This window comes from Heloderma suspectum, chromosome W, assembly GCF_057233095.1.
Source record: "Heloderma suspectum isolate Gila_16-S chromosome W, 16-S_ref, whole genome shotgun sequence".
Taxonomy (NCBI): domain Eukaryota; kingdom Metazoa; phylum Chordata; class Lepidosauria; order Squamata; family Helodermatidae; genus Heloderma; species Heloderma suspectum.
Genome location: NC_139475.1, coordinates 65,612,418 through 65,889,801, shown reverse-complemented (window position 1 = coordinate 65,889,801; position 277,384 = coordinate 65,612,418). Strand labels below are relative to the sequence as shown.

Genomic DNA, 277,384 nt, shown 5'->3' with positions numbered 1-277,384 from the left:
TAATGGTTGTTGTTGTTCAGTCGTTAAGTCGTGTCCGACTCTTCGTGACCCCATGGACCATAGCACGCCAGGCCTTCCTGTCCTCCGCTCTCTCACGGAGTGTGCTCAAGTTCATATTCATTGCATCGGTGATGCTATCTAGCCATCTCATCCTCTGCCGTCCCCTTCTCCTTTTGCCTTCAGTCTTTCCCAGCATCAGGGTCTTTTCCAGGGAGTTTTCTCTTCGCATTAGGTGGCCAAAATATTTCAGCTTCAGCTTCAGTATCTGTCCTTCCAATGAGCAGTCAGGGTTGATTTCCTTTAGGATTGACTGATTTGACTTTCTTGCAGTCCAGGGGACTCGTAAGAGTCTTCTCCAGCACCACAGTTCGAAGGCATCAATTCTTCTGCACTCAGCCTTCCATATAGTCCAGCTCTCACAGCCATACATTGCTAATGGGAAAACCATAGCTTTGATTATACGGACCTTTGTCAGCAAGGTGATGTCTCTGCTTCTTACTATGCTGTCTAGGTTTGCCATAGCTTTCTTCCCAAGAAGCGTCTTTTAATTTCATGGCTACAGTCACCGTCTACAGTGATCTTGGAGCCCAAGAAAATAAAATCAGTCACTGCTTCCATTTCTTCCCCTTCTATATGCCAGGAAGTGATGGGGCCAGATGCCATGATTTTAGGTTTTTTTAATGTTGAGTTTCAAACCAGCTTTTGCACTCTGCACTTTCACCCTCAACAAGAGGCTCTTTAGATCCTCTTCGCTTTCTGCCATTAGGGTGGTATCGTCTGCGGATCTGAGGTTGTTGATAATTCTCCTGGCAATCTTAATTCCGACCTCTGAGTGATCCAACCCGGCGTTTCTCATGATGTACTCTGCATATAAATTAAATACAGCCTTGTCGTACTCCTTTCCCAATTTTGAACCAATCGGTTGTTCCATGTCTGGTTCTTACTGTTGCTTCTTGACCCTCATACAGGTTTCTCAGGAGACAGGTAAGGTGGTCTGGTACTCTCATCTCTTTCAGAATTTGCCAGAGTTTGTTGTGATCCACACAATCAGAGGCTTTAGCGTAGTCAATGAAGCAGGAATAGACGTTTTTCTGGAATTCTCTTGCTTTCTCCATGATCCAGCAGAAGTTGGCGATTTGATCTCTAGTTCCTCTGCCTCTTCGAAACCCAGCTTGTACTTCCGGTAGTTCTCGGTTCGCATACTGCTGAAGCCTAGCTTGTAGGATTTTGAGCATCACCTTGCTGGCATGTGAAATGACTGCAATTGTATGGTAGTTTGAACACTGTTTGGCATTGCCCTTCTTTCGAATTGGAATGTAAACTGACCTTTTTCAGCCTTGTGGCTACTGTTGAGTGTTCCAAATTTGTTGGCATATTGAGTGCAGCACTTTAACAGCATCATCTTTTAGGATCTTAAAGAGCTCAGCTGGAATACTGTCATCTCCGATAGCTTTGTTGTTACTAATGCTTCCTAAGGCTAAGACTTCACCCTCTAGTATGTCCGGCTCAAGTTCAGTGAGCGCACTATCATGGCTGTCAGGGACATTCAGATCTTTCCTGTATAGTTCTTCTGTGTATTTTTTCCACCTCTTCTTAATCTCATCTGCTTCTGTTAGGTCCCTGCCTTCTTTGTCCTTTATCATGCCTGTCTTTGCACAAAACGTTCCCTTGAGATCTCCGGTTTTCTTGAAGAGATCTCTAGTCTTTCCCATTCTGTTGTTTTCCTCGATTTCTTTGCATTGTTCATTTAAGAAGGCCTTCTTGTCTCTCCTTGCTATTCTCTGGAACTCTGCATTCAGTTGGGTATATCTTCCCCTTTCTCCCTTGCTTTTCGCTTCCCTTCTTTCCTCAGCTACTTGTAAAGCCTCATCAGACAGCCACTTGGCTTTCTTGCATTTCTTTTTCTTTGGGATGGATTGAGTTGCTGCCTCCTGAACAATGTTACGGACCTCCGTCCATAGTTCCTCAGGCACTCTGTCAGGTCTAATCCCTGAAATCTGTTCCTCACCTCCACTGTATATTCATAAGGGATATGATTTAGGTCATACCTGAATGGTTTAGTGGTTTTCCCTACGTTCTGCAATTTAAGCCGAAATTTTGCAAGAAGCAGCTCATGATCTGAGCCACAGTCAGCTCCAGGTCTTGTTTTTACTGACTGTATGGAGCTTCTCCAACTTTGGCTGCAAAGGACATAATCAATCTGATTTCGATATTGACCATCTGGTGATGTCCATGTGTAGAGTCGCCTCTTGTGCTGTTGGAAAAGAGTGTTTGCTATGATCAGCGTGTTCTCTTGGCAAAACTCTATTAGCCTTTGTCCTGCTTCATTTTGTACACCAAGGCCATGCTTGCCTGTTATCCCGGTGATTTCTTGACTTCCTGCTTTAGCATTCCAATCCCCTATGATGAAGAGGACATCTTTTTTTGGTGTTAGTTCTAGAAGGTGTTGTAGGTCTTCATAGAACCGATCAACCTCAGCTTCTTCGGCATCAGTGGTTGGGGCATAGACTTGAATTACTGTGATGTCGAATGGTTTGCCTTGGATTCGTACTGAGATCATTCTATCGTTTTTGAGATTGTACCCCAATACTGCTTTTCCCACCCTTTTGTTAACTATGAGTGCTACTCCATTTCTTCTAAAGGATTCTTGCCCACAGTAGTAGATATAATGTTCACCTGAATTAAATTCGCCCATGCTTGTCCATTTTAGTTCGCTGATTCCCAAGATGTCGATGTTCAATCTTGCCATCTCATGTTTGACCACCTCCAGCTTACCTTGATTCATTGATCTGACATTCCAGGTTCCTAAACAATATTGTTCTTTACAGCGTCGGATGTTCTTTTCACCACCAGACACATCCACAGCTGAGTGTCCTTTCGGCTTTGGCCCAGCCACTTCACTCTTTCTGGCGCTACTTGGGAATTCCCTCTGCTCTTCCTCAGTAGTATATTGGACACCTTCCTACCTGAGGGGCTCATTTTCCGATGTCATCTCTTTTAGCCTTGGGATACGTTCCATGGGGTTTTCTTGGCAAGAATACTGGAGTGGGTTGCCATTTCCTTCTCCAGTGGACCACATTTTGTCAGAACTCTCCGCCATGACCTGTCCGTCTTGGGTGGCCCTGCACGGCATAGCTTATGGCTTCACTGACTTACGCAAGCCCCTTCGCCACAACAAGGCAGTGATCCATGAAGGGAACAAAGGCGATAACTTCTGAATATTTGTAACACTGCCCCCCACCCCTTGCTTTCTGTACAAGGTAATCCAGCCACTCCCAACCTAATTATGGGAGTTGCAATCCAACACATCTGGAAGGCACCAGGTTGGGGAAAGCTGGGGTTAAGTTTGGGATAATTTTGCGGTTGGTGGGTATATTAGAAGTTTAGTGCAGTGTGGCTTAGCTCCCTCTGTGCCCTACACATTAGTCCTGGTGCAATTACCGAATGCTTTAGTCAGCAATATGTTCCCAATCATTCTAACAGCCTTAAAAAGGGGGCAGCCAACAGAACCCAGGGACCCATAGAAAGCTTGTAGAACAGCTATACTGTAGAACAGTATTAACAGAAAGTAGTTCATAGTGTGGCTTCAGCACCAGCACCTCCTTTAAGCAACAAACCGCTTTAGGCTTTGACAGACCTTTCCCTTGCACACGTCAGAGACCAGCTGCTGCATTGAAGATCCCAAGACTTAAGTCTCTTCCTTGCAATCCTAACTTAGAACAGACCATGTCTTGCTGCTGATAGCCCTTTCAGAGACACCAAGTACCCCTCCCCCCATTAATCAGGGTACCAAAGGTATTTTACTTGGGGCACTGCTCATCATAGTCACTGAAATCTTACCCAGCCACTGCCACTATGGCATTTCAGCAGGCAGTGCCCACCCATTCAAAACACATCTTCACAGCCATAATGGCTAGGAACTTGTTTCTTTTTTTAAAAGAAAGAAGAAAAAGAATTGACGAATTTTTCAGGTAGTTGAATTCTGCTCTTTATACCCCAAGTTGGCACTTTCCTGCAAAGTCACAGCTAACGCAGAACCCCGCTTCTCACAGTAAAAGAAACACACACAAACACAGATGCACCATTTGGTTTAGCAATCTTTATACATCCACAATACATAATCACCATGCACAAAAATCAAAATGGGTATTTTCAAGGGGAATTGCACTTAACAGAAGAGTCAGCAGGAAGCAAGGAAGAGGGGGGAAAACCTCCTCCCCCCACCCCAATAAGCCAATGGTACAGTACAAAGCCAACCTGCAGAGGGTTTACTGACACCAGCATTTATGCAAGGGGGGGGGGGGTTCACAGCCTTTCCGGAGACTTGCCTCACAACGTAGAAGAGAAAGCAGTATGTGATTCCTTTAATACTGTGAGAGATGCTATTTGGATGTTGGAATAACAGCAATTTAGCTCTATGAATTTGGATAAACCAGCAAAATATATTAGAATAACATGCAGCAGAGTGTATTCCTGGGAGATGCCTACAGAACAATCAAGTAGGATTAGTAAATCCAGGAAAGGATCTTTAACAGAGACCCTGATGGGAGCTACGAAATTACAGGTGAAAAAAATATCTATAAGTAAGAAAGAGGTACCTGAGCAGAAGCAAACATACAAAAGATGGCCTTGGATGAACAAACACAGAATATTATAGATGCTATAAGTAAAAAGATGGATGCTTTTGAATTATGCATAGAACAAAGGATGGGCACCTTTGAACAACGCATAGAACAACGGATGGAGAGGCAAGGATTGGAAGTGAAGGAGGAGATTAAAGATACGAAGGAAGAATTGAGACAAGAAATTAAGAAATTAGATGCTGCATTAAATCAAAGAGAAGAAGAGTTTAAAATAATGGCAAACAGAGTGGAAGTATTGGAAAACAATGCAGAAATTGTAACCACGGAGTTAGAATGTGAGCAGGATGCCTTAGCCTGGTTTGAACTCAAAGACAAGGAACGTTCATTACGTTTGAGAGGGGTCATGGAAAGTTATGGCAGTGCAGAACCTGACCTCAGAACGGAGTTGGTAAAGACTATAGCAGTATTTTTGAACAAAGAAGAAACAATTACGGAAATGGAAATAGATCGAGTTTATAGACTGAATTTGACATATGCAAAAACAAAAGGTATACCCAGAGATGTTATTGTCTATTTTGTAAAGAAAACTACAAGAGATTCAATTCTCCAGAAGCACTACAAAACTAAACTGAAGATGGTGGGCAGAGAGATTATCATTATGAAAGAAATTCCTGGAAGATTTTTGAGGAAAAGGAGAGATTACGCATTTCTAACAACAATCCTGAAACAGAAAAAGATCATATTTAGATGGGAATTTCCAGAAGGTGTGGTGGCATCTTAAAGAGATCAGAGATATAAGCTGAACTCAGCTCAAAAAGCAAGAGAGTTCCTTCAAATTTATGGAAAAGACTGGATAGACTTACAACTTGACGTACAAGAAGATGATAAAAATAAAGAGGATGGATTATAAATTTTTAACTTGGAACATTAATGGGGTGAATGCTCCCCAAAAGAGAAAGATAATATTTCATTATTTATAAAAATTGAAACAAGATATGTTTACAAGAAACTCATATTAAGAAGGAAGATACTAAATACTTAATTAATAAAAAATTAGGTGAAGAGTTTATAACTGCAAGCCAAAAAAAGAAAAATGGTGTAGTGCTATATATTTGGGACCAGGATGTCAGGGTGGACACTGAGCCCATAGAACCTCAGAGCAGTTCTGATTCTGAAGAGGAACAGCTGTCCGTGGGAGAGGAGTGCGCTCATTTTTCCTAAGCCCTGCAGCTGACAGAGATTCTTCCTGCTGGCATTCTAGAGATAGATAGCGGTCTTGGGAGTGAAAGAGCGTGGTAGGAGGTCTGGCTGGATGCTCAACGCAGACGCAGAGAGCGACGAGCTATGGAGGGTGCGGAAAGGAGGCGTAGTGCCCATTTGGCGCGCAAGCAACGGTCACGTCCAGAGGACCCAAGGAAAAAGGGGAGGGACTCTCCCTAGCCCATAAGTTCAGGGTCTGCAAGTGATTCTCGTTCAAACGGGGACCAACTGTTTCCAACCCAGGGCGTAGGTTACGCTGCTGTTCATAGCTTAGTCGCTGGTGATAGAGTTATTAAGTTGTAAAAGGAATAAAGCCTTGAAAAGAATCCTTTGTCTGTGTCTGGAGTTGGCTACTGGAGTAGAATGAAAGAGGCTGGCTAGGGCCACCTGACACGGAATTAGTGCTATATATTTGGGACCGGAATTAGTATTGTCAGATGAACAAGGATGTTTTGTAGGAGCTAAAATCTCATTGAATGACATATCAATGTTGATTTTAGGGGTCTATGCACCTAATGACCATAACGCAGAATTCTACGAAGATCTTTTATCCAAACTTGCGGATTTAACTTTTGACAGTTGGTGTTTAATGGGAGATTGGAATGGAGTGATTTCGCCCCAAATTGATAGAATATCAGAGAAAAAAATAAAGAGTAATCAAGGGAAACAACCTAAAAGCTTTTTTGAACTGATGGACAATTTGGCTTTAGTAGATGTATGGAGAGACAAAAATGGAAATTCAAAAGAATATACATATTTTTCAGGAAGACATAAATCACTTTCAAGGATTGATATGATTTTGATAACCAAAGAGTTTGCCATAAATGTGGGTAAAATAGAAGTTCTACCAAGATCATTTTCGGACCATAACCCTGTATCTTATGTTATATGTGAAAAGAAGTACTAGCTTTAGATGGAGATTGAATGAAATGATATTTCAAAATAAAAGCATTGTGGACGACACTAAAAAGAAATTGAGAGAATTCTTTGAATTGAATCTGAACAAGGGAACAAATATTCGAACTGTATGGGATGCAAGCAAGGGATATATGAGAGGTTATTTTATACAACAGAATATGCAATTGAAAAAGAAAAGAGAAGAAAAAGTACAGAATATTTTAAAACAGTTAAAAGAGAAAGAAGAATTCTGAAAGAAAAAAACGGGAAAGGCAAGTGTTCCCGTTTTTTAGTAAGTATTCTAATACAGATTAGAATACTCCAACAACAACTGTCGATGTTAACAGTTCAGGATATGCAAAAAAAAATAAACTTTGTAAAACAAAGAACTTTTGAATTTGCTAATAAACCAGGAAGATGGTTGGCCTATAAACTTAGAAAGGAAAAAGAAAATAAAATAATTGTGAAAATAAGGGAATATGGATTAGAATTAACCAATAAGGCTGCAATTCAGAAAGTCTTTCATCAGTATTACTTGAATCTGTATAAAAGACACGATATCTCCCCAGATTTAATGGATAAATATATTCATAAACAAAACTTACCAAAAATTACTAAGGAACAAAAACAAATGATGAATGGCCCAATAACAGCAAATGAGATGATGGAAGCAATAAAAAAAATTAAATTGGAAAAACTCTGGGACCAGATGGACTATCAGGATTATATTATAAGAAGTGTGAAGAAGAACTTTCACAACCATTGAAAAATATGATGAACAGTATCTTAGAAAAGGGGGAGGATACCGGAAACATGGAAAACAGCATATATAACACTAATACCGAAAGAGGGACAGGGTTTGACCTCGGTAAAAAAACTATGGACCAATCTCATTATTAAATAATGATTATAAGATATTTGCAACAATTTTGGCAGAAAGGCTTAAGAAAGTATTGCAAGAGTTTGTACACGAGGATCAAAGTGGTTTCCTACCTAGGAGACAGATGAGAGATAATGTAAGAATAGTCTTGAATGTACCTGGAAAAACACCCGGAAAAACAGGCAGCTCTGATCTTTTGAGATGCAGAGAAAGCATTTGATAATCTCAACTGGAATTTTTTAATTAAGACTTTAGAAGAATTGGACTTTGGAGAAAACTTTATAAAATGGGTGAAATCGGTATATACTGACCAAAAAGCACAAATAATTATAAATGGGGACTTGAATAAACCTTGTGAGATACAGAGAGGAACAAGACAAGGTTGCCCATTGTCACCTTTATTGTTTATATTGGTTCTAGAATTATTGAACGGAGATATAAGACAAGATGATCGAATTATAGGAATAAAAATTAAAAAGGAGAAATATAAACTGAGGGCTTTTGCAGATGACTTGGTGTTCATGTTGGAAGAACCTTTAAAGGGAATTGAAATTTTAATGAAAAAACTAAAAGACTTTGGAGCAGTGGCAGGTTTTAAAGTTAATAAACAGAAAACAAAAATCTTAACAAAGAATGTGAACGTTCAAGAAAAAAAAAGTTGATGGACAAGACAGATTGAAAAGAAAATAAAATATTAGGGAATCCTTCTGACAAATATGAACTGTATGCTTTTTCAAAATAACTGTGTTAAAGTGTGGAATGAAATTAAACAAGACCTATTAAAATGGGAAAAATTACAGCTATCACTTTTGGGAAGAATTGCAACGATTAAAATGAATGTACTACCTAGAATGTTATTTCTGTTTCAAATGATACCCATTATTACACTGGATTTACCTTTTAAGCAGTGGCAGAGAGACATAACGAAGCTTATATGGCAAGCAAAAAAATCCAAGAGTTAAAATAAAATTTTTACAAGATGCAAAAGAGGTGGTTTGGGACTACCAGACTTTAAAACCTATTTCTCTGCCTGCTGCTTGGTGTGGATGAAAGAATGGGCAACATTGAAAAATAGAAGACTTTTAGAATTAGAAGGACATGATTTGAGATATGGGTGGCATGGTTATGTGTGGTATGATAAAACAAAAGTGAATGTAGGTTTTAATAATCATTATAGAAGACAGGCTATATTAAGAATTTGGAATAAATATAAATTAAGGTTTTATCAAAAAATACCACGTTGGATATCCTCACAAGAAGAGAATTTGAAAGCACGCATAAATGGTTAAGATATGATTTATCAGAATTGTCACAAGGAGAATATAAATTAAATATAAATTTACTGGAACCCTCTTTCTCTATATGATAACGGCTGCAAGGTTATTGTATGCACAAAAGTGGAAGAATGAAATAATACCAACTGCAAATGAGTGGATCACGAAAATGATGGAGCTGGCAGAGATGGCAAAGCTTACTATTATAATTAAAGAAGGATTAATAATTAAATTTTGGTCAGAATGGAAACCTTTTTTAGAATTTGTACAAGAAATAGAGAAAAATGTATGTGGATTCTGTTCTTTGAGATGGTCAACTCTTTTTTCTTTGTTAAAACTTAGGAGCGAAATGAGATAATGTCTGTGAACTCAATGTATGATATACAACTAAGATAAGAAGCAGAGAACAATAATAAGCATTTGTTGTGTAAGGGGAGCCGAAGGTAGATCCTTTATTATCTTAGATGTATTTTAGTGTATCCCTGTGTGTGTTGTTGTAATGATGTGTATTGTGTGTCTGTGTTGTCCCCTCCCCTTTTTTTTTAAATAAAACTATTAATCGAAAAAACAACCTGCTGTTTATTCCAAGCGACGGCACTTTTGGTGGAGCCTCCTGCTATATCCCCATGAACAAGAGTCTGCACTGGCCTCTTTAGGGATTTTGCCCCCCTCAAAACGGTCGTGGGTTTCATCAGAGAGGCCTCACATCCCAGCCCTACGAGCCTTTCCTTCTTGGCATGGTGGGGTGGGGGAACCTCAAGATGGTTGCTCCTCCAGCCAAGGATCATTCTAGCATCCCTATTCCCTGACCAAACAACCCTGACATGCTGCAGCAGCAAGGATGCTCCGCACCAGAGGAAAAGGAAAAGGGAGGAGAGTGAGCCTAGACACTTTTGTCCAAGGTGGGGGAGAACCCCCACAGAGGGTTGGTTTTGCTCTTGCCTAGGCCTGGAAACTCCACTGCCAGGACAGTGGACTGCAGGGAGTTAGCAAATCTCTCTGAGAAAGATTGGGGAGGGGAGAGAAGAGAGAAAGAAGAGAAGAATCAGCTCAAGTCAAGACAGAGAAGTGCAGCAGGAAGTACAGGCCCCTCTGCACAAGGTTTAGTCAAGACTGCTGCCCACAGCAGGAAGACACACTGCTACGGAACTGCCATTTTTAAAGAAGTACATGTAGCGTGTTAGCAAGTGGCTCAGCAAACGCTCCTTCCAGGGGTGGCTCAGAACATTAAGTGACCGTTTCTTAAAACGCCTCCTGCTTTGCTTCTCTTCCCTCCCTACAGAACATAAAAGTAATTCAAGTAAGTGAATTAAGTTAACAACTGTCTCAGGGCCATTAATGTCCAATAAACGTTCCATCACACTCAAAAAACAAATTAAAAAAATTAGAATAATCTGCTGGCTCAATGCTTATAGTTCACACCCCAAAATAATCATATTCAAAAGGAGTCAGAGGTAAGGCAATGTTAGCCCTACGGATAATGCTCTAAGGTGGAAGTGGGGGGGAAGTGGAAGGAAGGAAACTAGAGCCACTGAATGACAGGAGAGATGCTGGAGAAGTGCACACGAGTTTCTGACTGAAGAAGAGTGAGGAGCAGATGCCAGCCCCCAGGAGGTCACAGGTTCTAACAACACTGGAGTCTGTTAGATTTCTGTCCATCGGTGGTGGGGGGCACACTGATGTCCACCACATTGTTGCCGGGCGACTCATCATGGGCAGACCGGTCCGCAATCTGCTTCTGTGACACGATGCGGTAGATCTCTGCAAAAAGGAGACCAGAAGGGGCTCAAATACAGACACGGGTTTTTTCCTCCAGGGAAAGAAGTAGCATCCCCACCCCACCTGTAACAAAGTCACCAATGGAACAGAGAGAAGGATGGGACGGATCCCGCATGTCCTCAGAGCCACCACACAACACACAGAATCGTTCAGTAATTTGGACTTCTGTACCCCGATCCTACCCTAACTAGAAGTAGCACAGATAACATTTATGGCCTATTCAACAGCCATGTGGTATAGTCCTTCCTATGCCATGTATCCCTTCAGATTGCAGCCAGAGAAATGCTAATTTGAACGCAGGTTTAAACAAGCAAAACATGAGGCCCTGAAGAACTGTCTATTCCCATTACATTTCATTGTAAGGGTGAGGTTCACCTCCATTTCCACCTGAGAGACTAAAGTCTTAAGCTCACTGATTTTTAAGGTTTCTACACGGAGACCTTTTCCACATCAACTGGTCTCCTGAGATACTCCCAGGGCCTCGTACACCACAGAGAATTCCAGCAAGTCCACTATGACTTATTTCACGCAGGGTGCTGGCCATGCCCAGAGGCCGTCACTTCTGCCCCATGTGAACAGAGATGCTCACAGAAAAGGTAATATTCTAAACCACACAAAAGGCCACCAAACAATATAGGTTATAAGAAACTAATCTACACACACACACGTGTGTGTGTTAAATATACAACCAATTGTCATATACAATTAAAAACAAGGTTCTACTAAAATATTACAAACAAGGTTAAAAAGATCTATAAGCAGTCCTCAAGTATTAGACAAATTCCTGGAGGAAAAGGCTATCAATGGCTACTAGTCCTGATGGCTATGTGCTACCTCCAGTACCAGAGGCAGTGAGCCTCTGTACACCAGTTGCTGGGGAACGTGGGTGGGAGGGTACTGTTGCACTCATTCCCTGCTTGTGGGTTCCTGGTCGACAGCTGGTTGGCTGCTGTGTGAACAGAATGCTGGACTAGATGGACCCTTGGCCTGATCCAGCAGGGCTCTTCTTACATCCTTATGTTCTTATTCCCTACATACATATTATAATTGGTATCTATACCGGGCTATACACATTTTACTGCTATTTGTAAATACTGGTATTTATTGGCAGAAATTCCAAGATGTAGAAACAACCCAGTGTTTGCATACAAAAGGGCAAACAACTTGAGAGATGTACTGGTTCACAGTACTTTAAAGGCCTCTCCACCCTTGCTAACTTCTAATATAGGTGGTGAAAAGGTTACTGGAAACTATCCATGTGGCCATTGCAGTGTGTGCAGCAACTGCATTAACCTTAAGTCATTTAAGAATCCTTCTGGCAACAGATACCATTATATTAAGGAATTTGTAAATTGTAACACCAAAGGAGTTATTTATGCTATTCAATGTCCTTGTGATGTGATATATTTTGGGATGATTACTAGAGCTGTCAGAATAAGAATTTGTGAGCATAAGAGCTGCATCTGCTCCAGAAGACTACAGGCCCCTATGGTGAAACATTTCATGAACATGGGACATGATGAAAATGATTTGAAGTTCTGGATTATTGAAAAGGTTCAAGGCTGTGGAACCAAGCTACACCATCTACTGAGAAGAAAGGAAACCTTCTAGATATATACATTAAGGACTATGTTGCTGTATGGGCTCAATGAGGAATTCAGTTGGATGCCATATTTGTAATTTCCTCTGTGCTGGTTTTCCAATTAGTTTCATACTATACTTGCCATTGTTTTATTCTATTACTTGCTTGTTGTATTTTAGCAATATAGTTTTTCTGATTGTAATTGTAGGATTATTATATTTGACTATGTTTTAAGAAGTTGTTCTCTTTGTACCCTATATGGTTTTTAAGATCTTTTTGGCTTCCTGGTATGTATGTACGTGGCTTTAAAAACTCTCCCTTTGCCAAACTGATAACTCACCTGCACGGAGCCTTGATTAAGGCCTTTATTTAGCAACTCAGATTACAATAACAGATGGCTACTCACAGCATCTAAGCCGCATGGTGGAGTTGGACATAGTGCTAAAAGTCTTTTCTTTCTTGAAATAGAGCTGGATACAGTCTTGCTCAGTATACATTGATGGAAGAAATTTGCTGTCTCAGGTAAGAAGGTTTTAAGGGTTTCTAGCTGGTGGGTTGCTCCTTTTGCTGTACGGGACTTTTTTTTTACTGTGGTGTGATATCCTGGAAATTTTTATCAGGCGTTTTGCCTTGTTATGTTTTAGGTACAGGAGGAAATGTTTATACTCCCCTATTCAGCTGATATACATAAATACCGCTTGGCGAGAAGCCAACAATCCTACTAGTTTTAAAAAACTGTTGGTAAATATACCTCTTATTATTTTTGAGTTATTTTATTAACTGAGTCAGTGACAATATTTTAGATACATTTAAACTTCTTTGTTTTTGTTTTACAGGCTTTATGCAGAATTTCTGCAATTATAAGATATTAGTTGTAATTGGCGATTATATGGGCTGTAATTTGTGTGTATTTTTCCCACTGATGAAGACCGTCTCGGTCGAAACAGGTATGGGACAGGGGCATTGGAAAACTTGTACAGCCCGGTATAGATACCAATTATCATAATATGTATGTAGGGAATACTTGAGGACTGCTTATAGATCTGTTTAAACTTGTTTGTAATATTTTATTAAAACCTTGTTTTTAATTGTATATGAGAATTGGTTGTATATTTAACACGTGTGTGTGTGTGTTTGTTTTCTCCTATAACCTATATTGTTTGGTGGCCATGTGAACAAAGAACAGGTCCTGCAACCCACACAATAGCCTTCCAGCAGCCGTGGGACCTGGTACCTTCAGGAGCTTATCAGCCATTACTAGGAGCCCAGGGATTCTGCAGAACTCAGCTGGAAAACCAATCTTAGCCTTCGGGTAGCCCACAGGTAGAAATGAAACACATCCCTCACCTACAGCCCAGGGATTATGCATATCACCCCCAAGAGCTGCTTCATACATTATGGGAACTGAAGGTATGCAGTCTCTATACTATGTATCCCTTTCTATCTCTTCTCTTGGACTACACACAGCTCAAACACATATAATATAATGAAGACAGGCTTTTTCTTTTCTTTTTTTTAAGGCGGGGTGGGCATGATTCTCACTGTTACATAAAAACATGCAGTAGAGAGACTGGTAGCAGCCAGTTATTTCTGGTGTGAAGAAGTAGCAGCCTTTAAATCACCAGAGGCTCCTGCCACGTAACTTACTAAGAAGTGTGATTCTAGACACAGCCTTCCTACAACCCACACCCACAGTTCCTTCCCTGTCAAGGCAAGGCAGTCACCCAGCCACAACAGCAGCCAGCCAGTATCTTTTGCCAAACGGAGGCAAGCTATATGTTAATTAGTGATGTGGGTTTTCTGGAAAAATTTGAATTGGAGAAAAAAATCCTGTGTAAATTAGGGTAATTTGCCTTATTAAATTTTCTGATGCCTTATAGAGTGATGTCATTTGGCATGTTTATTTGCCTTGTATTTAATAAACAAAGAGTACCCCATGTTAAATTTTTGTCCCAAAACACCACAAGTATTTTATTTATTTATTTATTTATTTATTCATTCATTCATTCATTCATTCATTCATTCATTATTTCATTTCATTTCTATACCGCCCAATAGCCGAAGCTCTCTGGGCGGTTCACAAAAATTAAAACCAAACAACACACAATAAAACAATTTAAAATATATAGAACATTAAAACCACAATATAACAATAAAACCACAATATAACAATACAACCACAATAAAACCTAGCAGCAGTACAGGAGTTTAAAATACAGATTTAAAACAGCAAAGATAAAAATTTAGAAAGCTAAAATGCCTGGGAAAATAAAAAGGTCTTCACCTGGCGCCGAAAGGAGTACAATGTAGGCACCAGGCGAACCTCACTAGGGAGCTCATTCCAGAGCCGGGGTGCCACAACAGAAGAAGCCCTCCTCCTAGTAGCCACCCGCCTCACTTCCTTTGGCAGGGGCTCACGGAGAAGGGCCGCTGATGATGATCTTAAGGTCCGGGCAGGCACATATGGGAGGAGGCGATCCTTCAGGTAACCTGGCCCCAAGCCGTTAAGGGCTTTAAATGTTAACACCAGCACTTTGAATCGGGCCCGGAAATGGACTGGCAGCCAGTGCAGCTGGAAAAGTAAAATTACTTTTTATTTAATTTAAAATGTTTGTATCCCACCCTATATCATTAAGATCTCAGGGCGGCATACAGATAAAATAAATTTAAGCAGTATAAAATAATAAATAATTTAAACAGCTAAAAGCAGATTAAACCATTAAACAAGTTAATACCAATTAAAATCTAAAACAATAAAATAGTTAAAACAGTGTGCTACTTTAGGGAATGCATTTTAGCCCTCGAAGGCTTTGGTAAAAAGCCATGTTTTTAGTTGGTGCCAAAATGAGACCAATGACTGTGCCAATCAGGCCTCTAAGGGGAGGGCATTCCACAACTGGGGTGCCACAGCAGAAAAAGCTCTCTCCCACGTCCCACCATAGTGTATGACTCGCACTGGTGGGACGCAGAGGAGGGCCCCTCCAACAGATCTCAGTCCTCAGGCAGGCATATATAGGGAGAAGTGCTCCCTCAAATACTGAGGTCCCAAGCCGCTTAGGGCTTTAAATGTCATCACCAAAACTTTGAATTCCGTCCGGAAGCGTACTGGCAGCCAGTGCAATTCCTTTAAACCCAGTGTTATATGGTTTTTATGAGATGTTCCGGTCAGCAGTCTAGCTGCTGCATTTTGCACTAGCTGCAACTTCCGAGTCGTCTTCAAGGGCAGCCCCATGTAAAGCGCGTTGCAGTAGTCTAATCGGGAAGTTACCAGCGCATGTACTACTGTGGCCAGGTTATCCCTGTGCAGGAAAGGCCGTCGCTGGCGGATCAGCCGATGCTGGCGCCGAGTACTCCGGGCCACGTCGTCCACCTCGGGCTCCAGTGACAGGGATGGATCTAGGACTACGCCCAAGCTACGCACCTGCTCCTTCAGGGGGAGTGCAACCCCGTCCAGGACAGGTCACTTACCCAATTCCCGGACTCAGGGACCACCAATCCACAGAGCTTCCGCCTTGTTAGGATTTCGCTTCAGTTTATTGGCCCTCATCCAGCCCATTATAGCCTCCAGGCACTGGTCCAGCACCTTCACTGCCTCAGCCAACTCCAACGACAAGGAGAAATAGAGCTGAGTATCATCAGCGTACTGGTGACACCCCACCCCAAAACTCCTAATGACCTCACCCAACGGCTTCATATAGATGTTGAACAGCATGGGGGATAGAATAGAACCCTGCAGCACTCTACAGCTTAATAGCCATAGGGTAGAGCAGGAATCCCCCAGTACCACTCTCTGGACTGGTCTACCCTACAGGTAGGAATGGAACCACTGTAGCACAGTGCCCCCAACTCCCATCCTGCCGAGCCGATCCAGTAAGACACCATGATCAATGGTGTAAAAAGCCGCTGAGAGATCCAGGAAGATCAACAGGGTACCACTCCCCCTGTCTTTCACCCGGAGTAGGTCATCAGTCAGAGCAGCCAAGGCCGTTTCAGTGCCGTACCCTGGCCTGAAACCAGACTGAAATGGGTCCAGATAATCCGTTTCCTCCAAGAATGTCTGAAGCTGCCCAGCCACCACACACTCAAGCACCTTGCCCCAAAAGGGGATATTAGCAATGGGGCGATAGTTCTCACACACCTCTGAGTCCAGGGAGGTCCTCTTCAGGAGAGGGTGCACTACCCCCTGACAGAGTGAAGCATTTGCCGCCCCCTGGACCCACCCAACCAATCCACCCCTGCTAGATCGTATTAGCCAAGATGAGCAAGGGTCAAGCTTACGTGTGGTGGGATGGGCCGATTCAAGCGTCCTGTCCACATCAGGCTGCAACAACTGAAACTGATCCCAGAGAACACAACCAGACGGAGCACTGGACACCTCCCTCCATTTCATTTGACTTGAAATATTTGAAGGGGGGAATTAAAGCACACTTTAATGTGATTTAAATGTTATATTCTATAGACGCTTTTATTGGAATATGTCTAGGAATGTCAAAACAACAGCATGTACTTCATCTACATTGTTTAAATTTCAGTAAAAAAACAAAGGTTCTGAAAGCTGTTCACATGCGAATTAATGTTAGCAAGCCAAAGAACCATGCATGATATGTTGTAACCCACACATCTACAACCTGAAATTGCAAATCACCTAATATTGTATTTGCAATTGGCATCCATTCATTGTTAGTAATCAACTTATGAAATGGAAACTTTTCTGCAGAGAAATAAAGCACTGGAAAAGTTTCCACCCCACATCACTGATCTTAATACACCTCCATAAACCTCTTGCTATAAACATGCACAACCCAAAGAGCTACTGGAAATGCCAACCCATAACTCATTCACACAGACAACAGTGACCACAGCTGAGATCTAGAGGAGAGTTTCCTTTCCATGCTCTGCTCCATGCCAGGCACAATAACCCAAACTGAAATCCTTACCTGTAAGAATGTTCTTGAAGGCTTCTTCTACATTTGTTGAGTCAAGTGCTGAAGTTTCAATGAATGACAGGTTGTTTTTTTCTGCCGGGGGCGGGGGGAGAGAAGGGAGGAAGTCATTGCAGGGTTTTTTTAAAATTTGCAGCTGGCCCTTTCCTCCAAGTTCTCAAGACCAGTAACAGCTTCCCATCCATCCACCCCATAAAGGCATCAAAATCAGATAATCAGACAGTGATTGTAGTTTTATATTCTATATTGTATTTAAATTGTTTGAGACAGCAATCTTATGGTCCCTGGAGACCATAGGGTTTATTGGAGTCCCCCTCCCAAAGCCATAGACACTCCTACGATTTCAGGAGGAGGACTACAGGATCCAGTCCCTCCTGCCCTCTCACAACCACAATGGGAAGAAGTGTGCAGGCTGCTTTCTGAGGTTGCACACGCAGCCTTGAAGGACAAAAAGGGGGCGTTCCAGTGGGTGGGGAGGGGAGAGAAGAGGCCAGGATACAAAAAATTCTATGGCCTCGACAGTACCGGCACTGCCCATGCCAGCATGCCTCCACTAGAAAGGCACAGAGACACATTTAGGGGGAAAAGAAAAACAAGGACGGAGAGGCAAAAACTGCCTCCGTTGCTCCTCCCTGTCTATCTGCAACAGCCTGGCAGGGGATAAGATGCTCTGAAGCCCCCAAGATCAGAAGCTTCTGTCTAGTAGGTGGCAACCTGAAAGGATTGAGGCCTCAGTGTTTTTTTTATTGTAACTCATAACAAAGAGAACTTTGTTATGGGTTATGAATATCATTTATAAATGGATAAAGATATAAAATATCAGCCATGATCTCATTAGGATCATGTTGGAGCCTCAGCTACCCATACCCAAAATCTGAAATACATAGGGATGAATATGGGTGTTTTTAAAATAATAATTAATATTATGTTTCATTTGTTATATCTTTTGTTCATTTTATCTCTTGTTGTTCACCGGTCCAGAACCTGTTTAGATGTGGAGTGGTATGCAAATGCTGTAAATAAATAAATGAATAAATAAATATTGGCCTTTATTATTACAATCAAGACATTTTATCTTGTCATTCCTCAGTGTACATGATTGCCCTAACTTACACACACACACACACACACACACACACACACACAAAATGTTAGCTTAAAAAACACCTATGAAGTAAATTGGGCTGGTCACTCTCAGCCCAAGTTCAGCTAAGCCAGCATTTGAACCCAGATCTTCCCAGTCTGTGTCTGACACTGTCTAGCCACTGGCTCTCTAATGTACATACTTTTGAGCACTTTGAAAAAGCGCTATATTTATATCAAAGCTTATTGTGGCATTTAGTGCACTTGCCTTGATCCAAGACCTTTAACCTCTCCTCTCTGGGTCCTCTTTCAGGTGCCTACCCATTCCCATGTATAACAGATATAACAGATCTGGGGGCCCTTTCAGGAAGGGACCTGTCCTAGACTTAGTTGTACCAACAATACTGCTGCTTCGTAAAACCATGATAATCCCTCAGCAATTTACACAAAGCTTTTCTGTGCCGTGCCATGCCATTATTTCCCCCCTCTTCCTCCAGGTGGCCAGTTTGCAAAATCCTTCAGCACTTCAGAGAGCGTAACCAACCCTGTTACAAGCACCAGACACTTAAAAAAAATAAGGCAATAGCCAGAATTTAACGACAGCCAAACCTGCAAAAGCAAGACTCATCTGTGGGCACAGCCCTCAGGTGACGCAAGTCGCTCTTGTTCCCCACCAACATAATGACGATGTTGTTATCTGCATGGTCCCGGAGCTCCTTCAGCCAACGCTCCACATTCTCGTACGTCAGGTGCTTGGCAATGTCATAAACCAGGAGGGCCCCAACAGCGCCACGGTAATAGCTGAAATTGTTTCACAAGCATTACTCAAATTGGGGAAGAGATCTACACCATGTCTTCAGACAGAGAAACAGAGTTGATTGAACAGCATAGAAGTCGCCACACTTATAATTGTGTAGTGACAAACACTATAAGGAAGGCTGAGCGCAGAAGAATCGATGCTTTCGAACTGTGGTGCTGGGAGGTCAAATCAGTCAATCCTAAAGGAAATCAACCCTGAGTGCTCATTGGAAGGACAGATACTGAAGCTGAAGCTCAAATATTTTGGCCACCTAATGCGAAGAGAAAACTCCCTGGAAAAGACCCTGATGCTGGGAAAGACTGAAGGCAAAAGGAGAAGGGGACGGCAGAGGATGAGATGGCTGGATAGCATCACCGATGCAATGAATATGGACTTGAGCACGCTCCGGGAGAGAGCGCAGGACAGGAAGGCCTGGCATGCTATGGTCCGTGGGGTCACGAAGAGTCAGACATGACTGAACGACTGAACAACAAAAAGTGACAAACATCTCATAGAATAGTGGGATTCTAAGATTCTATTTCTATGAGGTCCCCTTTAAAAAAACACTGTTACAACAGTGGGAAGGGAAGAGCAGAGACTTGGGAGCCCAGTGGGTCACCTGCTAAGACAGGACAACATATCAGAACAAATCAGATAATGTTCTGCCTGGTGACAGATATGAGAGGGCGAGTGGGAGCTTTCTTACAATACTAAACTAACGAAACTCCTTCCAAGTAAATTGAGGCTAGGGATGTCAGAGAATTCCGCCACGGATCTCAGTGAGGCCGAATGCCAGTGCATTCGGCTCCCCGAAATCCGTGGCGGAATGAAGCCCCCCGCCCCACCACCCTGCGAAAGGCTCACGAAACAGAGCACTTACCTGGCGCTTCCCCATCTTTGCCGTGATAGGCTACGTAAATACTTACGTAGCCTATCATGGCTAATGCAGGGACACCATTTGCGTCCCTGCGGAGGCCATGATAGGCTACGTAAATATTTACGTAGCCTATCACGGCAAAAAAATGGGAATGCAAATGGCAGCTGCTGTAGCTGCCGCCATTTGCGTCCGCAGGCTCCGCACACCTGCAAATGCACCCAGCTGGCGGCTCTGCGGAGGTGCCGCAGAGCGGAGTTGGCTGGGTTAGGATTTTGGGGGGAGGTGCAGAGCGCCTCCCCCCCACCGCAAATCACCCCCTTTGAAAAGGTAAGTGACTTTCACACATCCCTGAGGCAGCCCTTTTCCTTTAAAGCTGGCTTCGCTCAAGAACCCAGCTCTTTTCTTTCTCTCCCCACTCTCCACTCACACACAAAGGATGTACAGGCACAAACACTGAACACTAAAGGAACACTGAAGTAGAAGAACTGGAAGCCACTGGACTGGCTTTTAGTAGTCAACATTTAAGCAACTACATGAGTAAAGGTTTGGTCTGATCTTATAGGGTTCTGCAGTTATAGTTCTAGAAGTTGCTATAACCCAGTCTTAAGTGTTTGGACAGAGGTACAAAGGAGAAATTCAAATCCCATTATTTTACAAAGTACCATCAAAGCAGGTGGGGGAGCCAGTAGTGACTCCTTTGGCATGGACAGATCATTATCTGATCTGTTTTGACCTTCAGGCCACCTGTAACCTCCGCAGGGGTGGGGGACCAAATTTGATGGTCTGCCCCCAGAGACTGAGTAATCCGGATGGATTTTTGAGGTCTCTTGGGGATTTTCCTGCAGGCTTAGCTGGCGGTCCTGCTGAGGTCCTGGTCACCACTTGGAATGAGATGACCCGGGCTATGATCGCTCCCAAACACCCTCGACCTAGTCACAGAACTGTGTCAGCTCCTTGGTATTCTGAGGCACTGAGGGCAATGAAATGACTGTCAATGATTAGAGTGCAAATGGCGGAAGATTCAGAACAAATACGATCGAACACAGGTAAGAATTCACTTGCGATCTTATTCTGTGGCGGTGATGGCAGCGAAGAAATCCTATTTCTTCTCCGCTACCATTGCATCTGCTCAGTGTTGTCCAGCAGAGCTCTTTTGTGTGGTCAAGAACTCAAGCCCTCAAAGGCCCGCTGTGAACAATTTGCCAGACACTTTGCAGATAAAATCACTCGTATTCGTGCCAACTTGGATGCCGTTGTTTTGACAGAGTCTGATATGGACAGGGCTCGTGCACATAAGTCATACTATGGATACCTTTCGGCTTGTGCAACCTGAGGATGTGGGCAAACTGATTGGAGGACTGAGGCCTACTAATTGCCCTTTAGATCCTTGCCCATCCTGGCTCATGAAATCTGCCAGAGCTGGGCTGGATATCTGGACCTCCGAGGTGGTAAACGGGAGGTCCCCACAGCTTTGAAAGAAGCTGTGGTGAGGCCCTTGCTGAAGAAACCAAATTTAGATCCAATGGTTCCAGATAATTACCGCCCTGTGCCAAATTTGCTGTTCTTGGGCAAGGGGCTGGAGCATGTGGTGGCCTCACAACTCCAAGCCATTTTGGATGAAACTGATTCTTTAGATCCATTCCAATCAGGTTTCAGGCCTGGTTATGGGATGGAAACAGACTTGGTCACCCTGGTTGATGACTTACGCCAGGGAATGGATGGGGGGAGTGCAACCCTGTTGGTTCTTCTGGACCTCTCAGCGGCTTTTGATACCATCGACCATGGTATCCTTCTGGATTATTTATCTGGATTGGGCTTGGGAGGCACAGTTTTAATGTGGTTCTGGTCCTTCCTGGAGGAACGGTCTCAGAAGGTGGTGCTGGGGGACTTTGGTTCCACCCCATGGCCATTAGCCTGTGGGGTGCTGCAAGGTTCTATCTTGTCCCCCATGCTTTTTAACATCTACATGAAACCGCTGGGGGAGGTCATCAGGAGGTTTGGGCTGAAACGTCATCAGTATGTGGATGATACTCAGCTCTGCCTCTCGTTTCCATCTGCATGTCCCAGGGAGGCTGTGGAACTCCTGAACCAGTGTCTGGGTGCTGTTTTGTGATGCATGAGGGTGAACAAGCTGAAACTTAATCCAGACAAGACGGAGGTACTGTGGTTTGGGAAACCAACTACTTCAGATGCAGGGTTACAACTGGTCTTAGATGGGGTTGCACTCCCCCTGAAAGACCAAGTGCGCAGTTTGGGAGTCCTCCTGGACTCTGAGCTAACTGGGGACACCCAGGTGGCTGCGGTGTCCAGGAGTGCTTTTTACAGGCTTAGGCTGGTACGCCAACTGTGGCCCTATCTGGAGAGGACAGACCTTGCCTCAGTTATCCACACACTAGTCACATCCAGGATGGACTACTGTAATGCACTATACATGGGGCTGCCTTTGAAGATGGTTCGAAAACTCCAGCTTGTGCAGAATGTGGCCGCCCGAGTATTGGTGGGGGCGATTCAATCATACGTATAATGCCTATACTGCGCCAGCTGCACTGGTTACCGGTGCATTTCCAAGCCCTATTCAAAGTGCTGTTTTTGACCTTTAAAGCCTTAAACGGTTTGGAACCAAGCTACTTGAAGGACTGCCTTCTCCCATACCAGTCCCCCCACACTTTAAGATCAGAAAGAGAGACTCTTCTCATTTGCCCACCCGAGAGCATCGTCAGGTGGGTGACCACACGTGAGAGGGCCTTCTCTGCAGTGGGCCCACATCTTTGGAACAAGCTGCCATCGGAGGTCCGCCATACTCCGGCATTGCAGGCTTTTAAGAAGGCCTTGAAAACATGTTTTACCTTGGCTTTCTCTTGATATGACTGCTATTGTTGCTGTTGCTGCTGATAACATTGTTGCTGGTTTTATTGTTGGCTTTTATTGTTTTATGTTTTATCGCTTTTAATACTTTAACTGTTTTCATGTATTTTATTGCTGTAAGCCACCTTGGGAGGGCTTCTGCCCTGAAAGGCAGCCAAGAAATATTTTAAATAAATAAAAGCCACATTAGCAAACAGACTGTTTTAGGTGTTTCTACAGGGGGTTGTTCAGGAAGGGGCAACTGCACCATTTTTGTACTGTTCATATGCGTTTTAAGGACAAAACATAGGAAGCTAGTTACCTTATCTCAGCTTAGGACCATTGGTCCATCTAGCTCAGTATTACATTCTGTACACCATTAACAGGTAGCAATGCTCCACCACCTCTTGGTTCTGCTACCCAAGATCCCCTTTTTTTAATTGGAGACACCATAGACAGAACCTAGGTCCTTCTCTATGCAAAGCACATGCTCTGCCTCCAAGCTACAGCCCTGCCCAATGTGCAAAGTTTCCTCCCAACCCACTCGAGCTTTCCCAGGAAGGTCACATCCAGTGATTTCCTACCATATGAGAATATTCCAGAGCAATTTTACACATAGTCACACAGTGGTGGACAAGAGTACCTTGGAAAGGGCAGCCCCAAGTACTTTAGCCTTCACTCAAGCAAATTGCTATAAGAATAAAGAGCTTTTATTCTTTAAAAAGGTGTCCACACCAGATTTTTCCTCACTAAACTGTTCTCACACTGCAAACTGTGCAGGAGGTACAAGCATTCAGGGTTTCAAGAGTGTACGCCATCAGTCAACAAGGTCCAAGGCAGCCTTCCCCAACCCAATGCCCTCCAGATGTGTTAGACTGCAACTCCTATCATACCCAGTCAGCAGATTGGGGGAGGCTGGTCTAATGGGATATAAGACAGTGGGTAGAGTTCTGCCAGTCTAAAGACTGACTAAGAGTACACCTTAAGTTGCCCACAAAACAAAAAGGAATGCCAACAGTCCTTTTTTTAAAAAATACTTTTTATTTTATTTTTATCTTTATAAACAAAACAAACAACACCAACAACCTAATCGGTAACTACAGTTTCCCAACAATACAATATTCTTAGGAGGACACAGCAGTAACGAAAAGGAGAAGAAAAGACTTTTTTTCTTTTTTCTCTTTTTTTGTTTTTAAAGGATTAAATTTAAACTCCACTACACACGGGCTTCAGTTCCCATTCTACTTAGAAATTATGCCTATAACATTGGCAATATTACAATTCAGTACAGTATAAATAATCAACCTTACATTTCAATATCATATCATCAGTCTTACAGCAAGGAAGCTGTCAGGAGCGCCCTAGCTGGCTCTTGCAGTCCTCTCCAATAGCCAACTCAGGACACAGACGACGAGGATTCTTTCCGAGGCTTTATTCCTTTACAACTTAATGACTCCTTCAGATTCTAATCACTAGTGACTAAGCAAGGAACAGCACTGGGGAAAGATAGCAGAGTAGCCTAAGCTCCAGGTAAGGCAGTTGGTCCCCATTTGAAGGGGAACCATGGGAAGACTCTGAACTTATGGGCTAGGGAGAGATCCTCCCTCTTTCCCTTGGGTCCTCGGGACGCGACCATTGTTTGAGCACCAAACCAGCGGTACGCCTCCTTTTGGCGCCCTCCATCTGTTGTCGCTCCCTGCGTCTGCGCTGAGCATCCAGCAAGCCCCCCTCCAGCACTCTCTCACTGCCAGGGTCACTATCCCAGGAATGCTGGCAGGAGGAATCCCTGCCAGCTGCTGTGCTTGTGAGAGATGAGTGAGCTCCTCTCCCACGGATTGCTGTTCCCCCTCAGAATCAGAACTGCTCTGGGGCTCTATGGGCTCAGTTTCCACCCTGACAGAAGCACAGCAATTCATTTCCAGTAACCATATATTGCCCTTAAGTTAGAATATAATAGTAAAGTTTAACAATTTTACCAGCCAAAAATCTTACTAACCAGTCTTATAGTAGTGATAATAATAAAAAAGGAGATTAAAAAGGATGATAATAATAATAATAACAAATCACGAATGAATTCAATATTATATAATAAAGCTTAGAAGCAACCTTACAACAATCAGTAATATATTTTATACTAGCTATATAAAGGAGAGTGCACATTTCTATACACCCTCAAACAATATATTTAAGTACAGTATATCACATCCATTTTAAAGAGAAAGGATTTAAAGAAAAAGAAAAAAGAGAAAGATGAAAGAAAAGAAACGGATATATGTATAAGCAATACTAAACATAGCCAGTTATGAAAACATGTTTGCAGATTCCAGTTCATGGGGCTGGAGCAGAAGTCTCATGCGTTTTTGCATTTAGCCATGCCTCCGCCATTTCATGACTTAGGCACTTCTTCATCTGACCTTCAGAAACAATGCAAAACATAGCAGGCTATTTTAAGTGATACTGTACGTTCATTTATTTTGCCAGATTTTTTGCCTTGATGAATTGCCTTCTTTTATCAGCCACTTCTTTGATGTAATCCGGAAATAACATAACTTTATCTTGTTTCCAAAAATTATTTCCGCCCCCTCTTGCCAAACGCAGGATATATTTTTTTTGAGGAGATTCTTGTAAATTGGACTATAATCGTATAACCAGTCCCTTTGGCATTTGGCACACGGAATGCCTGCTTGGTGTAATATGAGCTCGCTGGCCAGTCCCTGTGAACAGTCTTGCTGCCCTATTTTGGACCAGCTGAAGTTTCCGGACCATTTTCAAAGGCAGCCCCACGTATAACACACTGCAGTAATCCAGATGGGAAGTTCTCAGAGCATGGAGAACTGTCGCTGGGCTCTCTCTGTCCAGAAAAGGGCGTAGTTGGTATACCTAAGCTGATAAGCCTAAGCTGATAAGAATAGGGATGTACGAAAGTCACTTATCTTTTCGCAGGTGTGATTCGCGGGGGGGGGGGGGGAGGTGCTCCGCCCCTCCCCCTGGAATCCTCCCTGGCTGGCTCTGCTCCGCGGCTGCTCCGCGGAGCCGCTGGCCAGGGCCGTCCGCAGCCAGAGTTCCGGCCATGGCCAGGCTGCTGCGGATGCAAATGGCAGGTGCCATTTGCATCCTGCCAGGCTGCCGTGATAGGCTATGTAAGTATTTACGTAGCGTATCACGGCAAAGAGCAGAAATGCAAACGGAGGCCGCTACGCTGTTTGCGCCGCTGCTCTTTTCGTGATAGGCTACGTAAATATTTACGTGGCCTATCACGGCAGTCTGGCAGGACGCAAATGGCAGCCGCCATTTGCGGCCGCAGCAGCCAGCTGAGAGACCAGCCGCCGCCACCGGAGCTGCCGCCACCGCCCCAGGTAAGTTTCGTTCCAGGGGGATTCCACGGGGTGGCGGGGGATGGGAGGCCGTTCCGCCACGGGTTTCAGGGAGCCAAATGCCAGTGCATTCGGCCTCACTGAAATCCGTGGCGGAATTCTCCGCCATCCCTAGATAAGAAGTGCTCCGTGCCACCGAGTTCACCTGTGCCTCAAGCGACAGTTCTGGGTCCAAGAGCACCCCCAAACTACGAACGTGATCCTTTAGGGGGAGTGCAACCCCCTCCAGAACAGGTTGAATATCACCTAGCCTGGCAGACGAACCACCCACTAACAGTACCTCTGGTCTTGCCTGGATTGAGTTTCAATGCTGCCAGAGCAACATTGGCTCCTACCGGAAGTCCAACATCCCTAGGATTTGCACCAGGCACACAACCCTATGCAGAACACTACACACAATCACAGTTCATCAAAATTCTCCAAGTAATTTTTATCTCCCACCATCAGTGCAAAGCTCAGGATGATAAACACTTTGCTCATGGAATCCTGCATGAAGGGTGAAGTGCAGGAGAACACAAACTCAAACTGTTGCTTTTAAAAATATATCCAGGTTTTAGGTTTGCAGGTTCATTACAACTGTTTAATTACTAAAGAACTTCTAAAGCAGCACTTGGGGGCTGCCATTTACTCGCAGGATTCAGACAAACGTACATCTCCTTATCTACATTTCACAAAAGCAAAATCCACAGATGCTTTCCAACATCATGCATCTAGTGAGGGCAGGGGGGGGAAGGATAACAGGTCAGTGCTTTTCCGTGAGCTCTGCTTTTCCCTGATGGGTGTGTAACACTCTTATCTATGAGACCCACATCTGAGCTCTGCTCTCAGCCACTGTTTTCACCCTTAAAGAACATTAGAACACCACATCAAAATTCCTGGGAACAAGCAATAAACGTGATACTGACAGGAGTGGACTGTACCACTTTCATGAGAGCCACCAAACGTTGCTAAGCTGTCTGGTTCCTACTAACCATGCTGGTTGGGGCTGATGGGAGTTGGAGTCCAACAACATCCAGAAGGTCACAGGTTACCCAACCGTAGCACAGACAATGCTGAGCTAGATGGACCAATGGCCTTACTTGGTATAAGGCAGCTTCCTGTGTTCTTATGTCATGGGATGTTCAAACCAACATTAGCGTTTTGGGGGTAACTGAACAATTCAAGTCTGGCAAAACAGTGGACAGCCAGTCCAGATTTCTCCCACACAAACTAGCAAAGGTCCCGCGACCAGAAGAAAAGACAAAGCAAGTACTGGGTCAGGCTGGTAAACAGCAATACTGCCCGCAAGAATTGCTGGAAGCCTCCCTCCACCTCACCGCAGTGATCTGCTCCCCGCATTCTGGTTGATTAGCCGGGCTGCAGGGGATAGGAGTCGAGGCTTCCCGGGCTGTAGAGATAGTGGCCAAGGGCCATATGTGGCCCATGGGTTGCCCGTATGTGGCTTAGAAGCTCATTAGGGTAGGGAAGTCAATCCAAGAACTAACTCACTTCAGGCTTACGGCTCCCATCACCACACATGATTCACAATCCTCCTTCTCATCACTCTCGATTCCTTAACCCTGGGGTGGACTGGCTTGCATGGTTTGTTCCTTCCCGCTCCCCCCCTTAGAATACCAGTGATCCACCCAAGCGCTTTAATTTTATAGGGCAAGAGATTGCACACACAGGATATTGCAGTTTGCTAATCTGCATTTGCTTAAGCAGCACCCCAAGGGATGAATAACGCCAAGATCTACAGAGTCCAGCATTTTTGCAAGAAACTCAGCAGACACTCAACAATCCATACGGAACTGGTTGCTAGTTCACCTTCCATCCAGCCCCACCAATCATAAAGAAAAGCACCACTGAGCCTTACGCTGAGGTGATGGCACGGTATCGCTCCTGGCCTGCAGTGTCCCAGATCTGCGCCTTTATCGTCTTCCCATCCACCTGGATGCTCCTGGTGGCAAACTCCACGCCAATGGTGCTTTTGCTCTCCAGGTTGAATTCATTGCGGGTGAAGCAGGACAGGAGATTGCTCTTCCCCACCCCAGAGTCTCCAATTAGCACAACTGGGAGAAAAAGACAATATAGCACTGTCAGCATTCATTCACTAGTTATGCTGGGATTTGTGAACACAAGGCAGGCAGGCGGGCACTGCAGAGATCAGAGGCCTTGCTGCCCCCAGGGAGAGGAACAGTGCCATCTCCCGGGGAGCAGCAAGGTCTCTGTATTCTTGGAGACAAACAGTGCACACTTGGCTAGCAAATGGTCAGCCAACATTACATAGCCGGGGCAAGGTTTCTTGGCAAAATCTGATACATTACATGCAAACATCTGGAGAGCACTAGGTTGGGGAAGGCTGGCCTAGGGTAAAGACTTATCAGCTTTACTACAGCTGCGTGGTTTTATTTCCATGTCCAAAAAGCTTTCCCCCCTTGCCCTCTTTCCATCTCCAAATCGCTGGCTTCTTTTTGCAGTGACTTTTCACCTTTCAAAAACAAGCAATAAACCGGCACTGACAGGACTGGACTGAATTGTCACTCGCAGCAACTATTCAAAAGCTTGTGTTTTACTTTCATGGGAACCAAATGTCGCTAAGCTGATTGGTGTCGGTCACTCGCAGGTTAACATATGACACCAATTACAGCTCAATGGCTGGCAGGCTTGAATCCTGTAGACCAGTCTTTCCCAAGCTGGTGCCCTTCAGATGTGTGGGACTGCAACTCCTAGCAGGCTGGCTGGATGATGCAGGGAGTTGCAGTCAAACACCTGGGGAAGGAGCCTGGGGAAGGAGGACCAGCCAGCAGCTGCACCAGGTGGAGCCTGAGCCTGCTTCTGCCCCCGCCCACAGGTACTTAAGGCGGGGCTGCCAGAGGCTGCTCGGGAAGGAGCCTGGGGAAGGAGGACCAGCCAGCAGCTGCACCAGGTGGATCCTGAGCCTGCTTCTGCCCCTGCCCACAGGTACTTAAGGCGGGGCTGCCAGAGGCAGCACCTCGGCGTCGCGCCAAGTGCAACGCTAAGTGCGCACTTAGCGTCGCACTTGGAGTCGCGTAGGACCTGAAGATCCACCCACCTGCCTCTCCAGAGACACCAGCAGCCACAACACCAGCAGCAAATAGCAGCAGCAGCAGAGGGCAGCAGCTTTAAAGACAAGGGGAAGGGGTATTGTGGACTTTATCTGCTCCTTCTTAGCTGCTGTTCTCTTTTATCTCTTTTATATTCTTTTAAACTGTTGTGTATTTTATATCTTAATATTTTAATATGTGCCTGGGAGGACTATTGGGCAACTCAGGGGGTGGGGGAGGTGCCACCATAACTGTGGTCACGGGCAGGGGGAGGTATGGCGTTGGGGGATTAACAGGCCAGCTGAGGAGAAGAGGGGCTAGACACCTTACAGCTGTCCCCTCTTCTGGTTCTTCCCCCAACCTGATGGTTCCTGGCAGCCTTACCAGTCTGCCCTCAGGTCTGGTGGTGCTGCTGCTGAATGCCAGGTCGGCCCAAAATAAGACCTCCCTCATCCATGATTTGATTGTGGATGAGGGGGCTGACCTGGCATGTATTACTGAGACCTGGGTGGGGGAACTGGGAGGGGTCACTCTCTCCCAGCTGTCCCCTCCTGGGTACTCGGTGCAGCACCAACACCGACTTGAGGGTCGGGGAGGGGGGGTTGCTGTGGTCTATAGGAATTCAGTCTCCCTCTCCAGGCTTCCTGCTCATTCGAGTGCAGATCTTGAGTGTCTGTACCTTGTGTTGGGTACCCGGGACAGATTAGGGATTCTGTTGGTGTACCGCCCACCCCGCTGCCCATCAGACTCCCTGCCTGAGCTGACGGAGATGGTCTCGGACTTGGTGTTGAGGACCCCCAGGATGATGGTCCTGGGGGATCTCAACTTCCATGCCGAGGCCGCTGTATCCGGGGCGGCTCAGGACTTCATGGCCGCCATGACAACCATGGGGCTGTCCCAACATGTCATCGGCCCAACGCATATAAAAGGACACACGCTTGATCTGGTTTTCTCGACTGGGCAGGTGGATGGTGATCTGAAAGTGGAGGAATTAACATCTGTCCCTTTGTCATGGTCAGATCACTTCCTGCTGAGGTTTAGACTCCTGGCAGCCTTCCCCGTCTGCAAGGGTGGGGGACCTGTTAAAATGGTCCGCCCCCGGAGATTAATGGATTCCGATGGATTCCAGAGGGCTCTGGGGGATTTTCCTGCTGGTATGGCTGGTGCTCCTGTCGAAGCCCAGGTCGCTCTGTGGAATGCAGAGATGACTCGGGCGGTTGACACGCTCGCGCCCAAGCGCCCTCTCCCTCTGCGCAGAGCCCGGCCAGCTCCTTGGTATACACCTGAGCTGAGGGCAATGAAGCAAGAGGGGAGACGGCTAGAATGCAAGTGGAGGAAAACTTGTGCTGAGTCTGACCGAACACAGGTAAGAGCCCACTATCGAGCCTACTCTGTGGCGGTGAGGGTGGCAAAGAGGCAGTTCTTTTCCACCAGCATTGCATCTTCTCAGTGTCGTCCAGCGGAGCTTTTCCGAGTGGTTCGCGGCCTGTTACATTCTGCGCCAGGGAGAGAGATGGTGGAACCCTCGGTAGCACGCTGTGACAAGTTTGCGCGGCACTTTGAGGATAAAGTCGCTCAGATTCGTCATGAATTGGACACCACCATTAATGCAGTTCCATTGGTAGAGGCGTTCAGAGCACCGTCTGGTCCAGTTTTATTGGATGAGTTTCAGTTACTGAGGCCTGAGGATGCGGACAAGGTGCTTGGCCAAGTCCGATCGACCACTTGTGTGCTCGACCCTTGCCCTTCATGGCTTATTAAATCAAACAAGGAGGGGATGTCCGGCTGGGTCCAGGAGGTTGTAAATTCCTCCTTGAGAGAGGGAGTGGTGCCTGCCGCTTTAAAAGAGGCGGTAATTAGACCACTCCTGAAAAAGCCTAACCTGGACCCAGAGGATGTTAACAATTATAGGCCAGTGGCCAACATCCCCTTCCTGGGCAAGGTGCTTGAGCGGGTGGTTGTAGGACAGCTCCAGGCACTGTTGAATGAAACGGATTATCTAGATCCATTTCAATTGGGCTTCAGGCCTGGTTTTGGAACGGAAACTGCCTTGGTCGCCCTGTGGGATGACCTCTGCCGGGAGAGGGACAGGGGGAGTGCGACCCTGTTGATTCTCCTGGACCTCTCAGCAGCTTTCGATACCATCGACCATGGTATCCTTCTGGATAGGTTGTCTGGGTTGGGAGTTGGAGGCACTGCACTACAGTGGTTCCGCTCCTACTTGGATGGCCAACTCCAGAAGGTGGTGCTGGGGGATTATTGCTCTGTGCCATGGCAATTGTGCCATGGGGTTCCACAGGGCTCTATTTTATCCCCCATGCTGTTTAACATCTACATGAAACCGCTGGGGGAGGTTATCCGGAGGTGTGGGCTGGGGTGCCATCAATATGCAGATGACACCCAGCTCTACCTCTCTTTCTCATCAAAACCAGGTGAGGCAGTGGCTGTTCTGAACCAGTGCCTGGGCACGGTAATGGACTGGATGAGGGCCAATAAACTGAAGCTCAATCCAGACAAGACGGAGGTACTGTTAGTGGGTGGTTCGTCTGCCCGGCTAGGTGATATTCAACCTGTTCTGGAGGGGGTTGCACTCCCCCTAAAGGATCAGGTTCGTAGTTTGGGGGTGCTCTTGGATCCAGAACTGTCACTTGAGGCACAGGTGAACTCAGTGGCACGGAGCACTTTTTATCAGCTTAGGCTGGTATACCAACTACGCCGTTATCTGGACAGAGATAGCCTAGCTACAGTTATCCATGCTCTGATAACTTCCCGTCTGGATTACTGCAATGCGTTATACGTGGGGCTGCCTTTGAAAACGGTCCGGAAACTTCAGCTGGTCCAAAATAGGGCAGCAAGATTGTTAACAGGGACTGGCCTGCGAGCTCATATTACGCCAGTACTTTTCCAGCTGCACTGGCTGCCAGTCCATTTCCGGGCCCGATTCAAAGTGCTGGTGTTAACATTCAAAGCCCTTAACCGCTTGGGGCCAGGCTATCTGAAGGATCGCCTCCTCCCATATGTGCCTGCCCAGACCTTAAGATCATCGTCAGTGGCCCTTCTCCATGAGCCCCTGCCAAAGGAAGTGAGGCGGGTGGCTACTAGGAGGAGGGCTTTTTCTGTTGTGGCACCCCGGCTCTGGAATGAGCTCCCTAGTGAGGTTCACCTGGCGCCTACATTGTACTCCTTTCGGCGCCAAGTGAAGACCTTTTTATTTTCCCAGGCATTTTAGCTTTCTAAATTTTTATCTTTGCTGTTTTAAATCTGTATTTTAAACTCCTGCACTGCTGCTAGGTTTTATTGTGGTTGTATTGTTATATTGTGGTTTTAATGTTCTATATATTTTAAATTGTTTTATTGTGTGTTGTTTGGTTTTAGTTTTTGTGAACCGGCCAGAGAGCTTCGGCTATTGGGCGGTATAGAAATGAAATGAAATAAATAAATAAAACACATCTGGAGGGCACCGGCTTGGGGAGGCTGGTGTAGACCCATAAAATACTCCATTCCAAATAACTGCACTTTTCTTTAATTGCTCCTTCCCTGCCACCCATTCATTGACTGCAGTTCCCCACTGCCAGTTCATGATTTTAGAAAGACTTAGTGAAGATGCACAACCAAACAACGTTCGCATGAGTAGCACACAAGCAGCGCTACTTGTGCAGTTCTAACACATTGCTGAATACAGACTTTGGCAAAGGAAGTTGACTCCAAAGAGCTACAGTCTTGGTATACTGTATATGGCCACAACGTTATTAACCAATGAAAAGATGAGGCTAGGATTCAAACCCAACCATGTGTGCATGTATTAACAGCGGGGGGGGGGGGATCCCTCTGCAATAATTATTTTTCTAAAGACTGGGAAAATACAAATGGATTATAGAAGTGGGGGTGGTGAGTATCTCTTTGGTAGAACGAAGGAAGCGGGTTATTGAGCTGGATTAAGTCTGGGCCTACAGGACTGGAAACTTCCCATGTTGTTCAGTCTCACAACCCACCCTAAGCTCTTGGGACAAAGCACAATTCATCTGTAAATGTGTTAAGCCATCCAAGCCCACCATGTACATCTGTTCCTAAACAAAGCTTCTCATGAGGAGACAGATGTTTACGCCAATCCTTCCACTTCCAAAGAACCAAGGCACCCAATTACCCCCCTACAGCCACACTTCCCTGCCCCCAAATGCACTACCGTTTGCCAAGGCATTTAGCACTGCATCCTCCACCGGAATACCCCTATCCTCATTCCCACGTGGGCCCATACCTACCACTGGTATGGTTATAAACGCCATAACATCTTTAGCCCTGTTCAGGTTCCTCCTGTTTAGGTTCCAAACAAAGCTGCTCTACAAATCCCAGCCCACCAGCTTCTTACCCACCCATCGTTTGTAACCTGCCTTCAGGACCATATGGCAGCCTTGAAATTCTAGTGCTAGAACAAAAGTGCTCCTAGAACCCATTTCCAGAGCCATTTAAAGACCTGTCCCTCAAACAAGCCCCTTCTACTCCCAGCCTATGTACAGTATATGCAGTGAGGGTCTCCCAGCCACATGAGCCATTTAAGCTCCCCAGATCCCCCTCTTCCAACATGGGGTGTTACATTTTTACTTCCCAGGCCTCCCACTCAACTCTTCTCTAACCCTTTCCAGGCTCCCTCCTTTCACGCACCCTTCCCAAACCCCATTCCACTTTCCAGCACCACCACATACACGCCCCCTCTTTCTCCAAGACCCTTCCCCTCCAGCAGAGGGGGAGACCCCTTTCCCCCTCACACCAGTTGCAGATGCTTTCGGACCTGGGTGAGGGTTCTGTGACCCATTTACAGCCTCCCTGGAGCCACTGTACACTCTCCCTCCAAGATCTCTGCATACATTTCCCCACCAATCACCCCCCATAGCTCCTTCTCCAAACCCCCACATCCACTGCCCAAGACCCCACAACTCCCTTCCCAAGATCCCCCTAAGTTCTCCTTTCCACCCTGCTTCCTTCTGAAGACCCCTTTCTTTCAACGGCCATGCTGCACACCTTCTCCCAGTTCCCCTTGTCTTCCTTTCCAAGGAGTCTGCTTCCCACCTCCCAGCTGAGCTGAGCTGAGCAGAGCAGAGGAAGCTGCTCCAGCTGGTCTAGGGACTACAGAAGTGAGCGAGCTCCCAGATAGTGAGTGATCAGAGCGAGCAGACAGGGGGAGCAAAGAGGAGGTGGCCAGGGGAGGTCAAGGGGGAGGCCCCTAACATTTTTAAAAAAATTATTTGTCTTGTTACACACACTTCCATACCAGTGGGGCTCTGGTTTTAACCTGCAGTGAGTAGAGGACCAGGCACAGGCTACTCTAGAACAACCAGGAAGCTAGACACAAAAAGGGAAAAGAGACTATGGAAGAACAAGACTCTCCAGTGGTGGTGACCTGTAAGGTGTGTGCCATGTTTGTTTTCTTGCCTGAGAACAACATGGCCTACACCTGCAACAAGTGCAAGTTGATCATGCTGCTGGAAGAGAAAGTAAGAGGACTGAAGCAGCGGCTGTCGACCCTCCAGGGAATAAGAGAACACGAAGAGTTCTTGGACAGAACGGAGGAACTACAGCAGCAAAGTGAAGACCAGAAGCTTGAAGAGCAACAGCAAGATGAGGCAGAAATGGGAAATGCTGAGGTGAGGAAAAATGCAGTAGAGGAGACTCCTTGGAAAAGGGTGACAGTTAGGAGAAGAACTAGACGCCACTCTGCACCAGTGGAAGCTGTGGAACCGATTCCAGGTACTTGCGGATGAGGCTGGAGGGCAGCCTGCAGAGGAAGAATTACAGGGGAAGCCGCATGAGAGCGAGCAAGAGGCTGAAGGTCAGTCAAGCAGAGGTAATGAAACCCAGGCCTACAACAAGAAGAGTGGTAGGAGTGGGAGACTCCTTGCTGTGTGGGATTGAGACCCAAGTATGTCGCGAAGACCCATGGACTTGCCAGGTATGTTGTCTCCCGGGAGGACGGATTAGAGACATGACTGAAAGGTTGCCTGCACTCATAAAGCCCACTGACAAGTATCCCTTTCTTCTCAGCCATGTGGGAACAAATGATACCGCCAAGCAGAGCTACAAAGAAATCACGTCAGACTTTGAAGCTCTGGGAAGGAAACTCAAGAACATTGGGGCCCAGATAGTTTTCTCATCCATCCTTCCAGTAGTTAGAAGAGGAACAGAAAGGGAACGAAAAATACTCGGGGTGAATGACTGGCTACGAAGGTGGTGCCGACGAGAGAGATTTGGATTCTGGGACCACGGGCTATACTTCCTGGAAGACGGGCTGTTGGCTAGGGACGGGTTGCACCTCACAAAGGCTGGGAAGAATGCGTTTGGCCACAGCATGAAGAACTTCATCAGGAGGGCTTTGAACTGAATCCTACGGGGAAGGGAGACGTAAAGTTGGGGTAACAATGGACATAGGCGCATGCACCACAACAGAGACAACAGCTCTGATAGCGCCCAATAATAGTCTTCAGACACATGTAGGAAGAAAGCCAGACCATGAAGCACATGGTCTTCGACGTCTATATGCTAATGCCCAGAGTATGGGAAACGAACAGAACGAACTTGAACTCTTAATACAGGAGAGAAATTATGACTTGATAGGTATAACTGAGACTTGGTGGGATGACTCTTATGACTGGAATACAGCAACTGAAGGATATAACTTGTTCAAAAAGAACAGGAGGAACAGAAAGGGAGGTAGGGTTGCACTGTATGTGAAAAATACATCTCTCTGCACAGAAATACAGGAGGATGAGCTTGGTAGCCCCATCAGGGGCATCTGGGTTAAAATAAATGGAGCAAAGAATAAAAGGAATCTGGTGGTCGGAGTCTACTACCGGCCACCCAACCAAGGAGAAGACGAGGATGAAACTTTTGAAAAGCAAATAGCCAATGTTTCAAGGAAGCATGATGTAGTAGTAACGGGGGACTTCCATTTCCCTGATATTTGTTGGGAGACAAATTCTGCAAAACATGGCCCCTCCAGGAAATTCCTAACTTGTGTGGCAGATAACTTCCTCCTACAGAAAGTAGAGGAAGGACCTAGAGCAGTGGTCCCCAACCTTTTTGGCACCAGGGACCGGTTTCGTGGAAGACGATTTTTCCATAGACCGGGGGGGGGGGGGGGGGTCCAGTTGCATCCGTGTTCTTTGCACTAATAGGCTACGTAAAGATTTACGTAGCCTATTACTTGAAGAACAGGGACGCAAATGGCGTCTGCTATGCGGACACCATTTGCGTCCCAGTGGCCAGAAGTCCGCCAGTGGACGGAGCCGGCTGGCAGCTCTGCGGACTCGCCACAGAGCAGAGCCGGCTAGGGCCGGCAAGGATTCGGGGGGGGGGGGGAGGGACGGATCGCCTCCCCACCCCCGTGGACCCAAGGTAAGGGGGTTTCGCACATCCCTACACTCACCTCCTGCTGTACAGCCTGGTTCCTAACAGGCCACGGACTGGAATCGGTCCATGGCCCAGGGGTTGGGGATCCCTGAACTAGAGGACTGACTATCCTTGACTTGATCCTAACCAACAGAGATGACTTAGTGGGTAAAGTAGCAGTTACAGAAGCTCTGGGGGAAAGTGACCATGTTATACTGGAGTTCATGGTTCTAAAGGAAGCAAAAGCCAAGTGTAGCCAAACCCGTACACTGGATTTTAGGAAAGCTGATTTAAATAAACTCAGAACAATGATAAATAAGGTCCCATGGCAAGCAACTCTTAACAAGAAATGGAGTCCAAGATGGGTGGGAGTTTTTAAACAAGGAAATTCTTAAGGCACAATTACAAACAATTCTAACAAGAAGAAAAGAAGGAAGACAACAGAAGACGCCAATGTGGCTTCACTAAAAGCTAAGAGATGACCTGAAAACAAAGTACACATGTAGGAAGTGGAAAGAAGGCCAAGCAACAAAGGAAGAGTACAGACAGGTAGCACAGAATTGCAGGGATTGCACTTCAAGAAAGATGCAGACAAGCTAGAGAGGGTTCAGAGGAGGGCAACAAAGATGATCAGGGGACTGGAAACAAAGCCCTGTGAGGAGAGACTGAAAGAACTGGGCATGTTTAGCCTTGCGAAGAGGAGACTGAGGGGAGACAGGATAGCGCTCTTCAAGGACTTGAAAGGTTGTCCCAGAGAGGAAGGCCAGGATCTCTTCTCGACCATCCCAGAGTGCAGGACACGAAATAATGGGCTCAAGTGACAGGAAGCCAGATTCCGGTTGAATATCAGGATAAGCTTCCTGACTGTTAGAGCAATATGACAATGGAACCAATTACCTTTATCTTCAAAGGCCGTGCAAACTCATCACAGCGTGCAACTGAGGGTTCCAAAGTCTCTCTCCCTGGCCCAGGATATTACAGGCTGTGAACCACTTGGAAAAGCTCTGCTGGATGACACTGAGAAGATGCAATGCTGGTGGAAGAGAACCGTCTCTTTGCCACCCTCATCGCCACAGAGTAGTCCTGAGAATGAGCTCTAACCTGTGTTTGGTCAGACTCAGCATGAGTTTTCCTCCACCTGCGTTCTAGCTGTCTTCCCTCTTGCTTCGTTGTGTATACCAAGGAGCTGGCCGGGCTCTGCTCAGAGGGAGAGGGTGCTTGGGTGCAGTCATGTCAACCGCCTGAGTCATCTCTGCATTCCACAGAGCGACCTGGGGTTCGACAGGAGCACCAGCCATACCAGCAGGAAAATCCCCCAGAGCCCTCTGGAATCCATCGGAATCCATTAATCTCCGGGGGCGGACCATTTTAACAGGTCCCCCACCCTTGCAGACGGGGAAGGCTGCCAGGAGTCTAAACCTCAGCAGGAAGTGATCTGACCATGACAAAGGGACAGATGTTAATTCCTCCACTTTCAGATCACCATCTTCCTGCCCAGTTGAGAAAACCAGATCAAGCGTGTGACCTTTTATATGCGTTGGGCCGATGACATGTTGGGACAGCCCCATGGTTGTCATGGCGGCCATGAAGTCCTGAGCAGCCCCGGATACAGCAGCCTCGGCATGGAAGTTGAGATCCCCCAGGACCATCATCCTGGGGGTCCTCAACACCAAGTCCGAGACCACCTCCGTCAGCTCAGGCAGGGAGTCTGATGGGCAGCGGGGTGGGCGGTACACCAAAAGAATCCCTAATCTGTCCCGGGTACCCAACACAAGGTACAGACACTCAAGATCTGCACTCGAATGAGCAGGAAGCCTAGAAAGGGGGATTGAATTCCTATAGACCAGGCAACGCCCCTCTTCCCTGGCCCTCGCGTCGTGTAGGTGCCAGAAGAGGGGGTAGCTGTAAGGTGTCTAACTCCTCTCCTCCTAAACTGGCCTGTTAATCCCCCTCCCCCTTCCTAGGCCCACTCCAAGCAGGGTGAGGGTCCTCTGCCCCCTTCCAAAGACCCCTCAAAGCCAGCCTTCTGAAGCCCCCTCTAAACAGGGGTCCCCACATAAGGCCTCCCCCTCCCCCTCCCCCTCCCCCTCCCCCTTTTGGATGGAAGGCGGGCGTCGGGGACACATTCAGAGCCCTCCAACCCCCCCTCCCCCCGCGGTCCGTCTTCCTCGTACCTTTGAAGAGATAGTCGTACTCGTCATCACGGGTTCCCATACCGACGCCGCTCTCTCTATTTCTCGCTCGGTCTCTCGATGGGGCCGTGTTTGCCTTCCGTCCCGCTCGAGGGGAGGGGAGGGGAGTGGCGGCGGCGGCTTTCCCTGACAGACACCGAGGCAGGCGGAGGGTGGAGTCCACTCTAAGGAGATGCGGAGGGGAAGGGCCAAGAGAAAGATTGGCAGCCCTCTCCGCTTATCAGCGGCCGCCCTCGCGCTCCGAGGGGCGCCCGGGGTCGAGCGGTGCGAGCGCAGGGGCGCGGTCAATCAGAGGGGCGAGGGAGAAATGGCCAGAGCCAATCAGAGGAGCTAAGGCGGGAGACGGCGGTGGCAGGTGGAGTTTTTGGATTTAGTTATCTTGGAGGCGGGGACTCAGGGCTGAGGTTAAAATGAATAAATAAATAACGGGCAGATGGTGGTGGGAGTGGAAAATTGGTTACTTCCTGATGGGGAGAATAGTGTGTCCTCTTCCTCCTTTTTTCTCCTCACAGAGGATTTATTTTATTTTTTACTGTTGGAAAATAAAACACGCACGCACGCAATATTTATTTTTATTTTATCTCAATGTTTTTTAAGCTGCCTTTCAGGGCGCTCTGCCCTCACAAGGCATCTGACAGTATAATAAAAACATGAATGTGGAAATTACAATTACACATCCACACTTTTTTAATGACAGTTATACAGTTATTAATTTTTTTATTTTAATAATCCTTTGTATTATAAGGTTCCCCTTCACAGATCACTGCCTTGTTGTGGCGAAGGGGCTTGCGTAACTCAGTGAAGCCATAAGCTATGCCGTGCAGGGCCACCCAAGACGGACAGGTCATGGCGGAGAGTTCTGACAAAACGTGGTCCACTGGAGAAGGAAATGGCAACCCACTCCAGTATTCTTGCCAAGAAAGCCCCATGGAACGTATCACAAGGCTAAAAGAGATGGCGCCGGAAGATGAGCCCCTCAGGTCGGAAGGTGTCCAATATGCTACTGGGGAAGAGCAGAGGGTATTTCCAAGTAGCGCCAGAAAGAGTGAAGCGGCTGGGCCAAACCCGAAAGGACACTCAGCTGTGGATGTGTCTGGTGGTGAAGAGAAAGTCCGATGCTGTAAAGAACAATATTGTTTAGGAACCTGGAATGTCAGATCAATGAATCAAGGTAAGCTGGAGGTGGTCAAACATGAGATGGCAAGATTGAACATCGACATCTTGGGAATCAGCGAACTAAAATGGACAGGCATGGGCAAATTTAACTCAGGTGACCATCATATCTACTACTGTGGGCAAGAATCCCTTAGAAGAAATGGAGTAGCACTCATAGTCAACAAAAGGGTGGGGAAAGCAGTACTGGGGTACAATCTCAAAAACGATAGAATGATCTCAGTACGAATCCAAGGCAAACCGTTCGACATCACAGTAATTCAAGTCTATGCCCCAACCACTGAGGCCGAAGAAGCTGAGGTTGATCGGTTCTATGAAGACCTACAACACCTTCTAGAACTAACACCAAACAAAGATGTCCTCTTCATCATAGGGGATTGGAATGCCAAAGTAGGAAGTCAAGAAATCACTGGGATAACAGGCAGGCATGGCCTTGGTGTACAAAATGAAGCAGGACAAAGGCTAATAGAGTTTTGCCAAGAGAACACGCTGATCATAGCAAACACTCTTTTCCAAGTTCCAACAGCACAAGAGGCGACTCTACACATGGACATCACCAGATGGTCAATATTGAAATCAGATTGATTATGTCCTTTGCAGCCAAAGATGGAGAAGCTCCATACAGTCAGTAAAAACAAGACCTGGAGCTGACTGTGGCTCAGATCATGAGCTTCTTGTTGCAAAATTTTGGCTTAAATTGAAGAACGTAGGGAAAACCACTAAACCATTCAGGTATGACCTAAATCATATCCCTTATGAATATACAGTGGAGGTGAGGAACAGATTTCAGGGATTAGACCTGACAGACAGAGTGCCTGAGGAACTATGGACGGAGGTCCGTAACATTGTTCAGGAGGCAGCAACTCAATCCATCCCAAAGAAAAAGAAATGCAAGAAAGCCAAGTGGCTGTCTGATGAGGCTTTAGAAGTAGCTGAGGAAAGAAGGGAAGCGAAAAGCAAGGGAGAAAGGGGAAGATATACCCAACTGAATGCAGAGTTCCAGAGAATAGCAAGGAGAAACAAGAAGGCCTTCTTAAATGAACAATGCAAAGAAATCGAGGAAAACAACAGAATGGGAAAGACTAGAGATCTCTTCAAGAAAATTGGAGATCTCAAGGGAATGTTTTGTGCAAAGACGGGCATGATAAAGGACAAAGAAGGCAGGGACCTAACAGAAGCAGATGAGATTAAGAAGAGGTGGAAAGAATACACAGAAGAACTATCCAGGAAAGATCTGAATGTCCCTGATAGCCATGATAGTGTGGTCACTGAACTTGAGCCGGACATCCTAGAGAGTGAAGTCAAGTGGGCCTTAGGAAGCATTAGTAACAACAACGCTAGCGGAGATGACAGTATTCCAGCTGAGCTATTTAAAATCCTAAAAGATGATGCTGTTAAAGTGCTGCATTCAATATGCCAACAAATTTGGAACACTCAACAATGGCCACAAGACTGGAAAAGGTCAGTTTACATTCCAGTTCCAAAGAAGGGCAATGCCAAAGAGTGTTCAAACTACAATACAATTGCGCTCATTTCACATGCCAGCAAGGTGATGCTCAAAATCCTACAAGCTAGGCTTCAGCAGTATGCGAACCGAGAACTACCGGAAGTACAAGCTGGGTTTCGAAGAGGCAGAGGAACTAGAGATCAAATCACCAACGTTCGCTGGATCACGGAGAAAGCAAGAGAATTCCAGAAAATGCAGAGTACATCATGAGAAATGTCGAGTTGGATGAATCACAGGTCGGAATTAAGATTGCTGGGAGAATTATCAACAATCTCCGATATGCAGACGATACCACCCTAATGGCAGAAAGCAAAGAGGATCTCAAGAGCCTCTTGTTGAGGGTGAAAGAGGAGAGTGCAAAAGCTGGTTTGAAACTCAACATTAACAAAACTAAGATCATGGCATCTGGCCCCATCACTTCTTGGCATATAGAAGGGGAAGAAATGGAAGCAGTGACAGATTTTACTTTCTTGGGCTCCAAGATCACCGCAGACGGTGACTGTAGCTATGAAATTAAAAGACACTTGCTCCTTGGGAGGAAAGCTATGGCAAACCTAGACAGCATAGTAAGAAGCAGAGACATCACCTTGCCGACAAAGGTCCATCTAATCAAAGCTATCGTTTTCCCAGTAGTAATGTATGGCTGTGAGAGCTGGACTATAAGGAAGGCTGAGCGCCGAAGAACTGATGCTTTCAAACTGTGGTGCTGGAGAAGACTCTTACGAGTCCCCTGGACTGCAAGGAGGTCAAATCAGTCCATCCTAAAGGAAATCAACCCTGAGTGCTCGTTGGAAGGACAGATCCTGAAGCTGAAGCTCAAATATTTTGGCCACCTAATGCGAAGAGAAAAGTCACTGGAAAAGACCCTGATGCTGGGAAAGACTGAAGGCAAAAGGAAAAGGGGACGGCAGAGGATGAGATGGCTAGATAGCATCACCGATGCAATGAATATGGACTTGAGCACGCTCCGGGAGAGAGTGCAGGACAGGAAGGCCTGGCGTGCTATGGTCCATGGGGTCACGAAGAGTCGGACACGACTGAACGACTGAACAACAACAACAATTATAAGGTTATACAAAAGAAAGGAAGCAAAGTCATTTACAACAACAAAAGATTTCTACATGACCTACTAGACCAGAGCTTTCCAAACTTTTCATGTTGGTGACACACTTTTCAGACATGCATCATTTCGTGACATGGTAATTCAGTTTTACTAGCAAACCAGAGGTTAAACTAACCCGTTATAAGAGATACAGACAGATACATAAATTGTAATAACGAAATGTATGGGGATAGAACATATCTCATGAAAACCTTTCATTTATATTTTTAAAATATATGATTTGTAATATAATAACATACATTGTTGTCATATGTAAATATGTGCAAGAAAATGTGAAAAATAAACAAAATCAACTAAAGTATTTACAGTACATATTAGGACACATAGGCCCAGGTAGGAGCTCAGCTGCAAAAACCCATGAAGTAGAGAAGCAAAAGTCCAACAAAAATGGTGTAAATATATATGTCTCACTACAAGGCTATACTGCTGTAAATATTTGCAATGCCTATGTCCAGAGCCCAGTTTCAGCACTCTCCGGTGGTACACTGCCGGTGGGTGGTTAATCCACAATTACAGCAGAGTAAAAATAAAAATAAATGGCAGAAATCAAATTATAAGTGCCACGTGGTGGGTGGCTTGCTGTTTGCCACACTGGGTTTGGGAGGGTGGCCTCCCTTCAGCCAGCAGCAGGTGGGTTGACGGGGTGACAGCCTGCAGCTGCACTCGCCCGGGTGATTGGGAGCACACTGATTCTGAGCCTTCTGGCCTCCACTGAGCTCCGTTCCAACTGACCAAGGTGGCGGACGGCCCGCTTGGTGCAGTCCCAGTCCCAGGCAGCGTTTCCACCCGCGCGCTACACTGGCCTGGCCGCGCAGGAGCGCGGTGCAGAAGTCCACGAAGGGCACGCTTGAAATTTCGCAGGGCTGGTGGCCGCTGCCACTTCTCTGCACCGGCGTCAGGCAAGCTCTGCTCCCAGGGCGGCGCCTCCCCCCCCCTCTCTTCGCCCCGCGCCTCTACCTCGCCATACTGCTCCAACACCGCCAGTCACGTGCATCTTACATCAAGACGCCACATGATCCTAAAGCAGCTAATGTTAAAGCAGCTAAGCCTTAGCTGCTTTAACATTAGCTGCTTTAGGAAGTTCCAGGGGAGGGGCCAAGGGAAGCAAACACAAGTAAAGGAGCGCCGCGGTGCCCTTCCGCACAATTTTCTGCATTTTGCGCGACACACCTACACACTGCCGCCGACACACTAATGTGTTGCAGCACACAGTTTGGAAAGCTCTGTATTAGACTGCCAATCAGGGGCATTGCTAGGTTCTTAAAAGATCCGGGACACAGGGCCATAACACAAATTTGCATATATATATATATATATATATATATATATATATATATACTCACACGAGCCTAAGAGCACGTCTAATATATAAGTGTGTGTGTGGGGGCGGGGGGTGCATGTGGTGTGCTTGCATGCGTGTATAGATTACATACATACATAAGTGTGTGCTGCCCCCCCTTCAACTCAGACCCCGATTCAGCATTTTCAAAAACATCCCACTTCGGCTCAGGCCAATTTGTGGTCATAGAATCATAGAATAGTAGGGTTGGAAGGGGCCTACAAGGCTATCGAGTCCAACCCCCTGCTCAATGCAGGAATCCAAGTCAGAGCATCCCTGACAGATGGCTGTCCAGACTCGTCTTGAACGCCTCCAGTATGGGAGAGCCCACCGCCTCCCTAGGTCATGGGTTCCATTGTCGTATTACTCCAACAGTCCGGACGTTCTTCCTGATGTTCAGCTGGAATCTGGCTTCCTGTCACTTGAGCCCATTATTCCGTGTCCTGCACTCTGGGATGATTGAGAGGAGATCCTGGCCTTCCTCTCTGGGACAACCTTTCAAGTCCTTGAAGAGCGCTATCCTGTCTCCCCTCAGTCTTCTCTTCTCAAGGCAAATCATGCCCAGTTCTTTCAGTCTCTCTTCATAGGGCTTTGTTTCCAGTCCCCTGATCATCTTTGTTGCCCTCCTCTGAACCCTCTCCAGTTTGTCTGCATCCTTCTTAAAGTGTGGTGCCCAGAACTGGACACAGTACTCCAGATGAGGCCTAACCAGTGCTGAGTAGAGAGGGACTAGTACTTACTGGGATTTGGAAGCTATGCTTCTATTAATGCATCCCAAAAGAGCATTTGCCTTTTTTGCAGCCACATCACGTTATTGGCTCATATTCAGCTTGTGATCTACAACTAGGGATGTACGAAACAACTCACCTGTTTCGTTTCGTGACATCCATGGTGGGGAGGAGGCGCTCCATCCCTCCCCCCGAAATTCTCGCTGGCCGGCTCCGCTCCGCAGCGACTCCGTGGAGCCTCTGGTCAGGGCCGCCCGCAACAACGTCCGGCCGCTGCTGGACTGTGCAGGGACGCAAATGGCGGCCGCCATAGCCACCGCCATTTCCGTCACTTTTTTTCACCGTGATAGGCTATGTAAATATTTACATAGCCTATCATGGCGAAGAAAGGGAACGCAAATGATGGCGGCGGCTACGGCGGCCACCATTTGCGTTCCCTTTTTTTTCCCTGATAGGCTACATAAATATTTACGTAGCCTATCACGGCCTCAGCAGGGATGCAAATGGCTCCCCTGCGTTAGCCGTGATAGGCTACGTAAGTATTTACGTAGCCTATCACAGGAAAAATTGTGAAGCAAATGGCGGCCACAGATGTGGCCGCCATTCGCAAAGCAGCGCGAACAGCACCAGGCAGGTGCTCCGTTTCGCGCGCCTTTTATGGGGTGGTGGGGCGGGGGGGCTTCATTCCACCACAGATTTCGGGGGGCCAAATGCACTGGCATTCAGCCTCACTGAGATCCGTGGCGGAATTCTTCGCCATCCCTATCTACAACAATTCCAAGATCCTTCTCACTTGTAGTGTTGTTGAGCCACGTATCCCCCGTCTTGTAACTGTGCATTTGGTTTCTTTTTCCTAGGTGCAGAACTTGGCATTTCTCCCTATTCAATGTCATGCTGTTGTTTTCTGCCCAGTGCTCCAGTCTATCAAGATCCCTTTGAATTTTGTTTCCGTCTTCCAGGGTATTAGCTATTCCACCCAATTTTGTGTCATCTGCAAATCTGATCAGCATTCCCTGCACCTCCTCTTCCAAGTCATTCATAAAAATATTGAAGAGCACTGGGCCCAGGACTGAGCCCTGCGGTACCCCGCTCGTTCCCTCTCCCCAGTTTGAGAAGGTCCCATTGATAAGCACTCCTTGAGTCCGATTCTGTAGCCAACTGTGGATCCACCGGATCGTTGTTTCCTCTAGCCCACTTTGAGCTAGTTTGCTCATCAGGATATCATGGGGCACTTTGTTGAAAGCTTTGCTGAAGTCAAGGTATATTATATCCACAGCATTCCCACAGTCCGCAAGGGAGGTTACTTGATCCAAAAATGAGATCAGATTCGTTTGGCAGGATTTGTTCTTGACAAATCCATGTTGGCTTCGAGTCATCACTGCATTGTTTTCAAGGTGCTTACAGGCTGCTTCATAATCTGCTCCAGAATTTTCCCAGGGATTGATGTCAGACTGACTGGCTTGTAGTTCCCAAGTTATTCCTTTTAGCCCTTTTTGAAGATAGGGACAAGATTAGCCCTCCTCCAGTCATCTGGCACTTCCCCCGTCCTCCATGATTTCTCAAAGAGAATAGACAGCAGTTCTGAGAGTTCTTCTGCCAGTTCCTTTATTACTCTGGGATGCAGTTCATCTGGCCCTGGAGATTCGAGCTCATTCAAAGTAATTAGGTGTTCCTTGACCATATGCCTATCGATCTCAAGCTGTAATCCTGCCCCTTCAGCCTGTACTTCGCCTTTGCCAGGGGGCTCGTAGACCCTCTTTTGGGAGAAGACTGAGCTAGTTCGACCATTTCAGCTCAGCACCCAAACTGAGTCAAGGTTTGGAAAAATGAGTTTTTATGCTTCCTGTTGACTACCATGGGAAATTAGAAAAACACAGTACCTTTTTTCTCTTGGTCAGAACTGGATCATAATTTCAGGCTATAATTTCAGGCTAGACTATACATCGCTTTTGGTCTGTTCCAGTACAGCTCTTCTGATGGTCTTAAAGGAGACTTCCTCCCCACCACCCCATTGGTTGCGCTCCTGTGATGATATGGAATGCTCACAAACACCCTAACGACTCCACAAGCAGAAGGACTTCTTCACACCGTGCATCATTCAAACTATGGAACTCTCTGCCACAAAGATGCAGCAGCAGCAGCAGCAGCAGCAGCCAACTTGGGACGGCTTTAAAAAGAGATCGGACCAATTGATGGAAGAGCAGGCTATCAACGGCTTCTAGTCAGGACCGTGATGCGTTACCTCCAGTATCAGAGGCAGTATACTGGGGAAATCTGAGCAGGAGGGGTGCTGTTGTGCTCATGTCCTGCTTGCAGGCTTCCCATTGGGGCATCTGGTTGGCCACTGTGGGAACAGAATGCTGGACTAGCAAGGTCTTGGGTCTGATGCAGCAGGACGCTTGCCAGAGAAGCTGCCCCGCCTCCTGTCGGGTTGCAGCTCTTGGCCTGATTAATCCCCCCTCCCGAGAGGGCACCTTGCAGAGCACATTAAACAGTCCAGCCCCGCAGCACGGGCGACTCAATTAGCTGCTGCAGCTCTAGCCGTGGGGCAGTCTCCGTGATGACAAATTAACAATTCATTTGGAGCTAACGAGCTCTTGCTTAACAGATCATGGTTGCTGGAAGTGGCGAGGCACTGGGCTGGAGTGCCAGTGCACTCCAGCAAGCCAGCCACAAAAGTCTCTCATCCGGAGAGGAAGCTTAAATGAAATTCAAACTGGTAAAGTGTTATAGAAGGTTAAGCAGCTTGCGGGACGGAGGCGGGAACAAGCGCATCCCCAGTCAGTGGTACAGCACACCCTTCCCTGAATTAAAAATTGTGGGTTAGCTCTAGACATATGACTCATCAATTCCAATGGGTCTACTCTGACCCAATTTGGAGCTAGGCTTACAAGGGTTTATGTCATTCAGGTTAACTGTAGGGCAGCTTTGCCTCAACAAAGCTTTGATGGGAGTCGCGGTCAACACATCTACAGAGTGCCGCGTTGGTTGGTCAAAACTTTGTGTCATCAGCTTTGTGTCAAACTTTGTGTCTGAGCTAGATGCACATGCAGTCAAACTGAGGAACTGAATTTAAAACTGGGAGACGCTGCGCAGTTCACTCTTGCTAACCAAATGTTTTTAAGGAACCAAATTTGGAGCATCAAAGTGTAAGAATTACCCAGCCCTGGTGCATTTGGTCAATAGTGACTTCAGCAGCTCCTCTTCTCCTTCTTGGAGGGTGGTAAAGCCAGAGCACAGATTCAGACAGAGACACAACACAAGAGTCTCCCCACCCCCCACAGACAGGTGTATTCACTTCATCTCTGCATCTTGGGCATGCTTTATGGGATGTCTGTGCTGAATTACTTCCCTTTCAGAAAGAATCCAGCAAAACTGTAAAAAAAAAATGATTGCAAAACAAAGAGCATGGATCATCACAAAGGAAAGTTTAATAACAGAGTCATGGATTTCTGGCTTAAGACAGTTTCAGGGGAGAGGGGATATGGCAGAAGGATTTAAGATTTCAAGGACTGGTAAGCAGGTGGGGGAAAGTGATTTGCTCTTTCTTGGAAGAGGGAAAAGTTAAGCATCATGCACAGGGGTGAGGGAGGAAATGAACAGGTAGCAAATTGAAGGCAAACAAAGAACAGGACGTTAAGCATGTCATCAGGCAGTGGAACTCCCTGCCACAGGAAGATGCAGAAAGAGTGGGGCTGTGTCCCTCAATCTGTTTTTTGAAAAGACAGATAAAATAAATTAAGGGATTAAAGAAAGCTCCCCCCACGCCCACCAAAAATAAAAATCAAGCAACAGCCTGGCTGTCAACCAATTTAATTAACGGATTTAATGCCATATAATGGATCAGAAACTCTTCAACAGCTGACAGGCATAATTACAATTCTTCATTTCAGGTTGGTGGGTGGGGGGGAGATGATAGAACAGAGATAAAGGAGGAAACATTTAAAGAGGGGGAGGTTCCCGCACTTACGTGCAACAGAGCCCCACCTGGTATCTCGCTGGTTCTGCAACTGGGATTTTTTACTTACGGGGTCTCCTTCTACCACCTCCCCTTTCTGGTTTTTCATCACGATCACCAACTGAGCCTGGAAAGTGATTATCAACACTGGTTTCTGCTCTATCATTTTGCCCATCACAAGCTGCAAAAAGAGCTGTGGTAAGCCTGCAGTACCATGCTCACAACTCAGGACTTATTTCTGAGTGAACATGCAGAACATCAGGGTGCAACCCTCCCTGCAGAAGTAACTCGTGCTGGAATCCTATGCACGCTTTCCTGAGGGTAAGCCTCATTATAAACGTGATGGGGCTTCTGAGTAGGCATACATAGGATTGCATAAATGAGCAGTATTTATCTCCCCTCCACTTAAAAAACAAACCCCAAACTCCTCTTGTTATTAAAGCGTTCTGTTCAGAGGAACACAGGAAGCTGCCTTGTACCGAGTCAGGCCCTGGGTCCATCTAGCCCGGTATTGTGGACTCTGACTGGCAGCAGCGGCTCTCCAGGGTTTCAGGCAGGATGCTTCCCTAGCCCTGCCTGGAGCTGCGGGGGGTTGAACCTGGGGCCTTCTGCATGCCAAGCGTGTGCTCTGCCGCTGAGCTACAGCCCTTCCATTGCTGGATAATGGCGACTGACAAACAAAACCGCCCCAGATGTGTTTCTCTGCAACCATGTGAACCCACTCTTCTCAAAGGCTTGAGTGAGGCGGAGGAGACAAACCAACCCTCTTGGCTGTTTGCATGAAGTCAAGTACAGTTCAGAGCCTCTCTTGCCCACCAAAGAGAATTCGCTTTCAGAATTCCCCAAGATAGGCTCTGGGTGGAATAAAGAAGGGAAAGAAAGAACAGGATAGGGGAGGAAGAAGAAAAGAAGAATGGCGATTGGAAATGCAGCGGGGGGGGGGGAGGTAGAGAGCGTTCCCTAAGCCAAGTGGCTCCTTTCAGAGAGGTGGTACTTCAGAGGAATTTAGGAGGCTGTGCAGGGTTTGCAAGGATTGCACGTACTTAAATGAACTTTATGAGGTGAGGTGAGGTGGCTGAGGCCTTGTCTAGCTTTTTAACACTGTGGAACCCATTTAAAAGCCCCAGCAGTTTCTCGATCATGACGCCACATAGTCCTAACCCTCCCTTTGGGATTATTTGAGTCCTACAGCTATTAGCAGAAATTAAAGTGGAGGGGGAGAAAGAAGTTCATGGAGGCTGACTGGATCCTTTGCTGTACTGAAGCGACTACACCTCTGCAGAATCCAAAGGTTCCAGCTTGGGGCAGTAAAATCAGATGCTGTGTGAAATACCAGTATTTCACATGGAGCTCTTTCTTCCCTTCCTTCTCCCTCTTCAGAATGTCATTGCAGGCAAGCTCCCAACAGTGGGCATGTAAGAGCAGAAAAGAAAAGCAGGGGGAGAGAGGTTTTTGCACCTCAAAAAAACCCTACACCAGAGATTAGGGATAGTGACCTCCTAATGGTCACCTTAAACACCTTCTGATTAGGATCCCTAATCCCCTGGGTGGCTTGACAGTTTTTACTTTTTGTTTTAGACTTTGAGAAAAGGACATTTTACGCATGGCTAGCGCAAAAGCCACCGGACCTAACTGTCTGAAATTTGGCAGGTTCAGTCAGCTCCATAGGGCCTGCTAGGTCCCCAAATTCCATGGATTTATGTGGGAGCGCAAAAAAATTATAGCTCTTTACTTTGACAGCTTTTCTTGGGAAAAGCAAATTGTACCTGTGGCTAGCACAAAAGCCACTGGACCTAACTGTCTGAAGTTGGGTAGGTTCAATCAGATTAATGGGGGCTACAGGGTCTCCAAATTTCATGTACATATGTGGAAGCACCAAAAAAATATAGCTCTTTGCTTTGACAGATTTTCTTGAGAATAGCAAACTTTACCTGTGACTAGCACGAAAGCCACTGGACCTAACTGCCTGGAATTTGGCATATTCAATCAGCTCCATGGGGGCTACCCAGCCTCCAAATTCCATGCACGTATGTGGAAGCAGCCAAGAAATATAGCTGTTTGCTTTGTCAGATTTTCTTGAAAATAGCAAATTTTACCTGTGACTAGCACAAAAGCCATTGGATCTAACTGCCTGGAATTTGGCATATTCAATCAGCTCCATGGGGGCTACTCAGCCTCCAAATTCCATGCATTTACCACACAAACTAAAAACGGTATGGCTGTTTTTGTTTTCCAATGCAAGTCAATGGGAAAATGTTTTAAAAAATGGCAATTAGGACAGCTCAAAAGATCTGGTGCAGGTGCCCAAGTGGGCCCTCTTCTAATGACGCTCCTGATGAGTGCCATCATCCTTGGCCACTGGGGCTGAGTTGTAGTCCAACATATCTGGAGTGCCCCAGGCAGGGGAAGACCAGATCAATGGGGCTGTGTGTGTGTGTGGGGGGGGGGGTGTCTGTCTTGGAAACCGAAATCTGTAAAAAAAACAATTAGGCAAGAGATGGTTGTTATCAAGATAATTATAATTGTGGGGGGGGGGGAGGAAAAACAAGCAACCAAGCTCTGGGGCTGATTCTGAAACTTGCATAAGTGTTCTTATCATGCTGACCAGTTGGAATGCAGACTGTTCAGGTGGGGAGATGCTAAATGGCTAAGGTTTTCTCAGCTGAGCTGTTCCATCTCTCCTTTCTCTGCTGCAGCCAGGTGGAATGGCTGCTAGTAGACCTTTCTACCTCACGTATTCCAGGGCTAAGCAGGACTGGTGCAACCATGGAGGCAAAATACACCACCACCATGGGTGCCAAAATTCCAGGGGCTCCTACCTCAGTTTCCCCCTTCCCTGGACTGTCTCCATTCCAGCTGGTTGTCATTATAATAACAGTTACATAACTCTTAAGAATTGGTGCCCTCCTGTTTACCTCTTCCCTCCCCATTTCTCTTTCCTCTTTTGCCGTGTCTATGAGATAGCGAGCCTGGGGGTTCAGTTTCTTCAGGTGAGCCGGCACCTGCAGCTTTGGAGGAGGTGCGTAAAGGCAGTTTTATCAGGGGCACAATATCCTTTGCATCTAAACAGGATGGGTGGGTGAGGATCACTGCACATCTCGTGGTGGCGAGTTCCACCAGTTCATTCTGCATTTGTGCAGGTGAAGGACTTCTTTTTGTCTGTCTGGGATCACTGACATTGTCAAAGGGATGAAATAAAGAAATGAGAGACTTAAAAACAAAGAAACCAACAAAAGGGATAAAAGCCTCTTGGTTGCGGATGCTTGGTCATTAAAAGGGCAATTGCTATGTTGCTCAGGGAGGAGGCGGCTTTCACATTTGGCAGTAGCAGCAGGGGCTTATCTGGCAGGGGGAACTGGCAAAGTGGTAATAAGAAAGCAGAGGGGCCGTCAGGGCAGGATTTGGGGGGAGAGGTCTGTGGTGCCCCACTTTGCAGTTCCACACTTGGAAATATATCCCTGGTGTAAGTAAGACCTGTATGTATGTATGTATGTATGTATGTATGACATTTCTATAACACCCAATAGCTGAAGCTTTAGAGTCTATTAGGACTGGACTCTAAAATTACCTAACCACACCACTGTAAACAAGAATTCCTCTGAGCATGTGCAGAGCATTCCTCCCCATGTGAGCACACCTCACAGTTGACAGCAGCAGCTGCTGCAAAGAAAACATGCTGCTTGAGAGCTCTCAAAGACTAGCTGGGATTCCTCGGTGTTGTGAGAAAGGTACTCTGCACATGCCTGAGGCCCCATTGTCTTGGTTTTACCATTTCTGGCATTTGAAGCAGGCCCCTCTAGGGGATTGTGCCAAACAAGAATTGTGGAGGAGAAAGAAGCTTCCATTCACTGTGGAGTTCTGTTTCATTTCATTGATTACATTTATGTCTTGTTTCCCACTGCAAACACACTTAGCATTTGGGGACTCAGCCCTGCATGGGACTTCTCCCTTTTGGAGCCTCCTTAATCCCAGATGTGCAGGGCTTAGTTGTTGGGGCAAGAGGGGAAGTATTCTGCATGTGCTCAGAGGCTCTTGTCTTCACAAATGGCCCATTTCAAAACCCACCAGGGTTGGCCATCCATATTATAAGTGGTGGACACAGTGATGCAGGACAGACTCAGCTCAGGGAAATGTATTGGCTTTTTTTGAAAAAATGTTCCTGCTAACTGCTACCACTCTGCAAGCTGGATGTGGGCCAATCATATTCTTGGAAACTCTAGGGGCAGCTGGGAAATGAGCAACTGTGGCCAAAGTTTAAACTGTAAGCTCCTTGGGGCAGGAACCTGCTGCCATGGTTGGTTGTGGCTCTGCCAAGGGGAATGTTGCATGGTTGACAGCATGTTCTGAAATGAAACAATTTCTCTCTCTGTCTCAGCTTGACAAAGGAGCAGCCCTGATCCCAGAGATCAAGGGGTGGTTGTGGTTGAGATGCAAAGTGCTTTTTCCTGGTCCTAGAGATGTCAACTCCCTTGGACAGCAGGCTGGAGGTATGGAAACAAAACTCTGCCTTCATCCACTCTATCTCCCCATGCTCTCTGTCTCTCTCTTTTCTTTCTCCTCCTGAACTGGCAGTGGTTTGAAAATGCGGCTGTTGCTTTGCCTTTTCCACAGGGGGCGTCACCAGGCACTTAAAAGACTTGGGGCCCAGGCCCATAGGACACAAATCTGCATCAAATTAGTACATGCTAGTTTTTATCTCCATTTAAAAATCATGACTAGCATTTGTTTATGTTTTGCAGGAGGCCTAGGCAGCCAGTTGATTTCTCATCCAAATCACCTCCAATGAAACAAACTCTTCGATTACATTTTCACCCCGGCCCAGATCATCCCAAATTAGTTGTTACTCTTAGACTGGGATTAATTTGCAATCTCTCAGGGCCCCTCTTCCCACATCTCTCTCTTTCCCTCCAGGAGGAATAATTGTTCCCGCCAGTGAAATTAAGCTTTAAAGAAAAGTTTCCATTGGCACCAAGGGAAGTTATTTCTAAGCTTAATGGCTGTGTCGGAGGGGGGATTTGGGAGGGGGGGGCACTGAAAGCAGGGAGGGAAGGGTTTAACCTTTCTCAGCTGGGATCCCCCTGCATAGCAATTAAGCTAAGGAAAAAAAATCTTCCATTGGCATTAATACTCACCTGGGGCCCGAGGGAAATAGATTTGGGGCCAGCGCCCCATCAGCCCAGCCCTAGCAACACCTTCCCCGCCCACTTTCCATCATGCGCCAGTTCATGGGTTATGCACTCCACCCTGAAATTCTCTTGCAGAAGCAACTGCAAGAGGCCCAGTCTTGCATAGTGGTTAGTGTTGGAGTGGGACTCTGGAGATCTGGGTTTTAGTCCCCACTCAGCCATGAATCTCACTTGGTGACTTTGGGCTGCTCAGTCTAACCTGCCTCACCCGGTTGTTCGGAGGATAAAAATAGAGAGGCAGAGGATGATGTAAGCCACCTTGTGCTCTTTGCAAGAGGCCAGATATCATCATCATCATCATTATTCTCCTCCTCCTCCTCTAGAGAAATCTGCTGTTAAGCGAGGCTTCTGTGAAGGGACAAAATTGATGCGAAGAGCTGTTTTAAAATGGAGACTTTCCCGGCAGTGATCTGTTTATAACATTCTATTTTCCCAGGGAAATGGAGTGTGCATCCCATGGCTTCGCACTAGGGATGGTGGAGAATTCTGCCATGGACCCCAATGAGGCTGGATTCCAAACAATCCGGCCTCTGGAGCCTGTGGCAGAACGGGGCACTCACCTCCGCGCCCCTCCGGAATCCGTCCAGGCCAGCTCCTCCATGCAGTGATCCTGCAGAGCCAGCCACCGGGTCCGCATTGTTGGCGATACAGCCGGCCGCCATTGCCGTGCCGTATCGCTGGGCTAACTCCAGACGCAAATGGCATCCACTATGCCATTTGCGGCTGTAAAGCTGCATTTACGGCTGCATTTAGGTTAATCTAACAGCTTTATGTAGACCCCTAGATTTCCCAAAATGCACACGTGACTTTGACACCCCCTGCCCAAATGTAGCTTCCTGCTTCTTTAGACAAAAAGAAAAGAAAAATTCTCCTCCTTTCTAAAGGGCAAGTTTTGACGTCAACATTGGAAATCCACCAATTTTATTATTGCTACTAGTAGTAGTACCAAGTTTTTTATCATTAAGTTGTTATTGTAAGGTTATTTATTAGTTACTGTTCAGTTACTAATTTGTTGTTATGATGAAGTCATTTATTTATTATTCAGAGAGGTGGCCACATTAGATCTGCTGCAGCAAAACCAACTGCGAGCCTTGTGTCGCCTTGAAGACAAATGGATTTATTGGCCTGGAATCTTTCATGATCCCGAGCTCACTTTTGTCAGGGTTATCTGCACACATGGGTAGTGAGAGGAAAAATGTCAGAATCCACAATCAGGCAGTTCCTTGCTTAAGACTGAAATGACTGAGATGACTGAGAGCCAGTGTGGTGTAGCGGCGAGAGTGCTGGACTGGGAGCCAGGAGATCCGTGTTCTAGTCCCCACTCGGCCACGGAAGCTCACCGGGTGACTTTGCGCCAGTCACACACTCTCAGCCCAACCCACCTCACAGGGTTCTTGTTGTGAGGATAAAATGGAGAGGAGGAGGATTATGTACGCCGCCTTGGGTTCCTCAAAGAGGAAAAAAGGTGGGATATAAATGTAATAATAAATAAATAAATAAAATAAAAATAAATGTCATGGCAGAGCGAGTGAATGAGCTTTTGAATCCTGGCAGATACAGTAGGATGCATGTTTACTCAGGAGTAGAGCCTGTTAAATTGACTGGGATGTGCTCCCAGGTAAGTGGGGATAGGCTTGCAGCCTTAATTGGATCTGACCTGCCTTCCCTGATGTGGTGCCCTCTGGATGCTTGGGACTACATCTCCCATCGTGCTTGATGGGAGCTGTAGTCAAAAAACTTCTGGAAAGGCAACGAATTGGGGAAGGTGTTCCTAGGTGGCGTTTAGAGTTCAGGTTGCACCTTAGTCTGGATGTACCTCTTGGAAAATATAGTATCTGGCATTTACTTAGATCCTTGTGAGATCAATGGGGGCAGAGAACCCTGAAAGGAGGGGTGGAGGTGGGGGGCACACTAGACGTTAACATTAATTGTGGGAATGAAATTAATGTGCATATGGGTTTTTAAAATGTAAATAGCAGCCACATTCGTTCCCCCTCTCCCCACACAAAGCAGTGTTAGACTGCAGGGGGTGAAACCCAACCCATGAGAATTTCTCCAAAAACTTCCCTCCTTTGCATTTCTTTTTGGAAGTAATTCCTTTTCTATCAAATTGAATGAGAATGGTTGAAAAAATGTGGGAGGAATTTTTGGCACAGCACTACCCATGCACCCACCCCAAATGCTAAAATTAGGAAAAGTTACAGCTGTGCTGTTTCCTTATTCCTGCATTTTACATTTCAGGGCTATTTTTCTCGCTTCTGTTTACATTTTTCCTCTCTGAACCTGTGTGTGACTGCGTGTGGGGATTTGCCAGTCAAGGCTGGAACGGAACAGCTGGCAAGTTGTGACCTTCCAGAGCTTTTGGCCGACAACCCAAATCATCCCTTGCTGTTCGTTATGCTGGCTGTGGTTGATGGGACTTGCAGGCCAAAACAAATGGAGGGCCACAAATTTCCCACTCCTTAAAATCATAGAATAGTAGGGTTGGAAGGAGCCTACAAGGCCATCGAGTCCAACCCCCTGCTCAATGCAGGAATCCAAGTCAGAGCATCCCTGACAGATGGCTGTCCAGACTCGTCTTGAACACCTCCAGTGTGGGGGAGCCCACCGCCTTCCCAGGGAATTGGTTCCATTGTCGTATTGCTCTGACAGTCAGGAAGCTTTTCCTGATGTTCAGCCGGAATCCAGCTTCCTGTCACTTGAGCCCATTATTCCACGTCCTGCACTCTGGGATGACCAAGAAGAGACCCTGGCCTTCCTCTCTGGGACAACCTTTCAAGTACTTGAAGAGCGCTATCCTGTCTCCCCTCAGTCTTCTCTTCTCAAGGCTAAACATGCCCAGTTCTTTCAGTCTCTCCTCATAGGGCTTGGTTTCCAGTCCTCTGATCATCTTTGTTGCCCTTCTCTGAACCCTCTCCAGTTTGTCTGCAACCTTCTTAAAGTGTGGTGCCCAGAACTGGACACAGTACTCCAGATGAGGCCTAACCAGTGCTGAGTAGAGGGGAACTAGTACTTCCCAGGATTTGGAAGCTATGCTTCTATTAATGCATCCCAAAAGAGCATTTGCCTTTTTTGCAGCCACATCACATTGTTGGCTCATATTCAGCTTGTGATCGACAACAATTCCCAGATCCTTCTCACTTGTAGTGTTGTTGAGCCACATATCCCCCATCTTCTAACTGTGCATTTGGTTTCTTTTTCCTAGGTGCAGAACTTGGCATTTCTCCCTATTAAATGTCATGCTTTTGATTTCTGCCCAGCGCTCCAGTCTATCAAGATCCCTTTGAATTTTGTTTCTGTCTTCCAAAGTATTAGCTATCCCACCCAATTTTGTGTCATCTGCAAATTTGATCAGCATTCCCTGCACCTCCTCCTCCAAGTCATTAAAACAAATGTTGAAGAGCACTGGGCCCAGGACTGAGTCCTGCGGTACCTCGCTCATTCCCTCTCCACACTTTGAGAAGGTCCCATTGATAAGCACTCCTTGAGTCCGATCCTGTAGCCAGCTGTGGATCCACCAGATCGTTGTTCCATCTAGCCCACTTTGAGCTAGTTTGCTCATCAGGGTATCATGAGGCACTTTGTCGAAAGCTTTGCTGAAGTCGAGGTATATGATGTCTACAGCATTCCCACGGTCCACAAGGGAGGTGACTTGATCCAAAAATGAGATCAGAATCGTCTGGCAAGACTTGTTTTTGACAAATCCATGTTGGCGTCGAGTAATCACGGCATTGTTGTCAAGGTGCTTCCAGATGGATCGCTTTATGATCTGCTCCAGAATTTTCCCAGGGATTGATGTCAGACTGACTGGTCTGTAGTTCCCAGGTTCCTCCTTTTTACCCTTTTTGAAGAGAGGGACAACATTAGCCCTCCTCCAGTCATCGGGCACTTCCCCCGTCCTCCATGAATGCTCAAAGAGAATAGACAGCGGTTCTGAGAGTTCTTCTGCCAGTTCCTTTATTACTCTAGGATGCAGTTCATCTGGCCCTGGAGATTTGAACTCATTCCTTGTGTAACGCTTTGTGCATCTGATGTGACAGGCTTTAACCAGCCCTCCGAAAAACCTGCCACAGTCAGTTTGTTTTTAAGGGGCCCATTCCTGCCAGGAAGAATTGCCACAAGAAACCCAATGGGTTCAATCTCATCGTGGGTGAGCTGTGGTCATTTTAACAGTTTTTCTGGGTGTTCCCACAATGGGACAGAATGGCAGTTGAGGGGTGTGTGTGGGGGGGTTTAATGATGATGTGAGGGGTGGGGGGAGGAGGTTCCGGGGGCATTGATGGGGTGGCGAGGGGAGGTTGGGTGATCATTTGCAGGGGGTGCATTGGGGGAAAAAGAGCAGCGAAGAGGCAGGGTGACCTGCCCCCCCTGGGGGGCAAGGGGTGGGATGGCTAAGTGAAGTCTCCTTCAGGGGTCCCCATTTGGTAGAAGATTGCTTCCTGTGTTCCTGTTTTAAAACAGCCCTGTGATTTGGAACCATGAGGAGTGGAATCTTATTTGACGTTTTATGGATAGGACTGTTGCTCAGTGCCAGAGCCCCAGCTTTGCATGCAGAAGGTCCCAGGTTCAATCCCCGGCATCTCCAGGAAGGGTTGGGAAAACACCCCTGCTTGAAACCCTGGAGAGAGGCTGCTGTTTGGGCCAAGGGTGTGCAACCTCCTAGAGCCTTTCTACATGAGGCTTTTATTGTGCACTTGTGATTGCTCACTCACGGTAGTTTGTGGGTCCTTTACACAATGTTGTCATCCTCCAGGGTCTCTCCCGTGCTTTCTAACCAGTATTGCGTTTTTTTTCCAGTAAGGAAAGTCTGCTATTATTTAGAAATGGTGGAATGAGAGTCTCGTGTATTTGTGCAATTCTGCTATACCACAGTGCCATCTAGTGGCTGTGTAATGAAACATATAGAAAGGAAGAAAAGGACCCCCCCCCCCCCCGGAAAAAAGCATGTGTAAAGGAGCTGCTCTTAATCTCACAAAGAATCTGGAAGCAGAAGCCTTGGTAAAGGTGTGGGTGAAAAGCCTCACGTAGAAAAGCCCCTAATCTAACCCATAGAAGGTGGGGCACCCTCTCCAAGCTCTGTCCCCTGGCCTGGAGGCAGGGGTGAGGAATCCCCATGCTATCTCTGATCCCCACTTGGGACATGAGTAGCAAAGGAAGGAGGCGACCAACTTGCAGGAGCCGTCTGAGACCCTTTTTTTCCTATACAGTGAGGCACAGATTTCTGTGCCTGTCTCTGCACAGCATGAGAAAAGTGGGTTGGACTGGACAATGTTGCTGGAGTGGGTGGGGCTTTGGGGCCCCACCCCTTTTACATCATCCAGCCCACTGGCTTGGTCTGGAGGGAGCGATCCAGCCCCCAGAGCAAAAGAGGTTGCCCATCCCAGGTGTAGGCAATACGGAGCAGGATGAACCATCTGTATCAGGCAGTTTTCTAGGTGCCCCTGGCCAAGTACTACTGAACAGAGGAAAATTTGTGAACAGCAGTACTAGTGGGATGAACTTACACACCATTATTATTATCCTCCTCCTCCTCCTCCTCCTCCTCCTCCTCCTCCTCCTCCTCATTCCTATTAGTTTTCCAAAACAAAATTAAACAAACCAACAGAAAGGAAAACAAACAAGCAACATTAAATAAAAGGAAACACATTGGATTTAAATCCAAATTATTTACAGAGGGTAGTACATTTAACATAGATATATATTTTCCCCCTTTACCTTAGTATTTTATTATTTCCATATAAAGATTTCATTAGTTTTCCAAAACAAAATTAAACGAACCAACAGAAAAGGGGAAAAAAACAAATAACAAAAAATTAAATAAAAGGAAACACATTGGCTTTAAATCTAATTATTGACAAAGGGCGGTACATTTAACATATATGTATATTTCCCCATTTATGTTGTTGTTGTTGTTGTTGTTATTTGTTACATTTCTATCCTGCCCTTTTCCCTCTTGCAAGGAACCTAAAGTGGCTTACATGATCCTCCTCCTCTCCCTTTTTATCCTCATGACAACCCTGTGATGTAGGTTGGACAGAGAGTCAGGGACTGGTCCAAAGTCACCCAGTGAGCTTCCTGGCCTAGTGGGGGCTCGAACCCAGATCTCCCACATCCCAGTCCAACACTAACCACTACACCATACTGGCTCTGAAATCGGTTTTTGGAGCCCCACTCTTGGCTCGCCTGCAGCCACAGTTAGATGAGCCCGCCACTTCCCTTATCTTCTGGTCCCATAACGGGGCAGCAGCTGCAGAACCCCTGACTCTTCTTCTTACTGACTTGCTTCAGAGTTGACCCTGGTATGTTGCGATGTCTTCGTGCTTTCAAATGGTGATCGACAAGGTGCGGCCGTCTCAACCTGTTGGTCTCAGGGAGGGCAAGCGGGGTTTGCCCCTCCAGCATCCACTCTGAAGCCCACTGAGTCTTAGTGAAGTTTGGGAAGAATCACTCGTGGGAGCTTGACCTCTTCTGAAGTTGGGCAGGGGTCTTTGCCTCCTAGAAACTCGCTGTGGGGGAGAGGGATGTAGGAGTCTCTTCTGTGCACAGCCAGCAGCTTGTGGAATGGAGTTCCCCAATCCTCCCTCCTTGAGGGGGGTTTGGCAATGGGCTAAAAGAATAAGCAGGCAGGGGACAATCCACCTTTTGGGGTGGGCTGCGGCCCCCCTCATGCTGTGAAGAGTGGGGCAGGCAGAGGGGAGGGGATCGCCTATCTTGTCTGTAAGAGAGATATCAGCACCTCTTTCACCACGAAATAAAAGCTGCCCTTTGTTGCTAAACCTGCACACTGTCATCTCCTGTTTATCCCCCTCACCACACCAGTTGGAAACATACCACCTATTCACACATGCTGCTTGGAGTGCTTTTGAGCCTCTCTCCTGGGTGTGGCACCGTTTTACATGTGGTTGTGTCAGGTTTGCAAACCCACTGAGGACCATGCAGGAAGGTGGTTTTACAACCACATCTGGACTTCCCTGAGTTTTTTTTGGTGAACATTCTATCTGAAACACTTTTGTTCTGGCCATAGAGTTGTACACATTGGAGATCCTTCATTGTTGTTTATTTTTCTCTCCCTCCCTCCCTAATTTAGGATGCAATCCTATGCACATTTAGACAGAAAAAAGGCCTACAACTCCAGCATGCCCTTGCCAGCCATGCGGGGACTTGTAGGCCTTTTTTCTATCTAAACATGCAGTTTATGGTGGGAAAATCTTGCCTTGCAAATAGGGCCAATCTAACTGAAAGGTAGGAAGATGTCCGGAGTGCTCGCAAAAGCACTTTAAAACACACTTCTGACTTCCAGTGCCAGGCACACCTGAGCTGTCCCATCTGCTTTCCCACCTGTTTTCAATATTTGCAAACAGTGCGTATGTCATGAGTTTGGTCTGCGATAAATAGGACAAGCTGGCATGTGAGAGCTCACATTTGACAGTCTAAAACTTGGTACAGGTTGAATTTGTGCATCCAGTTTCAAAACAGTAATGAAATGTGAATTTGGGTGCTAACAAAAAGGCTGACCATCGCTTTCCCCTGAAAACGTGAGCTTAGCAAGCAAGCCTTTGTATGTTTACTTGGAAGTTCCATGGGGAGTGATGGCGCTTACGGCGCTTTCTGATGGAGAGGCTGTTAGCGTTACCAGTCCAAAGGCAGGGTGGAGCTCTTTCCTGCCTTGACAATTTTATTTTTTTTTTTGGCAGTAAGGGAAAAGGCAAAAGAAGCAGTGGGAAGACCCGGGAAAGTTAAAAATGGAAGACAGTGATTTACAGAAACCCCCCCCCCCCAAGTTAAATGAATGAGGCAGGGCCATTGTATAATACAAGCCTCATCCAGAAGCACCCCTTACTCCTGGGAAAGCAAACATTGCAGTGTTCCCTGAATGACCAACAAACTCAATAGCGCTACTACTCATTTCATGCCATTTCAAATATTGTCAGATTCGTATCTGGCCACTTTCCCATGTTGCTGGTTCATCTCCCGCCCAGTCCTGTGACTCCATTTCAAAAAGAAAATGGCAGCTCTAGCGGGGAAAGGAAGAAAATGGCATTCCCTGTGGGGCTTTTCTAATTTCAAATGAAAAAAAATAAAGGGGGGGGAGAGACGGCCAAGGTAGATATGGTGGTGTGTTATCAAATCGTGCATTGTATTGGATCTCTCTCTCTCACTCACTCTCTCCCCCCTAAAATGGGAACTCTGGGCTGCACAGTCAAACTGGTGAGCCTTAGAGTAAGGACCCTAGAAATGTCCGAAAGCATGCTTAGGGAACTCCCTGCCACAAGGTGTGGTAATAGCCACTGATGTGGAAGTCTTTCAAAGCGTGTTAGACAATCTTCTAGAGCCTTGGCAGCTCATTGGAACCTCTGGGTCTAGCGGCAGTACACCAGGGGTTGATCCAATCCAATGGTCTGGGCTCCCCCCTTTACTTGGCCCCACCCCCTTTTCCCCAGCCACCAATTGTTTGGTGGTTTCTCAGCTTTTGTGCAGTTTTTCCCTCCATTCTAAAAGGCCGAAATGCCTCTCTAAAGGCTGAGTTCCTGGCAGGAAGAGCTTGAAGCTAAGATAGGGTGTTTTGGGGGTATATTTTGGCCCCACCCCTTTGGGCTTTGGCCCTACCCACCACTGGAATGTCCCCCCCCCCCCTCGTGTCTCTGAAACTGAGTTCAGCCCTTGGGCTAAAAGAGGTTCCACACTCTTGCAGTATCCCCATGAATACTTATTGCTAGGTAACAAACACCAAGAGAAAGCTATTGCCTTCCGGCCCAGGGCCACTGACAAAAAACAGACTACTGGAATAGGTAGCCCCCTTTGGTCTCATCCAGCAGGGCTCTTCTTATCTTCTTAAAGGGAACTCCCCAAGCCATGGGCAGAGGTTTGGCGATGTCATGGAATGTTCACAAACACCATAACAGCTCTGTCAGCAGTACAGGGCCATGTTACGTGAGAAGGGGCGCTGTGCAGTTGCTGGGAAGTGGGGGGCAGAGGCTGACCACTGTTGGAAACAGGATGCTTTGGTTTGATCCCACATGGCTCTTCTTGTGCTCTTAACAATTACACTTGGCTTGAGATATATAGTGGGGAGGGATAACCACTTAGATGGGAGTGGGCCACTTTTGGCCCTCAAGACGTTTTGACCTACAACTTCCATCAGCCCCAGCCTGCATAGCCAATGGTGATGGATAACCCCTGTCTTCAGGCTTAGCTCCAAACATTCTTGTGCTCCAAGCTGGAAAATCCAAATGGCACCTGCCCCCTGCTACTACTAACTAAAGTGGGGTGCAGTGCTCTTCGGAACCAGATGGGAGTTATACAAGCGCACAGATCAAATTATCTGTCTTTCTCCCCCCTCTCCCCCCGATCTTGAGTCCACTTTGAGGGCAGCATTTGCGGGGGGGAAAAGACAGGCACAATGGACTTCACCCAAAATAACTTTATTGCTGCTGTTGCTTGTGGTACAAAAAACAGAGTGGAAGCCACCCAGACAGCCAATTCTTGGTCTCAGTGCTGTGTGTGGCTGACCCTCCAGCAAACAGGCTGCTGGCCCACCTAAAGGAAAGCTGTGGGCTGGGCATGGAGGAGCTAAGGACCACACCTCCCAGCCCCCCCCATGGGAAAACAACATGCACGCACGCACACACACTTGTACACTCACCCCTTAGCTAATTGATTATTATTATCATCATTAATATTGTTATTAATAAGAGGGGGGGAAGCACTGTTTGGCAAAACCTGAAACAACAGTCAGAACGACAGAATAAATCCAAGGGTAGCAACTGTGTCATGAGGTCTGTGGCTCCTGGTTAGCACCTCCCCTTTCCTGCTTGGAGGGGGGGATTGGGGGTCCAGAGGGTTTAAGTTTTAGAGGAACCCTATATTCCAACACCGATTTTTTTTTTCCTAGGGGGGAGGGAATAGGACAGATCCAGTAAGGGCTAGTTCTGGATGGTGCTGGGGGGGGGGGCATTATTCCCTTCCCCAGCACCCTAGCACCACCCAGCCTATACAAAATGGCCTGTGGGGGTCTTGGGCACACAGAGGCCCACAGGGAAAAGTCAGAGGTAAGCTTTTTAAGTGTGATGGAAAAGTTTTGAATGTACACTCAGCGCAGACCCAAACCCCTGTGGCTGTACTGTGATGGCTAAGAGGCTGGGATGCACCCTGGAGATCATCTAAATGAACCCCCTGCTCATTACAGGAATCCAATGAAGTCACTGTGAATCTCACCTCTGCCTCTTGCAGCCTCAACCACTCCTTTCTACCACACAGAGGTAATAATGACTGCTTACCTTACAGGGTTGTTGCAAAGGTTATGACAGGGGTGGACAGCCTCTTTCAGCCTGAAGGCTAAATTCAATTTCGGAGAAGTTCTCGGGGGAGGGGGGATGCATGCTGTTGGTGAGTAGGGCCTAAGGCAAAGGGGGCAGGGCTAAAGGGAAAGGAGTGGGGCCAAAATACAACTGCCCCAGCATGTTTTAATGCTGTTACTGCCAGTCACTAAGCTTTAGGAGAGGCATTTCAACCACTTGAAATGGGAGTGGGGGGAACTGGCCAAAACCTGGGAAACCCCTCAACAATTGGTGGTTGGGGAAATGGGCGTATGGCCATGAGAAAGGGCTGTGGCCCTCTGGTTCCCCATCCCAGGTTACATTGTAAGGGCATAATCTCGAGCTTGCTGAAACATGGGTTTAGCATGCCAGTAATGAGTGTCAGGTCAGGTGTGCACACTCCTCCATCACCCTTCTCATCCTGTCTTCCCATCATGCACTGGCTCTTGGTGTTAGGATCCTAGTTTGTTTAAGCCAGAGTTCCCATTACATTCAAAATGGGAAACTCTGGCTTAATGTCAGTTTGCTAACCAGGATCTTAAACTAGGATCAAACCGTGGTTTCAGATCCTGGTTAGTCAACTGACATTAAGCCAAAGTTCTATGGAAACTCTGGCTTGAACAAACTGGGGTCCTAACATGGAAGCTGGTGTGCCATGGAAAGGAGGGACAAGAGAGGAACAGGCAGGACTGACACTCATTCTTGGCTTGGTATAGTGTAGTTTGGCAAGCCAGGATTGGGACAGTGAAGCCGGCCCAAAGTAACTGAAGGTGCTTTGGACATTCAAAAGCAGTATACAGCTGGCAAAGCGTTGGTCTCTGAACTGCTCCCATCACTCTTAACAATGCAATCTTATCACACATTTACTCAGAAGTAAGTCCCACTGTGTCCAGTGGGGCTTACTTCCTGGTCGATGCATTTAGGATCGCAGCCTTAAAAAGCTCTGCCAGGTAGTTTGCATGACTGTGGAAGATGGGGAATGAAATGGCGGTGTCGGCGGGGAGTTAGTGCACTAGAACAGAGGCGAACATTATGTGCAGATCCTAAAACCAAGTGGGTTCTCGACATTTGAAAGCTGAGACTGTTCCGTGTTTTGGATCTGATTCTGGTTGGGGAGGCACTCTGGTCCTAAATTTTAAATTTTGTGGGCTAAAAAAAAGAGCTTCAGTATTACCATGGCAATTAAAACAAACAAAAAGCAACCCTGATTTTTCCCTCTCTCCCTCAAATGCCTCTCCATCCAACAGCAACCCAAGTGGGGAATGTCAAGAACAACTGAATTCACAGCAGGAGAAACCTACATCTGAACATTTGCAAGCTAAGGGGTTGAGCGGTTTCTCCAACCTCCTCTTTTGTACCCATTTATTTTTGCCGTAAGTAGCACCCATCATTTTGCTGAGGAGTCCGGGGCAGATACCTGCTGAAGGAAGAGCCCACCCATATAATTTTTGAAAAAAATAGCTGCATGAGAAGATGACACCTGCTGGCGTCTCTCTTTTCTGCCTGAGTTTGTTTACCCATTTCCCTGAAGACCATGAGCAAACATTGGTTCTCCTTCTGTCAGTGTTTGGGGGTAGTGAACCGGGGACCTGCCACCTCTTGGAGTCACATTTCCCAGCGATGGATGGTGGCCAAAGCTGGCAGGATGACATACTCAGAAGTACCAGAAACCAAGAGCTGCTGGCTTTGAGGGAGCCTCCTTTCTACATTACACTGGCACATAATCTCATGAGGTGTGTGCACAGGCAAGGCCTTAAGCAGCCACTGCCTCAATCAAGTGTCAATAATGTGGGCGCAAATTGGGCACAATGGCTCATTTGCCTGACAGGCCTTTCTCTTCCTCCTTGCGTTAACAACAAACACTAACGTAAGTAGCACCAGAGAGGCCCGAAAGAAGATCTAAGCCTTACGTGGGAAGACAATTCAAAGAGCATGAGTTGTGAGGTGCCCAAGTCAGATCTCACCTCAACCATTACATTCACTAGGTGGTTAACCTTTCTCTCTTCTCTCTCTTTCCCTCTGAGGTTCAACCCTTCAGCTAAAATATAGGCAATGGTAATACTTACCTACTTTGAAGGGCGGCTGTGAGGTTTACTAAGATAATGTTTCTGATGCCCTTTGGACCCCTATAAAGCACTATATCAATGCTAAGGATTATTTGTAGATGGTTTTGGATGCCCAGGGATTTTCCTAAGAAGGGTATAAATGGGGTTCACTGCCCCCATCCATCCCAGGGCTCCCACCCACCTCCCTTTCAAAGCATTGTCTGCAACCTCACTTCCTCACAGATCCAAGAGGCTCCCTTTCACCCACTGCTCTGGTTCTGATAGCTCACTGACATCTTCCCCCCAGCCCCATCATATCCATCAGACATGGGGCACAGTCTGGATAACTTCTACATCCTGTTCAGCACCTAGTGGCCTTGGCGCTAAATAAAAGCAGCAGGGTTGGCAGCACATGAAACTCTGCCTTTAGGGGGTGTTGACACAGCTCTCACTCACTGTTTTCAAGTGTTTTTCTACCATGCTTGGACAATTTCCATCTGCTCTCCCCTGACTTATTTTGCCACCCTTTTAAGGCTCTATTCCCCCCTACTAAGCAGGCATATCACTGCACATCACCACCATTCCATTAACTCTAGTGCACTCCAAAGAATTCTGCAAGGGCTGCCCTAATGAGGTATCTAATGGCTCTGGAGGAAGGTTACAGGAGTTGCTTGGCTCCACTTAGGTCTAGAATGGGTAACGTGCAGGAAGGGAGAAGGGCCAGCAGATGGCAGTGAGCATCTTATTGCCCTGGGCTGGCATGATATTTGATCCTCCTCAACTTGTCCCTACCCAATCTGGTGCTGTTCAGTTAATTCTAGTGCCCTTTGAAGGCAATTGGACATGCCAAGTATGCAGCAAGGCTGGTCCATTTGGTTTGTTTGCCCACCCACCAGACCGGAAGCACAGTGTAAAAGGGACCAAGATGTACAGCAGGGAGCTGAAGCAGCCCTTCCCTTCAGATGAGGGTTGAAGAGAAGAGCGATTAGGATTTCGAACCAGGATGAAGCAAGGGGAAGTTTTGGAGCACAGGAGCAATGCACAGGACAGGAATTTGCAATGAAAGAGACGGACATTGCGTTGATGGCTTTTGCCTTCTGGGTTTCTTCCTCTGTTGTTCCCTGGAGTCTCTTGATGACAAAAAAAAAGGGAAAAATGGGTTTTGGAAAACAGAATAAGTTCCAGTCCAGTTCTGAAGTTCTTCCCCCATGGCAAACCCCCAAGGTGGAGGGCAGGCTATGCTGGAGGGAAGAGGTGCTGTTTTTCAGGGGGGTGGGGTGATGTGGGGGCGGCGTGCAGCCCGGGCCCTCGTTTTCCTTGGTGTCCCTGGGAGTGGGATTAGAAGAGGTGGAGCTGCAACCTCATCTTGAGCGCCTGGCCCAGCTCTCTGGTGAGGTAGTTGAGATCTTTCAGGGCCTCAAGTTTCTGTAGTTCCCGCTTGCGGTAGAGAAGCACGCTGACAATCTCCAGGAGGTAGGTGCCAGGGGTGGCCTGCTTGCGGGCCAAGTGCAGGTAGCTCAACCCCTCCTTCTGGCGGATGTGGAAGAAGCCCTCCTGGTTTCCCTGGGTGATAACGTAGCGGATGTGGTTCTCCATGGGTTCCACAGCGGGCAGGAGTTCCAGGATGTGTTCCTTGGGGCCCAGGTCAGAAAAATTCAGGGCGACCGCCAAGGGGGTGTCAACATCTATGCTGGCCAGGCTGAGACCTGGCTCCTGCTGGCAGGGGGGAGGAAAGAAAAGAGAAGAGAGGTCAGAGTTGGATGAAGGAAAACGGGGACTAATTGAGGTTATCTTTTATTAATATTTAGACCTCACTTTCCACAAGCAGGACATGAGTGCAACAGCACCCTCATGCTCATATTCCCCAGGATATTGCCTCTGATGCTGGAGGTAATATATAACCATCGTAGTTTGTTGCCATTGATTGCCTTCTCCTCCTTAAATTTGTTTAACCCCCTTTTAAGGCCAAGTTGATGGCCATCACTACATCTGTGGGGAGGGAGATGTTTTTCTCCCCCTCTTGTAATATTAGAATCCCGTGGGGGCCATCCAATGAAGTTCAACTCTACACCATGTGAAGAACTATTCCCTTTTGTCTGTCCTGAAACTCCCACCATTCACCTTCATGAGATTACACCATTGGGTTCTAGTATTATGAGAGAGGGAGAAAAATGTCTCCCTACCCACTTCTCCCAATCTCAAATTGGTGGCCATGATTACATCTATCCTAGTCTTCTAATCCAGGTTCTAGCCAGGCCTTATATGGGATGTGGTTTCCCCACACCACATTCCACTGGACTTCTTTGGGTTCACTCTCCCCTGTACTCTGATTAAACATGGATAACTTCTTAAATAAATTCCAGACAGTTTTCTGGACCTTTCAGTCCCTTTGTTTCATTTGCATCTCTCTTTCTGCAACACTGCATAAAAAGTCTCTGTGATCATATATTTGAATCCATCAAGATCTTTGTTGGTGTGGCGCCTTACAGATGTGCACGGGGTATAAAACGCCACACCAAAAAGGATTTCGACACAACCGTGCACACCCCTCTGCTTCAGGATTGCTTTTTTTCAAGCGGTGTTTTATCGACACGCAGACGTGTGCACCGCTCAGGTGGAGGAAGGGGGAAAGGCACCAACGGGCATGAAGGACCCAAAAGGCTGGGCACAACCTGTGCATGCACAAAATCCAAAAATCGATACCCTTTTGCAGACAAGGTGGAGAACACCTCACGTGTCAGTTCTGCTTTGGGAACAAGAGCAGGTAAATGTGGACCTACAAAATCTGGGGACAATCTCAAAAGTGTTCCTGCTCAGGACAAAGGCTCCCCCCTCCACACCTGGTGCCCATTGGCCCCGTTGATGCTGCGTCGGTGTCGCCCTCTCTTGGGGTAACCATTGATCCTGCAGTCATAACAGGCTTCAGGTGAAAGCAGGTTCTCTTCCTCTTCCTCCAGGGGTGCAGGGAGGTAGGTCTCCTTGCCGAATCCTAACCCAGAGATGCAGTGGCTGCAGATCAAAGAGGAAGTTAATTGATGGAACAGGGAGACTGTGGTCTTTTTTTATAACAGCAAGGTAGTCCTACAGCAGGGGTGGGAGGAAGGTAGATCTGGGATGGTGTAGTTGAATCCTGCATTGCAGAGCCTGCACTGAGCAGGGTGTTGGACTAGAGCAGGGATGTTGCACTTCTTTCAGCCCAAGGGCTGAATTCCATGTTGGAGAAGCTCTTGGGGGTCTCATTCCAATGGTGGGTGGGGCTGAAGGCAAAAAGGGCGGGGGCAAAATACTCAAAATACCAGCATATCGTAGCTTGAAGCTCTTACTGCTAGTAACTAAGCTTTAAGAGAGGCATTGCAACCTTTTAGAATGGGGGGAAAATGTGCAAAAGATAGGAAACCACCAAATGATTGGCAGTTGGGGGAAAGGAGTGAACTCTGGAAAGCAAGATTGGGACCCTAGTGGGGCTGGTTTTAATTCCTCACCCTTGGACAAGAAGGTCTCCATAGTCCCTTCCAACTCTATGATTTTATGAAACTACAGCTCTCCAAGTGGTTTGCAGTTGGTTCCACTTTGGAAAAACAAGGGCCGGTAATTTAGATCCAGTGTGGGGAGAAGGTAGATCTGGATCTACCGGTACATCTATGCATGATTTGCAGTAGCTCGGCAAGAATTTCTGGCTCCCCACATCTTAACAATGACTCCCTCCAACGCCGCCCTCAATTATCCCGCTGAGAGGAAGAAAGCTTGCGGGGTAACTAGGAGTGGGTTTTTGTGTGGATGGACTGTGAACTCTGTTCAGTTTTGGTTCTCGAAACACATTCCTGGGATATGAATTCTTTAATTCTATATGCAGGCTCTGATTAGCAGATTTCAGGGGCTCTAGTAAAAAAACAAATGAAATAGATCCCGCCAACCTGACATCTGCCTACACCCTGTCCTACAGGACAGGTCTCTGTGGAAAGTAACGGGAAACATTTCATCAGCTGTTTTAGATTTGCATATCTTTGTCCAATCTGCCTGGAATTCATCAGGGGTGATGCCCCAGGGGAAAAAATGAGGGCAGGCATCCTGCTTGAAGCTGAAGGGGAACTGAGATTGGATTTGGAGGAATGAAGGTGAGGGAATGCAAGCTCATGACGTAGCAGGAAAAGCAAGGCACAGAGTCCAGTTTGTGGGTCCATCTGTGCGCACCCTCAATGAGAGAAAGGTTATGGGAGATTTGGTGTGCTTACCCTTGGCCTGCCCGGAAGTACCCGGTCGGACAGCCGCACAAGTAGCCGCCCTCTGTGTTGGAGCAGCCGTAGCTGCAGGAGCTGCCTCCCGCTGCACACTCATTCACATCTTGGCAGCTCCCGGAGGCCTGGTCAAAGTTGAAGCCAGAGGGGCAGATGCACTTGAAGCTCCCCAAGGTGTTGTAGCAAGAGGCAAAACCGCAGGCCGAGGGGCTGGAGCATTCGTTCTCATCTGTGGCCGAAAGGAATGTTTGTGCATGGGTGGGTTTAGTCAGGGTTCATGCACAGGAACGTCCATACATCTGCACACACAGAGATCTGTTGTCTTGAATCCAAAATCACCCCAATTCTGCCCCAAGAAGAGTCGAATTCTGTAAGCTGACTAAACTGAGAATGTGAAGAAGGGCCCTGCACCCTGTTTCTGACAGTGGACAGCAAGATGCTCAAGCAGAGTGCAGAGGCAACCGCCTCCTCCCCATCATAAGCCCTTGGTGTCTGGTTTGCAGTTTGTTATCATTAATAGTTGCTTTATAGAAAATACAGTTCTCTAAGCCAGGGGTCTGGAACCTTGTGCCTTCCAGATGTTTTGCACTACAATTCCCATCAGCCCCTGCCAGCATGGCCAATGGTCAAGGACTATGGGAGTTGTAGTGCCTGGAGGGCACCTGGTTGCCAATCTCTGATATACTGATGCAAAAGATATTTAAATACATACAAGTACTTAAATATATTTTAGATTGTAACCCCTTTGGGGGGAGAGACCTCACCTACCTGATCTTTGGAAAGCACTGTGCCCACTTAGGTATGGGGCCTCCATGGGCAGCATCCAGTTGTTTCATTCTGTTAGTGCAAAGGACATTGTGCTAGTGGAAACTAGGTTCTGAACAATGCACAGGAGGAGAATCCAACTGTAAAGTGAATTTTGCGCAAGTGTAGTTGCGCAAGTGGTTGTATATTATGCTTGCACAACCCATTATGTGACTGGTTGCATATCATGCTTGTGGAACCTGTTGTGCAACTGGTTGCTCATTACAGAGGTGTACGGATTGTGTTAAGTCTGTTCTGTCTGTGTTTCGTGGATTGTCAAGTGCTTTCATTCTGTCATCTGCCCATCGATGGAATCCATTTTTTTTGTCTCCAAATTTGTGCAAATTTGCATGTGCAAAATGTGTAAATTCCCCCCAAATGTGCAAATTCCCCTCAAATGCGCATTTTCACACTTAGCTGATGGGGAAAATGCGCATTTTGCCTTTTTTAAAAGTGTATTTTTCTATGATGGCATTTGTGCAAAATTCCCGAAGGCTACAAAAACAGTCCACAAGTCTGTGGAATCCTCCTGAAAGGGGAAAAGCTGGTCTGCTGTGGAATCTGCAGGTCAGATTCAGAAAAATCCAAACTGATTTCGTTCCACTGTGGATTTCTCCAACATCCCTAGCTCTTTATGCTTGCACAATGGGTTGCACAAGCATAATGCACAAGTGGTTGCACAATAGAAAGATTTGGCACAGCTCCACTAACACTATTTGAGTTTGCAGAATCACACCATTGGATACTGCCCCAGGACAGTTAGCTTTTAACTGCCCCCAGTGATCCACTTACCCACACACTGGTTCCACTGGTAGTGCTGAACGTAGCCTTGGGGGCAGCTGCAGCGGTAGCCACCCAGCATGTTCTGACATCCGTGCTGACACTGGTGGTTTCCATCACACTCATCCACATCTACAGAACAAAAGGTGAGAGAAAGGGCCACGTTTTAGGGGTCATGACCAAGAGCAAAACTTTGCCCTTGCTCAGCTGTCGGCAGGAGACTCAGGATGCAAAAGGAAGGACTTCTTCATGCAGCGCAGAGCTGGAACTCACTGCTACAGGATGCTGTGACAGCCATGAGTGCGGATAGCTTTGAGAGGGAACGTGACAAATTCATGGCCAAACAGACACCTCTGGGAAGCCCACAAGCAGGACACAATGGGAAAAGGCCTCTCCGGCTGGTATTGCCCAGTGACCAATCTTCAGAGGTATACAGCCCCTGATGCTGGAGGTTCTACCCCTCACGACAATTTGCCATTTATCAAGGGCAAAGAAGCCGTAAGCCTCCAGCTGTTGTCAGACTCCAGGTCCAATCATCCCTGTCCATTGCCCCTGCTGGCTGGGGCTGATGGGAATTAGAGTCCAACGACCCCTGATTAATAGCCTTATTCTCCATGGATTGATCTGATCCCCTTTTAAAGCTGTCCAAGTTTGTGACCATCACCAGATCCAGCAGAAGCAAATTCCAGTGTTTTTCCGCAAGCTGTGTGAAGATGAACCTCCGTTTATCTGTCCTGAATCTCCCACCAACCAGCTTCATGGGATGACCCCCTTGGATCCTGGTATCATGGAAGAGGGAGAAAAACATCTCCCTATCTACTTTCTCCAAAGCATGCATTATTTTGCAAATCTCTTTCATGCGTTTCCCTGTGACTTGTCTTTCCAACCACCCCCAAATGCTGTAACCTCCAAGGCCCTGATCATTCCCACTTGCCCTTTTCTGCACCTTTTCCAGTTCTACAACATCCTTTCAGAGGTGACCAGAACTGTCCACATTATTCCAGGCGTGGCCCTTGCCACAGACTTTGGTAAAGGGCATTTCAAGACTGGCTGTTTTATTTCTGTGATACAGCCCCTAGCATGGATCATGCCTAGCATTTGCATGGGAATCGTCCTGGGATAAGCAACCAGATGTTTTGAACCACAACTCTCAACAGCCCCAGCTAGCAGGGCCAATGGTCAGGGATGATGGAGGTTGTCATCCAAAATCAAGAGTCTGAGAGCCAGTGTGCTGTAGTGGTTAGAGTGCCCCACTGGGACTTGGGAGATCCGGGTTCTAGTCCCCACTCAACCACCCCTGAAACAGTCCAATCTAATGCATATTTCTGAGTATTTGCCATGGGGTTTCAGACCTTAATGCCCCTGTGATCCACCCCGCACGCACATATTTTTGTGCCCATACGTACCTTCGCAACTGTTTCCAGAAGTGTCGAGGGCAAACCCGTTTTGGCATTCGCAGTTGTAGCTTCCAGGGGTGTTCAGACATTGTCCTTTGACCCCGCACAAGGTGGGCTGGGACATGCACTCATTGTTATCTGCATGAGGCCAAAAGACGGAGGGTTGGGTGTGATCTCAGGACAAACACATACATACCACTCCCTGCTCCGCCGCACACCCCGACGTCTCAGCTTCAACGTGACTCTTTGCATGCAACCACTATTGTATTTGGCATGACTGGAAGCCATATGCTCAAACTGTATGGCAAGATGGCAGTGGGAGGGATCTGGCAATCTCTCTCTAGTGCGCAGCTTGGCTGGCTTGCTTGAGGCACCTCCTGGTATCCCAAATCACCCATGCAGTCTGCATCTGGATGGACTGCATTGCACAGCTCTGGGATAGGGAACTTGGTACTCTCCAGATGTTTTGGCCCACAACTCCTATCATCCCCAGCCATCATCTGTGCTAGCTGGGGATGATGGGAATTGTAGTTCAAAACCTCTTGAGGGCACCAGGTTGCAGTAGGGTAATGGCTGGCTGAAAGGCTGAAGTCTGGCCGGTGGGAGGTTGAGGGTCAAATTATGCTCTACACCAAGGGTGTAACTTGGCCCTTAAAAGATCTGAGGCCCAGGCCCATAGGATACAAATCTGCCTAAAATTTGCATATGTTGATTTGTATCTGTATATGCAAATATAGAAATAATTCCTAGGATTTAGTTAAACTTCACAGGAGGCAAAGACAGCCAATGAATTCTTCTCCAAATCATCTCAAAGAAAATAAATGCTTCAATTTTTTTGCACCTTGGCTCAGGTCATCCCAAACCAATGGAAAAAGGGGCTCTGGGAAATACATTCAGAGCCCTGGGAAATACATTTGGGGATGGAGCCTCATGGGCCCAGGCTTGCATGCAGGGTGAGGAATGAAGCCCTGGTGGCTTTGTGGGATTTTGGTTTTTAAAATGAAAAGCAACCTCAGGTGGAGGCCATTTGGAGCAACAGAGGATTTGCCTTTCCTCACTCAAAATCAGCCAGCTCAAGCTGCTCTCCCAAATCCTAATTGGGAACAGTATGCTTAATAGTCACTCTTGTGAATGGGTGTCTAGAAACCCATGGAGGAAATAAATAACTGGCAGGAGAGGGGGAGATTTTGAGTTGGCTTTTGGGGGGGGAGGGTGTTGGTGGTTGATGTCACCCCCAGCAGCCGTTCCAACAGGCTGAGCTAAGGGAGATGAGAGGGGAAGCAAGCCCATTCCACCAGCCCCCTGTGGAAAGAGTACTTTTTTTCCCTCTCCCCTCCCCATCTGGTTTTCCTTGTGTGTTGTATCTTTTTTGGATTGTAAGCCTGTGGGCAGGGAGTGTCTTCTTTTATTGATGATTTATAAGCTGCTTCTGGGGGCCTTTTTGGCTGAGAAGTAGCATAAAAATACTCCAAATAAACAAATAAATAAATGGAGCACTTACAATTCCAGCAATAAAAATGTGCACAAACCCAGGCACCCCTATCAGAAGTGTTATTTTTTGGGGAGCCAGCACCTGAGGAAACTATAACCCTGGACCCCACATATGGGCAGGAGGAAGGGCTACTCACCGATACAGGAAGAATGGTGTTGGGTAAATCCAGGGGGACACTTGCAGCTGAAACCACCAATGACATTCACACACAGGAACTGGCAGTTGTGCTGTTTGGTGGAGCACTCGTCCAGGTCTGGAGCATCAGGAAAACAAGATGGCGTTATCCTCTCTTGTGGTGTCTCTGTGGTACTACAGCAGGGGTGGGGAACCCCAGGCCCGGGGGCCAAATCTGGCCTGTCTTGGGGGCCAAATTTGGCCCTCTGGCATCCTGATCCAGTCCTCTGTGTTTCTGCAGATGTCCATGCCCCTTTCCCCTGACACCACTCCCTTTCTCCAAACCACAGATGGTTTGGTGGTTTCCCAGACTTTGTGCAGTTTTCTCCCTATCCAAAAAGGTTGCAATGCCCCTCCTAAGGCTTAGGTACTGGCAGGAAGAGCTTGAAGCTAAAACATGCTGGTATCTTTGGTATTTCTGGACTTGCTCCTTTTGCCTTCGGCCCCGCCCACCACTGGAATGCGCCCCCCCCAGCGCTTCTCCAAAATGGAATTTGGCCCTCATCCTGAAAGATGTACTGCACCCCTGTCTTAAATAACATAAGATTCTAGTCCTCAGGGTTCTGAAGAGAGGGTTGATTTAAACAGGAACATAGGAAGCTGCCTTATACTGAGTCAGACCATGTGTCTATCTAGTCCAGTCCTGTCTACATTGACTGGGAGTGGCTCTCCAGGAGGTCTTTCCTTAGTCCTATCTGCAGATGTTGGGGATTGAACTTGGGACCTTCTGCATGCAAAGGAGGTGGTCTGCCACTGAGCTGCAGTCCGTCCTCACGACACAGTCCCTGAACTATCAGCTCTCTCTAAATCCCAGAAGTGTGGGGTTTGGTGAGTGGAAAGCACTTCAGACATGCTCAGAGGCCTGCTTTTTCCCTCTGCCCTCCTAGACAAATCTATTTTCAGCCTGTGACCTGTTCTGCCCACCCATAAGTTCATTTTATCCCATTTCCACACTAGGCTTTGAATTGATCCTTTAAAAATTCTGCCTGGAATTTTAAGAGCCGCTCTCACATGCCTAAATACATGCCTATCTCACACGCCTATCTAAATACATTATTTTCAAATGTATTTTATCTTGAAGTGCACACTCTAAAATGGATTTCAGGGCATTCTTTGAGCTGCTGGCTATGCGAGAATATCCAGAGAAATGCAAAAGCTGGAGGCAGGGGCACTGAGTTCCGATCTGCCCATTATTTATATATCTATCTTCAGTGACTTATTTAATTAATTGATATCCTGCCTTTCTGCCCCAGGAATGGTGCTCATGATAAAATATAAATGATGAACAAAAATCTGAATTAAAACGTAACATAAAAACAAATACATTCAAAAATGCAATTAAAAACACAACAATCAGAGAAATAAACAGCAAACAAAATAATTAACCCCACCTCTGGCAACAGGCCAGGTTATATGCCAAATGGCCTGCCAAAATCTGAGCAGTAAAGTCCAGGAGTTGTTTTCAGGATCTGCCATCTGTGAGCAGGAAGGGCTTTGCTTGAGGAAGGTCTCAGCTAGGGATGTGCGGACTCACCCCGGTCTGGGTTCTCTGGACTCCTGCCCAACCCCTGCCCCCACTCACTGGTCCCTGGACCACACTTGAGCCCCTGTCATGCTCGATGAGCAGCCCACACTCACCCTAGTTGCCTCATCGAGCTCTGCGGTCGCCATTTTTTTAAAAAACAAGATGGCAATCGCAAATGCACAACTTTTGTATGTGCGAAAATGCACATTTCTGTGATTGCAGATATTCTCATGTGCAAAATGCACATTTTGTGAAGGCTCACATTTGTTGCATGCAAAATGCACATCTTTTAAAAATGTGCATTTTCGCGCGTGTGCAAATATGCGCATTTTTGCAATCGCCATTTTATTTTTAAAAAAATGGCGACTGCGAAGCTTGATGAGGCCGCTGGGGTGAGTGCAGGGCATTCGTCGTGCCCAGGCAGGGGGCAAGCAGGGGCAGGGGCTCAGCAATTGGGGGTAGGGGCAGGGGCGGTTCCGCCAGATTCCTGGACTGAATTGGGCACCTGCACCATCCCTAGTCTCAGCACCCCATTTTAGGGGATATCCCCTCCCCACAAACCACAGTTTACCCCATTCAACAGGGGGGAACTGAATGGGGTGACTCTCTTCTGGCCTCTCTATGTAGCATTTTCAAAGGGCTGCTGTCAGAAGAAGCAGGGATGGGGTGCGGTGGGGGAGGGGTGAGTCCAGTGTAAATTTGGATTAGGGATATCAGAGAAATCCACCTAGGATACAAATGAGTTCGGAATTCTATGACTCCAACCTGCGGGTTCTGCAGTGGACTGACTTTTTCCGAGTAGCATAGGTTCTGCAGATTCACAGACTGGTTTTTCACTTTGGGGGAGGGGGGATTTGCACTAATTTGCATGAATGCTAATGTGTGTGTGCACTAATGCACATTATCACATGGGTGCAAGTGTGCACGTGTACTAATGCACTACTGCAAATTAACACTAATGCAAATTGGTGCAAGTAAAACAAAATTCTAGTAAAAAAAGTCCAATTCCATCAATGGACAACATAATGAAAGACACCTCACAATCTGTGAAACACAGAGGGAATGGCTTTAACTAAATCCGTACAACTTTAATCCAGATCCATTCTGAATCCATTTGTATTGGAATTCACAAAGATAGATTCCCCAACTGTTAGTTACATTGTTACTGTTCTTATTAATTAATTAATTAATTACCTTTGCAGGTCTTGCCATCCTCGTGCAGGAAGTAGCCATGGGGACAGGAACACTGGAAACTGCCCTCAGTGTTCTTACAAATGAAATTGCAAGGTTTGGGAGACTGGTTGCATTCGTCCAGGTCTAAGGGCAAGAGAAATGGGGTGAGGCAGGCAAGAAAGGATGTGACACACTCAAACTTCCATCACCCCTCTGCTCCCAGGCAGCATGACAGGAGTTGGTAATCCGACAATGTCTGGAGGGGCGTCCAGCTTCACTGCCCCTGTTTTAACCATGTTGGAAATCTATTTGATTCGATAGTTGCGCTCCCTCCATATTATTTCATTCAATTTGGAGTGTGATTAGACTTGGTTGTGCCACATTGCAGACCGTCCACAAGGATGAAGGCAGTTTAAAACTATTTTTTAAAATAAACACATAAATAAGGTAACATAAGAATCTTTGCTTTGGGGGCGGGGGTGGTTGCTGCATGTCTCAATCACTAACCCAGTCTTCCCCAACCGGGTGCTCTCCAGATGCATGTATTCATTTTTTTTCACCCAGCTCTTCAGCTGAAAAAGGCTCCCTGAGCAGCTTATAAAGATTAATATTGAGATAGTTCCAGCTCTCAGGCTTACAAGCAGAAAGACACAACACAAAAGGAAAAAGGATTGGGAGGGAGGAGGAAAAGAAAAAAGAGAGCAAAACTCCAGCACCTGTTCTTAGTTTCAAAGTTCTTATCCGTGTTCTTTCTGGCAGGGCTACACAAGTTTCCTGCAACTGTTCCTTCTCTGGCTAATGTATGGGGCCAGGTTGCCCCCCCCCCCCGCTGCTCTGATGTTCTTCCTGGGAGGTGTGGGGGTGTGTGGCCTCCCAGTGGCCCTGGGTTCTCTGGTTGATGGAGGAGGCTGGAGTCTGCAGTCCCTGGGAACTTTCAGTTGGAGCTAATATTTAGGGAGTGTTTCCCTTGATTTTCTTGGCTTTCAATACCAAAGAAAGCCACTTGTTCTGCTACTATTTAGCATCTGCTCGGAGAAGACTGGATTAGCCCAAATATGCAATATGAAATATCTGGTACAATTGTTTCCCATTGTTCTCTCTCTCTCTCTCTCTCTCTCTCTGTGGTTTGCAAGAGCACAATTCATGCCAAAGTTGGTTCCTCCATAAGCATTCAACAGTTTCCATTCAACACTGGAGCTGCCAGTGTGGCGTAGTGGTTAGAGTGTCGGACCAGGACTCTGAAGACCTAGGTTCTAGTCTCCATTCATCCATGAAGTTGACTGGGTAACTTTGAGCCAGTCGCTGACTCTCAGTCTACCTCACAGGAGTCTTGTGAGGATAAAATATGGAGGAGGAAGAGGACCATGTAAGCCGCCTTGGGTTCCTGGAACCGCCCAGGAGCTTTGGCTGTTGGCCAGTGTAGAAATGCAATAAATAAATAAAATAAATGAAGGTGGGATATAAATGTAAGAAAGATTCAAAGAATAAATAATAAACTTACCCTGGCATGCTGTGCCAGTGTTGTCTGTGGTGTAACCCAGTCTGCAGTGGCAGCGGAAGGAGCCCATCGTGTTAATACATTGGCCATTCTTACAAAGGTTGGGGAACACCTTGCACTCATCACTATCTGCACAGAGAGACAAAGACCTCTGTTGAGAATGGCAGTGGCCAGCACCCCACCCTGGTGCAAAGTCAGTTTTGAGGGGATGGGGGGAGGGTGATGCTGGTTGCTTTCCCAAAGGGGGTGCATCGCTGTCCCCCTTTTCACTAGAGCCTGATGACAGCTGCAAAGTCAGAATTTGCCCCCCTCAAGATCACTTCAGCTTTATTAGAGTTACCTAGACTGCACTAAACTGCAGTGAAGTTTTTTTAGTCCAGCAGGTGGTGCCATTGCTCAATTTAGCTCTGCCAGGAGGATGCACTGGCTGAAGGGGACAGGGCCATTGGTAGCCACCCTGAAAATATTATGACACAGTTGGCCTATCACAGGCCAGGGGTCAAGTGGCATGGTTTGCAAGCCAAGGGTCTCAGGTTCAATTCCTGGCACCTTAGGGATGTGAAACATTAACAGCAAAATCTTGCCCTCCCCCACTTGAAGTGGGATGGGGCCGTCATGAAACGGTCCATCCTGACTCACCTCTCCCATCCATCATGTAACCTGGCCCATGGGGACACATCTTCTTGTAGTGGGCTGTGCCAGGGAAGGGGCAGAGCTCACACTGGGGGCCCCAGCCCCACCCTCCGTTGCAACAGCACTCCAATTTGGTGACCTGGTGGTGGTTGGTGGATGACATCTGACACATGGTCTGGAGCACCTCAGTGAAGCAGAATCCTTGGCGGGTGTCTGGGAGAGCAGAAGGAGAAAGAGATGGGCAGTTATCAGAGTGCCCCACAGCCCCTGGAGTCAGGCAAGCTCCAGGCTTATCACTGAAAGAAAATCTCACACCCTTTTGGAATCTGGGCTGACTGTTGAAATCCACCACCCACCCCACATTTTGTGAATCCAAAATTTCTGGTTTCAAATATACCTTCTGAGAGACATGTTACAAAAACAAAACAAAACAATTTCTAGAGCAGAGGTGTAGAACTTTAGCCCCAGGGGCCAAATCTTTCCCCACATGTTGATGCCCCCTTTTCCTGGCCATGCCCCTTTCTGTCAACCACCAATCATTTGGCAGTTTCCTGGCTTTTGTGCAGTTTTTTCTCCCAGTTCTATAAGGTTGAAATGCCTCTCCAAAGGCTTAGTGACTGGCAGGAAGAGCTTTAATATGTTGGTATTTGGGGTATTTGCCCCCACCCCATTTGCCTTTGGCCTGCCCACCACTGGAATGCACCCCCTGAGAGCTTCTCCAAAATGGAACACAGCCCTCAGGCTGAAAGTGTCTCCCCACCTTTGCCTTAAAACCTCAGCTCAAACCCTGTGAACAGCAAACCCTAGTGGGTTTTCAGGTGACCGCTGCAACTGTCCTTCAAAATATCCTGCTTGCCTGAATGCTCCAGAGGGCGCAGCACATGAGCCACATTGTTTACCAAGACACTTGGTGCCGGAAGGGCTGCTTTGGAAGCCTTCATTGCAGCTGCAGTGGTAGCTGCCCACAGTGTTCACGCAGTGCCCATTGGGACAGATGCCTGGCTTTGTACGGCATTCATTCTCATCTGACAGCAGGAAAGGATGTAAAAAGAGTTGGTTAGGAGCAGAAGGGAGAGCACGTTTTGCGTCTGCTACAGGTGCAGCATGGTGGGGAAGAGACTCAGCTATGAATCAGCAAGTGTCCAGTTTGAATCTCCCCTCTGACCTGAGCTGACTAGGTGCCTTTAAGCCAAGGGTCCCCAACCTTTATGGGTTGGTGCTAGGGATGTCAGAGGAAACTGTTTGGGGGGTGTAGCTCAACGAGCTTCCATTGTCTGCTACATTTTCTGCTACAGAGTTCGACTTGGTCTGCAGTGAGTTGGGCCATTTTGTATTTTCCCCTGCTTTTTAATTTGCTCAAATTATGACTGAATTTTGCACACATTTGTATAATTCGAGCAATTTGCACACATAGCTGCCACAATTTGCATACATTACACAAATTTGTGCAAATTTTGGCTGCCATTTGCGCAAATCCCTATTGACTCAAATTACAGCTCACCACAAAATAAATACGCAAACGGTTCACCGAGTTCAGGGAAAAAGCTGCAGCTCTGCCTGCAAATGCAAACTGAGTGCCACATGCTGCAGAATTCTGTCAAGCTAAAAGAGAGACAGATTTCCCAGTGATGGATATCCCTAGGTGGTGGACACATCTTGAATTTTCAGAGTGTCATGGGCACTCTCACAAAATGGCCACCATGGGATGGGTGCTTGCCCATTCACAAAATGGCTGCCATGGCAGGCTGGGGGGTGGGGGGGAGGCTGGTCAAAAAAACACTCTTTTCCCTGAAGGAAAACTGTTAAGACTAAAAGAAAAATCACTTGACCAAGAGCCTAGGTATAAGGCAGAACTCAAAACCACTCTTTTGAACCCAAATATAGATGGTACTGGAGGGCAACACTTTGCTTTGTAGCATGGCAATCTCCCAGTAAAAAAAACAGAAAATAAGAAATAAAATTAAAATCAGGAGGGGCAGGGAGACTGATGAGTGCCAAGAGAGATTCTTTTAATTCAATTTTTTTCTTGTAAATTTCAACAAGACAAAACAAGTGATAAAAAAGAAAGGATGGATGAATGAATGTGTGTGTGTGTGTGTGTGTGTGTGTGTGTGTATGTATATACATACATACATATATATATATATGTATGTATGTATACATACATACATACACATACAGAGAGAGAGAGAGAGAGTAACTATATGTGTTAAAAGTAACAGTTACAATTGGCTACAACATTCTAGAAAAACATCAACAAAAGCAGACCAAATATCCATAGATGTATCCATTTGCAAGTTGCTGGGCACCAAGAGAGATGTCCATGGGGACATTCATGCCCACGGGAACCATGTTGGAGACCCCAGCCTTAAGCCAAGTGACTCTCTGTCAGCCTCAACTCTTCCATCTGCAAAATAGCGATAATAATGCCAACCCGCCTTATAGGGTTGTAACAAGGGTTTTTGATTTTTTAATTTTTTACATTTATACCCCGCCCTTCTTCCATCGTGGAACTCAAGGTGGCTGCATGCGGTTCCCAGGTGGTCTCCCCTCCAAGCACTGAGCTTCAGCAAGGTGGCTGCCTCATGTGCCTCCAGACCAGGCCCTGGGATTATGACAACGCAACGTAGAAATCTGTGTTGTTGTTGCAGTTGTTATTATTACTGCAGATGTTGTTCTTATTTTAGGGTTTCTTACATTTTTTCTTGCAAAATTCCCAATCACAAAGAAAAAAAGCAAATAATGATTTTGACGATAGCGCCAGCACCATAAGAAAACAGAACATTCCTTTCCAATTTACTGATGCATTTAAAAGCACAGCAATCAGACTCCACTGAAAACGATTGTTTCCAAAAAATTGAGAAGTACATTTTGATGTCAAGTAAGTAAAGAACCCCTTATCCTAGCAATTCTTTTCTCACCTTCTCTACCCTATCTGGAAGGGAAATAATTACACCAGCTCCAGGGCTAGCATTTCCCCCTTCTGCTCAGCGGACATCTCAGAGGGTGCAGGATCTAAAGCCCCCCACAATCCACCCCTGACATGCCCCTTTTCCCCCAGCACCATCGGCACATCAAAGCATCCACTGCTGCAATTAGGAGTTTTTACAATATTTTACGGCCTCTCTGGTGCCCCCTTGGGAACCCTAAGATTGCAAACTCAACTGAACTCAAATGTGTACTCTTCTGTCCTATATAGAGTATTTTCACACTCTCTGTTCAGCCAATCATTAATCTAACCTTGTGCATAATTTTAATTTTTTTAAAAAAAAAGAACCCCAGAGGAATTTATATAAGGCACTGCAGCTTCACCACTGAGCTAAAGTCATTCAGCTCAGTCCTCCTCTGGATCCAGAGGTTTCAACAGGGTCCACCCATGTATTTTCCCCCCATCATCATGAGGACTAGAAACTTGAGCTTTTATCTATATCTATATCTACGTATATCTATATAAAAGTGCCTCACCTGTGCAGTCTTTGCCGTTGGGCCCGTGTTGCATCCCAGGGGGGCAGACACAAGCGAACGTTCCAATGAGGTTCTTGCACATCATACTGTGAGATTTGCAGCCATGCATCCCCTCTGTGCACTCGTCCAAATCTGATAGAAATGAGTGTGAGAGAGAGGATGGCATGTGTGAGGCAGGAAAGGCCATAGCTTGGCAGTACAGCATGTGCTTTGCATGCTTCCTATCCATCAGCTCACGAGGACTGGCATCTTACTTTCTTATAAAACAGGAGTGGAGAACCTGAGACCCAGGTGCCAAATCTGACCCTCCTGGAGTTGCAGTTTGCCCCTCCAGGGTTCTCCACATAGCCATGCCCCTTTGCCTGGCCCCTTCCCCGTTTCCCGCAACCACTGATTCTTTGGTGGTTTCCCAGCTTTTGTGCAGTTTTTTCTCCAGTTCTAAAAGAAATGCTTCTCCCAAGGCTTAGAGATGGGCAGTAAGACCTCTAAGCTAAAATATGCTGGTATTTTTAGTATTTTTGGCCCCACCCCTTTTGTCTTTAGTTCCACCTACTTGCCTTTGGCCCCGCCTACTGCTGGAATGTGGCCCCAGAGAGCTTCTCCAAAATCGAATTCAGCCCTCAGGTTGAAAGACCTCCTGCAGCCTTGTTTTAAAGGGGAGGGCCATCGCCCCATGGTAGAGCACCTTCTTTGCCCGCAGAAGGTCCCAGGTTCAATCCCCGGCATCTCCAGGTAGGTAGGGGATTAAAGACTCCTGTAGGAAAACCTGGATAGCCACTAGCAGTCAGGGGAGACGATACTGAACTAGATGTACCAAGGGTCTGACTCTGTATAAGGCAACACAACCTTTTATCCAGAACCATGAGGACTAGAACCTTAGTCTACTTTTAGGGCAGGGGTTTGAACCCTCTCTGCCTGGAACCCTGGAGAGCCATTGACAGCCCTCCCCAAAGTGGGTACCCTAAAGATGCTTTGGACTGCAACTCCCATGAGCCCCAGCCAGCATGGTCAGGGATGATGGGAGTTGCAGTCTCCACTACAGCACTGGTTCTAGCTTGATAGGCGCCGTAGACAAATGCTTTTCATACCTCTAATCTTCTTGAGGTTCCTTACCTTTGCACATCCTCTGGTCATCCCGCAGGGTGTATCCAGAAGGGCAGGTACAATCGTAGGAGCCGAGGGTGTTGATGCACCGGAAGGCACAGAGCAGTTGGTTCAAGGCACACTCGTTGATATCTGGAGGGTGGAGATTGCAGGGTGTGTGTGTGGGGAGGTTGGGTGAGGTGAGAGACACATAATCCCATCCCACTGAGACTGGAGGGTGCCAGCTCCTTGGCTCAGCCTCAACCCTTTGGGAGGGGGACTATCAACTTATTTTAGCTGTGGTGGAGCTTCCATCAACAGGAGCTGTCTACCTCTGAACTTCAGAGGCTGGAGACCAACAGCAGGGCAGAGTTGTTGGCTCTGTGCCCTGCTTGTGAGCATCCCAGAATTACCTGGTTGTCCACTCTTGGGAACAGAAGACTGGGCTACATGGATCTTTAGTCAGATTTCAGGTGGCTGGTTATCCTGAAATGCACCCCGCAGAGAGGTCACATCTGTGAATGGTTGTTCTCTGGGGTGCTTTGAGAGCCACCCTGCTTTTTGTCCCTGAAGATGCTGTTTCAGGGAACAGAACCTTCGGGGGCAAAATAGAAAACGGAATGGGACCATTTTCTGAAGGAAAACCAGCACAGGTCCACCCGATCCACATCGGGTCCATGTACTGGCTTGGGGATCCCCTACTGCTTTTCCTTTAAAATAAAGGTATCCACTTTAAGTACTCTCAAACTAGAAGGTCTGTTTTATCGTAATGTGTAGCTTAGCCCTTACCAGCACACAGAATCAGCCGGCTGTTGAGCGGCAAGCCGGACAAAAGAAGAGTCAAATCGAAGGTGGAGATTTTCGTGTACAATGCATAGAATTCTAGATTGAAAGAGAGTTTTGGAGGTCACCTTGTCCACCCTTCCCGAACCTGGCACCCTCCAGCTGGGTTGGACTACAACTCCCATCATCCCCATCTGTCTGTGTGATGATGGGAGTTGTTGTCCAGCCCAGCTGGAGGGTGCCAGGTTCGGGAAGGGTGACCTAGTCCGATACCCCCGTCAGTGTAGGCATCTAATCCCAGGTTTGTTTATAATATAGTGCCCCAGGCCAGGTACGGTGAGAGCACAATGTGGTGTAGTTTTTTTCAGGGTAGAGAATGTTTTTGAAGGCCACCCCACCAGCCGTCCCAAAGGCAGCCTGTTACCTTCACACGTCATCATCGGCCCTGGCTCAAATCCCTTGTCGCAGGCACACTCAAAGCCCCCGACCACATTGGTGCAGGTTCCGTTCCCACACGGGTTTCCGATGGAGCATTCGTCTGTGTCTGGCCATGGCAGGAGAAAGCAAGAGGGCCAGGTTAGCTTTTAATGAACACACATCTGTTTCATATGGCTACCATCACTATTCAGTGCAATGCTAGATGTGTTGGCTCAGAAGTCAGACCCGTTGTGCCCAATTACCCCCTAGTGGGGACCAAAATAAGGGTATTTGTGTGTGTGTCTGTGTGTTTCTCAGTGAAATCACAAGGGAGGGACCCAACCAATCAGCAGGATGAACAGCCAGTATGGCCAATCAGCAGGGTACATAGCTGGTATAGCCAAGCAGCACTGTCCATAGCCAGTACAGCCAATCAGCACAGCTGCCTTCTGTTGCAAACATACAGAACAGGGTTTTTTTTTGCAGAGTTCAACCCTGGGGAGGAGAGGAGGTACTTGGACTGAATGCAGTGCGGGTTCTGTCTTGAGTGCCCCTGCAATTCAAGACATAATATCACTGTGCTTTTCTTCTGGTAAATGATATTATTCTAGGCCAGTGGATTACTGAATTGTATCAGTGTTTAACTGTGCAAGTCCAAATATGTCTACTCAGAAGTAAGCTGCACTGAGTTCAGTGGGGCCTTACATCCAGGTAAGCAGGTATAGGATGGAAGCTGAAATGGTTGATAAGATTTGTAATTATTTTTGTTTTAAAAGAAAACGGTGACCCTGGGGTGTGATCTGGCTATGTGTCTTCCTCACCTGCCTCCACCCCAGAGACGGCTTGCCGTAGGGCACCTGCCACACTCACCCACACAATTCACACCCATGTAGTCGAGGTTGTATCCGAAGGGGCACTCGCAGCGGAATGACCCGTCCGTGTTAATGCACACCCCATTGATGCAAATGCCTGGATTTTCTGAGCATTCATTGACGTCTAGAAGGCAAACCCGTGGAAGCAATAAAGCATTATGTACGCTTTATTTATTTATTTATTTATTTATTTATTTATTTCTATACTGCCCAATAGCCGAAGCTCTCTGGGCAGTTCACAAAAATTAAAACCAAACAACACACAATAAAACAATTTAAAATATATAGAACATTAAAACCACAATATAACAATACAACCACAATAAAACCTAGCAGCAGTGCAGGAGTTTAAAATACTGATTTAAAACAGCAAAGATAAAAATTTAGAAAGCTAAAATGCTAAAATGCCTGGGAAAACATTTCTCGTTGTTGTTGTTGAGTGGACAATGGTTCAACTTGTGTTTTCATTCTCTCTAACAGCACCAATGGAGGAAGCAGAGTTAACATATTTTAGGGGTGTTGAACCTCTTTTAGCTCAAGGGCTGAATTCAATTTTGGAGAAGCTCTCAGGGGCACATTCCAGTGGTGGGAGGGGCCAAGGGAAAAGGGGAGGAGCTAAAAGCAAAGGGGGCCGAGCCAAAAATACCATCACATTGTAGCTTAAAGCTCTTACTGCCAGTAACAAAGCCTTAGGAGAGGCATTTCAGCCTTTTAGAATGGGGAAATAATGCACAAACATCAAGCAACCACCAAACAACCAGTGGTTGGGGCAAAGGTGTTGGGCCAAGGGAAGGGGGCGTGGCCTCCTGGGAACCCTGGAGGGACCGATTTGGCCCCTGAGCCTGAGGTTCCCCACCCCTAATTTAGACAAAGAGCCTTTCTACACCAGGCTGTTAATCTGCCGTATCTACTTTCAGTTTTGCCGCAGAATGGATATTTGAGGACTAGTCGAAAAGGGTTTTTCCCTGCTTTTCCAGTACATAACCTCTAGGTGGCACTGTGGTATAGTAGAATAACACAATTACAGAAAGAGAACAAAGATTTTCATTCTCTTTCACAAATAATACCACATTTTCCCAATTCTAAAAAACCGCACCAAAACCACACCAAAAATGCTGTTTAAACTGTTTAAAAACAAAAGTGAAACTGGAGGGTCACCACGTTGCTCAAAGAACCTGTAAACAACTGTAAATATGGATTGAGGAGGGCACAATAAATGCCTCGTGCAGAAAAGCTCAAAGACATTTTACTCTGCCTCTTTGCAGCTCAACATAGACAAATAGCAGAGAGAGAAAGGTGGCCAGGGGATCCACAGTACTCCCCATTTTTTTCTACCTGTCTCTGGAGAAAGCATTCAGAATTCTCAGCAGTCTGTCTTACACCCAGAAATGTAAGGCTCTTCCTTCCAGGAGAATTTTAAGGTGTGTTGCCTATAGGGATGACGGAGAATTCCATTTGTGGGGGGTGGAGTTTGATGAGTTTTACTAGGTTTGGCCCCCTTGGACTTCCTTCTGGCTCCCGCTACAGTGCCCAACTCGGTCTGCAGCGAGTTGGGCAAGTTCGTGGATTTCCCGGGCATTTTGCACATTTTTTCCCTGCAGTTTCTGCATTTTGAGGACATTTCTGAGCAATCTGCACAAATTTCTGAGTAATTCACACAAATTATGGCTGAATTTGCATGAATCGCTCAGAAATTTGTGGAGATTGCTCAGACATTTGTGTGAATTGCTCAGACATTTGAGCAAGTTGCTCAGAAATTTCCATGGATTGCTCGAACATTTGTGCAAATTGCACAAAAAACGTGCCCAGAGTTTGGGGGAAAGCCTGCAGCTTGGCTCGGAAATGCAAATCGAGTTGTAGATGCTGCGGAACTCCATCGAGTCAAAAAAGAACCAGATTTCCCAGCGACAGATATCCCTAGCTGCTGATTTGAAAACAGATTTGGCTCTGGAATCTTCCTGCGTTAGGAGGAAAATCTTACCTTCTCTGGTGTCTCCCAGTCCGGGAATGGCACCATGACCGTACGGGCAGAGCTCCTGGAAAACAACTACAGAGGGGGACAGAAACAAGAATGTGGGTGCTTTTTTCTCTTTCTTTAAACATCTAACATTGTTTTGTACTACTTCCATGGAAACAACTCACAACAGCTTACAACGGGCGGCCTCTGAAGTCACATGAGCAGGTGTCTCATGCTAAGGAAGTTCCATCAAAAAGGACCCCTGGAGGTAACATTTTGGAGGGAATTTGGAAGCTGTCGATTTTGTCATGGAATACTTACAACGGGCACATGCAGGTGCTGAGGGCCAAGGGCTACATAGCCAAAATGGGGCTACTGAGAAACAACAGCATGCTAGTGAAGAACCCAAGGTTTGGAGAAGTAGAAAAAAATCTTTAGGAAAAACGAAAAAGAGAAAAAAGGGGGGGGGGATTTCTCAGAAGCAGCATGCTCACTGGTTACCGAATGTGGAATGTGCTCCGTTAATGTGGGGGGAGCAGAAAACTGGGGGAGGGGGATGAGAAGAGGAGGAATGGAATAGAGTGTCTGGAAAAGGGCTTGGCTGGCTGTTTGGAACACTGAGCAGGAACACTCCACATGGGGCATTTTTGATGTTGCAGGGCCCACTTGCAGATTTACATTTTGGGAGGTAATTTCAAGTGATGTCAACCAGACTTGTCAGTTATTGCACTGGAGAGATATATCATTTGGAGTTCTCAGAAAGCCATTTTAAAGCTACCCCTGAATTAGCCCCCTAAAAACAACACAGCCGTGGAGGGCTGGATTGCCCCTTGGACCTGAGGTTCCCCACCCCTGGGTGACACAGTTGATAAGTCAGAGTGCTGTGTGGCACCTACCATTGGTCTCCTGCGGGCACAACTCACACGGGTCTCCCCAGCCTTCTCCTGGCATCTTGCTGCAGCAGCACCGGGCCTTGGTGGTGTTGAAAGCTCTGGGGACAGAGCATTTGCCATTGTCGAAGCGGGTGAAGCAAAAGCTCTGGCGCATGTCTGCGAGAGAGGGACACAAGTTGGGTGTGTGGAAAAAGGCAAATCCCATATCGGGGGATGGCGAAGAAAGGGACCGGGGACAAAAAAAGACAAGGTTGCAATGCCCTTTTATACAAATTGACGGCATGACCACTCTTGGAATATTACAGCTTTCCCCAACCTGGTGCCCTCCCAGATTTGTTGGACTACAATTCCCAGCATCCCCCAGCCAGCTGGGAGTTGTAGTCCAACACTTCTGGAGGGTCCAAAGTTAGGGAAGGCTCAAACACAGTGATGTAGTGGTCAATTTGGAAGTGCAGGTGCTCATTGTGACAGCCACACCCCCAAGGAGATGCAAAAAATACAGCCAGCCGGGTTGATTTTTACAACAAACCAGTTCTAGCCATTTTTGTATCCACCAGGAGCAGGTCTTTGTAAATATGTACCATAGGGATGTACAGATTTTGTAAAATATGTTCGGTCTCCATTTTACAGATTGTTGGGTGCCTTTAGTTCATTGGCAGAATAGGATTTTTTCCAATTTTCCAAATTTGCACTTGAGCAAATTTGCATTTACACAAATGCGCACTTGAGCAAATGTGCAAATCCCCCCCCCCAAATGTGCATTTCCATGCTTTAGCCTGTGGCGGGAAATGTGCATTTCGGTCTGTACTTTTTAATTTCATTTATTTTTTTACGATTGAATTTGCCTAAAATTCTGGAAAGTAAAAAAAAACAGTCTGCAAGTCACTGGAATCCATGCAACTCGGGAAAAGGCAGTGCACTGTGAAATCTGCAGGTAAGATTTGTAGAAATCCAAACGCATTTGATTCCATTGCAGATTTCTCTGACAACCCTACCGTATCGCAGAACTGGCAAGCCATTGGGGCAGCTGGCTCCACCCATCCTAGTTAGCTAAGGGTTCAGCTTGCCAGTCAATGTGGTTCATGGAGGGTGGAGCCAATGTAGTCATCTTGCCCCCGCCCCCTAAGGGAATTGCCAATGGGAGGCCCCCACAGTGACGCAGCCGGGCAGTACTCACCAAAGCAGTGGCGGCTGTTGTCAGAGAGCACAAATCCCAGAGGGCAGATGCACTGGAAGGTTCCGGGTGTGTTGGTGCAGGTCCCAAAGAGGCAGATGTTGGGCTCCTCCTCGCATTCGTTGATGTCTGCAACCCACCACAAAAGTGTCAGCTCCATGGGATGGACCCTCTCCTCCCCTCCTCAGCCTGGGTTTTGGCTAGGGAACTGGAAGGGACTGTAGCTCAGTGGAAGAGCCCCTGCTTTGCACGCAGAAACTCCCAGGTTCAATCCTTGGTGTCCCCAGGTAGGACCCGGAAAGACCCCTCTTTAAATCCCAGAGAGCCACTGCCAGTCAGTGGAGACAAGGCAGAACTAGATGGAGTCTGCATGAGGCAGCTTCCTATGTTCCTATTGAAATCATCCCTGTAATGGCACTCTACCGATGGGGACAGACAGCAGGGGAGAGCGGCCGAGGGGTGTCTTGGAAGCATCCGCTGGGCCACGGTAGGGTGGAGTGGATGCTGGAACGGGTGGACCTTGGGGGTCTTATCCAGCTATAAGGACAAAGGGCCTGATTTGGTAGACGGCAGCTTGCTCTGTGCACATGCGTCCCCCTGCTTACCGATGCAATTGTCGTTCTGCACCTCGTAGCCCGGTGGGCAGATGCAGCGGAAGGAGCCTTCCAGGTTCTGGCAGGTCCCCGGAGAACACGTCCCTGGCAGGCTGACGCATTCGTTGATGTCTGCAAGGGAGGGAGCAAGGGGGCGGGGCGGTCGGTTCTCTGTGGCTCCAGGGAGGAGTCACCCCAAAGGGCAGCAATGTAGCACCCCCAGGGAGGCTCCTGTTGCCCCCTCACCTCACAAACAGGGATTCCCAGCATCTCAGGGGACACAAGTGTGAGTGTGCTTGCGGGGAGTTTCCCCTCCTCTCTGCCCCACCCCTGGAGTTCTAGGAGTCAGGTGGGCCCCACAGACGGATGGGGGCAATTCCAGAGGAAGAGGAGAAAAGGGAGGTTCTCATTCAGCCTGCCTTGCGTACCCCCATCCTGGGGTTTCAACGAGGAACGTAAGGCGGGGCTGTGAGGGAGTTTGGGATTGGCTGGGGCGTGGGGGCATGCCGTACGGCTGTGCACTATAGGAAGCCTCTCCAGCTTGCAAAATTATGCCGAAGACATGCTCTCAAACTGCTAAATATTCATGTGCTTAATGTATAGGGTAGGGAGGCACAGAACCCAAATCTGGCCCCCACAGTCTTCCCATTTACACCCCCCCCCAAGACATAGCCCCTGAACCCAAGGAGAACTATTAAGGACCTCAGGCACTTTCTCCCAAGCTGAGACACAAGCAAAGGGCTCTTTATGCCCCTTTCCCGGCAGTATGAAGAGCAAGAGAGGTCTTGGCAAAGCCCTTTGCCCTATTATGTCCCTTGGCCTAAGCTGAGAGACACAAGCAAAGGGATCTTGGTGCCCACTGGGACACCCCCTCCCTTTAAGGGCCCTCTAGAGAGAAGATTACACAGGCACCCACCGACACAGTTTTTGCCATCTGGAGTGTGGTTGTAACCCTCTTGGCAGAGGCACTGGAAGGAGCCAACATTGTTGATGCACTGCCCGTTGCGGCACACCTGCCCTGCCAGGGAGGAACACTCATTGACATCTGTGGGGGAGAGCATGCACAGAGATGAGGGCAGTCATTCCCGGAAGTTTGCCTGTCCCCCTCCCACTTGCTCTGTGCCTGTCCCACTACAGGGTTTCTTACCCATACAGTCATTGTTGTGGGTCAACTCAAAACCAGGGAAGCACAGGCAGTTGTAGGACCCCACGGTGTTCTTACATGTCCCGTTCCCACAGGGCTGGCGGTTGCATTCATCTATGTCTGTGGAAACCAAAAATGCAGGATGCAAGTAGAGACTAAGTCATGTTGACATTGCACTATGGAGTATCAACCCCTCCCCTTCATGTATGTTATGTTCTTGTCAGTCTGACAACAACCCTGTAAAGTAGGCTAGGAATTCGCTGTCCGTATCACATATGGGAAGGAGGTGGGCGGGTGAAAGCAGTTAGCTTAAGACCTCCCAGAGAGTCAGGAACAGAGGGGAGATTTGACCAAGGAAAGTTGTGGCTCAAATTTTAAAAAAAGAAAACCAAAAGTGTTTATGCTGTGGAGAATGGCCGGAAGATCAGCTCAGCTGTTAATACAAGTAGATAATGTTATGCAGTCACAACAGAGCCCTGTATGGCAGGAGGGGGGGACCTTAGGCCCTTGGGCCAAATGTGGCCCTCCTTGGGTTCCCCCAGCTAGCCATGCTCCCTTTCCTGGCCCCACCTTCTTTCCACTGACTGGCAATCATTAGATAGTTTTCCAGATTTTGCACTTCTTTTCTGCCATCTGGAAAGGATGAAATGCCTGTCCTACAGCTTAGTTACTGGCAGGAAGTAGTGCTGGACCTACCATTAGGTGGGGCGAGGCAGTTGCCTCAGGCAGCAGATGCTGGGAGGAAGCAGCAAGGTGTTCAAGGCGAGAGCTGTGTGCTGTGCAGCCTATTCTGCACCCCTTAAGTGGGCATGGTGTAGTGTAGTGCATGGTGTAGTGGCTAGAGTGCTGGACTGGGAGTTGGGAGATCCGGGTTCTAGTCCCCACTCGGCCATGGAAGCTCACTGGGTGACTTTGGGCCAGTCACAGACTCTCAGCCCAACCTACCTCACAGGGTTGTTGTTGAGGATAAAATGGAGGAGGAGGAAGATTATGTACGCCACCTTGAGTTCCGTGGAGGAAAAAAGGCGGGATATAAATGTAATAAATAAATAAATAAAATAATTAAGTTAGCCTGCTGCCTTCAGGTTCAGTGGAGAACGTTGTCCTGTCATTAGTGTTGAAGACAGATTCATCTGCCTGTCCAGACAGATGTTGTACATGGAATGGGAGCAGGTGCCATCTTGTCCTTCACCTCAGGCACCAAAATGTCTTGAGCCAGCCTTGGCAGAAATAGCTTTCAGCTACAATAGGCTGGCATTTTTGGTCTTTTGGCCCAGACCCTTTTGCATTTGGCCCCACCCACCACTGGAATGTGGTCCTGGAAAGCTTCTCCAAAACTGTATGGGGATTGTCTGCATAGCTAGCTTGACGGCATCATGCGGTCTATCAGGCTAGGCTATGTGATGACATCACAAAGCTAATTCAGAGTAAAGGCAATGCCTTTGCTCTGAATGGGAAGACTTTTGGGGGGAGTCCCAAATGATCCCCCAGAATTATTGCTCATCGAGAGGTGTATTTTGTAGAGGGAGACTTTTTTCATGAAACACTTCCCTGTCCCTCCCCTGGTCTCAGCTCAGTCCTACAAAGTTCTTGGAGTGAGAGGACTTACAAAGGACCACTGTAACTTAGATGAGGGATGCTCCAATTGTTAAGTGATCCTGTTGAGTATACCCATTTCCTTTGTCAATTTAAAACATGTTGGCAGACCATGAGGGTTCTATTAAAAAAAAAATGGGACTGCACAAGACTGAATCCAGCATATATGGACACACAGAGAGAGACACACAGGCAGCCTCTCCAGCATAAACTAGTCTGTAGTTTGTTTGTTTTGGATGAATATGGAATTAATGTTTGGTAATCCCCAGCCTGGGGCTTTTTTGGACTGGAGCTGCAAAAGAGAGTTGAAACCAGATTGTCTCTGGTTTTAAAATCTGCAATGTAGTCATGCCAAGAACATCAGGACAGGCCCCCTCCCCTTGGGCCATACTGACCCATGCACATTGTCAGATCACTGGTGGCTTTGAACCCATTGAAGCAGATGCAGAGGTAGCTGCCTTCCGTGTCAACACAGTCACCGTGGCTGCAAACGTTGGGGATTTCCTGACACTCATTGCGGCCTGGAAGAAGAAAACATAGAAAACCGATTCATTTTTCCTAAAGCACTTATAATTTGCAAAGCACTTTACAATCCTGTCTCCATTTTACAAGTGCAGCAACTGAGGCTGGGAGAAGATGACTTCTCCTAGCATGGAGTTCTAGAACTAGAGGAAAGAGATGAGCAAGCATCTGCCTGTTGGACCATCTTTCACCAAGGGAGGTGGGGGGAAAGGGATATTTGGACTAAAACCATATCCAGGCCTCCAACCACTAGGCAATATTACCCAGCCTCTCTTCCATTTGGGATTTGAACACACAATCCCATGAGCTTCTCTTTTCTGTAAAGTATTTTATTTCCCCATCTGATTATCAATTAGAGTGTTGTCCCCGCCTCCCATTTTACGAGTGCTCCCTCCTGCACCCAAATGACTCACAGCGCATCACAAGCCAAGCATTGAATGTGGGGAAAGTCAAAATTAAATGGGGGCTCTCTGTGCAGCAGTCTTGATGGCACTGGGGTGTGTGTGAAAAAATATTAAGAGCACCAAACCAAGCACTGCTTAAGGACTGCAACCAACTTAAAATAAGCTAATAATCTGGGAGTGGGGGAAGGGAACCTCAGGCCTCAGGGGCCAAATTTGGCCCTCCAAGGTTCTCCAGAAGGCCCCATCTATCCCCTTCCCCCTGACCCCACTCCCTTTTCCTCAATCATTTGGTGGTTTCCCAGCTTTTGCGCTGTTTTTTCCCCATTCCAAAAGGTTGAATTGCCTCTCCAAGGGCTTAGTTGCTGGCAGGAAGAGTGTGAAGCTAAACAATGCTGGTATTTTTGCCTCCACCCACTTTAACTCCAGCCCCGCCCACCACCAGAATGCAGCCCCCAGGAGCTTCTCGGAAATTGAATTCAGCTCTCAGGCTGAAAGACGTTCCCACCCCTGTAATAAATGAAAGTGGAACCGAACTGATGGCAATCCGTAATTCTTGTTTTTCCGCCAATTTTCTGCCCTTACAAGGGTATCATGACATGCACAGCCCTGAATATGGGGGGAAGCTGGCCCCTCACCACACACACACACACACACACACACACACACACACACACACACAGCCTACTGCCTAGCTATCCAAGGGGCTTTGGCTCTGGGATGCAAAGGAACGGCTCCCATCTTACCAACACAGGCTCCGCTAGGCGACAGCTTGTATCCGGAGGAGCACTCACACCTGTAACTGCCTGGGATATTTAGGCAATCGGCATTGCGCTGGCAAAGGTTCTCTCCGCTGCTGCATTCGTCAATGTCTGGAGAGGAGCAGAAACAGAGGAGGAAAGGCAGGCATAAGCATACGCAAATATACATTCCCATACAGCAGGGGCCTTTGGGGGTGGGGGTAAGTACATTTATTAACCACAATTGACAGTAGTTCAACTCCCTTACAAACTTTGTTAAGTGCTGAATACAAATCACAAGGTGTCTTTGAGAAGAGGTGTTCCCTCCTTCTCTGGGAACGTGAGGGGTTAATGTTCCTTCTAAGTTGGCACCCTGTCACCCACAGTTTATGGAAGTACTTTCATTAAAAACAATTCACATTTTTAACCACCACAACGCCCCCCAATAATGTTGTCCAACACATCAGGGAAGCCTGTTTAGTTCAAATGGTTTTTAATCGAGTAAACTAACCACTTAATTGACTGTTGGGAGCATAATTTATCCTGAAAGGTGGTTTCAAAATGTAATAGATAGATGATAGAAAGATGGATGGATGGATGGATGAAAAGAGAGAGAGAGAGATGCAGGATCTAGGTAGGCAGGCAGGCAGGCAGATAGAGAGAGAGCTTTTCTAGATGAGGCTTCCAGATTCATTGCAGAATTAAGGTCTGATTTCTACACAAAGTTCTTTTCCTTTCCTGCCTTTCCGTACTTTCAGCTACATAACCTTTAGGTGGCACTGTGGTATAGCAGAATAATGCAACTACACTGGTGGAGACTTGAACTTTGTTTTACGATGCCAAAAAATACTGGATTTTCCCCCTGCCCCACCAAAACCCAGTGAAAGTGCTTTTAAAACCCAGGAGTGAAACTGGAGGGCGATGATGCCATCTAAAGCACCTATAAACAACCATGAGTGAGGAATGTTGAGCACACAATGAAAGCTTTATCTAGGAGAGCTCAGATAGATGATGGACAGATGGGCAGATGTAGGATGTAGATGGATGGAATCATGGAGGTTTCAGCCCTATTTCCCTCCTCCCCATAGGTATTTACCTATGGCGCCACCCTGCCACTGCCTTTGACAACTCAGTTGTGCCCCTACCTCTGAGACCCCATCCCCCTGTGCTTGCCTCCCTCCCCCAGGGCCTTTTCCCCACCGCCCCAGCCGCTACCTTCGCAAATCAAGAGGATGTTGTTGTAGCTGAACCCGATGGGGCACTCGCAGCGGAAGCTGCCAATCTGGTTGATGCAAACCCCGTTGGTGCAGATGGCTGGGATTTCACTGCATTCATCGATGTCTGCAGGAGAGGAGGCACGGGAGAAAGAGGGCAAGAGGCCAGTTGGCTGGAACATGGGTCCTCCTTTGTGAGGGGCTACCACTCAGTGGGAAAGCCCCTGCTCGGCATACAGAAGGTCGCAGGTTCAATCCCAGCATCTCTAATAGGGTCGGGAAAGATCCCTGTCTGAAACCCCAGAGAGCCGCTGCCAGACAATTGTAGTAGGCCCTGGTGAACAAGATGGATCGAGGGTCTGACTCTGTATAAGGCAGCTTTCCATGTTCAGTCTGAAACTGACTGTGAACCATCAACTGAAATTGAAATAGCCCACTGCCACTGGACCAGCTGACAGACAGCTTACAGATTCTGTGTTAGCCCCAAAAGGGGTTAAACAAGGCTGCATTTTGGCCCCTGCATCGCTCAATTTGTATATAAATGACATTGTCAAGCATTTAACATCTCCAGCCCACTATGGCCCTAAATTGGCTACAAAAGCCATGATTTGTCCATGATTCTCAATGTGGCAGGATGCAGGAGAACATACTCCTTGCAAGACACCAGGTGTGAGTTAACTAGTGACTCAGGTTCAGCAAAGAGCACCTTAACTCACAAAGTCACTCTGCTTTGAACTAAAGGGTTGTCTGTGTCTCTTGCTGTGGCAAGTTGTAGGGGAAAATACTCCTTGCGACCTTTGGCATGGGCTGGCTAGCAACTCAGGTTTCCATCCTATTGTACACAGATGATGCTGTAGTCCTTTCTCAAACAAAAGTGGGCTTAAAAAGACTGACGGGGGCATTTTCTGAATACTGCCAAAAAGAACACCTAGCTGTGAATTAGAACAAAACTAAAGTTATAGTGTTCTCAAGATGGTATAGGTCCTATAGATGGTATCTAAATAAACAGCCAATTGAGTTAGTCAGAGTAATTCCTGGGTGCAATTTTCCAATTAACAGGGGCATGGTCAGGACTTCTGAAGTATGTGGTAGAAAAAGCATTTTTTTGGTGCTAAAATCTTGATGCGCTTTTTTTACACAAAGGTGGTAACTACATACCCTCAGCACTTCAAGTTTTTAAAGCTAAACCTTTTCCCATGTTCCTATTTAAAGCAACCCTTTCTCCAGAACCATGAGGACCGGGATCTTACTCTATTTTTACACCAGGGGTTTGACCCCCAAGATCTCTTTTCCTGAGTAGTGATACCAGTTCAGTATTGGCAAGGATAGTACAACTGTAATGGTTTGGCCTTGAAATGCGCAGTAGGGGGGGGAAAGTTAACCGTGGAAGAGATGAGTAAAGGAGACTGGGGTCTGGGGTTCACTTACCAATTGGTTTTCCAGTGTGGATGTCAATGATGAATCCAGGTGCCTGGTTGCCACATAAGATCTGGTACTCAGCTGCAAGAGAAAAAGGCATGAAGAAAGACTCAGCCATGATTCTCAGTGTGGCAGGATGCAGGAGGAAATACCCCTTGCAAGACCTTAGGCATGGGCTGGCTAGCAACTCAGATTTAGCAAAGAGCAATGCAACTCGCAGTCATTTTATTATAAATTCTTGGGCTGACTATAGTCTCTCACTGTGGCAAGGTGAAGGAGAAAATACTCCATTCAAGACTTTAGGTGTGAACTCAGCAAAGAGCACCTGAACTTGCAATGCTCTGCTTTGAACTAGTGGCTTGTCTATACCTCTCACTATGGCAGGAAAAATTCTTGCAAGTGTTTAGGTGTGGGCTGGCCAGCAATGCAGATTTAGCAAAGTGCACCTTAATTCTCAAAGTTATTCTGCTTTGAACTAATGGGTTGTCTATGTCTCACACTGTGGCAGGATGTGGGAAAAATCACCTTGCAAGAGCTTAGCTGTGGGCTGGCTAGCAACGCAGGTGTAGCAAAGAACACCTTCTCTCACAAAGCCACTCTGCTTTGAACTAATAGGTTGTTTATGTCTCACACTGTGGCAAGATGCAGAAGAAAATATTCCTTGCAAGACCTGAGGCACAAGCTGACTAGCAACTCAGGTTTAGCAAAGCACACCTTAACTTGCAAAGGCACTGTGTTTTGAACTGATGGGATGGCTCAAGCTTTGCAAGGCTTGTTTTAATTAGCTGGGAGAAGAGATGAAGTCTCTCAGTATGCCTGTAGCTTCACAGTGGCCAGCTCAGCTCTTGCAAAGCTTATCCCATAACACCTGCCAACATTGTGTGGAAGATTCCAGTGACTGGGGACTCATAAGAAAATTCTCTGCCTCCTGCTTGTGGTTCCAAGAACCCCTGGGGGAAGTGGGTCACTTACAGGTGGCGGGGGTGGGGCAGGGTTCACACGGCTTATTCCAGGCTTTGCCGATGTTGTAGGAACAGCAGCACATCTTCTTGGTCATGTTGAAGGACAGCTCGTTCTCACATGTGTTGTTGTAGTTCCGATAGCACAGGCTCTTCCTCATGTCTGGAAGAGAAGGAGTTGGCAGGTGACCTGTCTGCGTCTCTCACTGTGGCCAGATGCAGGAGAAAGAGAAAACCTCCTGGATTGTCTGTGTATCTCCCTATAGCAGGCTGCAGGAGCAAAAACTCCTTGCAAGACCTTGAACCTGGCTTAGCAACTCAGGGTTAGCAAAGGGCACCTTAACATAATAGCATGTAGAATTCTCTCTTTCTCACGCACTCTATGGCAATTGCAGCGATGACATGATCAGACACAACCCTGCCCTCTACTGAGTCAGGCTATTGGTCCATCCAGCCCATGACACAAAACTCTATAAAATTTGCATTTGCTAATTTATATCTTTATATGTACACATTTGGAAATAACTACTAGGATTTATGTAAATTTCATAGGAGGCAAAGCCAGACAATTAATTTCCCATCCAAATCACCTCCAATAAATTAATTTGCACCCTGCCTTAGTTCATCCAGCTTCTATAACAATTAATTTGCAATCTCTTGTGGCTCCTCTTCCCACATCTCTCTCTTGCCCTCCGGGAAGAAAATTGACCTCACCCCATGCAATTAAGTTTAGAAGAATAGCTTCCATTGGCACCAACGGAATTTTCTTTCCCTACATTTAATTGCCACGTGGAAGTGGGATCGGGGGGGGGGGGTATAGCATGCAGGGAAGGGAGGGTTAACACTTCTTGACTGAGATCCCCCTGGAAATCCTGGATCCAAGGAATAGATCCGGGGCCCAGGAAAATAGATTAGGGGGGGGGGTGCCCCATGAGCCCAGGCCTAATGCCACCCCTGCTTTGAGGTTCAGCCTCCCCGTTTGCCCATTCCTCTGCTCCGTACCCATACAGTTGTTTCCGCCATTGACTTGCATGTATTCTGGTGGGCAAACGCAGGTGTAATTCCCTAGTGTGTTGTAGCAGGTCCCCGGGCCACAGATGCCGATATGGGCAGAGCACTCATCAATGTCTAAAGGGGCATGATAAATGAGAAAATTACCTGGCACGTCTCATACTTACGGCCAACATGTGCTTTGAAAGGGTGAGACCAGGGGAGCTTCTCCCAGGCCTCGAGAGGGTCCATCCTTTACAGCACAATCCTAGACCTGTCTCCTCAGATGTAAGCCCCATGGAGTTCAGTGGGATTTACCTCCCCAGGGTAAACGCATCTAGAGGATTTCAGCCATGTTTGTACAACAAGGTATATTGTCCTGCCTTTTCCCCAAAATGCTTTGTGGAAGTAAACTTTAAAACGGTTCAAACATCTAAACCAAGGTGTGTGTGTGTGTGTGTGCTGTGTGGTCGAGCCTCTTTTGGCCCAAGGGACGAATTCAGTTTTGGAGAAATTCTTGTGTGTGGGGGGGGAATGTACTCCACTGGTGAACAGGGCTGAAGGCAAAAGCTTTAGGGCCAACACCTGCCCCCCTTCCCACTAGCATATTGTAGCTTCAAACTCTTCCTGCCAATAACTAAGCTTTTCAACCTTTTTCAACCTTTTAGAATGGGGAAAAAAATTAAAATTGATTTTAGATATATGTTGTCTCTGTGTGTGCTATCTGCTTATATCTTTTTCTGTAAATGCTTTTGCACTTCGTATAACGTATTTTTAAAGGTTTTAAATGTTTGTGAACTGCTCAGAGAGCTTTGGCTATGGGGTGGTATAGAAATACAATAAATGAAATGAAAAAGCTGCACAAAAGCTGTGAAGCCACCACATGATCAGTGGTCGGGCAAAAGGGGAATGGGGTGTGACCCTCTGGGGAACCTCAGAGGGCTGGACTTAGCCTGAGGGCCTCAGCACCTCTGCCCTAAAGAAATAAATATACTTTCACTTACTTCCAAAAGAGGTCCCTAGAGGAAATTTTGCATTTCAGCATTGAAAACAACAATACTGTGGAAATTCCAGAATGTGGAAATGTGTCTAGTTTGCTTCCCTTTCTGAAATTTCAGCAGGGTATTTTTAACTGTATTCAGTTTCTCCCCCCGCCCCCGCCCCACGCCCTGGCATGATCGCTACACACAACACACTGTTTGCTCTCCGAAAAGCTGCTGCATAGTACCTTCACAAATGCGTGTATCCTTGTTCAGGTAGTAGCCCAGGGGACACTCACACTGGAAGCTCCCAAAGGTATTGACACAGTTGCCCCCTTGGCAGAGGCCAGGAAGCTCTTGGCATTCGTCAATATCTGCAGGCCAGGAAAGAAATAAAAAGGGTGAACTTAGTATCACAGTGACAATATGGGCATATGTGGCCTGAAAAGCAAAGAAAAGTGGAGGGTGGGGGGAAGGGAGAGGTATCCCCCCCACCCCGCAAAGCACATCATGCAGGAGCCACCTCTGAAAAAGTTGGGGCCAATTTGGGAGACCTGCAAACTGAAATCATCTTAATAGCTCTAATTGCAAGGAGGCAGATTTTGGGAAAGCATTAGGAGAAACGCCCTAACAGAACAAGCTGTTGGTCAGTGGTGCTGACTGCCTCAGGAGGTGGTGGACTTTCTTTCACTGGAGGGATTTAAGCAGAGGCTGGATGGCCATCTGATGGGGATGCCATCCTGTATTTTGAAGCCTGCATTGAGCAAGGGGGTTGGACTAAATAACCTCTGAGGCCTAATCTGGCTCTAATTCTAATTCTAACCATCTGAAACCTTTCAGGCAACCTCTTCCAATCCGGCTGTGTTTCTAAAAAACAAAACAAAATCCTGTAACGTGATTATTTTGCAATTTATACAGTTATTTTTTAAACCTGAAAATTGATTAAAAAACAAACAAACCCAAATCCAATTTAAAACTGGAATTCTCAAAACCTAGAGAGATTTCAAGCTCATGCAAAACAACCTTTTTAGCTGCAGTCATGGCCTGATGGTGAGCCATACATTGCCAAGACACATGGGGCCACGGAGGTCAGAGAAGAGCCCTGTTTGGCTTACCTTCCAAAACGACAGTGATGGGATTGGGCCGGAACCCTTCACCGCCCGGACACAGGGTCTTGTATTCGGCTGCAGAGAGAGAAGCAAGTTCCTGTTGTAAAGTAGGGAACGGAAGACCACTTTGGCTGGGAGAGAAGTATCCCTCACCCCACATTTCCTTTTATCCTCCTGGGGGAATGGCCCCACCCCACTCCTGGAAGCTCCGTTTCAGGATTTTGCACTTGCCACCACTGTGACTTACCTCCTGCTGTAGCTTTCCACCTCCTGAGCTCTCTGCAGGGGCAGGGCAGGGGGACTGTGGCAGCTGACCTCCCCCAACTGGCAGAGGAGCACCTCTGCCAAATCCTAACCTCTTCCAGCTGTCAACATTAGGGGTTTAGGACTGCTCTGTCAATGTCCTTCCTTTTGCATTACCTGTCTAAAATTATTTAGTGTTATTTATTAATTTAATTAAAGCATGTTAGCCCTGCGTTTTAGCAAAAAAGAAAAGAAAAGAAAAAAGTTTCCACTTCAATGACAAGACCATTCTTTGCCTGCAGACTCACAATCTATAAGACACGACACAAAAGGAAAAGAGATGGGGAGGGAGGAGGAAAAAATGCCAGTGCAGGCATCGGGTCTTAGTTATGAAGTTCTTATAATGACCTTCCTTCTTATGACTTTAATAACTAGCAATGTTGGGCAGCATGAAGTTGAACACTTTCTTTGGGGAGGGGGGATTCAGTGGGTGGCATCCCACACTCATTCTTGAGATCTCAAGGTTCACAAGGATGGCATGTTCCAGAGGAATTCTCCCCAGTCCCGGGGTCAGACTGGCCAGTCATTCTGGAGGGTTTCCTTTCAGCCCACAAGGCACGCAGTGCAGTCCTCTGCACATCTACTCAGAAGTAAGCCCTGTTAAGTTCAATGGGACTTACTCTCAGGTAAGCAAGTATAAGATTGCAGAGTTAACCAGTCAGTAAATGAATCAGAGAATGTTTCAGCTGGCTAATTGGTGGTGGCAGTGGACCAGTCATTAATCCATGGGGCTGACCCACTTTTGCATCCCTTGCAGGTTCTTCTAACTCCCCCTCACCCACACACATCTCCAACACACAGTACCAACTGACAGTTCCCTGGGACTGCAGACTCTGGCCTCCTCCATCAGCCAGAGAACCAGGGTGCCTCCCAGAATAAACTTCACAGCATGGGGGAGACCAACCTGGCCCCATCCATCAGCCAGAGAAGGAACAGCTGCTGGCACTTGTTTTTGCCTTTCCCTGCCAGAAAGAACACCTTCAAAATATTTGAAACAAAGAACTGGTGCATGAGTTTTTCTTTTTTCCCTCCTCCTCTCTTTTCCTTTTATGTCGTGTCTTTTAGATTGTGGAAAAACCTGCCAGTTGAAATGTGTCTGCTGACCTCCTTGAAGGTTTTTAAGCAGGCATTAAAGACTCTATTATTCTGGCAGGCCTTCTCTTTTTAGAACTCTTGTTCCTTTTTGCTGACTCTTGTATACTGTTTTTAAGCTGTTTTGTTTTTATTGTTGGATTTTTTTTTGTTAAATTGTTTTTAACTTGGTATGCCACCCGGAGTATTCATATATAGATAGGTTATAAATTAAATATTTTTTTTTTTGTTTTAAATGTGAGCCTGAGGGCAGGGGCTCTCTCATTAGTCATCTTTGTAAGTTGCTCTGGAAGCCTTTTTCGACTGAAGAACGGGATAAACATATTGTAAATAACACATAAATAAATAAACAAACCAAAGGCAGAAGTCAGAGGAGGCAGGATATCTAACAAGTGGTGGGCGGTGACACCAGTTCTGAAGGGGCAGTGATTCTATAAATGGTTGTAGTTAAAAAGGTAAAGGTGTCCCCAGCCAGTCGTGTCCGACTCTAGGGTGCGGTGCTCAACCCCGTTTCTAAGCCGAAGAGCCAGCGCTGTCCGAAGACGCTTCTGTGGTCATGTGGCCGGCATGACTGAACACCGAGGTGCACGGAACGCTGTTACCTTTCCCGCCAAGGCGGTGCCTATTTATCTACTTGCAATGTCTTGCTTTCGAACTGCTAGGTTGGCAGAAGCTGGGACTGAAGACGGGAGCTCACGCCGTCACGCGGCACTCGGGTCTCGAACTGCTGACCTGCCAACCTTCCCGTCTGCAGTTCAATGTCTTAACCACTAAGCCACTGCGGCCCCAGCCAAAACTCTAAAGGTGCCATCCAAAGTGCTGAACCCATTTTGGGGATAGGGTTCAGCACCTTGGATAGTACCTTTACAGTTTTGGCTGGTGGTAACTAAAACCCAGAATGGAATCACCACCCCTCCAGAATTGGAGTCTCAACCACCACTCTATATAATCCATGGTAGTGGGACACCTTGACAAACCCCATGCTTCATACTCACTGGTGTTGGCTGGTGGGCAGAGCTCACAAGGGTTGCCCCAGGCCTGGCCCAGAGAACAGCAACATGATGCCCGGGTGACACCCACCCCAATCTCAGCACTGCAGGAGATCCCACCATCACCCCGGTCCTGAGTATCCAGGAAGCAGTTCCCAACACGGGTGTCTGGGGTGTGGGAAGAAGAAAGAAAGGGAGAAAAAGGAAAGCCAGAGAGGGAGAAATTAAGAGTGAAAAACACACACAACCCTCTACTGTACGAGGACAAGATGTAACTTGGGAGAAGTCAGATCACCTCCCTTTTCTCCAAAGACTCATCCCGCCCCTAGTCAGGCATGGCTGAGGAGTAGCACTCGGAGAGCCTTCTCCAACCTGGTGCCCTCCTGATGTTTTGGACCACAACTCTCATCTACCCCAGCCAGCATGGCCAATGGTCAATGACAATGGGAGTTGTAGTCCAAAATCTCTGGAGGGCACTAACTTGTTTGCATCTGCAAGTGCACATTAGTGCAACTGTGCATTAGTGCTAAATCACATTAATGCGCATCAGTGCACTTGTGTAAGTGTGCGTTAGCACTAATGCAAATTAGTGCAAGTAGAATGAAATTCTGGTTAAAAAAATTCCAGTTCAGTCAATGAGTAGACAATGGAATGAAAGACACCAGACAAGCCGTGAAACGCAGATGGAATGGATTTAACAAAATCTGTACATCCCTAATTGGCACACACACATGCACCCCAACATTGGGAATTGCCCTTACCTACGCACCCCACTCCAGTGGGGTTCAGCTCAAAATCCTGGGGGCAGTTGCAGAGGTAGCTGCCGGGGATGTTGATGCAAAGTCCATTGATGCAGTTCACTGGATCGGCACACTCATTGATGTCTGCAGCGGGACAGGCTGGAAATAGCCTAAAAATAAACTGCTTAACTCTGCCCCCCCACCCCGCAATTGCCAGGTCGGTTGGTTCTAGGAGCTGTCCAAAGCACAGACACATGAGAGACATGGGGCAGGAGACAGATTTAGTTCTACTTAGTGTAGAGCCACTGAAATCCAGTCAAGGTTAGCGTGGTTCAGGGAAAACTGGAGAAGTAGTTTTTATGTTTTGCCAGTGTTGCCCAAAGTCCCATAAAATGGGACCTGAAAAGGAGGAGGAGAAGGAGGCAGCCAAGGGGCGCTCCAAAAAAGCTATGCAAAATAGAAGGATAACTTAAAATAGATTCAGTGAGAGGAGAGGAACAAAGAAGACAGTGACATCGAAAGTAAGTCCAACAAGGGAAGGTTGAAGGAACTGGGTACATTTAACCCCTCAGTCTCTCTTCTCCTGGCTAAAATGGCTGTCACACAGAAATGGGGGGAAGAAAATACTTGTTCTCTGCTGCTGCTACTGAGGACAGCATGACTAGATCTAATGGGCTTACAATGAAGGAGGGTAGATCTCAGTTGAACATTAGGAGAAACTTCTGGATGGTCAGAGTGTTCTGATCATGGGACCAAAGAGGGTCACTGGATTCCCCCTTTGTTTTTTGGGATGCTCTCACTCCATATTGTTCTGCATCAAAGTAGGGGGCTGGACTAGATCGCCTATGAGCCCCCCTACAACTTTAAGATTTGATTATTCTAAGCAAGAAGGGGGGCAAGACGAGAGGAGGTCATTTCGGGCTGGAGAGCTTTAAGCATAAGGACTAGGAGGTTGATGTAGAAGCAGGAAAGGATAGGAATGTCCATTGCTGGGAAATCCAGTTCTTGTTTGACTCAACAGAATTCTGCAGTGTGTACGGCTTGATTTGTGTTTGCGAGCTGAGCTGTGGGCTTTTCCCCAAACTCCGTAAAAATTTTTGCTCATTTTTTCCTGCAGGTTCCACAATTTGTGCAAATTTCTGAGCAATTTGCGCAAATTATGGGCAAATTTCCACAAATCACTTCCGAATTTGCACAAATCGCCCAGAAATTTGCGCAAGGTGTGGAATCGGCGGGGGGGGAGCACAAAATGCCCCCCCCCAAATCTGCAAACTGGCCCTACTCACTGCAGATCGAGTTGGGTGCTGCAGCCGGATCCAAAACAAAGTCCAGACGGGAGTGACGGAATGATAGCAAGGGTAGACTGCTGCAGAACCCTGCGGATCGCCTTGGTGTTCCCTCCCCCCACTCCATCTTTGCTCACCTGTACAGTTGCCTCCACTCCTGTCCAACTCGTACCCATCGTCGCAGGCGCAGCGGAACATTCCAGGCAGGTTTTGGCAGGTGCCAAACACACAGATGTTTTGGAAGGTGCATTCATCAATGTCTGCAAGAAATCAAAGGTCCTTGCATCTGCAGCATGTCCAAGAAGTGAGTTTCTCGGGTGCTCTGCACGTCTTTATGGCAGCTTTCTTCCCCCAGCCTGGAGCCCTCCATATGTGTGGGACTTCAACTCCCATCAGACCGAGCTGGCATGGCCGATGGTCAGGAATGCTGGGAGTTGTCCAACACAAATGGAGGTCACCCAGTTGGCAGGGGTATTGCAGAGCCAGGGCTCACAGGGACACAGCACCAGGATTTTTTTATTCTCAGGGATGCTGATTTCATCTGCCACCCCACTCAGACTTCCCTGTTCCCTCTGAGCTCAGCTGCAAAACTCGTGGTAACAGGGGGCAAATGGACTTTCCTAACAACAATATATAATTCCCTATTGAAATGCAAAGTATTTTGGGGGTGGCTTGGTCTCAAAGGGGCAATTAAGACCCATTTGCTTGACAAAAGACCTGCTCCTGATGGAGATGAAAACTCCTAGAACTGGTTTGTTGGATGGATCAACACCACTGCCTGCACTTTTGGACTTTCCTTGGGGGCGTGGCCATAGGGACTGTCATGCTGAGTGCCTGCACTTTCACATTTACCACTACACCACTGCTGGTGGAGGAAGACAGCTTTAAGGTGCAATCCTCTGCATGTTTAGACAGAAGAAAGTCCTACAATTCCCAGCATTCCCCAGCCAGCCATGCTGGCTGGGCCACGAGGGAAGTTGTAGGACTTTCTTCTGTCTAAACATGCAGAGGATAGTGCTGTTAAGGTGCTTTCAGTAGGATCCCTTGTGTGCCATGGAAACATGGCAACCCTGTCAGGAACGCCCTAGCGGCCTCTTTCAGTAGACTCCAATAGCCAACTCAAGACACAGATGAAAGGATTATTTTCAAGGCTTTAATCCTTTTACAACTTAATGACTCTTTCAGATGCTAATCACCAGTGACTAAGCAATGAACAGCAGAGTAGCCTATGTTCCGGGTAGGCAGTTGGTCCCCGTTTGAAGGAGAATCACTTGAAGACCCTGAACTTATGGGCTAGGGAGAGATCCTCCCTCTTTCCCTTGGCTCCATGGGACGTGGCCGTTGCTTGCACGCCAAACGGGCGCTACACCTCCTTTCCGCGCCCTCCATCGCTCGTCGCTCCCTGTGTCTGCACCGAGCGTCCAGCAAGCCCCCCTCCTGCACTTTCTCACTGCTAGGATCGCTATCTATCTCAGGAATGCCAGCAGGAGGAATCTCTGCCAGCTGCTGTGCCTGTGAGGGATGAGCTGGCTCCTCTCCCATGGATTGCTGATCCTCCTCAGAATCAAAACTGCTCTGGGGTTCTATCGGCTCAGTTTCCACCCTGACAAAGCCACCACCAACTGGCTGTAGGTGGATGCTGGCAAAGCGCTCTCCTCTCTGGCAGTTAGCTCGCAGGGAGACTGAGCCCCATAAAGGATTTTGCTTTGACTGGGCAGGGGAGGCTCTCTCGTACAACCCAGCTTGATTGCCAGCCACAGCGTCCCGGGAAATGGCAGAGCACATGAGGATGCTGCCCCCTCCCTGCTTACCTTGACATGCCTTGCTGTCCTCAGTGGGGTTGAAACCCATCTCACATTCACAGCGGTAGCCACCAGGGGTGTTGAGACACTGCCCATTTTCGCAGAGGTTTATGTTGTCAGCGCATTCATCCACATCTAGAGAGGAGAGTGAGAAGGGGTGGGCTGAGAACCTATCCCCAAATACCCCATCAAGGTCCTGGTCTTTGGACAGCTCTGATGCCCTTAAAGTTGGGTCATGACCTTACCAGAGCAGGAGAAGCCGTCCCCGTTGAAACCCTCCCGGCAGGTGCAGCGGTATGAGCCCAGGGTGTTCAGGCAGTTGGCATTTAGGTTGCAGCTGTGCGCTTCTGTGGTGCATTCATCCAGGTCTGGGGAGGACCAGAGAGGGTAAGGGGATGAGTGGGACAGAGTGTCAGCATAGCAGCCCCATCGTATGCCTACCTACATGACTGATGTAACTTTGCAGTCAAGGGTATACCAATGCATACATGCTCAACATGCACCAACACAGCCACAGGTGAATCTGGCATTTGTTTCTAAGAATGGAGAGTCTGGGATGTCTCAAATATGTCCTGTACATTACATTACCCAACCTAGAAAGCTCCACCCGCCGCCCGCTGTTTCCTTAATTTCTTGAGGAGGGGTGTTGAACTGCTTTCTGCTCCAGGGCTGAATTCCATTTCAGAGATGCTGAGAAAACTGAGAGCTGTTGTGATATATAATTGTTGCAGCATGGATATATGTTCTGCAAGATTTTGGAAACTCTCAATAATACCTAAACTGTCTGAATGGGAAAATACATGAATATTCTAATATGGCCAAATGGACTAATTATAAGAACGGAGTCCGATTTATACTAATTTTGTTTTGAAATGGGACGTCTATTAATTGTTGGAAAAGCAAACTCCATACTTCAAATAATCCACGTTCTGGATAGCTCTTCTTATGTACTTATGATTTTATATGTTAGAATGCATATTTTGTCATGCATCTTAGACCATTGTTTTGTATTAACAGAAAATGAAATAAACTTTTAACAAAAACATAATGGGGAAGGAGAAGCATTCAGCACATGTTCAGACACACCTCATTCTATTATTATGTTCCAAGGCTGAATGTTGCCACTGAGCTGCTCCGGTCCAGATGAATCCTTGTTTGAAACCCCATGCAGGTGGCAAACCTGTCTAGAGTCGGGCACTAAGGTGTGACTAAGACACTCAGCTCAGAAACGATCTTTTCCATTCAAGGAGCCCTACCCAGTCATCGCCTTGCCCATTCCTTGGCGCCGTTCACTCACCGTTGCATTTCAGACCATCTCCAAACCAGCCTGTCCAGCACTTGCACCTGAAACTCCCTGGGATGTTGATGCACGAAGCATGCATGTCGCAGTTGTGTGCTCCCTTTTCACACTCGTCAATGTCTGTGGGAGAGGAGGAGCAAAAGGTTATTTTGTACCTAGATACATTTCAGCCTTCCCCAAACCTGCCCCCCCGATGTGCCAGACTACAACTCCTATCACCCCCAACAATGACCCTTCAAGTTTTAGAAACGATGGGCAGATTAATGTGGAAACTGGATGGAAGGGACTGATAAGTGAACATGTGAGAAAGTGGCGCAGGTCACAACTAGACCAACTCATCTGTCCTTAAACCTGGCTGTCTCTGCTCCTAAGCCTGACACTAACCCCGCCTTTCCAAATGTAGCACCCTCCAGATGTGTCAGGCTACAAACCCCATCATCCCCAACCAGCACAGTGCTGTCTGGGAATGATGGGAGTTGGAGTCCACCACACCTGGAAGGCACCACATTGGGAGGGCTCCTCTTAACCACTACATCATCCTGGTTTTCAATACATGATTTTAGAATCCTAACTCTGGAAATGACCTCAAAGGTCATCTAGTCTAACCCAACAGAGGAAATCTGCTGTTACAACACCCCTGATAGGTGGTCATCTGGACTCTTCTTAAGAGTGCACCACCATCCAAGGAAGTCTGTTCACCATTAAATAACTCATAGGGTAGTATCCAAAGTTAGTCTCATATAGAGTAGACCCACTGAAATGAAGGAGACTTAAGTTAGTCACAACTAAATTAAGTCCCATTCATATCAATGGATGTACTCTATGTAGGACTAACATTGGATACTACCCATACAGCCACAAAATTCTTTATATTTGTTAGTTTTTTCTCCATCACTCATCTCATAGCTTTATAGGTTCTAGAGATGGATGAATCTCTCAATCTCAGTTCCTTTCAGTTCCTCCTTTTCCCAATTTTAATTACAATCCACCCCTAATGTTCTGCATTTTTAATCTAATTTTCACAAATATACTCTTTTTGCATGTGCACATTTCCCCTAAGATTTGCATTTTTGATATGTGCTTTGGGATTGGAGAGCTCCATTGCAAAATTCACTGAACTGCAAATGGCAAAGGACAACTGAGTTTTGGCTCACATTAGGGATGTATGAACCCCCCACTGTCTGGTCCGGGGGGAGGGTCCAGTGTGGGGCAATTCAGGCTGCTTGGGGCCCCACGGATTCCTCCAGAGCCCTGCTGCATCTGCTGGAGTTGGTGGAGCATCTCTCCAGCTTCTAAAAAACACGATACACTAATGTCAGCTGCCATAAGCCTACTGTGGGAAAATTACAGCCATAAATGGTGTATTTTATGCCATTTGCAGCTGTAAAGCACTTACTTTTACCAAATTGCAGCTGTTTAGGGCTGTATTTAGGCAAAAGTAAGTGCTTTACAGCTGTAAATGTTGTAAAATATGCCATTTAGAGCTGCAATTTTCCTGTGATAAGCTAATGGCAGCCGACATTAGCATATTGCGTTTTTCAGAAAGCTGGAGAGCCGCTCTGCTGGAACACTTCCGGATGTAGAGGTGAGTGCAGCCAGTCTGCTGCAGACTCCGGAGGTTGGATTCTTTGGAATCCAGCCTCATTTGAGTCCGCGGCGGATTTCTCCAGCATCCCTAGTTCACATATTGGACCAAGAGGCAAGTCTGCATTAAAATGCAAACCAGATGAATTTCCCCCTAATCCCTAATAGATTCTGATTCTGTTCTTCAACTCACTTGTCTTTTAGCACTAAATATCATACAGCTTTTCAGTGAGCCAATGTCAGGTGGAGAGAATGTGATCTTTTCTCTAGTTCCTCTATTCTTCCCTCTCCAAGCCTTCACACCTTCGTCTGGTACATTAATCCCCAACAAGAGACCCTTGGGAGGAGATTGGTGGCAACAGGACCCCATTTCTGGGGCCCTGCACCAGCCCCCACCTACCTGTACACCCAGTCGTGCCTTTCTTGATGAAGTACCCAAGCTGGCAATGGCAGATGAATGAGCCCTTTGTGTTTTCGCATGCCCCATGCAGGCAAATGTTTGGATTCAAGTCACACTCATTCACATCTATGAAAGGGGGTGGAAAGAGGACAGCACTTAGATCCCCCTCCAAAGCCATGGGTCATCTGCTGCATCGTCGCAATGGAGAAGCCCCATTATTGGGAACCCTGAGGACTAGAATCTTACTTTATTTTTATGGAGAGGACCATAGCTCAGGGGCAGAGCACACGCTTTGCATGTAGATGCTCACAGGTTCAATCTCCATGCATCTCCAGGTAGGGTTGCTAGACAGGGGAAACAATACTAGACTAAATGGAGGAAAAGCCTGACTATAAGGCAGCTTCAGATGTTCCTATTCAAAGCAGCTCCTTTATCCAGAACAATGAGGACTAGAATCTTGCTTTATTTTTAGAGGAAGGGCTGTGGTTCAGTGGGAGAGTGTGTGCTTTGTAGGCAGAAGGCCACAGGTTCAACCCCTGGTTTCCCCAGGTAGCCTGGGAAAGACCCTTCCCTGCTTGAGAGCCCCTGCCAGTCAGTATTGAAGATCTTGAGTGAGATGTGTCAATTGTCTGACTCAATATAATGCAGCTTCAAATGTTCATATTTAAAGCAACTCCTTTATCCAGAAACATGAGGATTAGAATCTTACTTTATTTTTATGGATCCTATTCAGAAACATGAGGACTAGAATCATACATATGATGATGATGATGATGATGATGATTTTCATTTCTATACTGCCCAGATGCTCTCTGGGTGGTTCACAACAATTCATAAAAATAAATACAAAAACTACAACATTATAAACATTATACTATAACATTATAATAAAACATGGTCTAATTAAAAAAAACACATATCCAGAAATAGGGTTTTTTTTCATCACAACTCAGTATGCTACTAAGGGATAGAAATGGGAGAGTACCACCTTATGTTCATGCCCTACCCACCTACTCTTTTATGGATAAAGCCATCCATCCTATTCAGAACTACAAGGACTAGAATTGTACTTTATTTTTATGGATAGGACCATCCATGCATACTCTGCTATCAAGGGCAGAGCACAGATTTCACCTATGCTCAACCAGGTTTGATCCACAGCATCTGCAGGTTGCCCAGGAGAACTGCTGGCAGTCAGCCTAGGCAATGTTGAGGGAGATGGACTTCAGTGGTGTGACTCTCCCCACCTCCCAATCCCAGGCCCATGTCTTACCAATGCAAGTCTTCATGTCCAAGGAAGCCATGAATCCATCAAAGCAGAGGCACCGATATTCGCTGGGGATGTTCATGCACTGGCCGCCGTCACAAATCTCTGGGTTGTCCTCGCATTCATCCATATCTGGATGGCGAGGAGAGGGGAAAATGTCTGTCCTTTGCCTGCCTCCCAATGCAGGGGCAATCCTTTTGAGATATTCCCTCCCCACCAGCCCCCAGGGAACCATAACTCAGGAGTGCCCCACCCACCGCAAACCAACCAACAGGCATTCCGAGTTTTTAAACCAGAGGAGGGGAACTGCAGGCTGGGGGCCAAATCTGGCACTCCTGAGTCCCCAAGTTGGAGAAATGCAGAGAGAGAGAGAGAGAGAGAGAGGGCTGCCGCAGTGTCCATCTTTCGAAATCCGTTAAAGCAGGACCTTGCACCTGGATGACATTTGCCTGGGGCAACGGGTTCGTCCTAAGAGGAAGGTTCCCGGAATAGCTGCAGGCCTCTCACCTGTGCAGGACCGCTTGTCTGGCATCAGCACATACCCCTCGCTGCAGCTGCACTGGTAGCTGCCCTCCGAGTTGCTGCAGTGTGTGTCGCAGCCGCCGTTCATGATGGTGCACTCATCGATATCTGCAAAGGCAGCGATGGGTTTATTCATCTGAGGCTGCGTCCAGGAAGGGCAGCCGGGAGGAGGAAGGCAGCATGGCAAGCCCTTAAAATGCAGTAGAGAATAACTAGTGGGACCTGAAACAAAATGTCTGGCTGGAGTACTCTTCCAGCTGGCCATGCCCTTTTCTGAAATACTCCAATCTGTGCCCCTCCAACATGGTTTCCCATTTCCCCCCCCCACAACAGTCATTCTGTGGCTACTGAGCATGCTCGTTCCACATTTAGCTGTTTTTGGGGACCCCCTCTTTTCTCCCTGAAGATTTTCTCTACTTGTGCAAACCCTTGGGTTCCCCCACACCCCTCTTGTGTGCATGTGGTGTTGTTTTGTCTACATAAGCATCGGCACTCAAATCTCAACATGGGAAATAGAGGGGATGAGGGCGCATGATAGCCCCATATCTTGTGTTAGATCTGAACTGCTACCCCAAACACATCCATAATCATATGAAGATGGATAGTGGCCAGAGCTGGGCAGCTGGGAAACGCACCGACACAGCCTTGATGATCTGGAGTAGCTTGGAACCCAGAGTTGCATGCACACTGGTAAGTCCCGATCACGTTGACACAGCGGCCGTTCCGGCACAAATTATCGCTAAGAGAACATTCGTTGATATCTGAGGAGAGGACAGGGCGAGGATTATGGGAAGGGATCAAAAATAAAGGAGATGTCCTCATTTAAGATTTATCTGCACTACAAATATTGGGTGTTCTACATGGGGGACTCTAAGAATAACAATAACATTAATACTACTAATAATTTACATTTCTCTCCTGCCTTTCCACTAAAAACAGTGCTCCAGGTGTCTAAGAATAAAAATACAGATCACAGTACAAAATTATGATTGAAACGTAAAAATGCATCAATGAAAAGCACACCATGAAGGAAGAACCAGTTAGCCCCTGCCAGATTAAAAGCTCCCTCAGCAAGAAAGTCAGTTTGAAAGTCCAAAGCCTGCCTGAATAGGAAGGGCTTTGCTTCCAGGCAGAAAGACAAAATGATGGAGCTGACCTTGGCAGGGAGTTCTGGAGCAAGGGGGCAGCCACTGAGAAGGCCCTTGCACTTAAATCAGTCTATTGTATTCTAAGACCTTGAAATGCCTTTCCTAAGTCTTTGTTACTGGCAGTAAGAGCTCTAAACTAAAATATGCTGATATTTTTGGCTCCACCCTCCACTGGAACAGCGCCTCCTAGAGCTTCTCTGAAACGGAATCCCAGATGTAAGTAAAGAAAGAAAGAAATATACTTCCCTCTTATGTTTCCAGTTTCCTCCAGCACGAACGTTTCAGTCAATAGAAGTATCAGGCATGCCCTATACACACACACCTCTACCCCCACACCAGCCCTCTAGCAAGAGTCTCCGGACTTTGGGCATCCTGCAGCCAACTGGTCATGACTTACCCACACAGGCATTACCCTCTGCAGTGAGCTCATGCCCCGGGGGGCAAAGGCACTCAAAACTGCCCTCTGTGTTGATGCAAACCCCTCCTCGGCACAACAGGGGGTCCCTCTCGCATTCGTCGACGTCTGAAAGAAAGAAACAAGTCAACGTCCAGCAGGTCAAATATTGGGAACGCATCACATTGAAACCAGCTAGTGGCACCTCTCCTAATCAATGTATAGATGACAACTGCTCATGATAACAATCCAGATGTGTAGGGAAATCATCCCTCAACACTCTGGGCTGAATTTGTTTTAAAATTTGGTACCAAAGCATCAAAGAACGGGCTAGAGTTATTGATAGGTGGAGAGTTCTTCCAGTTTCTTGCTTCCCACCGCCCCAACCTGGTGCCCTCCAGATGTGTTGGTCTACAACTCCCATTATCCTCCAGTCGGCATGGCCAGGACAAAACCTTCCTGTATCCTTTCTCTCTGCTTGGGTTAGTTTGTCTGACAAGGAGGCAGATCAGCAGAGGAATGGCTTGCTCAATGGCCATGCTGGTTGTGGGTGATGGGAGTTGTAGTCCAACACATCTGGAGCATGCCAGGTTAGGGAAGACTGGGATAATCTTCCACTATTCCTAGTGGAATAAGGATCAACCCTTATTTTTGGTATCTGTCCATATTTCTCCCCCCTCTTGGGGGAGATTTATGGGCATGTCCTTAAAAGAACAACAACAACAACAGCAGCAGCAACAACCAATGCCAACATGTTCCTTTGTGCACCAGTGTGGCTACCCTTCAGGTTTCACCTTCCTCCTCTGGCCCTCTCCAAGTTAAATCTCTGAGTGGGCACCGGGGGATGGGAGTGCGCATGCGCATATGTGCATCTGCATGAACACCACAATGGATTTCACCTGGCATTTCATGTGCTGCAGTAGTAGCCGAGGGTCGTTTGGAAATATTAAGTATGATAACATGTGATAAATAGGACTTGCTATGATGGAGTAAAGTAATATGATATAGCTGGTAGACAATAGTCTTGAACGTAATGGTGTGCAAGGGAGGAGACATTCTTGAGGAGAAAAGAGGCACACGCCAAGTATATAAGCAAAAATTCTTATTTCCTTCCAATGATGTCAGAAGGTGCAGCTTTGGGGGAAGAGCGCAGGGCTTTGAGACGGAGGGAGAACCCCACCCACTGATGTCCCCTTGCCTCAGGGTGTACCTCAGGAGACAATCCAACCCCCAGGGCCAGAGCTGTTCCCCACCCCTGCTCTAAGGGGCAATGTTTCAATCTGGATCAAAACAGAGATATGTATGTGTATGTGCATATATAATCCTTTCCATGTTGGTTTCTAATTTAAAATTGTCATCCTACACACCCCCGCCACACGGTACCAGCCTGTATTCTGAGCATGCTCCTTCCATGAGCAGTCCAGTATTCGATGGCTCTTCCTTTCAAAACCAAAACTCCACCGGTGGAATCCCGCCCCCCCACAAACAAAACCTATATGCAACCCCCCTCGCCAAATCCACCCTCTCACCCATGCAATTCTTCATCATCATGAATCCGCTTTCATAGCCCTCAAAGCATTCACAATCAAAGCTGCCAGGTGTGTTTATGCAGGTGCCATGACCACACAGGTCTGGTGAGATCTGGCATTCATCGATATCTGTGAGGAAGGGGAAGAGAGAGAGAGACTTAGGGTGCAATCCTATACACCAAGCGGCAGGCAACCCAGGGCACTCTGGCCATGTTGGACTACAAGTCCCATCAGCCCTGGCCTCTCTGGTCAACTGGCAGAGTTGAAGGGAGTTGTAGTTGTGAGTTGTGAGGAAGGTTGCATTAGGGGATGATTCAGGAATTTGCTCTTTCCAAATTCCAACACAAATGGACGTAACCCACATGGATTGGGCTTTCTGCTTCTCCCAGTTTCCCAGTGCAGTTCTTAGCGCAAAACAGACAGTGTATAAAAATATGTATTTCAGAATAAAAATAAATTTAGACACATGTCTAGGAATGCATTTTGGGAGAACATGCATCCCAAAATAATGTTATTATTAATAATTTAAACATGAACTAGAAATGTAATGGAAACAAGTAATGACATATCTGCTATAAACTAAATTATGCATAGCCAATTGTAAGAAAATGACAATATATAACATAAAGCAAAATAGGGTATACATCATAATATTTACACTACTCTAAAATTTAAATATTGAGATACAGAGTATTACACAATGTACAACTTTTAAACCCATCAGTATCAAAATGACAACTTAATTTCATAGAACAAATCATATTTACTTAAATAAGAATTTTCATGTGGATTTAAAAATAAATAAATGGTGGGTCTATGTGGAAACAGGAGAGAGCTGACTCAGGATGAAATGACCATGTGTGGAAACTGACGTGGACTAACAATAGGCTAATCTGTCCCATGGCACCTTGGATATAGAAAGCTACCATACCAGCTGAAGTCAGGAAAAAAAGGCTCATTCTGCCTCATTTGACACAGCAAGGCAAGAACCACCCCAGAGGGGGCATATGTGGGATTGGTGAGGCAGGAAGGGTTTCATGCCCCCCCCTTACCTGTGCAGTTTCTCTCCTCGGCATCCAGAGTGAAACCACTGCCACAGAGACACCGGAAGCTCCCAATGGTGTTACGGCAAGTGCCATGGGTGCAGAGCCCGGAGAAAACCTTACACTCATTCACATCTTGAGAAGCCAAAAAGAAAGTGGATTAGGAAAATCTCTTGTCCCTGGCTTTTGGTCTTTACTGGGGCATAGCATTGTGGGAATGACATTCATTGGAAAGCCATTGGTCAAACTATGGCAGCCTTGTCCAACCTCTGGATGGGTTGGACAACAACTCCCATCACACACAGCCAGCATGGCAAAATGGTTGAAGATGATGAGATTTGTAGTCCAAAGCATTGGGAGGGTGGAGGAAGACTGACTTATGAAAAGACAGATTATTCATTGTCAGTCCTGAAGAGGATCAAGTCTGAAGTAAGACGAATAAAATGCAGGGACGTTTTAGTGGTAACCCCCATGGAATGCTTGCCCTAGAGAGACTCACCTGGTGCTGACAGTATCATGCTTTCAGTACAAGAAGAGACATGCTTGTTCATCTCAGCCTTTGAGAGTCTTTGAACACCTTTTAATATCGTTACTCTATCCACCCCTTCTATAGCTATAATTAGGGATGTGTGGATTTTGTAAAATTCATTCCATCTGCATTTCTCAGATCGTCAGGTGCCTTTAATTACATCATCTGCTCATTGCCAAGATCAATTTTGTCCAATTTCCTGAATTTGCACAAATACAAACTTGTGCAAATTCGTGCTTGTGCAAATTCGCACTTGAGAAAATGCACAAATCCCCCCCCCCAACTGTGTAAATCCCCCCAAATCCACATTTTCATATTTTAGCCTATGGGGGAAAATGTACATTTTCAGATGCTTTTTAAAATTTTACATATTTTTCTATGACTAAATTTGCATAAAATTCTGGAAAGAAAAAAACCGTTCCACAAGTCCGCCGAATACATGCAACTTAGGAAAACCACTCCACTCTGGAATCCAAGGTCAGATTAATAGAAATCCAAACTCATTTGATCCGTTGTGGATTTCTCCAACATCCCTATCTATAAAACCACTTAAAGAGAAAATGTACTAATTTTAAAGTTGCAGATCTATGTTATTTCAGGCGCTATTTTGACAGCATTTCATTATTTCATTTTGTATCCCCTATGGGAATATTCTCACTCTGTATGTAGTGGTGTCACCTTTCTATTTGGTTGGCCACTCTGTGAACAGAATGCTGCATTGAATAGGCCTTTGTTCAGATTCAGCACAGCTCTACTGATGTTCTGATGTTCTGGCTTGGCTTGTACGATCTTTTCATATTTTTTGCTGTTCTAATTGTTTATACATCAACTAGGGATGGGCCAAAATTTTGTTTCAGTTTGTTTTTATCAAAATTGATCAGTTCTCCATATTCAGGACAAAGAAACTTAAGATACACAAAATTCAAATGTGGGAGAAACCAACACTAGCAGATTTAAGGATCAATTCTATGCATGTTTAGACAGAAACAAGTCCTACAACTCCCAGAATGCTGGGAGTTGTAGGGCTTGTTTCTGTCTAAACAAGCATAGGATTGCACTTTTAAGCACTCAAAGTTCTGCCAAGGGCTTTGAGTGCTTAGCTCTTCAAAGCCTGGGTTCAAATCCCTGTGTATCCAACCACATTTGTGGTGCTGAATTAAGGTCGCCACCTCCTTTTCCTGACAGGCTTCTTAACGTTAACAACTATGTGGCAGGCAGGTGCATCACGGTCCTGTCTGTGCTAGGAATAGCTGTGTAACGATTGTATCTGGCTGGTGCCAATGGGTGAGAATTTAGTTTCAGTTCGTTCTTGATCAGGATTTACCAAAATTTGCTGAGGTCTTCATATTTGGGAAAGAAAGAACTTGCAATTTTAAAAATCCAAATGTGGGAGAAAGCAAAGCTGACAGATTTGCTCATCTACATAATCATCCCCCTGCCCCCAAAATACCTTTATAAAAAGGCCGGCCAGATAAGACATCTCCTTGGTTGGCAAAGCCGGGTCCCCTTGGGCAGATGGCTTTGTATTTGGCCAGGCCGGGCTTGGGGCATTCCTCACAGTCACTTCCCCAGGCTGAGCCGACAGAGCAGCAGCAAAGGTCGATGCGGTACTTGCCCGGAAGGGGGACCGTGCATTCGTCCTCGGTCCATTTCATGTAGCACTGCTCCAAGCGCATGTCTGGGGAGAAAAGGTGGCAGGGCCGACAGAGGACAGTAAGAAAGTCACTGTCTCACTACAGTCGCTGGCAACCGAGACCAGGTGCGTGCTGGCCGCATTAAAGCACAAAGCGGAGAATGGGTGGGAAGTCGTGTTTTCACTGTGAAAGGTGCCCAACAAATATGGCTGCCATCATCACATCTAGGTTGGTTCTGGAAACAAGACTGGGATTTACCCCATGGTGAATTCTGGGAATCCTTCTGCTCCCTCCCCACAAAATATTTAAATTGGCTTATTTGCAGGCCCCAGGGAACTGTGGGAATTGTAGTTCTGTGGTGGTGATAGGTCTAAGAGAGAAAACCAGTCTACATTTGTGGTGTAAACAGGTCTGGAGCAGTGGTGTAGCAGAGACAGGGCTCACAGAGACACAGCCACGGGACTTTTTTTATTAACATAAAATGCTATTATTTTATTAACATAAAATGCTGACGTCACCTGCCACCCCACTCATACTTCCTGGTTCCCTTTGAGCTCAGCTGCAGTCCTCACAGTAGCTGGAGGAAAATGGTTTCTCCCAGCAACTATTTATTTATTTACATTTCTATACCACCCGGTAGCAGCCGAAGCTGTCTGTTGTTCCCTGTTCGATATTGTTCCCTGTTCTATATTCTATATTCCCAAGCCCTGTTGTAATGCAAAGTATTTTGGGGGCGGCTTGGTGTCAAATGGGCAATGAAGACCCGTTGGGTTTGCAAATGCCTTACTCCTGGTAGAGATGAAAACTGCTAGAATGGGTTTGTTGACACGGATCAACACCATTGCCTGCATATTTGGATTCCCCTTGAGGGTGTGGCTAGGGGCACTGTCGTGATGAGCACCTGCAGTTCAAAACTGAACAATGCACCACTGTTTTGGAGTAAAAAAAATTGCCGTTCTCTCCCGTCTTCTGCTTGTGGCTGGAGACCCTTCAGAACTGTAGAAATGCCCTCCCCTAGCAGAAAGCAGGGTCACAGTATATGTGGAGAAAGGGGTTGGGAGGCACATCTTTTCCTCTGTTTCATTCCTCACCCACACATGTCCTGCCGGAGCTGTCCAACATCAAACCTTCCAGGCACTCGCATCGGAAAGAGCCCGCCATGTTCACACAGTGGCCGTTGGGGCAAACCCCTGGGAAAACCTCACACTCATTCACATCTGGAGGAAGAGAGAGAAATATCAGGACGGGTTGTTGTGGCTATTAGCTGCGATGGCATGTGGATCCTCTAATTTGCCCCTTCTTCAACTTGGTGCCCTCAAGATGTGTTGGATTACTGACTCCACCATCCCCAGCCTGCTGACTTGGGATGATGGGACCAGAAGTCCAAGACATCTCAAGAGCACCAGGGTGGGGAAAGGGATGATCTAGATTCTCAGAGGCAGTATGCTGGGGAGCCACACGTGTGTGGTCCAAAGTCGGATACAGGATGCTAAATGGGATGGACCTTTTCCTCCAAGAAACCAGAGCCTTTTTCATGGCCTTATGGTGGAGGAGTATATTGACAGCTATTGACACCTGGTTGCTAAGTAGAGCTTCCATGCTTAGTGGTAGTCTGCCTGAGAAGAACCTTCTGCTGGGAGTAAACAACCAGGGAGGGCTATTGCCTTCACACCCCCGCTGCTTCCTGGCTGTCTACCATTGGAAACAGGATGCTGGGTTAGCCAGAGCCTCTCTTTGACCCAGCAGGGCTCCTTTTATTTTCTTATGTCATCCCTCCCTGCCTGAGCAGGGCAAGGGAGGGATGGTAAACAAAAGCCGTAATGCAGAAGAGAGGGGAGGATAGAGGGGCTCAATTTCTCTCTCTCTCTGGCCAGCTCCTAGGATACTGAAGGTGGTACCCCAACTGCGAATGGCTGGTACCTTCACAAGAGACACCCTTCATCCTGGCATAACCCCTTGGACAGGTGGTATCTGTTGGACAAGAGAACAAGAGACCATCATGAGAAATGTGCAACTTTGCTTTGCTTTGAAACATGGAGATGGTTTAAAGCAAGGGTGCACAACCTTCCCCCCCCCCAGACTTTACTGCATCACCCCCAAGGGTGACATTGCTGAATTCCCCCTGCCTGTCCTCTCCATTTCCTCCCCTAGAGATCCCCATTGCTGAGGTGTGTGTATGTGTGTGTGTGTGCAGCTCCCGACCCCAAGGCAGCATCATAGCCAGTGGGAGGGCATGGAATGCACGTAAACATTCCAGCTGTTTGAAGAAAAGGCAAAGGGCATCTCTCAGGGCCTAAACGCTTATGCAGCCCTGGCTTTGAGGTTCCCCCATTTGGGTAAAGCACCCCAAGATATCAAGCGGAGAGCATGGGCGAGAGTGTTTACCAATCTTGCAACGTTCGCACGGGCTGCCCCAGGCGGCCCCGAGTGTGGCACAGCACTCTGTCTTCAATGTGGCCCCATTGATGTTGACCTCACAACGGCCTTCCTGGATGTTCAGCCAACAGGTCCCCTTCATGCTGTCTGTGGTGGGGGGGGGGAGAGAGAGAGCACAAAGACCAGGGCAAATGGGTCCCAGACTCATTTCAGCCTGTAATCCTCACACTCCATGCTGTCCAGCCCAGCCGGCCTGTCTGAACTAGAGATGAATCTCTCGATTTCATTTTCTCTCAGTTTCTCATTTTTCCAATCTTAAATTCGCTTTGTCCAAACTTTGAGATTGTTTCCAGTCTTATGTTCAGTTTCTCTTGAACATTGCGATTTTTTAAAAAGTTCTCATGAAAATTGATATAAGCTAATATGTGCATTTTTGTATGCATTCCCCCCTCCCCCAGTATATGCATTTTGATGCTCACTTTTTGATTGGGGAACTCCATTAGAAGATTTAGAGTAGTGTACATTTCCAAGGATAACTGAATTTCGGTTCGCGTATTGGTTCAAAAGTGTAAAATTAGATAAGTTCGCATTGAAATGCGAATCCAACAAATTTCTCCCCTATTCCTAGTCTTGGCATACAGGCAGGCTTAAGATGTTAAGATGGGTAGCACTTTTAGCAATGCCAGCATCCCAGGGTAGGGTAGGATTTCATTCCAATCTTCCTGTGCTTGGCACATAAAGTGACCTTTGCCTTGCACCTCTGTTGCACCTCCCAGTTGAGTGCTGTGAGAGGCACAGACCCTGGGCACCACCCTTCCTGTTGGAAATCTGGCAAAAGAGTCTTTACCGACACAGATGGTGCCACTGGAATCCAGCTTGTTTCCTGGAGAGCACTCGCAGGCAAAGGACCCGGGATTATTCCTACAGACGCCATTCACACAAGGGTTGGACATGCACTCGTTGATGTCTAGGAGACAGAGGGAAGGGGGATTGAATCAACTACCAGAATCATAAACAGGGTGTGTGCACGTGTGTGTGTATGCACTTGTGCTAACACACTGAGCATGTTCCCCTTCAAGAAAAGCTATTTAAAGAGTCTGCGTTGGGACACATGCCCACTGGTGGGAGGGCATGGAACACTTGCAAACATTCCAACCGCTCAAAGGGAGGGAAAGGGCTATCTGCTTGTTTGGAATTAAAATCTCACTAGGGACAAGGAGTAGGTTTTGTGGGCCAGGAAAGGGGTCCCAGGAGGTTGGGAAGCGAGGGGTTAGAAGGAAGGCAGAAGGAAGAGGTCAAAGTAGGCGACAGATAGCCAGCTCTGTTCTACTTGGCTTGGGTATTTTGCTATTAGTAAAACCCCTGAGCAGCTCAGCAGCTGGCTTTGGCCTCTTGACCCATCTTGCTGACATTGCCAGGGCTACTAGGCCCCACCTCTACTTCACTAGGTCCACCCCTTGCTTTGAGGCTCCTCCCCTTGAGAGTAATCATCAGTGAATTACCAGGGAGAGGGGTGAGGATAGAAAGTGGAACAGGCTGTTTTTGCATGGCTTGAGAGCTTCTGCTATAAGGGCCACCTTCATGATCCACCAGACGCTACCTCCCATCTCTACCAGGTGCCACACCTTCCCTACTAGGATCCACCCCATCTCTCAGGCCCCACCCTTCACACCTCCTGTAAGGCCCCAGGCCTGAACCACGCTATTAGTAGTTTTAGAGGCACTTAGATTGCTCTCTGACTTTGGTCAGTTGGAAGGCTGTTTTCCCTAACAGGCCTCTTGATTTACCAAGATGAGTCAAAGGGCTGATAGCAATGGGTCTCAAGCACATTCCTTACTAATGAGCCTGAGAGAGTCTTATCTGCCTGGGAAGTGAAGGTTGTTTGTTTTAAAGTTGCAGGTGGCTGTGCTGGGAACCATAGCAATGCTAGCCTATGCTGGGAATGGACGCTAGGTGGGGCTTGCTAGTGTTTTGCTGCCTCACTGCTGACATGTATGCTATAAAACCCATTTTACCCCATGGCTCTGGGTTCAGAGAAGCTGTCTGATCCTACCATTGGGTACGCCTGTGTGCTGCAAGTTACTCAATAAAGTATCTCCTTGTAAGTAAACCATTGAATCTGATGTATCACTATCTTGGCACCTCTAACCTAAGAGTTCAATGCCCACTGCAGGGGCGATACACCTCCAAAGCACCTCCTCCTTACTCTCGGTACATACAGCGTCCTGACACATGACTGAACAACAGAACCCCATGCAGAAGAACAGGAGGAAAATCCAGGAATGGGTGCAGTGTCTTACCTTCACAAGTGTCTGTCTCAGTCTGGAAGACAAACTCCTTAGGGCAACTGCAGCTGTAGCTTCCAGGTGTGTTGCGGCACAAGCCATTGTCACACAGCAAGCGGTTGACAGCACATTCATCAACATCTGGAAGAAGAGCCATAACAGAGTGACTGACAGAACACAGATGTTTGTGCATTAGAAATCTCTAATTTTATGGCCCCTTTGACTTCATGCATTGGCAGGCATTGCCCAAATGCTCTGCAGTCATAAGGATTAGAAACTTGGGTTTTTCTAAAAAAACCCAGCAAGGTGATGAATCTGAATAGACTATTAGGGATGTATGAGAATTTAGTTTCAGTTTGCAAATCACTCAAAAATTCCCCATTTGCAATCCCAAATTGGAATGCGAATGAGAGTGCATTTTCTCAGAACGTGTTAGTGAATTCTCAAACTTGTGTTCGCATTCACAAAAAGTGTACTTGAAAAATGCACAAATGAGCACATTTTTCTGTGCATTTTTGCAGATGTACACATTTTGAAAAAGCAATTTCCCAAGGAATAAAGCATTTTGAGTGTGTGCTGTGCATGCATGTTTCCAGCTGTACGCATTTTGGTGTGCATTCTTGGAAAAAGTCTGCATTTTTGGTGCACATTTTTTGAAATGTCTGTGTTGTTCATGAACAATTTTTGCTTTTCACAGGCTGCATTGCAAGCTTTGGAAATGGGTGATTTTGATGGTAAACTCTGCTCCAGAGTGTGTTTAGGTTCAGGAACTGCGAACCAGGCCAGTTTGCACAAACCTGGCCCCATACATTGGCAAGAGAAGGAATAGCTGCAGAGAGCTTGTTTCACCCCTCCTGCCAGAAAGAACACCAATAAGAACTTTGAAATGAAGAACTGGTGCCTGAGTTTTGCTTTTTTCCTCTTCCCTCCCAATCGCTTTTCCTTTTGTGTTGTGTCTTTATGATTGTAAGCCTGAGGGCAGTGACTGTGTCATTATTAGTACTAGTAGTAATAGTATTAGTATTAAGTGTTTCATTTCTTTATTGCTCAATAGCCAAAGCTTTCTAGGCAGTTCACAAAATTACAAAACATACTATCAAAACTTTATCATACAAAATTTAAAACACACACACAATTTAAGCACCTAAAAATAGTTATAGTGAGACATGGGGACCTGATATAACAACTGACATTAAAATCCCATTGTACGCCATCAGATACCTGGGAGTAGAAGAGAGTCTTAACTTGGTGCCAAAAAAATGACAATGTTGGCACCAGGCAGACCTCAATGGGGAGATCATTCCAATGGAGGCTGGTGGCTCCAATATTGGTGGGGCTGTTTTCCATACTGGGTTTCAGTTGGAACCAGCCAGAATTCTAAAAGAGCTATCTAAGGTGCTGAACCCCAACCCCAAAATAGGTTCAGAACCTTGGAGAGCTCTTTTAGAGTTCTGGCTGGTTCCAACTGAAACCTGGAATGGATTCACAGCCCCACTAAAATCTGAGCCACCAGCCTCCACTGGAACTTTCCACAATTGGGGGCCACCACTGAGAAGGCCTTTCCCTTGTTGCCACCCTCTGAGCCTCCCTTACTGATCTGTGTAAGCCACTCTGGGAGGCTATTTTGTTTTGCTGAAGAGGGGGGTAAAAGGCTGTATATAACTAACATGTGAACCCAATGAATCTCTCCCTGCATCCCTACCACTGGACTCGTTGGCCTCATTCCATCCCCTCCATGTCTAATGGTTGCCTGAAATCACTTACCCACACAGTTCTTGCCCATGGGGTCTGACTCATAACCCAGATTACAGATGCAGCGGTAGCTTCCCCGGAGGTTTTCGCACATGCCGTTGGGACAGATGTCAGGGTTCAAGGCACACTCGTTGATATCTGTGCAGGAGGAGCAGAATTTGGTAGGGATGTTAGAGAATTCCGCCACGGATCCCAGGGGGGCCGAATTCCAGTGAATTCAGCCCCCTGGAATCCGTGGCAGAATGGAGCCCCGTGCTCCTCCACCCTGCGAAAGCCCTTGCTGTGGCTCCGGCGGCGGCTTCGGCTCTGGCGGTGGCGGCGGAGGTGACAGCTCCAGCTGCTGCCGGGCTGGTGCAGACACAAATGGCGTCCTGAGTAGGGGTTGCCATTTGCGTCCCTATGCCGGCCCGTGATAGGCTACGTAAATATTTACGAAGCCTATCACGGGCTGGCGTAGGGACGCAAATGGCATCCCCTACACAGGACGCCATTTGCGTCCGCACCAGCCCAGCAGTGGCTGGAGGCCCCGCTGTGGGTTGGCCCGGCGGCGGCTCCACAGCCTGGCCGCAGAGCGGAGCCAGCTGGGCAGGATTCCGGGGGGAGGAACAGATCGCCTCCCCCCACCTGCAGAAACTGGTGGAACCAGGTAAGCGGGGTTTCATACACCCCTAGAATTTTGAAAGATCAGGCACTTTGAAGCTTGCTGCTCCCACAGCACAACCGCCCCCTCCTCATCTTTCCCAGGCACCCCAGAAGTGTTTTGAAGGCAAGGAGGGGATGGATTACAGGTGGTCCGCATGTTGTAAATGCCACTGATATCTCCGGTGCCTTTTTATTTTTACATCTGCTCCTTTAACAGGCAAACAACAGCAAAAGTGGGAAGCTACCATTTTCAAACTAGTAGAAATGGGTTTATCATAATTGTAGGCATGCTTGAACAAAATAAGTAAACTGAGACGGAGTCACTGATCAAAATCAAAATCAAAATTAAAGAGCATTAAATTAAAGAACATCAGTCAGCCTTGATGAGAACAGTGCTCTCTCTCTCTCTCTCTCTCTCTTTTAAAAGATTGGAGTGGGGGGGGGCTTAGCCCCCTGACCAATTTTAGGTGTTTGGTTTTTTTTAAATAGTATTATCTGGTTTAATATGCTAAAATCTCTAAGCGGTTCATATTAAAAATACAATATAACATTATAAACACAAGATAAAATACTAAACAGTTAAAAACATTATGACGAGATAACAATAAAACAGGGCAATAACATAACTCATTTTAGGTCAGGGAAAGCCTGTGTGAACAGATATTTTCAAAAGGTGTTTAAAACTTGCCACTGTTTCTGCTTCTCAAACCACACGTGCGTGTGGGGGGCCACCACTGAGAAGTCCCACTGATGTACCTCGACCTGGTGACATTCTGTTGGTCCCAGAACAACTAGTGAGGCCTCCTCAGAAGAATTTAGGGGGTCAAAAGGGTGTATATATGGGAAGATGTTCAGCTAGGTACCTTGGTCCTGAGTTGTTTAGGACTTTGTATGGCAACAACAACTAGGGAGGTACGTATTTTGTTAAATCCATTTCATCTGTGGTTCAAAGATTGTCAAGCATCTTTTGTTTTGTCGTCTGCTCATTGACAGAATCAGATTTATTTTACCCAGAATTTCATTCTACTTTGTACTAATGTGCTCTAGTGCTAATGCATGCTTGCCCAAATGCGTATTAGTTAACTCAAATATGCTCCAATGCACATTAACTAATGTGCATCAGTGCATTTGCACAAGTATGTGTTAGCGCTAATATGCACTTGTACTAATGAAAATTAGTGCAAATCCACCCCAAAGTGAAAAACTGGCCCACAAGTCCACAGAATCCACCAGATTTGGAAAAAGCCAATCCACTGTGGAATCTGTGGGTCAGATTTACAGAAAACTGAACTAATTTGAATCTGTTCCTGATTTCTCCAACATCCCTACTGTGCATCCTAGCTGCTGTGTTCTGCGCTAGCTGCAGCTTCCAAACTAGCTGCAAGGGCAGCCCTACCTAAAGCTCATTACAGTAGTCTAATCATGAGGTTACCAGTGCATGGATCATGGTGGCTAGGCTATCCCTATCCAAGAACAGGCATAGTTGGTGCACCAGACCAAGTCAGTAATGGACATTCCAGGCCTTTAAGGTCACCTGGGTGTCCAGTGACAAAGATGGCTCCGGCCAAAACACTGAAGAGTGGTATAGCCCTTCCCAGAACTCACCTCTCCCATCAGCTGTGATGCCAATGCCGCTGCTGCACAGTGCTTGAAATTCAGCTGGGAAAAGAGCAAACATTTGTCATTTGGCAACTGTGCCATCCCTTACATGCGTGAATGCTCCATCACAGATCTAACACCACAAACGGAACTTCCCCATCACCTCCCAAGTGTAAGGCTTTCCCAGTGGGATTGAGATCATGCATTGACCTGCCTGTTGTCATCAAGGGTACAGAAACTGAGTGTGAATCTGGTTTGTTTTGCACAAAGAACTCACAGTGTAGCAGTTCGGGAAGTCAACAGGTCAGCAACCTCCCCTGTGGGTTCAGTTTGGTTTTGACTTGCTTTTTGTGAGCTTTTTTGGTGAATTTTCAGAGAAAGCTTCCCTCAGCTCAACTTGGAAAAGACCTGCAATTTATGAGCTTTCCTGGGAAATGTTTGGAGGAAACTCCCCTCAGCTCAGTTCAGAATGAACCTGCCATTTACAAGCTTTCTTGGAGAATTTTGGAGAAAGCTCTCTTCAGCTCAGTTGGACCCACAATTTATGTGCTTTCCTGGGAAATGTTCAGAGGAAGTTCCTCTGAGCTCAGTTCGGAATGGACCCTCTATTTACAAATGTTCTTGGTGAATGTTCAGAGAAAGCTCTCCTCGGTTCAGTTCAGAACATTCTTGCTACTTGTGGTCAACATTCAGAGAAAGCTCATCTGCTTGGGGCCTTCACAGTCCCCCCTGTCCCGGATTGTAGTAAGTAGTTCTGCCCACACATCCAGCAAGCTTCACTTCTAAGGCAGCATTGCACAGCTGGTTTCTGCTACTGATCCAGATGCTGCTAGGCTTCACCTGTCTAATTTTGACCCTATTGGTGCTCTGTAGTCACTATGGATGCCATTTTTAAAAATTAATTCTTGGCACCAATGTGTGTGCAGGGTGTTGGTGGATGAAAACGGTCTCCCAAAGTTGCCCACCCCTGCTCTAAACAAAATAAAATAGGTTGTAAGCAAAGGAAGCTATGGGCCACCCCAACAATACTCTAGAAGTGTGGGTACATAAGCATGTGCAGAGCACTTTCTCCAATGTGGCACTCACCTGAGTTCTTGGCTGGACAAGGTTGGCATGGCTCTCCGAACCCGTGGTCTGGGTTGGCACAGCAGCATTCGGACTTGGTGACAGCCCCAGGGAAGGGCCGGGCACAGGTGCCTTTTTTGATGCCCCCGTAGCAGGTGCTGCGGACATGGGTGTCCACGCAGACCCGCCCATCCACGCCGATGGCTAGGCCTCCCAGACACTCACAGTGGAACGAGCCTTCCGTGTTGATGCACCACCCGTTCATGCAAATTCCGGGGGTCTCACACTCGTCAATGTCTGGAAGGAGAAAAGGGATGGCAGTGAAGACACAAGGGGGGGGGAGTGCCACAAACCCTGCCCCCATGAGCAATGGCTCTTCCTCTGGAGGAATGCACAGCTCAAGTAGATCCAACTGCCTCCAAAACTTGCTGCCTAAACTTTGGATTTTAAAATTCTAGTTTGGAAACAGTTTTGAAATTCATGATACTATCAAGTACTAGGGATGTATGGATTTTGTTAAATCCATTCCACCTGTGTTTTGCATATTATCAGACGTATTTCATTCTGGCATCTACAGCATCCCCAGCAGATGCCTATCTGGCCTCTGCTTAAATACATCCAGCGAAGGTGAGCCCCCAGATGTCTTCTGAGGCAGTCTGTGCCACTGCCAAACAGCTCTCATGATTAGGAAAAGTCTCCCTAATGGTTAGTTGAAATCCACTTTCCTGCAATTTCCACCCCTTAGTTCTGGTCCTGTCCTTGAAAGCAAAAGAAAACAAGACTACTCCATCTTTTTCATGATGGCCTGATAATTTGGAGATTGCTAACATATCTCCCCTCCATCTTCGCTACTCCAGTCTAAACATACCCCCTTTTTTCAAGCCATTAGGAAATGTACCCAGCCCAAATCTACCCAGTTCTTCCACTGTTAGGAAATGTCTCCTAATGGTTAGCTGAAATCCACTTCCCTGCAATTTCCACCCCTTGGTTCTGATCCTGCCCTCAGGAGCAACTCAAAACAAGACTGCTCCATCTTCTGTGTGACGACCCCACTGAAATTTTGGAGACCGGTATCATATCTCCCCTCAATTGCCCTTCTCCAGCCTAAACATACCCAGTTCTTTCAAGGTTCCTCACAGGAATATCAGATCAGGGGTTTTGCAAATCAAACTGAGCTCTTGAGGTCACATGCTCTCTCGCACAAACACCCACCCACCCAGTGCACCCCCAGTCTCTGCTCTAAAAGGGAGGGATGCTGCGTTGAACTCACCAACACAGTACCGCCCATTGGGGGCCAGCACGAACCCTAGTTTGCAAATGCATTTGAAGCTCCCATCCTCATTGATACACATCCCATTCAGGCACATGTTGGTGGTGGCACATTCGTTGTGATCTGCAGAAAGGATGACGAGAAAACAGTCACAGTGGGCTCCCCCAGCAACATCAGAATAGGGATGTCAGAGGAATCTGGCTGAGGAGTGCAGCTCGACAAGCTTTTGTCAGCTCAGCCCTGCCCCCCTCAGACTCCGTTCTGACTTCTGTCAGCTGGTCTGACTTGGTTCACAGTGAATCGGGCCAGCTGGAGGATTTTCTCTCTGTTTTTGGAATTTGCATAAATAGACATTTGCGCAAATTGCAGCCAAAATTTGGGTACTCTGTGCGAATTGTGGCCAAAATGTGTGCAAATGTCTATTTACACAAATGAAAAAAAGAACCCCCAAACATCCCAGATTTCTGGAAAAACCTGCAGCTCAGCTCACAAATACAAGCCGAGTTGGGGTGCTGCAGAAATCCAGTGAGGCCAAAAAGGGGGAGATTTCCCAGAGATGAACATCCCTACATAAGAATTGTGTGGGAACAACTTGAGATGGTTTGGGACCAGATGGTTAAAGGACTATCCCAACACCCATAAAAACCTGCCCAGGCTTTAAGATCCAGTTGGCAAACTCCAGGGACAGGATCTTTACAATGGTGGGCCCACACCTTTGGAAATCCTTGCCATAGGAAATTCACCAATGCCCCTTTTAGCTATTTTAAAAAATAGCTAACAAACCCAGAAGACTGTTTATTTTTTTATTATGTTGTGGCTAGTTGGGGAATGTTGAGGAATGCAGAAAGCTTAGATGCTATTGTTGCTCCATTGGATTTGTTTCACAAACAAATCGCTCTGCCAGCTTTCTCATCTTTGAAAAGAGGGTCCCTGAGCATGTGCAGAGGGCTTTCCCTCTCACCACTTAGTAATCAAGATGAGCTCTAAACATTCAGGGATTCCAGACCAGGGTGGGGAGTGGCAACTTTTAAAACATATCCTTCTGGATACTGATGGCTCATAAAAACAAACCACAGGAATGGCATGCCTAACCATCATCATTTCAAACAGGGTTCAAATTCATTTTTTCCCACCCAGGGGCAGGGGGCACATGCAAAACTGCAAATGCTTTACCAGCACAGTTCTTCCTGTCAGGGGTGATTTCGAAGCCAGCATTGCAGATGCATTGGAAGCTCCCATCGGTGTTCACGCAGCGTCCGTTCCGGCACATCAATCCATTCATGATACATTCGTCGATATCTATGGGGGAACCAAAAGATGCTAAGGCAGAGCTGTGCGCCTGAAGGTAACCCAGGTTTGTTAAGCACCAAACTCGGACTAGGGATGTCCATCACTGGGAAATCTGGGTCTTTTTGGCTTGACTGAGTTCCGTGGTGTGCATAACTCACTTTGCGTCTTTGAGCCAAGTTGTGGGCTGTTCCCTGAACTGCAGGAACTTGAACTCTGGTTCAAATTTCTGAGCAATTTGCACAACTTATGTCCAAATTTGTGCAAATTCTGGCTGACTTTGCACAAATTATGCAAATCTGGCCATAATTTGTGTAATTTGCACAAATTGCTCAGAAATTTGCTAAAATTGCAGAACCTCCCCCCCCCAGCACAAAATTACTGGAAAATCAGTGAACTGGCCTCACTCCTAACTTTGCACTTTCAAACCAATACATCACAGGCAGGCAACTTGTAGGCCAAAGCATCTGGAGGCACACAACTTGTTCAGCCCTGCAGTACATGAACTGAAGCTCAGCTATCCTTTGAAATTCGAACTTCTCTAAAATTTGCAAGAGACAAAAATCAATGCAGATGTTAGGGAAAAGTGGACACAAAAATGTATGTATTTGTAAAAATTACATTCAAAATCCATTATGTTAGCAATATTGCTTGCAATATATAGGAGGCAAAATTGCATACAAAAATTAGGAGAAGTGCACACAAAAATATGCATGAATTTCCATGCGAACTTTGAAAAAATATATTCTCAGACTTTGGGATGAACTAAATGTAAACTTTGGAAAAGTTTCACTGGGAGAAACTGAAGCTGACAGAGCCATCCACCCTGACTCTGGACACATGTAAAGATGTGAAAGCTTTCCACAGCTGGAAAGTAGCCTAACCAAAACAGGCCTCAGTTCCCCAAGACAGTGTAAAATCTCTACCGAGACTTACCAATGCAAGCCTGTTTAGTGGCCGTGCTTTGGAACCCCTTGTGACACTTGCAGTGGTATGACCCAGGTGTGTTCACACAGTCACCATGGAGGCAGGGGCTGCTGGAACACTCATCCATATCTTAAGAAGAAAAGAAAAAAGAAAGCCTTCAGCCATGACCCACAGAGTGGAGAGAGGCTTCGTTCCTTCACTTTAAGGGTTGGCAACTAAGAGCCCCCACTCAGCCCTCTGTGGGCCAAATGACACCAGAGGGTATGGCCACACCACCTGATGTCAGGGGCATTCCCCATGCCCCCGACATCAAAACCAATGCTTTCTTCATCTGTGATCATAGTTAACAGTGGGGGATTCCTCCAGGGGCAGGGCTTGGAGGCCAAGCTTCGTCCCCTGGAGGAATCCTGGAAAACTCTGTGGGCTGGAGGTCACCCTTCCCTAGGGATGTCTGTTGCTGGGAAGTCCAGCCCTTTTGGGGCTCAAAAGAGTTCTGCGGCATGCCTGACTTGGTTTGTATTTGTGGGCAAGCTGCAGATTTTCCCCGAACCCGGGGAACTTTTTGTGGGTTTTTGTGTGTGTAGAGAGATTTGTGCAAATTGTGGCCAAAATCTGCACAAAGTGAAGCTGTAATTTGTGCAAATTATGCAATTTGTGCAAAATTCAGCTGTAATTTGCACAGATTCAAAACACGGAGAATCCGCTAACTGGCCTGACTCACTGCAGACCAAGTTTGGCTCTGTAGTGGATATTGGACCAAAGTCCAGGCAGCTGAACCAGTGAAAGCTCATTGAGCTCCACCCCCAAAATACATTCCTCTGACATCCCTCCCTTCCCTTGCTTTTTTTGAACAATCGGTACCCCCCCCCCCTCGCTCCACACATAGTGGACATAAAACAGATGGATCAAAAAGAGGCCAAATGTCAAGATCTGAGAAGCCTATGGCATTTCCCCCACCCATTTAACTGATGAAGAAAAGGGGCACAATACTTGGAGTGCCCCAACAGCACAGTGCTACACTGTGAGAAGAATGCATACATTTCAAAGATGAGTACAACTGATGCGTACATTTGGGAAAATACACATGAGTTTTCATGTGAAAAGTCCAAAGATCACAATTGAGCTTCAAGGCAGAATTCAGAGAACTTAAACAAACCCACATTTTGCTTGTACACACATTCCTAGCAGGGATTTAGTTTCTAGAGACACCAGGGAAGGGAGCAGAACTCTGATGAATGACGATGCTCAACTCCCAAAGTCGCAAAATTTGAATGAGGCATTCCCCCAAAGCGAAAACAGTAATTAATCAGGGCAGAAAATAATGAGTGTCCCTGGTAAACAGAAACAGTTGCGGCATATGCAATAAACTAAAAAGAAGGGGAGGGGAAAATAGAATCTAGTTAAATTCAAATTAACGCCAGCCAAAAGGAAGTCTGAGCTTTATTCCTTAGTTACCTGCTGCCCAGCCTGCAAACCCGCCTAAGCTGAACTGAATTATGGATGCTCAACAATTTTGTTCCATCTGCATTTCAGACTCTAATGCACCATCATCCTTCGAATTTTGTGCTTCTCTGGTTGTGGTTATGCAGCTTTCAGCTCAAAAAATGTGCCAGCATGTGCAAAAAAAGTGCCAACATGTACAAAAATGCATGTTTTAATGCATGTTTTAAGTAGGGCTGTGCACAGACCCCCCGATCCGCTTTGGATGCCACTTTGGATTCTCTGAAATGACCCCTATCTGCCTTGAATTGATTCGGATCCCCTCCACTTTGACTCGGATCCGAATCCGAAGCGAGATTCGGATCACCTGTTTTTGGCATTTTCCCATTGTCTTGCATGGGAAAACACAAATGATCATACCTTTTTAGTTTTTATGATACAGGCATAAAATTTGGGGACCTCTCTACCCCCCTGGAGAGGAGGCCAGATGCAAAATTTCAGACAGTTTGGCCCAGTGGGTTTTGTGCTAGGTGGAGTTAAAATCTGATGTTTTCCACAGAAACTCTCAAAGCAAAGAGCTGTAACTTCTCCCTGTTTCCACACACGCACATGACACCTTGGCCTCTCCCAGCCCCCCTTGAGGGCATCACCCCCCTCAAAAAACCCAGGCAGTTTGGTCCACCAGCTTGTGTGCTAGGCACAGGTGAAATTTGATGTTCCCAGAAACTCAGACCAAACTCAGGAGGGAAAGTGTGTTGAAGCAGAGGTCACTATCCCTAATCCCTGCTGCAGGTTTCTTTGAAGAGCAAAACAACCCTTATTCAGAAGAATCACCAGCTCTGCCTCTCTATGGCTGAATACACACAGTACCTGACAGGCAGGCTGGAAGGGGTTATTTTTTTATCTGCTTTTCTTTATTTCTAGCACACACCAAATGAGTCTTTTGAATGTATTTTACACAGTGGTTGCTGCTCTGGGCACAGCCAAAGTTTGATTTTCTCCACAAAAACTCCCAAAGCAAAGAGCTGTAACTTCTCCCTGATTCCACACACGGACGTGACACCTTGGCCCCTCCCAGCCCCCTTTGAGGGCATCACACCCCCAAAGCCCAGGCACTTTGGCCCACTGGCTTGTGTGCTAGGTGCAGGTGAAATTTGAGTTTTCCCAGGAAAACTCCCAAAGCAAGGAGCCGTAACTTCTCCCCACCTCTGCCCCTGCCAGCACCCCGAAGATGCCTCATACTGCACTGGATTGCGTTGCCACACAGTGGAGTGTTATTGAACTAAGAAGGTAATTACTATACATACTATGTGTCTCGTGCTTTTTCAACACTGCCTTGAAATGTGGACGTATTGCTTTGGTGGAACAACAACCTAGCACGCAGACACACACGGACACAGACACACAAGAGCTAAAGAAAAGCAGAACTACCTCAGCAAATGACAGATGTCTTTAATTTATTGTTTTATATTTAATGTTCTTTTATGGAAGGCAGGTTAACTTCAAGAAATACAGGACAACAATGGAGGTGATAAGAGCCAAGAGCAATATAATAATATAATAATATAATATATAATAATAAAAACTCCTTTAATTTCTGTTTTGGGAGGATCAACACAGAGAAGACACAGATGGTTCACTTCAGCAAGGGGTGGGTGGGGGGAACACTACAGACATAGGCTGCTATAATATGCCTTTCTTTAAGAATTTAGAAAGAAAGAAAAAACTAAATGCTTGAATAATATGACTTAAAGCGGGGGGGAGAGGAAGAACATGTCCAGAAGTCAATGTTTGCTTTTAAAAATTGAAATAAGACTGGGGTTGTAAAAATCTAAAAAAGACAGAGTTGACAGACAAAAATGACAAGGAAATAGAGTGGAGAAAGCAGAAGTGAGGGTCGACCTTAGACAACAAACGCAGCCTTTTCTGGAGTCCAAAAGCGACATAAGCAAACAAACACAGGAACGGCAGGGGAGGGGGAAGCGTAGCAACAACGAGTGAGGTAAAGCTACATTAGTTTGAAAAAATATGGAAAGGAGAGATGAATCTACGTAATGGAAATAACAAATGAGTTGGAGGTAGAAAGAAATAGGAGAAGGCGGTTGGAAGAGGTGCTGCAAAAGACACAATCCCAAAGAGGACGGACAGTCAAGGAGTGAGGGAAGGGAATGCTCCCAGTACAACCAAGCTGTTTCCTTTTAATTTAAATTTTGAGGAGTGCCTAATAGCCATCAAAATCTAATAAATTGAAAGAACAACTCCTAGGAATGCACACACGCACACACACACGATCATCTACCCATACATCAGCCCTCTCCCAAAGACACAGCTAGTGCAATAACCAAATGCAGCCTTTCACCGAAGTATATATACCCCCTTCCTCCACCACTCTCTCTGATTGGAGACTGCTGGTGTGGGTTCTGGCTGAGAGTTCCTATTCACCAAAGCACACTCCCTTCCCCTCCTGCACTCACCTCCCCGCCTCCCCCCACCTTCCCCTTCCCTCCCTCCTCTTCCTCCTCCTCCTCATGCCCCTCCACATGAGCATTCAGAAGTTGATACATTTTGGAGACAGACTGTCTGGACTGCTCAGGCATTAAGTAGAGCTCCGAATATACAGGGTGGAGGAGGCGCTTCATGGGGGGGGGTGCTTTGCCCCGGGCCACCTCAGTACTGCTCTGACTCACTTCGTATCACAAGAATTTTGCTCCGAATAAGCCCGCTTCACCTTGTTATTTGGGCTTTGTAATGAAGCAGTGCACAGCCCTAGTGTTAAGGTCAAGTGCATTTAGATTTATGGTTGTATGGAGAGGAAATACATTTGGAAATATGTATTTTGTGAAGAAAGGTGCTCAAAAATGTGGATTTAAATATATGTATTTTTACACAGGTTTTAAAAAACACACACAAAACCCCCACAAAGGGTTGAATCCAGGATCGTCCTTCCTCAAAAGCAGGGATGGGCAACTTCAGGAGGTCTAGGGGCTATTTTCACATACACACCCAGGCCTACTGTGGGCCTCACCCTCCCCTGTGGGTGCCAGAAATGGGGGTGGGGAATAAAATAAATAGCATCTAGAACTGCTACAGAACACCAAAAGTGTCAAATTAGCTTGTTTACAAGCTAATTTGACCCCTTGGGGACTCCATAGCAGCTACAGAGCACTAAAAGGGTCAGAATAAGTTTGCAAACAAGCCAATTTGATCCTTTTGACACTGTGTAGCACCTCCAGTGGCCACTTTGTTTGCCCCCCCATTTTTTAAAATGGGGGGGTGTCCTAGAATTTTAGGGAGTGGTGAGGACTGCACTGGAGGGCTGCAGGGGCTGAATGGTGCCCACCCCTTCTCAAGAGGAAATGTTCTGCTTGTGGAAGGTGCCATTGCCCAATTTTGGGGGATCTCTCCTCCCCCCACCACACACATACTGCATCTCACCCCATTCAACAGGGTTTCATGACACTCCCTATAGCATTTTCAGGGGGCTGGGGGGGGTGCCATAGGAACAGGGATGTCCATCGCTGGGAAATCTGTTTCCATTTTTAGTTGACAGCGTTCTGTGGTGGTGTGTAAGGCTTGATTTGTGTTCGTGAGCTGAGCTGCGGGCTTTCCCTGCACTCTGGGAACTTCTTGGTGCATTTTCCCCAGTTTCCACAATTTGCACACATTTCTGAGCAATTTGCACAAATTCAGCTGTAATTTACGCAAATCCAGCCATAATTTGTACACATTTGGCCATCATTTGTATAATTTGCTCAGAAATGTTTGCAAATTGAAGGACCCGGGGGGGATGTGCAAATTGCACTGAAAATTAGCAAATTGACCCCATTTGCTACAAACTGAGTCAGGTGCTGCAGTGGGAATCAGAATGAATTCTGGGGCAGCTGAACCTAGGAAAACTCACCAAACTCTACCACCCAAAAGAGATATCTCCCACATCCTTTCGTGGGAAGAAGGTGTCAGGGAAATCCACTTCCAACAGCTCAATTGAACCAGCTTAAATCTGGAAAGGAAAGGTTCCTCCTGTGCAAGCACCAGGTCATTGCTGACCCCTAGAGGGACGCCGCTTGCGCTGGTGTTTTCATGGCAGACTGTAGCGGGGTGGTTTGCCATGGCCTTCCCCAGTCATGACTACCTTACTCATTTTACCGACCTCGGGAGGATGGAAGGCTGCATCGACCTGAGCCGGCTACCCGAGACCCGGCTTCCGCTGGGATCGAACTCAGGTCGTGGGGAGAGTTTTGGTTGCAACACTGCCGCCTACCACTCTGCGCCACACGAGGCCCCTCTGGATCCAACCCCAAATCCACAGATTTATGTGGGAATGCAATAGGATGGACTTGAGAACAAATACCTGTGAAACTGACAAGGACAGGAAGTAGATTGATCCATCCATCTGTAATCTAGTTAAGGAGATCATAAGCAGAAGTACCCGCCCAGCCCCTGCGCCCGCTTGCAGATCCTCGGACTGCGCTGGAGCCCCTTCTGCACTTGGCTAGCAGCCTGCACTCACCTTGGAGGCCTCATTGAGCTCCATGGTGGCCATTTTTGGGGAAATAAAATGGCGATTGTAAAGTGCTCATATTTGTGTATGTGTGAAAACATGCATTTTCGCAAAAATGTGCATTTTCACATACACAAATATGCACTTTCACAAAAATGTGCATTTTCGCACACACACAAATATGCGCATTTTTGTGTTCTCCATTTTATTTCTCAAAAAATGGTGACTGCAAAGCTCGGTGAGGCAGCCAGGGGGAATGCAGGCTGTTTGCTGAGTGCAGGCAGGGGGCAAGCAGGGGCTCAGTGAGCAGGGGTGTGGGGTGTGGGCAGGGGTGGTTCCACCAGATCCCTGGATGGAATTGGGCGCCCGCACCATCCCTACGAGTATACAGATCATACTCAGAAGTACTCAGATCACACCCAGAAGTACGCTATACGCTGCAAACAACCATCCACACTCTGTCGCACAAGAAGCCATGTTTTGTTCCAAGGAGATGTTGGATGTCACAATCTGTGTAACCATCTGCAAGTGTCTGCATGGATCAGGGGATTGCACAATATTTTATTTATATTGTGCTTCTGTCAGTCAGATGGGGAAGTTAGCCCTGAGGGCCGTATCCAGATTTCCTCCCTGGGCAGCGTGGACATACTACCAGGCGGTGTTTCAAAGGAAGAACAGAACAGTTTTGGTTTAACACCGATAAGGGTGCAATCCTATACATGTTTAGACAGGAAAAAGTCCTACAACTCCCATCATTCTCCTGCCAGCATGGCTGGCTGGGGAATGCTGGGAGTTGTAGACTTTTTCCTGTCTAAACACGCATAGGATTCAACCCTAACTCTCCTGCCAAGCCTGTGTCCTGATGAGAATTTTAGTGTCTATGAATGCTTAGCATCTGATTTCATGGGGATTTCATTTTCGTGGAGCATTCTTTGAACCCTTTTAAATTTTGTCTCAAGTTGCCTTGAGTCTCTTTGGAGAAAGGTGTCTTAGGATGCAATCCTACGCATGTTTAGATGGGAAAAAAGTCCCACAACTCCCAGCTGGGGGCATGCTGGAAGTTGTAGGCCTTTTTTTCTGTCTAAATATGCATGAGACTGTGCCCTTCGGAAATTGACTGAATAATAAATAAATCACATCAGAAATGTATAAGAACTGTTACTTTTGTTGTTGTTCAGTCGTTCAGTCGTGTCCAACTCTTGGTGACCCCACGGACCATAGCACGCCAGGCCTTCCTGTCCTGCGCTCTCTCCCGGAGTGTGCTCAGGTTCATATTCATTGCATCAGTGATGCTAGCTATCCAGCCATCTCATCCTCTGCCGTCCCCTTCTCCTTTTGCCTTCAGTCTTTCCCAGCATCAGGGTCTTTTCCAAGGAGTTTTCTCTTCGCATTAGGTGGCCAAAATATTGGAGCTTCAGCTTCAGTATCTGTCCTTCCAATGAGCACTCAGGGTTGATTTCCTTCAGGATGGACTGATTTGACCTCCTTGCAGTCCAGGGGACTCGTAAGAGTCTTCTCCAGCACCACAGTTCGAAAGCATCAATTCTCCGGCGCTCAGCCTTCCTTATAGTCCAGCTCTCACAGCCATACATTACTACTGGGAAAACCATAGCTTTGATTAGACGGACCTTTGTCGGCAAGGTGATGTCTCTGCTTCTTACTATGCTGTCTAGGTTGGCCATAGCTTTCCTCCCAAGGAGCAAGCGTCTTTTAATTTCATGGCTACAGTCACCGTCTGCGGCGATCTTGGAGCCCAAGAAAATAAAATCTGTCACTGCTACCATTTCTTCCCCTTCTATATGGCAGGAAGTGATGGGGCCAGATGCCATGATCTTAGTTTTTTTAATGTTGAGTTTCAAGCCAGCTTTTGCACTCTCCTGTTTCACCCTCAACAAGAGGCTCTTGAGATCCTCTTCGCTTTCTGCCATTAGGGTGGTATCATCTGCGTATCTGAGGTTGTTGATAATTCTCCCGGCAATCTTAATTCCGACCTCTGATTCATCCAACCCAGCATTTCTCATGATGTACTCTGCATATAAGTTAAATAAGCAGGGCGACAATATACAGCCTTGTCGTACTCCTTTCCCAATTTTGAACCAATTGGTTGTTCCATGTCTGGTTCTTTCTGTTGCTTCTTGACCCTCGTACAGGTTTCTCAGGAGACAGGTAAGGTGGTCTGGTACTCCCATCTCTTTCAGAATTTGCCACAGTTTGTTGTGATCCACACAAGCAAAGGCTTTAGTGTAGTCAATCAAGCAGAAATAGACGTTTTTCTGGAATTCTCTTGCTTTCTCCATGATCCAGAGAACGTTGGCAATTTGATCTCTAGTTCCTCTGCCTCTTCGAAACCCAGCTTGTACTTCTGGGAGTTCTCGGTTCGCATACTGCTGAAGCCTAGCTTGTAGGATTTTGAGCATCACCTTGCTGGCATGTGAAATGAGCGCAATTGTACGGTAGTTTGAACACTCTTTGGCGTTGCCCTTCTTTGGAATTGGAATGTAAACTGACCTTTTCCAGTCTTGTGGCCACTGTTGACTGTTCCAAATTTGTTGGCATATTAAGTGCAGCACTTTAACAGCATCATCTTTTAGGATTTTAAATAGCTCAGCTGGAATGCTGTCATCTCCTCTAGCTTTGTTGTTACTAATACTTCCTAAGGCCCACTTGACTTCACTCTCTAGGATGTCCGGCTCAAGTTCAGTGACCGCACTATCATGGCTATCAGGGACATTCAGATCTTTCCTGTATAGTTCTTCTGTGTATTCTTTCCACCTCTTCTTAATCTCATCTGCTTCTGTTAGGTCCCTGCCTTCTTTGTCCTTTATCATGCCCGTCTTTGCACAAAACGTTCCCTTGAGATCTCCAATTTTCTTGAAGAGATCTCCAATCTTTCCCAATCTGTTGTTTTCTTCGATTTCTTTGCATTGTTCATTTAAAAAGGCCTTCTTGTCTCTCCTTGCTATTCTCTGGAACTCTGCATTCAGTTGGATATACCTTCCCCTTTCTCCCTTGCTTTTCGCTTCCCTTCTTTCCTCAGCTACTTGTAAAGCCTCATCAGAGAGCCACTTTGCTTTCTTGCATTTCTTTTTCTTTGGGATGGATTGAGTTGCTGCCTCCTGAACAATGTTACGGACCTCCGTCCATAGTTCCTCAGGCACTCTGTCTATCAAGTCTAATCCCTGAAATCTATTCCTCACCTCTACTGTATATTCATAAGGGATATGATTGAGGTCATACCGGAATGGTTTAGTGGTTTTCCCTACGTTCTGCAATTTAAGCCGAAATTTTGCAAGAAGCAGCTCATGATCTGAGCCACAGTCAGCTCCAGGTCTTGTTTTGACTGACTGTATAGAGCTTCTCCATCTTTGGCTGCAAAGGACATAATCAATCTGATTTCGATACTGACCATCTGGTGATGTCCATGTGTAGAGTCGCCTCTTGTGCTGTTGGAAAAGAGTGTTTGCTATGATCAGCGTGTTCGCTTGGCAAATCTCTGTTAGCCTTTGTCCTGCTTCATTTTGTACACCAAGGCCATGCCTGCCTGTTATCCCAGTGATTTCTTGACTTCCTACTTTAGCATTCCAATCCCCTATGATGAAGAGGACATCTTTTTTTGGTGTTAGTTCTAGAAGTTGTTGTAGGTCTTCATAGAACGGATCAACCTCAGCTTCTTCAGCCTCAGGGGTTGGGGCATCAGCTTGAATTACTGTGATGTTGAATGGTTTGCCTTGGATTCGTACTGAGATCATTCTGTTGTTTTTTAGATTGTACCCCAGTACTGCTTTTCCCACCCTTTTGTTGACTATGAGTGCTACTCCATTTCTTCTAAGGGAATCTTGCCCACAGTAGTAGATATGATGGTCACCTGAATTATTTTCGCCCATTCCTGTCCATTTTAGTTTGCTGATTCCCAAGATGTCAATGTTCAATCTTGCCATCTCATGTTTGACCACCTCCAGCTTACCTTGATTCATTGATCTGACATTCCAGGTTCCTAAACAATATTGTTCTTTACAGCATCGGATTTTCTTTTCACCACCAGACACATCCACAGCTGAGTGTCCTTTCGGGTTTGGCCCAGCTGCTTCACTCTTTCTGGAGCTACTTGGAAATACCCTCTGCTCTTCCCCTGTAGCATATTGGACACCTTCCGACCTGAGGGGCTCATCTTCCGGCGTCATCTCTTTTAGCCTTGGGATACGTTCCATGGGGTTTTCCTGGCAAGAATACTGGAGTGGGTTGCCATTTCCTTCTCCAGTGGACCACATTTTGTCAGAACTCTCCGCCATGACCTGTCCGTCTTGGGTGGCCCTGCACGGCATAGCTTATGGCTTCACTGAGTTACACAAGCCCCTTCGCCACAACAAGGCAGTGATCCATGAAGGGGATCACTGTTATTTTTACCTAAACATAATTAACAACCTCAAATCCATATATCTCTGGGAGCCTTGTTCTAAACTGAAAATGTGGCTTTTTTGCCATTACGGTGCCACTGACATTCAATTTGCCGGTGGCAGTGACTTAAGTGTAGCAAAATGGTTCTCCACCCCTGCTTTAGACAGAAGCTGTCTTATCACAAATTCAAAAGCCTGATTCTCCCCCACTCCCCCAAAGATTACTAAATTTTTTTTTTCTTTGGTGTGGCAAAGCAGTGGTGCAGCTGGAAAGAAAGCAATTCCAAGGTACTGAATCTGGACCCCTGCCAACTGAGCTCCTGCCCTGCTCCACCCCCCATGCAAAAAAGAGACTGCTCAAGTACTTTCAGTTTCCTTCCAAAAGTTCCTTTTAAAATGTTACAGAAAGACATTTCTGTGAAGCGAGTGAAATCGTGACCAGGCGCAATCCAGCCAAAATGAAGCATTATAGGGCTGTAATCCTATACCCACTTACCTGGAAGTAAGCCCTGCTGAGCTCAAAGGGCCTTACTTCTGAATAGACAGGTATAGGTCTACATTTTTACAGACTCTGCAATTTCAGCAGGAGAGCCAAGTTATTGGGCCTGCTTTCTCCCACTGAGTGCTTATCTCTGGTGGGATCATGTCTGAATTGGCGTTCTGGTGAGTAATTAAACAGAGGCCATTTTTCTATGGTATCTGTTGAGACTGCAAGGCCATTCTTTGCCCAATGTCATCTGTCAACTTGTTCTTTGTGACAATGTCCCCAAACTTTGATTGAACATCCTGTGAACATCCTGTTGTTGTCAGGGTTGAAACTGATGACTGGTCAACGTTGTGCCCGTACCATCTTCCTCTGCAACCCAAACATTTTTGCAACAATAATTTAGTTGTGCCTTTGATTCCAAACAGCCCATTATTATAGTTAATTGGTCAAACCTTAATCTAGCACCCATCATCTGATAAATAATGCTGGGGAGACTATGACACCAATAAATTGGTGGTGAAAGAACAGCCCTCCCATAAATGAAAGGAATAGTTCAGCCATACTGGCAACTCCAGCATTTAAATCTCTCCATTCAAAAGATCCAGTTTAAGTTTTTCTGAGTCATACAGCAGCAATATATAAGCTTATATTACTGAGATCCCCTTTGCAGTGAGCATAAAGAGGAATAATGAGATTGAATCATAATATTTGTTTCCCCTAAGTTTCTCAAACTATTTATACATCTGACACCCATAATTTCGTATGGGCATCTCTTTTTTTGGCCTCCTCCTCTGCAGTTCACATATCTGTGCTCTTTTTCATAAGTTCCTCACAGAATTCTTTTTCCCCCTCCATTCTCCCCAGCACCACATTTCCGCCTTACAAAGCATTCAGTTCTTTTGGAAGTCCTAACGTCTGGAGGTTGGGATGATGGAGTGGGTTGGAGCAGTGGTGCAACTAGATAATTTTAGGCCTTGGGCATAATGATGTTATGTAGATGCTGTTTAGACAGCCACATGTATTACTTCAGTTGTAAAACACACCACTAACATTTCTCTCCACTCCCTGTCCCCATGAGTGGCCATCCTTCTAACGGCCACAGACCCGAGTATACGGCAGTCATTATCCACCTTGAGCCCTCAAGATAAGGTGGGCTTTAATGGAAAGTAATCTAACTGGTTCACTTGGATCATCAATGCAGGCTGCCAAACCCTGCTGTCGCCAACCCCGAACCAAGATGTTTTCAAAGCACACTTTCTACTCAGCTATTGGCAGCTGCCATGCAGTGCCCACTGGCCTAGATGGACAACCCCAATGATTACATTCGCAGCATCCCTCTCCCCTTCTCACCAATGCACTCGCCACGCACATCTTGCTTGTAGCCCATGTTGCACTCGCAGCGGTAGCTGGAGGGTGTGGGGATGCAGCGCCCGTTCAAACAAAGGTTGGTGAAATGCTTGCAGATGTCAATTGTCTGGTTCAGGGTGGCTGTTCCTAAAAAAAATCAAAAGAATGACCCAGTGACAGCAGTGGTTGTCACTGGGAGGGAAGATATGCTTAGGGCTAGGAAAAGTGGAAAACCCACTGTCTAGAAGGACCAACTGTCTGACTTGGTATGAGGCAGCTTCCTATGTTCCTATTGAAATCAGCCCTGTATTCAAAACCATGAGGACTAGCGTCTTACGTAGTTTTTAGGCAAAGGGTTATAGCTTAGTTCTAGAGAATCTGCTTTGCTTGCAGAAAGCCCCAGTTTGCATTCCTGGAATCTCCAGGTAAGGCTGGCAAAGATCCCCCACCCGAAATCCCAAAGAGCCACTGCTATCAGTGTAGACAGTGCTCAGCTAGATTGATCCATGGTCTGACTCAGCATAAGTCAGCTTCCTAGGTTCTTTTTAAATCAGCCCTGCATTCAGAACCATGAGGACTGGAACCTTAGTTTCTCTTTAGGAGAAGGGCCCTAGCTCAGTGGTAGAGCCCCTGGTTTGCATGTAGGAGGTCCCTGGTTCCATCCCCAGCATCTACAGATGGGCTTGAGGAAGACCACCCCTCACCACCACCACCTGAAACTCTGAGGAGCCGCTGCCATGCATAGTAGGGGGAAGAATCTTTAAAAAAAATGCATCTGATTAGGAAAATTGCTGGCACAAAATGTATACGTTAGGCAAAAGCGTGTACGAAAATGCATGTATTCAGAGAATCATGCAGCAAAAAATGCTGATGAATTTTCATGCAAACTGTTTGGGGGCAGGGTGGAATGCACAAAGTTTGTCACAAGCCCAATTTAAGATTGGGAAAAATGAAGAACTGAGAGAAACCAACATGGGCAGATTCATCTGTCCCTGTCTGAAACCACAGAAAGCACCTGCCACTAAGGGTAGAAGATCCGGCCGGAGCTTTGTGGAACAGCCGTCTGGCTCAGGATATGGCAGCTTCCTAGATTCCGATTGCAATCAGCCCTTTATTAAGAATCATGAGGATTGGGATCATAGCAGAAGAAGAAGATGGTGTTGGACTTGGAGGAATCCAGCTTGGGGGTGGAACTCGGCAAGGTTTTGCCAGCTTGGCCCCCCAAATATTGGCTCGTGGATCCTGACTTGGCATGTGCCAAGTTGGGCAAGCTTGCAGTTTCCCACTTTTTAAAAAATTGTGCAGATGGAGACCTTGTGCAAAATTGTGGGTATGCATATTCATGGAAATTGTTTGGGGGCAAAATTGCAGCCATAAATAGTGCAATTTGTTCAAAACTGTGGACCATTTTGAGCAAAAACTGATACCTGTAAATACGTATACCTGTCATTTTGCGCAAAATTGTAGCTCGCGGATAGAAAAAAAGTTGTGAGCTCTTACCGGGCACCCATGGACCATCTGGCAGCTTGTTCCATGCACCCGCAAGGGTCGGGTGAACAAAGCATGAACAGGTTGCAGGGGAATTCCACCATCCCTAGTTACATTTCTATACCATCCAATAACCAAAGCTCCCTGGATGGTCCACAAAAATTATAATCTCTGTATAAGCCAGCTTCCAATATCCCTGCTGTACGCAAGTTTCCTCACTTACCAATGCTCAAGCTCCCAGGTCCCGTGCCAGGCAGACCAGGGATTCCACCTTGCCCATTGGCTCCGTTGGGCCTGAAGCTGCCAAGACCACTAATGCTCGGCCCCATTCCATTGGGTCCAAAGCCAGGAATCCTGGGGAAAGTACTGGGGAAGCCTGGAACCACTGGGAGACCATTGATACACAGCTGGCGGTATTCGTCTGTCAAAGCAAACCACACAAAAGCAGCACTTCTGGCATGAGTCAGAAACGGTGACTGCAAAATGCCCTGTCCAGAGAATGCACCAGAGCTTGTCCGGAATTGAATTTGGGATGAAAGAGGCTCCCCGCTCCTGCAGTTAAAGCTCTCAGTGGCTACTCATCATGCTGGCTTTGTTTGACCTCCAGTATCAGAGGCAGTATGCTGGGGAATATGAGCGGGAGGGTGCTATTGCGCTCATGTCCTCCTTGTGGGCTTCCCATTGGGGCATCTGGTTGGCCACTGTGGGAACAGGATGCTGAACTACAGAGGCCTTAGGTCTGATCCAGCACTGCTCTTCTTATGTGCTTATGGGTATGATCCTATGCATATGCTGGGAATTGTAGGACTTTTTTCTGTCTAAACATGCATAGGATTGCACCCTAAGGCAGACTCAGGCCATAATCTTATGCACACTTAAATGGGAGTAAGCTCCCTTGAACTGGGGAATATTTACTTCTGAGTAATCACACATAGGATTGTGCTGTGCAAATTGCTTGATGGTTGCAACCATATGTGCACTTACTGGGAGTCCTGGTGAAGTTGACAGGACTTTCTTCTGAGTAGACCTGCCTAGGATGGGAGGGCACATGGGCACCTATGGGACCCACATTGGAGACCCCCTGTGTCACCTAACCCATTCGAGATCCCACTGGAGACTCCCACTGTCACCAAACTTATTGGAGATCCCATTGGAGACCCCTCAAGTCACCCATTGGAGACCCTGAGTGTCACCCAACCCATTGGAGACCCTGAGTGTCACCCAACCCATGGAGACCCCATTGGAGGCCCCCAGTGTCACCCAACCAATGGTCCCAGATCAAGGCCTCCTTGGTGGTGGGGCCTCCAAGGTCTCGGCCACCCGCTCCCTAGATCACACTCACCAGTTCCCCTCACGGGGCACATTTCTGGGGTCTGCCCAATAGCCCAGCAACGACCAGGGTCACAGCAACACTGCATCTTGGTGTACTGGCCAGGCAATTCCCTGGTGCACCGCCCACCAATAAGCGCTGAGAAGCAGGTGCCAATCCACTGTTCTGGAAAGAGAAGAGAAAGAGGAGTTGAGCCAGGGGCACTGGCTCATCCACAGCTGGGCTGCGGAAAGGTTCTGGTGGCACCCTAAGAGGAGCTCAGTTCACTCAAGCAGTTTCACTGTGCATGCAAGAGACAGAGAGAGCAATTCTTGGATTGTCCCTGTCGGGAGGTCGCCCCTGCCGCCCTCTGAGCCCCTCAGGTAGCCAGAATCAACATGCAGACAATAGGGCTCTTTTCCAAGGCTTTATTCCCATTCAACCTAATGACACTTACAGATGCTAATTGCTTGATCCTCCGAGTGAGACCTAAGAGAGCTGCCTACTCGGGGGTTCTAGCCTTAGGAATCAGTTGATCTCCATTTGGAGGGGAAGGCGGGAAACCTCTGAACCTATGGGCTAGGAGGAGAGAGTCCACCCCTTTCCCGTGGGGCATCGGGGCACCACTGTTGCCGTCGTGCCAAGCGGGCTGAGCGCCTCCTCTCGGCGCCCGCCATCTCCTGCTTGACGCTGCACCGGCGCCTAGTGTCCAGAAACTGCTGTTGCGCCTCCCTCTCCCTGCCAGAGTCACTATCACTCTCAGGAATGTGTACCGGGAGGGGCTCTCCCCCAGCTGCTCCTCTGAACAGCGCACATGTTCCTCTCCCGTGGTTTCTATCTCTTCCTCAGAATCAGAACTGCTTTGGGGCTCTCTGGGCTCCGATCCAACCCTGACACTCCCATCCCTATGGAGATAGATAGGTAGGCCTGGAGCAGGGGTGGGGAACCTCCCCTCAGGGGCCAAATCTGGCCATCTGGGGGTTCCCCAAAGGGTCCTGCCCCCTTTCCCCCAACCACCAATCGTTTGGTGGTTTCCCGGCTCTTGTGCAGTTCCCCCCCTATTCTGAAAGCTTGAAAGGCAAAGGGGGCAGAGGCAAAGCACCCCGAATTCCAGCAGGTTGTCCTTGAAAACCTCTTCCTGTCAGTAACTCAGCTTTCAGAGATACATTCTGAACTTTTAGAATGGGGGGGGGGCTGAGAAAAAGACAGGAAACCACCAAATGATTGGAGGCTGGGGGAAAGGGGGAGGGGCCACAGAAAGGGGGTAGAGCCATCTGGGAAACCATGGAGGGCCATACTGAGACTATGCAGGCCAGATTTGGTCACCAGACTGATGTTCAACACTCCTGGTGTAAATAATTGTGAGCTATTATTTCTGAGTAGACATGCCTAGGATTGGTGGGTGCATGGGCACCCACAGAGCCCACATTGGAGACCCCCAGTGTCCCTATTGGAGACCCCCCAGTGTCACCCAACCCACTGGAGATCCCATTTGAGACTCCTAGTGTCATCCATTGGAGAACTCACTGGAGATCCCCAGTGTCACCCACTGGAGACCCCCCCCCCCGTGTCACCCAACCACTGGTACTGGTTGGGTGACAGATGGTCCGTGTCAGTTGAAGGCAGCTTCCTATGTTTTGGGGAAGGACTTGGAAGCAGAGCATCGGTTTTCCATGCAGAAAGTCCCAGGTTCAACCTCCAAATTCTGATCTATGTGCTGGTCTATGATGGTAATCTCTCTCTCTCTCAATCTCTCTCTCTCTCTCCCCCCTCCCCTACCTACCCATCTGTCAGGGGGCCCTAGCCGGCCTCTTTCAGTCTACTCCAGTAGCCAACTCCAGACACAGACAAAGGACTCTTTTCAAGGCTTTATTCCTTTTACAACTTAATAACTCTATCACCAGTGACTAAGCTATGAACAGCAGAGTAATCTATGCCCGGGTTGGAAACAGTTGGTCCCCATTTGATCGAGAATCACTTGCAGACCCTGAACTTATGGGCTAGGGAGAGTCCCTCCCCTTTTCCCTTGGGTCCTCTGGACGTGACCGTTGCTTGCGCACCAAACGGGTGCTACGCCTCCTTCCGCGCCCTCCATAGCTCTTCGCTCTCTGTGTCTGCGTCGAGCATCCAGCCAGCCCTCCTCCCGCGCTCTTTCACTCCCAGGACTGCTATCTATGTCTGGAATGCTGGGAGGAGGAAACTCTGCCAGCTGCAGGGCCTGGAGGGATGAGCGTGCTCCTCTCCCACGGACGGCTGTTCCTCCTCAGAATCAGAACTGCTCTGAGGTTCTATGGGCTCACTGTCCACCCTGATACCATCCATCCATCCATCCATCCCCCAACTTCTTATTTATAGGAACAGCCTTAGAGATGTGCCAGTTAGATTAGACCAGGCTAGGTGCACCTGCTTTGAATTACAACTCCCATAATCCCTGACCATTGCCTATGCTGGTCTGGGGCTGATGGGAGTTGTAGTCCCCAACATCCAAAAGGCACCAGGCTGCCTAACCCTAGAGTAGAGAATTCTGGGCAGAGAGACCAAAAGCATGTTTAGGCATCCAGGCCAGCTCTCCAGGAAAGTGGTAAGATGCCCGCACCCCATAAAAGCCTCCCCTCCCCAGAATCCAGCAAGGGTCCCCCTACAGAACGTCACGAGGAAGCCTATCCCATGGTAAGCAGGGAAGAGTCACATTTGAGGCACCCCAGAAAAAGGAAAGGAAAACAGCGAGGAATGTCAAGTCTTGATTGACTCATTCGTCAAGGGTGCCGTGTCTGCATTCGTTTGGTCGGCATCAGCGGACGGGCTGCCAGCAGGGTGATCTCTCCCTGTAAAGTAATTGCTGTTAATTGTGATGCTTGGCGAGGCGTGCTGACCCCCCCAATCCCCCCCCCCGTAAACGCCTTCTTTAATCATAGTTTTGCAAGCCCCAACTGGAAAACCTCGGCAATTAAGACCTCAATCAGGATGTGGACTTGGGGCTGGCACATCAAGAGGCTAATGAGGCCTTGGGTGGGGCTTGGATTAATGATCTGCCCAGGCTGGGAGGGAATTCCTGACCATTCCTCCCTCCCCTTGGGGGCCGATGAGTCAGACCTTGAGCATAAAACCAAGCATATCCTGGACATTTTGGCGGGCCCATCTCCAAGCCGAAGAGCTTTCTTGCTCTCCAAGGTTTCATTGATATGCAGAGTGAGGTGTTAAACTGTTCTGGGATGGGACCACTTCAGGCTGTTGGTGGAATGTTTCCACAGGGGTGAAATGATTCCCACTGCATTTAGAAATCTAGCAGATCAGGCACAACCCTGAACTGCGTCTTTTCCACCTGTGTGGAATTTGAATTCTCCTCTGTTCCCAAAAGTGCCCTGTACATAGAAAGCTGGTGATATCAGGCTCCAAAGGCTCAGGCCAAGTGAGGACTGAGTGAAAATGGCTTCTTGAAATGCTCCACTATGGAACATTTCGGCAAAAAATTCCTCTGGGGAGGTCGTGTATGAAATTCTCCAACGTTGTGTGGGTGGGTTCACCATTAGCAATGGTGGTGCAGCATCTTTCTTCCCTAATGTTTGTATGGGTTTTGGCCATCACAAAGAACGACAGTGGTGACAACAGAATGACTGTCAGCAGCCATTTTGTATCCCCCAGAATGCCCCAGACGTAGTGTTGTTGAAGGGCATTCTGGGGAGAAAACGGCAGCCGGAACAACAGCAACAACAAAGGGTGGAGAATATTCTGTAAAGTTACCCTCTTTTTTGGGAGGGCCCTGTGAAAAAGACAATTATTTTACCCTTGAGAAATTTTGGCTTGGGTTTCGGTATAATCCTTTCTCCTGACCTTTTGATTTCTATATTCAAATATAGAATATAACATTATTCTATCTTGTTATATGGAGAGAAACGTTCAGTTGTGCCATTTATGTCCGCCTGCAGTTGGAAGTGGTATAGTCCAGGAAAATGGGTTGTTCAATAATACTTCATCTTTCCATGATGTTCATAGCACTTCCTGGAAATTGCCTTGGTAACCCTTGCCAGAGCCCTGTAAAGTAAATCAGTCTTATCCCCATATTGTAGGGAGCGCAACTGAAGTGGTGAGAGCGGCACCTTTCCACATGTGCCAGACTACAACTCCCATTGCCCCAGCCAATGTCTGAGGTTGATGGGAGTTGTAGTCCTAAACATCTGGAGCTTACTGGGTGGGGGCAGACTGCTGTAGTAGCACTGCAGAGGTGAGATTCAAACTGGGAACTTCCTGATCGCTAGTCCACCCTCTTAGCTACTACCTTATAGAGCTCATCTGCTCTTTATCACAGGGGTGTGGAACCTCTGACAGACCGAGGGCCAAATTCCATTTCAGAGAAGTGCTTGGTGTCGCATTCCAGTGGTGGCAGAGCAAAAGGGGTGGGGCCAAAATACAATAAATGGCAGCAAATTGTAGCTGAAAGCTCTTGCCGCCAGTAGCTAAGCCCTTAGGAGAGGCATGTCAACCTTTTCAAATGGGGGAAAAAACTGCACAAAACCCAGGAAACCACTAAATGATCAGCAGTTGGGGGAAAGGGATGGGGCCATCTGAGAAATGCCAAAAGCACCCCTCTTTTACTGGATCTTTAGGCCTACAGTTGTCACCTTCTTTTCCTTTCTTACCATCCACACTCCTCTGCTTTTAATAGCAGCCTGATATGCACAGACCCAGAAGCCCATCATTCCACCTCTATGCCAGGGGGAAAAAAGCTTCACTTACTACATTTCTGCATGTTGGGGCACTGTTGGAGAAGCTCTGGCAGCAAAAGAGAGACAGAAAAAAAGTTGGCAGCAGGACGAATAGCCCCAAGGAGTGTGTGTGTGTGTGTGTGTGTGTGTGTGTGTGTGTGAGAGGGGGGGGGAAGAGTTGGGCTACAGAGCCCATCATCCCTGGCTTATATGGCTGTGGATGGTGGGAGTTGTAGTCAACTCCTCTGGGGACTGCTGGAAATGCTGTTCCCGCTGTTTCTCTGCCCCTGCACTGTGCTCCACCACACGTGACAACATCTCTTTACGCAACTGGGGGTGGGGGTGCCTGTTGGTTCTTATTAACACTGACATCTCCTTTTGATTAAACTCAGACGCCTGCCTGGAATTCCTGAAGGTGTCTGTTGATTCTCTGTTCAAAAAAGCTGAGGTCACCAACCCCGTTTCTGCCAGTGGCTCAGTTGATCTGGCACACAGCTCGCCGAGGGGCAGCTGGAAAGATCAGTGGGCTCTTTGAGCCCCAGCTGCCTGGCCCCTTGGCTGAACCGTGGGTGTTGCAGCAGGTATGGGTAGCAGATTGCTCGCTGCAGACCCCAGATTTCTGCCGACCCCAAAAAGAGTTTGGCCCACATTTACCACAATACATCTCCCCAAGGGCTCAGATGCTATTCAACATCGCCATGAAACCGTTGAGCGCGGTCATCCCAAGTTTTGGGGCGCGCTGTCATCGGTATGCTGACGACACGCAGCTCTATTTCTCCTTCTCGTCTTCTTCAGGTGAGGCTGTGGCTGTGCTGAATCGGTGCCTGGCTGCAAGAACGGACTGGATGAGGGCTAACAAACTGAAGCTCAATGCAGCCAAGACTGGGATGCTGTTGGTGGGTGGTTCTGCTGACCAGATGGATGGTGCTCACCCTGCTCTGGATGGGGTTGCACTCCCCCCGAAGGAGCAGGTCCGTAGCTTGGGGTCCTCCTGGAGCCGTCTTTGTCACTTGAGGCTCAGGTGGCCTCAGCGGCACGGGGTGCCTGCTACCGACTTCGGTTGGTGGCCCAGCTACACCCCTATCTGGACAGGGATAGCCTGGCTTCAGTTGCCTATGCCCTGGCAATCTCCAGGTTAGATTACTGCAGTGCACTCTATGTGGGGCTTCCCTTGAAGACTGTTGTGTCTTTTTATGTCCTGATGTGAATTTTTATTTATATACTTCATACAATGTATTTTGATGGTTTTTAATTTTTGTGACCCCTTCATGGATCACTGCCTTGTTGTGGCGAAGGGGCTTACGTAACTCATTGAAGCCATAAGCTATGCCGTGCAGGGCCACCCAAGACGGACAGGTCATGGCAGAGAGTTCTGACAAAACGTGGTCCACTGGAGAAGGAAATGGCAACCCACTCTAGTATTCCTGCCAAGAAAACCCCACGGAACGTATCACAAGGCTAAAAGAGATGACGCCGGAAGATGAGCCCCTCAGGTCGGAAGGTGTCCAATATGCTACTGGGGAAGAGCAGGGGGAATTCCCAAGTAGCGCCAGAAAGAGTGAAGCAGCTGGGCCAAAGCTGAAAGGACACTCAGCTGTGGATGTGTCTGGTGGTGAAAAGAAAATCCGATGCTGTAAAGAACAATATTGTTTAGGAACCTGGAATGTAAGGTCAATGAATCAAGGTAAGCTGGAGGTGGTCAAACATGAGATGGCAAGATTGAACATCGACATCTTGGGAATCAGCAAACTAAAATGGACAAGCATGGGTGAATTTAATTCAGGTGACCATCATATCTACTACTGTGGGCAAGAATCCCTTAGAAGAAATGGAGTAGCACTCATAGTCAACAAAAGGGTGGGAAAAGCAGTACTGGGGTACAATCTAAAAAACAACAGAATGATCTCAGTACGAATCCAAGGCAAACCATTCAACATCACAGTAATTCAAGCTGATGCCCCAACCCCTGAGGCTGAAGAAGCTGAGGTTGATCTGTTCTATGAAGACCTACAACACCTTCTAGAACTAACACCAAAAAAAGATGTCCTCTTCATCATATGGGATTGGAATGCCAAAGTAGGAAGTCAAGGAATAACCGGGATAACAGGCAGGCATGGCCTTGGTGTACAAAATGAAGCAGGACAAAGGCTAATAGAGTTTTGCTAAGAGAACACGCTGATCATAGCAAACACTCTTTTCCAACAGCACAAGAGGCGACTCTACACATGGACATCACCAGATGGTCAATATCGAAATCAGATTGATTATGTCCTTTGCAGCCAAAGATGGAGAAGCTCCATACAGTCAGTCAAAACAAGACCTGGAGCTGACTGTGGCTCAGATCATGAGCTGCTTCTTGCAAAATTTCGGCTTAAATTGCAGAACGTAGGGAAAACCACTAAACCATTCTGGTATGACCTCAATCATATCCCTTATGAATATACAGTGGAGGTGAGGAATAGATTTAAGGGATTAGACCTGATATACAGAGTGCCTGAGGAACTATGGATGGAGGTCCGTAACATTGTTCAGGAGGCAGCAACTCAAAGAAAAAGAAATGCAAGAAATCAAAGTGGCTGTCTGATGAGGCTTTACAAGTAGCTCACGAAAGAAGGGAAGCGAAAAGCAAGGGAGAAAGGGGAAGATATACCCAACTGAATGCAGAGTTCCAGAGAATAGCAAGGAGAGACAAGAAGGCCTTCTTAAATGAACAATGCAAAGAAATCGAAGAAAACAACAGATTGGGAAAGACTAGAGATCTCTTCAAGAAAATTGGAGATCTCAAGGGAACGTTTTGTGCAAAGACTGGCATGATAAAGGACAAAGAAGGCAGGGACCTAACAGAAGCAGAAGAGATTAAGAAGAGGTGGAAAGAATACACAGAAGAACTATACAGGAAAGATCTGAATGTCCCTGATAGCCATGATAGTGCGGTCACTGAACTTGAGCTGGACATCCTAGAGAGTGAAGTCAAGTGGGCCTTAGGAAGCATTAGTAACAACAAAGCTAGTGGAGATGACAGTATTCCAGCTGAGCTATTTAAGATCCTAAAAGATGATGCTGTTAAAGTGCTGCACTCAATATGCCAACAAATCTGGAACACTCAACAGTGGCCACAAGACTGGAAAAGGTCAGTTTACATTCCAATTCCAAAGAAGGGCAACGCCAAAGAGTGTTCAAACTACCGCACCATTGCGCTCATTTCACATGCCAGCAAGGTGATGCTCAAAATCCTACAAGCTAGGCTTCAGCAGTATGCGAATCGAGAACTACCGGAAGTACAAGCTGGGTTTCGAAGAGGCAGAGGAACTAGAGATCAAACCGCCAACTTTTGCTGGATCATGGAGAAAGCAAGAGAATTCCAGAAAAGTGTCTATTTCTGCTTCATTGACTACTCTAAAGCCTTTGATTGTGAGGATCCCAACAAACTGTGGCAAATTCTGAAAGAGATGGGGGTACCAGACCACCTTACCTGTCTCCTGAGAAACCTGTACGAGGGCCAAAAACCAACAGTAAGAACCAGACATGGAACAACCGACTGGTCCAAAATTGGGAAAGGAGTACGACAAGGCTGCATATTGTCGCCCTGCTTATTTAACTTATATGCAGAGTACATCATGAGAAACGCCGGGTTGGATGAATCACAGGTCGGAATTAAGATTGCCGGGAGAATTATCAACAACCTCAGATACGCAGACGATACCACCCTAATGGCAGAAAGCGAAGAGGATCTCAAGAGCCTCTTGTTGAGGGTGAAAGAGGAGAGTGCAAAAGCTGGCTTGAAACTCAACATTAAAAAAACGAAGATCATGGCATCTGGCCCCATCACTTCCTGGCATATGGAAGGGGAAGAAATGGAAGCAGTGACAGATTTTATTTTCTTGGGCTCCAAGATCACCGCGGACGGTGACTGTAGCCATGAAATTAAAAGACGCTTGCTCCTGGGGAGGAAAGCTATGGCCAACCTAGACAGCATAGTAAGAAGCAGAGACATCACCTTGCCGCCAAAGGTCCGTCTAATCAAAGCTATGGTTTTCCCAGTAGCAACGTATGGCTGTGAGAGCTGGACTATAAGGAAGGCTGAGCGCCGAAGAATCGATGCTTTCGAACTGTGGTGCTGGAGAAGACTCTTACGAGTCCCCTGGACTGCAAGGAGGTCAAATCAGTCCATCCTAAAGGAAATCAACCCTGAGTGCTCATTGGAAGGACAGACACTGAAGCTGAAGCTCCAATATTTTGGCCACCTAATGCGAAGAGAAAACTCCCTGGAAAAGACCCTGATGCTGGGCAAGACTGAAGGCAAAAGGAGAAGGGGACGGCAGAGGATGAGATGGCTGGATAGCATCACGGATGCAATGAATATGGACTTGAGCACGCTCCGGGAGAGAGCGCAGGACAGGAAGGCCTGGCGTGCTATGGGCCATGGGGTCACGAAGAGTCGGACACGACTGAACGACTGAACAACAACAAATTTTTGTGAACCACCCAGAGAGCTTTGGCTATGGTGTGGTATATAAATATAACAAATGAAATGAAATGAATGAAAAGTCCAGAAGCTGCAGCTTGTGCAAAATGTGGCGGCCAGATTGATAGCACAGACCAGAAGATTTGCACATATCACACCAATTCTCCCTCGCTTGCACTGGCTGCCTGTGTGTTGCTGAGCCTGATTCAAGGTGCTGGTTGTGACCTACAAAGCCTTACATGGCTGGGGACCAAAATACCTGACAGAGTGCCTCTCCTGGTATGAACCCATACACTATAAGCAATAACTGAGGCCCTCGTCTGAGGGAGGCTCAGATGCTGGCAACAAAAGAAAGGGCTTTCTTGGTGGCGGCTCCCCAGTTGTGGAATAATCTCCCCAGTGTGATCTACCTGGTGCCAACATTGTCATGTTTTCAGCACCATGTTAAGAGTTTCCTCTGTTCCCAGGCATATATGTCTGTTTCTTTTAAAAATCTGGTATCTTATGTTTTAGCTGTTTTCAATTGTTTTTAAATTTTGAATGTTAGTTATAGGAAGTTTTTATTATCTACTATTTGTGCACAGCCCCCCCAGGGCTTTGGCTATTGGGGTCACCAAGAGTCAGACACAACTTAACAACTGAACAACAACATGTAAACAACCTCTAGTGCAGTGCGAATGGCACTGGCTGGCTTGATGGGTTTCCCCAGAAAACCTGTCACAACAGCCACTGCTCTTGGCATTGCACTAGAGTTTATTTACTCAAGTATAACATAATTTATGGTAGCACTACTGTCCTGCTCTAGATCAAGTCTTGGCTGTTTGCAGGCAAGTACAGGGAATGAGGCAACAGAGTAGTCAAGCTGGCAAGTGAATGGGGAAGCACACAGGCTTCGATCCAAGGAGGTTTAAGCTAAGGTGGGAGTGGTCAAGACCCAGGCAGAGGTCAGAACACCAGCAGTCAGGCAGGCAACAAGGATCAGGCAGCAGGTGTGGTCAAGATTACAAGCAAGAGGTTGGTCGGTCAGTCAGGTTACACAGTCCAGAAGGCCAGGAGCCAGAGCATCAGACACAGGGCACACTCCAGGAAGCAAGGTGCACAGCAGAAGCTCAAAGAACTGGGTTGTTCCAGTGTCAGCTGGGTTTCCAGTGCAGGCTTTTAAGCTCCAAGCCAGCCAGGCCCCACCCAGAGCTCAACTGCAGCAATCAGGGCTCCCTTCCCAGAGCCTACTCCTGAGGAGTCCCTTTCTCCTGAGGAGACCTCTTCTGGAGGCAAGCCCTCCTTCACACAGGAGCCCTGCTAGCCTGCCTCTTGAGGCGATGACACTCCCGGGGACCAGGAGTCCCTCTCTCCTGCCAGGGATGGCCCAGCAGCCACCTCCCCCGAGGGCTTGGGCCCCTGTGGGGCTGGTGGCAGTCCCTGGTCTGGGGTACCCTAGGCTTCTGGGGCCGCCAGCTCCTCCTCTGAGGAGGACTCCTCCAGTCTGGGCATGACAGCTGCTGTCACATTGGATATTGCCCAATATGTGCACTTTGAAATGCACATTTTTCAAAAAAAGACACATTTTCACATGTTTATCAATGCTAGGATGAGCTGAAAAACAGGTAGGGATGTTGGGGAAACCTGTTTGGGGGGTGGAGTTCAATGTGTTTTCCTGGATTTGGTCCCCTAGACTTTGTTCCAGTTCCTGCTGTGGCACCTGACTCAGTCTGCAGTGAATTGGGCCAGTTTGTGGATTTTCTGGGCATTTTGTGTATTTTCTTTTGCAGTTTCTGCAATCGGAGCCAATTTCTGAGCAACTTGCACAAATTACAGCTGAATGTGCACAAATTTGGCCATGATTTGCACAAATTGCTCAGAACTGTGCTTACATTGTACAACCTGGAGGGGAAAAATGCACAAAAATGTTCCCAGATTTTGAGGGAAAGCCTGCAGCTCAGCTCGCAAATGCAAATCGAGTTGTACACATTGCAGAACTCCGTCGACTCAAAAAAAGAAACAGATTTCCCTATGACAGACATCCCTAAAAACAGATCAGAAACAAAAACAGGAGCAAGCTGAAAGGAGCTTGATGGTGAGTTTTGGAGAATTTAGGTGAGCTGGAAAATCACTGTTTCTTCCATCCTCACTCCAGGTAGGACTTGGTTGGTCTCTCTAGTATATAGACCAACTGATTGGTAGCAGCTCACCCGGGTTTCAGCCAGGACTACATCCCAGCCCTATCTGGAGATGAGACCTAGGCCCTTTTGTGTGCAAAGCATGTGCTGTCCAGCTTCTGGGACTTCTGTGAAAAATAAATCAAGTTTCCAGTCCTCATGGTTCTGAATGAAGGGCTGCTTTGGAAGAGGAGGAAGCTGCCATATGCCAAATGAGACTGTTGGTCCTTCTAGCCTGGCATCATCTACACCAGCTTTCCCTGACCTGGTGCCCTCCAGAACACTCTGGATTACAAATCACATAATCCCTGACTATTGGCTATGCCAGCCGGGGATGATGGAAGTGGATGGAAGGCTGGCCTATACTGACCAGGAACCACTGTCCAGGGTTTCAAGCAGGGGGGTTGGGGATTTTGAACCTGGGACCTCCTGCATGCAATGCAGGGGTTCAACCCTTCTAAAAAAGAAGAGGAAAGAGTCTAGTCCTCATGGTTCTGAATGAAGGGCTGATTTAAATAGAAATCTAGGAAGCTGCCTTCTAGTCCATCTAGTATTATCTACAGTAACTGGCAGTGGCTCCCAAGGTTTCAGGCAGGAGTTCTTTAATCCTACCTGGAGATTCAGGGATTGAACTTGGGTCCTTCTGCATACAAAGCAGGGGCTCTACACTGAGCTACCATCCTTCTCCAATCCGTTCTGTGGTCAAAATATCCTCAACCACTTGGTAGGTGAAGACTCATGACCAGGGTGGGTGGGAGGGATCTATGTGAAGGACGCTGGGATCCAAACCTCAATTTGTACTCCCAAATCTGTCTGCTGATTAAAGGAGACATAAAAGATGTCAAGCTCCCCATCCCTAGTTAGGGACGTATCTTCAATGCTCGGCTTTCTTTTCCAATAGGATCTGATCTGATCTGACCCCACTCCAGAAGGATTGGGCTACAACTTCCATCATCCCTCAGACTGGGGAGGATGGCAATTGTAGTCCAGCCCACCAGGGAGGGCACCAGGTCAGGGAAGACTGCTAGAGGGCCAGTAAGATCTTTACTCCCAGGATCCTTTGCTTCTGCCTCTTGGCAAATGGAAAATATTTGTCCGCCACAGAACCTGAATACCTTTTTATCACCATGTGGCTGATGGGTTTTGGCCCTTATTCATGGTCAAGGCTAGGCAAAGTTAGTGTGCCTTATTAATTAAAGCTCTTCACGCAGTCATCACAAGATTAGCTGGTTTATTAAACTTTGGACCCAACAGCCTAGTGAGAAAACAGGACTCAGGAAGTCATGATGAATGGAATTTCTTGTTTAAGATGTAGATGCTGAGATGACCAGGGGCGGCGGGGTGGTGGTGGTGGTGGAGATAAATGGTTTAGGAAACTGTACATTTAATATGTCCTTGAAAGACTCTGGGCGATAAGAAAATCAACTCTGTTTGCGGAGTCTAGAGTTGCCAATTAACCAGAAGGAGAAAAAAACAAAACAAGAACACCCCAGCCTGAACTTCACTTGTTATGTTCCAGAACAGCACAATCTGCAACATCACTAGATGTTGCTTTGTGGAGAGAAGCAGGATCACTAACATCTCCGGGACAAGCTGTTCCTGAAAGCCAGGAGTGTGGGAGAAATGTGTATGACCCATGCCTTAATTTCACACTCTCAAAACTGCTTGCGAGCTGAACCTCGGTTATCCTTCGAAATGCGCACTTCTCCAAAGTTTTGCAATGCCATTCCCCAATCAGGAAATGCATTGGCAAAAATGCGTACGTTGAAAATGACGTTTAAAAAATGCATTATATTAGCCAGGAATTGGGGAACCTGTGGACCTCTAGATGTTGCTGGATTACAATCCCCATCACCCCCAATCATTGGCCATGCTGCCTGGGGTTGATGGGAGTTGTAGTCCATCAACGTCTGGAAGGTCACATGGTCTAAGGAGTGTGCTCAAAGTGTACTTTTGTAAAGAAATACAAGCCTTACAAAATGCTGACAATCGTCCTGTGCCCTCCTTCGAAAGGAAACCAAACCCAGGGAAGCGTTGCACCCCAGAATGTCTCCCTGCTTGAGAGGTTGCAGCAAGAGCCTCCTCCGTCTTACCCACACAATGGGATCCATCTGGACTGGTCATGAAGCCCCGGGGGCAGGTGCAAACGTAGCTGCCTGCTGTGTTGGTGCACTCTCCGCCATCGCAAATGCCGGAGATGCTGCTGCACTCGTCCATATCTGGGGGGAAGAGCAACGAAAAGTGCTGTGAGGTCGGCTAGTTTGCTGGCCACCAGTGGATTGACTAAAAGCATTTTTACCCCAGATTGCAGCCGAAAGGGGATCCCAGAATGGATTACATATGATCAGTGATAACAAGACAGTCCCTGCCTGCAGGCTTACAATTTCAAGGATACAAAACAAGAGGAAAAAGGAATGGGGAGGGCAGAGGGAAAAAAGCAAACTTGGGCACTAATGCGTAAAGTTAAATAGTAGCTCTTGTAATGAACAGCTGGAAACTATTCAGGGAGAGGAGGAACTGGTCTTTCGGCAGGGCTGATGGAATGGCGTAGCTTCCCATAACCCTCTGCTGCGGCCTGATGGAATGGGCACTCAGGGCCTTGATTAAAGATGGCACAATGTCTCTTTATAATGGTGGATGTTTTGTTTATTTTATTTATTTATTAGATTTATTAGCTGCCCATCTGGCAGGCTACCTAGCCACTCTAGGCGGCATACAATACAAATAACAACACAAAATACAACATAGTCCACTAAACAAAACAACATTGCTCTAAAAAATACCCTAACCCACCCCAAACGCCTGCCTGAACAGCCAGGTTTTCAAAGCCGGGCAGAAGTTCATCAAAGAGGGGGCATGGCAGAGGTCACTAGGAAGGGAATTCCACAAACTGGGGGCCACCACAGAGAAGGCCCTCTCCCTAGTCCTCACCAGCCTAGCTGTCCTGGCTGATGGGACAGACAGAAGGCCTTCCAAGGCCGATCTCGTTGAGTGGCCTGTCTGGTGTTGCTGGAGGCGCTCCTTGAGATAGGCTGGGCCGGAACTGTATAGGGTTTTAAAGGTCAATGCCAACACCTTGAATTGGGCCCGGAAAACAACTTCAGCACCGAAGTGGTGTGATCTCGCCGGTGGCTGCCTTTAGTCAGGCAGGCCGCCACGTTCTGCACCAGCTGCAGCTTCTGAACCATCTTCAAGGGTAACCCCACGTAGAGCACATTGCAGTAGTCTAGGTGAGAGGAGACCAGGGCATGAACTACTGAGGGGAGCAGATGGTTAGGGAGGTTGGGGAGCAGCCGCCGTATCAGACGGAGTTGGTACAGCGCCGCCCGGCTCACGGCCGACACCTGAGCCTCCGTGGACAGCTGGGAGTCTAAAGTGACCCCCAGGCTGTGGACCTGGTCCTTCAGGGCAGCCACACCCCATTCAACACCAGGTCAGCCTCCCCCAACCTCCCCTTGTCTCCCACCAACAGTACTTCGGTTTTGTCGGGGTTCAGTTTCAGCTTAGTCCTTCCCATTCGGCCACTCACACTGACTCCAGACACCTGGGCAGGGTTTCTACAGCCAACCTTGGCGAGGATTTAAATGAGAGGTAGAGTTGTGTGTCATCTGCACATTGGTTCCCTGGATAAGGCCATTTGCCTGCAAGGGTCAGGTCCACGAAGCAGCAGTGGGGATGGAGAGCGGCAGAGAGACGGAGTATTTCTAGCTGGAGTTAGCTGGAATGGCATTGAGTCCAACCTTCTGTTTGCTACAGCAGATGCCCCAATGGGAAGCCCATGCAAACAGAGCATGAAGGCAACAAACCTGCTGTGTTGTACATTCCCAGAATCAGCTTATTAGTGGCTCAAGTGAGAACTGCAACAAAATGTTGCAGCTCCTGTTCAGGGTTTCAGCCAGCCAGCTGGCCATGTCCTTTTGTATGAAAAACCATTCCATGCTCTCCCCCTCTGGTTTTCCATCCCCCCTACCACCACAGAAACTTGGTGGCCTTTACACATGCTCAGTCCACATTGGGCTGTTTTGTGGGGTTTCTTCTCCCTTTGGCGTTCTTTTTCCTTAACTTTTTTTTGGGTGGGCACTTCTGTTTGGGGATCCCCTGAGCCTGTTGATATACCTCCCTCTTGTACGTGGATGGTGCCATTTTGGCTATGGAAGGACTGGCATTCAGAGAATGAGTTTGCTGTTAGCATATGACTCTTTTAATGCTAATAAATGCAGATAGTATTTCTCCACAGGCTATGAATTCCCTTGCTGGATCAGACCAAAGGTCCATCTAAGTCCAGCACTCTGTCTTGTGGGTGGTGATGGTGGGAGACATGCTGTTGGCAGGAAGTAGAGAAGCAGGGTATCATTAGCCCAGTGGAAGCTGGTGGCTCCGGGTTCAGTGGGGTTATAAATCCATTCTGGGTTTCAATCAGAACCAGCCAGAACTCTAAAGGAGTTATCAAAAGTGCTGAACCCTATCCCCAAAATAGGGCCTGACGTCAAGCCAGTCCCCCCCCTTGAGTTTCCCCACTCCTGTTCTAAATACTTTCAACATTCTTAAAAACTGTCATCTTCACTGTAGCCTTTGATACTTCCCCAATGCAACCTGGCTCCTTCTTCATGCAATTGTCGACCGTTTCCCCCTTTGGCCCTTTTCTCATCCCTGCTTTTGATTCTCACCTTCACATTTGTGGTTCATCTCACTCTGTTTGTGGCCCGCCAGGCACTTGCACTTGTAGGAGCCCACAGAGTTTAGGCAATTGCCACCTTGGCACAACCCCGGGATGGCCTGGCATTCGTCCACGTCTGGGGAGGGGACACGGATGAAGAGAGACAGTTAGAAGCGAGGGGGGGGGGTAAGCTGGCTTCTCCCCTGAGAATGTTAAGAAATATCACCTCCACCTATGATGGCTCAGCACTCCACACTAGCGAGAAACACAAGGCTCAATTCAGACATAACAGCCAACTGTGGTTTGTCCTAACCACGGTTGAGAATGCAAACCAGGGCTTGAGCTTCCACAGCTACAGATACCATGGTTTGCCCCAGCTTGTCTGATTTTGTTTTGCAGGGGCTCAGCCTCCCATTGCTTTGGTTCAGAGGTCACTGGAGGCAGAGCAAGGGCTGTAACGGCAGCTTACCTTGTGCCAAAACCATGCTGGGGCCAAATCCAGGAGTGCATAACGTTAGGCCCTCCTGGGGGGTCTGAATCTGGCCCTTCAGCATTCCCCAGAGCTCTGCACCCCCTTCACCCCAACCACTGATTGCTTGGCAGTTCCCTGGCTTTTGTGCAGCCCACCCCTCCTCATTCTAAAAAGATAAAATGCCCCTCTGAAGGCTAAGTTTCTAGCAGGAACAGATTTAAGCTAAAATATCCTGGATTTGGGGGGGGGGGGTGTTTTGGCTCTGCCTTTTTTGCTTTTGGGTGGGGCCAAAATACAAAAAATACCAGTTTATTTTAACTGAAAGCTCTTACTGCCAGTAACTAAGCCTGAAGGAGGGAGGGGGGCATTTCAACCTTTTTGAATGAGGGGGAAACTGCAAGAACACTGGGAAACTACCCCAAAATTAGGAATTCAGGGAAAGGGGTGTGACTAGGCATGCCCATCGTGGGGAAATCCAGTTCTTTTTTGTCTCAACGAGTTCTGCTGCATGTACGATTTGCTTTGCATCTGCAAGCTGAGCTGCAAGTTCCCCGAACCCAGCAAACCTTTTTGTGCAGGGTGGTTGGGGGTGGTTGGAAGGTTGTAGAATTTGCGCAAATTTCTGAACAATTGGCGCTAACTCAGCCACAATTTGTGCAAAATTGGCTGCAATTTGCAGAAATGTGGCAGCATTTTGCACAAATTGCTCAGACATTTGTGCAAATGCCACCCCCCCCCCTCCATTCACAAAATTTGTGGGAAATCCATGAACTGGCCTGACTTGCTGCAGATCGCAGCAGGAACTGAAATGAAGTCCAGGAGTCAAGCCTAGAAAAACACGCCAAACTCCACCCCCCAAATAGATTTCTCTGACATCCCTAGGTGTAGCCTTCTGGGAAACCCTGGGGGAGGGGTGAATCTGGCCCACAGGCAGGCCAGATTTGGTCCCTGGGACTGAGTTTCTGCACCCTTGAGCTACAGCATCCCTGCTAGATGGCTATCCAGCCTCCACTTAAATACTTCCAGAGAAGGAGGCAGTGGTTTGTTCCACTGCTGAACAGCTCTCACTGTTGTGGTGTTTCTCCTAATGTTTAACCAAAACCTGCTTCCTTACAATTTCCATCCCTCAATTCTAGTCCTGCCCTCTGGAGCATTAGAGAACAAGCCAGCTCTGTCTCCTGCAGCCTCTGAGATATTTGAAGACTGCTCTCATTTCTCCCCTTTGTCGGCTCTTCTCCAGGCTAAACGTTTACCTTGGCAGGCTCCAGTATGTATGTCGGGGATGAAGCCCCGGCGGCACGGGTGGGGTTGGGCTGGACACATCTCGCAAGGGTGCCCCCAGGCCCTTCCGATGGTGGCACAGCACATGGTCTTGGTGCAAACGATGCCGCTGAGCTGCCCTTGGCACATCTGGTTGATGACTTGGCTGAAGCAGGGCCCCATGCGGTAATCTAGGGAAGAAGAGTCACCTAGAGTGAGCACGCTTTGATGTGGAGGTGAGCATGCACAAGGAACAGAATGGTAACAGCATGCATGTCTGTTACACATAGTCAGCCAGAAGCCTGCATGTTTCCTATAGTAGTGGAGCTACAGGCAGTTTACACCTGAAAGGATTGTGCTGGAACTGGGAACCAATCAAAAACATGAGCACCTGCCTAAATATTGTGTATATCAGGATGGGCAAAAGGTCAATCAAGATCTCCTGTTAGATCTCTGAGTGCAGTATTCTATGAATAATTACATTTTTACATGTGAAAGCAGTGGCCCGGAACTCCTTGCGTGTGTGGGTATGCCCTTCCCTTGACCTTGATGGGCCTTGACCAGGTAGCCTGGAGTTATCAACAAAAGATTCAAAGTTGGACTCTCTATGGGTGTGGGTTGTTTAAGCCCTTCAAGAAGTTATCCCCTGATTGCCTGATGAGTTCATTCCAGGAATCATTCCCTTTGGGGCCCCGTGAAAGGATTGTCTGGGTTAGGTACCCAGGAATCCAGAGTCCCTTCCCTTGTGTTCAGAACCGTGGAGATGGCAATGGAGAAACCACGTTGATGAGGATCTCAGTCACGGTAGTAGTGTTTAGCTTCAGACTGTTCTGGAATTACACAGCACCTATAGCTGCTGACCATCAGCTATATGATTTCTGAAGAGTGTCAGCAGACACAGACTTCTGATCACCATGAGGTGGACGGGCCTGGCTAAGTTGTGGGCTGCTCGCCAAGTGCGGGAGGGGCTCAAGCGTGGTCCAGGGACCGGCAAGTGGGGGCTGGGCTGGTGCCTGGAGAACCCAGATTTGGGGGGGGGCGCTCATCCACCCCTAATTTTTTGCAAGTCATTCTACCCTGATATAATATGTTTGTTGTGGTCTTTCCCCTAACATATGTATTTTTGCACACACGTTTCCTTAATATATGCATTTTGTGCACTTTTTAAAAAGGTGCGAATTGCATCACAATGTTCTGAAAAGTGCAGATTTTGGTGTGAAAGTATGTCCCAGTTCGCATCTAGGTTCAGGAAGTGTGAATTGGGTACATTCCTATAAAAATTTGGGCCAAACGAATTTCAAGCCCATCTCTACATTTTGCATCCAGCTCTGGTTGGTGGACCTTGGAGTTCTAGGAAAAACAACAATAACACACAAAAGAGATGCTGCAAGCCTGACATTTGCCCACAGCTGGTCTGTACCTGTTTCCTACCTGTCCAACCTTCATCTTTGCAACTAATGCCTCCATTGCAGGGGTGTTGGATGTTTTTCAGCCTGAGGGCTGGATTCCATTTCAAAGATGTTCTCAGGGGCTGCATTCCAGTGGTGGACAGGGTTGAAGGCAAAAGGGGCAGGGGCAAAGGAAAACGGGGCAGGGCCAAAATACCAACAATGCCATTCTATTTAACCTTAAAGGGTTAAATAACAAGGGAGAGGGCCTTCTCGGTGGTGGCCCCCCAATTATGGAATGATCTCCCCAGTGAGGCCCACTTGGCACCAACATTGCTATCTTTTCGGAGCCAGGTTAAGACCTTTCTCTTCTCCCAGGCATTTGACAGCAGATGATAAGTTTAATCAATCCTGGATTGTCTTATGGTTATGGTTGATTGCTTGAGATTGCTTGTTTAAAGTTGTTTCAGATATATGTTCTCCTGTGTATATTGTCTGTTCATGTGGTTTTTTACATAAATGGCTTTTAATCTCTGTATACTGTATTTTTAATGTTTTTGATCTTTGTAAACCGCCCAGAGAGCTTTGGCTATTGGGCGGTATAGAAATGTAATAAACAACAACAACAATAATAAAGCTCTTACTGCCAGAAACAAAGCCTCAGGAGGAGAGGCATTTCTACTTTTTAGAATAGGGGGAAAGCCCCACAAAAGCTGGGAAACCACCAAATGATTGGTGGTCAGGAGAAAGGGGAAGGAGGTGTGGCCAATTAGGAAACTCCCAGAGGGCCAAATTTGGCTTACAGGCCTAATGTTCTGCACCCCTGCTCTGTAGGCTGCCTGGGTTCCATGCGTAGCATGGTAAATAGCTGAATCAGCAGGAGATGCAAGATGTATGAGAAATTCATTTCAGTTTATTTCTGATCAGGATTTACTCAGTTAGCACCTTCCAAACCAAATATGGTCTCAGACTAGGGATGTTGGAGAAATCCACAATGGAAACGAACGAGTTCGGATTTCTATGAATCCTACGCATGGATTCTGCAACAGACCAGCTTTTCCTGAGTCACACGGATTCTGTGGACTTGCGGATTGGTGGTTGTTGTTTTTTTACTTTCCAGAATTTTACACAAAGTTATTTGTAGAAAAATAGTTTGTGCATTTTGCAGGGGTTTGTGCATTATCACAAGTGTGAATTTGCACAAATTTGGGAACTGGGAAAAATCCGACTCCATCAATGAGTGGACGATGGAACGAAAGGCACCTGACAATACATGAAACACATAGAATCATAGAATAGTGGGGTTGGAAGGGGCCTACAAGACCATCGAGTCCAACCCCCTGCTCAATGCAGGAATCCAAGTCAGAGCATCCCTGACAGATGGCTGCCCAGCCTCGTCTTGAACGCCTCCACTGTGGGAGAGCCCACCGCCTCCCCAGGTAATGGGTTCCACTGTCGTATTGCTCTAACAGTCGGGAAGTTTTTCCTGACGTTCAGCCAGAATCTGGCTTCCTGTAACTTGAGCCCATTATTCCATATCCCGCACTCTGGGATGAGCAAGAAGAGATCCTGGCCTTCTTCTCTGTGACAGCCTTTCAAACACTTGAAGAGCACTATCCTATTTTCTTAAAGTGTGGTGCCCAGAACTGGACACAGTACTCCAGATGAGGCCTAACCAGTGCTCAGTAGAGGGGAACTAGTACTTCCCAGGATTTGGAAGCTATACTTCCATTAATGCAGCCCAAAATAGCCTTTGCCTTTTTTGCAGCCACATCACATTGATGGCTCATGTTCAGCTTGCAATTGACAACAGTTCCAAGATCCTTCTCACTTGTAGTGTTGTTGAGCCACGTATCCCCCATCTGGTAACCGTGCATTTGGTTTCTTTTTCCTAGGTGCAGAACTTGGCATTTCTCCCTATTAAATGTCATGCTGTTGTTTTCTGCCCAGCGTTCCAGTCTATCAAGATCCCTTTGAATTTTGTTTCTGTCTTCCAAAGTATTAGCTATCCCGCCCAATTTTGTGTCATCTGCAAATCTGATCAGCATTCCCCGCACCTCCTCCTCCAAGTCATTAATAAAAACAGATTTTACAAATCCATCCATCCCTAACTTGGACGCAATCTGCAGTCAAAGCCTATACATTCCTGAGCTTGTAACGTAATTTATGGACACCCCCCCCACACACACACACAATGTGTTTGACAGCATGTGTACCTTTGACTCAGTGGGAGAAGAATGCGTCCATTTCACAGATGTGCACAATTGATGTGCCCATCTGGAAAAATATGCACAAAAATACGCACGGATTTTCATGTGACAAGAAAAAGAAGAAAGTTCGCAATCTGATATGGACTTGAGTTGGAATGAGCTTCGAGATGGAATCTGGAGAACTTCCATGAGCTTGTGCTTTGCAGATTCGCATGTCCCTGCCAAAAGCTAGCCAGCTCCAGAAATCCAGGGAGGCTTTCTCCTCCCTCTGCAGTCATCATGTCTTTCCACACCACCCAAACAAGGCCAAATGTTTTCGAGTAGCGGGGATCTTGGAGTGATAGGAAACAGATTGTGGAACATGCCTTTTGTCAGGGTGGAAACTGAGCCCAGAGAGCCTCAGAGCAGTTCGGATTCTGAGGAGGATCAGTAATCCGTGGGAGAGGGGCCAGCTCATCCCTCACAGGCTCAGCACCTGGCAGAGATTCCTCCTGCCAGCATTCCTAAGATAGATAGCGACCCTGGCAGTGAGGGAGTGCGAGAAGGGGGCTTCTTAGATGCTCGATGCAGACGCAAAGAGCGACGAGCGATGGAGGGTGCAGAAAGGAGGCATAGTGCCCGTTTGGCGCGCAAGCAACAGCTGCCTCCCATGGACCCAAGGGAAAGAGGGAGGATCTCTCCCTAGCCCATACGTTCTGGATCTTCAAGTGACTCTCTTTCAAACGGGGATCAGCTGCCTACTTGAAGCTTAGGCCACCCTGCTGTTCCTTGCTTTAGTCGCTGGTAATTAGCATCTGAAGGAGTCATTAAGTTGTAAAAGGATTAAAGCTTTGAAAAGAAATCCTTTCGTCTGTGTCTTCAGTTGGCTATTGGAAGCAACTGGGGAGAGGCCGCCAAGGTGCGCCTGACACCTCTCTTGCATATTTTTCAGCCTAGCAAAGTATCTTCAGCTCGTTAAAAGTGACCACTGACAGACCAAAACTTCATGTGTAACTGTTTAGCTCATCCCCCCTGCAAGATGAAGGGGGGGGGGAATAAAATCTGTTCATAATGGGGAGCAGTTGGGTTCCCCCCTTTTCAAAAAAGGAAAAGGAATTAAAACTAGCTGGGGGGGGGACTCATTCCCCCTCTTCCCAGAGAAAAGCTCTTTGATGAATGACAAGGGGAATTTTCAGGGGAGTGATGTTACAACTTCCAAAAAGCACATATGACAATATTTGACTTAATTACATTTATTTATTTAAAATATTTTAGGCCATTTATAGCCATGTAAAACCCACTCTTCCTCCAAGGTGATAAACATGGTTCTCCTCCCTCCCCCATTTTATCCTCACAACAACTCTGTGAGGTATGTTGGGGTGAGAGCTGGTGACTGACCCAAGATCACCCAGTGACCTTCATGCCAAAGGGGGGATTTGAACTCAGGTTCCCCCAGTCCTAGCTTGACATGCTAACTTAGACTTCCTCAACTTGGAGCATTCATACTACAACTCCCACCAGCCCCAGTCAACATGGCCAATGGTCAGGGATGATGGCAATTGTAGTCCAACACACCTAGAAGACACTGGGTTGGACAAGGCTGCTCTGACCACTACACCACACTGGGAATCCTCTGGTTCCCAGGCTGGCTTAGGGGCCTACCAACAACTAGAGGGGCTGCAAACAGGAGCATATTCATGAGGCAGGAATGGAGAACAGCCTGCAGGGATGCCCCATTGCACTCGCCAGCTTTTTCCCCAGTCCCCGGCCTCTGTCCCAGCAGGGGAAAGCTCTTATCTCTGATCTGCAACTGCAACTGATTGGAGATAAGAGCTTTTCCACAGGAAGAGAGGGCAGGGCCCGCGGAGAAAGCTGCTGAGGGATTCAGTCCTGCTCACATCTGAGTAGACATGCAGAGTCTGCTGACTTGTGAGTAAACATGCTGCTCACGCTCACTAGTGAGTAGACATGCAGAGGCTTGGGACATAGGATGCTATTTGAAAGTGCTGCTGAGCGATTCAGTCCTGCTCACTTTGGAGTAGATGTGTGGAAGCTTTGCCCTGCTCACTTCTGAGCAGGCTGAAAATTGGTAATAATCACCTTTAAGCCCATTCAGCCTTTGGCCACACACACTTTCTCCTTGGCCCTACCTCTGAGACCTTTCCCAGGTTGGATTTCAGCCTTTGGGCTGGAAAAGGTCCCCCATGCCCTGCCCTGAGATCTCCCTAATTAATAGGGTGTCAGGGATGAGCAGGGAGATCAGGACTCCTCCCCAGCAGACATCTGCATCCCCAGTGACCCTTTCATCCCAGATGTTGCAGGCGCAAGACAGAGAATCTCCCAACAAGTCACCAGGGCTCCTGGCTGGCTCTCAGACCTTCCTGCCTGGTGTCTCCCCCACCACCCCACGGGAACAGAGGAGACAGCATGCCAGGCAGGAACTTCAGGGCCACCAGCAAATTGCCCCACCAGCCTCAGTCTACTCGAGAGGAGGGGGAAGAGCATGCAAGCACCTGCCCAGATTGTGGCCTGGCTGAGAAACAGCAAAGCCTGGACCCTCAGCCTCCTGTATATAAGTCCTGTATCTGCACAGCACCATTGCTGAAACTGCAAGTCCCTTAAGGTGCAATTCTAATTTATTCTATGCGTGTTTAGACTGGCGGGGCATGCTGGGAGTTGTAGGCCTTTTTTTCTGTCTAAATGTGCATAGGAGCATCTCTTGTAGGCTGTGGCATTTCCAGGCAATGGTCCTGCCTCCCCCCCCTCAACAGGATGAAGGAGCAAGCACTTGCGCAGAGTTGACAGGACTCATACTGGGCAGGATTAAACCATACCTGAGCCCAGTGGATGCTGGTGGCTCCAACTTTGGTGGGGCTTTGCATTCATTCTGGGTTTTAGTCTGAACCACCCAGAACTCTAAAGGAGCTGTCCAAGGTGCTGAACCCTGTCCCCCAAATTGGTTCAGTGCCTTGGGTGGCTCCTTTAGCATTCTGACTGAAACTCAGAATGGATTCATAGCCCCACTGAAATCAGAGCTGCCAGCCTCCACTGCCTGAGCCTTCCCTTTAAAAAATCTGAGCACCACACTGGTGGAGTGGTCAATTTGGAAGTGCAGACACTCATCATGACAGTACCCACAGCCATGACCCCAAAGAGACTCCAAAAATCCAGGCAGCAGTGTTGATCCGTGTCAACAAATCCATTCTAGCAGGTTTCATCTCCACCAAGAGCAGGTATTTTGTCAAGCGAATGGGTCTGTATTGCCCATTTAAGAACAAGCCCCCCCCATACTTTGCATGACAATAAGGAACAATATATCGTTGCTGGGAAAATTCACCCCCCCACACACTACTGTAAGGATTGCAGCTGAGCTCAGAGGGAACAGGGAATTCTGAGGGGGGTGGCAGATGAAATCAGCATCCCTGCTAATGAAAAAGTTCTGGCGCTGCATCTGTGTGAGGCATGGCTCTGCTATACCCCTGCTGGTACAGCTGCTGTTCCTTCATCCGGAAACAGTAGGCAACTAGAAACACCCCACCCCACCTACACCTGCCCCTGGTGTCCTTCCAAGCAGTCTGCTGGTTACAAAGAGCCTTGTCACAAGGAGAACATCTCAGAAGCAGCACAGAAAGAACAACAAAAAAGTGTGTGTGTGTGTGTGTGCGTGGGTGAGAGAGGGAGATTCAATGGGAACAGGCTCATGCAAGGGAGCAGGGTGGGGGGGATTGGATGAAAATAGATTTTCAGTTTTTCATTCCAAGCTAGAGAAGGAGCATGGCCAAAGTCATCTGCGAGTTTGCAGCCAAGGGGCCAGGGCGCATCTGGGGCTGATTTTAATAGGTCAGATGATTAAAGATTTAATGAGGCTCCCATCAGACTTTATTAAGGCTCTGAGACGTGATTCCTCCCCACCCTCATACTTCCATGCCCAAGAGAGGCTGCGCTCTTGGCCCAAGTATGTTGCTGACCTAAACTTCTTCCCCGCCTGGTATCTGTGCAGAGGAACCAAAATGGATCTGCCACCATCCACGCTTTGGCTCTGAAGATCCGATGTGAGAATCGTCTGTGCACAATCAGGATTTGAAACTGGAATCGTGTGAGTGGTTGAATGCCTGCAGGGTTGTGTTCTACAGACATTTGGGGAATGTAAAAAGAGTGACATTCTATACATCAGAACTTCTTTCAGCCAGAGAACTGAATTTGATTTTGGAGATGCTGTCTGGGGCACGTTCCAGTGATGGGCGGGGGCGAAGGCAAACGAAGCTGGGGCCAAAATTCAACGAGTGCCAGCCTATTGTAGCTTCAAGCTCTTCCTGCCAGTCACTCAGCCTTCAGAGAGGCATTTCAACCTTTTAGGATGGGGAAAAAGCTGCACAAAAGCCAGATTGGAGAAACTTCAGATGGTTGGGAACTCAGGCAGCCCACGAGGTTCTATTCCCTTGATACACATGGACTTCTGAAAATCCCTCACCAAAGGCTCACAAACCCGGTAGAAACTGATAATGTTCTGCACAATGCAGAGAGATTGTCCCAGACACTTCCTCACCTCTCATAAGAAGGGGCGGGGGGATATCACCTAATGAAATGGATGAGCAGTAGATCCAGGACAGATGAAAGAGAGTCCTCCATCACACAACACAAGATTAATGTATGACATCCAATGGCACAAGACCCGTTCGGATGGCTTTAAAAGAGGTTTGGGAGAAATTCATGGCTCTCTCAAGACCTCTTTCACTGATGCTGGCTTCAGGCTTTGGAGGGCCCTTGGGCAAGACACCCTCCATGGGCCCCCCTCCCTCGGTGAGGCTACCTTCTCACTGCCATTGTCACCAGCTGTTCTTACTCCTCCTCCCCCCCTTTCTCATCATGGCTACTTGTAGGGATGTAGGAGAAATCCACAATGGATTCAAAGGAGATTGGATTTCTGTGAATCTGACCTGCAGATTGCAGAGTGGACTGGCTTTGTCCAAGTTACACAGATTCTGCAGACTTGTGGACCAGTTTTTTTTACATTTGGGGGGATTCACGCTAACATGCATTAGTGCAAGTGTGAATTAGCGCTAATGTGCATTAATGAAAGTGAACTTGCCCTAACTTGCACTAACTTGCACTTGTGCAAGTGCGCATCACTGCAAGTCCACATGACTGCAACAGCACATTTGCAAATGAATGCATCTCAAAAACTCAGTCCCATCAATGAGCGGATGATGGAACAAAAGATGTCTGACAATCTGCAAAACACAGATGGAACAGATTTAACAAAATCTGTACATCCCTACCTACTTGCTTGCTTGACAGGCAAAGAGGCAGTAAACAGTGGCATCTCCTGCTCCTCCTTTTCACCACTGTCTGGGCTGGAGCAAGGGGCAAGTGAACAAGCAGGTTACAAGGGTGAAGAGGAGGAGCAACTCCAGGGGCCTCCTGTCAGTGGGCCCCTGCTGGGGGGTGGGCCCTCACCAGGTGCCCAACCATGCCTACCCTTGATACCAGCTCTGGCCAGGAGGGTTAATCAAATGAAGCCTCCATGTTCAGGCACAGTATACCCCTGAATATCAGTTGTTGGGTGAAAAATGTTAGCAGAAGGCTCTTGCCCATATGTCCTACTTGTGTGTCTCCCACAGGGGCATCTGGTTGGCCACTTCTGGAAACAGGATTCTGGACTCGAGAGGCCTTTGGTTTGATCCCTGCTAAATGGGAATGGATGGAGTGTTATGGGGCACCCCTGCAGCACAGGGGGCACCCCTCCTCAAAGACTCAGAAACAGTTCTCTTTGACAATAGCCCCCAATTCCAGAACTCCTCCTCACTCCACCTAGCCCCATACATTTTAACAGACATCCTTTCTTTGAAAAGGCCTCACGTGCTACCAGCAAGACAGAAGCACTGCCAAATTGTCCCTGTTTTTGCAAATATATAATATAGAAAGGTGTGTGCGTGTTAGGGGTGGGAGAAGCAGTGATTTTTGAGCTCCCCTAAATTCTCCAAAAATCACTTTGATACTTATTTGGACTCACTCCCATTTTAAACCAGGTTTTCAGCTCATTCAGATGGGGGAAGTGCGAATTTCAAATGGGAAAAGTGTGCATTTCTGTGCATATTATTCAAAAGTGTGCCTTTTTACCCCATTGACTAATGCATGGAAATACAGTGGGGGTCTGTTTTTTTGGGGGGGAATGCACAATTCAAAGTGTGTATTTTTAAACCATTCTTTGAACAGTATTGCAAATCAAAGAATTTGCAAACCTTCCTTGGGGAAAAAAAGAAGTGCTCCTACTCATGTTTGGGATTGAGAACGGGACATGTTCACATGATTTGTGAACAGAAATGAAATTCTCATATATCCCTTGTGTGTGCCGTATCACTGAGTGAGTGAGGGTTAGCTAACTCCAGACGCAAATCGTGTACTGGACGCCATTTGCATCCATAAAGCTGTTAGATTCACCTAAATGCAGCCATTTACAGCTGCATTTAGGTTAATCTAACAGCTTTACAGCCGCAAATGGCATCCACTACACCATTTGCGGCCAGAGTTAGTTAGCCCTCACTCAGCCAGCAATATGGCACAGCAATGGCAGCAGGCCGTATCGCCAGCGATGCAGAGCTGGCGGCCGGCTCCGCAGGATTGCCGCACAGAGGAGCTGGCTTAGACGGATTCTGGGGGGGGGGACACAGATCGCCTCCCCCTGCGGGCGGATTCTCACCCCGACCAGCAGGTAGGGAATCCACCCATCCCTATGTGAAGGCCACGGAGCCAATAGAGCTCCATCACTCGGATCTCACTGTGCTGCCCATCAGGAAATGGCAAATCCAGGACTGGAAAGAAACAACATTGTGCCTTGCTTTCCTATTTCCTCTGAGTGTTTTTTCAGCCCTTGGAATGTCTGGTCCCATCAAGGAATGCTAACCGGATTTTCCCTTTGTAGGAAAACACAAAGAACAGGAACTTAACTCTACTCTAGAATGCAGAAGGACAAATCCATCCATTTCAGTTCTTATTTTTCCAATCTTTAGTTCAGTTTCCATTTCCGCACCAGTCTGAGAACTTTTTTTAAAAAGTTACATGAAAATTTGCATACACCTTTGAGCGCATTTCTCCTGATGCTCACATTTTTATGCAATGTTGCCCAATATATGCATTTTTTGCAAGCAGTTTCCCCAAGTATTATGCCCTTCCTTCTGCTGCAGTCAGGCCATTGGAACCAACTTCCCCATATCACCAAGACAGGGTGAAATTTTGTTTGGTCCACATTTATAAGTGAACCAACCTAATTTGCAAATGGGAAGACAGGCATCCTTTGAATCTGGCAAGGCATTCCTCGCCTCAAAAGCTGCATACAAAAATGCATATGATAAAATCACCTAGAAAAATACGTACATTGGGGAACATTTCATACCAAGATGCCAATATTAGGGAACACTGCATGCAAACATTAGGGGAAACTGCCTACAAAGATGCATATATTGGGGGAAAATGTGTACAAACTGCATCTGGTTGGGGAATCTGCATATGAAAATAAATGCAAATTTTTGTGCATGATTGTTTCAAAAAACAACAATTTGCAGACTGGTGCAGAAAATAAAAGAATGGGTCTTAGGTTTGAATACACGACATGGTCCAGAAAAGGTCTGGTTCATCCACCCCAAATAAAATGATGATTATGATAATGATAATAATAAATAAAAAAATAAATTGCCTTTTGCAGCTATAGTTCTATGATCTGGATTCAGAAAGGGGCTGTCTGCATTTGTGTGAACCTGCTAAATTCTGCCTCCACAATCCACTCCACAGTGTAGGCATCACTCCTCGCCCCCGTCTATTTAGAAAATGGTTCCCATCCTACACCCTCGGGGCTACAGATGTTCCTTGGCTGCTGTGGCTGTCCCTCACACAGACGTTTCTAATAAAAGACCCTGTTTACGAAGCTGTTCTCCTTTTAGCTTGCACAGGCGATTTTCTCATTGGATTTGGGACTAACGCATCCCAGCCCAGCTCAGGTGGATGCTGGATGGCGAGAAAGCCACAGTGGAGAGGTCTGTGGAGGGGCCGGTGGAAAGGGACACAGATGTCATCAGTGGAAGGGTGGTTGGGCATCACGTTACCCCTCCAACTCCATCTGCTGCAGACATGAGTACCTATCCACAGTGAATCATAGTTGGAGGAGGCCCTGTAAGCCCTCTGGTACAACTCCCTGATTGATGGAGGGAATACCAAGTTAGGGCATCTTCAAGAGATGGCTGCCCAGGCTCTGGAACACAGGAACATAGGGAGCTGCCTTCTACTGAGTCAGACCGTCCATCTAGTCCAGTATTGTCAACACTGACTGGCAGCAGCTCTCCAAGGTTTCAGGCAGGATTCCTTCCTAGCCCTACCTGCACACACCAGGATTCGAACCTGGGACCTTCTGCTTACAAAGCATGTGAGCTACCAATGAGCTATATCCCCTGAGGTAGAGACTCTGTGTGAAGACCTGCAGGGAGGGAGAGGTCACCACCTCCCAGATAATGGGTTTTATGGTCTAACTGCTCTTACCATGAAGTACGGATGCTGGAGAAATCTGTTTGGGGGATGGAGTTCAATGGGTTTTCCTAGGTTCAGCCCCCAGGACTTTGTTTAGGTTCCGGCTGCAGTGCCCGACTGGATCTGCAGCGAATTGGAGCCAGTTTGCAGATTTTCCAGGCAGTTTGCACATTTTTTTTCTCCACAAGTTCTTCAATTACTTCAAATTTCTGAGGGATTTCTGCAAATTTCTGAGCACTTTGTGCAAATCTGACTGTAATTTACACAAACACAACCGCAATATGTGAAAATTCGGCCATAATTTACGAAATCACTCAGAAATTTGTGCAAATTGCTCAGAAATTTATGCAAATTGTGGAACCTGCAGAAAAATGTGCAATTTCCCCCCCAAGAGTTGGGAAAGGTTGCAGTTTGGCTCACAAACACAAATCGAGTCATACACACTGGGGAACCCCATCAAGCCAAATAAGAACTTTATTTCCCAGACATACCTACTACCATCAAGGCATTTCTCCTAATGTTCAGCCAAAATCTACCCTCCTGCAATTTAAGCCCATTTGATCTAGTCCTGTTGTCCTGTTGTCCTCTGCATCGGCAGCAGAGTACAAGTCTTTGACCTCTTCTGAATAACGACCCTTCAGACAGTAGAAAAGGGCTATCATGTTGTTGTCCCCCGCCCACTCAATTTTCTCAGCACAACCAGTCCCTCCCACCTTACCTCATAGGACTTGGTTCCAGTTTCCTCTGAACCTGTCCCAGTTTGCCAGAGAGCTTCAGCTATGGGGTGGTATAGAAATGTAATAAATAAACACACAAATAAACAAATAAATAAACATCCTATTTGAAGTCCAATGTCTAGAATGTGACATGGTACTCCAGATGACATGTGACTAATATGGAATTAAGTGGCACGGCAGGCATGACTCTCCTTCAAGAATTCATACCGTCCCTTTTGACTAAGGGCATAAGAAGAATCCTGATGGATCAGTCCAACAGTTCATCTGGCCCAAACCTCCTCCAGCTGGACGCGTCCTGGAAGTCCACAAGCAGAGAAGAAGGGTGATGGCCTGTCCTTGTTTTTTGCCCCCAGCATCTACTCTTTGGAGGTTTACTGCCCCTGAATGTGGAGGCTGAACCACAAGAGAAGGGGGTTAAGAGTATGTTATTGGGGTGTTTTTTTGAACTGGAAACGCTGAGCAGAAGCAAGCTCAACAATGGCTGTTAGGTTTCAAATATCCATCTTGTACACAGGAATAATCTGATAAATAGATATCCCTACAGGTACGGACAAATGTGTCCATTTTGGTTTCTCTCTGTTCCTCATTTTACCAATTGGAAGTTCATCCAGCCTCATTTCATCATTGCTTTGAAAGTGTGTGTGTGTGTGTGTGTGTGTATACACACACACACACATACACACACACACACACACACACACACACACTTGAGTGAATACTCCTATGCAATTTAGCTGAACAGATACATTTTTGGCAAGTGATTTTCCCTACCAGAATGCATTTTTGAGTGGCATTTTCACCAATGTAACCATTTTTGCATGACTCCCCCTGATTCCCTGTATTTTCCAAATGCAAAGCCTTTGATCTGAGAACCTGTGTGTTGCAAAGGCGAAGGTGCCTGTGGGGCGCGCCGGACCGCCTTTGAGGTCTGCCACGGCACCAGAGAACGGGGGTCGGGACACCCAGGAGGTTAAAGGCGTGGACTCCATTGATTGAGTCAACCAGGCTGAACGGGTCTGAAGAGACGGCGCCAGGGTGCTGGGCGGAGTAAGTACTTGATTTCCCTTCTGTCTTTCTGTTTGAGTTGCCTTCGGAGCGTCGGAGGTTTGTCAGGCTCCGTGTATGGTTTCAAACAGAGGTAGGCACAATGGGGGCGGGTAGCTCCCGTTTAGAGGGCTCTGCCACTCCCTTGGGATGCATGCTAAAGAACTTTAGCCAAGTCAAGCGTCTGAGGTTTGTCAGACTCCGTGTACTAAGATGTCGAAAGGCAAGCTGGTTACACTCTGTCAATTGGAATGGCCAGCATTTGGAATTAGTTGGCCAGACATAGGATCCTTTGGTGTAAATCTTGTAAATGCTGTATATAAAAATGTGGTGAATAATGGGCAATGGGATCAATTCGCCTATATTGATGGTTGGTTGAATTGGTGCGGAAAGAATCCCCCTTAGTTACAGAAGTGTAAATGTGCAAATGTGTTACTGGCAAAGGACCGCAGGGGCAAGAGACCCCGGGTGGTGTCTGAATCAAGTAGTAAGAGATAAATTTGCCTCAGGGAAAGTGAGGTTATCAGCATTTGGATGAGTGCCAACCAAAATCCACTGAAGGTGAGAAAAGGTTGAATATAAAGTTCAATATTGTAAAGTCATGATGGTACGCTCTGAGGTGAAGCCCAAGGCCCCTGTTCTCCCTGATTCAAGCCCCACGGAAGGAGCTTGAAGACTGGGAGACCCTGCCCAAGGTGCCCTGAGCTCCCCCCGGTCTGATTCGGTCTGTTAGGTTGGGAGGAGAGGTTGTTGGGGGAGGGAGGGAGGGGGCCCTCCAGAGACAGTTTGTCTGCCACCGTATCCACGTTTGTTAGAAGAAGCAAAAGCAGTTGAAAAAGTTGCAACTTCTGAAGAAAGAGATTTGTTTGACGACTTAAAGACTGTGGCAAAATCAAGAAACAAAAACAGAGCAAGTTCTTAAAATATCAGGGTCTGTGTGAGCTTCTCTCTGTCAGCCTGCTCAGAGCAGAGCCAAGGGGGACTTGCCTAACCCCCCTTCGCCGCGGCTGGTTTAGCCTTAGCAAGCAGAGAGGCTGGAAGGTGTCTGTGAGGACCTGACAAAAGAGTGAGATTTCAAAAAAACAAGAAAAGCATCACAGCTGGAAAGCTGAGCAGCACTGCTCTGTTCTTACCTGTGGAGGAATCTAGAAGAGGTGTAAGGTTACACCTTCCCCATTCAAACTGATGAAGAGACACAGAGCTTTTGTTAAAACATCCCTTCTTTATGGCCCAAAGCCTTCTTTGTTAGAGGCACTCTGCACATGGACTGGAACTTTAGACAGTTAAAGACTTGCCGTAAAAAGTACTGTGAGGCTTGTCATAGCCTTAAACTCCCGTTGTTGTAGATTGTGTGTTTGTTTGTGATCAGCTCAGTGTACAGTTTAATTTGTGATTTCAACACTCAGATAAAAAGCTGCATTTGACTGAAAGAACTGGGTATATTTAGCCTTGAGAAGAGAAGACTGAGAGGAGATCTGATAGCACTCTTCAAGTACTTAAAAGGTTGTCCCAGAGAGGAAGGCCAGGATCTCTTCTCAATCATCCCAGAGTGCAGGACACGGAAGAATGGGCTCAAGTGACAGGAAGCTGGATTCCAGCTGAACATCAGGAGAAACGTCCTAACTGTTAGAGCAATACGACAATGGAACCAATTACCTGGGGAGGTGGTGGGCTCTCCCACCCTGGAGGCATTCAAGACGAGGCTGGACAGCCATCTGTCAGGGATGCTCTGATTTAGATTCCTGCACTGGGCAAGGGGTTGGACTCGACGGCCTTGTAAGCCCCTTCCAACCCTACTATTCTATGATTCTATGATTTCCAAGGCTTGGATTTCATTTACCCTAATGAAGCATACAGATACAAATTTCTAGAGATTCACAGACTACAAAGGAAACAGCCTTCAAAAAGTTCAAAGAGAAACTACGAAAGTTAGTTTCCCTTTAAAAAGGGGGGCAGCAAATTCTCTTAACTTAAGAGGTGAGAGGGAAAGGGTCCCCCACTCTCCCGTGATACTTCTAAGCCCAGCTGTGTTTCTGAAGCCTAAGAAAGTTCCTGCCCCACGTGTTCCAGCTCTTTCTCAGAATCTGAACTGTTCTGACGTTCCATTTGCTCAGAGGCAAACCAGACACTCTGCCAAAACTCATGCAGTGTGGAGTTGCCGATGCAAAAATGGTGGCTTGGAACTCTTTCCACATATGAGAACGCCCTTCCCTTGATTTTGATGGGCCCTGACCATGCAGTCAGAGGAGCAGTATAATGGTTAGATCTGCTCCACCATGCCCTACTATACAAAACAAATGTTTTCCAGTCATGGTGTTAGATTTTAATGATATGAAAAAGGTATAAAAGAAGGCAGAAGAAAGTAGCAGACAAAAAGGCTTAAAAAAAAGAAAGAAAGCTTATCCCAAATGTGTGTCGTTGAGATTAGTAAGAAGATCTAAGCAAGCGAGTCTCTGTCGAAGCAATGGCAAACAGCCTAACTTGCAGAGAAGACAAAGAGTTAAAACTGGTGCATGGCACAGAGAGTTTGAAACATGCTCTGCAGAACAGGCAAGCCAAAAGATAAGTGTGCCTGTTACAAGAGGGAGGCTATAGTAGCCATAAAAAGGGGTGAAGCCCCCGTATGAAGCTTTAACAAAAATATTACCCACTAGAAGTGGACAATTAAAATAAAAAAGGCTTTTCTTAAATTGCAGCAAGCCTTAATATCACCGCCTGCTTTAGCCTTATCAGACCCCAGATCATGAAGTTTTTAGAGCTATGGTGCACATGAGAGCACATGAAAAGAGTGCCATTCCTGGAAAAAGGAAAAGGCAATGCTGGCAGCCACCATGGGCGGAGATATAAACCGCAGCTTGAGAGCACAGAAGCGACCAGAGGAGGGGGGCAGAAAAGGAAAGGGCCGACCGGGGCTCAATAAATGTGCATATTGCCAAGAGAAGAGACATTGGAAGAAAGATTGTCCAGAGCTGAAAGAAAAGAGAAAAGAGACTCACCCTGAAGGCTGACAAATGCCGGCAGGGTCCTCCAGTGGGGGGGAGTCTAGCTGAAGGGCCACCACCCTATGAACAAACGCTCGGGAGAATCCCAAGGTAAAAGTAAGGGTTGGTGGCAAGGACTGGGAGGCCCTAGTAGATACTGGAGCCACATTTTCTATGATCCCTGTGAAGCCCCCCGGCGAGAGAAAGTGGAAAGCATGTAACTATAAAAGGAATTAAAGGGAAAAAAAACAAACTAAATTGCCCATGTGTAAGCCCCTCCTCACGAAGACTGGAAATAACATACTGGAACATGCCTTTGTAGTTTCATCTGCACACCTGGTTGCCCTCTTGGAGAGGGACTTGTTAACAAAACTGCAAGCTAAAATCTTCTTCCATGATAATCAGATTGTAGTACAGCTGCCAGCAATGCAGGGCTCAAATTATCAAATGGCCCTTCAAGCAATCAAGATTGTGTCAGAGGCCAAAGGGACTGAGATTTTAGAGAATGTTGATCCATGTGTGTGGGCAGACAGAACCCCTGCCCGAGCAAATGCATAACACCAGTTAAAATCTTCTTTAAAAAGGGAGAGCCCTGTGTGCGTGAGGCAGTATCCTCTGAAGAAAGCCACCTGTGCAGGCTTGAAGCCGCTCATTGAGAAGTTCAAAAATTATGGTTAGCTAATAAAGGGATCATCCCCCTTTAACACCCCGATTTTGGGTGCGCCCGAGGCAGATAGCACCTCCTTCAGGTTAGACCAAGACCTGAGAACAGTGGCTGACTGCCCTTTGTGCCTCAAAAATGATTCAAGGATGTTTGAGCCCCCAGCTCAAATGAGAAGTCGCCCATGCGCTTACTATCATTTTCAGAGATTTCAAATTGACTTTTCAGAGTTGCCCCAGACTCATGGCTATCGGTACCTGCTAGTAATGATAAAAGCAATTGACTGCACCGCACAGACAGTAGCCAAGTTCCTGTTAAAAAGTAATCCCTAAGCTCTTGTTACCTAAAGAGAGTGAATCAAATCAGGGGCCCCATTTTGTTGGACAAGTGACGCAAGTAGTGGCCCAGGTATAACAAACTAACTAGAAGCTACACCCCCCTTGGAAACCTCAATCCACAAGTCAAGTTGAGAAGATGAACTGCACCTTAAAGACAATGCTCACTAGAATGTGTTTAAAAATTAAGTTGAAAGGCCACAGGCCTTGCCAATCACCTTGACTCCAGTACGGTGCACCCCCAAGGGAAGTATTAAATTGACACCTTTTAAATGTTCCATAAGTGCCCACCTTGGATATTACCTGTGGCTGACAGCTTAAATGTAAATTTAGAAGTAAGAGTTTTAAGATTCAAGATTGTGTTACTGCCTTGCAGTCTGTTTTGTTTTCACAGGTTTGCGACACCGCACCAATCCTGGCCTTTAGATGCTCCAGTGCATAATCTCAATCCCAGCGATTGGGTGCTAATCCAGTCCTAGAAAGATGAACCACCTACCAAGAAGCAGAAGGGTCTGTTTCAGATCCTACTTACCACTCCCATTGCTATGAAAGTCGCCAAAGAAAAGAAGTGGATTCATCACACTGAATAAAGGCATCACCTGCACCAGAGAGGGTCACACCGGAAGCTGACCCACCTGAAGGTCACCGTTGGAATAATGAACCCCTGAAAGGACTCAAGTAGCTCTACAGAAAGAGGGTGCTCTTGTTTCAAGGGTTCCTGCTGAACGGAACAAAACTGAGTTCCAAAAGTTCAAAAAAAAAAGTGTTTTTGTTGTCAACATTCTAGTAGCTAGAACAAAGGCTTCCCAGGCCTCACTTGCTGTTTAGAGAAAACCGTCAATGCCACAGCAATAATAGTTTGCGCCTTTAAGTGCATAGTCCACCGCGGGACCAAAGAGAGTATAAATTTGAGAAAAGCCTTTTGAGGGGGGAATTGTAGTAAAAATGTAACCTAAAAGCCATTGTTTGTGTCTTAAGCAGCACGTAGTATTGTAAGAGCTGCGCATGCCTGGAATGAGCAGACAGTAACCCTAAGATAAGGTTGCCAAGCAAACCGCTGGCAACCAATCAAAGTGACAGGCTGGCTGAGGAATGCAAGCTAAGTGATAAAACTGTGGCGTGGGGGTTGCCCAGGGTCGACTCTGCTTTTGAGCGTGAGCTCCTCTGTCGAACTGTTTGCAAACAATAAAATTGAGTTGGACCCAGCCTGAAGTTGACTCTCCTCTTTGGGGCAAATTGGACTAGCCTCCAGGGGGCGAAACTAGCATTTTGTGCAACAGGGGTGAGCCCGTGTGTAGACACAGCTGTGTTGACTTGTTTCGTCTCTGGCTCTGAGCCAGGGCCAAATCCATTCACTGCAGGCTTTGCAGAAAAAAATAAGAAAGAAAATGTGTGTGCATGTGGTGGGAGGGAGAGGTGCTTTTGATGCAAGGCCTTCGTACAATATAAGATCCCTCCAAGCTGTAGCTGATCACACACACAGAATTTGTACAGTGCAGTGATAAATGGCATTTTTTCAGGAATGGGGTTGGGGGAGAGGGCTGGCTGGGTTGGATCCAGATTTAGCCTTACTTAGAGCAGTCCCACTGAAATCAACATGGCTTCAGCTAATCATGACTAACTGAAGCCCCATTGATTTCAATGAGTCGACTCTGCATGTGTCTAAATCTGGACCCAACCTGTTGTCGCTCGGAAGACAGCTGTAATGCCCATGTGAGCCAGTTTCAAACTGGTTTAAGCATCGTGACTTTAACGTCTTTCACAGCATAATCCCATCCACATCTACTTAGAAGTCAGTACCAATGAGTTTTCATTACTTTAAACTAGGGATGCACGGACTGCGTCAAGCCGGCTCTGTGTCTCACAGATTGTCAGGCACATTTTGTTTTGTTGTCCACTCACAGGTGGAGGCAAATTGTTTTTTTGCCATGCAGAAAAATACGCAAATAACGCCATCAGAGGCTTCGTTAACAATGTACATGATTTACCTTAGTACGTAACATTTAGCGTATTGTCCCCCATCCCATTCCACTTTTCCTCAGCAGAAACATGCGCATTTTCCTACGAGTAAATATGCGCCCATTTCGGGAAAGTAAAAAAAACACACCCAAAAGCCCACAGACTCCACGTGGTCTGAGGGGGTCGCTCCACAACAGATTCCGCAGGTCGGATTCTTAGAAATCCAAGCTCGTTTTAGTCCGTCTCGAATTTCTCCAGAAGCTAGGGATGTACGAAAGTTCTGCCACGGATCTCGGGGAGGCCGAATGCCAGCGCATTTGGCCCCCCAAAATTTGGCCCCCCGAAACTCACACAAATTGCAGCTGTGATTTCCGGAAATTATGGCTGGAAATTGTGCAAATCAAGCAAGTTGCAGCTCCAATTTGCACAGATGTGTGTTTAGGCAAAAAAAAAAAAAAAAGGAAAAAAGGAAAACCCGTGAACTGGCCTGACTCGGTGCCGATTGAGTTGGGCCACCTTGCAGGGAAATGAGCCAAAGTTCAGGGGACTGAGGTGATGAAAGCTCGGTGAACTCCACCCCCCACCCCCCGGATGCATTCCTCTGACATCCCTAGGTTAAAACCAGGACTTTGAGCTAGCAGGTCTTCCTTATCACTCGATGAAAACTGCCAGAACAGGTTTGTTGACATGGAACAATGCCGTTTCCCTGAGTTTTTGGACTCTCCCTGGGGGCATGGTTAGCGGGGCCGTCACAATGAGTGCCTGCTCTTCAAATTTGACAACAACACAACTGCATATGTAATACAGCATTGGAGGGCAGCCTCATGTCATGTCCCACAGCCCACCTACCTCTCTCGCATTGAGGCCCCGTGAAGCCGTAAACACAGGTGCAGCGGTTTGGTCCAATGCACCGGCCTCTGTTTTGGCAACTGCTTTCACAGACAGCTGTGCGAGGAACAGAGAAAGAGAAAGACCGAGAGATCAGGGAGGTTGCCTTGGACAGATTTCAAGACAGGCCGTCCAGCAAATGCTGCTTTGCATCAGGGAATTGGGAAGAGAGCCGGATTCTCAGTTTCTCACTAATGCAGTTCAGAACATCTGACCTTTGCCAGTGAAAAGGGACGGGATGTGATTTTGGTCGAAGCCACCCAAATGGCAGCAGAAGACTGCCTAAAAATAAAAAATCCAGATCATCTAGTCAGAGAGGCAGTGGGGTGCAGTGATTAGGGTTAGAAATTAGGGTGGTGCCCGCCAGATGTTTTGGACTGCAACACCCATCATCCCCTGCCAGCATGGCCCTGGAATATGGGAGTTGTAGTCCCAAATGTCTGGAAGGCACCAGGTTGGGAAAGGTTGGGTTGGAACATCGGACTAAGGCCAGGGGAGAGAGAAGCTCACTGAATGATCTTTGGGCCAAGCACCATTGCTTAATCTAATCTACCTCATGGGGTTGTTAAATGTGGTGTTGGGGGAAAGAACCATGTGTCCTGCCCTGAGCTCCTTTCAGGAGGAACAGAATATAGATGTAATATACAAAGAAGAAAGAATAGGAGGAGGTGGCGGTATTTACCTGTTACGGGGGGAGGGAAGGAGGGAACTTGTTCCACATACTCCGCAGCTCTCATGATTCTTTTATTTTATTTTCATTTTAATTGTAAGCCACTTGACATTTAATTGATTGAATGGATGAGGAAATTGGCCCTCTCAAACCTATGCCCCCGCAGATAGGTTGAACTACAACTCCCACCACTCCCAGCCAGCAGTTGCTAGATGTGTGAGACTACAAATCCCATCACCCCAAGCCAGTATGGCCAATGTTGAATGCCCAATACAGCTGGAAGCCAGCATCAAACCAAGATTCCTTTGAAAAGGCAGTACAGAAATACTAACATCAAACATGTGGAATACTCAGTTAGAATTGCTTAGCCCAACTTTGGAGCCCAACATAAGGAAATGCCACGTCTGCTCTCTGTGTGTACATGTTCAGGGATGTTGCTAGGCAATTAAAAGGTTTGGGGTCTGGGCTGCTAGGTCATAAATCAGCCTGAAATCTGCATACTGATATCTATATATGCAAATTTAGAAATAATTCCAAGGATTTATTTAAATTTCACAGGAAGTAAAGCCAGCTCTTTACTTCCACATCCAGATCGTCTCAAATAAAATAACATTCTGTGATTAGTTTGCACCCTGCCTCAAATCATCCCACAACAATGGAAAAAGTGCTTTTTCCTAAGCTTCGTTGCTATGCAGGGGAAGAATTGGGGAGGGGGGTGTTACAGCATGTGAGAAGGGGGAGAGAGTGAACCCTCCCCAGCTGCAGTCCCCCTCGAAAATTGCCTCCTGTGAGGCAATAAGGCTGAGAAAAAAAGCTTCTTCTGTTGTGACCAATTAAGTCTCAGGGCTCTGGTGCACAGATGGGGGCCATGGGAAATAGATTCAGGACGGAGACCCAATGTGCCCAGGCTTAGCAATGCCCATGTGTGTGTGGAATGCGGATTTTTAAGGCTAGCAGTTCCTTCCTTGATACTTACGCTGGCCACAATAGGCCCCCATGTATCCCTTCTGGCAGAGACAGGCTTCTTCATTGCAACTGCCGCCATTCATACACCTAACATTGCAGGATTGAACTGGAGGAGGAAGCAGGAAAGGGTTATGTAGGAGGAGGAGGTGCACCACAGGTTGGAATGAAGGAGACCAGCACTCAGTTATGTATGAGGTGGGCAAAGCCAATCGAGGAAATGTTTCTCTCTCTGTCTAGACTGTGAGAATCCCTGGTCCTACAGTGAATGAGATGGCCAGTCAATTTGGGAGTGAGGAAAGGAGGCAATTGTCAGCCGAGGAATAATTAAACTCTAGAACTCACTGCTACAAGACATGGTGGTAAAAGGGGCCCATGTAGGAATGTATGGATTTTGTTAAATCCATTCTGTCTGTGTTTTGCAGATTGTCAGGTGTCTTTTGTTCTGTCATCTGCTCATTGATGGAATTGGATTTTATATTTAGGGATGTACAAGAATTTCATTCCACTTGCGCAAATGTGCATTAGTGCTAATGTGCATTATCACAAGTGCACATCTGTGTTGATGCGTATTAGTACAAGTATGCACTTGTGCTAATGTGCGTTAGTGAAAGTGCACATTTGCACAAATCCCCCCAAAAGTTAAAAAAACACTCTGTGGAATCCATGCAACTCAGAAAAAGCCAGTCCACTATGGAATTTGCAGGTTGGATTCACAGAAATCTGAACTTATTTGAATCCACTGCAGATTTATCCAACATCCATAGACCCATGCAGCCAGTCCAGGTAAGAACTCTCCCTCCCTCTCTCTCTGCCTGCTTCCTTCATGTGTCTATGGCTATCAGAGGAGCCATCCCAAAGCTGGTGCCCTTTAGATGGTTCGTATCACAAATCCTGGCATTCCTGACCATTGGCCATGCTGGCTGGGGCTGATGGAAATTGAAGTCCAAAACATCTAGAGGGTATGAGGTTGGGGGAGGCTGGTGTAGAGGATACCAAGCTTGATGGAACAATGGCCTAACTCTGTATAAGGTGGCTTATGCTGAGATGGGCATAGCTCAGCAGTAAAAGGTTCATGCAGGAGTGGCCCAGGTTCAGTTCTTAACCACCTTTGAAACCCTGGAGAACTGCTGCCACTCAGTGCGGACAATCTGATGGTCTGACTTGGTCAATGGAAACTTCCCATTTAAATTCACCTTTAATTCAGAACCATGAGGACTAGAACCTTGCTTCATGAGGTGGGAGGACGGGCTGTAGCCCAGTGGTAGAAACGCATGCTTCACCACCCCGAAGTCCCACATACATACAGTCAGGGCCAGAAATATTGGAGCAACTATATGAACTTGAGCACGCTCCGGGAGAGAGTGCAGGACAGGAAGGCCTGGCGTGCTATGGTCCATGGGGTCACGAAGAGTCGGACACGACTGAACGACTGAACAACAACAACAACTCTGTACACCACCACATTGAAGTTGAAAGGAAACACACCCAGGTGGGAGTGAAGTCAGGACTTCCAGCTGTAATTCAAGGGGGTTGACAAAAGTGGGGCACTGACCATTCAGGAAGGACAGCCAGTGGCATACACCCCCCCCCCGTCATTGGGGGCTCATAAGTAATGGAGCAAGCCAATGTCATTTCAAACTGAAGGATCGCCTTTAATGCCTGGGTGAAAATCCTTTGCAGTCAAAGAGTGCCCGAAGCCTGGAACCCATGGACATGACCCAATGCTGAGTTTCCTCCCTCGAGATGCTTTGCCAGGCCTTCACTGCAGCTGCCTTCAGCTGCTGCTTGTTTGTGGGTCTTTCTGCCTTCAGTCTTGTCTTCAGTAAGTGAAAAGGATGCTCTTTGGGTGGAGATCAGCTGACTGACTTGGCCACGGAAGAACATCCCACTTCTTTGCCTGGAGAAACTCTTGGGTAGCTTTTGCTGTATGTTTTGGGTCATTATCCATCTGCAATATGAAGCAGCGTCCTATCCGTTTGGCAGCATTCGGCTGAATTTGAGCAGCAAGTATAGCCCTATGCACTTCGGAATTCGTCCTGCTGCTTTTATCAGCAGTCAGGTCATCAAACACCAGTGACCCGGCTCCATTGGCAGCCATACATGCCCAGGCCATAACACTGCCTCCACCATGGTTGACAGATGATGTGCTATGCTTGGATCATGAGCTGTTCCTTTCCTTCTCCATACTTTTCTCTTCCCATCATTCTGGTACAAGTTAATCTTGGTCTCATCAGTCCAAAGAATCTTATTCCAGAACTGGGCAGGCCTTTTTAGGTGCTTGCTGGCAAAGGCTAATCTGGCCTGTCTGTTCTTGAGTGTGACCAGTGGTTTGCGCCTTGTTGTGAAGCCTCTGTTTTCACATTCATAAAGCCATCTCTTGACTGTAGATGTTGACCGTGACATGCCTACCTCCGCAAGGGCGTTCTTGACCTGGCTAGTTGTTGCTAAAGGGCTCCTCTTCACCATGAGCAGCGTTCTGTGGTCATCCGCTTTAGTTGTCTTCCGTGGTCTGCCAGGCCTTTTGCTGTTGCTGAGCTTGCCAGTTAATTCCCTCTTTTCCAGGATGCTCCACTAGGGATGTACGAACGTTCTGCCACAGATCTCGGGGAGGCCAAATGCCAGCGCATTCAGCCCCCCGAAATCAGTGGTGGAACGGCCCGCCACCCCCCCGCCACCCCCCCGGGACGGGACTTACCTGGGACGGATCTTCCTGGCGGCGGCAGCTCTGGTGGCGGTTCAGCGGCGGCAGCAGTGGCGGTGCGGTGGCGGTGGTGGCCGGTCTTCTGACTGGCTGCCGCCGCTGCCATTTCCAGGTTTAAAAAAAACAAAAAAACGTGATAGGCTACGTAAAGATTTACGTAGCCTATCACGGCTGACTTAAAAAAAAAAAAGCGCATAAACATTTACGTAGACTAAGACGGCGAAAATAAGGGACGCAAATGGCAGCGGCCATGGCCGCCGCCATTTGCGTACGCGCGGTTGTTGTTTTTTTTAATCAGCCGTGATAGGCTACGTAAAGATTTACATAGCCTATCACGGCTGACTGCAGGGACGCAAATGGCGGCAGCTACAGCCACCGCCATTTGCGTCCCTGCTAGCCAGCAGCCGGATGTCTGGCTGCTGGCGGAGCCGGCCAGCAGCTCCGCAGAATAGCTGCGGAGCACAGCTGGCCAGCCAGGATTCCGGGGGGGAGGAATGGAGCACCTCCCCCCCCGGCGAGGATTCCGGGGGGAGGGACGGAACGCCTCTCCCCACACCATCAGCATAATTCCCGAAAGGTAAGTACCTTTCGTACATCCCTATGCTCCACACTGCTGTGTTGGCCACTCCCACTGCTTTTGCTCTCTCTCTGATGGGTTTATGTTGTTTCCTCGGCCTCATGATGGCCTCCTTCACTCGCATGGACACCTCTTTGGGCCTCGTGTTGGGGTTCCAGTGAACAGCTACCAGATGCAAATGTAACCCTCAGAACCACCTCCAGGCCTTTTATCCGCTTGCTTGGTCATGGGGCACCCAGGAAACAGGCCACCCCTGGTCATGCAGCTGCTTGCCAGCCATTCGTTCCATTACTTATGAGCCACCAACAATGGGTGTGTGTGTGCGTGCCACTGGCTGTCCTTCCTGAATGGTTAGTGCCCCACTTTTGTCAAACCCCTTGAATTACAGCAGGAAGTCCTGACTTCGCTCCCATCTGGGTGTGTTTCCTTTCAACTTCAATGTGGTGGTGTACGGAGGCCAATTGCCAAATCAGTTATCCTTGCTCCAATATTTCTGGCCCTGACTGTATGTTGGCGTGTGTAGCAAAAATGTAACCTAAAAGTCATTGTATGTGTCTTAAGCAGCATGTAGCATTGTAAGCACTGCGCATGCCTGGAATGAGCAGACAGTAACCCTAAGATAAGGTAGCTAGGCAAACCACTGGCAACCAATCAAAAGTAACACGCTGGCTGAGGAATGCAAGCTGAGTGATAAAACTGTAGCGTGGGGGTTGCCGGGGGTCGACTCTGCTTTTGAGTGTGAGCTCCTTTGTCCAACTGTTTGCAAACAATAAAATCGAGTTGGACCCAGCCTGAAGTTGACTCTCCTCTTTGGGGCAAATTGGACCAGCCTCCAGGGGGCGACACTAGCATTTTGTGCAACAATTTGGCGAGCAGTCAGGAGTCCCTTGGACCACCCTGGGGTCAAACGACAGAACCGGCGAAGGTGCCTGTGGGGCACGCCGGACCGCCTTTGAGGTCTGCCACGGCACCAGAGAACGGGGGTCGGGACACCCAGGAGGTTAAAGGCGTGGACTCCATTGATTGAGTCAACCAGGCTGAACGGGTCTGAAGAGACGGTACTAGGGTGCTGGGCAGAGTAAGTATTTAATTTCCCTTCTGTCTTTCTGTTTGAGTTGCCTTCGGAGCGTCTGAGGTTTGTCAGACTCTGTGTAAGCGTCTGAGGTTTGTCAGACTCTGTGTAAGCGTCTGAGGTTTGTCAGACTCCGTGTCAGCGTTGGAGGTTTGTCAGGCTCCGTGTATGGTTTCAAATAGAGGTAGGCACAATGGGATCGGGTAGCTCCCATTTAGAAAACTCTGCCACTCCCTTGGGATGCATGCTAAAGAACTTTAGTAAAGTCAAAGATAATTATGGTACGGAGATGTCGAAAGGCAAGCTGGTTACACTCTGTCATTTGGAATGGCCATCATTTAGAGTCAACTGGCCAGATATCGGCTCCTTTAATGAGGCCACAATTAGAAAAGTGCACGTTATTGTTGTAAATGATGGGCACTGGGATCAGTATCCCTACATAGACTCATGGTTGAGTTGCGCTTTGAGCAACCCTTCCTGGGTGAAACAATGTAAAGGAGAGATGTGCAAACAAATGCTGGCTGCAGACCCTCAGAGAAAGAAGGGAGGGAAGGGAAAGCCAATCTTAGAGGGAGAAGACGAGATAGACTTGGCACAAGGTTTGAGGGGGCAGGATCATGATCGTGCAATCCTGCCTCAACCTCCAGTAGAAAGTACCCCAACGGTGGCCACAGCCTCTCAACCCCGGCCAGCCAGGCCCACATTGCAAAGTCTCTCTCAACCGCTGCCCTATGATGGAGAATATAACGTGACTCCCTTGTGCCCTGCCGACTCCTCCTCTGACCAAATCCCAAGACAAGTGGCCCAACCCGACTCACCAAGACCCCTGCGGGATCCATCCCAGTTAGCAATACATTTTTCTCCTCTTGCTGAGCCTAGGGCTACCCGAAACCTGCACCCTAAATACCAGTGCCCGATGCGAGAGGTAATGACAGGGCAAGGGCAGACTGCATTTGTATATGTGCCCTTCAGCACCGCTGATCTGTTCAATTGGAAAAATCAGAATCCTTCCTTTAGAGAAGACCCTGATAAGATGCAAAGTTTATTTCGATCTGTGGGGCAGACGCATTGTCCCACATGGGCAGATGTGCAGATGATGTTGCAAACCCTACTAACGTCTGAGGAAAGGTGCCTAGTGCAAGGCACCGCAAATAGGATTGCCGAAGAGTGAGTAGTGGGAACTACTAGGGACCCCCATGAATTATGCCCCCAAGTAGACCCTGAGTGGTGTCCCAACGACCCCAGGGACCGAGAGTGGAGTCAGGAGTATTTGGGAATAATAGCGGAGGCATTGGGGAGGGCTGTGCCACATGTGACTAACTTTTCCAAATTATATGAAGTCTGCCAAGAGAAGGATGAAAATCCCTCTGTGTTCCTAGGATGGTTGTTTGATGCATTTAGGAAGTTTAGTGACCTAGATCCTGAAGCCCCAGAAAACCAACGCATGGTAAATACAATGTTCATAGGGCAAGCAGCACCAGATATAAGAAAGAAACTGCAGAAAGCTGAAGGAGCCGTGAGCAAGCCACTCTCCGAGCTGGTAGAGATTGCATATAAAGTGTATGGCAACCGAGAGCAAGTAACAGAAAGAAGGGAGACAAAACGCGGCGAAAAGCAGCTGGCGATGCTAGCAGCTGCCTTGAGTGGCAGCACAGGACGCATAGAGCCTCAGTAGAGGCCAGAGGGGGGGCAGAAGAAGGGACAGGGCCGCCCTAGGTTTGACGAATGTGCATATTGCCGAGAGAGGGGACATTGGAAGAAGGATTGCCTGCTGAGAAGGCAGAGAGAGAAGAGTCAGGGGGAGGGACGCCAATTGAGAGCAGACTCCTCTGAGGAATGTAGCTGAAGGAGACCGGGATCTAAAGCCACCACCCTACGAGTAAGTACTCGGGAAGATCCCATGGTAAAGATAAGGGTTGGTGGCAGAGACTATGAGGCTCTGGTAGATACTGGAGCCACCTTTTCCATGATCCCTGCAAAAACCCCCCTCGCCAAAGAAAGCGGACGACACGTGACAATAGAAGGAATTGAAGGAAGAAAGGCTAGATTGCCTGTATGTGAGCCCCTCCTCACAAAGATTGGAGACAATAGACTAGAACATGCCTTTGTGGTCTCGCCCACATGTCCGGTTGCCCTTCTGGGGCGGGACTTGCTGATGAAGCTGCAAGCTGAGATCGTCTTTCGTGGGGATCAGATTGTAGTACAGCTACCAGTGAAGCAGAGCTCAAATTACCAGATGGCCCGCCAGGCAACTAAAACTGTGTCAAAGGCCAAGGGGATTGAGCTCTTAGAGAATGTTGACCCGTGTGTATGGGCAGATGGAACCCCAGCTCGGGCAAAGTATGTAACACCAATCAAAATTCCCCTAAAGGAGGGAGAGCTGCCTGTGTGCGTGAAACAGTATCCTTTGAAGAGAGCTACTCGTGCAGGCTTAAAACCGCTTATTGAAAAGTTTAAGAAGTATGGCTGGCTAGTAGAGGGCTCATCCCCCTTTAACACCCCAATATTGGGGTTGCTCAAACCAAACAGCGCCTCCTACAGGCTGGTGCAAGATCTGAGAGCCATAAACAAGAAAGTTTTAGTGGATCATCCCCTGGTTCCGAACCCCCACACCATTTTGACCCAAGTCCCAGCGAATGCAAGGGTGTTTTCCGTCCTAGATTTAAAAGATGCTTTCTTCTCTATCCCACTGCACAAAGATAGCCAGAAAATATTTGCATTTGAATGGGAAGACCCAGATACTTATCATAAAACTCAATTGTTATGGGCTGTGTTGCCCCAAGGGCTCGTTTCAGCCCCCCACATTTTTGGATTGGCATTGCAGAAGGATTTGGAGCAGTGGAGGGACAAGCACCAGGAGGTGGCGCTGTTGCAATATGTTGATGACCTGTTGATAGCGAGCCCTAGCATGCAAATGGGGAAGAGGGCAACAGAGTCCTTGCTGAACACCTTGGGAGAAAGGGGGTACAAAGTATCACGAGAGAAGGCTCAAATATGCCAACCAAAGGTCACTTTCTTAGGCTATGAGATTAAAATGGGAACAAGAGCCCTGAGCAAAGATCGAATTCAAGCTATACAAAATATGCCTGCTCCTAAAAGCCCAAAGGAGCTACGAGCTTTTCTGGGTCTGACAGGGTTTTGCAGAATGTGGATTCCTGATTATGGGGGAAAGGCTAAGCCCCTGTATGAGTCTCTTACCAAAGAGGGCCTCGCAAGTTGGAAATGGACCAAAGAAAATCAGCATGCATTTGAACTATTGAAGACTGCCCTCTCACAACCTCCAGCACTCATGATTCCAAATGGGCGCAAGCCCTATAGACTGTACGTGCATGAGAACAAGAGAGTTGCCTCAGGAGTCTTGACTCAACCAGTGGGCCCGACATGGAGGCCTGTGGGCTACCACTCCAAGGTCCTGGACCCTGTAGCAAAAGGGTGGCTAGCATGTCTGAGAGCCGTTGCGGCCACCACCACCCTTGTACAGGAGGCACAAAAGATTGCCATGGGAGCTAACATGGAGATACACACCCCACATGGAGTGCCCCAAATCCTCGGAGCAGAGGGAGGAAAGTTTTTAAATCCTTCCAGACAATCTAGATATGAGATCTTTTTGTTATCTAATCCAGGCCTCACCTATAAGCACACCACTCCCCTGAATCCAGCCACCCTTCTGCCAGAACCAGGACCCCCATGTCATGATTGTCTAGAAGTGTTAACTCCAACAGTATTGATTCGACCCGACTTGACAGATGACCCGCTTGAAAATCCAGAAGAAGAGTTCTTTGTAGATGGCTCAAGCAACGTAATCCATGGCACACGACATACAGGATGTGCCGTGGTAACACTGACTGAAACTATGTGGAAAGAGAAATTCCCCGCAAGTTGGTCAGCGCAAGCAGCAGAACTCACTGCCTTGACACGTGCACTAGAATTGGGGAAGGATAAAAGAGTGAACATATTTACAGACTCACGCTATGCCTTTGCCACCGTACATGCCCATGGACTACTGTGGAAAGAACGTGGGTTCATCACAGCCTCTGGACAGAAGATTGCAAATGGACCGCAGATTGTGGCACTACTGGACGCTCTCCAACTGCCAAAAGAGGTAGCCGTGGTGCACATAAAAGCACACGGCAGAGCCGCAGATGAGCACCAGAAAAGGGGAAATGCGAAGGCCGACATGGCAGCCAAAGAAGCAGCGCAGATGGGAGGAGAAGCAGTGTTTCAAGGCTCAGCCCATAAGATACCCCTCCGCTTGGAAGTTGTTGTTGTTGTTCAGTCATTCAGTCATGTCCGACTCTTCGTGACTCCATGGACCATAGCACGCCAGGCCTTCCTGTCCTGCGCTCTCTCCCGGAGTGTGCTCAAGTTCATATTCATTGCATCGGGGATGCTATCTAGCCATCTCATCCTCTGTCATCCCCTTCTCCTTTTGCCTTCAGTCTTTGCCAGCATCAGGGTCTTTTCCAGGGAGTTTTCTCTTTGCATTAGGTGGCCAAAATATTTGAGCTTCAGCTTCAGTCTCTGTCCTTCCAATGAGCACTCAGGGTTGACTTCCTTTAGGATGGACTGATTTGACCTCCTTGCAGTCTAGGGGACGCGTAAGTGTCTTCTCCAGCACCACAGTTCGAAAGCATCAATTCTTCGGCGCTCAGCCTTCCTTATAGTCCAGCTCTCACAGCCATACATTACTACTGGGAAAACCATCGCTTTGATTAGACGGACCTTTGTCGGCAAGGTGATGTCTCTGCTTCTTACTATGCTGTCTAGGTTGGCCATAGCTTTCCTCCCAAGGAGCAAGCATCTTTTAATTTCATGGCTGCAGTCACCGTCTGCAGTGATCTTGGAGCCCAAGAAAGTAAAATCTGTCACTGCTTCCATTTCTTCCCCTTCTATATGCCAGGAAGTGATGGGGCCAGATGCCATGATCTTAGTTTTTTTAATGTTGAGTTTCAAACCAGCTTTTGCACTCTCCTCTTTCACCCTCAACAAGAGGCTCTTGAGATCCTCTTCGCTTTCTGCCATTAGGGTGGTATCGTCTGCATATCGGAGGTTGTTGATAATTCTCCCAGCAATCTTAATTCCGACCTCTGATTCATCCAACCCGGCATTTCTCATGATGTACTCCGCATATAAGTTAAATAAGCAGGATGACAATATGCAGCCTTGTCGTACTCCTTTCCCAATTTTGAACCAATCGGTTGTTCCATGTCTGGTTCTTACTGTTGCTTCTTGACCCTCGTACAGGTTTCTCAGGAGACAGGTAAGGTGGTCTGGTACTCCCATCACTTTAAGAATTTGCCACAGTTTGTTGTGATCCACACAATCAAAGGCTTTAGCATAGTCAATCAAGCAGAAATAGACGTTTTTCTGGAATTCTCTTGCTTTCTCCATGATGCAGCGAATGTTGGCGATTTGATCTCTAGTTCCTCTGCCTCTTCGAAACCCAGCTTGTACTTCCGGTAGTTCTCGGTTCGCATACTGCTGAAGCCTAGCTTGTAGGATTTTGAGCATCACCTTGCTGGCATGTGAAATGAGCGCAATTGTGAGGTAGTTTGAACACTCTTTGGCGTTGCCCTTCTTTGGAATTGGAATGTAAACTGACCTTTTCCAGTCTTGTGGCCACTGTTGAGTGTTCCAGATTTGTTGGCATATTGAATGCAGCACTTTAACAGCATCATCTTTTAGGATTTTAAATAGCTCGGCTGGAATACTGTCATCTCCACTAGCTTTGTTGTTACTAATGCTTCCTAAGGCCCACTTGACTTCACTCTCTAGGATGTCCGGCTCAAGTTCAGTGACCGCACTATCATGGCTATCAGGGACATTCAGATCTTTCCTGTATAGTTCTTCTGTGTATTCTTTCCACCTCTTCTTAATCTCATCTGCTTCTGTTAGGTCCCTGCCTTCTTTGTCCTTTATCATGCCCGTCTTTGCACAAAACGTTCCCTTGAGATCTCCGATTTTCTTGAAGAGATCTCTAGTCTTTCCCATTCTGTTGTTTTCCTCGATTTCTTTGCATTGTTCATTGAAGAAGACCTTCTTGTCTCTCCTTGCTATTCTCTGGAACTCTGCGTTCAGTTGGGTATATCTTCCCCTTTCTCCCTTGCTTTTCGCTTCCCTTCTTTCGTGAGCTACTTGTAAAGCCTCATCAGACAGCCACTTGGCTTTCTTGCATTTCTTTTTCTTTGGGATGGATTGAGTTGCTGCCTCCTGAACAATGTTACGGACCTCTGTCCATAGTTCCTCAGGCACTCTGTCTATCAGGTCTAATCCCTGAAATCTATTCCTCACCTCCACTGTATATTCATCAGGGATATGATTTAGGTCATACCTGAACGGTTTAGTGGTTTTCCCGACGTTCTTCAATTTAAGCCGAAATTTTGCAAGAAGCAGCTCATGATCTGAGCCACAGTCAGCTCCAGGTCTTGTTTTGACTGACTGTATGGAGCTTCTCCATCTTTGGCTGCAAAGGACATAATCAATCTGATTTCGATATTGACCATCTGGTGATGTCCATGTGTAGAGTCGCCTCTTGTGCTGTTGGAAAAGAGTGTTTGCTATGATCAGCGTGTTCTCTTGGCAAAACTCTATTAGCTTTTGTCCTGCTTCATTTTGTACACCAAGGCCATGCCTGCCTGTTATCCCAGTTATTTCTTGACTTCCTACTTTAGCATTCCAATCCCCTATGATGAAGAGGACATCTTTTTTTGGTGTTAGTTCTAGAAGGTGTTGTAGGTCTTCATAGAACCGATCAACCTCAGCTTCTTCGGCCTCAGTGGTTGGGGCATAGACTTGAATTACTGTGATGTTGAATGGTTTGCCTTGGATTCGTACTGAGATCATTCTATCGTTTTTGAGATTGTACCCCAGTACTGCTTTTCCCACCCTTTTGTTGACTATGAGTGCTACTCCATTTCTTCTAAGGGATTCTTGCCCACAATAGTAGATATGATAGTCACCTGAATTAAATTCGCCCATGCCTGTCCATTTTAGTTCGCTGATTCCCAAGATGTCGATGTTCAATCTTGCCATCTCATGTTTGACCACCTCCAGCTTACCTTGATTCATTGATCTGACATTCCAGGTTCCTAAACAATATTGTTCTTTACAGCATCGGATTTTCTTTTCACCACCAGACACATCCACAGCTGAGTGTCCTTTCAGGTTTGGCCCAGCCGCTTCACTCTTTCTGGCGCTACTTGGAAATACCCTCTGCTCTTCCCCAGTAGCATATTGGACACCTTCCGACCTGAGGGGCTCATCTTCCGGCGTCCTCTCTTTTAGCCTTGTGATACGTTCCATGGGGTTTTCTTGGCAAGAATACTGGAGTGGGTTGCCATTTCCTTCTCCAGTGGACCACGTTTTGTCAGAACTCTCCGCCATGACCTGTCCGTCTTGGGTGGCCCTGCACGGCATAGCTTATGGCTTCACTGAGTTACGCAAGCCCCTTCGCCACAACAAGGCAGTGATCCATGAAGGGGTCAAGGGTGATAGGTGGCCACAAATGTGTGTTGTGGTCAGTCCCTCATAGTAGCTCACAATCCTTGTTCTATTGCATTCGAAACCAGACAAAAGATCAAAATGCTAGAGCTTGCTATATGAATGGAACTCTCAGCCCGCGTGGAGATTCAACCCTATATTTGGGATATTATAATCAGTATTTGGATCCCCAAAAATATGGCCTAGCAGACAAGTCTTGGCCTGCTTTGACCGGCCATTATTGGATCTGTGGGACTCACGCATACACCCAGTTGCCCGCCAACTGGACTGGCGTGTGTTATCCTGGGATATTAAGGCCCCCATTCACGCTGTTGCCTCAAAGGGCCTCAGTACTGCACCGACTATACAGAGTAGATAAAAGATCCCTGAGCATGGAAGACTTGTCTGCTACACAAAGATGGGGAAATGATGAGTGGCCGGCAGAAAGGATACTAAGGTATTATGGGCCTGCCACTTGGGAACCCAGCGTGGTGGGGAGAGAACCCACGTACCTCACTAACCGCATAATCCGGCTTCAGGCAATAGTGGAAATCTTTGCAAACGAGACTGCAAGGGCCATAGATTTAGCAGCCACACAGCTAACCCAACTCCGCAGTGCTGTCACCCAAAATCGGATGGGACTTGATTACGTGTTAGCAGCAGAGGGGGGCCTTTGTCAGAAGTTTAATTGGACAGACTGCTGCTTGCAGATTGATGACAATATCCTTAAGGATACAGCAACCAAAATTAGAGAAGTAACTCACGTCCCAGTACAAACCTGGAACGGGTGGAGTACTGACTGGCTGACTTCGTGGTTGCCAGACTTTCGCTGGTTGAAGACTGGATTTATGATATTCTGCTCAGTTATGCTAATTTTGTGCTTATTGCCCTGCATACCTCCCTGCATTATAGCCCTAGTCAAACGTACAGTAGAATCTGTAGTCAGCAGGGAAATGTTTGTACGTTACCAGAGATTAGCGATGGCTGAAGTAGACTAAGTGTTATAAGAAGAAAGCATCTTGAGGGGGGAATTGTAGTAAAAATGTAACCTAAAAGCCATTGCATGTGCCTTAAGCAGCATGTGGTACTGTAAGAGCTGCGCATGCCTGGAATGAGCGGACAGTAACCCTAAGATAAGGTTGCTAAGCAAACCGCTGGCAACCAATCAAAAGTAACATGCTGGCTGAGGAATGCAAGCTAAGTGATAAAACTGTAGCGCGGGGGTTGCCCAGGGTCGACTCTGCTTTGAGCGTGAACTCCTCTGTCGAACTGTTTGCAAACAGTAAAATCGAGCTGGACCCAGCCTGAAGGTGACTCTCCTCTTCGGGGCAAATTGGACTAGCCTCCAGGGGGCGACACTAGCGTTTTGTGCAACACGTGTACAGGTCCTTCCTCGGGTGAGTGAGTCTACTCACAAACCTGAGGCAAATCCACAAGCTTCTGCCTGCTTGCTGACTAGATTGGCTCTGCAGTTAACTGGTCTGCACTATGCCTAGTCAGAAATTGTGGGGAGGGGGAGATTTTGCAGAGGAACTAAGTATCCATTTAGTGAAGCACTTCCTTTTAAGCGTGTGTGGAGGAGGACGAACGGGGCCTACCCAAACTATTCCCACTTCTTGAAATGCATCCATTCAATGCCCAAGCTGGATTGGGCCCCTCCCAAATCAATGCCCCCTTCATGGATCACTGCCTTGTTGTGGCGAAGGGGCTTGCGTAACTCAGTGAAGCCATAAGCTATGCCGTGCAGGGCCACCCAAGACGGACAGGTCATGGCGGAGAGTTCTGACAAAACGTGGTCCACTGGAGAAGGAAATGGCAACCCACTCCAGTATTCTTGCCAAGAAAACCCCATGGAACGTATCACAAGGCTAAAAGAGAGGACGCCGGAAGATGAGCCCCTCAGGTCGGAAGGTGTCCAATATGCTACTGGGGAAGAGCAGAGGGTATTTCCAAGTAGCGCCAGAAAGAGTGAAGCGGCTGGGCCAAACCCGAAAGGACACTCAGCTGTGGATGTGTCTGGTGGTGAAAAGAAAATCCGATGCTGTAAAGAACAATATTGTTTAGGAACCTGGAATGTCAGATCAATGAATCAAGGTAAGCTGGAGGTGGTCAAACATGAGATGGCAAGATTGAACATCGACATCTTGGGAATCAGCGAACTAAAATGGACAGGCATGGGCGAATTTAATTCAGGTGACCATCATATCTACTATTGTGGGCAAGAATCCCTTAGAAGAAATGGAGTAGCACTCATAGTCAACAAAAGGGTGGGAAAAGCAGTACTGGGGTACAATCTTAAAAATGATAGAATGATCTCAGTACGAATCCAAGGCAAACCATTCAACATCACAGTAATTCAAGTCTATGCCCCAACCACTGAGGCCGAAGAAGCTGAGGTTGATCGGTTCTATGAAGACCTACAACACCTTCTAGAACTAACACCAAAAAAAGATGTCCTCTTCATCATAGGGGATTGGAATGCTAAAGTAGGAAGTCAAGAAATAACTGGGATAACAGGCAGGCATGGCCTTGGTGTACAAAATGAAGCAGGACAAAAGCTAATAGAGCTTTGCCAAGAGAACATGCTGATCATTGCAAACACTCTTTTCCAACAGCACAAGAGGCGACTCTACACATGGACGTCACCAGATGGTCAATATCGAAATCAGATTGATTATGTCCTTTGCAGCCAAAGATGGAGAAGCTCCATACAGTCAGTCAAAACAAGACCTGGAGCTGACTGTGGCTCAGATCATGAGCTGCTTCTTGCAAAATTTCGGCTTAAATTGAAGAACGTCGGGAAAACCACTAAACCGTTCAGGTATGACCTAAATCATATCCCTGATGAATATACAGTGGAGGTGAGGAATAGATTTCAGGGATTAGACCTGATAGACAGAGTGCCTGAGGAACTATGGACGGAGGTCTGTAACATTGTTCAGGAGGCAGCAACGAAATCCATCCCAAAGAAAAAGAAATGCAAGAAAGCCAAGTGGCTGTCTGATGAGGCTTTACAAGTAGCTCACGAAAGAAGGGAAGCGAAAAGCAAGGGAGAAAGGGGAAGATATACCCAACTGAATGCAGAGTTCCAGAGAATAGCAAGGAGAGACAAGAAGGCCTTCTTCAACGAACAATGCAAAGAAATTGAGGAAAACAACAGAATGGGAAAGACTAGAGATCTCTTCAAGAAAATTGGAGATCTCAAGGGAACGTTTTGTGCAAAGACGGGCATGATAAAGGACAAAGAAGGCAGGGACCTAACAGAAGCAGATGAGATTAAGAAGAGGTGGCAAGAATACACAGAAGAACTATACAGGAAAGATCTGAATGTCCCTGATAGCCATGATAGTGCGGTCACTGAACTTGAGCCGGACATCCTCGAGAGTGAAGTCAAGTGGGCCTTAGGAAGCATTAGTAACAACAAAGCTAGCGGAGATGACAGTATTCCAGCCGAGCTATTTAAAATCCTAAAAGATGATGCTGTTAAAGTGCTGCATTCAATATGCCAACAAATCTGGAACACTCAACAGTGGCCACAAGACTGGAAAAGGTCAGTTTACATTCCAATTCCAAAGAAGGGCAACGCCAAAGAGTGTTCAAACTACCGCACCATTGTGCTCATTTCACATGCCAGCAAGGTGATGCTCAAAATCCCAAAAGCTAGGCTTCAGCAGTAAGCGAACGAGAACTACCGGAAGTACAAGCTGGGTTTAGACGAGGCAGAGGAACTAGAGATCAAATCGCCAACATTCGCTGCATCATGGAGAAAGCAAGAGAATTCCAGAAAAACGTCTATTTCTGCTTCATTGACTACGCTAAAGCCTTTGATTGTGTGGATCACAACAAACTGTGGCAAATTCTTAAAGTGATGGGAGTACCAGACCACCTTACCTGTCTCCTGAGAAACCTGTACAAGGGTCAAGAAGCAACAGTAAGAACCAGACATGGAACAACCGATTGGTTCAAAATTGGGAAAGGAGTACAACAAGGCTGCATATTGTCACCCTGCTTATTTAACTTATATGCAGAGTACATCATGAGAAATGCCGGGTTGGATGAATCAGAGGTCGGAATTAAGATTGCTGGGAGAATTATCAACAACCTCCGATATGCAGACGATACCACCCTAATGGCAGAAAGCGAAGAGGATCTCAAGAGCCTCTTGTTGAGGGTGAAAGAGGAGAGTGCAAAAGCTGGTTTGAAACTCAACATTAAAAAAACTAAGATCATGGCATCTGGCCCCATCACTTCCTGGCATATAGAAGGGGAAGAAATGGAAGCAGTGACAGATTTTACTTTCTTGGGCTCCAAGATCACCGCAGACGGTGACTGTAGCCATGAAATTAAAAGACGCTTGCTCCTGGGGAGGAAAGCTATGGCCAACCTAGACAGCATAGTAAGAAGTAGAGACATCACCTTACCGACAAAGGTCCGTCTAATCAAAGCTATGGTTTTCCCAGTAGTAACGTATGGCTGTGAGAGCTGGACTATAAGGAAGGCTGAGCGCCGAAGAATTGATGCTTTCGAACTGTGGTGCTGGAGAAGACTCTTACGAGTCCCCTGGACTGCAAGGAGGTCAAATCAGTCCATCCTGAAGGAAATCAACCCTGAGTGCTCATTGGAAGGACAGATAATGAAGCTGAAGCTCCAATATTTTGGCCACCTAATGCGAAGAGAAAACTCCCTGGAAAAGACCCTGATGCTGGGAAAGACTGAAGGCAAAAGGAGAAGGGGACGGCAGAGGATGAGATGGCTAGATAGCATCCCCGATGCAATGAATATGAACTTGAGCACACTCCGGGAGAGAGTGCAGGACAGGAAGGCCTGGCGTGCTATGGTCCATGGGGTCACGAAGAGTCGGACACGACTGAACGACTGAACAACAAATCAATGCCTCCCCCAGCTCTGTCTTCCCAGCCTGCTTTTATTTTATTTTTTCTCCAAAGTGAACCTCTCCAAAGTTCAGTGAGTGCAAGACAAGGGCCTCAATCTTTTGGCTGTGAAAATAGCCCCCAAATGCCCAGTGCAATCTTACATTCCACCACCACCACCACCCCCGTCTGCTCTCCCACCCTCGCCAACCCATAGGGCCCACTGGAATGTGGGAAATGTGACCGACTCCCCCTCCCCCTCGCAAGCTCAAATTCTTCACATTGTTGGGAAGATTGCGAACATCTGGGTGCTCCATCAGATGGAAACAGAGGAGCTGAAACCACCCATATATTGGGGAGGGGCCGTTGTAAAGAGGCCATTGCAGCAGGAGAGTTGGATGGAGGTTGTAGTTTTTAGGGCACTCGACCCGGAGACATTCGACACCCCCCACTCACACACACACACCTAGGGTTGTTGTTGTTGTGGTGGTTATTATTATTATTATATTTATTTATATCCCGGCTTTTTCCCAATACTGGGACTCAAGGCGGCCTTACAACGTTAAAACCGCTACAATTAAAACCTATAAATAGAAATATAAATACAAGTGTATAAAAGTTAAAAATATAATTAAATCATCAATATTAAAATTGTAAAGATATTAAAACATTAAAAGACAACCAGAACAACAAAAATGGTATCCATACGTCGCATTTTCCCAGGTCCAGGCTAGTTATCCCCAAAGGCCTGCTGGAACAAAAAAGTTTTTGCCTGCCTGCGGAAACATACCAAGGAGGGTGCCACTCTCGCCTCCCTGGGAAGGAGTTCCAGAGCCTTGGGGCAGCCCCCGAGAAGGCCCCCTCCCGCGTTCCCCCCAGGCGAGCCTGTGAGGGTGGTGGGACTGTGAGAAGGGCTTCCTCTGAAGATCTCAGGGCACGAGCAGGCTCATAGGGGGGAATACGGTCCTTCAGATAACCTGGACCCGAGCCATATAGGGCTTTATAGGACATGACCAGCACTTCGAATTGTGCCCGGAAACAGACCGGGAGCCCGTGAAGCTGTTCTAGCAGGGGAGTGGTATGCTCCCTGTAGCCAGCCCCAGTCAGCAGCCTGGCAGCCGCTCTTTGCACCAGCTGAAGTTTCCGAACACTCTTCAGAGGCAGCCCCACGCAGAGCGTGTTACAGTAATCCAAACGGGATGTAACTAAGGCCTGTGTCACTGTGGCCAAGTCAGCCATCTCAAGGAACGGGTGCAGCTGGCGCACGCGCTTTAGCTGTGCAGATGCACTCCTGGGCACCGCCGAAACCTGGGCATCCAGGCTCAGGGCTGAATCCAGGAGTCCACCCAAGCGGCGAACCTGGGTCTTCGGGGGAGCCTAACCCCTACTCCCTGATCTGCCTTTCGACTGACCAGGAGCACCTCTGTCTTGTCTGGATTAAGCGTCAGTTTGTTTGCCCTCATCCAGTCCATTACCGCCGACAGACACCGTTCAGCACCCCAACAGCTTCCTTGGAATTAGATGGAAAGGAAAAGTAGAGTTGGGTGTCATCAGCGTACTGGTGAGAGAATTCCTATCCAGCTCCAAATCGTGATTCCCCTCCTCTAGTGGCAATATCTCAAAGAAAAAAAATGCTTTCTACATGTCAGGAAATGAAGGGTAAAATCCAATGTAAGTCCTACATAGAGTAGACCCATTAAAATGAATGGGACTTCAGTTGGCTAACATAAATCCCAGTCATTTCAATGGGTCTACTCTAAGTAGGACTTATATTGGATTTTACCTGGAGGCTGCAGTTCAATACCTACTTACCAGGGAGTAAACAGCACTGAACTCAATGGGTCTTACATCTGAGCAGACATGTATGGCATTAAGCTCAAGGTCGACAGCAGGGGTGGGCCATTTGTGGCCCACCAGATGTCTTGGCCTACAACTCCCATCATTCCAAGCCAATGCTGAAGGATGATGGGTTGTGGGTTGAAACATCTCCACCCCTGGTCTACAGACAGGGAAGGTCTCTTGAAGAGAATCAAAATGGAAGGCAGGCAAAATGCATGCAGGGAGGATCAATACATTCCAAAGATAGGATGCGGAGTCTAAAATCAAATGTATGTGTTTTAAAGTGCTTTGATGATGACCCACGTACAAGTGAGTGGATCAGTCTATTTCTGGTCCATGTAGCTTTTGCACATTTTCACCTATTATTGTTGTTGTTGTTGTTATATTTTTATTTTATTTATTTCTATACCCCCCAATAGCCAAAGCTCTCTGGGAGGTTCACAACAATTCATGAGATAAAATACAGCATAAACATTTAAAATATGCAAAATTTAAGAACAATTTAAACAGCTAAAAACCATGTAAATAAAATAATAGACCTGTTCAAACAGCTGGCATAATGCCCCATCTTATGCCATTAAATGCCTGGGAGTAGAGACAGCCTTACCCTGGTGCTGAAAACATGACAGTGTTGGTGCCAGGCAGGCCTCTGTGGGGAGCTCATCCCATAATGGGGGCAGGGGAGGGGGGGAGCACTGAGAAGGACCTCTCCCTTGTTGATGCCTTCTGAGCCTCCCTTGCAGGAAGGCCTCAGTTGTCAATTGTAGTGTCTGGGTAGGTTCAGGTCAGGAGAGGCGCTCCATCAGGTATTGTGGTCTCAAGCCATGTAAGGCTTTATAGGTTAAAACCAGCACCTTGAATTGGGCTCGGAAACATGCAGACAGCCAGTGCAAGCGGGTGATTTTAAACTGCCCATCCAAAGAACACCAGGGTGATGTACAAATCAAGACACCCAAATGGTCATATAAACCTAAAATACAATTTATACCACCATCCCCCACCCCCCATCCTGAAAAATGTTTATCTAAAGGCACATCTCTTCCCACATGTACCTGCTCAGACCCTTGGGTCATCTTCAAAAGCCCTCCTCTGGGTACCCCTGCCAAAAGAAACTAGACAGATGGCTATAAGAGAGAGGGCCTTGCCAGTGGCAGCCCCCTACTTCTGGAAGAAACTCCCCGAAGAGGTTCACCTGGCACTGATATTGTTATCTTTTCAGTTCCAGGCAAAGACCTTTCTTTTCTCCCAGGCATTCTAGAGCCCTAGTTCTAGGTTATTCCTGCCGTTTTAATGATGCCTGTGATTTTTATTGTTTGGCATTATATTGGATTTTATTCTTTCAAATATTTGTATTGTATTTTATATTTTGAACTGTGCTATGGAATTCTAGTTTTTTAAATGGTTTGCAATCTGCCCAGAGAACATTGGGTATTGGGTAGATTAGAAATGCAATAAATAAAAGGAAAGCTGGTGTTTTACACTGCAATGTTTCACATTTTATATCTATATCTATATAGATGTGTGTGTGCGTGTGTGCGTGCGTGCGTGTATATAAATTTATAAACTGGATGCGCTATCGTTGGTCACTTGTTTTGTTTTGGAGTGCTGTATCATGCACATTACATCACCTACATATCGGCTTATTCAAAGTAAAATAAAATCAATCAATCAATAAAACTTGTACTGTCACAGAACCCCTCCCTCCGCCCTGAAAAAGTTTTATCTTGCACACAGGCCCCCCCTCCCCCCCAGGCTCCCTCTCACCTCCTCCAGAGTTGCAGTTGGGGGACAATTGCCCATTGGAACAGGTACACATATTAGGCCGTGAACAGAATCCATCGCCACAAGAGTTCCGGCAAATCGCTGTCGGCAGGAGAGAAGAGAAAGAATGAGAGACAGAATGCTGCTTTAAATCAGCTTTCCCAACCTGGTGCCTTTGAGATGTTTTGGACAACAACTCCCAGCATTCCTGATCATTGGCCATGCTAGCTGGGGCTGATGGGAATTGAACTCCCATACCTTAAGGTGTCCAGTCAACATCAGCCGGCTCCGTCATCTGCCCAAATTCTGCCTAGACTAATCGCATTTGGAAATTAGCTCTTATGATGAACCGGGATTCTTCCGAACTTAACCTCAGAACCCGCTCTCAACAGCTTAGGCTAAGAATGAGTGAAAGATGAGAAGGCCTCTGAGCATGTGTAGAGACTGTGTAAACCCAACCTGGCCCAGAAAAGTCCCACTGCGTGTATTGGTAAAGAGGACAAAGAACTTGGTGCTTGTTGGCAGCTGGGGGTAGCTTCGGTAAGAATCCCAGCTTCCATTGAAAATGAAATGGCAAACTTCTAGTCCATATGGCTGATAAAAAATACATTTTTAAAAAAGTGTGTGCATGCCTGGGAGGAGCAGGTCTCCTCCATTGTGTTCATGTTTGTTCTTCTGGTTTGCACAGACCTGCCTTGCCACACCTGCTGAATTCAGGTTCAGTTGTGAGAATATGAAAAATTAATTCCAAAATTGGACAATGTGCAGTTTGTTGACACAACCAATGTGTTGAGAGCCAGTGTGGTGTAGTGGTTAGAGAGCTGGACAGAGATTTGGGAGACCCAGGTTCTAGTCTCCACTTGGCCATGGAAGCTCACTGGGGGACTTTGGGCCAGTCATTGACTGTCTGCCTAACCCACCTCACAGGGTTGTTGTGAGAATAAAATGGAGAGGAAGACAATGTAAGCTGCCTTGGGCTCCTTTGAAGGGGAAGAAAGGTGGGATATAAACATAATAATCATAATAAATAAATAACCAGGAGGGTGAGGGGTCTGGAAACCAAGTCCCATGAGGAAGGTTTGAAAGAGCTGTGTACATTCAGCCTGGAGAAGAGAAGACTAAGAGCCATCTTCAAATATCTGAAGGCTTGCCCTGCAGAAGATGGGGCAGCCTTGTTTGCTGTTGCTCCAGAGGGTAGGACTAGAACAGACAGATTTCAGCTAAATATCAGGAGAAAAATACTAACAGTAAGTGTTGATTGGCAGTGAAACAGGCTGTCTTGGGAGGTGATGGCTCTTTTTTGCTGGAGGTATTTAAGCAGAGGCCAGAGAACTATAGGTCAGGATGCTGCAGTTGTAAGATCCTACATTTAACAGGGGGTTCGACTAGATAATCTCTGTTGTCCCTTCTATGACTCTATGTTTCTATGCTTTCATGTCCTTTCTTTCAGTTGCACCTTTAATCCCGCAGGAGTGGGGGGACCTCAGCCCCTTAGGCCAAATTGGACCCTCCTGGGGTCCAAATCTTACTCTCTAGTGCTGCCCAGATGGCCACGCCCCTTTCCCACTGATCATCTGGTGGTTTCCTGGCTTTGGCAAGTCCCCCTCCCCCATTCTAAGAGGCTGAAATGCCTCCCCTAAGTCTTAGTTACTGTCAGTAAGAACTTTAAGCTAAAATATATTGGTATTTCAGATATTTTGGCCACACCCACTACTAGAATGTAGCACCCAAGAGTTTCTCCGAAATTGGATCTGGTCCTCAGGGTGTGATAGGTTCTCCACCCCTGGTCTAACCAGTGGGTGCTTGCTGTCCTATGCCTTGGTAAAACAACTCACTAAAAGAACTTGAGTGCCATTTTGGGTAGAAAGGCGGGGTACAAATTAAATCAAACCAATCAACCGATAAACTTTGATGCGATCAAATTCTGATTGCTCCCCCCCCCCTCGGGTTTTATCAATATGCCTGTGTGCACTGCCAACCCATAGGGGACGGAGGAAGATGTAAACTGACAGAAAGGTTCAGCAAACTGCACATTATTGCATAATGCTCTGGGCAAAATTCAGAACTTTTTAAAACATTGAACCATGGAGGATTGGTCTGTAATAAGCAGTAGCAAGTCCAGGAAAATGTGAACCTATAAAATCCAGGGGAAAATTTGGAGGGGGAGGATTTTCTGGTCCATTCCTAACTCACAATGCTCAGAAAAACCCAGAAGTCCAGGGAAATGTCAAATAGTAATTTCTGAACAGCAGGGATTTCTGGATAATTACAAATCTGGTCCTAAAACATCTAATAATGAGAAGAAATGAAGGCAACATTCCCTTGATTGCGGAATTGGCCTTTCCAGCTGCGGAACTGGAGTACCTTCGGGCAGTGGAGGCTGGTAGCTCTGATTTTGGTGGGGCTCTGAACCCATTTTGGGTTTTAGTCAGACCCAGCCAGAACTCCAAAGGAGCTATCCAATGTGCTGAAGCCCACCCCCCAAATAGGTTCAGCACCTTGGATAGCTCCTTTGGAGTTCTGGCTGGGTCTGACTAAAACCCAAAATGGGTTCATAACCCCACTGAGACCAGAGGCACCAGCCTCCACTACCTTCGGGCAGAATTCAGTTTCCTTCTAGGCCAGAGGTGGGCAACCCATAGCTGGCAGGCTGCATACAGCCTCCGCTGCCCCGCCCCCCCATTGCAAAATACCCCCGACATCTGGAGCAGCTACAGAGTGCCAAAAGGGTCAAACATAGCTTGCAAGCAAGCTAATTTTGAGTCTTTAGACATTCTGTAGGCATGTCAGATGCCATTTTCATTGTTAAAAAAATACTATTTTGGTACTGTGGGTGGGGGGAGGTGTTCTGGGAGGCAAAAATTCCCCCTGGAGCTCCCAAAATTGCCCACCCCTGTTCTTGGCAGATATAGGTTGAGGCTTCTGCCAGGCAGGTTGCAACTCCCACTTCCTTCTCTTTGGAGAAAGAAGCTGCCAACCAGAACAGGGGCATCACACCCCTACCTGGAGAGTAGCATACTCACGGATGATGCACTGGTTCCTGCCGGGGAGGGTCTTCCACCCAGGACAGCAATACAAGTGGAATCGGGATCCACAGACGTTGGGCCTGGAATTCAACATGGATACATTGAGTGCACGGGGATGCAGTCCCTGCTTCCCTCGCCCTCTGAATGGCAGAGAAATCCATCAACGTGGAAGAGGCTGTCTTAGAGTAAGTCAGACCATCCATCCATGCCAGCATTGTTTACTGTGACTAGCAAAGCTCTACAGCAGGGGTGGGGAACCTTTATGCTTCCTGTTGACTACCGTGGGAAATTAGAAAAACACAGTACCTTTTTTCTCTTGGTCAGAACTGGATCATAATTTCAGGCATAGGAGCCCCCTAGAATTTCAGAATTCTGAAATTCACCCCATGAAGCTGTTTAGTGGGAGATTCAGGACAGATAAAAGGAAGAACTTCTTTGCACAGTGCATAGTTAAGCTATGGAACGCGCTACCACAGGATGTAGCGATGGCCACCCATTTGGATGGCTTTAAAAGGGGGTTGGACAAATTCATGGAGGAGAAGGTGATCAATGGTGGCTAGTCCTGATGGCTGTGTGCTCCCTCCAGTACCAGAGGCAGTGAGTGTACAGCAGTTGCTGGGGAACATGGGCAGGAGGGTGCTGTTGCACTCATGCCCTGCTTGTGGGTTTCTGGTCGACAACTGGTTGGCCACTGTGTGAACAGAATGCTGGACTGGATGGACTCTTGGCCTGATCCAGCTAGGGATGTACAGATCCCCTTACCTGGGGTCCATGGGGGGGTCCACTGGCAGGGGGAGGTGATCCGGTCCTCCCCCCAGAATCCTCCCCAGCTGGCTCCACTCCGTGGGGAATCTGTGGAACCGCCGACTGACTCCGGCTGCTGCTGGACTTCCGGCCGCGGCCGGTCTGCAGACGCAAATGGCATCCAGTAAATGGCATCCGTTGGCCATGATTGGCTACGTAAATATTTACGTAGCCTATCACAGCAAAGAGCAGGGATGCAAATGGTGTAGGGGATGCCATTTGCGTCCCTGCCATTGGCCGTGATTGGCTACGTAAATATTTACATAGCCAATCATGGCCAACGGCAGGGACGCAAATGGTGTCTGCTATGCCAGGTGCCATTTTGTTCCACAGACCGACAGTGGATGACTGCGGAATGAAGACGGCGACCTGGACCAGCTGCCACCAGGTAGGTTCTGTCCCGGGGGGATTTCGGGGGGTGGCGGGGGGTTTAGTCCGTTCCGCCACGGGCACCGGGGGGCCGGATTCCAAAGAATCCAGCCTCATTGGAGTCCGTGGCGGATTTCTCCGCCATCCCTAGATCCAGCAGAGCTCTTCCGATGTTCTTACGGTTGGCATTACTGTTTTCCGAGAAGCTGTTTTCCTGTTACTGAATGGCACATCTCATTGAGGAGGTCCTGGTGAAGCTTCTAAATAACCTCCGGGATTCTCCAGAATGCAGTTTGAAAAGCACAGCTTTAAATCAATGCAAATTGGACTGGCAGCAAAATGTTGTCACATGGAATGCTCTCTGTTCACGATTTTAGCCACACCATTGCGTTCTCCCACTCCTCAAGCATCCCACTCTCAATGAGCATGCTCAGTCCTCTCTGGGCTGTTTTAGGTGTTTCCCCACCACCATTTTTGGGTGGGTGGTGGGTGGGGTTCAGCTTTTTCGTACTTCTGCAAACTCTGGGGCTCCCCTGAGCCTGCTGAAGCCTCATGCGTGGGTGGTGCCATTTTGGTTCCATAAGGAACAGCATGCACACCCTGAACATCAGAAATAGAGAGAATGAGACTTGTGTTTTCTATGAGTTTGCCTGGCTGTTGAGCAAGTTGTTAGAGGCACCTCATCTGCAGAGGTCAAGTGAATGGTGAGTACAGAGGGGCTTTGTCCATAGTTGCAGCTCACTATGGTTTCTTTCCAACTAAAAATGTGGAAAACTGCACCCCCTTGAAGTAGTAGATCAAACTGGGCCAGGAGGACCAACAGGTTGACTCAGTATAGTTTCAGTTGTGTGTGTTTCCTTTTAAGAGATTCTACTTGTCTCAGTGTGTCTTGTTTTTCTTGTTGGTTTGTTTATCTGTATTTGGTAAAATCGATACATATGCTAGCAGTAAAAAGAGAGTCCTCTGTTGATGTTTGTGGCTTTTTTAGACCACTAGATGTCAGTAATGCCACTAGGAAGTATTATCAACATACTTAAGGATTTGCAGATTTTCTTCCTTCCCTCTTTCTGACCTAAAACTAGCATTGTCTAGGCAGGTACTATAAATGGGGTTGCTATTGCTTTGCTGCACCAAAAGATCTCTGAGCTCTGGACCAGGATAAATTATTCTAGTTTAGTCTACAATGTTTTATTGTATTTGGCTAATAGCCATTACAAACAACATGACATCATGCAGTAACAGAACATAGACAGAAATCAACAACATAATATCCATTGCAACCAACATAACATCATGCAATAACAAAAGTTAATGGATCACCTGCACAGTCAACTTCAATAGCATTCAGAGTGATTGCATGAATATGTTTTGTGGCCTTAGGAAACAGGGCTGTTTTGCATGTAACATAAGGGTCACAATCTGATGGTAACTAGCAAATCTTGACATAGATACTTTTGTCGTTGTTCAGTTGTTCAGTCATGTCCAACTCTTGGTGACCCCATGGACCATAGCACGCCAGGCCTTCCTGTCCTGCGCTCTCTCCCAGAGCGTGCTCAAGTCCATATTCGTTGCATCGGGGATGCTATCCAGCCATCTCATCCTCTGCCGTCCCCTTCTCCTTTTGCCTTCAGTCTTTCCCAGCATCAGGGTCTTTTCCAGGGAGTTTTCTCTTCGCATTAGGTGGCCAAAATATTGGAGCTTCAGCTTCAGTCTCTGTCCTTCCAATGAGCACTCAGGGTTGATTTCCTTTAGGATGGACTGATTTGACCTCCTTGCAGTCCAGGGGACTCGTAAGAGTCTTCTCCAGCACCACAGTTCGAAAGCATCAATTCTTCGGCGCTCAGCCTTCCTTATAGTCCAGCTCTCACAGTAGATACTTTTACCCTGGGATAAATTCTTCCAACTAAATGGAATGTCTTGAGCTAACCAAGAGAAATAAGCTTTACAAAGGAACTCAGTGGGACTCATTATGAGCAGACATGTATTGGATTGCACTGTTAAAAATGTTTGTTCAGGGGTGTGGAATTTTTTTCAGCCGGAGAACTGAATTTGATTTTGGAGATGCTCTCCGGGACACATTCCAGTGATGGGCGGGGTCGAAGGCAAATGAAGCTGGGGCCAAAATTCAACGAGTGCCAGCCTATTGTAGCTTCAAGCTCTTCCTGCCAGTCACTCAGCCTTCAGAGAGGCATTTCAACCTTTTAGGATGGGGAAAAAGCTGCACAAAAGCTGGGAAACCACCAAACAATTTGTAGTTGGGGTCAGGGGGAAGAGGGTGGAGCCAGGGGAAAGGGGGCATGACCTTCTGGAGAGCCTCAGAGGCTGGATTTAGCCCCAGGCCCTTGGTTCCTCACCCCTGCCTCAACTAAATGCTAGGCTTGATATTTTGCCTTGCCGGAAGCGATTAGACTTGGGCCAGTGTTAACTAATTAATTTCACACTATATCTTTCCAGGGAACCTATTCAAGAAGATGTCACGTTCTCAACGCATTTGTGAAAATCATCGACAAAATAGTGAATCTAATTTAGTCATGATAGGCAAGTAATAAATTGAAAGCTACAATTTTTCACAATACGTCCAAGGTCTATGCTCTTTTTAATCACACACAACCCCCACCCCTGGACAACACCAAGAAGTACTAGTTCTCAAATGTTTGGCGTTACTGTATAACATGTTCAAGCATGAGCTAAAAATGTGCTAAATCCCAGGCGGACTCTGATAGAAGTTAGTTGTTATTTAAGTCCAACTGAAATCCTCAGAGTAGGACTGAATGTTTAAAAGCCTTTGATTTCAATGGGACTAAAGCGGTGACAAATTCTGCCAGATTTTTGGCTGGGTTTTAGAAAGCTTTTTGTGCGCTTGGCATAAATTACTTAACACTAGTTAAATATGTTCTGTTTATTTTGTATTTTACTTTCTAGAATGTACTTTCTAGAATATATATATATAATGGGGGGGTGTTTGTGTATAGAAAAATTAGATTTTACTCAGGTGCATTATATGTCTGATATATTCATGACTTCAGAAAAAGGGGAGTCAATTTTTCCCATTGTTCTTTTCCTTGTATAACATGAATCACTGAGGAGATAAACAGGACAGGTAATGTTATATATTGTTCCCTGTCCCCCCACGTTAACTATTACATTTTAAGTAGTCCATGTTTCTCTTTGCCAAGTATTTTTTATTCCTTCTTTGTCCCTCAGAGGTTGCTTGTCAGAAGTGGTAATTTTCTTAAATAGTTAAATATAGTTCAATATGTTCTGTTTGTGCTTTACCTTCTAGAATTGTATATATGTGTACACACACACACTTAGAAAGTGTAGGATAATTTGGATTTTACTCAGCAGCATTATAAGCCTGATTTTACTCATGACTTCAGCAAGACAGAGAAATGTGGTGTTGTGTGTGTGTGTTTTCTTAATTGTTCTATTGCTAATATAAAAGAACATCACCGAGAAGGTAAACAGAATGGCTGATGTTTTTGTGTGTCTTGCTCCCTCTTCCATGTTTTGAATATTCCACATTTCTCTTTCCCCTGCTTTTTCTCATTATTCCCAGAAGACTGCCTGTTTAAGGAACCGGGACCATTCTTTTTCTGATATCGTTCTATTCTGTTTTTGCTGCATGCATATTTACAAATTCGACACAAGCTAGTATATCAGTATTTGTCCCAAATTGCTGAATATATAGTGATTGCGTGTGCGCATGTGCACGCACACACACACACATACCTTGTTGTACTGATGGATGATGTGGAAAAGAGACTTGTGTGGCACTGTGATCGTGGGTTTGAACCGCCTTTGTAATGTTTGTGGAAGCTGAAGCGTAGCAGCAATTCGGACGCTGCTATGCACTACTACAACCACTGGCTTCTTGGGTGCTACATAATACAGGGTGCTTTCTATCTCTCCTCACTCGCCTCCCCTTTCCTGCCACCACCTTCTCTTCTGCCTTCCAGTCAACAAAGCTCCATACCTCCATGGCACGACCTCCGTACATCTTGGGCAACTGACTGGAATATGGGGGAAAGCACATACCAGCACCCATGTTGCAGCTAACTTGCAGTCTCACGTACATTAAAAGAAGGGGAGGGGGGAGATCAAACTGTGATCACAACGCCACAAGTCTCTTTTTCACATCCACACACCTTAGAATGAAAAATTCTTCAGATAGAACTTCCAAGCCCTTCAATTTGGTGCAATTAATGTTGATTTTAACTATATGCTCCGGTAATATTTCTAGCTTGGGGGCCTGAGCTCCATGCTCAGTAAAAGTGCATGGCACACTGTACCACTTCAGAGTATGTGCGTGACCCCCCGATACATGTTTGAAGTGTTCCTCTATATCTTCTTTCTCTTTCACATGCTCGTGCTCTGCAGGAAGCAACCCAATCTTCTCCCTGATCTGCTAATTTTCTACATGCAGGGAGATTTTTATTTTATTTTCCTACAATGGAACATTTCAACGTGTGATCTCTCCCCCGACCCACTTTCTGAAGTGGTACTGTCCATGCGGAGAGGGCAGTATCGTGTCTCCCTTCCAAATTTGTGGGTCAGCTCTGACAAGGAATCCATTGTAAAACCTGTTTGACCTTTACCCAAAGTTCATTTTGTGTGTACCAACAATAAAGAGGATACCACCAAAAGAAATTGCATTGTAATGTATTTCTTCATATCTGAGCAGGGGCAGGGATGGTTTGGTTTTGTAGCAAAACATATCTATAATCTATTGCAGTGTACGATTCTTACTGTAACTCTTTAATACAGCACAGAAACTCATTTTCATCGATCCATGTACTGTTTGTGGGGACAAATCTAATGCGCATACAGGTTGCTAGAGCATAACCTACAAAGACATGTCCATTTTGGCTAGTATGAAATCAATTTGGGGTGAGCTGGTCTGGGAAGGCTTTTTTGGGCTGTGCAACCAGGTTTATAGAACATCTTACATAGCCAATATGATGGATGCTTGAGTTATTATAAATTGTAACTATTAGCACAGAACAAGCAGAGTAGATTTCCCTAAGCCCCTCCACCCACAGTCACTGCAATCAAGGGTTTGACATTGGGGAAGGCAAGAGAGGAAGGGGAACAGAAGGAGAGATGAGGGTTATTAGCAAGGTTTGGCTGTGAGGGAGGCACCATTGTACACCTAGCAAATGACCAGATGTGAAGGTAGATGGATCTTCAGGGGGCCATTGAGTGTATGCTTGGGGGCAAGTCGGGCAACATCTGGGAATACATCAACAGCACGTGCAAAATGGCTGTGAATCTTTTCACCCACTTAAATGTTGCCTGGGTTGTATGTTTAGCACATAACCCAGCAGGACTTGCGTGCATGCTGTTGTAACTCCTATATTTATCACCTCTTCCCCATCTCTCATCCCTTCAGATGTGCTGGATTTAGGGATGTATGAGAAATTCCTATCAGCCCATTTTTGATCAAGATTTACCCAGTTCACACTTTCCAGACTGAACATGGGTTCACTTGTAATCTGCGGTCGAAGTCTGTATATTTCCAAGCTTACAATGTGATTCGTGGACACACACACCCCAAATGCATTTGACAGCATGTGTACATTTGAAAAATGTGCATGCAAACACGCATACTTTTGAAAAATGCACACAAGCATGTTTTAATCAAGCTTGTGACTCCTCCAGCAAGAAGATGATCATAGGATCTGTGTATACATTGGAGGCTACAATTCCTCTCCGATATAACCTCCAACATTCTGAAATGCCCCAGTGATCTGTCTCCAGTCCAAAGCAGACTCTCCAATCTTTCTTAGGAGGGAGTAGTGCAGGGGTGTTGCTAGGTTCTTAAAAGATCCGAGGCACAGGCCCATAACACAAATTGTGGTTTGGAAAAATGAATCTTTATGCTTTCTGTTGACTGCTATGGGAAATTAGAAAAAAAAAACCTGAATAGATAAATTTATTTATTTATCATAGAATAGAATAGTCATAGAATAGTAGGGTTGGAAGGGGCCTACAAGGCCATCAAGTCCAACCCCCTGCTCAATGCAGGAATCCAAGTCAGAGCATCCCTGACAAATGGCTGTCCAGCCTCGTCTTGAAGGCCTCCAGTGTGGGAGAGCCCACCACCTCCCCAGGTAATTGGTTCCATTGCCGTATTGCTCTGACACTCAGGAAGTTTTTCCTGATGTTCAGTCGGAATCTGGCTTCCTGTAACTTGAGCCCATTATTCCGTGTCCTGCACTCTGGGATGATCGAGAAGAGATCCTGGCCTTCTTCTCTGTGACAACCTTTCAAGTACTTGAAGAGCGCTATCATATCTCCCCTCAGTCTTCTCTTCTCAAGGCTAAACAGGCCCAGTTCTTTCAGTCTCTCTTCATAGGGCTTTGTTTCCAGTCCCCTGATCATCTTTGTTGCCCTCCTTTGAACCCTCTCCAGCTTGTCTGCATCCTTCTTCAAGTGTGGTGCCCAGAACTGGACACAGTACTCCAGATGAGGCCTAACCAGTGCTGAGTAGAGGGGAACTAGTACTTCCCGGGATTTGGAAGCGATGCTTCTATGAATGCAGCCCAAAATAGCATTTGCCTTTTTTGCAGCCACATCACATTGTTGGCTCATATTCAGCTTGTGATCGACGACAATTTTCTATTCATTTATATCTATTATATATCAAATATCTATTCATTTCATTTCATTTCTATACCGCCCAATAGCCAAAGCTCTCTGGGCGGTTCACAAAACTTCTTCATCTGACCTTCAGACACAATGCAAAGTGTAGCAGGATATTTTAAGTAATATTGTAAGTTCATTTGTTTTGCCATATTTTTCGCTTTGATGACACAAATAACACAAATTTGCATATATATGTAATATATATATATATATGTATGTATATATGTGTGTGTGTATATATATATATATATATATATATACACATCCGAGTCTAAGTGCACCTCTAATATATACATACATGAGTGTGTGTGCGCACACAGGTGTGTGCACACATGTGGTGTGCTTGCGTGTGTGTATAGATTATATACATGCATACAAAAGAAGTGTGCACTGACACCCCCCCCCCCTTCAACTTGGACCCCAATTCAGCATTTTGGAAAACATCCCGCTTCTGCTCGGGCCAATTTGTAGTCAGTCCACTTCAGCTCAGCTCCAAACCTGAGTCAAGGTTTGGAAAAATGAGTCTTTACGCTTCCTGCTGACAACCATGGGAAACTGGAAAAAAAACTGTACCTTTTTTCTGGTCATAACTGGATGATAATTTCAGGCATAGTAGCCCTCTAGAAGGAGATTACACCTGCCCAATGCCAGAAAAATAGGTGCAGGGTTTATGTTTTGATTTTCTTTTAAAGGGAACTGCCAATGACATTTTTTACTCCTTGGAAGAATTGGACAAGAATTTCAGAATTCATTGCCCCATCAGAGGAGATCATGTCTGCCAAATTTCAGAATGCTAGCCACAAGGGTTTTTGTGCAAGGGTGGCCTTGACATTTTGAGGCCTCCGAAAGAGGACATACTTACCTCCCTATGTTCCTTGTGGACCATTGTTCTGAAAATTACAGACAGCCTAGAGTTGTCCCTAAGTAAGAAACCAGCAAACTTTCAGAAGGATAGGTGCGGCAGTCCATGTGGAAGGGGAGTTCTCCAGTTTGGGGGAGGGAGTGATTTGCTTTCCCTTCCATTCACCCCTTCCCCAGTAGTTTTTGGGTAAGTTTGTGTGAAAATGCACAGGGCATGAGAGGTGTCCCCCAGGCAAGAAACCTGCAAAGTTCCTGAAGGATATACATGCATGCATATTTGGAATTACTAGGATTTCTTTACATTTCACCAATGTCAGCAGCAGGGGAACATGGGTGGGAAGGTGATACAGCACTCCTGTCCCGCTCGTGGGGTTTCCCGTGGGCATCTGGTTGGCCACTGTGTGAACAGAGTGCTGGACTAGGTGGACCTTGGTCTGATGCAGCACGGCTCTTCTTCTGTTCTCAAATAGAGAGTGCCTCTGAGCATGTGCAGAATGCTTTTCTTTCACCACTGGGCACTTAGATTCTCTCCCTACCAATTCTATTCCCCTCATCCCTCCAGCAACTCTTCTTAAAACAGATGTCTTGTTTCGTGCACCTCCCCTCTACGTCCTCCTTGTTATGCACAAGCTCTCACTGTATCTTCCTCCCCATAACTTCATTTGTGCCAAGACTTCACCAGGATCCAGCCAATGAGTCTGTTTTCAAAACTAGGGCTAAGTTATGGAGAAACTCTGCGCGTGTACTAAGTGCCTTTCCCTCACCACTGGAGCTAGAGTTCGTGCAAAACACACGCGTGCGCGTGCGCAACAAAACATGCACAGGACTGAGCTGAAAGGGTAGTCAGTTCAGTAGCCGGAACTGGGTAGGCACTGTGGTAAGCCTGCAGTACCATGCTCACAACTCAGGACTTATTTCTGAGTGAACATGCAGAACATCAGGGTGCAACCCTCCCTGCAGAAGTAACTCGTGCTGGAATCCTATGCACGCTTTCCTGAGGGTAAGCCTCATTATAAACGTGATGGGGCTTCTGAGTAGGCATACATAGGATTGCATAAATGAGCAGTATTTATCTCCCCTCCACTTAAAAAACAAACCCCAAACTCCTCTTGTTATTAAAGCGTTCTGTTCAGAGGAACACAGGAAGCTGCCTTGTACCGAGTCAGGCCCTGGGTCCATCTAGCCCGGTATTGTGGACTCTGACTGGCAGCAGCGGCTCTCCAGGGTTTCAGGCAGGATGCTTCCCTAGCCCTGCCTGGAGCTGCGGGGGGTTGAACCTGGGGCCTTCTGCATGCCAAGCGTGTGCTCTGCCGCTGAGCTACAGCCCTTCCATTGCTGGATAATGGCGACTGACAAACAAAACCGCCCCAGATGTGTTTCTCTGCAACCATGTGAACCCACTCTTCTCAAAGGCTTGAGTGAGGCGGAGGAGACAAACCAACCCTCTTGGCTGTTTGCATGAAGTCAAGTACAGTTCAGAGCCTCTCTTGCCCACCAAAGAGAATTCGCTTTCAGAATTCCCCAAGATAGGCTCTGGGTGGAATAAAGAAGGGAAAGAAAGAACAGGATAGGGGAGGAAGAAGAAAAGAAGAATGGCGATTGGAAATGCAGTGGGGGGGGGGGAGGTAGAGAGCGTTCCCTAAGCCAAGTGGCTCCTTTCAGAGAGGTGGTACTTCAGAGGAATTTAGGAGGCTGTGCAGGGTTTGCAAGGATTGCACGTACTTAAATGAACTTTATGAGGTGAGGTGAGGTGGCTGAGGCCTTGTCTAGCTTTTTAACACTGTGGAACCCATTTAAAAGCCCCAGCAGTTTCTCGATCATGACGCCACATAGTCCTAACCCTCCCTTTGGGATTATTTGAGTCCTACAGCTATTAGCAGAAATTAAAGTGGAGGGGGAGAAAGAAGTTCATGGAGGCTGACTGGATCCTTTGCTGTACTGAAGCGACTACACCTCTGCAGAATCCAAAGGTTCCAGCTTGGGGCAGTAAAATCAGATGCTGTGTGAAATACCAGTATTTCACATGGAGCTCTTTCTTCCCTTCCTTCTCCCTCTTCAGAATGTCATTGCAGGCAAGCTCCCAACAGTGGGCATGTAAGAGCAGAAAAGAAAAGCAGGGGGAGAGAGGTTTTTGCACCTCAAAAAAACCCTACACCAGAGATTAGGGATAGTGACCTCCTAATGGTCACCTTAAACACCTTCTGATTAGGATCCCTAATCCCCTGGGTGGCTTGACAGTTTTTACTTTTTGTTTTAGACTTTGAGAAAAGGACATTTTACGCATGGCTAGCGCAAAAGCCACCGGACCTAACTGTCTGAAATTTGGCAGGTTCAGTCAGCTCCATAGGGCCTGCTAGGTCCCCAAATTCCATGGATTTATGTGGGAGCGCAAAAAAATTATAGCTCTTTACTTTGACAGCTTTTCTTTGGAAAAGCAAATTGTACCTGTGGCTAGCACAAAAGCCACTGGATCTAACTGTCTGAAATTGGGTAGGTTCAATCAGATTAATGGGGGCTACAGGGTCTCCAAATTTCATGCACATATGTGGAAGCACCAAAAAAATATAGCTCTTTGCTTTGACAGATTTTCTTGAGAATAGCAAACTTTACCTGTGACTAGCACGAAAGCCACTGGACCTAACTGCCTGGAATTTGGCATATTCAATCAGTTTCATGGGGGCTACCAGGCATCCAAATTTCATGTATTTATCATACAAACTAAAAAGGTTCTGGCCGTTTTTGTTTTCCAATGCAAGCCAATGGGAAAAAGTTTTAAAAAATGGCAATTAAGACGGTTCTGGGGCACAGCTCAAAAGATCCGGGGCCCGTGCCCAAGTGGGCCCATCATCTAACGACGCCCATGCAGATGGTCATGCCCCTTCCCCTGACCCCACCTCTTTCCCCTCCAACGACCAATCGTTTGGTGGTTTCTGGGCTTTTGTGCAGTTTCCCTCCTATTCGAAAAGGTTGAAATGTCTCTCCTAAGGCTTAGTGACTGGCAGTAAGAGCTTGAAGCTACAACAGGCTGGTAATGTGGTGCTTCTGAGTGGTTCGCAGCCTGTTACATTCTGGGCCAGGGAGAGAGACTGTGGAACCCTTGGTGGCATGCTGCGATGAGTTTGCGCGGCCTTTGAAGATAAAGTCGCTCAGATTCGCTGTGAATTGGACACCACGATTAATGCAGTTCCATTGGTAGAGGCGTCCAGAGCACCGTCTGGTCCAGCTCTATTGGATGAGTTTCGCTTATTGAGGCCCGAGGATGCGGACAAGGTGCTTGGCCAAGTCCGGTCGACCGCTTGTGTGCTCGACCCTTGCCCTTCATGGCTTATTACACCACACGAGGAGGGGATGTCCGGCTGGGTCCAGGAGGCTGTAAACTCCTCGAGAGAGGGAGCGGTGCCGGCCGCTTTAAAAGAGGCGGTAATCAGGCCACTCCTGGAAAAGCCTGACCTGGACCCGCAGGACGTTAGCAATTATAGGCCGGTGGCCAACCTCCCCTTCCTGGGCAAGGTGCTGGAGCGGGTGGTTGCGGGACAGCGCCAGGCACTGTTGAACGAAACGCATTATCTAGATCCATTTCAGTCGGGCTGCAGGCCCGGTTTGGAACGGAAGCTGCCTGGTCGCCCTGTGGGATGACCTCTGCCGGGAGAGGGACAGGGGGAGCGCGACCCTGTTGATTCTCCTGGACCTCTCAGCGGCTTTCGATGCCATCGGCCACGGCACCCTTCTGGGTAGGCTGTCTGGGCTGGGAGTTGGAGGCACGGCACTGCAGTGGCTCCGCTCCTACTTGGATGGCCGACTCCAGGAGGTCGTGCTGCGGGATTACTGCTCTGTGCCATGGCAATTACGCCATGGGGCTCCACAGGGCTCTGTTTTATCCCCCATGCTGTTCAACATCTACATGAAACCGCTGGCGGAGGCTATCCGGAGGTGCGGGCTGAGGTGCCATCAATATGCGGATGACCCCCGCTCCGCCTCTCGTTCTCATCAAACCCAGCCGAGGGCGAGGCTGTTCTGAATCAGGGCCTGGGCACGGTAATGAGGGCCAATAAACTGAATCTCAATCCAGGCAAGAGGGAGGTGCTGTTAGTGGGTGGCTCCTCTGCCCGGCTAGGCGATGTTCAACCTGTTCTGGAGGGGGCTGCACTCCCCCAGCGGATCAGGTTCCTAGTTTGGGGGTGCTCTCGGACCCAGAACTGTCGCTTGAGGCACAGGTGAACTCGGTGGCACGGAGCACCTCTTATCAGCTTAGGCTGGTATACCGGCTACGCCCTTCTCTGGACAGAGAGAGCCCAGCTACAGTGATCCACGCTCTGAGAACTTCCCGTCTGGATTACTGCAATGCGTTATACATGGGGCTGCCTTTGGAAATGGTCCAGAAACTTCAGCTGGTCCAAAATAGGGCAGCAAGACTGTTCACAGGGACTGGCCAGCGAGCTCACATTATGCCGGTACTTTTCCAGCTGCACTGGCTGCCGGTCCATTTCCGGGCCCGATTCAGAGTGCTGGTGCTAACGTTCAAAGCCCTTAACGGCTTGGGGCCAGGCTATCTGAAGGATGGCCTCCTCCCATATGTGCCTGCCCGGACCCTAAGGTCATCCTCAGTGGCCCTCCTCCGCGAGCCCCTGCCAAAGGAAGTGAGGCGGGGGGCTACTAGGAGGAGGGCTTTCTCTGCTGCGGCACCCCGGCTGTGGAATGAGCTCCCTAGTGAGGTTCGCCTGGCACCTACGCTGTATTCCTCCCGGCGCCAGGTGAAGCCCTTTTTATTCTCGCAGGCATTTTAGCTGTTTAGCTTTTTAGACTTTTAGCTTTGCTGTTTTAAATCTGTATCTTAAATCCTTGTGCTGCTGCTAGGTTTTATTCTGGTCGTATTGTTTACTGTGGTTTTAATGTTTTATATATTTTGTATTGTTTTATTGTGTGCTCTTTGGTCTTAATTTTTGTGAACCGCCGACTTCCGGTCAGAGCCAATGTTGCCCTGGCAGCATTCTGTGGAGTCTCCGTGGGACGCGATCTCAAACAGCTTTTTAAAAGGTTGAAAAACCTTTTCATCTCTCCCCTGGAATTAAAAGGGGAGTCAAGGCAGCATCTGGATGAAGTCTTGGAAGAAAAGTCCTCTTGGTGAAGCAGCAGGGGGGCTGGATTCTGAGACTAGCCTCCCAGAGCTTAATCATCGCAAAAAGTTGTTTTGAAACTCCTATCTAATTAGGAGAAATCAGGGCTGACATGCTCCATTGTAATATATGGATTAAGAGATACCAACAACATCTGAGGGATGGTTGTTAACAATATTTGAGGATATTTGAGGACCTGCAAGATCTGCTTGAAGAGAAACATGGCTACAGCAAGGAGAAAAAAAGGAACTGGATCTCTGCCCCCCCCTCCCTGGTACCTCCTTTGACAAAGGCTCTGGGTACCCAAGATACAGTGGTGTTACTTGCTCTGATAAAAACTTTGTCTCGCAATTTGCTGAGCAGGCTAAGAGGTTGGATACAATTCAAAATTCCATCACTGCCCTGCAAGGGGCTGTGGACTTAATTAACACTTCTTGGCAAAAAATGGAGGCGAAGGTTAATGAGCTGCAAGATCAGGTGGCAGCGAACGAGACTGCGTTACAAGTTTTTTACAACAATTTGTCTGCCAGAATCTCCCAACTGGAGGCATATCATTGGTATAAAAGATTTGCCTAGTGATGTAAATTTGTCTACTTTTGTAGATAAGCTTTTGCATGAGATACTCCCTGTGCCATCTGATTATTTACTTGATATTGAGCAGGCATTCCGTGTGCCAAATGCCAAAGGGACTGGTTATACGATTATAGTCCAATTTACAAGAATCTCCACAAAAAAGTATATCCTGCGTTTGGCAAGAGGGGGCGGAAATCTTTTTTGGGAACAAGATAAAGTTATGTTATTTCCAGATTACATCAAAGAAGTGGCTGATAAAAGAAGGCAATTCATCAAGGCAAAAAATCTGGCAAAACAAATGAACGTACAATATCACTTAAAATAGCCTGCTATGTTTTGCATTGTTTCTGAAGGTCAGATGAAGAAGTTCCTAAATCATGAAATGGCGGAGGCATGGCTAAATGCAAAAATGCATGAGATTTCTGCTCCAGCCCCATGAACTGGAATCTACAAACATGTTTTGATAACTGGCTATGTTTAGTCTGAATGATTCAGGCTAGGCCAGAGATAATTGCTTATACATATATCCATTTGTTTTCTTTCATCTTTCTCTTTTTTCTTTTTCTTTAAATCCTTCCTCTTTAAAATGGATATGACATACTATAACTAAATATATTGTTTGAGGGTGTATAGAAATATGCAGACTCATTTATATATCTAGTATAAAATATATTACTGATTGTTGTAAGGTTGCTTCTAAGCTTTATTATTATATAACATTATAAACTTCAGCAAAGGAGATTGTTACCTTGTCGTGGTGCTGGAGCTTGAGCACCTCAATGATGTCATGAGCTAAACCGCGAAGGGACACCCAAGATGGGAAGGTCATGGCAGAAAGGTCAGACTAAATACGATCCCTGGGGAAGGAAACGGCAACCCACCCCAGTATTCTTGCCATGAAAACTAAATGGATCAGTACAACCAGAGATTTGTTGGTATACCATCGGAAGATGGGACTCCCAGGTCGGAAGATGGTCAAAATGCTACTGGGGAGGAACAGAGGATAAGTTCAACTAGCCCCAGACGTGATGACGCAGCTAGCTCAAAGCTGAAAGGACAGCTAGCAGCTGATGGTGCTGGTGGTGAATGACAACTCCGATGTTCTAAATATCAACACACCATAGGAACCTGGAATGTAAGATCTATGAGCCAGGGCAAATTGGATGTGCTTATTGGGGCGATGTCAAGATTAAATATGGGGCCGCGGTGGCTTAGTGGTTAAGATGCTGAACTGCAGACCGGAATGTCGACAGGACAGCAGTTCGAGACCCGAGTGCCGCGTGACGGAGTGAGCCCCCGTCTTCATTCCTAGCTCCTGCCAACCTAGCAGTTCGAAAGCAAGAAATTGCAAGTAGATAAATAGGTACCGCCTCGGCGGGAAAGGTAACAGCGTTCCGTGCACCTCGGTGTTCAGTCATGCCAGCCACATGACCACGGAAGCGTCTTCGGACAGCGCTGGCTCTTCGGCTTAGAAATGGGGATGAGCACCGCACCCTAGAGTCGGACACGACTGGTTGGGGACACCTTTACCTTTACCTTTTACAAGATTAAATATAGACATTTTGGGTCAGTGTCAGTGAACTGAAATGGACTGGAATGGGCCACTTCACATCAAATGACCACCAGATCTACTACTGTGGACAAGAGGACCACAGAAGAAATGGAGTAGCCTTCATAATTAATAATAAAGTGGCTAAAGCAGTGCTTGGATACAATCCAAGAAATGACAGAATGATCTCAATTTGAATTCAGGGTAAGCCATTTAACATCACAGTGATCCAAATATACGCCCCAACCACAGATGCTGAAGAAGCAGAAGTAGATCAGTTCTATGAGGATCTGCAGCACCTACTGGATAGTACGCCAAAAAGAGATGTTATTTTCATTACAGGAGACTGGAATGCTAAGGTGGGTAGTCAAACGACACCTGGAATTACAGGCAAGCATGGTCTGGGAGAGCAAAATGAAGCGGGACATAGGCTGATAGAATTTTGCCAAGACGACTCACTGTGCATGACAAACACTCTCTTCCAACAACCTAAGAGACGACTTTATACATGGACTTCACCAGACAGTCGTCGACACCGAGATCAGATTGACTACATCCTTCGTAGCCAAAGGTGGCGGACATCTATGCAGTTGGTAAAAACAAGACCTGGAGCTGATTGTAGTTCAGATCACGAACTTCTTATTGCACAATTTAGAATCAGACTAAAGAGAATAGGGAAGACCCACAGATCAGTCAGATATGAGCTCATGAATATTCCTAATGAATATGTAGTGGAGGTGAAGAATAGATTTAAGGGACTAGATTTAGTAGATAGGGTCCCGGAAGAACTATGGACGGAAGTTCGCAACGTTGTTCAGGAGGCGGCAACAAAAAACGTCCCAAAGAAAAAGAAAACCAAGAAGGCAAGATGGCTGTCTGCTGAGACCCTGGAAGCAGCCCAAGAAAGAAGGAAAGCAAAAGACAACAGTGATAGGGGGAGATATGCCCAATTAAATGCAAAATTCCAGAGGTTAGCCAGAAGAGATAAGGAATTTTTTTTAAACAAGCAATGCGTGGAAGCGGAAGAAGATAATAGAATAGGAAGGACAAGAGACCTCTTCCAGAAAGTTAGACACATCGGAGGTAAATTCCAGGCAAAAATGGGTATGATCAAAAACAAAGATGGCAAGGACCTAACAGAAGCAGAAGAGATCAAGAAAAGGTGGCAAGAATATACGGAAGATCTGTATAGGAAAGATAATAATATCGGGGATAGATTCAATGGTGTAGTCAGTGAGCTGGAGCCAGACATCCTGAAGAGTGAGGTTGAATGGGCCTTAAGAAGCATAACAAGGCAGCAGGAGATGATGGTACCCCAGCTGAACTGTTTAAAATCTTGCAAGATGATGCTGTCAAGGTGATGCATGCCATATGCCAGCAAATTTGGAAAACACAAGAATGGCCAACAGATTGGAAAAAATCAACCTATATCCCCATACCAAAAAAGGGAAGCACCAAAGAATGTTTAAACTATCGAACAGTAGCACTTATTTCACATGCCAGTAAGGTAATGCTCCAGATCTTGCAAGGTAGACTCCAGCAATTCATGGAACGAGAATTGCCAGATGTACAAGCTGGGTTTCGAAAAGGCAGAGGAACTAAAGACCAAATTGCCAATATCCACTGGATAATGGAGAAAGCCAGGGAGTTTCAGAAAAACATCTACTTCTGTTTTATTGACTATTCTAAAGCCTTTGACTGTGTGGATCATACCAAATTGTGGCAAGTTCTTGGTGGTATGGGGATACCAAGTCATCTTGTCTGCCTCCTGAGGAATCTGTATAACGACCAAGTAGCAATGGTAAGAACAGACCACGGAACAATGGACTGGTTTAAGATCGGGAAAGGAGCACGGCAGGGTTGTATACTCTTACCCTACCTATTCAGCCTGTACACAGAACACATCATGCGACGTGCTGGGCTTGATGAAGCCAAGGCTGGAGTTAAAATCGCTGGAAGAAACATTAACTATCTCAGATATGCAGATGATACCACTTTGATGGCTGAAAGCGAGGAGGGGCTGAGGAACCTCATGACGAAGGTGAAAGAGGAAAGTGCAAAAGCTGGGTTGCAGCTAAACCTCAAAAAAACCAAGATTATGGCAATTAGCTTGATTGATAACTGGCAAATAGAGGGAGAAAACGTGGAGGCAGTGACAGACTTTGTCTTTCTAGGCGCAAAGATTACTGCAGACGCTGACTGCAGCCAGGAAATCAGAAGACGTTTACTTCTTGGGAGGACAGCAATGACAAACCTTGACAAAATAGTGAAGAGCAGAGACATCACACTGACAACAAAGGTCCGCATAGTGAAAGCAATGGTCTTCCCCGTAGTAACCTATGACTGCGAGAGCTGGACCATAAGGAAGGCTGAGCGAAGGAAGATCGATGCTTTTGAACTGTGGTGCTGGAGGAAAATTCTGAGAGTGCCTTGGACTGCAAAAAGATCAAACCAGCCCATCCTCCAGGAAATAAAGCCAGACTGCTCACTTGAGGGAAGGATATGAAAGGCAAAACTGAAGTCCTTTGGCCACATCATGAGATTACAGGACACCCTGGAGAAGATGCTGATGCTAGGGAAAGTGGAAGGCCAAAGGAAGAGGGGCCGACCAAGGGCAAGGTGGATGGATGACATTCTGGAGGTGACGGACTCGACCTCGGGGGAGCTGGGGGTGGCGACGGCCGACAGGAAGCTCTGGCGTGGGCTGGTCCATGAAGTCACGAAGAGTCGGAAGCGACTGACCAAATAAACAACAGCAACAACATTATAAAATTTATTGTTGTTGTTGTTGTTCAGTCGTGTCCGACTCTTGGTAACCCCACGGACCATAGCACACCAGGCCTTCCTGTCCTGCGCTCTCTCCCGGAGCGTGCTGAAGTCCATATTCATTGCATCGGTGATGCTATCCAGCCATCTCATCCTCTGCCGTCCCCTTCTCCTTTTGCCTTCAATCTTTCCCAGTTATATATTTTTTAATAAAATTTATTAGTGATTTGTTATTATTATTTATCCTTTTTAATCTCCTCTTTTATTATTATTATTATTATTATTATTATTATTATTATTATTATTATGAGACTGGTTAGTAAGATTTTTGGCTGGTTAAATTGTTAAGCTTTACTATTATATGTTAACTGAAGGGCAATATATGGTAACTGGAAATGAATTGTAGGCCTGCTTCCTTGCTGTAAGACTGATGATATGATATTGAAATGTAAGGTTGATTATTTATGCTGTATTTAATTGTAATATTGCCAATGTTATAGGTATAATTTTTAAGTAGAATGGATTTGAAGTTTGTGTGCAGTGGAGTTTAAATTTAATCCTTAAAAAAAAAAAAAATTCTTTTCTTTTCTTCTCCTTTTCGTTATTGCTGTGTCCTCCTAAGAATATTGTATTGTTGGAAAACTGTAGTTACCAATTAGGTTGTTGGTACTGTTTATTTCAATTATAAAGACAAAATAAAATAAAAAGGCATTTTCAAAAAAAAAAATTGTGAACCGCCCAGAGAGCTTCGGCTATTGCGCGGTATAGAAATGAAATAAATAAAATAAATTCAGCCCTGCCCCCTTTGCCTTTGGCTCTTCCCCTTTTGACTTTGGCTCTACCCGCCATGGGAATGCAGCCTCCAAGGGCTTCTCTGAAATGGAATTCAGCCCTCAGGCTGAAAGAGGTTCAACATCCCAGCCTAATTCTCACTACCTGAACCAACAGGCAAACTGAAGCACCGTTGTCCTGCAGGATATGTGCTTTTCCAAATGTTGCAAGCCGTTCCCCAAGGGCTGGATTTGACCCTTCAGCTTAAGTTTCCCATCACTGCTCTAACAGCAGAGAGAACATTTGAACTGAACCGTAAACCTCCTTCTCTTCCCCTAGCTTTGCGCTGCACAACTTTCTGGTCCAGACAATGTAGGTTGAGGGGAAAAAAAAGAATCTTTGGGCATTACAGATGTGGGAAACCCATCTGATTAATTGAGAAGCTTGGAAAATGTCAAGACAACAGGCAATGTAAAGGTGAAGCCTCACCATGGAATATAAAGGCATAAATGCAACGCCAGCTGCAGTGCCAAACGGGAGACAAAACAGCCACCTTTTGTTGTGAGAGAAGAACCACCCACAGTCCTCCTTGAAATCTTAATGGAGTCCAATGCCTCCCTCTAACAGCCTTTCCAACTCTGTCTTTCATTTTGTTTAAATAGAGTGACCTTTGAATGCTCTGGCTTTCCCTCAATGGGTGGAGGCTGACTTGGAAGAGAAGATGGCCTCTGCCCATGTGCAGAGTATAAAGAGTCATGACTGGTTTTTCTCTGTGCTTGCAAGCTGACTGGCAAGGTGAGTGCTTCTGAGCATGGCCAGAGCTCTTTCCCCAGGGAGTAACAGACACACCTTTTGAATGATAGGGCTCAACCATGTACAAATGGTAGCAGCTGAACATCAGAACATCAGAAGAGCCCTGCTGGATCAGACCAGCATTCTGTTCCCACAGTGGCCAACCAGCTGCCTGTGGGAACCCCACAAGTAAGACATGAGTGCAACAGCACCCTCCCGCTCATATTCCCCAGTGTACTCCCTCTGATACAGGCATTTTAGTTCTGCAGTTTTGATTGTTTTAATCTGTTGTTGTACTTTAGATCTTTACACTGCTGCTGGTTCATACTGTGGTTTTATACAGTTGTTTTAGATTTTTGAAGTGTGATACTGTGTTTTGTCGGGTTGCTGCATTTTATGGTTTTAACTGTTGTGAACTGCCCAGAGAGCTTTGGCTATTGGGCAGCATCGAAATAACTAAACACTGGAGGTAATATATAGCCATCACAACTAGTAGCCATCAATAGCCTTTTCCTCCAGGAATTTGTCCAACCCCAAGCTTTTGGGGATGCATTCTAACAGTGGGCAGGCCCAAAGCTAAAAGAGGCAGGGCAAAAAAAACACTGGCCTATCTTGGCTTCAAGCTCTTCCTGCCAGTAACTAAGGCTTACGAGAGGCATTTCAACCTTTCAGAAGGGGGAAAAACTGCACAAACCCACCATGGTTGGGAGAAAAGGGGTGGAACTAAGAAAGAAGGTGTGGCAATTTGGAGACCCCTGGACTGATCTTGGACGGCATGGATTTGGCCTCCAGGAAGCACTGCATCCCTGGTTTACAACGAAAGATGACATTTGGGGGCGGGGGGGGGGAGACAATTTTTCCCTGTTGAACCTGTCTCCTAGACAAAACGCCCCCCTTGTTTTTTTGCAGAGCAATGACTAAGAGCTCATATAAAGAACCAGAGTGAGATCACGCTGGATAGCATCATCCTGTGTGTGTGTTTACCCAGAAGTTATTCCTACTGCATTCAGTAGGACTTACTCCCAGGCAAGTGTGCTTAGGATTGCAGCCTTGAGGAGGCTGGGACTGCTTTCGAAAAGGCGGAGATGTTCACTGGTGTTTATGTGCCAGCAAAACAGTGTGTGTGTGTGTGTGTGTGCACATGTGTGCGTGCACACACACTTTAGCTGCCTCCCTTATTAACCATTACTCATCAAAGTAAGTGGCAAATGAGCCGTTTTTGTTTATACAATGGGGGAGTCCATTGGCAGCCATGGGATGTTGTTAACTGGTCCTGGAACAGGAAACACCCAGGTGGTCCACAGGCCGCATCAAAGGGCTCAGAGTGCATTTCCATACAGGCTTTCCATCTTTTGCATTATCCTCTCCGTGAACTGTTGCAGCCACTCCCACAACTCTCATGCCACCACTTGCTGTGGGCTTCTGGTACTCTTGGCAGTACAGTGGATACATCAATACCATCACAAGCAGCAACTTTCTACCAAGTCAGGCCACCGGCTCCCAACCCTGCCTGGACTCATGTCAGAAATCGAACCTGGGACCTTCTGGATGCAAGGCAGGCACTCTACCGCTGAGCTATGGCCTTTCCCCTAAACTTTAAGGTGGAAAGATAAAGGAAGATTCCAGTCCTAGTGGTTTGGAATCAAGGGTTCCTTGCAGGAAGAAAAAAGGCAGGATATAAATGTAGTCAATCAATAAAAATAAATAAAGGGTGATTTTAAAAGGAATGTAAGGTGCTGCTTTATACTGACTCAGACTACTGATCCATTGAGCCCAGTATTTTCTACCCTGATATATTTTTTATGTCTCTACAGGATCTTTCTCATCACCAACAACTGAGCCACATTCCTTCTCCAAAACAAAGATTCTAGTCCTCATGGTTCCGAATAAAGGGCTGATTTAAATCAGAACGTAGGAAGATGCCTTATACTGAGTCAGACCATCTACGTCAGGACTGTCTACACTGACTGGCTGTCTGGGGTTTCAGACAGGGGGTCCTTCCCTGCCCTACCTGAAGACACCAAGGATCGAACCTGGGACCTGCATCATTTTATTCACTCTATCGGGTCCCCTCTCCTGAATCTACATTGCACTCCTCCTCCTGAAACTACTGTTAGTCCCACAGAGGAAAATAATTGCATTTAAATTCCCTCTGAGAGATTTCTGTATTTCTTTCTTGCACTTTCCTATTGCCCCATAACCCACATTCTTAGGATGGTGTGCAGGAAAATTAAAAATGCAAAATACAGGGTGGATAGATCTCTCCCCAGACCTCCACTTCACTTGTCTAATCCCTTTTTAGCCACATCTAAGCTAGTGAGGAAGAACCTTCCCCTTTGTTTCTTCTGGGGAGCCCCTTCTCTCAGTCCCACCACTGTCACTGGCACGTTTGGTGGGAACCCGGGAGAAGGCCTTCTCGGTGGCTGCCCCACAGCTGTGGAACACCCTTCCCAGGGAGGCTAGGATGGCTCCCTCCTTGATGCGTTTCCGGAGGCAGGCTAAAACATTCTTGTTCCGTCAGGCCTTTGGGACATAGTTGGAACCTGGGGGTAAGCTGCTAAAATGCTGTTTTAAAATGCTGTTTTAATGTTTTAATATAATTTTAATTGTATTGTTGTTTAATTTATATTTTAACTTTTGTATATTTTGATATGTTTTTTTAAATACTTTTTATTCTATTTTTAATCTTTATAAATGAAATAAATAATAGCAACAACCCAATCAATATCTACAGTTTCCAACAATATAGTATTCTTAAGAGGACACAGCAATAACAAGAGAAAGAAGCAGGGGGGAGAAAGAGAGGGAAAAATGACAACAACAACAACAACAGTAATAAAAGACAAGGGGAAAGAAAGCAAAAGGGGAAAAGAAAAAATATGAGAAATTTACCGTATTTTCCAGCGTATAAGACAACTTTTTAACCCAGGAAAATCTTCTCAAAAGTCGGGGGTCGTCTTATACGCCGGGTGTCGTCTTATAGGGTGGGTGCTGAAACTTCCGAGCCGGACTGGAGAATCTGCGGTCGCTGCATATGGTGGGGGGAGCTCAAAAACGGCTGCGGCCGCATCCCCGTCGTATGCGGCGACCGTATGAAAGCAGCAAGGGCGGCGCTGTACAAGTACGGTAGAAGAAAATCCACTCACCAGGATTCGTGGAAAGAAGTGACTTAACGCGGTCCCGATGACGAGGTGAGGGGGCGCCTCACCGGGAAGGTGTAAGTGAAGGGCGGAGCAAGCTGCAGGCGTCCGGGACGCCCGGGGTATGGAAAAAAGAGGCGTGTTTGCGCTACCGCTCTGATAGTCTTGGAGACAGGGAGGGCTGGGCAGGCAGGGAGAGCTGACCAATCCAAGCAGGCTCTGTATACAATAACCAGCCAATCGCCAGTAAGGTACATCGCTTGCCGTGATTGGCTGGTTGTTGTATAATGGGTACCACATACAGTACAGTACAGCACCAGTATCTGTACCTGTTCATACAGTATAGCACCAGTACATACAGTACAGTATACAAATGTCCAACAGTCAAAACCCCATCATGGCTCCACCAGCAAGAAGAAAGAAATATGAAGCCAGTTTCAAACTTAAAGTTGTAAACTTTGCCATGGAACATAATAACTGCGCAGCTGCAAGACAATATGGAGTAACAGAAAAGATGGATCGGGACTGGAAAGCAAATGAAAAAGCATTAAAGAGTATGCCAAGGGGTAAGTGTGCATTAAGAAGAGGCACCCCACATTGGCCAGAACTCGAAAAACATGTAGCAGACATGGTGAATGAGCATCGCCAAAACGGTTATGTAGTGACACGAAATAAAATACGTTTGTTTGCACTTCAGTGGGCCAAATCTAACCCAGATCACAGCAACAGATTTAAGGCCACTGTATCCTGGTGTACTAGATTCATGGGAAGGCATAATATGGTACTGAGGCAAAAGACGAAAATTGCCCAAAAATTACCTGCAGATCTTGATAGCAAAGTAAATAGTTTCCATCGATACGTAATACAAAAGCGCACTAAACATGGCTATGCGTTAAGTAGTATTGGAAATATGGATGAAACTCCAATGAATTTTGATATGGTTGGAAATAAAAGTGTCCATCAAAAAGGTGAAAAAACAATTTTAATTAAAACAACAGGACATGAGAAGTCCAGTTTTACAGTGGTACTAGGATGCACAGCTGATGGCACCAAACTGAGACCAATGATTATTTTTAAAAGAAAAACAATGCCGAAACTCAAGTTCCCTGTTGGTTGTTTTGTACATGTGAATGAAAAAGGCTGGATGGATGAAGAAGGGGTAAAGCTATGGCTTGATAATGTATGGAGCAGGCGACCAGGTGGACTTATTCAAAAACGTAGTCTACTGGTGTGGGATATGTTCAGGGCTCATTTAACTCCCAGCACCAAGCAAAGGCTTGCAAGACTAAACACAGATGCGGCAGTTATTCCTGCAGGATTGACATCGTTGGTACAGCCACTGGATGTATGCCTAAACAAGCCATTTAAAGATCGCATTCGAGAACAGTGGAATGAATGGATGGTTAGCGGCGAAAAGTCATTCACAAAAGGAGGAAACATGCGTGCTCCACAGTTGGATGTTTTGTGCAAGTTTGTCATAAAAGCCTGGAATGATATTGATGCAGAAACAGTAATCAAGTCTTTCAAGAAGTGTGGCATATCAAATTCATTAGATGGTATGGAGGACGACTACTTGTGGCAAGATGAAGAGGAAGCCGAAGCTGAGACCACACCATCTGATACGGAATTCGATCCATACGATGACTGCCTTACAAATGTATCGCAAGATGTCATTGATGTACTTATGATATCAGATGACGAACAGGAGAATTTTGAAGGCTTTTAAAGGGAAACTGTCACACCAGCAAAACCTGTAAAAATACCGTAGCTTGCAGTTATGATGGGCGTTGCTAACTCTCCAGGAACTTGCCCGGCACTTGCTCTCTCTCTATTGTTTGTTATCTTCCTCGTATCATCATCAGTTCCAGTTTGGTTGACAGCTTAGAAAACAAACAGCATGGCAGCTCCCATGGGTTTATTGTCTTATCCTTCCTTTCAGCTTTAGAGTGAATTAGGAAAAGTTTAATCCACTTGCACTGTTTTATGTTTGCATGTTTGATGACAAACAGCCTTATGTTTATAAGTGACAGTTTTCCTGCTAAGTACCTGCATGTCATAAGCATTTGAATTAAAACTACCATATTGAAATCAAATCTGATGTTTTTTTAATTTTTATTTGGTGCGCGTTGGAAGAGGGGTAGTCTCATAAGGCGAGTATATCCCAAACTCTATATTTTAACTGGAAAAGTTGGGGGTCGTCTTATACGCCCAGTCGTCTTATATGCCGGAAAATACGGTACTTCAAGGGGTTAAATTTAAACTTCATTACACACAGACTTCAAGTATCATTCTATTAAAAAATTATACCTATATTATTGCCATTATTATACTTCAATACAGCACAGATAATCAACCTTAAATTTCAATATCATATCATCAGTCTTATAACATGGAAGGAAGCATACAATTCATTTCCACTAAGCATATATTGCCCTTCAGTTAATATATAATACTGGAGCTTAAAAATTTAGCCAGCCCAAGATATTACTAATCACAGTCTCATAATAATGAAAGTAATAATAATAGTAAAAAAGAAAAGAAAAGAAAAAAAGGGTAAAAAATAATAACAAATCACTAATATATTTTATACTATCTATATTTTAAATAATATCATTTCTGGATATATATATGAATGTGTACATATCTATACATACCCAAATAAAATTTTTATATAAAGTATATCATATCTAATATAAAAAAGAAGAAGTAAGAAGAAAACAGGAATATATATAAACAGTCCTCCACACTGGCGTACTGCCCGGCCCTTGTAGCCTAAACAAATCCAGAGAGCAATCTTGATAAAGAATTCCCAGCTCATGAAGCTGGAAAAGATGTCTCCTGCTTTTTTTCTTTGTATGCCAGCTAACCAAGCCTCCTCTAATTCATGATTTAAATTTTTTTTCATCTGGCCTTCAAAAAGAATACAAAATATAGCAGGATATTTGATATGATATTGCAAATTCATTTGTCTTGCGTGATTTCTCACCTTGGTAAATTGCCTTCTTTTGTCAGCAATTTCTTTGGTGTAATCTGGAAATAGCATAAATTTATTTTGATTTGGCCCTGAAAAAAGTCCTTTCATTTCTCTAGCAGGATATGATTTTTTGTAGAGACTCTTGCAAATTGGACTATGACAGTTGCAGTCCCATTGGTGCCACGAGCTGCACTTGGAACACAGTATGCACGCTCGATATCCAGTAAATAATCAGCCGGCAGAGCAAGTAGCTCATGCAGAAATTTATCCAGGAATTTAGGCAGGCTTATCCCATCAGGCACATCTTTAATACCCAGGATGCACAGGTTTGTCCTGCATGAGTATGCCTCCAAATTGAGAAATTCTAGCAGACATGACATTATGACCGGCTTGCGTTGTAGTTTCTTGCACAGAATTCTGTTCTTGGAGGGCACTGACCTTCAGTTCCATTTTTTGCCAGGAGCTATTAATTAAATCCACAGCCCTTGAAGGATAGAAATGGAATCTTGGATTGTATCCACCCTCTTAGCCTGTTCTGCTAGTTGAAAATACGAAGTTTTTATCAAGGCCAGTACCTCCCCTAAATCTGCAGGGTCTTTAGAAGCCTTTAACACAGGGGGGGGTTGGGGGAGTCGACGGTGGTCCAACAGTTTTCTTCCTTCCCTTTGATGCTGCCATCCCCCTCTTCCAAAGATAAGGCAGGTAGAAATAGTTAGAAACAAACAGTCACATAAACAGTCATGTAAACAGATTTTGCAGGTCCTCAGATGTTATTTTCAATTCAAAATTGCTAACTAAAATTGGTGCTTGTCAGCCCTGAAGTCTCCTCACTACTTGGAGTTTCCAAAACAACTTTGAGTAGACAACGCTCCGGAAAAACTGGCCTTAGAATGCAGCCCTTCTGCCACTTTGCAAAAGGAGTTGTCCTTCCAAGATCTTATCCAGATGGAACTCAAGTTTTCCCTTTTAATTCCAGGGAAAGATGAAAAGGTTTTTCAACCTTTTAAAAGCTGTTTGAGGGGGTGACCTGCGGAGCCTCTGCAGAACGCTTGCCAGAGTGACATGGCGCCAACCAGATCCGATATGTTTTAATTGTATATGTTTATTAAACATATAAAACATAAAACATTTTAATTGTATATGGTTTAATTTTTGTAAGCCGCTTTGTGTCCCAATACTGGGGAAAAGGTGGGGTAATAATAATAATAATAATAATAATAATAATAATAATAATAATAATAATAATAGTTTGCCCCCTGTCCTGAACCTGCAGCCCAACCCAATGCCTGTCTGAGCCGACGTGAAGGCCGCAGCAGATTTCAGCCCTGAGATCTCAGAGAGTGGCTTCCAGTTTGAATGGACAGGACTGGGCTCAAAAAGCGGCACCCCACAGACATTTTGTACAGCACGTTCCATCATTCACCACCACCATGGTCAGTGGGTGGAGAGGATGGAAGCTGTAGTCCAAAGCACCAAGCTAGGGAAGTCTGGCTTAGTGGGTCGGTTGTCTAACTCAGCCAGGCCACTGTTTCGACCCACCTCACTCCCAAAAGGGTGTGGCTGTGTGGGGGATCGTAGCTTTGGTGGACTAGAGCCCCCCTTGTTTGATGAATCTCGTGGCAGGTTCTGAACCCCAGAATGCTGGATTTGGCTCCTGAGCCTGAGGTTCCCCACCCCTCATGTAAAACAACAACAAAGAGGACTTTGGTTTCATTTGCCAGCCATGCCCTCTTCCAGACACACCATTCCATCCCTTCTGATTTCCCATTCCACTTTCCAAAACTCAATAGCCATTTATCTGCACTGAGCATGCTCAGTCTTCATGTGAGCATTTTGCTTTGACCCCAGTTCCTCCCCTGCACCCCCCCGTAAACATATTTTGCCCAGACAACAGTGGTGGTGAGAAGGAGGAGCAGGAGATGCCGCTTCCTCCTTGCTATCTTGTCAAGCAAGTGGTAGCCATGATGAGGAAGAGGATGAGAAGGAAAAGCAGATGGTGCCAATGGTGGTGAGAAGGTAGATTCACAGAGGGAGGGGGCCCATGGAGGAGGTCTTGGCCAAGGGCCCTCCAGAACCCAGAGCCAGTACTGGTAGTTATGTATGTATATGTTGTGAATCCTGGTTAGGACACTGTCCTGGAGAACACCCCCAAATCAATTTCTAGCTGGATTTAAGAAAAGAAAAGCTGTTGGCTTACCCTCGCAAAGTATCATGGCCTTTCTGTCTCATCCTGCTGGAGGGTTGTTTGTTTTCGTAGCTCGCAAACAGATCTGCCTGAAAGTCTTCGTCCTGCTGGCCAGAGGCAAAGTCCTGGTAGAAGGCAAGAGATGTACATCCCAGGAAGAATCGGGCCAGCCAAACAGCTCCCATAACAGCAGGAAGCAGGCCACAAAGAGGGTCTTTCTACCAGCGGGTCTCTCTGCAGCCCAACAGCACGAAATCCGAACTCCTTTTTCTGGGCTAGGAAGGAGGTGGGGGGGAAGCAGGTTTAGGTTAACCACATCAAAAGAGGTTCACTGCTAGTTTTCTCAACCATCCTTACCACTATGGGAAGCTTATGAACTTCTCATTTCCCCCCACATTTTTGGAGTTCTGAATTCAATTGTTTGGGTTTGGAAGAGCTGTCTCATAGATTTAAAAGGGGTCCCCGACCTTTTTGGGTCTGTGGGCACATTTGGAATTTAGAGCGTGTACTGTGGGTACTCTCACAAGATGGCTACCATACCAAGAAAATGCCAGAGCCCAGCTGGTGGGGAAAGCAGTTGGCAGTGAGGGACCATAGCTCAGTGCTTGAGCCCCCGCTTTGCATGCAGAAGGTCCCAGGTTCGATCCCTGGCATCTCCAGATAGGGCCAGGAAAAACCCTTATCTGAAATAGGGCTGTACATCGCTGGGAAATCCATCTCTTGTTTGGCTCGATAGAGTTCTGCGATGTGCCCCACTCAGTTTGCATTTGCGGGCCAAACCGTGGCTTTTTCCCCAAACTCTGTGAACTGTTTGCGAATGTTTTGTGTGTAGGGCCAGCTGTAGTTTGCTGAAGTAGAGGCTTGTGCAAATTGTGGCCGAAATTTGCACAGGTTTGCGTAATGGGCACAAATTTCAGCCGCAATGGGCATACTTTCCAAATTACGCAAATTTGTGGAAAATTCAGCCATAATTTCCACAAATTAAAAAAATACGGAAAATCCATGAACTGCCCAACTTGCTGTAGACCAAGTCTGGCTCCATAGCACAAAACAGACCAAAGTCTGGGTGGCCGAAACAACGAAAGCTTGTTAAGCTACACCCGCAATGCAAATAGCGTTGCCCTTATTTTCGCCGTAGTCTACGTAAACATTTACGTAGACTACAGCGACCAAATAAGGAACGGGAATGGTGGCTCCCTATGGGGGCCGCCATTATCCGTACACACTTTTTTTTTTTTTTTTAAGTCACCCGTGATAGGCTACGTGATGATTCACGTAGCCTATCACGGCTGACTTTGCAAATCTAGCCGTGATAGGCTACGTGAATCGTCACGTAGCCTATCAGGGGACGTTTTTTTTTTTTTTCTTTTATTGCAATGGCGGGGGCGGCAGCCGGTCGAAAGACCGGCTGCCGCTCCCGCCCCGCTCGAACACCCGACAAACCGCCAGCCGGACCCGCCGCCGGGAGGGACATTCAGGGAAGGTAAGTCCTGTCCCGGGGGGGGGGGGTGCAGGGTGCGGGGGGGTGCGGAGGATTTCTCCCCGAAACTTGTTCGGGGGGCCGAACACGTTGGCGCTCGGCCCCCCGAAGTTTCGGGGAGAAATTCTCCGCCATCCCTAGTCGCTGGTGATTAGCATCTGAAAGAGTCATTAAGTTGTAAAAGGATTAAAGCTTTGAAAAGAAATCCTTTGTCTGTGTCTTGAGTTGGCTATTGGAAGCAACTGGGAGAGGCCGCCAAGGCGCTCCTGACAGCTTGATCCCTGTCCCTCTTTTTTTTCTCTCTCTCTTCTCCTCCTGCCAAATGGAGGGTGCCAGGGACCCGGCAGTGCAAGCTCTGGCGCAAGAGAACCAGATCCTCCGTGATCAAGTGGCTCAACTGACAGCTGCCGTGCAGAATCTACAAGCTGCGGTTCAACCCCCTCCACCTCCGATTCCCCCCTGCCGCAAGTGCCCAGCAGCTTTGCCAGAGAAGTTTTCTGGGGAGAAAGGACTTTTTCAGATTTTCCGGGCCCAATCGGAGCTGTACATGCGTCTTCGACCTGAGGATTTCCTGATGGAACAGGTTCGTGTGGGCTTCATCATTAAACTACTTTCAGGCATGGCAGCTAAATGGGCTTTGGGACTTCTTCTCGCTAATGACCCCCTGCTCGGGGACTACCAAGGTTTCATGACAGCAATGGCCTGTTTTTTCGGTGACCCCCTGTGCACGCAAATGGCTTCTTGGGAGATTCGCCACCTCAGGCAGGGCAAGGACTCAGTTTCCAGCTAGGCGACAACTTTTCGCTTGCTGATGCAGGATTTACAGTGGAATGATGCCGTGCTGGTGGCTCAGTTTTTGGATGGTTTGGATGATGAGATCTTGGATGAGTTGGCGCGTACGCCCAGCCCGCCTACTTTGGAGGACCTCATCCAGACCTGCCTCCAGATAGACAGTCGGCTGGAGGGGCGCCGGCAGACCCGGCGGGGCGCCGTGTGCCGAGATTTCCCTCCTCCCATTCCCCCACGTTTCCTGCCCCCTCCCCCACCCCCCACCCGTGCAGTGGGGGTGGAGGAGACCCCGATGCAGCTGGGAGCTACCCGAGCCCCACTGCCGCCGGAGGAGCTAGAGCGGCAGCGCACTGAGCGCCGATGCTTTCAGTGTGGAAAACTGGGACATTTTGCCAAAACCTGCTGCACTAGACCTGCAGCTCCTCTGCCTCCCCCTCCTCGCCCCCAGGCCTGACTAGGCTGCCTTCCAAGCCTGTTGGGGGTCTCCAGTGTGGGGGTCAGTTCCATACCCGGGGGGTGCCTTCCGCAACCCCCCCTCCCATCTGCTATTGCATGTTCACCTCCACTCCTCCCAGTGGGGTGGGGTGGAGGCCCTGGCTTTAGTGGACTCAGGGGCTACGACCAGTTTCATGGATGAAACCTTCGCCCTCTTCCACAAGATTGCTACCCTGCCTCTTCCTGCCCCCTTGGCAATGGAGACCATCGATGGGCATCCTCTTTCTTCGGGCGCGGTGACCCGGATTACAGCTAAGCTCATTCTGCGTGCCTAGTCCCACATTGAGCAGATTCAGTTTCACTTGGCCAAGGTTCCCCAATACCCAATCGTGCTGGGTGTTTCCTGGCTCTCTAAGCATAATCCTCAGATCTCTTGGGGGCTTCAGCAAGTGGAGTTCACGTCTCCCTACTGCCGGGAGCATTGCCTCCCGACTGAGGCGCCAGTCCCAGTCCAGGCCTTAACCCTTTCCTCCCCCTCCTCGTCTGCTTCTGGCAGTTCTTCAGCTACCGTGACCCTCCCAGAGAAGTATGCGGCTTTTCGAGATGTTTTCGACAAGAAGGAGGCCGACCAGCTCCCCCCGCACCACCCATTTGACTGTGCCATTAACCTCATTCCTGGGGCGACCATCCCCGCTGGCCAGCTGTATTCGATGTCGGAGCCGGAACTTCGAGCTCTGCGAGAGTTTCTGGACAAAAACCTCAAACGTGGCTTTATTCACCCTTCCTCCTCCCCCGCCTGCGCCTCTACCTTCTTTGTGCCCAAGAAATCTGGAGAACTCCGCCCGGTGCACGATTAGAGATTTTTGAATTCGGTCTCGGTCCCTGACAAGTATCCCCTCCCCCTCATACCGGAGATGTTGGAGCGCCTGGGGCGAGCCAAGATTTTCACGAGGTTGGACCTGCGTGGCGCCTACAATCTGATTTGCATCCGGGAGGGGGATGAGTGGAAGAACTGTTTCAGCACCCGGTACAGAGCATACGAATACCTAGTGATGCCATTTGGGCTCGCCTGTGCCCCCCCCCCCACGTTTTCACGTTGTATGAATGCCATCTTCTGAGACTATTTGGACACTTTCCTCATTGTGTATCTTGATGATTTACTTATATTTTCTGAGGACCCCCATGCCCATCAGTACCATGTCTCCGCCATCCTCCAGCGCCTCCGCGAGCACCATCTTTATGCAAAGCTGGAGAAGTGTGCATTTGACCTAACCTCTTTGGACTTTCTTGGCTACGTTATCTCAGCTGACGGTATCAGGATGGATCCTGCAAAGGTCCAGGCTGTCCTCTCCTGGCAGGCTTCATTCACCTAGAAGGACTTGCAATGTTTTCTGGGCTTTGCTAATTTTTATAGAAAGTTCCTGCCCAGTTTTGCTCGGCTGACTTCTCCTCTCACGGACCTCCTTAAGGGCAGGAAATCTCCTTTTCATTGGACGGCATCTGCCCAACAGGCTTTCGAGGAACTTAAGAAGCTTTCTAGTTCTGAGCCGATACTGTTGCATCCCGACCCGAGGAAGCCTTTTGTAGTGCAAACTGATGCCTCTGACTTTGCGGTGGGGGCGGTGCTTTTTCAGCCAGATCAGGCGGAGAAGGAACTGTTGGCCATCAAGTCCACTTTGGAGACCTGGCGTCGTCTGCTGGAGGGGGCACAGCACCCAGTTGAAGTTAGAACCCACCATCGCAACCTGGAACATCTTCAGACAGCCCATGCCTTAAACCAGAGGCAGATTAGGTGGTCGCTTTTTTTTCCCCGGTTCCACCTTTTGCCATGTGAAGGCCTCCGACAACCTACAAGCAGATGCTCTTTCTCATAAGCCTGACCTCCAGCCAGGGGGTGAGGGGAATCCCCCCTCCTCTGATTCTTCCCCGCCAGAACCTGGCGGCAGCTGTGATGCCTCACTCATGGGAGCAGCTCCTTCACTCTGCACAGGCTCAGGATGCTTTTGTCCGCACAACAGTGGAGGAATTGGTGCTAGCCTCTGTCCCCCCGCCACCCTACCCCCTTCTCTTTGCGAGGTGGCCTGCTTTACCATTCCGGCTGGGTCTATGTGCCCTCTAGACCCCTCTGCGCAAAGGTCCTCCATCAGTGCCACGACTCCCCCACCGCTGGGCATTTTGGCTTCGCCAAGACCCTGCACGGAGTGACGCGGGATTTTTGGTGGCCTCGTGTGTGTTGGGATGTCAAGACCTATGTCGCCTCCTGCCCAACCTGCCAGCGGGCGAAGGCCCCCTCAGGCAGGCCCACAGGCTTGCTTCACCCCCTGCCTACCCCCTCAGGACCTTGGAAACTGCTCTCCCTTGACTTCATCACTGATTTGCCTCCCTCACATGGTAAGACCACCATTCTGGTGGTGGTGGATTTGTTTTCTAAGATGGCCCATTTCATCCCCTGCTCTGGGTTGCCCACAGCCAAGGAGATGGCAGAGCTGTTTTTGGCGCATGTTTTCCGGCTCCACAGATGGCCCGAGGGTCTCATTTCGGATAGGGGCCCCCAATTCACTGCCTATTTCTGGAGGGAGCTACTTGGGCTTCTCCATGTGACGCTCCGTCTTTCCTCTGCCCACCATCCACAGACGGACGGTCAGACCGAGTGCACCAATGCGACTCTGGAGCAATATTTGCGCTGTTATGTCAATTACCAGCAGGATGACTGGTTTTCCTTGCTGCCTCTCGCAGAATTTGCTTATAACAATGCCTGCCATGCTTCCACCCGCCAAACTCCATTTTTTGCCAGTTTTGGTTACCACCCCAAGGCTTTCCTGTCGACCTTAGCTCCCTCTTCGGTGCCAGCGGCCCAGGACATTTTAGAGGAGTTGCGAGCGGTACACCACCTCTTACGGGACTCCCTCGAGCAAGCCAAGACAGCCTACAAGGTCTCTGCAGACTGGCGGCGCCAGCTGGGTCTGTCTCTGCAACCGGGGGACTGGGTTTGGCTGTCCACCCACTACATCCCCTCTCACTTGCCCACAAGGAAGCTTGCGCCTCGCCGCACGGAGCCTTTCCAGATTGCGGCCCAGATTAACCCTGTTGCTTTTTGCCTGGCTCTCCCCCCCCCATGAAGATTCATCCTGTTTTTCATCGGTCCTTGCTGTCCCCCCTGGTTTCTGGCGACCCTCATCGCTCAGTCGGCTCCCCCACCGCCACCAGTGCTGGTGGAGGAGGAGGAGTTTGAGGTCGCGGAGATTCTGGACTCCCGCCTTTCTCACGGCCGCCTGCAATATCTGGTGGACTGGAAGGGGTACGGGCCTGATGAGCGATCCTGGGAACCCGCGGAAAATGTGCATGCTCCGTTGCTGCTGCGGCGCTTCCAGCAGCTGTACCCCCACAAACCCCAGGCCCCAGGGGAGGAGCAGGAGGGGGGGCCTCATGGGAGCGGGGATGATGTCAGGGTGGACACTGAGCCCAGAGAGCCTCAGAGCAGTTCGGATTCTGAGGAGGAACAGCTATCCGTGGGAGAGGGACCAGCTCATCCCTCACAGGCTCAGAACCTGGCAGAGATTCCTCCTGCCAGCATTCCTAAGATAGATAGTGACCCTGGCAGTGAGGGAATGCAGGAGGGGGGCTTCTTAGACACTTGATGCAGACGCAAAGAGCGACGAGCAATGTAGGGTGCAGAAAGGAGGCGTAGCGCCTGTTTGGCACGCAAGCAACGGCCGCCTCCCATGGACCCAAGGGAAAGAGGGAGGATCTCTCCCTAGCCCATAAGTTCTGGGTCCTCAAGTGACTCTCTTTCAAATGGGGACCAACTGCCTGCCTGAAGCTTAGGCCACCCTGCTGTTCCTTGCTTTAGTCGCTGGTGATTAGCATCTGAAAGAGTCATTAAGTTGTAAAAGGATTAAAGCTTTGAAAAGAAATCCTGTCTGTGTCTTGAGTTGGCTATTGGAATCTACTGGGAGAGGCCGCCAGAGCGCTCCTGACATTTATAACCCAGGCAAGATTTGAATCTAGGTCTAACCAAGCTCCTCATCCTCTTAGGCTGGGATCCAACACGCATGTCATCCCTGTTGAATGAAGGCCTACTGAACTCAGCAGAGTTTATGTCCAAGTAGACTCAGATCCTATTGCTCCGCTAATGACTCCAGATTCATTTGGCATATGAAAGAAACCCACAATGGATTCAAACGAATTTGCATTTGCCAATGGGAACAATGACGTAATGGAAGATGACGCAATGGAAGATGCCCGACAATCTGCAAAAGACAGTCGGAATGAATTTTAACAAAATCCACACCTCCCTAAAATTTATCCCAGTCCAACTGGCTAAAAAGGTGTGATTTGAGTAACTTAAATTAATTAAAGGCACAATCATATTCATGTGTAGACAGAAAAAAGTCCTACAGCTCCCAGTATTCCCCGGCTGGCTGGGGAATGCTGGGAGTTGTAGGACTTTTTTCTGTCTACATATGCATTAGATTGTGCCCTAAATGTGTAAGCTGCACCATGCACCTATCCGGTGCCAGGGGGGATTTTTGCAGGGTGCACACCTTCTTGGGGAATATAATTGTTGCACTCTGTGGTACAACAACAGCAAGCATTTCTCTGACTTGCCCTCTTTCTCGCTACTTGTGCCGCTCCTGCGTTGCCGTTGTTAGAAAAAGCCTGTCTTCTTATTCTTTGGCTGTCAGCTCTTTGCTAGACCTTTGAGCTATTAGTCATAATTATTGAGCCCACCGGACACATGTCCAGTGGCAGTGTACATCTGTTAAAAAGGGGAAGTCTGGTGAGACAGTCACATAAGCATAAACAGAAATAAACATGTTGACACAGTCATGCTCTAATGAGTCAGATAACGGCTCAGTCAGTTGACATGACTTGTGGCTAACAGAAAATTGTAAAGGGGAGGGGGTATAAAAAGACTTGTGCTTGCTTAGCTCGGGGTCCAGACTGCTGACTGCTCTGCACCCGTTTTGCAAAACGTTCAATAAAATAGTGTTGGATCCACTGCTGCCTGCCTGGCATCCTTTCTTTCAACCAGAAGCAAGAACTTTTTATCTAACAATTTGGTGCCGTGACTCAGATCCTGCTTCGGGGCACGTCCCCTTTGCGCTGAACCGAGGGGCCGTGGAGGAGAAGTGGCCACAGGCGGTTGTTTACACTGCCTTCTCCTCACGATGGCGGCGGCGAAAGCGCTTGGGGACCAACGCCAGAGGAAGAGGGAGACGTGATCACTCCTTTTAGGCACCGGCAGTGGATCAATAAAGCAGCTGGATGCAGCTGCGGGCGGGACAGAAGAGGCTTTTGGGGTAAGTGAAACAGCTTACATTAGGGGATAAACGCGGGACAGTGGTGTGTTTGTGATTGTGTGAGATGCCTACGGGCGAAGCATTGTACATCTGCATTTCCCTACCCCGGAGACGGGCTGGGTCAGAGGAGGGCGAAGCGCGAGAATTGTTGATTGAAATCCCCACCGTCATGGGCGGGTCCCAATCCAGGCCTACAGGAGAGTCCCATATGCCCTTGGAGTGTTGTTTGCGCAACTGGTCACATTTTAAGCAAGATTATAGAACTAAGATGACAAAGGATCGCCTTGTCCTTCTTTGTGCCCGGGAATGGCCGGTAGTAGAACCCAAATGGCCACCCGAGGGGTCTTTTGACCCAACCCTGGTATCTGCTGTGCATATAATAGTAACACAGAGGGGAAGTTGACACCAGTTCCCCTATATCGATTCATGGGCGACCTGTGTACCCCTTGGCGGCAAGCCCGCTCCGTGGGTTGTCAAATGCATGTCTCTGGCCCCTCCTGTGATGGTCAATAAGAAACCAACCATCCTTGCGGGGGCACGGGCCAGGTTTAGAGAGGAACACCCCCAGGCAACTGAGGATGAGACGGCAGCGGCTCTGCCCACAGGACGGCCCGATTGGGGGGTAGCCATGGCGGCACAGAGACAGCTACATGCTGAGTATTTTCGGTTCGTTTTAGCGGGCATGAAGCAAGCCGCGCGGGGGGCCCCCAATTTGCAAAAAGTCTTGACTTTAAAACAAGACAAAAATGAACCTCCTGCCATGTTCCTCCAAAGGCTAAGGGAAGCCTTCGCCAAGTATACTGATATTGACTTGAAGGACCCAAATAATTTAAAGGTTCTCACGACTCAGTTTGTGGGAAATAGTTGCCAAGACATCAGAAAGAAGTTGCAGAAAGTTGAGAGAAGATTGGTGGCTGACCTAAGTGTTTTAGTAGAGCTCAGAAAGTTTATGAAAGACAAGAGGCAAGCGAAGCTCCTTGCTGCGGTTCTCAGACCCAACAAAGGAGGAGCTAAGAAGAGAGGAAAAGGAGGGTGTGGAGGGAGGGGCAGAAAGGATTTTGCATGAACAAGAAAGAGACTAAGACAGACCGGGGCCCAGCCCCCTCTGAGCCGTCTCTGAGGCAAGACGGGACCCCATAGTCAAAATTAAAGTTGGGGGCTGCTCCAACGATGCCCTTGTAGATACAGGGGCCGCCCTGTCCATCCTCCCCCCTTAGCCAACCACCAACGGGAAGTGGGGGATCTACCACCATAATGGGGGTCGAGGGAAGGGCAACCCGAGTGCCCCTTTCTCGTCCCTTGCTCACCAAGGTTGGGAAAACACACCTAGAACACGCCTTTGTCTGTACCCCCTCCTGTCCGGTGGCATTGTTAAGAAGGGACTTATTGACTAAGCTCCAAATTGAGATTGCTTTCACTTCTGACGGAAGGATAGAAGTACAGCTCCCCAAGCAACAGAGCAGTAACTATCAAATGGCCCTTTCAAAGGTCGCAGAGGAGCCCGCCCCAGAGGCAGACGAGGACTGGTGCTTCATAGAAAACAGAGTCAATCCCCTAGTTTGGGCCGGGGTCGGAAGGGCCTCTCGTGCCAAGTTGGCAACACCGTCAGCTGAAGTCCCTACAAGATAAGGTCTCCAAGAAGGAGTTCATCCGCTTGGCACAGACCCTCAAGTATTACAGCTATCTCAAATTTGACCCCTGCATCACAGACTTCCCCGAGAAGGGCTGCCACGTCATTGTGGGGGCTGGGAATAGTAAGCTGAACTTCCAGGTCAAGCTGCCCAATGACCAGATCAAGGAGGGAAGTTTCAAGGTGACCCGAATGCGCTGCTGGTGGGTCACTTCCTCGGTCCCCGTGCACAACGAGACATCAGGCCCTACCGCTGGCAAGTCAGAGGTGAAGCTAGAACTTGCCTTTAAGTACCTGATAAATAAAGACTGCCTACAGTGGGTCACAATCACCAGCCTGCAGGCCATAATGCTGAGCATCTGCCTGCAGTCTATGGTGGATAAACTGATGATGAAAAAAATCAAGAGGCAGCATCCGCAAGATGTTCCGCAGGCGAGTCAATGGAGCCCTGCAGCAGCCAGGCAGCCAGCAAGCAGTAAAGGCTCCCCCTCTTTTGGATTCTCCTGATGCAAGCAGGGAGTCTATTGCAACAGTCTCAAGCAAGTTGGGCTCCGTCGGTCTGCGTGCCATTAGCCGTTCCAGCTCTTCTGCTGACATTGGGGCCAACGACACCTTTGAGGGCATTGGTGATGAAGACCTCTAGGGGCCCTGCCCTGACGCAACTCTGTGGGATATAAAATCTCCTCCTGGGTGGATCTCCATGTGCCTCAACCCCAGCCAGCTGCCCACCCTCTTGTCTACATGGATGGGGAGACGGCGCGACCGCTGTATGAGGCGCTGCAAAAAGATAAATTAGATAAATGGAAATGGACTAACAAGATAAATAAGTCTTCCCTCAGTCTCAAAGCTGCCCTTGTGTCGCCACCTGCCCTGGCCATACCAAATCCCAGTCGACCATTTAGACTCTATGTGCATGAGAATAAAGGCGTAGCCTCGAGAGTACTTTGCCAGCGAAAGGGCCCCTCCTGGAGGCCGGTGGGATATTACTCCAAGGTCCTTGATGTCGTGGCAAGAGGCTGGCCGAGTTGCTCAAGGGCAAATGAGGCCGCAAAGAGGGCAGCCAAAGAAAGAATCCAAGAGACATTTCTCGTCTTACCCAGAAGAGAGGAGCCCCCACATACTCCCCTTCCGAGTTGCAGATGGCGCAAGAACACAGAGTAAGTCCCCGTGGCGACGGATGGATCCAGATGACAGATGGGAGGCTGCTCCTACCGCAGACCCTGCAGGGAGCTATCTTAGAGCAAGTGCATCACTCTCTTGGACATCCTGGGGCATCAGCCATGATTGACTATTGCAAGAGGCTGTTCGTCTCTCCTGGCCTAACTGTACGCGCCCATCGATTAGCAGCAACATGTGAGGTTTGCCAGAAAATTAATTCCCCCGGGGCACCCCCTCCACCAAAGGGCGCATTATCCCTTCCAGAGGGTGCAGATTGATTTTGCTGAAATGCCACCATGTAGGGGTTGCAGACATCTGCTTGTAATAGTGTGTCAAATGACAGGGTGGGTAGAGGCGTTTCCATGCAGAAACTGTCAAGCAAAAACTGTAGTTGCTAAGTCGTTACAGGAGGTGGTGCCCCGGTTCCCCCTGCCTGAGGTTGTAGAGTCCGACCAGGGCTCACATTTCACCTCAGCTGTTACGCAAGGGTTGGCACGAGCCCTGGGGGTGGAGTGGCACTCACACTGCCCTTAGAGACCCCAGGCGAGTGGGCAGGTTGAAAGAACCAATCGGAGTCCCAAGGAGACTCTAACCAAGCTCCAGCAAGGGGTAAGACTCACTTGGGTAGAGGCTCTGCCAATAGCTTTGACAAAGCTTCGAAAAATGCCAAGAAAAGACATAAAGCTGTCCCCCTTTGAGCTAATGTTTAGGTTCCCGCCTCGGGTACACTGCAGAAGGAGGGAGGAAGTCAAGTGGGAGATGGGTGATCAGATGCTAAGAGATCATTTGACTTCTCTACAGTCTGTTCTTTCACAGCTATGAGCTTATTCCGTTCCGTTCCAAAGATTGCCGTTAGATGCACCTATCCATCTCTTCCAGACAAAAGACGAGGTGTTGCTGAAAAAGTAGAATAAAAAAGCTTTAAAGGAAGGGTGGGAGGGGCCTTATTTGGTGGGACCAACCAGCCACTCGTGTATAAAGCTTGTGGGTTCTAGCAAATGGACACATTGCAGCCGGATAAAGCCATTTAGGCGACCCTTGCCTCCTCCTGTCACCCGGAAAGAACAGAGAATGCTGGTCCTGTTTGCCCTCCCCAATTTGGGCAACCACACTGAATGCCCCCAATCCTCTTTGCCTATTTATCTTGAACCGGATGCTGCGGACAGAGCAAGTCTTCACCTCCCAGCAACTCCAGGCATACCACAGAGCTCATCACGCACCACTTTGGATTGTCATTAATAAGATCCAAAACAAGGAAGAGTGCCATTTAAAACACACAGACCAATCACTGAACAGATGTTTCAGTCAATGCTGCTCTTGTGCTGGATTTGCAACAAAGAAACTGGGAAAGTACTGTAGAAGGAAGGCCTCAGCAGTAGGGAGGGGGAGAATTCCACCATGGACCTCAATGAGGCCAGATTTCAAGAATCCAGCCCCATTGGGGCCCGTGGCGGAATGGAGCACTCACCTCTGCCTCCCCCTGGAATCCGTGCGGGTCGGCTCCCTCTGCTGGCTCCGCTTCGCTGGCGATACGGCTGGCCACCATTGCTGTGCCGTATCTCTGGGGTAGCGCGAGTCTCCGGATGCAAATGGCGTAGTGGGCACCATTTGCGGCCGTAAAGCTGGTAGATTAGCCTAAATGCAGCCGTAAATGGATTGCAGCAGAGCGGAGCCAGCCCGGACAGATTCCGGGAGGGGGGCGGATCACCTCCCCCCCCATGGACCCCCCCGCTGGACCTGGAGGTAAGGGATTCATACAACCCTACTCAGCAGGACTGAGATCCTAACAGGGGGAGATGGTAGAATGGGCCATTCTGACCAGTAGGGTCTGATCCACTAAAATGTCCTTTCTTGTACACAAGGCCCAATCAACAGGAAGCGGCTCATTTTGATGGCACCCTCGCATTAATTATTTGACCTGTTCATAGAATCATAGAATAGTAGGGCTGGAAGGGACCTACAAGGCCATCGAGTCCAACCCCCTGCTCAATGCAGGAATCCAAGTCAGAGCATCCCTGACAAATGGCTGTCCAGCCTCGTCTTAAAGGCCTCCAGTGTGGGAGAGCCCACCACCTCCCCAGGTAATTGGTTCCATTGCCGTATTGCTCTAACAGGCAGGACGTTTCTCCTGATGTTCAGCTGGAATCTGGCTTCCTGCAGCTTGAGCCCATTCTTCCGTGTCCTGCACTCTGGGATGATCGAGAAGAGATCCTGGCCTTCCTCTCTGGGACAAACTTTCAAGTCCTTGAAGAGCACTATCATATCTCCCCTCAGTCGTCTCTTCTCAAGGCTGAACATGCCCAGTTCTTCCAGTCTCTCCTCATAGGGCTTTGTTTCCAGTCCCCTGATCGTCTTTGTTGCCCTCCTCTGAACCCTCTCCAGCTTGTCTGCATCCTTCTTCAAGTGTGGTGCCCAGAACTGGACACAGTACTCCAGATGAGGCCTAACCAGTGCTGAGTAGAGGGGAACTAGTACTTCCCGGGATTTGGAAGCTATGCTTCTATGAATGCAGCCCAAAAGGGCATTGGCCTTTTTTGCAGCCACATCACATTGTTGGCTCATATTCAGCTTGTGATCGACAACAATTCCCAGATCCTTCTCGCTTGTAGTGTTGTTGAGCCACGTATCCCCCATCTTCTAACTGTGCATTTGGTTTCTTTTTCCTAGGTGCAGAACTTGGCATTTATCCCTATTCAATGTAATTCTGTTGTTTTCTGCCCAGCACTCCAGTCTATCCAGATCACTTTGAATTTTCTTTCTGTCTTCCAAAGTATTAGCTATCCCACCCAATTTTGTGTCATCTGCAAATTTGATCAGCATTCCCTGCACCTCCTCCTCCAAGTCCTTAATAAAAATGTGGGAGAGCACTGGGCCCAGGACTGAGCCCTGCGGTACCCCGCTCATTACCTCTCCCCAGTTTGAGAAGGTCCCATTGAGAAGCACTCTTTGAGTCCGATTCTGTAGCCAACTGTGGATCCACCGGATCATTGATCCATCTAGCCCACTTTGAGCTAGTTTGCTCATCAGGATGTCATGGGGCACTTTGTCAAAAGCTTTGCTGAAGTCGAGGTATATGATGTCTACAGCATTCCCACAGTCCACAAGGGAGGTAACTTGATCCAAAAATGAGATGAGATTCGTCTGGCAGGTCTTATTCTTGACAAATCCATGTTGGCTTCGAGTCATCACTGCATTGTTTTCAAGGTGCTTCCAGATGGATTGCTTTCTCATCTGCTCCAGAATTTTCCCAGGGATTGATGTCAGACTGACTGGTCTGTAGTTCCCAGGTTCCTCCTTTTTACCCTTTTTGAAGATAGGGACAACGTTAGCCCTCCTCCAGTTATCTGGCACTTCACCCGTCCTCCATGATTTCTCAAAGAGAATAAACAGCGGTTCTGAGAGTTCTTCTGCCAGTTCCTTTATGACTCTAGGATGCAGTTCATCTGGCCCTGGAGATTTGAACTCATTCAAAGTAATGAGGTGTTCCTTGACCACATGCCTATCGATCTCAAGCTGCAATCCTGCCCCTTCAGCCTGTACTTCGCCTTTGCCAGGGGGGTCATAGACCCTCTTTTGGGAGAAGACTGAGCCAAAGTAGGAATTGAGCACCTCTGCCTTTTCTTTGTCCTCTGTTATCGTTTTGCCATCCTCATTTAATAGCTGAACCACCATTTCTTTCCTCTGTCTTTTACTATGCGCGTAGCTGAAGAGAGCCTTTTTGTTGCTTTTAGCATCCCTTGCTAACCTCCGCTCGTTCTCAGCTTTAGCCTTCCTGACACCATCCCTGCAATTCTGTGCTACCTGCCTGTACTCTTCCTTTGTTACTTGGCCTTCTTTCCACTTCCTATATGTGTCCTTTTTTGTTTTCAGGTCATCCCTAAGCTTTTTGTGAAGCCACATTGGCTTCTTCTGTTGTCTTCCACCTTTTCTTCTTGTTGGAATTGTTTGTAACTGTGCCTTGAGAATTTCCTTTTTTAGAAGCTCCCACCCATCTTGGACTCCTTTTCTTGTTAGCATCGCTTGCCATGGGACCTTACTGATCATTGTTCAAGTTTGTTAAAATCAGCTTTCCTAAAATCCAGGGTACGCGTTTGACTACACTCGGCTTTTGCTTCCCTTAGAACCGAGAACGGAAGTATAACATGGTCGCTTTCCCCCAGAGTTCCTGTAACTGCTACTTTATCCACTAAGTCATCTGTGTTGGTTAGGATCAAGACAAGGACAGCCGATCCTCTAGTTCCTTCCTCTACTTTCTGTAGGAGGAAGTTATCCGCCACACAAGTCAGGAATTTCCTGGAGGGGCCATGTTTTGCAGAATTTGTCTCCCAACAAATATCGGGGAAATTGAACTCCCCCATTACTACTACATCATGCTTCCTTAAAACATTGGCTATTTGCTTTTCAGAAGTTTCATCCTCATCTTCTCCTTGGTTGGGTGGCTGGTAGTAGACTCCGACCACCAGGTTCCTTTTATTCTTTGCTCCATTTATTTTGATCCAGATGCTCTCGATGGGGCTACCAAGCTCCTCCTCCTGTATTTCTGTGCAGAGATATGTATTTTTCACATACAGTGCAACTCCACCTCCCTTTCTGTTCCTCCTGTTCTTTTTGAATGAGATATATCCTTCAATTGCTGTATTCCAGTCATGAGAGTCATCCCACCAAGTCTCAGTTATACCTATCAAGTCATAATTTCTCTCTTGTATTAAGAGTTCAAGTTCATTCTGTTTGTTTCCCATACTCTGGGCATTAGTATATAGCCATCGAAGACCATGTGCTTCATAGTCTGGCTTTCTTCCTACATGTGTCTGAAGACTATTATTGGGCGCTATCAGAGCTGTTCTCTCCATTGTAGTGCATGCCCCTATGTCCATTGTTACCCCCAACATTACATCTCCCTTCCCTGCAGGATTCAGTTTAAAGCCCTCCTGATGAAGTTCTTCATGCTGTGGCCAAACACATTCTTCCCAGCCTTTGTGAGGTGGAACCCGTCCCTTGCCATCAGCCCATCTTCCAGGAAGTATAGCCCGTGGTCCCAGAATCCAAATCTCTCTCGTCGGCACCACCTTCGTAGCCAGTCATTCACCCAGAGTATTTTTTGTTCCCTTTCTATCCCTCTTCTAACTACTGGAAGGATGGATGAGAAAACTATCTGGGCCCCAACGTTCTTGAGTTTCCTTCCCAGAGCTTCAAAATCTGACGTGATCTCTTCGTAGCTCCGCTTGGCGGTATCATTTGTTCCCACATGGATGAGAAGAAAGGGATACCTGTCAGTGGGCTTTATGAGTGCAGGCAACCCTTCAGTCACGTCTCTAATCTGTCCTCCCGGGAGACAACATACCTGGCGAGTCCACGGGTCTTCGTGACATACTTGGGTCTCAATCCCACGCAGCAAGGAGTCTCCCACTACTACCACTCTTCTCTTCTTGTTGTTGTAGGCCTGGGTTTCATCGCCTCTGTTTGACTGACCTTCAGCCTCTTGCTCACTCTCATGCAGGTTCCCCTGTGATTCTTCCTCTGCAGGCTGTCCTCCAGTCTCATCCGCAAGTACCTGGAATCGGTTCCACAGCTCCACTGCTTCCACTGGTGCAGAGTGGCATCTAGTTCTTCTTCTCCTAACTGTCACCCTTTTCCATGGAGTATCCTCTACTCCATTTTTCTTCACCTCAGCATTTCCCACTGCCTCATCTTGCTGTTGCTCTTCAAGCTTCTGGTCTTCCCTTTGCTGCTGTAGTTCCCCCATTCTGTCCAAGAACTCTTCGTGTTCTCTTATTCCCCGGAGGGTCGACAGTCGCCGCTCCAGTCCACTTACTTTTTCTTCCAGCAGCGTGATCAACTTGCCCTTGTTGCAGGTGTCGGCCATGTTGTTCTCAGGCAAGAAAACAAACATGGCACACACCTTGCAGGTCACCACCACTGGAGAGTCTTGTCCTTCCATAGCCTCTTTTCCCTTTTTGTGTCTAGCTTCCTGGTTGTTCTAGAGTAGCCTGTGCCTGGTCCTCTACTCACTGCAGGTTAAAAACTGTGTCCCACTGGTATGGAAGTGTGTGTGACAAGACAAATAATTTAAAAAAATGTTAGGGACCTCCCCCATGACCTCCCCTGCTGAACTCCCCTGGCCAACTCCTGTTTGCTCCCCCTGTTCGCTCGCTCTCTGGGAGCTTGCCTGCTTCTGTAGTCCCTGGACCAGCTGGAGCAGCTTGCTCTGCTCTGCTCTGCTCAGCTGGGAGGCGGGAGTAGTAAAGGAGGGGGGCCCGCATCAAACTCTAAACCACGCCCCATTTGTGAAGGTGACAGTTGCACCACCCCCTGTTGAGATGGGAAGTTCCGCCCTAGCCGGAAGCCCCACATATGCGATCAGCTGACCCCGGTCTTATGACCTTCAGGGTCACCTGACGGGGGTCATGTGACCCCTCTACGAACTCGCCATGCCATCGTGGACCCATAGGAATTGGTTTGAGAGCCCTAGGGGGCACAGGCACGGAAATGGCCCGTGGTGCCATTTCCAAGCCGTGCCCCAGATTGGCCCGGCGGGGTCCTGTAACCCCTCTACAAACTCGCCATGCCGCCGTGGACCAATAGGAATTGGTTTTAGAGCCCTAGCAGGTACAGGTGCGGAGATGGCCTGCGGGGCCTTTTCCAAGCCGCGCCCGGATTGGTCCTGCGGGGTCATGTGACCCCTCTACGAACTCGCTGTGCCACCATGGACCAATAGGAAGAGGTCTTAGAGCCTAGCCTTGTAGGATCACACCCCGCAACCCCATTGACCAATAGGGACAGCCTTGCCCCCAGAAAAACAGCCTTTTATCATGCCGAGACACGTTTTCTGCACAGAGAACATGGCGCAGCCAAGCACCTCTCCAGGGCCATCTGGTATTCCGCCACCGGCTGCAGAACGTGACCCCCGAAAACGGTATGTTAGTACCAGTTCTGATGACTTTGCTTTTCCACCACCTAAACTTCTATGCGAGGAGGAGGCCGAGGTTTCCCAAATGTGGCAGAACATGTTGGAAGCCATTTCACTAGAGAACATTGTAGCACAGGTAAGATTTCAATGTTTCTATCTATGTATATGGATGGATGGTTGGATGGGATATTTTATGGTGGTTTCCGAAGTTTGTAAAAGGGTTACAGGCAGGATACAGCTTCATAATAGATTGTACCATTTTTTCAAGACCCCTGTGTGAATAATGTTGGTGCAGAAGGTCTTGGAAAAACTGTTGAAATTAAAGCAGAGGGGCCATCACTGGTGGCATTATGGAAGATGGCCTCAATAGGAAACTTTCAAATACAGGTACGTGTGATTATTTGTAGCATTGTTATTAAAGACATGCTGTGTGTGTGTTTAGGAGACACCAAAAGTATTTTCTTAATTTTGTTTTTAGGGTTGTGCTGATCTATCAACGGGGCAGCCAGGCCATGTCATCCTGAAAAGTATTCTAGGCCTGGAAGCAGATGAAACAAGCTTCAGCTCACCCAGAAAGCGCCGCAGAGTGATGCAATGCATTGTCAGAACCACTGTTTTTGGAATTCTGAAGCACAGCTTAATTGAATATCTACATGATACATGTATTGGATGTATAATCGAAGCACCAGGACAATCCTCACATGAATGCTTATCTTGGCCAAAGAGTGTCATCTCTAGAAAGCTGAGAACTGTATGTGGGAAAATATGTTTTAAAAGTATACTGCATATTATTACTCTAATCGGATACAGTCTAAATTGCCTCGAGCTCACACAGGAGTCTGTTAATGAGATGTTGATACTGGTGACTAAAATTGGGCGTTCACACAGACCTCTGAAACTGCTGGATAAAACCCTGAAAAATACCAATCATGTATTTTTAAATCATGCAATGAAAGTGATTAGAAACAGGTCCTATAAATATTTTCTTACATCTGTAAAGCAAAACTCTGAATAAAATGGCTCATGTGAAAACTGCTGCATTTTTTGTTTTGTTTTGTTTTGTCAGAATCGTTTTTGAAAGAATCATTAAATATAGAAGTCACAAGGGCTGTAAGTAAAACCTTCAAGAGTCTTTAAAAAGTAAAACACTCCTTAAGCACCACCTAGATTTTGTAAAAAATACCCTAGCTAGCCCCCCAAAAAAACCTATGATCACCCCCCCCCCCCGTAAAGTGACTTTTGAGATGAAGAAGACACAGATCAAGCAAAGGAGTCCACAGAATATCAGGATCCAACCACAACGTTCCCCCGTGTTGTTAGAAAGTTTTATGTTCTTTCTGCAGAGCACTTGTGTCTTATGTTTAAAACCTACTATAAGCCTACCTGCAATTGACCCATCACCCTAGACACATTTAAAAATGCTGCTAGGTTTCCCAAAAACTATGCTCACCCTTGTAAATGATTGTGTAGCATTAATTTCCATTTTTGAGATGGGTCCTGAAACCCCATTACGTGTTTTGGGTAGGGCGCTGCTAAATTTTAGGAATTAGCTTTTTATCACTAGCTTCCAATACAGGGCAGAGGGCTGGTCTGGAAAAGGCTCATGCCGCATGTCTTCAGATACATGGGTCCTGAAACCACATTACGTGTTTTTTGACTAGGGCATTTCTAAATTTCAGTGTTGGGAAAACAACCAGTGTTCTAATCTAATCTTTACACATTGATATGTAGGGGAAAACTATTCCCTCCTTTTCTTTTTAAATTATTATTATTTTATTTTTGTCAGAATCATTTTGAAAGAATCATTAAACATAGAGAGCACAAGGGCTGCAAGTAAAACCTTCAAGAGTCTTTAAAAAGTAAAACATTCCTTAAGTGCCACTTAGATTTTGTAAAAATCCTACATGGCCTGCCCTTTAGAAGAGGGGGGTGGGGGCGGGGGCAATGGTCTAGTCCTCTCACATTTGCTGTTAGCAGCTTGGTAAAAAAGCATTAATGTAAACATCTGATATTGGAGAGAGGGAAAAAAAATCACAGTAACTGTCTTTAAAATGATGGATACATAGGTATCAATTTTTTAAAAAATAAACATGATGGGGTGGTAGGGGACCCCCCCCCCCGACTTTATGCTTTTATATGTAGGGGAAAACTATTTCCTTTTTATTATTTTATTTTTGTCAGAATCGTTTTTGAAAGAATCAACTTCTATCACTAGTTTCCATTACAGGGTAGAGGGGGTGGGCCCCGAAATGTCTCCAGATGGGGGCGGTGTAGATTACAGGGGACCTGAAATGCCATTTTGTGTTTTTGAGTAGGTGGTACTAACTTTTAGTGATGGGTTGGAGGCCAACCTTAGGGGCGGGGGGATCCTTAACTTTATCAAATCACAGTACCAGAATTCACACAATAGGACTAGCGCTGATAAAAAGAGGCTGCACTTCTCTGTGTCTTTACACCCCCCAAACCTGAAGGGAAGAACCTGGAAGCCTACTTACATGTGAGTATACCGTAACTCTTTTTCCTTCTGCCCGCTAATGTAGATGGGTGCAGATAAACTAAAATAAAATGCAATACAGTTTATGCTTCTTTTCCCAATTTATCCCTGCAGAAAAACTAAAACACCCTTCAGTATTCTAAAAGAGGCGCAGTATGCCTGCATGCAAGTTCATTTCATATATATATATATATATATATATATATATATATTCCTTTTTGGGGTTGTTATATTGAAAAAAAAAAGGCTCTTTCTCTAAAACTGGTCTATTTTTTTCTTCTTATCCATAGAACAATCCCCAGAAGCAGTCTTGATGTCACAGGTCTATCAAGAAGGCATGTATTTTCTAGTTAATTTGTATGTTTTAAGGGGGGGCTTGTGTGTGTGTGTGGGGGGGGGAACCACCTGCTGCTATCCACCTGCTGCTATTGGTAAAAATGAATCTGCATGACCACGGAGCGCCAGTAGGTTAACCATTTTTCATTATTATTATTATTATTATTATTATTATTATTATTATTATTAATGCTTTCAAATATATATATTTACATTCAGAGCTATTGCTGCAATCTCTATGCATAGAGCAACAGCCATTTTAGGGGAAAATAGTGCATGCAAGCAGCTTTGATTTTTGTCTTCACATTGAAGGAATGTGTAGGAATCCAGGCGTTTCTATCTTCAAACGTCCTTACAAATTGTTTTTCCTGCAATAAATAGAAAATAGTAGCTTTATCATGCCCTATTTTTATGGAAGGTAAAACACTATGTTGGGCGGGGGGGTCTTGTTTTTAATACAAGAGCAGTATAACTTCTTTATCATCTTAGAACCCACACCCCACCCATAATAAATATTAAAAGAACACACATCTGTAGCAAGGGATATGGATCTTAGTGTGGTGTGGTGTTTCAAACTTACCCATCCATCATGATCCATGATCCAATTTGCTTTGGTGTTTATGATATAGGCAGTGATAAAATTAGCAAGTTCTTCTGTATTCTGTCTTGTTAGAGCCCCATCATGTGTCTGTAGCTTCTGTACAATTATACCTCCAAACAGAAAAATGGTTAAAATCCGCCCCCAGTTGATTTTTCCATCAGCAAACTCAGACTGCATCACCACAGTAAAAGTGTTGAATGCATCAGCCAGACTATGAATTTGGAGATCAAGGATGAGGGGGTTTAACTGCTGTTCAATATCGTCTTGAATTGTAGAAAGTGTTTTTTGCAAAATTAAGAACGTTTTGCAATTTGCTATTTTATAGGGTATTTGTCCACAAGCTGTGCTTAAATAAGCATGAACTAGCATAGCTGTTTCCCCCTCCATGCTTCTCAAGGGGTCTGCTAGAAATGGTCAGAAGGCTCTCACACCATACGTAGTGCGGGTGGGGGGGCGGGAGCGGGGCAAAAGCTTGAGGCTATTATTATTATTATTATTATTATTATTATTAAACTTATTAATCGCCCATCTGGCTGGTCACCCAGCCACTCTGGGCGATGTACAGCGTACAATAAAACAGTTTAAAACAATAAAATTCTACAGTAAAAACATTTTCTAAAATACCCTAACCCACCCCAAATGCCTGCCTGAACAACCACGTTTTTAATGCACGACGGAAGCTCATTAGAGAGGGGGCATGGCAGAGTTCCCTAGGGAGGGAGTTCCACAGAGTGGGGGCCACCACAGAAAAGGCCCTCTCCCTCGTCCCCACCAGTCTAGCTGTCCTGGCTGATGGGACGGAGAGAAGGCCATCCAAGGCTGATCTTGTTGAGCGGACTGTCTGGTGTTGCTGGAGGCGCTCCTTAAGACAAGACTCTACATACCTTTGAGTGATCAAACTAGCACCTTCTCCTTATTTACTATCTCATGAAATCACACACCTGACAGAAATGCACCAAAATTAAGTCAAATGATAAAGAACTGGGTAAGGCTTTTGGGGTGGGGGTATTTTTAATGTAAAAATAACATGCTGTTTCTGAAAGTACTGGCTATGTGTATAATGTTTTATTTTTATATATATTTTTTACAGAAGACTTTATGGCCAGCCATCCTTTTAGCAAGAAAAGGCCCAGGACAGCACTCACACCAGCATCTGGTAGCGCCGATAAAACAGAAATGTTCTAATAATTGTCATGTGGTTTTTAAGGTTTCCTGTAAAGCTGAAAGCAGTGTGTGTGTGTTTTCTTTTTTAGAAACCACAACCAATGTTCACTTCAGGAGGCTGCTGTGATTAACCCCCCAAAGAAGGCCACAAGAAAAACCAAGCACATAGACTCACCACCTTCTGATGATAAAATAGGTTAAAAAAAGTTAATGATGGTAAGGGATTGCGGGGGGGTCATATCGAAAGTAGGAATCTACTGAAGTGGTTATTGCTTTTTGCAGTGAACATGATGCCTGTTAGAGCTCCTTTTAAAACTCCAAAGGACCAGACCGCCAGTAGGCACGGGTAAGGCATTGACAGTGTGTGTGTGCGTGTGTGTGTGTGCGTGCGTGCGTGTGTGTGAGAGAGAGAGGTTTGTACCTAATTAATAAGGATGTGCCCTACCCCTTCTCGTTTTTTGTTTTAGACCAGAAACCTGCAACTGTGAAAAGTGCCCCTGCAGAACCACAAGACGCCACACGAACAAAGGCCAAGAGATCAAGATATGAAGGGCACCCAGAGTCTGCAATCTCTAAAGCAGGGAGGGGCTTGCTAATTGGCTTGAACATGCTTCTAAAAGACTGAAAGAAGGCTATGAGCTCATGAAGCGCCGTACAGAGACTGAAGCAGCCATACGCAAGTTTTTAAGTGCTGATAATGATGGGTTATCTGAAGTAAGCTCTCTTCAGAATATTAAAATGCATACAAAGTATCCTGCACATGGCAACACATTCTTTAGACACGTACAAGTTGGGGGTGGTAAACCACACCGGAGGTGTTGGAAAAGACGGCATAGGAAGAACACTATCAACAAAGTACGATTTTACTGGCGGGGGAGGGTTAGTAAAATATTAAACAGGGCTAAAAAAACACTCTATGCCCGTAAAAATCAAAGGCCTCCTAAGAAAAGCTGCTCTCCAATGGCAGACTCTTAGGATGCCTCAGTTTTCTGAAGCATGCACAGAGGGTGAGCCTCCAGAGGTTGCGTCTCAAGATACCTCACAGTCTTCTGAAGCTTCCAGGGATGCTTCAGGGATGGGCCAAAGCCCTCCCATAAATAACACAAATGCAGACCAACCCCCGCAAGTATATGCAGAACTTGTGCGTAGGTGGGGGTGGGAACATGAGCGTTACAGGTCAATGCACTTAGGTGAAGAATTTAGATGTGTTAATTTAGAACATGTAACATCATTCTCACAGGCTGTGACTGCATTATACACAACGATCCAGCAAATCCTGGATGATGTTAATAGGAGAATCTCTCCTCAAGATTTTGTCCAACTACGATTGGACCGCGGGGGATTAGCTTATCCTCTTTTTTCAGTTAAAAGACATAGGGATGTTTTACATGTAGAAGATTTTCTATCCCATATCAGTAATCTCCTGCAAAGCTATGCTGAAATATGTGGGGATGTTACACTGCGGTTGATTGTTACAGTTGTGAGGGCCCCACGGGGCGGTGGGAATCGGAGGAGGAAAATAGGTTCTCTCCTGAACAGTCACATCATCCTTAGAAAACGACAACATTTGGTAGATCTAAATTACACAGGCACCAATCTCTGCTTTGCTGGGGGTCTTTTAGCCGTAATGGCCGAGAGGACACCCACAGATGCAGAATTGTTGACTGCCACCAAACAGTTACATATGGAGCTTGGTTGGTCTGAACACAAAAAAGTAGCCCTCAGTGACATTTCATTGATTGAAAACCATTTAAGGGTCAACATTCAAGTCATACGTTTCGCAAAAAAAAGTTTGGGGGCTATTTAAAGTACCAGGGCCTAGGTACCCCAAAACCTATACTATGATGCTACACGACGATCATTATTATGGTGTGCGTAGTGTAAAGGCGGTTTTTGGAGCTCAAAACTATTGTGAAATATGCAATACAATCTTTACCCACAGTCACAGTTGTCTATATATGTGCAGGCTCTGCTTGAGTGCAGATTGTGCTGTAAATGTCAGTAAAATGAAGAGGTGTGGATATTGTCAGATGAACTGCAGATCCAGCGCCTGCTTAAATAGGCATAGAGAATTGGCCTTAGAGGGTAAAGTAAAATGTGTCTTTAGAGACTATTGTGAACACTGTCAGACTTTCCAGAAAGGTGATCATGACTTTGAGCATTGTCCAGGAAGGCGGTGCACTGTCTGTTGGGGGTTTATCATAGATGGTGATAAGCATGAGTGGTATATGGGGCATCTTAAGAAGCCTAAAGTGTCTGTGAAAGATGTGTTTTATGGCTTCGAAGCGCACCAGTCTTCAGGATTTCACGTTCCTAATTTCTGTTTTGCAAAAGCGTTTGCGGGTGAAACTGTAGAACACTTTAAGAATAAACCAGGTGAGGGCAAGAAAAAGAGAAAGTGGTGTGTGAAAGCGCATGGCGATGTAAGCCTGTGGGCCTTGGCTGGCAAAACGTGGGGGTTTAAGGGTGATTCCTGTCTCTCTGAGTTTATCAAGACCTTCACAGACAGTGCGCAGTTCAAAGGGTGCACTTTTATAGCCCATAACTCAAAGGGGTACGATGGTTACTGTATTCTCAGCCAGCTGATAAAAGAGAAACTGGCTGTAGATCTTATTACTCAAGGGGGGAAATTGCTGTGTATCACCGTGAAGGGGCTAGATATAAAATGTATCGATTCACGCTGTCATCTACCCGTGCCCCTCTCAAAGCTACCAAAAGCCTTGGGTTTTACCGGCAGCAAGGGCTACTTCCCACATTGTTTTAACAAACCTGAGAATTGGGACTATGTGGGCCCGCTGCCTAAAGCAGAGGACTATGGTGCCCAATACATGATGCCTGGAGAGAGAGAGGCTTTTTTAGCATGGTATGAGGAGAACAAGTCAAAAACTTTTGAAATGCAGAAGGAGTTGATGTTTTACTGCAGGCAGGATGTTAATATTTTGGAGCAGGCATGCACCAAGTACCGACACGAAATCATGGAACTGACACAGACAGTGAGAGCATTTTGGAATGGTAAGAAGTATGTGAAGAAAAGGTTAGCAATAGATCCATTCCAATACCCCACTCTGGCTAGTACATCTTTTGCGATGTATAGGTTTAAGGTTCTGACGGAATACACCATTGCCATACCCCCACCAGATAATTATCACCGGCAGTGTAAAGGGTTTTCTGCCCCTGCAATTCGGTGGTTGAGTTACATAGAGCATAAAGAAAACATTCCGATTCAGCATGCCTTAAGGGGTGGGGAATTCAAAGCTGGCCCTTATTTTCTAGATGGCTATGCTGTCATAGATAATAAGAAGACAGCCTTTGAATTTCACGGCTGCTTTTGGCATGGGTGTGTAGTGTGTTATTCTCCGGAGGATAAGAACCCCCTGCAGGGTAAAGCATATGAATTCCTGTACGACTCCACACAGAAAAGGGCTGCTGAACTGAAACTGATGGGGTTTGAAGTCAGGACTATATGGGAACACGAGTGGAGGCAGATGTTAAAAACAGATGAGGGCCTCAAGAGTTTTCTTGCTGGTGCTCATTTTCCAGACCCTCTAGAACCTAGAGACGCTCTCTTTGGGGGGTGTACTAATGCGGTCTGTCTGTACTATAAACCTGAAGATGGGGAACGGATTCATTACTATGATTTTACAAGCCTGTATCCCTATGTGAACAAGAATAAAGCATGCCCTTGTGGTCACCCTGAAATAATGTATGAGAACTTTAAACCGCTCTCAGATTACTTCGGGATTGCAAAGGTTAAAGTTTACCCACCCCGAGGTCTTTTCTTCCCGGTCCTCCCTACCAAGGTGGGCGGTAAGCTCATGTTTGCCCTGTGTGCAGCTTGTGCAGCAGCGCAGCAGCAGGAAACATGTAAACATTCTGATGAGGAACGGGCTGTGCTAGGAACATGGTGAACCGTTGAGCCAAATGCAGCTGTAGAAAAGGGCTACAAGGCTGTGAAAATTTATGAAGTCTGGCATTTTGAAAAGCGGACCACCCGTTTGTTTTCAGATTACATTGACATGTACCTTCGCCAAAAACAGGAGGCTTCAGGGTACCCGCACCGGTGTGTCAGCGCAGAAGATAAACAGCGATATATCGCTGATTATCTCCAAAATAAAGGGGTGGCATTGTGCCCCGATGAGATTGCCGTGAACCCCGCAAAAAGGCAAATTGCAAAATTATTTTTAAATTCTCTATGGGGGAAATTTGGCCAGAGGACAAACCTGCCTAACACACAAGTGGTGAGAGACCCTGATGAGTTATTTCAGATTCTGTTTTCTTATGCTTATGAGGTTTCAATGTGTGAATTTATCGATACTGATGCCGCATGCGTGTCCTGGAAACATTCTGAAGACCGCATGATGACTCTAGGTAGGAAGAATGTGTTCATAGCTGCCTTTACAACAGCATATGCTCAGCTGAAGCTCTACACTTTGCTAGATGGCCTTCAAGATTGATGTTTATATCACGATACATATTTGGTGATATTTGTGAGTAGGGAGGGGCAGTGGATGCCCCCTCTCGGTGATTACTTAGGAGACCTCACAAGCGAAATCCCTGCAGATGAATTTATCACAGAGTTTGTGTCGGCTGGTCCTAAGTCCTATTGTTTTAAACTTTCAGGAGAAGGGAAAGTTTTTTTGAAGGTCAAAGGCATTACATTGAACACCACTAACTGTGAAAAAATTAATTTCAACAGTCTCAAAGACTTAGTTTTTGCCTACGTCTCAGACAGGGAGTGCAGGTTGCCTTGTGAGATTGTCGTACAGCAGCCAGGTATTGTAAGGAACAAAAGCCATTGGACTCTGGAAACTAAGACTCTCAGGAAAACTCAAAAGGTGGTATATGAGAAAAGAGTTATTACTGAAGGGTTTAACACACTGCCTTACGGATTTTGACTATGAATACATGCTGGCAACACCCCTTTTCAGCCATTCTAGCGGGGCCTAGCAACCGTGGGAAAAGCTTTTTCATCAAAAATATGCTGGACAATGCTCACAGTGTGTTCTCGGTTGTACCTGAAAATATTGTGTGGTGTTATGGTTGTTGGCAGCCTCTGTACAAAGATCTGCGATGTAAATACCCATTTATTCAGTTTGTGGAGGGTTTGCCTGCAAAATTTGACGATAATGATTTGTTACCCCTCAATAAAGTACATTTTTTGGTGATAGACGACCTGATGTTGTCGGCGTCTGAGAGCTGTGAAGTCGAAAAGGCCTTTACTCAGTATGTACACCACAGGAACTTGAGTATTTTTTTCATCACGCAGAATATTTTCTGCAAGGGCAAAAGCAACCGCACCATCAGCCTAAATGCAAAATATATGGTGCTGTTCAAAAACCCCAGGGATAAATTACAAATTGTGATTTTAGCTCGTCAAATGTACCCGCAAAACAGTCAATTCTTCATGGAGGCATTTGTAGATTCTACAAGCAAACCTTATGGCTATCTGGTGGTAGATTTAAATGCAGCTACCCCAGAAACGTACAGGTTAAGAACAGGTCTTTTTCCGCCAGACTGGCCTGTAGTGTATGCCATGAAAAAAGCTCCAGCTGGTTACAAAAGGCATCGTCTTTAGTGCTAGCCCATCTATTGATGCCCAGCTCCTCTGCAAGGCAACATGTCTAACCGTGTAAAGAGAAATTTGGCACTCTGAAAAATTCTTATTAAGGCGCCGCCGCCACGCCAGAGGAAAGCCATTTTATGTGCAGCATCTGATGATTTGATTGCGGCCATCTCAGAAATAGCACTCAATACTTTAAAAGGCAACATTCCTCTATCTCCCCAACAGGTACGTACATTAAGAAAGAAACGCAACCTTATTAAAAGCCTGAGTAACAAGAAAGTCTCTCTGAGAAGAAAGAAGCATGTGGTGAGACAATCTGGTGGGTTTCTTGGACCGTTACTAAGTTTTGCAGTCCCCCTGCTTGCCGGGTTTTTAGCCAATCAGTGATGGAGTATGCTGAAAAGATGTATTTGGTCCCTAGCCACCAGCTGGAAAAATTAAAGGGTCCACCTACTAAGGAGGAAAACATCAAAACTGCAGCAATCAGCTCACTAGATACTGAGATGCGGGGAATTCTCCACAGGAGCGACTTAACAGAACATGAAAAAGTTAAACGTTATGCTTCTTTGCTTCAAAAATATCTGACCGATGTAAGACAGAGGGAGGCGGAGAAAGAAAACCTAAACCTGTTTCTTCTACCTCAGCCACAACAAGCCTCTGTGGAAGCGTCAGTAATCTCTGACAATGTCTTCCAAGAAGTACTGGACAGTCTTCCTGCTAGGTATAAGAACCAGGCAAGGTTCCTATTGATCAAGATGCAGCAAAACAGAGATGTTTCTTCGTGGGATGAGAAAGGAGCCTTTGTGTACAAGGGGGTGGCTGTACCTGGTTCCAATATTCTGGATTTGGTGAAGGGGATCACACAGACCCTGAAAACCAAGCGTGCCCCAAAAGGATGGGATGTTTTTATGAGTGCTCTGGCTGAACTAAATGTCCCAGCATCTGTAGTGGGTAATCCTACCCATAGAGAAACCTTGGACTACCTAAAGAACCCCAAAGGTGCGACGCCAATGTTGTTGCACACCTCTATGAGTGCTAAAAAACAAAAGCGTTCTGATGCTCCTACCTGGCTCAGCTTATGAAGTAACCTTTTGTGGTTTTTGTTTTATCAGTACTAAAAATAAATTAGTATTTATAAAAAAACTTACTTAAAGTAATCTGCGCTGTGCCTGTCTACTTTAAGGGTAAATACTTAGAAAATATACAGACAAGACATTCTTTGTTTTATAAAACCCCAGTAGAGGATGCTTTATTGGGAAATGCAGCTATGAAAATCACGGTATGATCTACAGTGCTGGGCAGGTTGGAACTTGTCTAAGGCCTGCCTGGGCAGGTTGGAGCATGTCTAAGGCATGCCTGGGCAGGTTGGAGCATGTCTAAGGCCTGCCTAGGCAAGTTGGAACTTGTCTAAGGCCTGCCTGGGCAAGTTGGAACTTGTCTAAGGCCTGCCTGGGCAGGTTGGAACTTGTCTAAGGCATGCCTGGGCAGGTTGGAACTTGTCTAAGGCATGCCTGGGCAGGTTGGAACTTGTCTAAGGCATGCCTGGGCAGGTTGGAACTTGTCTAAGGCCTGCCTGGGCATGTTAGAACTTGTCTAAGGCATGCCTGGGCAGGTTGGAACTTGTCTAAGGCATGCCTGGGCAGGTTGGAGCATGCCTAAGGCCTGCCTGGGCATGTTAGAACTTGTCTAAGGCATGCCTGGGCAGGTTGGAACTTGTCTAAGGCATGCCTGGGCAGGTTGGAACTTGTCTAAGGCATGCCTGGGCAGGTTGGAGCATGCCTAAGGCCTGCCTGGGCATGTTAGAACTTGTCTAAGGCATGCCTGGGCAGGTTGGAACTTGTCTAAGGCCTGCCTGGGCATGTTAGAACTTGTCTAAGGCATGCCTGGGCAGGTTGGAACTTGTCTAAGGCATGCCTGGGCAGGTTGGAGCATGCCTAAGGCCTGCCTGGGCATGTTAGAACTTGTCTAAGGCATGCCTGGGCAGGTTGGAACTTGTCTAAGGCATGCCTGGGCAGGTTGGAGCATGCCTAAGGCCTGCCTGGGCAAGTTGGAACTTGTCTAAGGCATGCCTGGGAAAGTTGGAACTTGTCTAAGGCATGCCTGGGCAGGTTGGAGCATGTCTAAGGCCTGCCTGGGCAAGTTGGAACTTGTCTAAGGCATGCCTGGGCAGGTTGGAGCATGTCTAAGGCCTGCCTGGGCAAGTTGGAACTTGTCTAAGGCATGCCTGGGCAAGTTGGAACTTGTCTAAGGCATGCCTAGGCAGGTTGGAGCATGTGTAAGGCATGCCTGGTCAGGTTGGAACTTGTCTAAGGCATGCCTGGGCAGGTTGGAGCATGTCTAAGGCATGCCTGGGCATGTTGGAACTTGTCTAAGGCATGCCTGGGCAGGTTGGAGCATGTCTAAGGCATGCCTGGGCAAGTTGGAACTTGTCTAAGGCATGTCTGGGCATGTTCTTCTTGTTTTTTACAAAATGATCCACCATTTGATCATTTCTTTCTAAATTGTGAGAATACAGTTCTTGAATCTGTTTAAATGTTAGGCCTTTACAACGCTGTGTCAAGGGCTCCTTGGAGGCCTCTCTCAGTCTAATCCAGTAGCCAAGTCCAGACACAGACAAAGGGATTCCTTTCAGAGCTTTATTCTTCTTTTACAACTTAACAACTCTACCGTTTGCAACTAGATCTGAGCAGCACAGTACCTATGCCCTACGTTGGAACAGTTGGTCCCCGTTTGAAAGGGAATCACTGGCAGACCCCTGAACATAAGGACTAGGGAGAGTCCCTCCCCTTTTCCCTTGGAGCCTCTGGGCGCAGCCGTTGTTTGCGCGCCAACCTGGCTCTTCGCCTCCTTTCCGCGCCCTCCATCTGGCGCCGCTCTCTGCATCCGCGTTGCGCATCCACTAAGTCTGCTATCTGTGCCTGGTCACTCCCTGGACTGCTAACTAAACTAGGAATGCTGGTGGGAGGAATCTCCGTCAGCTGTTGCTCCTGGGAAAGAGGAGCGCGCTCCTCTCCCAGGAGCGACTGCTCTTCCTCAGAATCAGAACTACTCTAGGATTCTATGGGCTCAGTGTCCACCCTGACACGCTGCTGCAGGAAAAATACACAGTGGTAGCCACAAGCCACGGACTCATCGGCTTGGAGTTGCCTGGGTTGAAACACAGTCTTCCTGGCATTTTTTCTTTAAAAAATCATGATGGTTTTAGGGAAGAGGCAGTGGTTGGGCGGGTGCCCGTAGGAATCAAAAAACTCTCCACTTTTATCCTCTGTCAAGTAGATGGCCAGCCAGTGCTCTCCAGGTAGGTTGTGGGGGTGAGTATTGACTACTAACCCCACAGGCCTTTGGTGTACCCTCCCACTGGGAAGCATGTCGCAAGGAAACACGCCGTAGAAAATCTTTCTGGTGTAGGAGCTTGAAGATAGCGCATGAGTTAGCTGCACGCTGTCCATGTTACATATAGTCAAACAGGACATTTCTCCTGTGATTTATTTCTATCACATTGTCAAAAACACCATACACAATCATGTTGACCAGGGCTTTAGCAAAACGGAATTCTGCTCTCAGGTTCCCAGTTTTAATCAAAGAATAGTGATCTCCGCATTCTTGGTCTGGCGTCAGGTCGAATGCAAAAAGTGTGTAACTGTTCGCATACTCCTCATGGTTCATTAAAAGGGCCCTATCTTTCATATGTTTGCCAGCTGTTTGTACCAGACTCATGTATTCCCTTACACAGTTTCCATCTTCAAAATTGGGTTGGAGTGGCTTCGTGGGGATTTGCTCTCCATCCAGGTAAAGAGCTGCGAAATTAATATCGTAATGCTGAAAATTAAATGGATTTTTATTGAAAGCTCCGCTGAAGGAATCATTATCCACTAGGCCTATAACGACCTGTTTAGGCAGTTGCCCCCAAAACAGGTTTTCCTGATTGGCAATGCGGCTTCCTCTTGGAATGCTAAACACTTTCATACTCACATGATCCACGGGGTATTTGGCATTGGCAGTCAACAGAGCCTCTGCATGGCCTAAGCGAACGCCAGGGGCCACCCTCACCTTTTTCACAAAAAGGGAGGCTGACAAAACTTGCAGTCTGTAATGTCTTGCTGCGCTTTCTGTCATTAAGCAGAAAGCATCTTTGCTGCGTGTAAGTTTAATTTTCACATCAACTCCATTTAACAGCAGTTTTTCCTGAAAAAACAGATCGGCCTGAAGATGTCCCAACAGCTCTATTTTTCGGCTTTGAGCTGCTAGGTTTGCTCTTTTAATGAAGCCTTGATTGTTTCCTTCCAGACCCGCAGATTCGTGTTTCCCTGCTGTATCTTTGTGAAATAACCCTGCTGAGGATTGTGTTGCTAGAGTATCCTCACTATAGTTCAGCACAGATTCAATGAAAGCACGATAAGGGTAAGAATTATTACTCTGACTTATAAGTCGATCCCCCACCGTTACATCCAGTTGTCTAAAGATGGAGGCTATGGGGTAAGTCACCAGGCCTACTGCCGCATCTGCAACGATGTTGCTTCCATCTTCATTGACAATTTTGCAGCACACATAGAGCAAGGTGTTATTTAGATCCATATAATCTTCACCATTTCCTGCGATGAAGAAGTCTAGGGGTGCAGATTCTGTCAGGGCTGACAAGGGGGCACTTCGATAAACAAACTTCTCTCAATACTGGTCTGCGTAGGGCCAGTGCTGAATAGATCCAGTTCAGATTTAGTGCATTCTTCAGAGCCGCAGTGGATAAAAGCCACGGTTGAGTCTAAAATATATCTCTTTTAGACGCAGCTGGACGTCTCTTCATTCTTACAACACGTTGCTTCTGACATCTCTTTCCTCTCACAGCTTTTCTTTTAAGGGGGTGGGGTGGTCCAATCAATCTCACCCGTGATGCTTTTCTTTTTCAGCTCCTTTTCCTTTTAATATACATTAGGCCTGACCCCTCTTGAGAAAGTGGATTGTTCACTCTGTTCAGAACTGCTTGAGTAACGTGGCCAGCCACATCTTTAGCAATATTATGTGCAGCAGTCTTCGTGTGGGGTTTGATGATGTCCAAGCCTCTTCTCAAAAGGGGAACTGCTTTTTGGAAAAGGCTCCTGAAAATCCCACCAATCCCCACCCCGTACATAACAGGGGCACCATGGAATCCTGGCAACGCATTTCCGGCCTGGGCCCTATAATATCCCCTATACAGGGTAGGGTCCCCATATGTTTTTAGGATGACCATTTTAACTTTAAAATACCTGGGATCTCCGGGGCGAAAGTGCAGCTTCACAACAACCTTACCAAAATGAAATGGTACACTTTTGTTCTGATCTGTCTTTATTTCAACAGTGATGGTGACGATGTGATACTTACTCACAGATATGTAGTGAGGCTTGTCATACCCAATATTGACACATTCCTTGTTCTGTCCATGCACCGGCATACAGCACAGTAAAGGTACATAAAAGTCCCCAACAATCTGATGTTCCACAATATCGGTGTAGATATATAAGGTGTTAAAGCCACCGGTCATGTCAGAATTTCCAGTTAACGGCCCCAATATGCGGATCAGCTCTGTACTGGCTTCTACGCTATACGGTGTTGTGGCTTTAACAACAACTTTTCCAGACACCGCATTGTAGTGCATAATCACTTCCGGGCCACCTGGTTTATCTAGTATAAGCATGTTTATGTTTTCGACCAGATCAGGAATGCTTGCATAATAGCCACTGCGCAGAAAAAAGGTCCACTTGCTTTTCCCTTGATGAATTTCAATGTGTGCATCGCTAGTTAGAGTGTACCAGCTGTGAGGGTACTGTATCTCAACCAGACCCACTTCCCATGACCCTGGAAGGTCCAAAGATCTTGCTAGGTGTATAGTAAATGCAGAGATGGTGTTCTGTGGGAAAACCTCTGCACAGGCATTACTAGGCAGGGTAAGGTAAAACCCACTGTCACCCATCCTGTTCTGCCCTTCTATACAGGTTCACAAAGATCAGAAGCGAGCACCCAACTGTTGAACTTGCTAGGCCAGCCTAACCATTTCACTAGGTGATACTTTCTCCTACCCCTACCTTTTGTAGCCAGGACTTCTTCGATCCTGTACTAGGGATGTCAGAGAATTTCACCACGAATCTCAGGGAGGCCGAATGCCAGCGCATTCGGCCCCCCGAAATCGGTGGCAAAACAGTCTGCCCCCCTGCCCCCCCCGGGATGGGACTTACCTTGGGCGAATCTTCCTGGCAGCGGCAGCTCCGGTGGCGGTTCGGCAGTTGTTCGGTGGTGGCAGCTGCGGCAGCTGGTCTTCCAACTGGCTGCCGCCGCCATTTCCAGTAAAAAAAACCAAAAACCAAAAAAACGTGATAGGCTACGTAAAGATTTACGTAGCCTATCACAGCTAGATTTTTAAAAAATACCGTGATAGGCTACATAAATGTTTACGTAGTCTATCACGGCTGATTTAAAAAAAAAAACACGTGCGTACGCAAATGGCGGCACCCATGGGCGCCGCCATTTGCGTTCCTTATTTTGACACGTCTTAGTCTACGTAAACATTTACGTAGACTAAGACAGCAAAAATAAGGGGAACGCAAATAGCGTAGCGTCTACGCTATTTGCGGTCCCTTTATTTTCGCCGTCTTAGTCTACGTAAATGTTTACATAGACTAAGACATGTCAAAATAAGGAACGCAAATGGCGGCGCCCATGGGCGCCGCCATTTGCGTACGCGCGTTGTTGTTGTTTTTTAAATCAGCCATGATAGGCTACGTAAACATTTACGTAGCCTATCACGGCTGACTGCAGGGACGCAAACGGCGGCGGCTATGGCTGCCGCCATTTGCAGACACAGCCGGCCAGGATTCGGGGGGGGGAGGGACGAAGCGCCTCCCCCCCCAGCCAGTATTTCAGGGGGAGGGGCGGAGTGCCTCCCCCCCACCGCAAATCAATTTCGTTAAAAGGTAAGTGACTTTCGTACATCCCTATCCTGTACACCCTATCCTCCGTGGCATTAACCTTCTGTAATTCTTCAGGATAGAAGGCTCCCACTACTGTGTCTCCTTCATAATCTTTTAACTGGTAGACAGGTCTCTTTGCTCTTTGGATGACTTGATCCACTATAAATAACTCTGTGGTGAAATTCTATTCGTAACCCTTTGCAAAGACACCCTTGCTTTTAGAAATCCGCACATGATCCCCTTTTCTGAGCAGGGGTGCCTCCTGTTTCCTTTTTACAGAGCTCCCATAGACTAGTTTCCAAATGGCAAGGGAGTTAGACTGATTAACATCCACAGGTCTAGCTTTGATGGTTCTGTGAAAGCTATGGTTATAAGATTTTAGGAATTGCAGTAGCATGTCAATATAAGTGAAGGTGTTGTTGGCTGTGAAATACATCCACATTTTTGTTTTTAAAGTCCTGTTGAACCTCTCAACAACCCCAGCTTTGACCTCACTATTGGAAACGAAATGGTGTACCCCATGTTTTTTGAATAGACAACCCACATCCTTGTTTAGGAACTCCGTTCCTTTGTCCGTCTGTATTTTTTGATAGGCTGCCTTCCTTCTTGTGTGAAAACCGCTTTAAAAGCTCCAGACACTTCCCTGCCCGTTTTGCCTTTTAGAGCTCAAGCCCAGGCATATTTAGACACAATGTCTATCACTGTTAAAATATACTTGTAACCGTTGTTGTATTGAGAAAATTGCTTCATGTCGACTAAATCGGCTTGCCATTGTGCATCCACTTCAGACACTATGGTCCTATTTCATTTAAAATGGATCCTGGCTGGTTTATGCAGTGTGTAAGCCTCCTGATCTGAGAGCCACTTGATAACCTCTCTTCTGACCAACATTTTGCTCTGTTTCTTTGCCTCCTGAAATAAGGGGTTCACTCCACCCAAACTCCCAACTTCACTGGGATTATAATAAATCTTCTTTAGGATTTCTTCATGCTCTGACATTTTGTAGGTTAACGCAAGAATGGACGCTTAGGGTTACTACAAAGCACTTTTATTGGTGCAAAAGAAACAACCACCACAGAAAACATTATCTTTCTATGACCGTGTCTGGGGAAATACATGACAGGCAGGAAATGTTGACTGTCGGTGAACTCTCGATGTTCAGGTTCTCAATATCACCGTACATTCCATGTCCCTGTGTAAAACAATGAAAAGCTTAGAGTCAGCAGCATGTATCCCCCACCCCCGGAATTGCTCTCTAAATACTATTAAGAACAAATCTCAGAAATAAACACTTACCAGTGTGCCTCCTTTCTCTGCCACAAATTCCATCTCTTCTTCCAGATCCCCAAGGGATGTGCGGAAAGTAGACCAGTCTGTGTCAGGATCCCCCAGTTCCATTTTCTCTAAAGGCAAGGTGGCTATTTTCATAAGCACCCCTCCATCCATGTCTTCAACAGGCTTCACCTCAGTACTATCCATACTCCAAGTGACATGTAACTCGGTTTCAGGAAAAGTTCTTTGCCCCATGGGAAATACAGCTAAAGGTAAGCGCTCTGTTACAGTTGCTGTGACACCAGCTCCCTTCCCCGGTTTAATGTTTATGACTCCAGGTGTCATAGGTGCAGTTTCCATCTTTCTGGGCTGAATGCACAAGGGTACCAGGGGATGAGTAAAACCTGTAGGTCCCTCAGTCACTCTTGGCTGCGCCATGTTCTCTGTGCAGAAAACATGTCTGGGCATGAAAAAAGGCTGTTTTTCTGGGGGCAAGGCGGTCCCTATTGGTCAGTGAGGTTGCGGGGCATGACCTTACAGGGCTAGGCTCTAAGACCTCTTCCTATTGGTCCACGGCAGCGCGGCGAGTACATAGAGGGGTCACATGACTCCGCAGGACCAATCCGGGCACGGCTTGGAAAAGGGCCGCGGGCCATCTCTGCACCCGTACCCGCCAGGGCTCTAAAACCAATTCCTATTGGTCCATGGCAGCATGGCGAGTTCGTAGAGGGGTCACATGACCCTGCTGGGCCAATCTGGGGCGTGGCTTGGAAATGGCACCATGGGTCATTTCCGCACCTGTGCCCTCTAGGGCTCTAAAACCAATTCCTATGGATCCACGGTGGCATGGCGAGTTCGTAGAGGGGTCACTTGACCTCTGTCAGGTGACCCTGAAGGTCATATGACCGGGGTCAGCTGATTGCATACGTGAGGCTTCCAGCTAGGACAGGACTTCCCATCTCAATGGGGGGCAGCGCAACTGTCACCTTTGCAAATGGGGTGTGGTTTAGAGTTTGATGCGGGCTCCCCTCCTTTACTATTGGTGGGAAACAGCAACATTTACATTTACTGTTACATTTTTGTCCTGTGTTTCCTCTCATAGCTTATGGACAGAGTGCATGCTTTCTGCTCAAAAGGTTCCAGGTTCAGTTCCTGCCATTTCTAGCTAGGTCTGAGATAAAGACACTCTTCCTGTGTTCCTGACTGGGTATAAAGCAGCTTCTTATATTCCTGTTGAAAGCAGATTTTTATTCACAACCATGAGGACTAGCATCTTGCTTTGCTTCGAGGGAAAGGACAACAGCTCAGTGCCAGAGCCTGTCTTTGCACGCAAAAGGTCCCAGATTCGGCCCTTTGGGGTTCCCCATATGGCCACATCCCCTTTGCCTTGGCCCCACCCCCTTTCCCCACCAATCATTTGGTGGTTTCCTAGTTTTTTGCAGTTTTCCCCCCATTCTAAAAGCTTGAAGTGC

The 277,384-nt window shown here is 47.0% G+C and overlaps 1 protein-coding gene and 2 pseudogenes across 2 annotated transcripts; 1 reads left to right on the top strand and 2 right to left on the bottom strand.

The window, feature by feature from the left end:
• Positions 1–3,709: 3,709 nt before the first annotated feature.
• LOC146334108 (ras-related protein Rab-11B-like) lies at positions 3,710–38,934 on the bottom strand (annotated as a pseudogene). The gene is made up of 5 exons (XR_014786436.1): positions 38,777–38,934; positions 28,031–28,226; positions 18,891–19,082; positions 17,193–17,273; positions 3,710–10,655 (listed from the first exon to the last, which is right to left on the bottom strand). The product of XR_014786436.1 is annotated as a ras-related protein Rab-11B-like (transcript).
• Positions 38,935–67,507: 28,573 nt separating this feature from the next.
• LOC146334107 (fibrillin-2-like) lies at positions 67,508–240,027 on the bottom strand. The gene is made up of 64 exons (XM_084825045.1): positions 239,855–240,027; positions 211,294–211,376; positions 208,274–208,372; positions 187,981–188,076; positions 186,296–186,391; positions 165,629–165,826; positions 163,914–164,039; positions 161,340–161,465; positions 147,956–148,108; positions 146,837–147,034; positions 145,129–145,272; positions 132,966–133,085; positions 131,916–132,041; positions 130,743–130,865; positions 129,494–129,769; positions 128,414–128,467; positions 126,179–126,304; positions 124,430–124,555; positions 122,977–123,096; positions 122,139–122,276; positions 121,674–121,724; positions 120,845–120,970; positions 119,570–119,797; positions 117,600–117,725; positions 116,548–116,676; positions 115,022–115,147; positions 114,112–114,237; positions 113,462–113,584; positions 112,961–113,086; positions 111,688–111,813; positions 109,701–109,823; positions 108,649–108,771; positions 108,413–108,538; positions 106,739–106,861; positions 105,337–105,459; positions 104,582–104,743; positions 102,198–102,266; positions 101,331–101,456; positions 100,115–100,240; positions 99,126–99,275; positions 98,163–98,234; positions 96,736–96,861; positions 95,527–95,652; positions 94,253–94,378; positions 92,265–92,381; positions 92,034–92,162; positions 91,130–91,249; positions 90,528–90,653; positions 89,354–89,506; positions 88,482–88,547; positions 86,499–86,624; positions 85,636–85,755; positions 84,459–84,581; positions 83,346–83,477; positions 80,780–80,905; positions 79,887–80,093; positions 79,251–79,376; positions 77,771–77,893; positions 75,014–75,130; positions 73,395–73,523; positions 72,001–72,120; positions 70,402–70,633; positions 69,010–69,178; positions 67,508–67,885 (listed from the first exon to the last, which is right to left on the bottom strand). Exons 1-64 carry the CDS (start codon positions 240,025–240,027, stop codon positions 67,508–67,510), a joined length of 8,628 nt encoding a protein of 2,875 aa, XP_084681171.1.
• Positions 240,028–246,754: 6,727 nt separating this feature from the next.
• LOC146334106 (sorting nexin-17 pseudogene) lies at positions 246,755–250,052 on the top strand (annotated as a pseudogene).
• The last annotated feature ends 27,332 nt before the right edge of the window (positions 250,053–277,384 follow it).

Excerpts from the sequence above, each read along its gene's own strand:
- LOC146334107 (XM_084825045.1), bottom strand. The coding sequence starts at position 240,027 with ATGGGAGCTGTTTGGCTGGCCCGATTCTTCCTGGGATGTACATCTCTT. Across the intron at positions 89,507-90,527 it reads CAACAGCCGCCACTGCTTTG|ACATGCGCCAGAGCTTTTGC; the intron begins GTGAGTACTGCC and ends CCTCTCTCGCAG. Across the intron at positions 88,548-89,353 it reads GTGCCCGCAGGAGACCAATG|TTGTTTTCCAGGAGCTCTGC; the intron begins GTAGGTGCCACA and ends CCCCCTCTGTAG.